The 226,037-nt window shown below is 44.6% G+C and overlaps 5 protein-coding genes across 12 annotated transcripts; 2 read left to right on the top strand and 3 right to left on the bottom strand.

Moving 5' to 3' along the window:
• Positions 1-23,390: 23,390 nt before the first annotated feature.
• On the bottom strand, positions 23,391-40,540 carry LOC120926547 (PEST proteolytic signal containing nuclear protein). 2 transcript variants are annotated; one of them, XM_040336615.1, is made up of 5 exons: positions 40,433-40,540; positions 34,586-34,806; positions 31,156-31,227; positions 29,263-29,318; positions 23,391-23,860 (listed from the first exon to the last, which is right to left on the bottom strand). In XM_040336615.1, exons 1-5 carry the CDS (start codon positions 40,521-40,523, stop codon positions 23,740-23,742), a joined length of 561 nt encoding a protein of 186 aa, XP_040192549.1. In that variant the 5' UTR covers positions 40,524-40,540; the 3' UTR covers positions 23,391-23,739. The 2 variants fall into 2 exon arrangements, with proteins under 2 accessions (XP_040192549.1, XP_040192548.1); XM_040336614.1 differs by having other exon boundaries at positions 40,421-40,518.
• A 20,760-nt stretch (positions 40,541-61,300) lies between these two features.
• Positions 61,301-66,429, bottom strand: TRMT10C (tRNA methyltransferase 10C, mitochondrial RNase P subunit). The gene is made up of 2 exons (XM_040336612.1): positions 66,324-66,429; positions 61,301-62,649 (listed from the first exon to the last, which is right to left on the bottom strand). Exon 2 carries the CDS (start codon positions 62,627-62,629, stop codon positions 61,376-61,378), a length of 1,254 nt encoding a protein of 417 aa, XP_040192546.1. The 5' UTR covers positions 62,630-62,649; positions 66,324-66,429; the 3' UTR covers positions 61,301-61,375.
• TXNL4B (thioredoxin like 4B) lies at positions 66,348-76,954 on the top strand. Its single transcript, XM_040336613.1, has 4 exons — positions 66,348-66,470; positions 71,809-71,974; positions 72,734-72,885; positions 76,545-76,954. Exons 2-4 carry the CDS (start codon positions 71,843-71,845, stop codon positions 76,708-76,710), a joined length of 450 nt encoding a protein of 149 aa, XP_040192547.1. The 5' UTR covers positions 66,348-66,470; positions 71,809-71,842; the 3' UTR covers positions 76,711-76,954.
• A 3,059-nt stretch (positions 76,955-80,013) lies between these two features.
• LOC120926544 (putative protein FAM172B) lies at positions 80,014-89,217 on the bottom strand. Of its 2 annotated transcripts, none has more exons than XM_040336610.1 (2): positions 89,194-89,217; positions 80,014-81,427 (listed from the first exon to the last, which is right to left on the bottom strand). In XM_040336610.1, exon 2 carries the CDS (start codon positions 81,422-81,424, stop codon positions 80,357-80,359), a length of 1,068 nt encoding a protein of 355 aa, XP_040192544.1. In that variant the 5' UTR covers positions 81,425-81,427; positions 89,194-89,217; the 3' UTR covers positions 80,014-80,356. The 2 variants fall into 2 exon arrangements, with proteins under 2 accessions (XP_040192544.1, XP_040192543.1); XM_040336609.1 differs by lacking the exon at positions 89,194-89,217 and adding an exon at positions 88,938-89,187 and having other exon boundaries at positions 80,015-81,427.
• A 39-nt stretch (positions 89,218-89,256) lies between these two features.
• On the top strand, positions 89,257-222,768 carry SENP7 (SUMO specific peptidase 7). 6 transcript variants are annotated; one of them, XM_040336605.1, is made up of 23 exons: positions 89,257-89,466; positions 93,770-93,858; positions 103,050-103,157; positions 106,723-106,790; positions 112,685-112,855; positions 114,606-114,688; positions 129,609-129,736; positions 133,963-134,311; positions 137,213-137,337; positions 139,835-139,960; positions 153,918-153,951; positions 160,944-161,123; positions 163,384-163,598; positions 167,964-168,088; positions 182,876-182,992; positions 194,042-194,164; positions 196,727-196,819; positions 198,859-199,049; positions 199,499-199,539; positions 205,436-205,473; positions 205,788-205,856; positions 219,774-219,924; positions 222,040-222,768. In XM_040336605.1, the coding sequence occupies exons 2-23, from the start codon at positions 93,799-93,801 to the stop codon at positions 222,169-222,171; spliced, it is 2,727 nt and encodes a 908-aa protein (XP_040192539.1). In that variant the 5' UTR covers positions 89,257-89,466; positions 93,770-93,798; the 3' UTR covers positions 222,172-222,768. The 6 variants fall into 6 exon arrangements, with proteins under 6 accessions (XP_040192539.1, XP_040192538.1, XP_040192537.1 ...); XM_040336604.1 differs by lacking the exon at positions 89,257-89,466 and adding an exon at positions 89,478-89,573 and having other exon boundaries at positions 103,050-103,142; XM_040336603.1 differs by lacking the exon at positions 89,257-89,466 and adding an exon at positions 89,478-89,573.
• The last annotated feature ends 3,269 nt before the right edge of the window (positions 222,769-226,037 follow it).

The following is a 226,037-nucleotide window of genomic DNA, read 5'->3' as shown; positions in this document are numbered from 1 at the left end:
ACCTTTGCACGTTGAGATAAGATCCATTTATCTATATTTGCAATATATATATATTGGCATTTTTATATTATTTGAGTATTGGTCACAGTATTTAGCGCTGCTTCACTTTATACATAGTGCTCATCCCATCTTCCCTCTCTGACAACATATAAAGTATTCTGTTTTAACTTTAATTTCTCTGTTTTTGACTTTACTAGTTGTAGTGCCTGACCCCAAATTCATCCCACAACTTAAAGGGGTTGTAAAGGTAATTTATTTATTTTTTTTTCCCCTAAATAGCTTCCTTTACCTTAGTGCAGTCCTCCTTCACTTACCTCATCCTTCCATTTTGCTTTTAAATGTCCTTATTTCTTCTGAGAAATCCTCACTTCCTGTTCTTCTGTCTGTAACTACACACAGTAATGCAAGACTTTCTCCCTGCTGTGGAGAAAGCCTTTTGAGGGGGGAGGGGGCGAGCAGGAGTGTCAGGACGCCCACTAAGACACAGCTCCTTTTCTCTCTGCAAAGTAGAGAGTGTCCTGACCCTCCTGCTCGCCCCCACCCCCCTCAAGAGGCTTTCTCCACACCAGGGAGAAAGCATCGCATTACTGTGTGGAGTTACAGACAGAAGAACAGGAAGTGAGGATTTCTCAGAAGAAATAAGGACATTTAAAAGCAAAATGGAAGGATGAGGTAAGTGAAGGAGGACTGCACTAAGGTAAAGGATTTAGGGAACTTTTTTATTTTTTTACCTTTACAACCCCTTTAACATCAAAAATGTCCTTCTCTTGAGTGTTAATTATCACACTTGATCCATCCTGCTAACATAGCTGTTTAATCTGCATGATTCTTAGTCCCTGTGGGCTTTGGTGGTAACCCAGTTATCCGTTGTGGATCCCTGTTGCCTGGATCAACTGCAGATATTGTTACTAGTAGAACTACTTCAAATTCCAAAATATAGTTAATATCTTTCGCTTCGTATTTATTACCACAAGGCCCAGTCATTGCGACCAGAAAAATGCATATATCAAGAAAGGAAGGAAAAGACCCTCCAAGAAGGTCACCACTGCAGGACACTACAGTTAATTTTAATAAATGCATTTATAGAAAAAAAAACGCACGATGATATTTAGGCACAATTAACAAACTAATTATTTACCGTTTTAGAATATTTAAAAAGACAACGTTGTCATTAACCATTTGCCGACCGTGGCATGTACATTTACGTCGAAAGAATGGCACGCCTGCGCAAAGTAATGTATATTTGCGTTACTTTGAATTTTGCGATGTGGGGGCGTCTGCCCCTGCCGCGGGACCCATGGACTCTGTCCGCTGGTCTCCCGCGATCCTGTCATGGAGGGGCCAGTGTAAACAAGGCATCTGCCTAGTGACAGGACACAGAGGGCCTGCTCCCTCTCATCGGGAGCAGTGATCAGTGTCTTGTCACAGCAAGCCCCGCCTCCACAAAGTTAGAATCACTCCATAGGACACACTTAACCCCTTCCCTGCCAGTCCCATTTATACAGTAATGAGTTCATTTTTATAGCACTGACGTATAAATGTGAATGGTCCCAAAATAGCATCAAAAGTATCCGATGTGTCCGCCATAATGCCGCAGTCATGATAAAAAACAATGATCGCCACCATTACAAGTAAAAAAAAAAAATACCATAAAACGATACCCTATTTTGTAGACGCTATAACTTTTGCGCAGACCAATCAACCGCTCATTGAGATTTTTTTTTTTTTTTTTAACCAAAAATATGTAGAATAATATGTATCGGTCTAAACTGAGAAAAAATTGCTTTTTTTAAAAAAATTGGGGATATTTATTATAGCAAAAAGTATAAAATACTGAATTTTTTTATTTATTTTTTTTTTTTTCAAAAATTGCACTATATTTTTGTTTATAGTGCAAAAAATAAAAACTGCAGAGGTGATCAAATACCACCAAAAGAAAGCTCTATTTGTGGGGAAAAAAGGTTGTGCATTTTGTTCGAGAGTCACGTCGCACGATTGTCAGCGCAATTGTCATCAACAATCAACAGAAATAAGATTCCTTAATATGTACAACTGACACAAGCCAAGAATTGCAGGAGAGTCCTACTACCTACCTGACAGGTATAGGTGACCATGTTAGTGTCCCTTGTGTTGGCACCATCCCTATCATACCGGCAGCAGTGTGGACGCTTTATGGGGGTGCCATACTGATTTGTCTTGCGGCCCAGTCCACCTCTTAAGACTGGCACTACACTATAAGTGAAGCGCAAGCTGGTGGGGACTCTTTTCATATGCTCCCCCCCCCCCCCCCCCGCTGCAAAGTGCTGCCCTGTGCCTTGTTGGCCTAGGCCAGGGGTGCCCAACCAGTGGCCCGCGGAGCCATCTGATGTGGCCTGCGACCTCCTGCTCTGGGAGGGAATAGAATAGAATACTGTTATTGAAGATCAGTTTATTACTAAAACCAGTGTATATATGGGCACATCTGTTCTGCAGTGGTTACTGGGCTACTTTCAAACTAATCCGCAGATGCAGAGCAGTGCACCTGCGCGTTACCTGCACCGAGCCTAATGCCGCGTACACACGACTGTTTTTCGCGATGAAAAAAACAAACAAAAAACTATCGTGTTTGGGCTCCAGAGCATTTTTTGCGACGTTAAAAATGGGCATTAAAATTTTAGAACATACTCTAAATTTTCGAGTCGTTTTTCACGTTGTAAAAAAAGGTCATGTGTAGGCTTTAACGACGTGAAAATAACGCGCATGCTCAGAAGCAAGTTATGAGACGTTCTGGTAAAACTAGTGTGCGTAATGGAGATAGCACATTCATCACGCTGTAACAGACCGAAAAGCGCAAATCGTCTCTCACCAAACTTTTACTAATACGAAATCAGCAAAAGCTGCACCAAGGGTGGCGCCATCCGAATGGAACTTCCCCTTTATAGTGCCGTCGTATGTGTTGTACGTCACCGCGCTTTTCTAGAGCATTTTCACGTTCGTGTGTAGGCAAGGCAGGCTTAACAATAATCGGGTTGAAAAAAACATTGTTTTTTCTAGACCATTAAAAATGGTCGTGTGTACTCGGCAATAGACTTTTGTTATTACCTGCTAGTTTGGTGAGATTTCTGAAAGTGCACCAACCTGCAGAATATAATAGAAGTCTATTGCAAAATGCAGAAAAGCCAAAGGTACACTGTGTCCACAGTGCAGGTAAACCTCATCGCATCAGTGTGAAAGCAGTCATGGGCCCCTTTTACATGGTCAGTCTGACCCAATTGGATCCTCCATTCACCTCTAAGGAGTGGCAGATGTAAACTGACTTGTGTCCTACCTCCAATCGGATCAGGCTGTATCCTTGTCTGCTCTGCATATGCAGAGCAGACACAAACCTGCCATCCGCCCGCTCTGCTGATTGTGGCCCCTGACCAGTTAACAAGTCGCTTAAGTGGCCCTCTTGCTTCAAAAGGTTGGGCACCCCTGGCCTAGGCCAAGATACAGCATTGCCTCCATCCCTCTGTCTGACTCCTGTATATCCTAAGGAGATTTCCATCCATTGTTTGGATGTAGTTAGGGCTCTTAGTGTTTCCCTCCCAGCTGCATCTTCATTCATACAAGCAGACTCTTTTTCCCATTCGCAAGGGTCCCCATAAAGCATAAACTCCTTCCCATTGGCTTTTGAACCTCAACAAAAAAACAAAATTTAGGCTTAAAGCTGGACTCTTGGAAAAGCGGGAACCTCCTCCATTTAGAAAATGCCTTGTGTCCAATTCACTGAATGCAAGACTTTCTCTGATTGTTCATTCATGCTCCCCTCCTCACATCACACAAAGCTATGCATTTAGTAAAAAGAACACAAGGCTTTTTCTGAATGGAGGAGGTACAGTATACAACAAGTTACCTGCTATAATCAGTCTACTGCAGCCGGAACTACAAATATCAATGTCAGATGTTGAGCACTTACAGTAATGTGGGGGCTGAATGAATGTAACATTTTTACCAAATAGAGAAGCAGGACAGGTATCAGTAGAGGTCAGTATTTTTAAACAGCAAAAGGACGAACGTTGTTGTTCTTCCCCAGAGTTCAACTTTGATAGGAAATGTTGGAACCTTATCCTTAAAGCGGTTGTAAACCTGCATATACATTTTTTTTTTTACACCTGCAAGGCAAAAGCCATAATGAGCTAGTATGCACCGCATATTGGCTCATTATGAAATACTTACCTCGGAACGAGGTGTAGGGAACTTACCTGGTCCACGCCGAGCCCAGCATGTCTTCTGGGTATCGCCGCTCCAGCGCTGTGATTGGCTGGAGCGGCGATGACGTCACTCCCGCGCATGCGCGTGGGAGTTTTTATTTCGGCATGCCGGCCCTTCAGCCGAGGATCCCCCCTGCGCATGCGCCGCTGCAATCAGCGGCGCATTGCGAGGGGAATATTTCCTAAACCGTACAAGTTTAGGAGATATTCTTTATACCTACAGGTAAGCCTTATTATAGGCTTACCTGTAGGCAAAAGTCAAAAATGTGGGTTTACAACCTCTTTAAAGTGCAGTTTCTTGAAGGCAATAAATGGACACAGGTCCCACCCCTCTATGTTTATAATCTACTGCTTTTTTTTTTTTATCAAATCATTATGGGAGTGTGAGGGATTATATCTGGTTGACCAACACCTTTTTTTTTATGCAGTTATTCAATGCCTCATAGCCCAGTAATCTCAGATTATACTGATCCTGTGTCCCTTGATGAAGGATTTTATGGTGAGTACAGAAATCCTGTTTTATTGCTACCTGTGTATCTGTTGGAGAGATTCTGCTCACTTCCTTTCCTACTGACACCACAGGAAGTGACAGGAACCTCCCCAATGGGGACCCAGAGAGGAATACAAACTTTTTAAGGGATGTAACCTGTTCACACTCCACTAAAAATGGATGCTTTGTTATGGATGATATTCTGCTGCCAAAAAATTATCCTTCAATAGTCTATATTTTAAAAATAAATTACAGAAAGAAAACATAAACAGTTCAATCTAAAATTTATAGGGAGTGTACACAAATAACGATAAAAAAAAAGATATGTACAAAAATGAACATCGGCTCTAAAAAAAGATGTTTCGCCACCACTAAGAGAATGGAAGTGTTTGATATTGGAAGATGAGCGAAATAAAACCAGGAATTAATGCACACAACAAAGGGCTCCTCTTATGAAGTTTAACCACTTGGTGACCGCCGCACGCCTATTTACGTCGACAGAATGGCACGGGCAGGCAGATTGGCGTACAGGTACGTCCATTTGAATCTGTGGGCGTGCGTGCGTACGTACGGCCGCGGGGCCTGGGAACTCGATGTTCCCGGGAGTCCCGCGATTGCGGTCGGCAAGAGCAGAACGGGGGAATGCCTTTGTAAATAAGGCACTCCCCTATTCTACCTAGTGACACTGTCACTGATGTCTGTTCCCCGTGATTGGGAATGGTCATCAGTGACGTGTCACCTGTAGTCACGCCCCCTAACAGTAAGAATCACTTTCTAGGGAACACTTAACCCCTGCAGCGCCGCCTAGTGGTTAACCCCATCACTGCCAGTGTCATTTACACAGTAATCAATACATTTTTTATAGCACTGATCGCTGTAAAAATGGCAATGGTGTCAAAAGTGTCCGATGTGTCCGCCGCAATGTCGCAGTCACAATAAAAATTGTTCATCGCCACCATAACTAGTAAAAAAAAAATATTAATAAAAATGCCATAAAACAGTCCCCTAATGCAAACCAATCAATAAATGTTTATTGTGATTTTATTTATTTTTTTTACCAAAAAATGTAGAATACGTATCGGCCTAAACTGTGGGAAAAAAATGAAAACCTGTGACTTTGTGTAACTAAAAGGCAGGCTTGATCCACCCACTTGCTTGTATACGAATTTGGGTAAATTTTTAGGCTTTTGCCTAGGCACACCTAAAGACACACCAGGGTGCACCCTGGTTGAAGAAAAGCTGCCTAAAAAGTAAACGGTAGACCCCCAAATGCTTGTCCTGAAAATGTAATTGTTACTGCAAATTATGATGGACAGTATTCAACTGTTAAGCTTATACAGTGGAACCTCGGATTACAAGCATAATTCGTTCCAGGAGAATGCTTGTAATTCAAAGTACTCGCGTATCAAAGCGAGTTTCCCCATAGAAGTCAACGGAAACAAAAATAATTTGTTCCACATTGACTTCAATGGCATGCAATACCACATGTGGCCAGAGGTGGGGGGGTGCCGGAGAGCCTTGGAAACACCCGGAAAGGCCCGAGGACAGCTTGGCTGTACTCGGAAAACCTGTGAAAGGCTCTGGAACTGAGTATTTCCGAGGTTTCATGAGCATTTACGCTCGGCTCTGCTCGGCTCCGGTGCCCCCCACCTCAGGCCAAACACAGTACTGCACACCGCTTTGACTTGAATCCTGCTCATTTTGCGAGACAACACTCACAAACCGAGTCATGATTTTTTTAAAATACAGTGCTCGTTAACCGCGTTACTCGCAATCCGAGGTCACACTGTAGTTTAGATCCAATTGTATTCCTTTATAATCTTGGTGTGTTGCCTATTATTACCATCTACATCTCCCACATTTGTTGCCAGTCATCCTGCTCCTAAAGTAGTTATAAAGCTTACAATAACAAACATGCCTATAACTACATCTGTGCAATGGTTTTGCACAGAGCAACCCCGATCCTCTTCTTTTGGGGTCCCTGCCAGCCCTCCAGGCCCGTCCTCTTCATCGGGTGCCCCGGGAAGACCTGTGCATGCTCGCTCCTGAGCCCCGCTGCTGCGTCCATTGACACAGACGACAGGACTTGACCCCGCTCCCATGTCAACGGATTTGATTGACAGCAGTGGGAGCCAATCACTCCCGCTGCTATCAGTCTGTCCAATGAGGAGAGAGACAGCGGTGGGAGCCACTGCACTCATGCACATTACTGGATTGGATGGGCTCAGAAAAGGAAAGGGGGGATCTGGGGGGGCTGCAGCACGGAAGGTTTTTCACCTTAATGCATTAAGGTGAAAAACCTTAAAGTGGTTGTAAAGCCTAAACATTTTTTACCTTAATGCATTCCTTGTATTAGGGTAAAAAAATGTAGGTTTCAGTATCCCTCCTCCCCTCCTTTTACTTACCTAAACCCTCATTCGATCCAGTGCCGCGCATACCTGCTGCTCTTCTGTACCCTCAATTCCGGGTCTCGCTGGCTTTGCTGTGTCCTTGGCTTCCAGTGCTGTAAATCAATACCCATGACGAGGGAGCGGGGGGCGGGGCCGTGTCCCGCTGTCTGTGTCAATGGATGCAGCAGTGAGGTGCAGGCATGCACGAGTGCCCCCATGGGAAGTGGCTTCCTATGGGGGCACTGGACAGAGAGGGGCCAGGAGCACCGACAGGGACCCAAAAAGAGGAGGTTCACAGCAGCGCTTTGTGCAATTCCGTTGCACTGAGCAGGTAAGATGTATGTTATTAAAGCGGAGTTCCAGGCTTTTTTGGTTTATTTAAAGTCAGCAGCTACAAAAAGTTTTGCTGCTGACTTTTAATAAACAGACACTTACCTGTTCCACAGTCCAGCGATGCGGTCGCCGGAGCGTTGCTCCTCTCCCCCCTCCTCTTTGCCAGCGCCATCATAGACACTATGGGTACCCAGCCGTGACAGCTTTCGGCTTCACGGCCAGGTACGCACTGAGCAAGCGCAAGTCGCGCTGCGCTCTCTCAATGGACAGGCAATCTTCTGGCACCTCTCATGTGTCCCAGAAGATTGCCGAGAGGGAGGGGCCGCCTAGGGGGAGAGGAGGAGTCTCCGTAGGCAGAAGGAGGAAGTGGGACAGGAAGTTCCACTAAAACGAAGCACCCACCCCCCCCCCCCAAAAAAAATGACATACTAAATGTGGCATGTAAGGGAGCGAGGGGTGCTTAAAGCGGAAGTTGCACACATTTTAGAGTGTTGCTTTCTCTGAGAATCACTTTGTGAATTTTCACTGTGTCATTTAAAAGTCACAAAGTGCAGAAGTTTTTTACACAATCGACAGACAGTGAGGTTTCAGATCGAGCACACACAAGTGCCTCATAGAAGGCAAGGGGAGGAGCCAGGAGCACCAACGGGGGATCATTACGCAGAGCAGATAAGTATAACATGTTTATTAATTTAATGAAAAAAATGAGCCGGTTTACACAGGGGCAACACGACTCTGGCCGCGACTTTGCGAGTCGACCTGAGCGCGCACCACAGTGCGGCTTGGGGTAACTTACAAGGCAACTTCAAGTCGCCTCCAGGACAGGAGGCTTTCCAGTGGCCAATAAAACAACAATCAGCTCTGGGGAAGGGAGGGGTTTGCCTGAGAAAAAAATGTCTCTTCCTGTATTGTTGCTTCAGTTAAGACAGGGGATCCGACTTGGAGGCAACTTCCATTGAAATCAATGGGTACAAGTTGCCTACAAGTCGGATTTAAGTAGTACAGGAACCTTTTCTGAAGTCAGAGCGACTGCAGTAGTGTACATTAAGATGGCTCCCATTCACTTACATTGACTTTCTCAACCGCGCGACTTGGGGCGAATTCAAGTCGGATCCCAAGTCACCCCTGTGTGAACCGGCTCTTACAGTCACTTTAAGAAGCAAGAGATTTTAAAATTTAGAATTTTACAATTATATTGGAGACTAGAGAAAGGCTTAATACTAAAGTACAGATTGTGAGGGAAGGAAAACACTTCTTGTGAATAGAGCAGATCCTCTAGCCCTGGATAACAGGAAAGAATTCCCGTGATATTTTGTGAGGAGAATGTGTAGGAATATAAAATGTATTAAAAATTAATATAAAATTCCATGGGAACTTGATATTTTTTCCTAGCTAAGGGGGATGTTTCAGGATTTAATTGTATATCCTGTTCTTGGGGTGAAGCTAGAAGACCCCTGATGTCTCCATTGTCACTACTGTCACATAAGGGGCTTGTCAGTACATACGGTACATATATACATTGATAGGACACATGTTTAGACATAAACACCTATTACACATCCCAGAAGTGGAAGAAGTAGCCATAGAGCCCCTTCCAGCCTTGAAAATGTGGCCTGTGCACCCAAGTGGTAATGACCCCCAGTCATGATAGAATTAAATAAAAGAGGAAGCAATTCAAATGTTTATTGTGTGTTTATGAAATTGTAATTATGGACCTATACACATTTTTTCCTTTTCCAACTATATATACTCTGATTAAACCAAGAGTTCTTTTGGTAAAATCAATTGGCCATAAGTGAAGATCTAGTGATCCTCCTCCCCATTCGCTGACACACTTTTGACCAAGAGATTCCAAGCCTGCCCACCACAGCAAGGTAGACTCTACTAGGGCAGGACCTACACTAAACTACACTAAGCTACCCTACTGGATGCTAGTCATCATTTTTCTAATGTTGGATGTATGTTTGTAGTACGGCCTCATCCTATAATCTGTGTGTGCGATCTACTCTCTCCTAAATTGGTTTGTCCGTCTGTGTGCATCTCTCTAATGGGCCGTACACACGACCGAACATGTCTGCTGAAACTGGTCCGCGGACCAGTTTCAGCAGACATGTTCGGTCGTGTGTAGGCCCGAGCGGACAGGATTCCAGCATACATTTGCCCGCCGGGCCTTTTTCCAGCGGGCAAATATTTCTGGACTTGCTTTAAAACAGCCCGCTGAAATCCTGCCCGCTCGGACATGTTCGGTCGTCTGTACAGACCTACCGTACATGTCCGAGCGCCCGCCATCCCTCGCATGCGTCGAATGACTTCGATGCATGCGTGGAAGCATTGAACTGGCAGGGCCGCCCACGTCGCCGCATCATCGTCGCGGCGACGTCGCGGACACGCCCCGCGTATTGTTAATGCGCGGATTTCTGTATGATGGTGAGTACAGCCACCATACAGAAATCCCCGAGCAGACATGTACGGTGAAAACGGTCCAGCGGACCGGTTTCATCGTACATGTATGCTCATCTGTATGCGGTCTTAAGCATGGAGCGGTCAGTTTATGTACATCTGGACGTCCTTTGTTAGTGTCGGTCAGTGCATGCCAGTCATTGTATGTTAACCAGTGTGTGTCAGTAAATAAATGTTGTTTTCACCTGGGCATGTAGCCGAACGCATCTGCAATTCAGAGTTCATCTTGCGTTCAATCAAAAAATCTTTCATTAAAATAAATAAATATAGAAATAACATCCATAGTCAGTTATATACTACAAGACCCTCATCTCAAGATGAGGTTTGAATGCACAACTCGGTTACATGCATTTTATTGCAGAAAGGACACTGCATGTCCCATTGGATCGACCATGGCAACCAGTCAACTAACATTTACAAAGTTCAGCAATGGCAGCCTATGTATTTTTCTCATTACAGGTTTCCTATCATAAAGGAAAAGTGGGAACATACCAGTAAAGCTGGAGAAAGCCTCAATATCCTTGCTGTGTAAATGTAAATACACACACACACACACACACACACACACACACACTGCATTCAGTGTAGCCTATATCTACAGTGCATTCCGTGGTGTACACTTGCTAATACAGTGCATGCGGTGTACACGGTATTTAATACAGTGTTTACGGTTTCTATTACACTTCTGGTGATATACACAGTATACAATACAGTGCAGCCATTGTATACTTTCTAATACACATCAGGCGGTGTACACAGTATGTAATACAGTGTAGTGTGGTGTTGCAAAACAAAAAATACATCATGTCTGGAAGGCCACCAAAGAAAGGCAGACGCTCACAGGCCACTAAAAGAGGGCAAGCAGCCTCTGTGTCTACATTCAACAGTGGTGGTCGTGGACATGGTGTATCCTCTGCAGGTGCCATTTCCTGCGCCCAACAAGAGTAACTGTGAGGGCCTATAGTGTTCTGGTACCACCAACACCTAATTTTCTGCAGAGTATATAGGGCAGGTCGTATAGCATATATACTGCTGTTCAGAGTATATAGTGCAAGGGGTACCCCTCCCGCCATTAAAAAAAAAAATTGGGTGTGGGGTTCCCTTTAATATCCATACCAGACCTGATGGGGGTTTTTTTTTGGGGGGGGGGGACTACGCCATATTTTTTTGGTATATTTATCTATATTTCCGGGATCCAACAATACATTACAGCTGCGAGCAGTTTTAAATTACATTTTTTCCTTTAGAAATGTAATTTTGCTGTGGCACTGTTATAAACATGAGAAAGATGCATTACTTTACAGGCATACTAAGGACACTCCTTTCCTTTAAAGGATACTTCATTTTTATTGGTTCACTTTAAGCATTATTAAAATCACTGCTCCCGAAACAAAACGTCAGTTTTTAAAACTTTTTTTGCATTGATACATGTCCCCTGGGGCAGGACCCTTGTCCCCATACACCTTTTATGGCAATAACTTGCATTAAAATGAGCACTTTTGATTTTTCACGTTCGTGTCCCATAGACTTTTAACGGTGTTGGCGTATTCAAACAAATTATTTGCCTGTTCGCATGTTCTGCTGCAAACTAAACTTGGAGGGTGTTCGGCTCATCCCTAGTCACCAAACTTTTGGTAGTTTGTTCCAGTTGGCAAACACCTTAGGTGGGAACAGAGATACTAAATTACAAGTTTATAATATTAATTTTTATATATTATGTTTTTGTTGCCATAATGCCTGTTTATTAGAGTACTGCATAGAGCAACCCTGTCCTCAGGGCCCACTAACTGGCCAGGTTTTATGTATTACCTTGGGTAGATGCAGACTAGAATACTGCAATCACTGAGCAGCAAATCACCTGTGATGTATTTCAGTTATCTTGCAAACCTGGCCTGTTAGTGTGCCCTGAGGACAGGGTTGATGACCACTGGCATAAAGCAATGATTGCGATTCCTTGGCACACCAGATGTTTTGGAACTACATTTCCCATGATGCTCATGCACTCTACAATGTAGTTGAGCATCATGGGAAATGTAGTTCCAAAACTTCTGGGCTGCCAAGGTTTTCCATCACTGGCATAGAGGGTTTAATAAATAGAATCCAGCAGGATAGGGAGGAAAACTAAATGACCGTTTCAATGTTTAGATTCACACTGGGCTTAAAAAAATGCCAGTTCTTTTGCAAGAAAAAATTTGATCATATACTGCTCTTTTGCACAGGTGTTTAGGACCTGTTCAAGACCTGCCCTGAAATTTTCCAGTGAGGACACTAGTTCTGAGGGCCTTGTGGGAGGGGGGGGAATTCCCTTAATCTGCAGAGATTTCCTCTCGCTTCCTGTTTGGCTATGGGGCAGGAAATGAAGGTAAATGGACCATCCCTTACTCTATCCAAAATGGAAAAAAATTGGATTTTTGTACTCACCGTAAAACGGAAAATTGAATACTTACCTTTCCGTAATTTTCCTTTCCTGGTGCCTACCCATGGCAGCATACCAATGGTCATGGCTCCGCCCCCGACCGACCCACAGGACCTATTAACTCTCTAATAAAAGGAGTAATTCCCCCCCAGTTAGGCATTCTTAGTAACTAGACCTCAGACCCAAAGAGCAAGTCAACAAGGGAGGGTGTATGCTGCCATGGGTAGGCACCAGGAAAGGAAAATTACGGAAAGGTAAGTATTCAATTTTCCGTTTTCCTGGTGCCTCCATGGCAGCATACCAATGGTCCAATAACTCGCTTTACAGGGAGGGTACTGCTCAAAAAATATATTTTAATGAATTACAGAACAGATTGCTGTAGCACTTTTCTCCCAAAATCGCGGGAGGTGAGAGCTGCTGGATCTAGGCTATAGTGAGCCATAAATGTGCTGAAGGATGACCAGCTTGCCGCCTTGCAGATCGTTTCCGGAGAGACCCGAGCCAAGGCTGCCCAAGATGATGCGATTCCTCTCGTCGAGTGGGCGTTCACCGCTTTGGGAATAGGGAGACCACTAGCCCGATAGGTGTTTTGAATAAGTTTCACAATCCAGTTAGCTACTGTTGTCTTGGAGGCCGCTTCTCCTTTCCTTGCCCCTCTGGGGATGATAAAGAGTCGTTGGCCCTTCCGGAATCCCTGTGTGAGTTTTAGGTAATGTTTTAAGGACCTGGCCACATCTAGCTCGTGTAAGTTCGAGGAGTTTTGATCTTCTCCAAATGCTGGAAGGACCCATTCCTGATTAAGATGAAAGGCCGAGGGGACCTTGGGAATGAATTGGTGAATAGGCTGCAAAACCACCCTGTCTGGGAAGAATGTGACATAGGGTTCCTGAGCACCGAGAGCTTGGATCTCTGATATTCTGCGACCCGACGTGACAGCAATTAGAAAGGCCGTCTTCCAAGTGATGTCCTCCAGCGAGCATTCCTCTGTAGGGGCGAAGGGTGGACGTGCCAACGCCTCTAAGACTACAGTAAGATCCCACTTGGGATATAGCGTTTTCCTAGGGGGGCGTAATCTTAGGACCGCCTTAAGGAAATGATCGACTAGAGGGTCATGGGCCCATCTGGTATCCGTTAAGGCTGAGATGGCAGATACCTGGACTTTTAGTGTGCTGTGGCCAAGACCCAGGTCCAGACCTGATTGAAGAAACAGCAGTACATTATGGATCCCGGGAACTAGAGGGTTGAATTGGTTGGAATCCGCCAGAGCTATAAACCTCTTCCATATCCTGTAATAAGTGGCGTTTGTGGAAGACTTCCTTGCCTGTAGGAGAGTTTGAATCACCTCCTGAGAACACCCTAAGCTGCCCAGCCTCCTCCGTTCAATCTCCAGGCCCTCAAACTCAGGATTTCTGGGCGTGGGTGAAGAAAAGTTCCTTGTGACAGTAGTCCGCTCTTGTGAGGTAGAGGAAGCGGATTGCCCAGTGCCAGACTGACCAAGAGTGGGAACCAGGGTCTCTTCGGCCAGTATGGAATTATCGCTAAGATGGTGACATCCTCCTTTGTCAGCCGTTGGAGAAAGCGTAGTATTAAGGGTGTTGGGGGAAAGGCGTACCCCAACCGGAAAGACCATGGCTGTATCAGGGCGTCCACCCCTGCCGAGGTCGGACAGGGGCCCCTCGAGAAGAATCGTGGGGTTTTCGCGTTGAGGGGTGAGGCAAAAAGATCTATTTGGGGAGTCCCCCACTGCCGGCATACTGTATTGAAGACTTCTTGGTCTAGCGACCACTCGTTGTTGCTCACAAACGACCTCGATAGGTGGTCGGCTAGTTGGTTTTCGGGACCCGGAATATAGGATGCCCTCAGGTTGCATAGGTTCTTCTCTGCCCAGGAAATTATTGGGGTCACCTCGCTGAATAGTGATCTGCTGTGTGTCCCACCCTGGTTCTGGACGTAGGCCACTGCTGCTCTGTTGTCCATTTGGAGGAGGATTGATTTCCCCCTGAGTAGAGGAGCTAAATGTAGGAGCGCCATCCAAGCGGCCCTGAGCTCCAGGACGTTGGAGATCACGCCCTCCGCACTGAACGGCCACTTCCCTTGAACTAATTTGCCTTGGGAGTGAGCCCCCCAACCGAGCTGACTGGCATCTGAGGTAAGAACAGTCCAGGCAATCGGCCCTAGGGACCGAGGTACTAATAGATTGGATGGCCTTGTCCACCACCAGAGGCCGGACTTCATAGAAGAGGTAATAATTATCCTCTGCCTGAGATGTACTTTCCCCCATTGTGCCAGGAAACCCAATTGGAAGTCCCGTAGGTGCCATCTGGCCCACTTTATCATTGGGATGCACGACGCGAGGGAGCCTGTGAGGCTCAAGCAATCTGATGCTGACATGCTGTGGGATTCTAACGCCCTCTTCACCTTCTGGATTAATGCTGGTATTTTCTCTGGAGGAAGAGAGACTGCTCTCTCCGGGGTGCTGAATAAGGCTCCCAAGTACACCATTCTTTGTGTTGGCGCTAGCTGGCTTTTTGTGAAGTTGATCAACCAACCGAACCTGGTTAAGGTGTTTAACACTGTTTGAGTGTGTTCTTCCAGGGTACTCTTGTGTTGCGACAGAACCAGTATATCGTCTAGATAGTGCAATACTCTTATCCCCCTTTCTCGGAGGGGGCCCAGGATGGCTCCCAAGACTTTTGAAAAGGTTCTGGGTGCTGACGAGATTCCAAAGGGGAGGCACTGGAATTGTAGATGTAGATTGCCCACTTTGAAACGTAAGAAATGTTGGAACTGGCTGTGGATGGGGATGTGGAAGTACGCATCCTGAAGATCTATGGAGGCCATCCAGTCCCCCGGCTGGACTAATAGAATCACTGTGTTTAGGGACTCCATCTTGAAGTGTTCTAAACGAATGTACCTGTTCAGTCTCTTTAGATCCAACACAGGTCTCCACCCTCCCGTCTTTTTGGGCACTAGAAAGACTGGAGAGTAAAATCCCGAGTCTATCTCTGACTCCGGAACTGGCAGAACTGCCTTTTGCTGCAGGAGCATCTGAACGTACTGAAATAATATTTCCCTTTTCTCCTTGGAGGCCGGGATTTTGGTGTTTTGAAAAGAAAATGGTGGAGGACGTGTCTTGAATCTCCAAAAATGACCTTGGAGAATAGTGGACACTACCCACTGGTCTGTGCAGCCCTCCACCCAGATCTGCGCATAGGATCTTAGCCTTGCTCCCACTACGCTGGTCTGGGCGGTAGGGGAGTCAAAAAGACTTCTGGTTATCCCCAACTGAGGTAGCGGGTTTTGGCTTTCCCAGCTTGAGGAAGGAAGCTTGTGAGCCCTTCCAGCCCCTTCTGTATTCTCTACCTGGGCGGTAAAATCTTGAGTCCCTTCCCCTCTGTTGAGCCGCTGGCCTAGGAGCAAACCTCTTTCTTCTGCTTCTGTCTTGAGGGATCAGACCACTCTTTCCCCCCGTGACTCTGGTGATTGCGGAGTCCATCTTCTCTCCGAACAGCGCCTTCCCGTCGTACGGGATGCGGCACCATGATTGTTTAGATGATGCGTCTGCCGCCCATGGTTTCAGCCACAGGGCCCTTCTGGCGGTAATAGAATACAGCATGGCTCTAGATGAACACCTCAGGACGTCTATGGCCGCCTCTGCCATAAAATCTGAGGCCAGTTTCAGCTCATCCAAGGCCTTTATAATTTCTTCGGAATCTATGCCAGCCCTGAGGGCTGTCTCAATGTTATCCGCCCATACTTTGGTCGCTCTAGAAATAGAAGATAAGGCTACTGCCGGTTTGCAAGCCCCTCCGGTCGCCTGGTAAATCTTTTTGAGGTCCGTGTCGATCCTTCGATCCAAGGTATCCTTGAAAGAGACTGCGTCTTCTAATGGCAAGGTCGTATTTTTTGCTAGCCTCATAACTGAAGCGTCTACAGAAGGGATAGAGTCAAAAAGTTTTGCATCCGATTCGGCTAATGGGTATAATTTCTGAAGACGGTTAAAGGCGACCGGCCTCTTGTCTACCTTTTGCCATTCTCCTACGATAACCCCCTTAATCTCTTCCATTAGGGGAAAGTTGGAAACTTTTTTAGTTAAATGCGGGAAGTACTTTTTTGTTTTGGAAGGAGGTTCCGGGTCTTCCTCCCATTGAATAGCGTCCTTGACCGCTACCACAAAGGGCTCAACCAGGCCAAAGTCAAAGGTTGAAGGCTCTTCTTCATTCAGGATTGACTCATCCTCTGAGATGCTTCCCTCAGGGCGAGAGACGGATGTCCCTGCGACCTCCTGATCAGCGGGAGGGGAGGCGGGAGTGCTCTGTACTGTGGCCAATTCCCTGATAGACTCCTTGATTAGATCTTTAATGGAACTAGAGGAACCTTGTCTTTCTGCTGTGGCCTCCAGAAAGCACTGGCCACAGGCTAACTTCCCAGGAAGGGCCTTTCTGCCACACACCCAACAATCGTCCCTCTTAGGTCTGGAGGACGCGTGGTGGGAGGAACTCTGGTGACTACTGGAATTGTGGGCTGAGTGTCCCGAGCTTCTATGGCTCCTTGAGCCTCTGTCTTGGGAAGATCTGCGAGAAGAGTCTCGTTGCGGGCTGGGAAGACAAAAAAAAATATAGGATGCTAATTTGACTCCCACCTGTTGTAGTGCTCTTTTAAAAAAAGCTTACCTGCTGTTGCAGCCCTTACCTAGTGGAATGTTGAGGATCTTTTTGTAGCGGCATGACTATGTCCAGGGCAGCTAGGGGTAGATTTATTTCAGAAATTACTATCTCTTTTTTTTTTTTTTTTAAACTAAAAATGAAGCTATACATTTTATACACAAGATCAGCTGGATAACATATACATATACATATATATACACATATATATATATATATACATATATATATATATACACGCACCTACATACACATATATATACACAAGCACAGCAATCCATTAAAAGAAAGGATGGTTCTCACTTTTTCCTTTTCTTTTTTTTTTTTAAAAGTAATATTCCTCTGATAAGAAAATTAGCCTTACCCTGACAGGGGTCCATGATCAGAGCAGGAGAGGTGGAGAGATGCTTCCCTCAAGACAGCCTGCCCTCAAATGAGGCAACAGGCTGCCTTAAGTAGATGAGAGCACCAAGATGGCCGCCCGCGACGTACCGCGCATGCGCCGCCGCGCCGCTGAGGCCCCGCCCACCAAGATGACGATGCTGAGCTCCGTGACGCGCGCGAAGCGCCGACAGCATGTGGAGCCGCAAGCAGGGGAAACAGCTGATCGCTCCCCCTCTCCCTGCCGTACCGAGCGACGAGCGGAGGCTGGGGAGGCGGGGGTCAGGTAAAGTACCTCAGATGAGGCTGTGCTCCTGTATGTGGCTTGTACTGGGGAAATGTATGTTTAGGACAGTCAGCCTGTGCACCTAACGAGGAGAGGAGAAGCTCCTGGAGGTTACAAGTGTGTGTATTGCCAAAAAAAGATCCACAGAAAAAAGGGCTCCTATACTTATCTGGTGCCTTTAGCAACCCAAGCGATAGGACTCCATCCTGCAGGAGAGCATGAACCTGCAATGGTACACCATAAGACGGTGAGGTAGGGCTGACGAGTGATCCTGCGGGGATGAGGACAGAAAAAAGAATGCCTAACTGGGGGGGAATTACTCCTTTTATTAGAGAGTTAATAGGTCCTGTGGGTCGGTCGGGGGCGGAGCCATGACCATTGGTATGCTGCCATGGAGGCACCAGGAAAATCCATTTCTCTGAGTTCATGGACGGACACAGCAGCATTGACCTTAGGGTTATATATCATTCCTTTCAGGAGAGACTAGGCAGAAAAAACAGCACTTCTAGTGTTAAAACACTTCTTTCAGTACAGCACCTCCCAGGGGGCGGGTCCCCCGGGTACATCCCACTCTCTGCATCACGCAGCCCCAGTTCGTAAACAAGCAGTACAAACAAAAGAGGGGTGGGTGCTGTGTCCATTCATGAACTCAGAGAAATGGATTTTACGGTGAGTAAAAAAATCCTATTTTCTCTTCCGTTCATGGACGGACACAGCAGCATTGACCTTAGGGACGTCCCCAAGCAGTGTCAAAAAATTTCGAGGGGTGGGAAAAAACACAGCAAACCAAGCTTCACCCCAAACAAACCAGAGTTCCTCAACGGCACTCACATCCACCTTGTAAAATTTTGAAAAGGTGTGGATTGACGACCAGGTGGCTGCCTTACACAACTGTAAAACAGACGCTTGATGACGGAAAGCCCAAGAGGCACCAATCGCCCTGGTCGAATGCGCCATAACCCGAAAGGGAGGCGCCCGCCCCTTTAGGGCATAAGCCTGGAGCACGACCTGTCTGATCCACCTAGAAATGGTGGCCGACGAGACCGCCAGACCTTTCTTAGGACACGAACAGTGAGTCCGACTTCCGAAACGGAGCCGTAGCAGACAAATACACCCGTAGGGCCCGAACCACGTCCAAGGAATGCAAAGTGGCCTCCTTCGGGTTTTTCGGCCGAGGACATAAGGATGGCAAAACAATGTCCTCATTAATGTAAAAAGCCGAAACAACCTTTGGAAGGAATGACAGCTGCGGCCGCAGCACCGCCTTATCCTTATGGATGACCAAGTAGGGAGCCTTGCAAGACAAGGCCGCCAGTTCAGATACCCGTCTGACCGAGGTAATTGCCACCTTCTGGGACAGAGTCAACAAAGGAATCTTCCGAATGTCCTCAAACGGAGCCTCTTGGGTCCTTAAAAGCGGGAGCCCCTTCCACAGGCAACGTGGTGGCCTTGTTCAGTCTGGACACCGGAGGGTCCACTGAAGGAGGAGAAACCCACTTTTTTAAAAAGTCCTCCTCAAAGGGGTAACGGACCGCAAAGTATTTTGGAACAGCAAAAACTTTCTGCGGCTGATCCCATTCCTTGTACAACAGTTGGTCCAGATATGGAACACAAGGAAACACTTTTGCGGTGCGGGGTGGCTTACGGAACCCAAAAGGGACCGGCATGTCCGATGCCTCCTCCTCAAGTTTCTGAGTATCCCGCACCGCAGTGATAAGAGCTCCAACAAACGCCTTATCATGCGCTGAACCTGAAGCAGAGTCATCCTCACTGTCCGTGTGGGCTAAGCCTGCATCATCTGACATGACGGAACAGGGCCAGATGCAGTAGCAGGGCCTGATTCCGTGTCAGAGACATCCCCAGACGAAGGCGCAGGGAGGGGGTGCTTTTTACCTCCCTTCTGGCCACTCACTGCTTCAATCCTGGCAACAAACGCCTCAAGGACTACCGTCATAGCATCCACAGAGGCCGCAGGAGCACTAAGGGTTAACTCTGGCATGGTTGGGATAGAAGCCTCCGGTTCGGACGCCATGCTGACCCACCGTATATGCCGCCCTAGTACTGCAAGGCTGGACCCACAGGCCACCCTCCCGGTCGCAAACAGACCCCCCAGGGGACTCACCACCCGACCAGGCTGTAGTGCTGCCGAGAACGCTGTCCGTGCTGTGCCGTCCCTCAGGAAGTGTGCTGCGAGCCTTTGGCGCCGCTATTCTAGTCACTAGAGGCCAAAAACGTTTCCAAGATGGCTGCGGACAAGCAGAAAAACAGCATGCGGGCTACAAGAAAATGGCCGCCGATACAATAGAACCATGTCACCGGTAAAATGGCGGCCATACACTTATTTTAAACATACAGTAACATACAACAGAACACAGTAAAGGCAGCCCCAGCACACATGGCACCATAAAGGGCAATACAAATAGCACCCCATAGCAGCACAGCCCCCCGGTAGTAACGGAGCCCCCCAGCTCACAGCCGCCACCCAGAAAACAGGGAAGGAGGGAGAGGAAGGGAGAGAGGAAAGCAGGGCGGACCCTCGATCGACCTCCCCAGGAATGCACCAGCCGAACCACCATGCCAAAGCAAGGGGATACTACTTACCCATCCTGCAACCACTGGCTGGAGGCATTCCAGACAGACCCAACGTCCGCAGCAGATACGGCATGGCTGTCGGCCCGGCACACTGTGACACAGCCATAGAGACCGGTCATATGTGTGCACTGTAGCATATAGCTCACTGGCCACCCCTGGAGCAACGGGGCATGTCGTGGACGACCCAGCGCGTAGCTAAAGGCTGGCACCAGCTCGATGTCCGAACGTCGGGGGACTACAAGGATCGCAGATCCAGCCTGTCACCCAGTCGGCAGTTGATTGTAGATCCCAGGATCCAAAAATGCAGGAGAAAAATAAATAAAACCTCCAGAGCACATGGGCCCAGAGGAGCCATGTCTTCTCCTTACGCTAGGCAGAAAAAAACTGGGGCTGCATGATGCAGAGAGTGGGATGTACCCGGGGGACCCGCCCCCTGGGAGGTGCTGTACTGAAAGAAGTGTTTTAACACTTGAAGTGCTGTTTTTTCTGCCTAGTCTCTCCTGAAAGGAAGGATATATAACCCTAAGGTCAATGCTGCTGTGTCCATCCATGAACGGAAGAGAAAAAGTTTTGTCTATAGTTCTACATTAAGCACGAACTTCTGCTAAATTTATGGAGGACTAAGAGGATATAACCATGCCAGTGGTGCAGCAGAAAACATATAGCACAGTGATGAAGGTATGTGATCCATGCAGTGAGCAAAGGAAGGATTGGGGACAGGAACAAATAAATCCATCTGTTTATTTTTCTCACCAGCAATTAACAGAAATAAGATTCCTTAATATGTACAACTGACACAAGCAAAGAATTGCAGGAGAGTCCTACAACCTACCTGACAGGTATAGATGACCATGTCAGTGTCTCTTGTGTATGTGCCATCCCTATCATACCGGCAGCAGTTTGGCTGCTTTATAGGGTCATGAGACCGATTTGTCTTGCGGCCCAGTCCACCTCATAAGACTGGTGCTACACTAAAAGTGTAGCACAAGCCGGCAGGGACTCTGTTCATGCTGCCCCCCTGCAAAGTGCTGCTCTAGGCCTGGGCCTTGTTGGCCTAGGCCAAGATATAGCGTTGGGACTGGTACTGGGGCAGTCACCCCATTCTCTGTGTATGTTGAGCCTCTTCTTAACAAGAACACTGTTGGCTGTGCAGCCAACAGTGTCAAAGCAACAGATAACTTATCCCCAGCTCCATCAAGCTGCCAGTCAGATCCCCTGGCTGACCGCTGAAAGTAAACAAAAGGGTGGGGATGCTGGCGAGTTACAGCACCAGATGGAGAAGAACCTTTGCAGGAAGTCACAGGAAAGGGGCTCTAGGGGTGGGTGCTTAGCAGCACGTTACATCCTTAACATGTTGCTAAGGGTGGAGTTAGCTTTTAGGTACTGCCAGTTTGCTTATCTGTGGACTGGCAGTAATATTTTTAAATACTTGATGCAGCCTCGGGGACAGATTCTAAAAGTATCAGTTAAAGAACTACCTGAATCTTTTCAACAGTTTCACAAACCTTTCTGACTTGCTCCAAAATTCAGGTAGTTCTACTGTCATTTTTAGAATCTGTCAAACTATCAAACTCCAAAAAACAAACTAGGTGCCGTTATAAAAGGGTCAGACCACTAAAATGTTATAGAATTTTCCCCTTGGTGCTTTGAGATCCAAGATGGGGTAGATGCCCTTCTGGGCTTGGCATCTTTAATAAATGCACATTTGCAAAAAAAAATATGCATGAAATTATTTAATTCTTGAAAAACAGTGCGACTGCGATCAGTGTATTGCGGGGACAATGCCAGGCTCCTGTAGACTCTTCCTCCAGGTCTAGGTTCATACTGAGGTATTGACTTTCAGTAAGAGAGCTGGAGATGTCTATGAGCATGGTGCTTAGTTCACCACACTGGTGTCCTGCTGAACTTCCATCTGCCACGAATGTTTGCACCTGGATGCATCTAACTGCGCCCAGGCTCTGATATCTGTCCCTTACCACAGGTATCCCCGCTTGGTGTGTGGATACATGGAGACAGTAATAGCTGCTTTCAGCTTCTCATTACTTTGTACACGCTGAGTTGTTGCCACTGTTCACATATACCTGTCATCCCAGCCTCAATCCACCGATTCTTGCAGCTGGAATCTGGTGTATGCAGGTAACTTCCCGTGTGAAGGAGGCCTAAGTGTTCTAGCCAGAGAAGACCTGCTTTCTCAAGCAGAGGTCATCCATCCAAACTTTATCTGTTTGGCATTTCAAAGACGAATGTCTTTTATAGGAGAGCCAAAGAACAGAAAACCATGTACTTAAGTCTATTCTTATACTTTACATGTTTGCCATGGTAGGACAAATCATTGTCTACTAATCTAGTCTTGACATTGGGCTTTCTTCACATGAGTCTGGACAGAGGCTTGAAGATGGCTACTTCATGTCAGTGGGTCAAATTTCAGACCTTTTCCCATTGGGAAACATTATTTGCTATGATCTTCAGCTCCATCTAGTGGCAATAATGCAGTATCTTCCTGATTCATTATACCCTAAAGTATAAGTTCACTTAAAGTGGAGTTCCATTAATTTCCGTGTTTACTAAAAGTCAGCAGCTAAAGAGAGTGTAGCTGCTGGCTTTTAATAAACAGGCACCCGCCTGTCCCACGGTCCGGCCACCCAAAGCCTCGCTTCTCTCTGCAGGCATTGCAAGTGTGGGCACCTGGCTGTGACAGCTTGCGGCTTCACTTCTGGGTGTGCACTGTGCGTTCTGAAGGGCTGGGCAATCTTCTGGGACCTGTCCCAGAAAATTGCAAGGAGAGGAGTGTGGAACTTCTGCTCAGTGCCATAAGCGAAAGAGGTACCACTTAACCCCCCCCATGTAATACAGTAGAAGGAATATATAAATATACTCATGAGATTCCCATAGACAGGCTCCTCTACTGGCTGTATGTATGGTCTAAAGAGGTGTTAGCTTACCACAGGGTTGGTTCCTTAATGGATTTGTTTTAGGGGGGGATTACACGCCTAATTATGTTCACTCATTGACCTGCAATATTTATTTGAGCAGAATTAAGTTCAGCCTGCTGGATTGGCCCTCCACAACAGTCCCAGTTTCTCATGTGGCCCCTTGGGTAAATGCATAGCCCATCCCTGAACTAGACACAAATAAAGAAAGCAGAATTTCGTATTCATACCATGATTTAATATGTTTAATTTTGAAACATTTTCATATTGATAACAATTCCCGATGATGTACAAAACAGGAAGAGTATGTCCCGCTAAGGGCAAGATACAAAACATATATACACACTTCTCAGGACAAAAACAACAAGCGTATTTATTCCCATTGACAAATGAAAAAACTATAGACAAAACATCTGAAAACTGGATATAAAATTAAATATCCATGGATATGTTTACTAATATACTCCAGTATTTAAAAAAAAAAAAAAAAAAAAAAAAAAAAAAGGGAAGATTCTGAACGCGAAAACACAATATTCTAAGGCTTTTACACAAATATACAAACATTTCACTCATCTTTAACATGATCTAATCGCGATTTTATATTTCGTTCCCAAAGTTTCTGGGTATCTGTAAATCCATGCTTTCCTTTGTTGAATGAATTTGGCCCTGCTGATGTCGGTGTTTCCCTAAAAAGAGTTTGTCAAATGAACACATGTTAAAGCAGGCTAGGCACTGGAGGACATTTCACAAATTATACTACAACTTCTTTTCCTATCTTAATGACATTCAATAAAAAGTCGTTCTCACGTGGAAAATCATTTTTTTTTTTTAAATAAGTTAGGAAGGCATTCAGAAATTGCTTGTATTCTATTGCTTATAGTCATATTCAGGTGTTTAAATACAGGAAAAATTCTTGACTGGTTAGATTTGATGTTTCATCTCCAAATACGGAAAGGTTTCTTCACAGTAAGAGCTGTGAAAATGTGGAACAGACTCCCTCCAGAGGTGGTTCTGGCCAGCTCAGTAGATTGCTTTAAGAAAGGCCTGGATTTTTTCCTAAATGTACAGAAAATAACTGAGTACTAAGATTTGTAGGTAAAGTTGATCCAGGGTAAATCCGATTGCCTCTCGGGGGATCAGGAGGGAATATTTTCCCCTGCTGTAGCAAATTGGTTCATGCTCTGCTGGGGTTTTTTGCCTTCCTCTGGATCAACTGTGGGTATGGAGTTGGGTGTATGGGATTGTACTGTGTTTTTTTATTTTGTTTGTTTATTTTTTGTGGTTGAACTGGATGGACTTGTGTCTTTTTTCAACCTGACTAACTATGTAACTATGTACTATGTTTGCTATGTCGATGAGGAAGCCAGTCTTAATAGTGTCCATCTTCTGTAAGCATGATATACAGTATTTCGTTTTTGCAAGTGACAAAAAATTGTGCCTGTCTTGTTGATGTAAAGAACCACACACACACACAATGAAAGTCAAGGAGTCCATTTTTACAGTGGAATGTTCCCTGACTGTCTATGCCAACACCTTCTAATATTGCAGTGTCACAACACTTCCAATATAGAAATCTGATCAGATGACGTTTAGGCCTGATTCACACCTAGGCATTTTTAGTGCTTTTTGCATTTTGAAGATTTGCACAAGAGAACGTGTTCCATAGGAACCCATGTTAAATGGACTGTAGTGTAAATCTGCAAAATGCACTAAAACTGCATTGGTGTGAATCCAGCCTTAGGCCCCTTTCACACTACCGCGACTTCAAAGATGCGGGATTTTTGCCACGATTTTTGGGAATGCCTGTGTTAACTTGTGTCAACAAGTCGGACCAAAGTAGTACAGGGAGTACTTTGAAGTAAAGATATGAATGATACTCATTGGGGAACGATTAGTGATGTGACTTTTCAAGTCGCACAAGTGTGAAAGGGGCCTTAAGCTGTTTTTGACCAAATTATTGCATTTGATTAATTACTTTCTGCCTTCCCACAGTATCATTAAGCCATCCAACCTGTTGTGGGTCAGGGGCGGTATGTGCGTGCTCCTTGCTAATCCACGCCGTCCCTGGCTACAGTGGGATTTTGTCAACAGGTCCCGGCCAATCAATTTATGGCTGAGACTTGCTGATCATGTGTAGCCAATAACAGCAGAGTACTGTGTTTAAATACACAGGGTTCTGTACACAAGGAAAAAAAAAAAAAAAACAGGGAGGAAAAAAAACAGCAAGATCTTTTCGTAAAAGCAAAACACATTACACTTGTTAGGCACAGTTAACCCCTTGATGTTAATCTCTTCCTAGCTGTAGTAATCTTAGCATTAGTATGCAAGGATGCATACTAATTAGTGACTTCGGCTGAAGTCACATCCTGTCTTTTAAGAGTGGCAGGTAAATATGTCCTGCTGTCTTTTAATTAAGAGACAACCAATCAAATTGGTCAGCTATTCAAAAGAAACAATATATAATGTTGGGAATTTCTGGCTATCAGTTAGAGAAGAAACCCCCATGTATTCTCTGCATGAACATGTGAAGGCACAGATCTAGAAGGGATCAGAACATGTATTCTCTAAGATGAGACTTTGACACTACATTACTTTGTTGGATTCTTGTATCATCTGTGGACTTTGTATGTTATTGGAAGATCCATTAAATGCGTTCTCTGGAGAACCTGGTGTGAGTTGTTGCGGAACAACCTAATTTACTCTCTGACTTCAGTACATTGGATCTTATGGTTCTGTGTTGGACACTATACAAGATTACTACACTAGCTAGTGTCGTTAATACAGTGTACGGTATTATATCTGATCACTATTATGATCAGTCCTGGCATAGCACCAGAGCTGCATAAATTCCATTCCACACAGTTGTGCTCGCCCAGAGGCGATTCAGTTCGCATGTGTTGCGCTATATAAGTTTCTCAGTTACTCGTAAGTTTATATACCCTGGCAGAATTTATGATTTCTTGGCCATTTTTCAGAGAATATGAATGATAAAACATTTCTTTCACTGATGGTTAGTGTTTGACTGAAGCCATTTTATTATCAATCAACTGTGTTTACTCTTTTTAAATCATAATCACAACAGAAAATACCCACATGACCCTGATCAAAAGTTTACATACCCTGGTGATTTTGGCCTGATAATATGGACACAAGTTGACACAAAGGGGTTTGAAGGGCTATCAAAGGTAACCATCCTCACCTGTGATCTGTTTGCTTGTAATTAGTGTGTGTGTGTGTGTGTGTGTGTGTGTGTGTGTGTGTGTGTGTGTATATATATATAAAAGGTCAATGAGTTTCTGGACTCCTGACAGACCCTTGCATATTCTATCCAGTGCTGCACTGACATTTCTGGATTCTGAGTCATGGGGAATACAAAAGAATTGTCAAAGGATCTGACGGAAAAGGTAGTTGAACTGTATAAAACAGGAAAAATATATAAAAAAATATCCAAGGATTTGAGAATGCCAATCAGCAGTGTTCAAACTAACTCAGAAGAAATGAAAAATGAGGAGTCCTGTTAAAACCAAACCACGGTGAAGTAGACCAACTAAAATTTCAGCCACAACTGCCAGGAAAATTGTTCGGGATGCAAAGAAAAACTCACAAATAACTTCAGGTGAAATACAGGACTCCCTGAAAACGTGGCGTGGCTGTTTCAAGATGCACAATAAGGAAGCATTGGAGAAAAGATGAGATGCATGGTCGAGTTGCCAGAAGAAAGCCATTACTACACAAATGCCACAAAGTATCCCGTATACAATACGCCAAACAGCACAGAGACAAGCCTCAAACCTTCTGGCACAAAGTCATTTGGAGTGATGAGACCAAAATGTAGCTTTTTGGCCACAACCATAAATGCTACATTTGGAGAGGCGTCAACAAGGCATATGATGAAAGGTACACCATTCCTACTGTGAAACACGGAGGTGGATCGCTGATGTTTTGGGGATGTGTGAGCCACAAAGGCACAAGAAATTTGGTCAAAATTGATGGCAAGATGAATGCAGCATGTTATCAAAAAATACTGGAGGAACATTTGCATTCATCAGCCAGGAAGCTGCACATGGGACGTACTTGGACATTCCAACATGACAATGATCCAAAACACAAGGCCAAGTCAAACTGTCATTGGCCACAGCAGAATAAAATTAAGGTTCTGGAGCGGCCATCTCAGTCTCCTGACTTCAATATCATTGAGCCACTCTGGGGAGATTGCAAACGTACAGCTCATGCAAGACAGCCCAAGAATTTACAGGAACTGGAGGATTTTTGCCAAGAACAATGAGCAGCTTTACCATCTGAGAAGATAAAGAGCCTTACCCACAAAAGACTTCAAGCTGTCATTGATGTTAAAGGGGGTAATACACGGTATTAAGAACTGGGGTATATAAACTTTTGCTCAGGGTCATTTGGGTAGTTTCTGTTGTGATTATGATTTAAAAAGAGTAAACACAGTTGATTGATAATAAATGGCTTCAGCCAAACGCTAACCATGAGTGAAAGAAAAGTAAAATTTATGACGAATTGCATTTTTTTAATTGGATATGAAAAAAGAAAAATAGTTCGCTGGACAAATTGGGCCAGATCCTCAAAAGAGATACGGCGGAGTAACTGCTGTTACTCCGTCGTATCCCTGGTCCTAACTATGGAACTGATCCACAGACTCAGTTTCCCATAGTTAGGACGAAGATCCGACATGTGTAATTGAATTACACTGTCGGATCTTAAGGATGCAATTCTAGGCCGGCCGCTAGGTGGCGAGGCCATTGAGGCCGGCGTAGAATATGCAAATGACCAGTTACGGCGATCCACGAACGTCGTTTACGTCGAGTTCCGCCGCGTAAAACTAGGGCTAAGCCCTAGTTGTCCTAAGCCATGTTAAGTATGGCCGTCGTTCCCGCGTCGAATTTTAAATTCTACGTCGTTTGCGTAAGACGTCCGTGAATGGCGCTGGACGCCATTTACGTTAACGTCTAAGCAAATGACGTCGGAGCGACGTCAGTTAGCGCAATGCACGTCGGGTAATTTACCCGACGGAGCATGCGCAGTACGTCCGGCGCGGGAGCGCGCCTAATTTAAATGGGACTCGCCCATTTGAATAGGAACGCCTTGCGCCGGACGGATTTAAGTTACAGCGCCGCAAATTTCCAGGTAAGTGCTTTGTGGATCGGCACCTAACTTGGGAGATTTGCGGCAGTGTAACTTAACTCTGAAAAGTTAAGTTGCGCTCGGCGACTGTGGATCTGGCCCATTGAATGACCGCATAGTCCGTGCTGGCAAAAAAAATATGGAAAATAGTTAATTTTTTTCAAAATGTTGGCTTTTCGGTTATACAATACAAAATAAAAAAAACCCTATGGTGATCAAATAGCATTACAAGAAAGCTGTATTTGTGTGAAAAAAAAATTGTGAACAGTGTTGCATGACCTCGCAGTTGTTAAAGACGAGCTCCAGGCTCCCCCTTCCCCCAAATCAAAAGTCAGCAGCTACAAATACTGTAGCTACTGACTTTTAATATAAGGACACTTACCTGTCCAGGGATGTCCTCACCGAGCCGATTCTTTAATGGGCTTTGGGTGCAGGGGCCGGCATCTCCAGTAAGGGAAACAGGAAGTTAAGCCTTGCAGCTTCATAGCTGATTTTCTACTGCCCATGCACGAGTCGTACCATGCCTTGTGAATGGTTCCATGGTCTTCTGGGAACAGTGATTTGTCCCAGAAGACTGCAAAGGAAGGAGGGGGACCGAACTTCCGTCTCACATTACGACGATGCAAGACGGAAGTGGGAGTGTGGAACCTGTCAAAACCAGGTATCAGCTCCCTCCTTCCCACCAAATGTGGCAGTGGAGGGAGGGGTGAGTCAGGAGAGGTGCAAACAAGCGGAACTACCTCTTTTGGAGCTCCGCTTTAATGTAGAACAATACTAAATAGAAAAAAAAAATGTTCTGGTCATTATGGTGGTAAAACATTCCGGGGGTCAAGTAGTTAAAAAAAAAAAAAAGTCCATCAGGCTAGTTTAGAAGACACTGCTAAGCTAACAACTGTCAGTACAAAATGGTACTGTAAATGTCATCAGCGGTTAATGTTACCTTCCAATATTTTTCATCCGCATCTTTGCCTCTGGTGGCATCTCTTCAGGCTCACTCTGAAATTCAAAAAAAAAAAAAAAAAATTTAAAACAGCACCAGCCCAGGCAAACCTTTCCAAAATGTACAAGCCAGAAACAAAACTTTACAGCGAACAATATTTTAAACAGACAAATCCAAGAGTCATATAAATGTTTTTAGAAAACTTGTGTGCTGTAATCACATCAACATCATTTAGTATCTCATGAGGAACATAACATGTCAATGAAGGGCCCCAGTAGATTATTAAATCCAGACAATGCTCCCCTCTATCGCCTACACATCATCAGCACCATTGCAACGCTTCTCTCATCAAGACCAAACAAGGAAAATTGTTTATATTCAAACCAGCCCCCTAAGCCCTTTCAATTTGTATGCAATCAGGCAGGCCCTTGTACTACACAGTTGAAGTTAAATCTAAAGGATATTAAATAAAAAATAAAAAAAATTGTATGGCCAGCCTTAGGGTGCTTTCACACCGAGGCGTCGGCGGTAAAGCACCACTATTTTTAGCGGCGCTTTACTGTAGTTTTTGCTGAGGTTTTTGGGCACTTTTAATCCCTGCTACCAGGCGCCTTTAACCCCCACTAGTGGCCGAAAAAGGGTTAAAACCACCCGCAAAGTATGGATGCAGCGGCACTTTGCTGCCGGTGCTGCCCATTCATTTCAGAGGGCAGGGGCGCTTTAGGAGCAGTGGAGGAGCGGTGTATACACTGCTCCTTCACCGCTCCAAAGATGCTGCTTTTCTTTTTTTACACCCTTCCAGCGCATCGCCTGAGTGTGAAAGCACTCAGGCTTTCACACAGACTGCAGGGGAGCCGCTTTCCAGGCGCTATTTTTTGCCCAAAAGCACCTGAAAAACACCTCAGTGTGAAAGGGGTCTTAGACATGCACTAATGCTGCCAGCATTTAAGACCCCTTTCACACTGGATGCGTTTTTCAGATGCTTTAGCGCTAAAAATAGCACCTGTAAAGCACCTGAAAAAAGCCTCAGATGCAATCCCAGTGTGAAAGCCCGAGAGCTTTCACACTGGGGTGCTGTGTTGGCAGGGTGTCAAAAAAAGTACTGCCAGCAGCTTCTTTGCAGTGCCGAACCGCTGGCACTTTTAACCCTTTTCCGCCCGCTAGCTTCCGATAAATGCGCCCCGCTATTGGCAGAAAAGCGTCGGAAAAAACAACGGTAAAGCACCGCTAAAAATTAGCAACGTTTAACCACAGACGCCCGGGTGCTTTCAGTGTGAAAGAACTCTTAAGGAGTGCTGGATTATGATTTCTGTAGCAACACCCATGTAAAGGCAGCGTAAAGCAAATCCTGAAGAAAGCACTATTAAATAAATGAGAAAAAAAAAAAAAAAAAAACCTTTAGTATTGAAATGAGAAAAGCAACTATGATCCAAGCCAGGACAGAGGAGCCAAGAACCCTTTGCCTGTAGTGTGGAATATTGCCCACATGGGAGAAGCAAGCACACCTTCTTAGTTCCAAGACTCCTAGGAGCATGACTTATACTTGCTAGGTAGGCCTTCTTGTCCCAAGATTAATGATAGAATCAAATGGGTATTATATACATGGGTTCGATTTATTGAAGGAGCCCACTTAGAAAAGAGAAAGTGGTTTCTGAAAAGTACGTTTGCGAAGAAGGTAAACCTGTGTTAATTCCAAATACAATCATGTGCAAGGGAATATAAACATTTTTCTATCAGGTGAAAGGTTGTGAACTGGAAGTAAAAAGCACTTCATCTTATTTACTACGTAAACTTTCACTTTGCTAAGTGAACAGCAACTATTCCTTTAATAATTAATCACCCCCATACTGTTCATTAAATATTAAAAGTAAAATGTCAGATGGATTTACTTACATCATCTTCATTAAATACTGCTGCTACAGAGATCTTTTTTGGAACAGCGGCAGGAGTTACTTCCTTGGGCTTCTAAAAACGAAAGAAAATTATATTTTCATATTATTATACAGGTTTATATTAAAAAGAAAACTGCAAAAAGGAATCAGCGGTAATGACTGCTATAAAAAGACTGTACTGCATCGAATAGCATTTATACTCAGAATATTTACTTTATATGGGGGCTAAACCGATTTAAAATAATTTTCTGTCAAATACAAATCAATATAAAAAAATTTAAAAAAAATGTATTTTTTTATCAAGCAGACTTTTCCAAAAACTTATGTAAATGGCCCTCCCTAAAAAAAAAAAAATGGGTAAATGCCATTTGTACATGGCAGGCCATTACGGCAATGCCACGCCCACTTGCTGTTTCATCTTCCCATCCCTATGTCACTTCAGGAATCAGCAGCAAAGGTAGGAGACGAGGATTGCCAAAGGGGTAAATAGAATACCTCTTCTATTGCAGTGAACAGTCATTGGATTTTATGGACAACTGACAGGGTCACTTTAAAGGAGAAGTTCACCTCTTTAAAAAATAAATGCACATCTTTTAGCAGGTAAAAAGAATTGTGCATTCATAATTTTTTTATTGGGAGCCTAGAAAGCATTGCACTAGGGCTGCAACTAACGATTATTTTCATAATCGATTAGTTGGCCGATTAGTGTTTCGATTAATCGGATAATAGCCTTAAAAAATAAAAATAAAAATAGAATTTTTTAAAAAAATTGGGACAATTTGTTGTTGGGCAGATTACAAAACACAAAATTGCCACAAAAACACATTGCAGCTTCTCCATTGAAGTATATCGAACCAAAAAAAAAAAAAACGTTTTGCGTTAAAAAGTCCTTGCCCTTTCCAAATACGCAGCAGCTGAAAAAAAAAATCATGGATGTGAACGTGTCCCATAGGAAAACATGTAAGTGAACTGTAGTGTTTTTCTGCAGAAAGCACCAAAAGACAGAGGTGTGACCCCAGGCCTGAGATGTTTAGTAACATAATGGGGGTTAAAAAAACTAAAATTAATACAAAAAGAGAAAATAATCGCTACTGTAAGGGGTTAATTTTTTACTGTGGGACAGTGAAAGTAATATTTACAGTAGAGATTTGCTTTTTTGTACTATAAAAGGACTATTTTTTTTATTTTTTTAACCCCATTATGTTACTGGCCAATTAATCGATTATGAAAATTGTAAACGATTAATTTCATAATCGATTAGTTGTTTCGGCCCTACATTGCACCTATCATCAGCAGATCGTGGGAACAATGCAGGGCTCTTTCATAGGTACATAGTCAGGTTGAAAAAAGACACAAGTCCATCCAGTTCAACCACAAAAAAAAATAAACAAACAAAATAAAAAACACAGTACAATCCCATACACCCAACTCCATACCCACAGTTGATTCAGAGGAAGGCAAAAAACCCCAGCAGAGCATGATCCAATTTGCTACAGCAGGGGGAAAAATTCCTTCCTGATCCCCCGAGAGGCAATCGGATTTACCCTGGATCAACTTTCAGACTCTGGGTGTAAGCTGTCTGGCTGTGTAAGGCCAAGCAGTTACAAACAAACAGACAGGAAGCATTAATGAACTACCACAGAGCACTCAACAGCACCATGGTAGTTCATTGAGAAATACAAGCCGACAGCTGCAAAGGCTGCCGGACCTTGTAGTGTTTTACCCACAGAGCACTGTGAATGAATGATGTGGGCAGGGCCCCGCAAAGCCACGTTCTTTGCAGATTGTGACAGAGCGTGGGGGTGGGGGGCTCCCTGTCAGTACATATCCTTTAAAGCTCAATAAAAGGTTCTCCCTTGCACTGGGGCGAAAATTTCAAGGGTTAACTGCTCATTTATGTCTAGGGGACTTGGTAAAGAACTTTTACATGACTGTTACTCAGTCACTTGCTGTTGAGTGCTAAACACCCCCCCCCCCCCATGCTTTGGCAATCTAAGGTCCTCTGATGTCATCACAGATGCAGAGGCCATAGTCTTGCATTGAACATGACCACATAGGGACAATCCATTAATTAATGTGTACCTGCACTCATGGAATATACTGTATCATCACTCAAATGAAAGACAGCTGAAGGCAAAACTTATTTTAGCAAGTCAAGATTTTCATAACAGATCTTCCTATATTTAGGGGATCCCATGCAGTGTTAATTTTGTTGACGAAAATATTTTCGCCAACGAAATTCACACTGATACTGGAGATTTTTAGTTGCCTAAAATAAGACTAAAACTGCATTTTAGTCAAAAGACTATGACATAAAAAATAACACTGCTCCCATGGAATTCTAGAACATGTGTTATTCGATTACCTACACATTGCTGTGAGGCACATGTAGCACACAACTGGTGTTGCAGCTTTGTGCTGGGAGCGAGCTTACTCAATGCCACTTGCGCTGTGATCGTGCTGTCACCGACAGCTCCCAGTCATGGTTAGTAGGGATCTCGATCGTGTGATCACAGTGACAGCCAATCACAGTAACACAAGAGGCCCCTGGTGTTTAGATTTTGTTAATGGGCTGGCTCCTGTTGGTAATAGGGAGTTATTTATTTATTGACACTTCAACAGTTAATAAAAGAAAAATATATATAAAAAAAGAAAAAAAAATCAGAACAGTTGAAGGGAAAGAAGGAGTTAATAAAAGCTGACTGACCTAAACTATGGATTAAAAATGGTTAAATAGTGGCAAATTGTATTTATTTTTACTTTGCCAGCTTGCTTTGACATAATTTCTAGATGAAAGCTTATCCCTTTGATCTGCAGATGACTGAAGCAGTAGATACAAAGGTAACAATGTTACTTTGAATCTCTTGGATAAACATTGTATCAGACGGCCTTGTTGAAGACACTGTTTGTACACTGCAACCCCTGGTCATTGGGTGTGTATAGCGTGCCCAGTTTCCCAAACTAGTTATTTGGTCTGTATTGTGATTGGTTCTCTGGCAAAAATGCAAAAATCCTGTCAGGGTTGATCAACAAGGCAAGGTTAAAATCAAACAAGAGCTCTCCAAGTCACTTGCATTGTAGATCTCTGCTTTGTGATTTGTATTCAGTTTAATGGTTTGGAATGGTCATATTGTATGATTATGGCTACATTATGACACATATGGTAACTGAAGGTTTACAATTACAAAGTAAGGGCTGAGAGACTTCAGACAATGCTCCATGAATAGGTTTCTTTTGTAGTGGGGTTATTGCATTGCAAGACTTTTTTTTTTAATACATTTTCTGCATTGCAATTAACATTTAAAACTAGCATTGATGTACTTAAATAGAACAATAGTTAATAATGATAGACATATTTCCAACAGCAGTCTGTTTATGACATAACATAACACTATTGATTGTGATGGAGCAATGTTTCATATCCTACTTACAGGAACACCAAGCTTAATCGATATGTATGGCGACTTTTTTCCAATCTGACCTCCTACGGCAAATCCAACCTTGGAGACTTTAGGTGGGCAGGGTTGCGTGCTGGACTCCTCAGAAGATGTATCTGCGGACCTTTTTTCTGCACTTCGGCTCGAGCTTTCCCCTCCATTGCTGGAAGAAACAGTCTTAGTTTTCACTTCATTTTCTGCCTCTTCTTCTGGTCCTGGTGAAGTTGAAACAACTTACCAAGATGAGCATTTGGTTACTGGGCTGAATGATGGGAACAGCAACCACAAAAGATACCAAAATGCACCTTAGTATTTGTGTAGGCAAGAAACCCACACCAACATATTTACAGGGTAAAAAGAAAAAACTTTATCAAGACAGTAGTGTATATAGAAATGAAATTCTAACTGCAATCTAATAATACTGCATCTATAAAAGTAGAATTATATACCCACAGGCTGGCTCATTCACTCCATGCTTTTCTAGATAGGTGTAGTTGTGAATACATTCATTCAAACAGAAAAGACTGTATTTAACCTGCAATTCATGCATCTCAATACAGAACCAGATCTAGGAAGGGGGTGGGGTGGGCTGTGCCCCCCTCCAAATTTTTGTTGTGCCCCCCAGGTCTCAGAGTGCAATAATCTATTAGCTGGTTTGATGAGGACAATTAATTTAAGAGGGCACTCTGATGGAAACAGTTAAAGTGGAGGTTCACCCTATAAAAAAATTCTAACACTACATCCAGCACCGTGCTGCATATAAAATGACACTGACCTTTATTTATTTTTTGGCGTAGATATCGTTTAGCCGTGGAACTCACCGCGGCTTCCGGGTAGGGAATCCCGTCGGAGTGGGCGTTCCTATTGACATGCCAATCAATTGGCATGCTAAACGACGGCGCACACAGCTCGTCACGACTTCCCGAAGGAAGCTCGGGTTGGCTCGGCTCTATTCGGTGCCTGCGCATCGGCGCCGAATAGAGCCGAGCCGACCTGAGCTTCTTTCGGGAAGTCGTGACGCGCTGTGTGCTCTGTCGTTTAGCATGCCAATTGATTGGCATGTCAATAGGAACGCCCACTCCCGCGGGATTCCCTACCCGGAAGCCGTGGTGAATTCCACGGCTAAACGATATCTACGCCAAAAAAATAAATAAAGGTCAGTGTCATTTTATATGCAGCACTGTGCTGGATGTAGTGTTAGAAATTTTTTATAGGGTGAACCTCCACTTTAATGTAAGGTAAACTCTTAAGGGAAGAGTTCATGCAAGGGAGCAATCTGATGGGGATAGTTGATTTAGGGGGCACTCTGATGGGGACAGTTGATTTAGGGGGCACGTGATGCAAGGGGGCACTCTGATGGGGACAGTTGATTTAGGGGGGCACTCTGATGGGGACAGTTGATTTAGGGGGCACATGATGCAAGGGGGCACTCTGATGGAGACCATGGTGTAAAAGGAGACTCTGATGATGACCCTGCAGTAGGATCGGTTCGATTCCGATCATGTGTAGCCCCATCTGAGTGTTTTCATTGGATATTCCGAGGAATTCCGTTGGAGTTTAGATATAAAACATGTTCTATTTTACAGAAGTTCCTGAGGGAACAAAGAAAGTGTTCTAACGAGGGTTACATCTTTTCATGATAATGCCAAAATGCATGGTTAAAACACATTAAAGGAGTTGTAAAGACAGGTTTTTTTTTTTTTATCTTAATGCATTCTATGCATTAAGAAAAAAACACACCTTCTGTGTGTAGCAGCCCCCCAGCAACCCCTTATTACCTACCTTAGCTCCTTTTTCCAGAAATGTCCAGGATCCCCCAGCCATTGCTGGACACTCCTTCTGATTGGTTGAAAGAGCAGTGGTGCCATTGGCTCCCGTGGCTGTTAGTCAGCCAATCAGGGTAGTGAGGGGGAGGGGCTCCATGTCTGAATGGATACACAGAGCTCTGACTTGACTTGGGTAAGCCGTCATCTACCTCACAGAGTTCTGTGAATGAATGACTTAAGTCCCATTGGCCACTGTGGCAGAGGGCTTGTAGTGTCCGCATGGACCTGGACTTGGCATCGCACCTACAATCCAGTGATGACGGGTGCAATGCTTTGTAGGCTGTGGTGTAAAAAAAAAAAAAAAGATAAATACACATTTTTTTATCTGCAAAAAGATGTGCATTTATTATTTTTTTGTATAAATGGTGAACTTCTCCTATAACCACCTCCAAACCAGGTCTTACAGGCACTTTTTGTTTATATGTATCAATCAGTATTTTGTTGCTAGAACATTAGTTCGAACCCCCAAACATTATATATTTTTTAAAGTAAAGGCCCAAGAGAATAAAATGATGGGGGTTCCAATTCTTTATGTCACATGTTTTTTGCACAGTGGATTTTCAAATGTCATTTTTGGGCGAAAAAAATTATATTTTTTTAATTCTAATGCAATAAAACACAATACATACTCAATTTTGTTGTAAAATATAAAAGATTATGGTACAATGTTACAAATATGATACGCTTTAAAATTGCACATGCCCGTACAATGGCGACAAACGTCATACATTTTACTATCCATAGGAGATGTTTAGATCTTTTCAGGTTACCACTTTAGATCTATAGGGGAGGCCTAGTGCTAGAATTACTGCCCATGATCAGATGTTCGCAGCTAAACTTCATGTGTGGTACGATTGCTGTTAGTGTGCAATCGGTACTGATGCGTGTGTTCTCTGAGTGCGAGCATTTTCATTGTTTTACCATCACAGGGAATGTAAACAGCCTTGTCACAGCAATAGGTATGAGACAGGTACTCTTTAGGGAGAGATGTGGGGTCGGAAGAGCCTGAGAAAGCCGTGGAAAGCAGCGGGGCGGGAAGGGTCTAGTAAGCCACCCCCATTGCTATTACAAGAGAGCCGACTGCCAGCTCTAAAAAAAATAAAAAGTACCAGGGTGATGCCTGCATCTGCAGATATCATTCTGGCATAACCACCCAAAGTCCGGAAGTGGTTAATCAGCTGATACACTTGCAGTACACTGAGGAAAGTGGTAGGGTCTGCATCCCGTTAAAATTGGCAAGATCCCAACGCCGCGCAAAAAAAGTTTCCCCATGCAGTGGAGATGGGCCCGCACTGCTGGCTTTTGTCTAGGGGAATGGAAAAAAAAAACACACTCACCCGATCTTCTGCTCCACCAGCAAACGGTGCTCCCCTACGATCCAGCGGTGGACTGTTACCGACACCCTCACGTCCAGAGCAGGTTTATGGGCATGATGACGTCAGGAACAGGACACCACACAAGAGCATTGACAGCGGGGGGGCAGGAGCCTCAGGCATCGGTCTTGGTGAGAGGATTAAGCGTATCTTCTTTCTCCAATCCCCTAGACAAAAATGAGCAGCTGACCTGTGTAGTGCGGGGTACAGCCCCACTGCATTGGAAATTGTTTTTCTGTGCCCGGAGTTCAGCTTTAAAGTGTTACTAAACTCAAAACAGTAAAATCAGTCTGTATATGCAGTAAAGCATGCCTATTATGCTCACTGTGGAACCTAATGGGTTAATCCTCTGCATTGTGTAATAAGGTTGTTTGATCCTGTCTTCTCTGATCCTCCCCTTTTTCCACAGTCCCTAAACCCTCTCCTCATAGAATAGAGTCTTTAGCGTCACTCTGCACATGCTCAGTTTGGTGTGTATTGCTAGAGAGTTTAATTATTTATTTATTTATTTTGGAGGGTGCATGCGATTGTGATCAGCACAAGGCCAATCAGCACTGTCCAGACAGAGGGTCAGGTGTCACGCAGCCTAAAGGGGTTGTAATGGTTCATGTTTTTTCACCCTAATGCATCCTATGCATTAGGGTGAAAAAACTTCTGGTAGTGACTGGCCCCCTAGCCCCCCCCCCCCCCCCGTTTTACTTACCTGGGCCCGTATTTCCCTCTATGGAGACACGCTCTACCTCTCTGCACGGGGTCCCTACTGATTGGATAGATAGCAGCGGAAGCCAATGGCTGCGCTGCTGCTGCTGTCAATCAAATCCAATGACGTGGACACAGGGGGGCGGGGGCCGAGTCCAGCATTCGTGTCTATGGACACAAATTCTGGACTCGGGAGCAGGCCTGCATGGTAACCCCCAGGGAGTTATCTGATGTAAGGAGGAGCCGCCGAGGGACTGGGGCCACTGTGCAAAACAAGCCACACAGTGGGCGGTAAGTATGACATGTTTGTTATTTATGAAACAAACAAAAAGAAAAAGGTTTACAATCGCTTCAAAGGGGTTGTAAAGGTTCCTGTTTTTTCACCTTACTGCATCCTACTTACCTGAGCCCTGGAAAGTCTTGTGTTGTGAACGCGCTTGATCTTTGCCCAGGCTTCTCGGCTCTTCATTGGATAGATTGATAGCAGTGCAGCCATTTGCTTGCGCTGCCGTCAATCAAATCCAATGACGCAGGCTCCGGGTGGGCGGGACCGAGTTATACATTTGGCGGCTATGTACGCAGAGTGTATCACACGGGAGCTCGCACGCAAGGTAACCCCCTCGGCAGAGAGCTTCCCAGAGAGGGTTAGCTATTGCGGGTGGCGGAGACAGCCGCTGTGGGACCCCAGAACCGGAGGATTGGGGCCACTCTGTGCAAAACTAACTGCCCAGTGGAGGCAAGTAGGACATGTTTGTTATTTTTATTTTAAGTAAAAAGTTTACAACCACTTTAAGCTTGGTACACACAATGAGATTATCAGACGAATTATTGTCCATTTTTTTTTTGCATGCTAATCTCAGTTTACTAAAGTCACGAAAATTTGCGTACGATAGAATAAAAATTCGGAATGTCATGTGTTGTAATGCATTTTCGAACGTCAGTGGTACTGATTAAATGAAAAATCGTACGATCTTACGAAAAATATTTCCGTGCATGTCCGATCAAATAATAAACGGGATGAACTGTCCTGATTGGCTCCTTGAAATCTCTGTACCACTGATCTGATTATCGTACCATTCGAAAGCAGTATTTTTCGTCCGATTTTTCGATCGTGTGTACTGGGCATGAGTCAGGGTAGAATGAAAACTCCTCCTACAAGCTTTAACCAGACACTCATAGAAGTCACAAGACTCATCTACTGCTGATGAGAAAAAGGTAATTTATTGGTTTATATTTACTAAAATGATTGCATTTCCATGTTCTGTGTACTGTTGGAGACCAGATATAGTGAATGCAGGTTCCTGGGTTTAGGAACACTTTAAACCTTTGGTAATATCTAACCAAAACTGAAAATGTTGTTCCCAAAATCTGAACTATTATATATATATATATATATATATAAAACAATAAATTGTAATATAGCTTGTGTAGCAATTGTATAGGCTATATTTTTTTCCCCTTTAACTGAACAAGCTAAAAGCGGATTGGTTGCCATGCACAGCTGCTCCAGTCTTAGTAAATCCCCCCCAGAGTCCCTGGGCTCCTCCATTCCAATGAGGGAGGCAATGCTAGGATTAGAAATGGTGACATGTGGCATACACTGTGATTGCATGCAGGGCAGCAGAGGCCCAGGACACCCAATCACATCTCATTGTATCCGTGCGATAGGGAAAGGAACACATCTGCTCATCCCCTGGCCTTACCAATACAAAGATCTCCATAGACCAAGAGGCAGCAGCAGCTATACGTGCCATTCCACGTATAATGAGCCGCATTTGCATTGGACAAAACACTGCAGCTGCAACCATTGGTATTCCTATACAACACAAGGCAATGTCTAGTCACACCCCACGCAGCACTACACACATCGAGCGCCGTCTGTGTGCACATTACTAACGAGCCCAACAGGCTCTGTATATCAAATCACACACGATTCATATCACCTCCATGGTTCCCCTTCTTATCCGCCATCTTCTGGGCAGCCATGACGTCACTGCTCCTAAACGACCAGCCCCCCGCCCTCCCAAGTATCATAGAAAAACGTCCTCCTAGTACAGACGTTCCACCGCCTGTACTCACAAAATATGCAGCTCTATTGTCAGGTCGGAGAGCTTCCGGTTTTGATAAAATATAGCTAGCTTAGTATTTGTATAGGGATTTAGGAAGTGTGAAACGATAGCTATGCACAGTTCTGTATATAGTGGTTATGTGCATGTAGTAGAAGAGCTAGGACTAAGAATATATTAAAGTATTTATATATATATATATATATATATATATATATATATATATATATGTTTATATATACATTTATGTATTTTTGGGGTTATGTTGTATAAACACACTCTCTCTCTCTCTCTCTCTATATATATATATATATATATATACATACATACATACATACATACAGTAAAACCTTTGATTGCGAGCATAATTCATTCCGGAAGCATGCTTGTAATCCAAAACACTTGTATATCAAAGCAATTTCTCTTTTGTCCATGGACGGACACAGCTTCCTTATACTCTTGACTGTAGGCACCTCTTCTGATAGGGTTATGTTCCATCTATCAGGAGAGGTGCCTACAGTAGGGTGACCAGACATCCCCAGTTTCAGGGGACAGTCCCCTGATTGAGGACACTGTCCCCGGACCAAGTCTGTCCCTAGTTTTGTCCCCAGTTCGGATTTAATAGGGGACAGGGGCAATTTCAAAGGCAGTCAGTGCAGAATTAAAATAAACAAATTAGAATTACACACCCCTGCTCCGCCATGCCTACTAGCATAGTAGGGGGGGTTGTATTTATCCCATTGTCTGTGTCCCCTTCTGATGATCATGTGCTGGTCGGAGCGGAAGGGAATATTTCTTCAGTTTCGGGCACATGCCCATTCAGCTCCGCTCGCATGATCTTCTGCCTTGGCTCAAATCCTGGCCAGCCACCTGCCTATCTCCTTGCCTTCCCTGGCGGAGTGATATTCCTCTGCTCCCCATTCAGTAGTAGCCGGGGGCCCGAAGAGTAAGACTTGAGAGGCTGTGAGGCAGGCGGCAATGGCCAGAGAGTCGCTGATTGCCGCCATTACTAGTTAAGAAAAAATATGTCCCCGGATTTCATTTTAAAAATCTGGTCACCTTAGCCTACAGTCAAGAGTATAAGGAAGCTGTGTCCGTCCATGGACTTCAGAAAAAAAGATTTTACGGTGAGTACAAAAATCCTATTTTTTCCCATAAGAAATAATGGAAACTCAGATGATTCGTTCCACAACCATCTATTCATAAATCCTTCAGTTTATAGTCTATAGAAAAAGATTATAGCAATGTGAAAGGTTGTGTAAAAAAAACAGTGTGTGTAGTGTGCATTTTAGCAAATAATAAAGGTAATAATAAAAAAATACACTTACATGCTCCGTGCAGCAGTTTTGAACAGAGCAGCCCTGATCCTTTACTTATTCTCTAGTCCCCCACTGGTGCACCTGGCTCCTGCTCCTGCTTACTGGATGTGATTAACACCCAATGGCTCCCGCTGCTGTCTTAGCCAGCGAGGAGGGAGAAACCCAGCAGAGCTGAGGCTCCTGTGCACAGCGCTGGTAAGTATTGGGGGGGGGGGGGGGGTTGGTGCTGCACAGAGACGTTTTTTTACCTTCATACATAGAATGCAAGGTAAAAAAAAAACTTGAGCCTTTAGAAGCACTTTAACCACACTGACCTATAGCAGATTTACTGTTACAGGGTGCCTGTTCTGTGCAGAATCACTTATATATGTGATTCTGCACTTCCGGGTAAGGTGCACATGCCACTTCTGCTGTGATTGGTCACAGCAGAAGCCGGCCAGCGGGGGCCAGCCAATGGATGTCCGCCGGCACCGCTGATCTCTGAAGAAACACACTGGATGAAGCTCTGCTCTATCCTGTCAGCAGGGATGTGCTGGATTTTGTTTCTTTGTAAAGCAGGGAATAAAATTCAGCACATCTCTTAGTAAAAGCAGCACACTGCAAAATACATATTGGCCTAAATTTATTAAGAAATTCTTTTTTTTCTATTTTTTTTTTATTGGATATGTTTAATAGCAGAAAGTGAAAATATTGTTGTTTTTTTTTTCAAAATACCACCAAAAGAAAGCTCTATTTGTGGTAAAAAAAATAAAATCACATTAATTTCATTTATGTACAGCAATTGTCAGTTAAAATAATGCAGTGCTGTATAGGAAGAAATGGCCTGGTAATGAAGGGGAGTAAATCATCCCGAGGTCAAGTGGTTAATACATAAAGTTATTTTTTTCGTTTAATTATTCTTGTATATCTAGATGCAGTGCTAACTATAAATAATCAGCTATATGGACAGAAAAAAAAAGACTTAATATACTGTTTTGCAGATTTTTTTGTAATATATATAAATAGGACTGTAGCATATATGTTTAAGGTAAAAAAAACTTCTGCCTTTTAGAATCACTTTAACCACTTTAGTACCAGACCATTTGGCTGCCAAATGACCAGGCCACTTTTTGCGATTCGGCACTGCGTCGCTTTAACTGACAATTGCGCGGTCGTGCGATGTGGCTCCCAAACAAAATTGATGTTCTTTTTTTCCCACAAATAGAGCTTTATTTTGGTGGTATTTGATCACCTCTGCATTTTTTTTTTGCGTTATAAATAAAAATAGAGAGACAATTTTGAAAAAAAAGCTATATTTTTTTACTTTTTGCTATAATAAATATCCCCAAACAATCTATAAAAAAAATATTTTTTTTTCCGTTAAGGCCGATATGTATTCTTCTACATATTTTTGGTAAAAAAAAATATCACAATAAGCGTTTATTGATTGGTTTGCACAAAAGTTATAGCATCTACAAAATAGGGGATAGTTTTATGGCATTTTTATTAATATTTTTTTTTTACTAGTAATGGCGGCGATCAGCGATTTTTATCGTGACTGCGACATTATGGTGGACACATTGGCCACTTTTGGCGTTATTTTGGGTCCAGTCACATTTATACAGCAATCAGTGCTATAAAAATGCATTGATTACTGTGTAAATGTGACTGGCACCTAAGGGGTTTACCAGTAGAGGGTGCTGAAGGGGTTAAGTATGTCCTAGGGAGCGATTCTAACTGTCTGGGGGATGGGCTACCAGTGACACAACACTGATCACTGCTCCCGATGAGAGGGAGCAGACGATTAGTGTCCTGTCACTAGGCAGAAAGGGGAGCTGCTGTGTTTACACTGGCATCTCCCCGTTCTTCAGCTCTGTGACACGATTGCGGTCACCCGGCGGACATCCATCGAGTCACGGCAGGTAACATATATATACGTTACTTTGCCCAGCCGTGAGCCGGTCCTTAAGTGGTTAAATCACTTCCTTCTCCTGCCCAGGACTACATGTCCAATGAAACAATGCTCCTCACACATTCACATTCCCAAGTTCTCAAGCACTTACTGACATGTATGGATGGTGTACAGAGCTGTATGTGTGCTGCACTGTGTATACTGACATGTATACAACAGTGCTCACGGACGGGCTCTTGTGGACAGAGCAGAAGCAGCAGTTCAGGGTTAAACACAGTATAGTCAGGAGAACAAACCAAGGTCAGGGCAACTAGCAGACAAGGATGGTCAGGAAGACACGCCAAGGTCGGGGTCATTAGCAGACAGGAATGGTCAGAAGGACATGCCAAGGTCAGTACACAGAAGTCATGGGTAGGCTACCCATGATTAAGTCACGTGGCGTGTGACGTAATGCGTATGGGGAGGAGCCGAGGGACACAATCGACGGTGACGGACATCGCATGAGAAGATCGCTACACTGAGCGAGGCTGGATGCTTGTTTTTGTCCAGGGATTTGTGAGTATGATTGTATTGCTGTAGTACCATCCCTCTATTTGGCACGACATATTGCGCTATGAGCTTTTGTTTTTGTCTTTTCTTTATGAGCCGTTGTCTCTGGATGAGGAAGTGTCATACATAGGCGGTGGGGTGAAGCATTGTGGAAGGAAGATCGTACCATAGGAGACCATCATTACTGACATGGTTCAGATGTATGGACTATGAATTGCATATAGTTGTTTTTTTATCACTTATTGGCACGTGGTTTATGCACTTTTTGTCACAGCTTATTCACTCAGCTTTTTTTAGCACTCATATATTCAGGTTGTATGGTTACAGCCATTGTAATATTTATATATCTTTTCACTGTACAGCATTAAGGGTTGATTTTAGCGCATTATTACATTATATCACATTCTTATTAGTACAGCACACTATTTATGTATGCAGCTTTTATTATTTGGTTATCTTTGTTGTTTTTTCCTTTGAATTTACCACATTAACGCTGTAGTATTACCCTTTCACAAACTCCATTGGTGACCTTTGTTGTCCAATACTGGACCTTTTCCGGTTGTCAGGAAATGGGGTAATTTCCTCCAAAATATGCTGATTATGTACTGATCCTAATCCACCATGATACTCATCTCCCTGATGAAGATTCGTATCGAAAATTGAAATGCGTTGGGGCTTATATGCATGTGATACATTTGCCTATATGTCTCAGTTTACTGCTCCCTGCTAGCCAGGTTATTGATGTGCTAATGTCCCCTCACTATTTCTAAAGGTTAATTGATCTATTGTGTTGTGTGAAGGAGAGCTGGGTTTAAGTGGCTTGTGTTAATTATTCTGATTGCTTCATTGTGGTAATTATCTCTCTATATGCGGGGTCGAGCGGTCTGGTTGATGTATTCAGTACAGCTAGTGCTCAGCGTCATTGATGTCATTGTCTAAAGAAAATGTGTTTCAGCATCGGCCCCGTCGTGTCTACCTAGTCATCTGTATGGAAGCCCCAGTGTGAGGGGGGCGGAGATTTGTCATTGTAACAGTTTTGGAAATGACATATAAGCTGTGTGTTATAACATTAAAGTCTGTGTTGTTCAAGCAGTAAGCTTGTCTCATGTGTGGCTTTCTGGGCGATTCCAGGGATATCCCTCCTCGTGGAATATTGGGGTGATTTTCGTTATGGGAAGAAGGGAACGTTGACGGGGATATCATACCGATACCGTCACAATTGGTTGGTAGCAGTGGGATTTTTCCCTTCTATTCCCCTTCACACCCGGATTCCAAGCAGACACTGGAAGAACTACTGGAAGTTCGTGGAAGGATTGCTAGCAACAAAACCAAGCGGGTCATCATAGCAGAATCAATGGAGCTAGACCAGGAGGACGGGATTGCAGCAACGCCAGCAGTACAAGAGATGGAGACACCAGTGATTCAGGAGGAGGAATCGCCAGCCAACAAGCTAATGAGAGAGAAGCTAGCGTGGTTCGGCCCGAACCCAACGCCAGATGTGGTACTGAAAGTGATGGACATGTTAGTAAACGCAGAGCTACAGAAGGCTAAAGAAATAAGAGACGCAGAGCTACAGGAGGATAAACAAATAAGGGACGCAGAACTACAGAAGGATAAACAAATAAGGGACGCAGAGCTACAGTTAAAACTGGCAGCAGTCCAACAAGCAGCCGCACCTTCTACGAACAGTGAGTACAGCACAGCAGACGCAAGGAAGATTCCGTTTAGCGCTTTTAAAGCTTTTGATGAAAAGGACTGTGAGATTGATAACTTCCTGGCGGATTTTGAGCGACAATGTAACCTGCACCGAATAGCTAGAGGAGACTGGGTTGCAATATTGTCAGGCAAACTGTCAGGCAAAGCTTCTGATGCTTTCCGGACCGTGCCAGATCAGGATATCCATAGCTACGCCCGGGTTAAAGAAGTGCTCCTGGCTCGTTATGCAGTAACCCCAGAGTCCCACCGACAGAAGTTCAGGGACTCACGCAAAACCACGAAAGACTCTTATGCGGAATGGGCATGCCAATTGTCCCGGTCGGCCTCTAACTGGGCTAACAGCAGCCAGGCCACCACCGCAGAGGACATTTTGCAACTAATGCTCCTGGAGCAATTTTACAATCACATCCAGACGGACGTCAAGGATTGGGTGAGAGATCGCAGGCCCATGACTCTACCAGAGGCCGCGAAGTTGGCGGATGAATATGCAGATACTCGCAAGACGAACCAGGTCACACCACAGGAACAACCTCCACCACAAACGGTGCCCTCACACCCACCAACCGCTAGATACCAACCTCCTAACAGACCGGTGACATCTAGCCCTCGCTATCATCGCCAGGAGGGCAACGAACAACGCTGCTTCCGGTGCAAACAGCTGGGTCACTTCAAGCAGAATTGCCCCATGAATGACAACACCAGGTCAAATTGGTCTCAACCTGCGTACCGCCCACCAGCAGCAGCCCATTGTGTAGACTCGGCTTGGGATCCAAAGGAGCTGGGTCAGGAAGAACCATTGGGCACCCCTTACGAAGCCCTCATGGTACAATCTGTTATTACGGACAACAGGGAACACCATTGTCAGCTGGTCATGGGCGACAGCCCTGAGCCGGAGGGGCCCTGGAGGGAGCTGGGCAGAAAGAGGCACCGCCGGCCACCCTTCAAGAAGAAGAGGTCCTGGAAGCCGTATAACAAGCTGACCTGGAAGGAGAAGAAGCGACTGGAGGAGAGGGAGTCGCAGCGGGCGTCCCAGATGCGTGCCGAGATGTTCGCCAAGGGCCCACCGGTGGCCCCTTACACCACCACCCAGTTCCTGATGATGAAGGACCACGTGGAGAGCCTGCAGGACATGAGCAAGCAGGAGCTGATCCGTGAGTACATAGAGCTGGAGGAGTGCATAAGCCGCATGGAGGAGGAGAACAAGCACCTGAGGTCACAGCAGCATGAACTGGAGATGGAGCTGGAGAAGCTCCAAGAGGAGAACCGGCGGCTGCGGAGGGAGCAGGGGGTGGCTGACCTTATGGGGCTCTGATTCCCCTCCCCCCCCCCCCCCGGACTCTGAGCACCAGTGCTACAGCATTTCAACAAATATAACTTTTTCTTTTTATGAATCTCCTGGGATTGTCACTTCAGAGCCATAACCTGCCCCCTCCCATAGCGGGACACCTAGACGGCGGCGCACAGACCCATTCGCTGTCTTCACACTGACTTCTGGTGACTTTGCAGATCGCACAAAGACTTGGGGACTGACCGGCGTGTGATCTGACGACCCGGTGACATACCTGAGTCTGAAGCAGTTGCCAAGGGAGGTCAGTCATGCCAAACGGAGTTAACCTCTGACTAATAGCTCTGAACCCGTCAACCCTACTGGACCAGGGAAGGTCCAACCGGGTTTGCCGGAGCAGGGAGCAAAAGGGGGGCCATTGTGATACATTTGCCTATATGTCTCAGTTTACTGCTCCCTGCTAGCCAGGTTATTGATGTGCTAATGTCCCCTCACTATTTCTAAAGGTTAATTGATCTATTGTGTTGTGTGAAGGAGAGCTGGGTTTAAGTGGCTTGTGTTAATTATTCTGATTGCTTCATTGTGGTAATTATCTCTCTATATGCGGGGTCGAGCGGTCTGGTTGATGTATTCAGTACAGCTAGTGCTCAGCGTCATTGATGTCATTGTCTAAAGAAAATGTGTTTCAGCATCGGCCCCGTCGTGTCTACCTAGTCATCTGTATGGAAGCCCCAGTGTGAGGGGGGCGGAGATTTGTCATTGTAACAGTTTTGGAAATGACATATAAGCTGTGTGTTATAACATTAAAGTCTGTGTTGTTCAAGCAGTAAGCTTGTCTCATGTGTGGCTTTCTGGGCGATTCCAGGGATATCCCTCCTCGTGGAATATTGGGGTGATTTTCGTTATGGGAAGAAGGGAACGTTGACGGGGATATCATACCGATACCGTCACAATGCATTATTATGCTTATGTATCATATTATGGTTTTGTCTATTTGACTACAGAACACATTTTGTATATGTTTTTAACTGGAAAGTGTTCCTTATGCTTTTTAAACCTAGCATAATAAACATTTTGGTTTTTAGTAATGTTTGATTGTCTCTTGGTGCGCTAAAAATCCCTTAGTTAGTTTGGGACATCAACGTGTTTCGCAATGAAGTAGTGTAGCTTTGTCTGAACCACTTTAAAGCAGCAGCATTTTGAAATATAAAGCTGGTAGTGTTTGCACAGAACAGCCCTGAACCTCCTTTTCTGGGGTCCCCTGCCTTCGCTCCTGGCTCCTCATGCTTTCAGCGTGCCCTCATAGCAAGTCGATTGCTATGAGGGCACCTGTACGGCCTTTATCCTTATCTGCACTGTGTTCTTGGCCCTGCCCCCCCCGGCCCCCGCCCCTCATAGGCTGTAATTGACAGCATCTGGGTCCCGGAAGATTGGGATCAGGCAAGTACACAGGGGAGGCTGGGGGCATCTGGTCACAGAAGGGGTTTAGCCTAATGCATAGAATACACCAAGGTAAAAAACCTTCTGCATTTGGAATCACTTCCTTATCCTGCCCAGGACTACATGTATGATGAGACATTGTTCCTCACACTGCACTGTGTATTCTGACGTGTGAACAGTGTACTGAGCTCTATGTGTGCTACACTGTGTATACTGACGTGTATACACAGTGCAGCACACATACAGCTCAGTACACTGTTCATATTGAAATGTAAACAAATGATTAATTCTGTATGAAGGCCAACTGATTGGCTGACCAACTAATCAATAATGAAATTTTTGGACAACCATTGTTATTGTTGATTATAATCTATTATGTCACGATTAGTTGTTTCAGCCCTAGAAGCAATATAGGGAGCATCTTTTTGATGCAGTGGTGTACTATTATTTAACCATTTAAGGACGGCGCACTGTATATATACATCATTTTTTTAAAGATGGATATCTCGGTAACGGCAGCAGACGCTGCCACAACCGAGATATTTATCTTTCCTGTGAGCGGTCCTTTAAACGATAACGGTGGTCTCCGTGGCGGATTCGCCGTGAGATCAAAGTTATCAGCGGCGGGAGAGGGGTCCCCCCTCCCGCCGCGCCCTCCGCCGCTTACCGAAGCCGTCGGCAGTGGCGGAGGCGATCAGGTCCTGTCTCCTGCTCGGCTGGCATACGAGTGAGGGCAAGATGGCCCCCAACCCGTCTCCATAGCATAGCAGGGCGGAAGCGACGTCAAAACGTCACTTCCGCCCATGCTTCTTAAAGGCATATTTTCTTGTTTTTCTTATTTTTTTTGCATTTTAGTTTATGTGAGGTCTTTTTGACCCCAGATGTCATATTTAAGAGGACCTTTCATGCTTTTTTCTATTACAAGGGATGTTTACATTCCTTGTAATAGGAATAAAAGTGACCCATTTTTTTTTTGTGTGTAAAAATAAATAAAAATAAATAAGAAAACCCCCCAATTTTTTTTTTTAAAGCGCCCCTTATCGACGATCTCGCGCGCAGAAGCGAACGCAAACATGAGTAGCGCCCGCATATGAAAACGGTGTTCAAACCACACAAGTGAGGTATCACCGCGTTCGTTAGAGCGAGAGCAATAATTCTAAACCTCCTCTGTAACTCAAAAGATGCAACCTATAGATTTTTTTTAAACGTCGCCTATGGAGATTTTTAAGGGTAAAAGTTTGATGCCATTCCACGAGCGGGCGCAATTTTGAAGCGTGACATGTTGGGTATCATTTTATTCGGCGTAACATAATCTTTCACAATGTAAAAAAAAAAATTGAGCTAACTTTACTGTTGTCTTATTTTTTTAATTCAAAAATTGAATTTTTTCCAAAAAAAGTGCGCTTGTAAGACCGCTGCGCAAATATGGTGTGACAAAAAGTATTGCAATGACCGCCATTTTATTCTCTAGGGTGTTAGAAAAAATATATATATAATGTTTGGGGGTTGACAATTGCACGGTCATACGACACTGTACCCAAATTATATTTTTATAATTTTTTCCACAAATAGAGCTTTCTTTTGGTGGTATTTTATCATCTCTGCGATTTTTATTTTTTGCGCTATAAACAAAAAAAGACAGAAATTTAAGAAAAACACAATATTTTTTACTTTTTGTTAAAACAATATCCTAATTTTTTTTTAATATATTTTTTTCCTCGGTTTAGGCCGATACGTATTCTTCTACATATTTTTGTTTAAAAAAATCGCAATAAGCGTATATTGATTGGTTTGCGCAAAAGTTATAGCGCCTACAAAATAGGGGATAGATTATTTTTTTAGTAGTAATGGCGACGATCTGTGATTTTGTCAGGCCTGGATATTGCGGCGAACATATCGGACACTTTTGACACCATTCACATTTATACAGCGATCAGTGCTATAAAAATGCACTAATTACTGTATAAATGTGACTGGCAGGGAAGGGGTTAACACTAGGGGGTGAGGGTGTGTTCTAACTGTGTGTGGAGGGGGGTGACCGATGCTGTGTCCCTATGTACAAGGGACACAGCATCGGTCTCCTCTCTCCCTGACAGGATGTGGAGCTCTGTGTTTACACACAGAGCTCCACGTCCCTGCTGTCACTGCCGATCGCGGGCACCTGGCGGACATCGCGGCCGCCAGGCACGCGCATCGGCATCTCAGCGATGCGCCGGGCACAGTGTTTCCCCACTGCGCGCCCTCAGCGTCGCGCGCGGCAAATGCACATAAAAGGACGTCCAGGGACATCCACCCGGCAGTTGAGAGTCGCGCTGTGGACGTCTTTTGTCTACAGCGCGGGTCTCAAGTGGTTAAATAGTTTTCTAGCAAAAGAAAATGTTTTAATCTTGTAAATACCAAGTCTGAAAAACAGGCAAGGTCCTTAAACTAACATGTGATCCAGCCAGTGACAATTCCTTTTTTTTATGACTAGTATTGCTCTCTGAAGAAGAGCAATCCACGTTCAGATTGTTCTGCAGAGAGCATTTGACAGGCAGTAAGAGAGGCATGGTTTCACATTGATGCCACTTGCTTTAAAGCGGAGCTCCACCCTAAAGTGCAACTCCCGCTGATCGGAACCCCCCCCCCCCTCCGGTGTCACATTTGACACCTTTCAGGGGGGAGAGGGGGTGCAGATACCTGTCTAAAGACAGGTATTTGCACCCACTTCCAGCCACAGTCTTGGGTAAACTGCGGGCATGACATCACCTCCCGTCCCCCCCCCGTTGTGTTCTGGGAACACTCGGATCCCAGAACACAGCGGGAGCCAATCGGCAGGCGTAGCGCGACTCGCGCATGCGCTGTAGGGAACCGGGCAGTGAAGCCGGAGCGCTTCACTTACTGGTTTCCTCACCGAGGATGGCGGGGGGGGGGGGCAGCAGAGTGACGAGCGATCGCTTGTCCTCTGCTGCACACGGCGCTGGACTCCAGGACAGGTAAGTGTCCTAATTTTAAAAGGCAGCAGCTGCAGTATTTGTAGCTGCTGGCTTTTAATATTTTTTTTTCAGCGGACATCCGCTTTAACCCAGACATGTCCAAAGTCCGGCCTGCTGGCCATTTGCGGCCCGCATTCCGGCCTAATCCGCCAGTGCCTCTCACTGACTGAAAAGAACCACGTTCCGGTTTGATGTGGCCCCCACTTGGAATTTACATATATATATCCATTTGTGGCCCCCCAAAAAAATGTTTTTTTTGCCGTGAATATATCTATCTTCTTTAGCTGAACAAATCCCAGAGCGCCACGCTCATTGTTAGAATGAGCTGGGGCGTGTGGCTGGGTGTGTTTAGAAGTCGATGTGCCAGAGCCGCTATCAAGCTGACAGCACGCAGAGCCAATCACAGGCACTGTGACTGTTCGCGATCTCTGCATCTGCGGACTGCAGATGCAGAGATCTGGGAAATGTCACAGTGCCTGTGATTGGCGGTGGTGCTGCCAGCTTCCTTGCGGGCACATCGACTTGTGAACACGACCCAGCCACACGCCCCGGCTCATCCTAATAATGAGCGTGGCGCTCTGGGATTTGTCAGGCTAAAGAAGATAGATATATTCACAGCAAAAAAAAAAAAACATAACCCGCTCGAGCTTGGGGGGCCACAGATGGATATACTTGGGGGGAAACAGATGGATATATATATGTAAATTCCAAGTGGGGGCCACATCAAACCGGAACGCGGTTCCTTTCAGTCAGTGAGAGGCACTGGTGGATTAGGCTGGCTGAAGGAAAGATTATCATTCAACCACTTCCCGACGGCCGTACGAATATGTGCGGCCGCAGGGTGGTTCTAAATCTCTAACAGGACGCATATATGCGTCCTCCGCTCTTCCAGGCCACTAGAGGGCGCGCGAGCGCCGCCGGCGGCGCGCGCGTGCCCGCCGCATTCCTGAGATACCGATGCGCGTGCCTGGCGGCCGCGATGTCCACCAGGCACTCGCGATCGGCGGCTACAGGGACAAGACGTGGAGCTCTGTGTGTAAACACAGAGCTCCACGTCCTGTCAGGGAGAGAGGAGACCGATCTGTGTCTCTTGTACAGAGGGACACAGCATCGGTCACCTCCCCCAGTCACCCCCCTCCACACACAGAACACACCCAGGGAATACATTTAACCCCTTCCATGCCCCCCTAGTGTTAACCCCTTCACTGCCAGTCACATTTATACAGTAATCGGTGCATTTTTATAGCACTGATCGCAGTATAAATGTGAATGGCGCCAAAAATGTGTCAAAAGTGTCCGATGTGTCCGCCATAATGTCGCAGTCCCAATAAAAATCGCAGATCGCCGCCATTACTAGTAAAAATTTTTTTTAATAAAAATGAATAATAATTCTGTCCCCTATTTTGTAAGCGCTATAACTTTTGCGCAAACCAGTCGCTTATTGCGATTTTTTTTTTTTTACCAAAAATATGTAGAAGAATTCGTATCGGCCTAAACTGAGAAAAAAAAAAAAAATGGGATATTTATAATAGTAACAAGTAAAAAATATTGACTTTTTTTCAAAATTGTCACTCTTTTTTTGTTTATGGCGCAAAAAATAAAAACCGCAGAGGTGATCAAATACCACCAAAAGAAAGCTCTATTTGTGGGGAAAAAAGGACGCCAATTTTGTTTGGGAGCCACGTCGCACGACCGCGCAATTGTCAGTTAAAGCGACGCAGTGCCAGAAGCTGAAATTTCACCTGGTGAGGAAGGGGTATACGTGCCCAGTAAGGAAGTGGTTAAAAAAAATAACAGAAAACACCCGAGCTCATCCTTACAGTGAGAGGCGCTCGTGGATTTGGCTGGCTAAAGAAAAGATTAATATAAAAAAAAACAACAAAAAAAAAACGCTTAAGCTCATCCTTACCCCGAGAGGTGCTTGGTCAGAAGGTAAAGAAGAGATATAATATATATATATATATTTTTTTAAACATGACACGTCTGAGCTCATCGTTACCCTGAGCAGAGAAGAGAAGATATATATATATTATATATCATCATATATTGTCATCAAATGTATATAATGTCGTTTGCAAAAAACTTTTCATTAAATATTTAATTTGCATTTCATTTTAATGTTTCAAAAACTGTCAGGCAAAATGGTCGGCCCTCACGCATGTTCACTTTATGAAATCTGTCCCTCTTTGAAAAAAGTTTGGACACCCCTGCTTTAACCCATTGAACCCCATACCAGCACACATCTAGTTAAATGGATCACATTGAGCAGGTGGTACTGCTGAACATAACAGTGGAGATGACTTTTGGGCACCGTGATGCAAAGCATCACAGCACATGTACACCCCCTCTGCTGCCTTTGCAGCTAAAAGGGGGAGTGATTGGGGTTTTACCAACACCACCCCCCCCCCCCCCCCCCCCCTCCAACCACTAGGGTAAACAAGGCCTTAGGATGTCTGCATTTTATATGTAATAAAACAGTGTTTAACTCCAGTTCTCAAGGAGTCCCAACAGGTCATGTTTTCAGGTTTTCCATTATTTTGCACAGATGATTTGATACATTTCACTGCCTTTGTAATTACCACAGCTGTTTCATCTGAGGGAAATCCTGAAAACAAAACCTGTTGGGGTGCCTTGAGGACTGGAGTTGAGAAACACAAATAGTAAAGCAGAAACCTTTGGACAGCAGAATTATCAGTCTTGGGAGAGGGCAGTGTTAAAGTAGTAGATTTAGATAGATTTGACTTAGACCCCTTTCACACTGAGGAGTTTTTCAGGCGGTACAGCGCTAAAAATAGCGCTGCTATACCGCCTGAAAAACTCCTTCACTGCCTACTCAATGTGAAAGCCCGAGGGCTTTCACACTGAGGCGATGCGCTGGCGGGAGAGAAAAAAATCTCCTGTCAGCGGCATCTTTAGAGCGGCAAATTGAAAACAATGGGAAACCGCGGCAATACGCCTCTATAGAGGTGCATTGCGGGCGGTATTAACCCCTTACCGGCCACTAGCGGGGGTTAATACCGCACCGATAGCGGCTGATTCTCGCGGCTATTTTTAGCGGCGATATACCGCCACCGCGGCTCCCGCTGTAATGTGAAAGGGGCCTAACAAATTGAAGCTGAGCTCCAGCTAACACATTATACGCAGTTACAGCAAACATTTTTTCTCCTTTTACATAAATAAATGAAAGCTGAGCAGTGATCGTTACATGTTTGTTTTTTCTTTTTTTTGGGAAAAATTTATGTCTTTTGATGTCAGCATATCATGCATTTTCTGTGTCTTGCAGTATACTACCATGCTACTTAATAGTCTTTGCATTCCATTTCCCTCTGTACGTCAAACCATGTTGAAGTTGATTTATGCAAAATTGAATACCACATGTATATCCATTCCACTATCTATTTCGCTGTGTTTTGTAATTACCAGAGCTCATAAATTCATGAATCTTTTCTATATCTCTATGTGCGCTAAGTGCCATTTTTTTCTAAAAATAAAACCAACATCTTTTTATTTTAATTTGATTTATTGATTTTTTTTTTGCTGCTAAAAAGTCCCACGGGAAAATATCTCTTCTTTGTTTAAGTAGTCTTTGCATTATGTAAGATATTGTAGCTTTTCTGTGGTGCATTTCTCTGCAGGATGCTTTATTCTTCTATAAAAATAAAGAAATTGAAAAAAGAAAGCTGAGCAGTGTGTAAACACCTGTCATTGTTAAATGTTTTGTCTCAGAACGGGGAGAGGTGAGTGTAAACAAACCTTCCTCGTTCTTCCTAGTGTGGCTGTCAGTGACCGTCTGTTCCCTGTGTTAGGGAACGATGATCAGTGACGTCACACGCACAGCCACGCCCCCCACAGTAAGAACACTCCCTTAGTACACACTTAACCCCTACAGCCCCTCCTGGTTAACCCCTTCACTGCCAGTGTCTTTTTCACAGTAATCAGTGCATTTTTATAGCACTTTTTGCTGTGAAAATGACAATGGTCTTAAAAATGTGTCAAAAGTGTCCGATATGTCCGTCATAATGTCGTAGTCATGAAAAAAAAAAAAAAACGCTGATCGCCGCCATTACTAGAAAAAAAAAAAAATATTAATAAAAATGCCATAAAACTATCCCCTATTTTGTAAACACTATAAATTTTGCGCAAACCAATCAATAAATGCTTATTGCGTTTTTTTTTTTTACCAAAAATATGTAGAAGAATACGTATCGGCCTAAACTGAGGAAAAAAAAAAGTTTTTTTATATATATATATTTTTGGGGATATTTATTTTAGCCAAAAGTAAAAAATATTGCAATTTTTTTTTAAATTGTCACTCTATTTTTGTTTATAGCGCAAAAAATAAAAACCGCAGAGGTGATCAAATACCACCAAAAGAAAGCTCTATTTGTGGGAAAAAAAAGGCCAATTTTGTTTGGGAGCCACGTCGCACTACCACGCAATTGTCAGTTAAAGCGACGCAGTGCCGAATTGCAAAAAGGAGCCAGGTCCTTTACCTGCATATTGGTCTGGGTCTTAAGTGGTTAAGTTACTGGTCAAGCATTATATACAGTGTTCAGCATAAATGAGTTTTGAAAAGTAAGATTTTAATCAATATCTCAATGAACACCAGAACAATTTCCAAAATGTTAACAAAACTGGAGTTATATAGCACATTTGTTTAGCTCATTACATGAAAGTAAGGTTAATAATACAACTAAAATCTTCAGTTTTACTCAAATCAGTTGATGCAAAAACAAATACATCCCACAACATAAACTACTTCATCTAGAATTTTTTATGACCTCCATGATTTGCAAGGACAGCACTAAGCCTTCTAGGCATGGAGTGAACAAGGTGGCGACATATTGCAACATACAGGGAGTGCAGAATTATTAGGCAAATGAGTATTTTGACCACATCATCCTCTTTATGCATGTTGTCTTACTCCAAGCTGTATAGGCTCGAAAGCCTACTACCAATTAAGCATATTAGGTGATGTGCATCTCTGTAATGAGAAGGGGTGTGGTCTAATGACATCAACACCCTATATCAGGTGTGCATAATTATTAGTCAACTTCCTTTCCTTTGGCAAAATGGGTCAAAAGAAGGACTTGACAGGCTCAGAAAAGTCAAAAATAGTGAGATATCTTGCAGAGGGATGCAGCACTCTTAAAATTGCAAAGCTTCTGAAGCGTGATCATCGAACAATCAAGCGTTTCATTCAAAATAGTCAACAGGGTCGCAAGAAGCGTGTGGAAAAACCAAGGCGCAAAATAACTGCCCATGAACTGAGAAAAGTCAAGCGTGCAGCTGCAAAGATGCCACTTGCCACCAGTTTGGCCATATTTCAGAGCTGCAACATCACTGGAGTGCCCAAAAGCACAAGGTGTGCAATACTCAGAGACATGGCCAAGGTAAGAAAGGCTGAAAGACGACCACCACTGAACAAGACACACAAGCTGAAACGTCAAGACTGGGCCAAGAAATATCTCAAGACTGATTTTTCTAAGGTTTTATGGACTGATGAAATGAGAGTGAGTCTTGATGGGCCAGATGGATGGGCCCGTGGCTGGATTGGTAAAGGGCAGAGAGCTCCAGTCCGACTCAGACGCCAGCAAGGTGGAGGTGGAGTACTGGTTTGGGCTGGTATCATCAAAGATGAGCTTGTGGGGCCTTTTCGAGTTGAGGATGGAGTCAAGCTCAACTCCCAGTCCTACTGCCAGTTTCTGGAAGACACCTTCTTCAAGCAGTGGTACAGGAAGAAGTCTGCATCCTTCAAGAAAAACATGATTTTCATGCAGGACAATGCTCCATCACACGCGTCCAAGTACTCCACAGCGTGGCTGGCAAGAAAGGGTATAAAAGAAGAAAAACTAATGACATGGCCTCCTTGTTCACCTGATCTGAACCCCATTGAGAACCTGTGGTCCATCATCAAATGTGAGATTTACAAGGAGGGAAAACAGTACACCTCTCTGAACAGTGTCTGGGAGGCTGTGGTTGCTGCTGCACGCAATGTTGATGGTGAACAGTTCAAAACACTGACAGAATCCATGGATGGCAGGCTTTTGAGTGTCCTTGCAAAGAAAGGTGGCTATATTGGTCACTGATTTGTTTGTTTTGTTTTTGAATGTCAGAAATGTATATTTGTGAATGTTGAGATGTTATATTGGTTTCACTGGTAAAAATAAATAATTGAAATGGGTATATATATTTTTTTTGTTAAGTTGCCTAATAATTATGCACAGTAATAGTCACCTGCACACACAGATATCCCCCTAAAATAGCTAAAACTAAAAACAAACTAAAAACTACTTCCAAAAATATTCAGCTTTGATATTAATGAGTTTTTTGGGTTTATTGAGAACATGGTTGTTGTTCAATAATAAAATTAATCCTCAAAAATACAACTTGCCTAATAATTCTGCACTCCCTGTATATATTTTTCCATTCTTCAAGAATAACCTCTTTTAGAGCCTGGATGTTGGATGGAAAGTGACGCTCCACTAGTCTCTTCAGAACTCCCCATAGGTGTGTGATTGGGTTCAGATCAGGAGACATACTTGCCCACTGAATCACTTTTACCCTTCAGAACTACAATAGTGGCCTTAGATGTGTGTTTTGCATGATGCACGATGACTAAGGGCACAGAGTGATGGTAGCATATTCACTTTTAATATAGAGCAGTACATCTGTGAACTCCTGATACCATCAATGAAATGCAACTCCCTGACATCAGCAGCAGTCTTGCTGCCCCACAGAAGAACACTGCCACCACCATGTTTCACTATAGGCACAATGCATATTTTTTGTACTTCTCACCTTTGCAGCCATCAGTTCCAAAAACATTTATCTTCGTCTCAGCACTCCATGATTAAATAGACCCAGTAGTCATCTTCTTTTTCAGCATGGGCCCTGGCAAATTCTAGGTGAGCTTTTTTTGTGCATGGGCTCTAGGACAGGCTTCCTTCGTAGACGACACCCATGCATGCTATTCCTTTGCAGCGTATGCCGTATTGTGTCACGGGAAAAAATCACCCCAGTTTGGCTTTCTACTTTTTTAGCAGTGAACTTGCATGGCGATTTTCTTCAACCCTGCTCATCGGAAGACACTCCTGTCGAGATGTTAACTTCCGTGGATGGCCTGGACATCTGAGATGGTTGCAGTTCCATCTTTGTATCACTTTTCCTACAGTATTTTTTTTTTTAAGTGTATTTTGTGCGTGTACTCGAGAGAGCAGGAGTTGGGAGTGATTCTAACTGGTCTCACTACAACATGACAGATCACTGCTCCCGATTACAGGGAGCAGACGATCAGTGTCCTGTCACTAGGCAGAACAGGGAGATGTCTTGATTACAACGGCATCCCCCCGTTGCCCCAGAGGCAATCTGCCACCTTTCTCCATGCCCCGGGTGGCAATGGCGGGTGTGTGAGGGGGTCCTCCCACACAGCCCGCCCTACCTGGCAGATTGCCCCAGAGGCAATCTGCCACCTTTCTCCATGCCCCGGGTGGCAATGGCGGGTGTGTGAGGGGGTCCTCCCACACAGCCCGCCCTACCTGCTCCGCTTTGAAGCCTAACGGGGCAGAGGGCAGATCTAGCCCACTCAACCAGCCCCGTTAGTCCTTCGCCTCTCTTTTTTTAGAGACCGCGTGCATGTTAACCCAATTTCGAGTGCGTGTAAGTGTGGTGGTTTTTGTGGGAGGGGGGTGGGCGTACTAAGCGCAGGCTTACCTCGCATAGCACACCCACCGGGAGCCGGGCTGAGACCACCAAACTCAATTCACATGTAGATGAGACCGGGATCCGAACCTCTAGCTGCAGAGGTGAATGGCTTGTCAGCGCAGTGCCAATCGCGTTGAGCCACCGCAGCTCCCCACTTTTCCTACAGTATTCTGACTGATAAGTAAAGCTTTGCTGATCTTGTAGCCTTCACCTTTCTTGTGTAAAGAAATGATTTTCTCTTTCTCAGGCCTTGTGACATGTCTCTTCTATGTGGTGCCATTGCTGACAGCATAAAATGGGAAGAGGTATTCTTAGTTAACCACTTGCCAGACAGCTGCACACCAATATACGTTGGCAGAATGGCAGTGGTGGGCAAATGGTGTACCTGTACGTCCCCTTTAATTTGCCATCTAGTGGGCGCACGCCCGCCGCGTACAGTGTGATTCTATGTCCGCCGGTGTACCCCGCGATCGTGTCACAGAGCGGCAGAACGGGGGATGCCATTGTAATCAAGACATCTCCCTGTTCTGCCTAGTGACAGGACACTGATCGTCTGCTCCCTGTAATCAGGAGCAGTGATCTGTCATGTTGTAGTGAGACCAGTTAGAATCACTCCCTAGGACACACTTAACCCCTTGATCGCCCCCTAATGTTTAACCCCTTCCCTGCCAGTGTCATTTACACAGTAATCTGTGCATTTTTATATTACTGATCGCTGTATAAATGACAATGGTCCCAAAATGGTGTCAAAAGTGTCTGCCGCAATCACGATAAAAAAAAAAAAATCGCAGCTCGCCGCCATTACTAATAAAAATAATAAAAATGCCATAAATCTATTCCCTATTTTGTAGACGCTATAACTTTTGCGCAAACCAATCAATATACGCTTATTTCATTTTTTTTTTAACCAAAAATATGTAGAATACATATTGGCCTAAATTGAGGGGGGAAAAAAACGTTTTCTACATATTTTTGGGGGATATTTATTATAGTAAAAAATATTGCTTTTTTTAAAAATGTACGCTCTTTTTTTGTTTATAGCGCAAACAATTAAAACTGCAGAGGTGATCAAATTCCACCAAAAGAAAGCTCTATTTATGGGAAAAAAAGGACGTAAATTTTGTTTGGGTGCAACGTCGCACGACCACGCAATTGTCAGTTAACCGAACAAAGTGCCGTATCGCAAAAAAGGCTCTGGTCAGGAAGGGGGTAAATCCTTCTGGGCTGAAGTGGTTAAGTAACGCCCTTTTATATTCAACTGTCTGCTGGACACCTGTTTAATGAATAATTTGATGTAGTTGAATTCTTGTTAATTAGGATTTTGCTCCTAAGACTTTCATTGGCGTGTATTAATTTTTTGCAACAGGGTCTTGAATGAATTTGTTAAGAAAAATACTTGTTTGGGTGTGCAAATTAACAAATCTCAGTTGCAATCAATGGCCCGCATTTGTGGGAGTATTTTGTAGTATAGTGTCCCATAGAAAATGTTGATTCTGAAAGCAAAAGGAAAAGTTTTCTGAGAAATCTGTTGGGGTGTACTGATTTATGCTGAGCACTGTACACGTATTTAAAGATGTGGTAACTAGTTGATATGGGAGAGCCATTTTTACCCTTTATGACTGTGCACTTGCTTGCAAAATCATACTAATTATAAATCCTCAATATGCTTTCTCCCTGAGGTCCAGCGATACCTGTAATGTGTGATACATTTTTATCAAGCAATTCATCAGATGCTTTCATAATATACTAGTCTGTCATTCTGCCATAGAGCTTTATAATTTCTTATTTATTTATTTTTTTACATAAAAGGATGAAGCTTCACAAATAATGTCACGATAGCTCAAAACATCACAGCATACATTAGGATGTATCATACAATTATTTGCAATATATACACAAAATAATACAGTAGTAATAGAAAAGCAAGTTAAAAAAAAAAAATTAACGAGCTTGTTTGTATACTTCATCCCACCATTTTGACTTTTGGTGGACAGAATTGTTGCTGGAGGTCTTTTGTGGACCTCTTGCTCCCCTTCCCTCAGGCGATTTATCTTTTTGTGACATTTGCATAAAACCAGTGTGTTTTCTTGTTGGGACAAATGAGAGCGCGTCCTTCCAATCTCCATTGTCCTTTACAGTCATCAGTATTTCAATCATTTGATTAAGGGTAAGATTTTTCCCACCAATGTCCCATTTCAGGTAGTTGTCCAGTGGCAGTCTTGCAGTGGCTAATTTTAGCCGCTTTGCATTTCCTAGAGATATTCCTGTCTTTTGACTTTTATCAACAAATGCGCCCACAATGTAAATCTTATCATGGTCAAATTCTTTTAACACATTAGGAGAATCAGCTGTTAAGTACACAAGTTGATCTCTAGGAAAGATGTCAGAATGAGATTTTTCTGTGGCAGTTATTAGGAGATTATTCCATGCCTCACCATAACGCTTTACCAGTTCATTATGGTATGCGCCACCAGGTTGCAAATTGCAGAAATGGATGTGAAACGGATCAACAGATCTCCTGTTAAGCCCTTCGCTCATCATAAGCTGACTAACTGTGTTCTCAATTTCTTTTTTTGACATATATCGATCATATGCCATATCAAATACTAATGGTTGCCCATGTATCATTGCCTGAGCAGTTCGCCACCCATTAAAAGAGTCCTCACTTACAGTAAAAAATTTTAAGAGGTATGTGCTTATTTTTTCATGGCTAAATTCCATTTCACTCCTCGACTTCTGCTTTTCTAATTTCTTTCTTTCCTTGCTTTTCTTTCTGAACTCTTTAAACGTAAGTTCCTTCAAGTATTTCTTTCTTGAAGACTTGGTAGGTAGGTTTAGAAGTTCTTGCAACTCCTCTGTGCTAATATTTTCTGGAACAGCTTTTCCTGCTAATCTCCACATATCAACAACCTTCTGCATACTTTCTATAGTGGATTCCTCTTGTGCTTCAGATTCTTCTTCTTGATCAGTAGTGCTCTGGGTTCCACTTCGAAGAATATTTTTCCAGGAGTCTAGGTTTACTGTTTCTGTGGAATTAGGCTTGTCTTGACTCCTCTGACAATGGGTCAGTGTCAGCATTCTACATTGTGCGAGCTGGTCACATACTTTAATTGTTAAAGCTTTATTTACACACCTTATCGATAATGGGAATGCAGAAAGCCTAACAGTTCTCAATACTGCACTCATGAATGCCATCCTGGAAGATGAACATGAAACTGTAAAAACAAGAAAACATATTCATTTTTTTTCTGACAGTAAAAGTTCTTCTATTTTGAAGACAAAACATACACACAATCCAATGACAGTACAAAAGACAAGGTAATTGCATAATTTCACAGGTATACCTCAAAAATCCATACAGCAATAATGAAATAACAACCCGGCGATACATAGATTGGAAACAAAACTGTTAAGAGGCATTCGCTAATCAGGGGAGAACACTAATCTGGTTCCATGCGAGCGACTACCCAGCATCACCATCCCCCTCCACCCCCAATTGGGGGCGAGGAGGTAGAGCAGGAGGGGAGCAACATATTCATTTTTAAATCAGTATACATATTGTGGAGCCTTGTTCATATGGGCTTCAGCTTGTATAGCGGTATGTACAGCCAGCTTTGTATAGCTTTTGGCAAGCTTCAGGCAGTTTTAATTAAGCTTTTGTTCAGTTCCAGTTTTGGAATGTTGAAAACAGAACTTTAAGAACTCTCACCATAACATAAAAGCTTATTAAAGAGGAAGTAAACCCTGATATGTCTCCCTGCAAAGGTAAAGCATAATGGGCTACTATGCATCGCATAGTAGCCCATTATGTGACACTTACCTGCAGTAGAAGCCCGCAATGTTGCCATCTTCCTCAATGGCAGCGAGCGTCCATCTTCACCCCTCTTCTTCCGGAGGGCCGTGAACTCCGGCTCTGTGACTGGCCGGAGTCGCGTGACGGCACTCCCGCGCATGTGCGCGAGAGCCGCCTTTAACGGCATGACCCCGGCTTGAAACGGCACGGCGTGCCCTTTCAAGACGGCGCATGCGCAGAAGAAGGCGTCGCTCGGGGGAAATTGCAAATATCTCCGAGACCGTGTAGGTCTCGGAGATGTTGCAAGCACCTACAGGTAAGCCTTAATCTAGGCTTTCATGTAGGTGCAACTTCCGCCAGAGGGTTTACAACCACTGTAAACCCACCACATTGCGGCTGGTCTCATTCAAATATGTGCAGGGGTTTGAAAATAAAATTACATTTTTTTGTCAATGCTGACTGTAGCTCCACCTCAAGTTAAAACACCCAATTTCTGGGCATTCCTATGAGAAACTTACTGTACAGCACTGAGCTCCAGCCCCCTCTTCACACTGCAGCCCTCTCCCTTCTCTGTGTATAACCACACACACACACAGAAGAGCCACACGACCCCCACCCTCTCTGAAAGTTGACAGACATCTTTTTAATTGTGCAGCCCTGTGCCTTCTCTGATCTCCTCTGTAAGATCATTTGAGGTTGCAAGGACTGAGCCTGTCCACCTACTGTTTTGGGCAGAAAGAGAAGAGTACAGTAGTTGCTGGCAGCTTATGTTGCTACTACAATCGAAGGATGAGGTAAGTGAAGGAGGACTGCACTAAGGTAAAGGAAGCTATTTAGGGAATGTTTTTTTTTTTTTTACCTTTACAACCCCTTTTTAATGTCATGTGACAGTTTTCAGCACAATACAGACTAATGATATCTTCTGGCACAGATTAAGCAGCACCGATTGGATTAAGTGGCACTGATAGGTAGCACTTATGGACAGGCACTGAAATGCAGCACTGATTGGCAATCCTGGCATAATAAATGACATGAATTGATGAGGAAAGTAAAGGTTTTGCAATGCTATATGGCATAAAGCATTGCAAAATCCTTCCTTTCCTCTTATCTTTCATGTCATTTATCATATAGTATATGCCACAACGCCCATCTTGGTACACCTTGCACTCTGCCAGAGTAACCAACAGCAGATATCTTGTTACACCCAGCCCAATTATATGGGCTGGGTGTAACAAGATGTCTGCTGCTGGCTTATGCCGCGTACACACGGTCGTTTTTTGTGATGAAAAAAAACGACGTTTTAAAAACCGTGTGTGGGCAAAAGGTCATTTTATGTCTTCAAAAAAATGACCAAAAAAAATTTCGAACCTGCTTGATTTTTTTATGTCGTTTTTCTAAATGTTGTTTTTTGTGTCATAAAAAATGATCGTGTGTGGGCAAAACGACGTTTAAAACCCGCGCATGCTCAGAAGCAAGTTATGAGACGGGAGCTTCAATGGAACAGAGTGCCGTCGAAAGTGTCTTACGTAACCGCACTTTGCAAGAGCATTTTCAGAAAACGATGGTGTGTAGGCAACATCGTTTTTTAAAATGATGTTTGAAAAACGTTGTTTTGTTTCGTGAAATAAAACAATGTTTTTTTCCATTGTATAAAGTGATGGTGTGTACGCGGCATTACTGCGGCCGAGTGCAAGGTGTACCAAGATGGATGACGGATGTTCAACCTCTGACGGAGACACGGAACTTCCGTTAACCAAATGCGATGGCCCCGGTCACCAATTCTGATGGAACATTTGGCTGCGCCCTGCACCCCTGCCAGCTTACCTAGTTCCACTGCTGCCAGACTGTTGAGGACTCACCCTCCACCTGCTGACTTCTGGTTGCAAACAAAGCCACCTCATTCTCAGGTATCGGATTAGGCATTGGGAGCATGAGTACTCGCGCCAATACTAGTATCGGGGCAACCCTAGTCTGTAGCCAGTGATTTAAAGTGGTTGCAAACCCTTACAACACACTTTTTTCTACAGGTAAGCCTATAATAAGGCTTACCTGTAGCTACCCTGGTTATCTCCTAAACGGTTTAAGAAACATCCCCTGTATTTGCATGTGCCAACGTTACGTTACGTGTGAAGTCATCGCGGCTCCAGCTAATCACAGCGGCGGAGTAACTCCGGGATGACATGTCGCTGGCCTGTGCTGTGTCGGGCACCGCAGCGAGGGCTTCGATCCCAGGTGAGTATTACATAATGATCCAGTATGCTATGCATACTAGCTCATTATGCCTTTGTCTTGCAGGTGTTATTCTTTTCAAAAGTAAGGTTTACAACCACTTTAAAGCGGATGTTCCACCCCAAAAATATATTAAAAGCCAGCAGCTACAAATACTGCAGCTGCTGACTTTTAATATAAGGACACTTACCTGTCCTGGAGTCCAGCGCCGTCCGCAGCAGAGCACGAGCGATCGCTCGTCTCTCTGCTGCTCCCCCCGCCATCCACGCTGAGGGAACCATGAAGTGAAGCGCTGCGGCTTCACTGCCCGGTTCCCTACGGCGCATGCGCGAGTCGCACCCGCTGATTGGCTCCCGCTGTGTGCTGGGAGCCGAGTGTTCCCAGCACACAACAGGGGGGGCGACGGGATGTGACGCAATGCCCGTGAATGCCGGGCCGGAAGTGGGTGCAAATACCTGTCAAATACGGTGTCAAATGTGACACTGGAGGGGGGGAGGGTTCCGATCAGTGGGACTTCACTTTAGGGTGGAGAACCGCTTTAAGCTATTTATTAAAATAAACCTGTAAACTGTAGGAGTGCTGGGGGAATTGTTTACAGCCTGTAAGGTGTGGACTGGGTGACATAGTAGATCGGAATTTAATTCCCCTTGTGTCATACAGAACACACCAAGCAGGAACCACCAGTGTCCAACCTATAAGGGAAGAGAGTATCATATCTCTAGTGTTTTCTCATTCTCCATCTCCTCTCAGGATAGGCAGCAGTGATACCCGTCCTTTATTTATCAGTGAATGTAGCGCTGTCACTAAGCAGCCTTTACACCTAGAGAACCAGTTATGTCCTTCACTGAGAGGAGAGCCCATACTCACCATACACTTCTCACAGCACATGGAGGGCGGAAGCCAAGCCTTCACTTCCGCTTCCGGGGTACACAGTGCTGTGTTATCTGCCTGAAGGAGGACTACATATGCTGGATGCGGGAGGCACTTAGTGTAATGTGGTCTCTCCCCACTCAGGTAATACGTTTATACACAGAATATTGGGGATATGTAATCTCCGCTCCTGTAATAGGTTCACGCCTCTAGTAGCAGCATAGTTATTGCAGTGTGTAACATAGGATATGTCTTCCCCAACCTGTATGCTGATATTTCCTTGCAGCAGGTGTTCAGCATATATAATCTGCACTGACCAGTATATAGCTGGTATACCCAGCACGTCCTAAAAATCAGTTTTTTTTTTATCTTGTAAATACATGTTTAGGTAAGTGTGACACAATCCCACAAAAGGTAGAATCATACAGGTAATAAAGCACAGCCTGCGATTTTCCAGCAGCAAGAATCTGTGGCATGCCACATCTGGAATGAGAGGTGTGTGTGAATAGCTATACAATGTAATGACAGGCTGAGACTGCACACCAGAATATGTCCAGCCACGCTGCAGGCAATCGCTGGCTGTCAAATAGCTGCAATCAGCCTGTCACTGCAGCGGCTGAGCAGCTGTCCATACACACACATACACCTGTCATTTCAGATGCAGCAATCTGCAGACGCCTATCACTGGAAATGGCAGGGTGTAGTAATCACCGGTGGGAATGTAGTGTAAAGGATGACTTCAATTATTTAACCACTTAAGCCCCGGACCAATATGCAGCTAAATGCCCAGAGGTGTTTTTACAATTTGGCACTGCGCTGCTTTAACTGGTAATTGCGCGGTCATGCAATGTTGTACCAAAACGAAATTTGCGTCCTTTTTTCCCCCACAAATGGAGCTTTCTTTTGGTGGTATTTGATCACCTCTGCGGTTTTTATTTTTTGCGCTATAAACAAAAATAGTGACAATTTTGAAAAAAATGCAATATTGTTTACTTTTTGCTATAATAAATATTCCCTAAAAATATATAAAAAAAAACATTTTTTTCCCTCAGTTTAGGCCGAAACTTATTCTTCTACATATTTTTGGTAAAAAAAAAATCGCAATAAGCGTTTATCGGTTGGTTTGCGCAAAATGTATAGCGTTTACAAAATAGGGGATAGTTTTATTGCATTTTTATTAATTATTTTTGTTTTACTATTAATGGCGGCGATCAGCGATTTTTTTCGTGACTGCGACATTATGGCGGACACTTCGGACAATTTTGACACATTTTTGGGACCATTGTCATTTTCACAGCAAACAATGCATTTAAATTGCATTGTTTATTGTGAAAATTACAGTTGCAGTTTGGGAGTTAACCACAGGGGGCACTGAAGGAGTTAGGGTTCACCTAGTGTGTGTTTACAACTGTAGGGGGGTGAGGCTGTAGGAATGACGTCATTGATTGTGTCTCCCTATGAAAGGGATCACACGATCAATGCAGCCGCCACAGTGAAGCACGGGGAAGCCGTGTTTACATACGGCTCTCCCCGTTCTTCAGCTCCGGGGAGCGATCGTGAGGAGGTGGCTAGAAGCGAATAGCCGCCCCCTCATCCCGGATCGCTCCCACATGATTAACGACCGCCGTATGTACCGGGGGGCGTCCCGATCGGACCCCCGACCCACATCTAGGCAGCGACGTGGAGGCACGTCGTTCTGCCTGTCCGTGCCATTCTGCTGACGTATATGTACATGCGGCGGTCGTTATGTAGTTAAAAACTCCATTATCCATAGGTTCTCTGACCCCTGTGCAAGCAGCATAGACTTGTTTCCCCTCTACCTGGCCCTCCACCAAAGCCATGCAATGTGATGTGTTCTATTGAGGTACGCTATAAGCATTTTGCTATTGCAGACCTTCATGTTTGTGTTTTGATTATATGGGGTTGATTTACTAAATATAATGTGCACTGAGCTTAGTAAGTCTGGGTTCACACTGCTGCGGTATTTAAATTGTGCGAGTTCAGTAGAAATCGCACAATTTCATACCCGCATGTCAGTCTGACTTTGGAGGGGCGATTTCAGAGACATCCTGCACAGTAAGGATGAGCTCCGGCGTGTTCGCATAGAACACGTGCAGAGCCCGCCAGGAAGTCGGCACCCGCGCTGCGCTACTCACAGTCAGGCAGACATTTCCCGGTCTCTGAAGCCGAGCATCGGACAATGTCTGCCTGGCTGTGATTAGCGCAGCGCGGGTGCCGACTTCCTGGCGGGCTCTGCACGTGTTCTATGCTAACACGCCGGAGCTCATCCTTACTGCACAGTACATAAACTACTTTGGGGAATCTGTACAATGCTGTCCAACAGCATGGCTTTTGCTGTAGTATGCGACTAAAGCCTTGCACCCACGATCTGATTATCCAATGGGAATTGTGTGATGGCAGGCTGTTGTCAGAAAATCCGAGCGTTTGTATGCTCCATCGGACAATTTCCATGGACAAATGTGGGATAGCATGCTTTAAAATTGTCCAGACAATTGTTGTCGGATTATCCGATCGTGTGTATACAAGTCTGTCGGACAAACACGCATGCTCACCATAACACAACAGTAGCAGAAGTAGCCCAATGGGTGGCGCTAAAGAGCTGAAAAAAAACACATAGTTTAGTGTTTGTTGGACGACAATTCTTTGCGTTTGTATGCAATACAAGTTCCTGGCCAATGCCCTATGGACAAAAGTTCTACGCTTTGTCCGCAAAAAAATCAGATTGTGTGTATGAGGCTTAAGGAAATGTCTGGAAAGACCTACTAGAACAGCTGAACATTATTTGGGGTTATTCAGAAGCAATTGGAATGACGGCAGATGTGTACTGACTCTCCTATTTAACATGAGTTTGAATTGTGATTGCTTAATTCTGAACACAGCAACATTCCCACTTATAGTATAGGAAGGTGTACACACTTATGCAACCATATTATTTTTTTTTTTTATTTTTACTTCCGTGCACCTAAAAGATTTCAGTTTGTTGTTCAACGGCGTTGTATCGTTTATAGGTCACATTAAGGGCCAGTTCACACCAGATGCAGTTATGTGCGTTTTTTTCTGAACTAAAAATGCATGCACAGTGTTTTCCATGTATTCCAATGGCTCTAGTTCCCACCATGCAGTCAGTTTCTGCACCGGAAACTGACTGGAACTGACTGCACTGGTGTGAACTAGAGCCATTGGAAAACACAGTGCATGCATTTTTAGAGGCAGTCCACACCACACAAATGCACTCCTACGTTCCTGATGAGTTTCTGCTTACAGTCCACACCACGTGCAGTTCCAGTGCGCTTTCTGATACAATGTGCTAGGTTCTAGTACAGTTCTGTGCAGAAAAAATGCAGCATGCTCTACATTTTTAGTGCAGACCAAAAAAGTGCATGGAACTGCATCCGGTGTGAACTAGCATTCAAGGTGGAAAAAGCTCTGAAATTAATTATATTTATCTCGTGTTTTTTTTTTTACATCACAGAAACCTGACATTTTAACATTGTATGTTAAAACACCAATCCATATGCTCAAGTTCAGAAAATTCATTTTCTTTGCACCCTGTGAGCCCCATTTCCCACTTTGCTTAAAGTTGGTGACTCCCCCACCACCTCCCCTAGATATTCCATACTGACACATGGGTACTTTTTAGGTTTCTGAGGCACCTGTTGTACATTTTGGGCATTGGGGGAAATCCACAGTGCTGGCTTATACCACTAGCTAGTAATTACAACCGTTTTTTTTTTTTTTTTTTGGGATGTACTTATCTTTTCTGAGTGGAACTTTAGTTAAAAAAAAAAAAAAGTCCTGCTAGACCACTTCAGGCTGACCCCTTTTGCAGGTATAGCTAAACTAAATGTCTATACCAGGGATTAAGGATGAGCTCCGGCGTGTTCGCATTGAACACGTGCGGAGCCCGCCAGGAAGTGGGCACCCGCGCTGCGCTAATCACAGCCAGGGAGACATTTCCCGATCTCTGCAGCCGAGCATCGGGAAATGTCTGCCTGGCTGTGATTAGCGCAGCGCGGGTGCCGACTTCCTGGCGGGCTCCGCACTTGTTCAATGCGAACACGCCGGAGCTCATCCTTACCAGGGATCTTCAAACTACTGCCCTTCAGCTGTTTGCGGAACTACAAGTCCCATGAGGCATTGTAAAACTCTGACATTCAGACATGATGGTAATTGTAGTTCCTGAACAACTGGAGGGCCGTAGTTTGAGGACCCCTGATCTATACTGTTTAAAATCCAGTAGTATAATGTCTCACCCTGCTCTGCACATGCTCAGCTGTGCTTCTTTTTTTTGGCACTGTGACGAAAATGAGAGCCATTAGAGGCTGATCAGCTTATAGCCTAAAGATTTACTGCTGCTCGAGGGCTCTGGGCTTCAGCAAAATGGCAGCCTCCAGCAAGAAGAAACAGGAGCAATGCTGGAGGCAATTTACAGCACACACTAATGTTGATAGCACAATTATTAATGCGGAATGTATGTTCCTTGCAAAAGAACATTGGTTTTGGGTAAAGTTCTGCTTTATAAGCATAGAAGAAACTTTCATAGGCTGTAATGAGGAGATCATACAGTATGCATTAATAGTGGATATGTGTGTCAGAAGAAAGTTTCCTTCCCTGAGGATCTGAATATGTTTTCTAATGATCAGATTTCCTTGTCTAGTTCCACCTTTTTTTTTTTTTTAAAGTGTATTTTGTGCGTGTACTCGAGAGAGGAGCCGGACTGCAGGAGTTGGGAGTAGGCAGGCCTCCCCCAGAGGCAATCTGCCATCTTTCTCCATGCCCCGGGTGGCAATGGCGGGTGTGTGAGGGGGTCCTCCCACACAGCCCGCCCTACCTGCTCCGCTTTGAAGCCCAACGGGGCAGAGGGACTCCCTATAAGGGAGTGAGAGGATCTAGCCCGCTCAACCAGCCCCATTAGTCCTTCGCCTCTCTTTTAGAGACCGCGTGGTCAAAGTGCGTGTGTTAACCCAATTTAGAGTGCGTGTGTAGGTGTGGTGGTTTTTGTGGGAGGGGGGTGGGTGTACTAAGCACAGGCTTACCTTGCATAGCACACCCACCGGGAGCCGGGCTGAGACCACCAAACTCAATTCACATGAAGCCGAGACCGGGATCCGAACCTCTAGCTGCAGAGGTGAATGGCTTGTCAGCGCAGTGCCAATCGCGTTGAGCCACCACAGCTCCCTTAGTTCCACCTTTTATTCTTTATTTTTGCTTAATCCGCTTTACTAGCTGGCCCATATTTGTGCAGCAACTGTGTCTCTGCAGAGAAACCGAGGAGCTGAAGCTATGCTTTCATTTTCCAGTTTCATGGTCTTAGTTTTATTTCTTTAACATGTCTAACCACAAGAGAAATGGAAAGCTTTATCTTTCATGGGGGAATTTGAGTTGAAGCCGTCGGAATCATGCTGGTATGTAATACCCAGGAAATGAGTGTTATTTAACATGTATTCCCTTTTGTTTCTAGACATTGGTTTTTGGATATCAATAACGGAGGTACCATGAGTTTTCTCCTACCAAAACTGACCACGAAAAAAGATGTGGATCAGGCAATTAAAACCACAGCAGAGGTGGTCTTGGTTCTCCGATTTGGAAGAGATGAAGATTTTGTCTGCTTACAACTTGATGACATAGTAGGTTTCTGTGGCTTTTAATAGAATATTAGTGACCGCTACATTTTATATTGCTTCTGTACTTTAGTTTTGAATGATTGCTGTGTAATATGAATGATTTCTGTTCTATAGGATGTGAAGTGGCATTAAAAGACACGTTAACCTTTTGTAACATGTTACACCTGTATTCAGGGTGTAACATGTTATTGTTGCAGCAGCCCCCCCCTCCATTGGGCGATCTTCTGCCCGCTGTAAAACAAAGAACATGGCTGTGCAGGGCTCTGCCCACCCAGCTGCATCATTCATTCGCAGAACCTTTGCAGCTGTCGGCTTGTAGTTCTCAGTGAGCTACCAGAGCGCTATAGGTGGTTCATCGATGCTTCCTGTCATTCGGTAACTGCCTGCCTGTATGAGGCACGGGCAGACATCTACACTGACAGTCTTCAGTAGCCTTGAATTGCACCCGTGATCTGCTGGTGCATGCTTTACAGGCTCCTAATAAAAAAAAAAAAAAAATAATAATAAATGAACATTATTTTACCTGCAAAAATATGTGCATTCATTATTATTATTTTTTTTTTTACAATAGTGAACTTATCTGTTAAACCCAAAATTGAATATATTGCAGCTTGCCACTCATCAGATGTGGTGGCTGCATTGGTTTTCTTATTTTTAGGCTTTTATTTCTCTGTTTAGCATTCGATTAGAGATGACATGGGAAGTTGAAAATTATGTACGTATATGTGTGCAATAAACTCTCCTATGTTTCTGTCTTATTAGCTTTCAAAGACGTCACATGATCTAAGTAAAATGGCAACTATTTACCTTGTTGATGTGGATAAAGTGCCTGTCTATCGCCACTACTTTGATATCAGTTACATCCCGTCTACTGTCTTTTTCTTTAATGGACAACACATGAAAGTGGACTATGGGTAAGATTTGTTTTGCTGTTTATTAATCAAGACTTAGGGCCAGATTCACAAAAGGGATACGCAGGCGTATCTGCTGATACGCCGTCATATCCCTGTTTCTATCTATGCGGCTGATTCATAGAATCAGTTACGCATAGATATCCCTAAGATCCGACAGGTGCAATTGTTTTACACTGTCGGATCTTAGGATGCAATACCGCGGCCGCCGCTGGGGGGAGTTCTCGTCGTAAACCAGCGTCGGGTATGCAAATTAGCACTTACGGCGATCCACAAAACTTTTTCCCGTCAGAAAGTCGCCGCAAGTGTTAGTTTGCCGTCGCAAAGATAGGGCTGCTTTTACAAAGTGTAAAATTAGTACACCATGTAAAAGTATACCCGTCTTTCCCGCGTCGCTTTCAAATTTTTTTTTAAAACATTTTTTTCCCCGGCGCAACTCTTTTTTTCCCCGTCGCGATTCACAAAACCTTGGCGCATCGTAACTTCTCGCAAAGCACGTCGGGAAATTTGCGTCGGGAGCATGCGCAGTACGTCCCGCGCGGGAGCGCGCCTAATTTAAATGGGACTCGCCCCATTTGAATTGGCCCGCCTTGCGCCGGACGGATTTAGGATACACCGCCGCAAATTTCCAGGTAAGTGCTTTGTGGATCGGGCACTAACTTGGAAAATTTGCGGCGGTGTAACTTAAATCGATTGTTACGTTGCGCCCGGGCTACGTGAATCTGGCCCTTAGTGCTTACTCATTGATTGTTCTAAAGTGCTGTCTGGCCATAAGGTGAAACCAGACAGGTGGTTTTAGACATGTAAAGTGTTTTCTAAAGGGAAGACTCTCTTTTTTTGCAAGGTTTGGAATGACCGCTAAGTGTTCTGGGCAGCACAGTGGTTTGCACTTCTGCCTTGCAGCACTGTTGACCAGACGCTGTCTGTATAGAGTTTGCATGCTCTACCTGGGCTTGCTTGGTTTTCCTCACGTATTAGGTGCACCAGTTTCCTTCCATATTCAAAAGACATGCTGGTAGGTCAATTGACTTTTGTCTAAATTGGCGTATGTGTAGTTATATGTACAGCTCAAAAAAAATTGAATATCATCAAAAAGTTAATTTATTTCAGCAATTGAATTAAAAAAGTAAAACTTGTATATTCGATAGATTCATTACACAAAGAGTGATATATTTAAAAACAAAAAAAGATTCATGGAGATTTACTGGTATTTACTAAAGGCAAATCCATTTTGCACTACAAGTGCACTTGGAAGTGCAGTCACTGTAGATCTGAGGGGGAGACATGCAAGGAAAATAATAATAATAATAAAAAAAAAAAACTGCATTTTTGCTTGCACATGATTGGATAATAAATCAACAGAGTTTCCCCTCATTTCGATCTTCCCCATCAGATCTACAGCGACTGCACTTCCAAGTGCACTTGCAGTGCAAAGTGGATTTGTCTTTAGTATATCAACCCCCCCATGGTGTCACATTCTAATCAGCTAATTAACTGAAAGGTTTTCCGAGCCTTTAAATCAGGGGTGCCCAACCTTTTAAGGATCAAGGGCCACTTTAGCGACTTGATAACCGGATGTGGGCCACAATGAGCGGAGTGGCCAGATGACAGGTCCATGTCCACTCTGCATATGCAGAGCAGACAGGGACACAGCCCGCTCTACTCTGAGCCCTCCGATTTGATCTGCCCAAACAGAAGGGGACGGGTCCCCCTTTGTTTTTTTTAAGTGGATCGGCACAGAATCCAAGTTGCATGAGGTCCAGTGTGAAGTTTCCACAGTCAGTGATGATTTGGGGAGCCATGTCATGGGCTGGTGTTGGCCCTAAAATATACACTGCCCAGTTTTATTTAAAAGAAAGAGGAAAAAGTTCAACAAAATAAAAAGTTGCCCTAGCAGGGGTTTCCACCATCTGTTCAAACCTGAAAAAACATAATAATCAGCCTCCTGGCTCACTCTTGCAGCTCTGCTGCTCAGGCTTCAACCTTAGAACTGTTAAAGCGGAGGACCACCGAAAAAAATATATTAAAATCCAGCAGCTACAAATACTGCAGCTGCTGACTTTTAATACATGGACACTTACCTGTCCAGGACACCCGCGATGTCGGCAGCCAAAGCCATCCTCGGTAAGGGAATCAGGAAATGAAGCCGTATGGCTTCACTTCTTGGTTCCCTACTGCGCATGTGTGAGTCGCGCTGCGCATCCTCACTGGTCTCTGCTGTCTCCTAGGACTTGTGTGTCTCCCAAAAGACAGCAGGGAAGGACAGAGTAGGCGCCGGAAGTGGCGTAGATCACCGTGATCACATCGGTGATCTATGCAAGGAAGTGGGAGCAAATACCTGTATTAGACAGGTATCTGCTCCCTCCTCCCCCTGAAAGGTGCCAAATGTGACTACAGAGGGGGGAGGAGGATTTCAAAAAGTGGAAGTTCCATTTTTGGGTGGAACTCCACTGTAATTGGTCCCTCAGACCGATTCACAGTACCTACTGTACTCGCATGCAATCCATGCACCTCGGTCATGCATCCTTTGCATATACTTGTAGCATCCTGCTGCATGAGACATCCTCCCTAACCTGAGAAGGGGGTCCTCCTGTCTTCTGGATAGGGCCCTAACTCAAGGCCAGGTCCTTTATTATAAGGGATGTGTGCACACACACTGCTGGTTTCCAAACACAGAATCAAAGACTTCTTCCCTCCCAAAACTCTAGACCCTGTATCCAGGAATTACAGAACCTCAAGTTTGTGAAATCAACTGTTCAGCTCCAGCGCCCCCCCCCCCCCCCCCATCTCAGGCCAAAAGCGGTACTGCACACCGCTTTGGCCTGAATCCTGCTTGTGTTGCGAGACAACACTTGCAAACTGAGTTAGGATTTTTAGAAATACAGTGCTTGTATTGCTAAACGCTCGTTAACCGCGTTACTCGCAATTCGAGGTTCCACTGTATATTATAAATGACATGAATGAGGAAAGGAAGGATTTTGCAATGCTATATAGCGTTCCAGGCAAAATGTAGAATCCAGTAGCAACAGAATTTGATGTAAATTTTTGGGGACTTCAGTCTTTGATGGAGGCTTACAAAATTTTGAGACTTAAACTGATGGCGGAAAAATGATCCATTGAGCCTGCCCTATATCATTTTTTTTTTAAGGATAGACCTATATTTATCCAAAGCATGTTTAAATTGAATTACTGTTGAGTGACACACTACCTTTGCTGGACGACTGTTCCAAGTATTCATCACACTTTTAGCCCTGGTTCACACTGGGCTGCAGGAGTGAAGCCATGGGAGTTCAGCTGAACTCGCACGATTTCACTCCCGCTGGCAGTCCCGATTTCGGCCGCGATTTAAGAGACATCTGTGCAGGTTTCTGCACAGATGTCAATGTAAATCGCGGCCCGAAATCGCAAAAAGTAGTACAGGAACTACTTTTTTAAATCGGTGCAGCGCCGCAGATGTGGTGTCGCACCGATTAGGACGGTGTCATTGCCGGCAAATGCAGCCGATTTGAGATGCGATTTCACATGTGAAATCGCATCTCAAATCGAAGCAAATCGTACCCAGTGTGAACCTAGGCTTAGTCAAATTTCTAATGTTACTTTCCTCAGCCTTGTTTTAGGTCATGTCCCTGTGTTTTTGATTTCCACTTTTATTTTATTTGCAGATCCCCAGACCATACAAAGTTTGTGGGAAGTTTCAAGACAAAGCAAGACTTTATTGACCTTATTGAAGTGATCTACAGGGGAGCAATGCGTGGAAAGCTGATTGTACGGAGTCCTATTGACCACAAGAACATTCCAAAATATGATCTTCTCTATCAAGGAGTTTGAAGTGGTTTCCACTCTTAGAAAATTGTTTTCCTTTGTTACAAATACTTTCAAAAAGAAAAGATCCCTGCTACAAACATCTAACAGAAATGGTTTTCCAATACAGTATTAAAAAAAAATGTTTTGCCCAAAGTACATATATCAGTTAAACAGATTGCTAATCTAAAGTGTTTTTTTTTGTCTGTAAATACATTTGCAATTGTTATATTTATGAAAATAAAGTATTTATTTTCTAAATTTACCCCAATAATTATTTGTTATTTAAACTGAACAACTGTTTATAACTTAGACTGTAAAGTGTATTTTTATGTTTTCTAACACAATGCCTTGTGCTGAGGGATAGCGATTTACCTTTTCAGCTATTAGCTGCTGCTAGCCATCAGATGAGAACTCCTGGCCCCTAATAACAATCCGTAACCAATCAGCGAGGTTCCTGATCAGGCGATCACTAAATCAACCATGACAGTGATTTACATCCAAGCTTTAAGCTCTGTTTGCAAAACAAACTTTACAGTTTGAAGGAGCCACACCTACATGTAGAGGGTTGTGTACCGTTTTATACTATAATGGTAGGACACAACAGTATTAATAAAAATAAGTTATTATACAGGATTTATATAGATAGCACCAACAGTTTACACAGTGCTTTAGAATATAAAAAGGAGACAATACAGTTAGAATACAAGAGGATTAAGAGGGCCCTGCTCAGAAGAGCTTACAAAGTTATCTTTGTTTTACACCTTTTTTGTCCACCTATAATAAAAAAGGATGTTATCAAAACAGCTCAATGCAGCGGGCTGAACGAAAAACAACAACAACCCTGAAGCGCTCATGAGGATCCGCTGTACTAACACTGGATGTCCTCTCCTGCCCCCCACCAGAACACACCAGTCAGCGCGCGCAGCCATTACCCAAATGGCCGGCTTCTGTACACACAGGCCGATTGATGAACGGTTTCTATTGAACCGGCCGATGTCACCCGATATTTGGCCCATGTGTACTAGACTTTACACAAAACATTTACAAAGCTTTGCTGAAACCTTTAAAGCAGGGGTCTTCAAACTACGGCCCTCCAGGTGTTCAGGAACTACAATTCCCATCATGCCTAGTCATGTCTGAATGTCAGAGCTTTACAATGCCTCATGGGAAGTGTAGTTCCGCAACAGCTGGAGGGCCGTAGTTTGAGGATCCCTGCTTTAAAGTAACCTTCAGTGCCAGTTTAGGGATTAGACTGTAATGCAAATGCAGATTATCACTTTAAACCAGCTGCCAGCAAACTTTCAAAAGCTTATGTAATGCTTTTCAGAAACTAGCATTACCGTACCGTAGCTATTCGACCACCAGCGGGGTGCTTTTTAACCCCGCTAGCACCTGAATAACGGGTTAAATGCGCTGCTGCCGAAACGCTTTGCAGGTGCTTCGGCAGTGGTGTTCATTAATTTCAACGGGCAGGAGTGGTGAAGGAGCAGTGTATTCCGCTCCTCCACCACCCCAATGATGCTGCTTGCAGGACTTTTTTTTTCTTTAAACTACTGCAGATGAGGCATTTTACAGGCGATATTTTTAGCCCAAAAGAGCCTGAAAAATGCAGTGTGAAAGGGGTCTTAGAGTTAGCATTCCCATAGCCCTTTTGCTCTGGAAAAATACCAACCCAACCCCAAGGGTAAAAACCCTCTAAGCAAGATGGTCTTTGGGTCCTAAAATTATTTACAGTATCTAAGCACCCTCCTGTAGCAAGAACATAGAAACATCAGGGTTACTCTAGGAGAGCTGGACAGGGTCATAGAAGGTCCATAACCCATCAGCAGGACCGGTATGTGCAATGAGGAGCAGGATAAGCACTGCCATAGCCCTCCAGCAGGCCACTCGTGTGAATGTATCTGACCAAACAAACAATCGAAAACAGACTTCATGAGGGTAGCCTGAAAGCCTGACATCCTCTAGGGCAGTGTTTCCCAACTCCAGTCCTCAAGGCACACCAACAGGTCATGTTTTCAGGCTTTCCATTATTTTGCACAGGTGATTTGATCAGTTTCACTGCCTTAGTAATTACCACAGCCGTTTCATCTGAGGGAAATCCTGAAAACATGACCTGTTGGTGTGCCTTGAGGACTGGAGTTGGGAAACACTGCCCTAGGGCAATGGTCATCAACCCTGACCTCAGGGCCCACTAACAGGCCAGGTTTACAAGATAATGAAATACATGACAGGTGATATCATTTGCTGCTCAGTGATTGCAGCATTCTAGTCTGCATCTCCCCAAGGTAATACATAAAACCTGGCCTGTTGATGGGCCCTGAGGAAAGGGTTGATGACCACTGCTCTATGGAGTCCTGTGCTCACTGCCTGGCACCGTGGCGCTCAATTGGCATTTGCCATTGAACACCAGCATTGGCAGATCCGCCACTAACACCCTGTGCTTTTCACAGATGAGAACAGGTTCACCCTGAGCACATGTGACAGTCATGAAAGGGTGTGGAGAAAGTAATGCTGCCTTTAACGTTTAGTATGACCAGTTTGGTGGTGGGTCAGAGACATATCCATGGAGGGACACACAGACCTCTACAAGCTAGAAAACGGCAACCTGACTGGTATTAGGATGAAATCCTTGGACCCATTGTCAGACCCTACTCTGGTGCAGTGGGTCCTGGGTTCCTCCTGGTGGACGACAATGCCCGGCCTCATGTGGTGAGAGCATGCAACCAGTTCCTGGTGGATGAAGTAAGTGATACCATCGAATGGCCCCCCCACGCTCGCCTAACCTGAATCCAATAGATCACCTCTGGGACATTATGTTTAGGCCCATCCGATGCCTCCAGGTTGCACCTTCTTCTATTCAGGAGCTCAGTGATGCCCTGATCCATATCTGGGAGGAAATAACCCAGGATACCACCTGTCAACTCATTAGTAGCATGCCCCAACATTGTCAGGCATGCATACAAGCACGTGGGGGCCAAACAAACTACCAAGTACTATTTTGAGCTGCTGCAATGAAATGTAAGCAAACTGGACTAACCTGCTGCATACATTTTGTCACTTTGATTTTTGGGGTGTCTTTGAATTCAGCCCTCTGCAGGTTGGTCATTTTCGTTCCTAACACATTACCCAGTCCATATCAGTGATGTCCAGCATGATATTTCTCACCATTGAGATCTGATGTTTTCAAAGTGCATTTTTTTTTTTTTTGGAGCAGTGTGTGTAAAAAAAATAATATAAATAAAAAATATATATATATATATATATATATATATATATATATATATATATATTGTATATACACACACACACACACACACACACACTAAGATAAAAAAAGATTGACAAAATGTACAGAGGAATTAATTTTCTTACTGTTTTATAACATACATTTTTGTATTTTTTTAAATTGCATAACATATTACAGACTACCATGCTAAGAAAGCATAAAAAACAAAAAAGGACTTGCCTATAGTTTACATTTAGTAGTGTCCATGTGCCTTCACAATACATAAGTGTTACATGGTGGGCACAAAAGTCTTAAAGATCTATGAAAATGATTATCTGTAGTTCTGTCCGATAGATCTACGTTACGCAACACCACAACATATAAGCCCTACAAGATGGTATTCTTAGTTCATCTGCTGTGACTAGATACAGCATCTTAGTTCGATTATTTACTCCTGGCAGAACTTCTAGTTATCATTGTATGTGCAGGTGTAATTGAACTTCTGCGAATCTTTGAGGATCTGTTGAGAAATCGAAAAATAGACTGGAAAGCAACAGAGGGCGCCAGGTCACAGTTTTCAGTACCTGCAGACACTTTTGGGCAGTCTATTTTCCTTAAGGACCCCGTAGGTCTGTCTAAAGGTTTTGCGCTCAATACCCAGCTCCTACAATGTGAGCGTAACCAAGCCTGGATTTCTGGGTCAGTCCTTGCCTGATGCGGAGCATGGTGTTTGGAGTCTATAAATGCTACAGCACTCACTTTGCTCATTACCTCCTTACTTTTCTTACAAAGTAAATCCATAAATACTAAGCCCCCATAGCCATGTGCGATGAATGATATGTTTCTTGCAGCACTTTTTGAAATGAAGTGGTCCCAAACATAGCTGGTGTGCTCTTCTGGTGAGCTGCAACATCTTTTAGGAACAATCAATTTTTGTTGAGGTGCAGTGAACCTAACTTTTTCCCTGGTATCTATAGGACAAGACTCCTCTTCTGTTTTGACCAGGGTATGTGGTTCCTCCTTCATCTCCACAAAATTGTCATTTGGATTTAATACAATCACAGACCCATTGTCCCTTAAGGCAGTCTTAATATATGGGACCTGGGTCCCTTTATGTAGGGAGTGATGGAATATTGTTTTTTGTCCCCACTGACCAGCTCTAACCACCCCACTGTCTTGAAGCAGAACAAACAGGTTTGTCTGCATACTTGGCAATCCTTTACTCATGAAGAAGAAAGACCTTGGCTCATCTTCAGCAGCATCAATTGGGATGGTAATTCTTTGAAGATTGCAGTCTTTTTGAAGTAGCTCATAAACATACAGTGTAATCATAGCCCCGATAATTTTATACCTTTTGTGGTTCCGATCATATTCATTTTTGTAATAGTTATAAAGAAAAGGTTTATTGGTAACCATGTGTCTCAACTCTCCTTGCTCATTGAAATAATACTGCAGGTCCTCAAAATGCTGTGGGATTTCTACGCTTTCTTTGAATTTCATCAGTCCTTCCATTTCCTTTAAATAGAAAGAACAATAGTTCAGATAATATTGTGGACATGCCAAGATGTGTATAAATCTACGTAAGCCCAAAAAGTTAATGTCTGATGGTCCATAAGGCTAAAGCAGCACTATGCAGTGTTTAGACTTAAAAGAAACACCCGATTGTGATAAAAACGTCCCATTAAGAGTCCAAATTATAATGAACTCCTAAACGTGTTCATTGGGGGCTTGACAGATGAATGTTGGGGCACCTTGTGATTCCGCTCCCCTCAAATTCAACACTCACCAGATCAATATAAAAGAAAGGCTTTATGGGTTTAAATACCCGTTGGCATGTGGAGAGGCCACTTCCAGACATCTAAATGGTTAATCGCTCTCTGGTGGTCAGGTCATTGAAGACATAGGTTCTGCTTGCTGGCTCTGCCTGCTCCTCGCACTGCCAGGATCTCTTTGCTGCCCACTTCCCTGCTCCGCCTCGCCCACTCACAGACTGACACAGAGACCGGCCCTCTGTGTCAGTCTGAGTGGGTGGGGCAGAGCAGGGAAGTGAGCAGCAAGGAGATTCTGGAATGTCCTGGCAGAGCCAGCAATCCTTTCTTTTATATTGATCTGGTGAGTGTTGCATTCGAGGGGGAGCGGAATCACGTGATGCGGTAAAGGTGCCCCAACATTCATTTGTCAAGCCCCCCAATGAACACTTTGGACTTACCCTTAAAAGAAACACCCGATTGTGATAAAACATCCTATTAAATCTAAACACTCCATAGTGCTGCTTTAGGATCATCAGACATGAACTTATGCGTATAAGTTTTATGATTATAGCAGCAGCTGGTCATATTTCTTCATTTTAATTGTATTAGTTTTGCCTAAGCACCGGATAAGTGATATTAGATTACTTTAAGTTAGATAAAACTATGTATGTTATAATCTGTTTGTGCACTTTTGTTTACAAAAACCAATAAAAATGATTGGAAAAGAAAAACTGGTGGACAAAGTTGTATCGAGGTCTGAAGTCATATCACTCCTTTCTGATGCTATGGGTAGTGCTTTTCGTCTTTTTCTCCTTGCACAAACTATAAAAGCCCAAATTAGAAACCTGTACTAAAGAAATTACTTCTAATTTTACTAAGCGGATTCAATGCTTTTATTAAATTCAGAATCACTGACCTTAAAGCGGAGTTCCACCCAAAAATGGAACTTCCGCTTTTCCATGTCTGCACAGATGTCAATGTAAATCGCAGCCCAAAAATCGCAAAAAGTAGTACAGAAACCTTTTGAAATCAGTACAGCGTTGCACCGATTAGGATGGTGCCATTGCCGCCGATTTTACATGGAATTTGACATCAAATCTTACCAATGGCAACTAGGGCGAAAAGATGTTTTAGGAATATGTGTTTTCAACTGAGTGAAAAAGTGAAGCCTCTGGATCAGGCAAACCAGACTTTTTAAGCAAAGATGTCGGAAAGGGCAGCCTCTGTTCTTCTCTGGGGTCTTATGCCCGAAGCAATGAGTTGGCAGCCATTGCCTGTCACCATGATATACTTTAACATAACTATTTTAGTCCAGGGGTTGACAAATTTGCTTGGAATCTAGGAGCCAGCTAAAAAAGTTAGGAGCCAGACAACGCGCCACGTCCCGACGAGCTTGCGCGCAGAAGTGAACACATACGTGAGCAGCGCCCGCATATGTAAACGGTGTTCAAACCACACATGTGAGGTATCGCCGCGATTGGTAGAATGAGAGCAATAATTCTAGCCCTAGACCTCCTCTGTAACTCAAAACATGCAACCTGTAGAATTTTTTAAACGTCGCCTATGGAGATTTTAAAGGGTAAAAGTTTGTGGCCATTCCACGAGCGGACGTAATTTTGAAGCGTGACATGTTGGGTATGAATTTACTCGGCGTAACATTATCTTTTATCCCCATTTTTTTAATATTATGACTTTACTGTAGTCTTATTTTTTAATTAAAAAAAGTGTATTTTTTCCCCAAAAAAGTGCGCTTGTAAGACCGCTGCGCAAATACGGCGTGACAGAAAGTATTGCAACGATCACCATTTTATTCTCTAGGGTGTTTATATATATATATATATATATATATATATATATATTTTATCCTGTTTGGGGGTTCTAATTAGAGGGAAGAACATGGCAGTGAAAAATGACATTAGAATTGCTGTTTAACTTGTAATGCTTAACTTGTAATACCAACGGCCACCACCAAGTGGCGCCAGCTCACACATCTGGTGGTAACTTGTAATACCAACGGCTCACCACCAGATGGCGCCAGCTCACACATCTGGTGGTAATAACTTGTAATACCAATGGCTCACAAAATTTTTTTTTTTGCCCACCTTCCAAGCCAAGTCGCCAGGACACCATTTCAGCTCCTAAGCTTGAGTTTAGAAGCTTTTTTTTTTTCCTTGCCAAAGCTCCCAAACTCAACTCTATAAAATCCTCTGTATCAATGTACACTAGGCTTTTACCAGAGTTTAGGAGCTCCTGCTTTTAGGTGAGCTTTACCCTTCCTCTCCTGAACATGGAAGAATTGCTTTCAGGATAGAAATGTTTTTACAGGCGGCCATGGGAACCCACAAAACAATGCATCAATTCTTCCACGCTTTGTGTTTTCCCACAGCCGTGGTAAATGTAGGCCAGTGTACATAAAGCCTTATTCTGGGCCCTCAAACTCAAAAAAGGACTGAGGCCAAGCAATCAGCATTACAGCCAAGGAACTAGCATTTTTAGGTTATGTCAACTCTACTAGTCTTCATATTTCTTTTAGAGGTTTCCTTTAAAGAATAATAGTACTTTGTATAGTTATCCATTTTATTACGTTTAATAAAATGGAAGCGTTAAAACAGTATTAAACCCAAATTGAAAAAATGTTGCAGTATACTGATCCTTAAAGGAGTTGTAAAGTCTCAGGGTTTTTCCCCTTAATGTATTCTATGCATTAAGGTGAAAAACCTTCTGTGCTGCAGCTGCCCCCCATTGGCTCCTTCTTCTGTCAATCAAATCCAGTGACATGGGAGCTGGGGGGGGGGGCTGGACCGAGTCCTGCTGTCTGCGTCAATGGACGCAGCAGCAGGACTTGGGAGCGTGCCGGCATGAATGCCCCCTTGGAAAGTGCCTCTCTGTGGGGGCACTCGACAAGGAGGGGGAGCCAGGAGCACCGCCGGGGGACCCCAGAAAAGGGTGATCAGGTTGCTCTGTGTAAAACCCTTGCACAAAGGAGGTATGTACACAAACCTTTATAATCACTTTTACCACTTGCTGAGCAGCCACCGCCGTTATACGTCGGCACATTCCCGCAAATCACCATAGGTGTACGTTGACTCCTCTAAGGAGCCATAGCAGGCACGTGCGCCCAATGTATGGCGGGGGACCTGATGCGCATGGCTGGCAGGCCACAATCGCGGGAACGAGAGTCAGTATGAGGATTTATCAATGTAAACAGATAGAGACAGATCTGCTGTTCCTGGTGATCCACGCTCCTACTCTTTGCTGTGTGTAGACACACAGCATAACTCCATTCCACCCCCCTTCCCCAAGAGAATTTGATTGACAGCAGCCAATGGCTCCTGCAGCTGCCGGAGTCCATGTGAAAAGAGACAGAGTGTAAAGAAGACTACGCCCAGCCACAGTGCTGGATCCCTGGCAGGCTCAGGTAAGTGCAGGGACTGCATTAGGCCCCTTTTACACAGACCACTCCATAGAGGTGGAGTGTCCTAACATGTCTGCCTGAAAAATTGACATGTGGACCTGATCAGACATTCCATTCACCACCATGGAGTGGCGGATGTCAACAGTGACATGTTCGCTGACATCTGCCATTATCCGATCCTCTCTGTCAAAACCAGATGGATGGAGGTTCTATTTTTCATCCGTCTGGTGGATCGGATCAGATAGGAATGGATGAAAATAGACAAATCGGTCTGTTTTCATCGGATCTCCCCCATAGACTCTGTCCATCTCCGTTTATTAACCACTTGAGACCCGCGCTATTGACAAAAGACGTCAACAGCGCGGCTCTCAGGTGCCAACTGGGCGTCTTTGGACGTCATTTGAAGTGCATTATCCGTGCGCGCCTCTGGGGGGCGCGCAGCGGGTAAACACTGTCCCGGCACATCGCTGGGAAGCCGATGTGTGTACCTGGCGGCCGCGATGTCCGCCGGGTACACGCGATCGTCGGTTACACAGCAGGGACGTGGAGCTCTGTGTGTAAACACAGAGCTCCACGTGCTGTCAGAGGAGAGGAGACCGATCTGTGTCCCTTTACATAGGGACACAGCATCGGTCACCTCCCCCAGTCACCCCCCTCCCCCCACACAGTTAGAACACACCTAGGATACACATTTAACCCCTTCCTCACCCCCTAGTGTTAACCCCTTCATTGCCAGTCACATGTATACAGTAATTAGTGCATTTTTATAGCACTGATCGCTGTATAAATGTGAATGGTCCCAAATTTGTGTCAAAAGTGTCCGATACGTCCGCCGCGATATCCCAGTCCCAATAAAAATCGCAGATCGCCGCCATTACTAGTAAAAAAACTAGTCCCCTATTTTGTAGGCGCTATAACTTTTGCGCAAATTTGCGATTTTTTTTTTTTTTTTTTACAAAAATACGTTGAAAAATACTGTTTTTTTTTTTTAAATTGGGATATTTATTATAGCAACAAGTAAAAAATATATATATATTTTTTAAATTGTCGCTCTTTTTTTGTTTATAGCGCAAAAAATAAAAACCGCAGAGGTGATCAAATACCACCAAAATAAAGCTCCATTTGTGGGGAAAAAAGGACGTCAATTTTGTTTGGGAGCCACGTCGCACGACCGCGCAAATGTCAGTTAAAGCGACGCAGTGCCGGAAGCTGAAATTTCGCCTGGGCACGAAGGGGGTTTATGTGCCCAGTAAGCAAGTGGTTAAGCAGAGATGGACCTGTCATCCGCCTGCTCAGCAGAGAGATCCCCCGCTGAGCAAGCGGATCCTGCAGAATGGAGACTCTCGTGTGAAAGGGGACTTAGGGTAAAAAGAAAAAAAAAATCACCCAGCCTTTAGGACCACTTTAAATGTGGTGGTTTAATTTTTTCCCTTTATTTTCCATTTGGCGATTCAGCAAGTAACACACTTCCTGTCTTAGGGTGTCTCCACTCTGGATGGAGGAGCAATGGAGACACATTGGACAGCAGCATTATCAGTCTGTCTGGGGAGATGATAACATTAGATGGACTAACAGATTTAGATGGTCTGTTAAAATAAATTAAAAAAAATTAGGCAGGCTGCATTTTTCTGCACTGCAAATACATGCATGCATAAAAGCTTGAAGATGGAAGTGACCTCAAAGGAAATGCAAGCAAATGCGGGTTAAAAATAAATAAAAGCATGTCACAGCGCATGTAAAAACGCACAGTAAACATGATGTTTCTGGTGTGAAAGGATCCTTACTCTATTCTGGCTGCAACCTCTCACCAAAACCTGTGTTTAGAGACATGTGAGCGGCCCTGGACAGAGACGCTCATCTGTTTTTATGTGATGAGCCACAGACGGGGGAGATTTACTCAGAATCTGGTGCAGGTGTGCATAGCAACCAATCAGCTTTTCACTTCAGCTTCTACAATTAGGGCCCTTTCACACCGATACATTTTTCCTGTGGTTTTACCTTGCAAGAAAAAAACGTTTCCCTTCAAATCCTAAAGGGACTTTTCACACCAGTGCGTTACAGTGCATTTTGAAAAGTGCTTCATCTTTGGAGCAGTTTTAAATGGCGCACCAAATACGCGGCTTCATATCTTGGTAAGAGACACACCACGATTTGTGTGTTTTGGGTCACATGTTAATTTTTACAGGTGCAGGCAATCCAAAAACGCACCAGAAACACAGAAAAACCAGCACACTGCTACAGAGGAGTGTGAAAGGGTCCCTAGAGCTATTTCACAGTGAGGGCTAAATCACACCACAAAAACGTTCTCCACATCCGTTCCAAATGCGATTCTGCATGCACGTTTTTGATGCATGTAGGTGCATTTTTTATGCGTTACACCATGTTCCGGTACAGTTCTGTGCAGGAAAAATGCAGTGTGTTCTACTTTTTTTCTCTGGAACTGGAACGCACTGGAACTAAAAGCACTGGTGTGAACTATGCAATTGGAAACTATGTAACCTACTTTCTATACGTTTTGGATGCAGAAATAAAAAAAAACTGAAACACATGTGGTGTTAACTAGCCCACATTTTTACCTTGCAAGAAAAAGGGGATTACCCTTTAAATCCTATGGGACTTTTCACACCACTGCATGCTGCATCTTTGGTGCCGTTTTGAAAACGGCATCAAAAACATTGCTTCCCATTGAAATTACGATAAAAACGTACCATGATTTGCGTTTGAGTCACATGTCCATTTTTTTACAGGTGCAGGTCAGAAGTGGCCGATTTCTTTTTTTAGGGGGGGGGGGGCACGCATCAACCACCCCCCCTCCACGTCAACTTACCCCATCCAGGTGGGTGGCAGCGGCATCAGCTCCAGTGTCCTTTCCTCCATAGCTGCAGCCGTGCGACACCTCCCAGGCATCCAATAGAATCGCCTGTCCTTTCAGCCAATCGGGTGACGGGTCTCACAACTAATGATGAGCTCCGGCGTGTTCGCATTGAACACGTGCGGAGCCCGCCAGGAAGTCGGCACCCGCGCTGCGCTAATCACAGCCAGGCAGACATTTCCCGATGCTCGGCTGCAGAGATGGGGAAATGTCTGCCTGGCTGTGATTAGCGCAGCGCGAGTGCCGACTTCCTGGTGGGCTCCGCACGTGTTCAATGCAAAACACACCGGAGCTCATCCTTACTCACAACCCCCTTCCTGATTGGCCAGGAGGAGGATCAGTGTTACAAATGCAAATTAATATTTGCTATGGTAACACACCCAGGTGGGCTCCATTCTCGTTCTCTGTGCCCCGAGCCCATCCTATTTTGAAGCCTATTAAAGCCTCTGCCTTTAATCAATGCTTCAAAGAAACACCCACCCCCTCATTGGAATCCATGCATCCGGCGTCCTGAAAGGAGCCAGATGCATGGATGGGGGGGTGGCACCCATGTGCCCTTAATGAACAGAAAGCCCCTGGTGCAGGTAACCCAAAACGCACCAAACACAGCAAAAACAAGGTAAAAAGAGTAGCGTGAAAGGGTCCCAGGCTTTGACCAAAGAAAAAAAAGAAGAATCCTGGAAGCTATACACATCTGTACCAGTTTGAGACTTGGGTCACAGCAGGGGTCCGGTACGTCCTGGTTCAAGGTTTCAGGTCCAATTTCAGTTTGGTTTTGGGCCAAACTCAGACCTGAAACAGACCAAAAGACGCACAGCGTTTTTGTGAAAAACGTACCGGGCCCAATGCGGAGATATGTGAACCGGCTCCATTGAGAGCTGGTCAAAATCTCCTGCTATCACGAATTGGATGTGGAGATCTCACATCCAATTTGCAATGGAGTGAACCCATCGCCCCAACGATCATTGCCATGTGCAGCCTTCCTACCTGCAGCTGACCTCAAACAATGACTGCAGAATTCTGGGTGCTGTACCACCTGGGCTGTCCATGTGAATGAGCCTGAAACACAAAGCCATAGAGCTCAAGCATTCACCACATTTATACTGCACTCCTGTCATGAGAAAATGTCTGCCATTGCTGACCCCTTGTGTACATGTCCCAGGTCAGTGAAGCCAAGCATTTCCAGAAGGAGAAGCTCAGCCATGTCTGTGCAGTGTTCCTCATACATACACACACCACTCACTTCTCTGGGGAGCTGCGCATGAATCACGTGACAGAGGGCCAGATCACGTGATCGTGTTATGTATAGTGGCAGACGTCACGTCCGAGTGCTGGGGACGCAGATCTGTGTGCTGTAAGAAGGAGGAGCGGGGAGATTTGTGAAGGGGGGCTCATAAAGTTTGCTCTATGCTAATTGTCAGACGTCCATAACAATCTGGGACAGAGCAATGCATATGCGGAAGTGGCTGGTGTAGAGAGTGGAAGACAGTGACGTCATTTGGGCGACATTTACAAGGTGGGAGCTTTCATCTCATCTGTGCTTCCGTGTTTGTGTGTTGGCTGATCGGCCATTGGGGGACATCGAAGGCTGTACTCTAGAAATGAATGCACGTCTAGATGTAGGTGGGTGCTGGTATTTACACCTAGTGTTCTACAGCTCTCCCTATGACAGGCTTCCTCCTGAGGGTTCCTTCAGTACATATTTGTTGAGCTATGTAGATCTGCATAGAGCAGTGCAGGAAAACAATTGCTCCCTATGTGCCCTCTTCACAGGACAACATTGTGATCAGGTGGTTTGTAGTGCATTGCGTAAAAAGATGTATTTTTACACAGCGCAACTCATCGCAGCACATCATAACATGCATAGACTATGAATGGAGTGTCACCTTGCTAGATTTTAATAAAGTTTAGGTCTCATGCACCCTAGGCTTAAAGTGTTACTAAACCCACAACAGTAACACCAGTCTGTATATGCAGCATAGCATGCTTATTATAAGCACTGTGGAACCTAAGGGGTTAATCCTCTGCATTGTGTAAGGCCTCTTTCACATGGGACGGATCCGCGATGATCCGCCCTGTGAACCTCCGCCTGCTCAGCGGGGATCGCTCCGTTGATCCCCGCTGAGCCGGCGGATGGCAGGGCGGTCCTCGCATACTGTGCAGGGACCGCCCTGTCAGATCTCCTCTCTCCCCTATGGGGGGGGGGGGGGAGAATCGGATGAACACGGTCCGTCTGTCTGTGTTCACCCGATCTGCAGACGGATGGAAAAATAGGATTTTCCTTCGTCTGCAGAATCGGAGGATTGCGGACCTGGATGGGATTGGGTGTCAGCGGATGTTCATTCGCTGACACCCGCAATCTCATAGGGATCAATGTCCCTTTTTCATCCGTACACGGATGGATGAAAAAGCTGACATACGGTCCGCCTGTGTGAAAGAGCCCTAAAAAGGCCTGTCTTCTCTGATTCCCCCGCCCCTTCTTCCACTGTCCCCAATCCATCTCTTGATAGAACAGAGCCTTGGGGGTACTCTGCAGATGCTCAGTTTGCTGTGTATTGCTAGAGAGTTTTTTTTCGTGGTAGGGTGCATGTGACAGGGCCAAGCGGCACTATCCAGACAGAGGGCCGGGGGTCATACAGCCTCATAAGACAGTCGGGGGAGAATAAAAGCTCATCATACAAGCTTTAGAGTGATTGTAAAGTCTCTCTTTTTTTTCTATAAAAATAACATGTTATACTTGCCTGCTCTGTTGCAGTGGATTTGCACAGAGCAGCCCACATCCTCCTTCTCTGGTCCCTCTTCTGGAATCCTGGCCTCTCCCTCCTGTTCAGTGCCCCCACAGCAAACAGCTTGCTTAATAAAAAAAAAAAAATACAGCGGTGGTAATCCACTCGGTCCCGGCTCCCTGCTCCAACGTTGTCTGTATCCAGCGACGGGTGATCTCCTCTCCTGTCCAGCGATGAGAAGATCTTCCGGGATCCAAAGCGCAGCATCGCTGGCCTCCTCTCTCCGCTGGACGCAGCCTGGCGAATGACGCAGCTGAAGCTGTGACATTTCTTTTATTGGTGAGACGGGGCCACCCGTCATGTGACCCCGCCCCCTCTGACGCAAGGGGAAGCTTCCCCAGTAACGTAGCAGAGGGTGCTTCAGAGGGGGACGGGGTCACGTGACAGGTGGCCCCGCCTCACCAATAAAAGAAATGTCACAGCTTCAGCCGCGTCATTCGCCGGGCTGTGTCCGGCGGAGAGAGGTGGCCGGCAATGCTGCGCTCTGGATCCCGGAAGATCTTCTCATCGCTGGACAGGAGAGGAGATCACCCGTCGCTGGATACAGACAACGTTGGAGGAGAGAGTCGGGACCGAGTGGATTACTATCGCTGGATTAAAGGACTTTTTTCTACGGTGTGTGTGTTTTACAACTATTTACATTTCCTTTGTGAAATGGTAGGGTACAATGTACCCCATTACCAATTAACATGGGGGGGGGCAGGATCTGGGGGTCCCCTTTGTTAAAGGGGTCTTTCAGATTCTGATAAGCCCCCCGCCCGCAGACCCCCACAACCACAGGGCAAGGGTTGTGGGGATGAGGCCCTTGTCCCCATCAACATGGGGACATCCTCCCCATGTTGAGGGCATGTGGCCTGGTACGGTTCAGGAGAGGGAGGGGCCGCACTCTGTTCCCCCCTCTTTTCTGCGGCCGGCCAGGTTAACGTGCTTGGATCAGGTGTCTGGTGTGGATTTTTGGGGAAACTCCACGCCATTTAAAAAAAAAAAATTGGGGTGGAGTTCCCCTTAAAATCCACACCAGACCTGAAGGGTCTGAAATGGATATTTGGGGGGAACCCCCACATCATTTTTTTTTTTTTTTTAATTGACGGCGGGGTTCCTCTTAATATCCATACCAGACCTGAAGGGCCTGGTAATTGAATTTGGGGGGACCCCCCACACTTTTTTTTTTTATGAATGAATTCTCTCTGAATTGCCGGGAGCCGACAATTCATTATAGCCGCAAGTCCGGTTTTAATTACACTTTGTGCAGGGACAGTTCTAAGTACGGGAAACATGCGCTATTTCACATGCTTACGTTGCACCCCCCCTAGGTACGAAATTTAAAGGAATATTTCACGTTTATTGTTTCACTTTTAGCATTATTAAATTCACTGCTCCTGAAAAAACTTCCGTTTTTAAAACTTTTCTTTTGCATTTATTACATGTCCCCTGGGACAGGACCCAGGTCCCCAAACACTTTTTAGGACAATAACTTGCATATTAGCCTTTAAAATGTGCACTTTAGATTTCAAACGTTCGAGTCCCATAGACTTTAACAGGGGTCTAAAGTTCTGGTGCGAACCGAACAGGGGGTGTTCGGCTCATCCCTAGTGTGGAGAAAGCCTCTTGAGGGGGGAGAGGGCGAGCAGGAGTGTCAGGACTCCCACTAACACACAGCTCCTTTCTCTATCTGCAAAGTAAACAGTGTCCTGACCCTCCTGCTCTCCCCCTCCCCCCTCAAGAGGCTTTCTCCACACCAGGGAGAAAGCCTTGCATTACTGTGTGGAGTTACAGACAGAAGAACAGGAAGTGAGGATTTCTCAGAAGAAAGAAGGACATTTGAAAGCAAAATCGAAGGATGAGGTAAGTGAAGGAGGACTACACTAAGGTAAATGAAGCTATTTAGGGAATTTTTTTTTTACCTTTACAACCCCTTTTAGTAGATGCATTAATAATTGGCAGACTCCGAGACCTCTATAGGAAGACCGCTATACAGGTGAAGGCCTCCAGCCGGACACCACTTCTGTATAGGTAGAACCGCTGTTTCCTATGGCAACAATCTTGTAGCCGTTACTAACGGTAGTTGTATTGAAATATTTGCAATACGAACAGTTCTCAGCTTACCCCACAGTAACTCACTGTGGGTTTTCACTCCACGAACTCCCAGTCTTTCACTAGACCTTCGATCCAGTAGCCACTGGATTAACCTGAGCTCTTCCACTTTTAGTACTCAGTATCTTCCTCAAGCATAGCCCCTGCTTCCCTGCTGGGTCCCTGGCTTGGCACTCACAGATAGTCTTCAAGCGTCACCCTTGCTTGGCACCCACTGATGCTCTGCAAATCATCACCTTAGCTGTCCCACTGGGTCCCTGGCTTGGCACTCACTGAAGTTTTCCCAGTTCTTCATCGTCCCTGGCTGGTGAGAAGACTCCTCTTGTACTGGCTTCAGCTTGCTCACAGTGGTCTCCAGTAACAAGGTGGATGACACCTTAGTGGCGACAGCCTCCCCTTCTAACTCTGACCATAGCCGGTTCCCCATCTGGCTGAACCACTACTTCTGGTTGGACTACAAGGCAGCAGTCCCACCCTACACTGCTCTCCCGCTTCTGGAAAGGCACTTAGGCAGCCTAGCAGCCAAATGTCCCCGGGATAGGCCTCAGGCTTCTGGCCTAGCAGCCTGGGGCAGCAACACACGTCCACCCAGACAGCTGTCCAGGTGGCACAGAACCCCTGATAACCTGACTCCACCCAAATAAATAGGCTCTCTCAGCAGGCCAAGGGACCAAAGGGAACTGTCTTATCTAATGTCACTAGCATAGTGCCACCCAGTGACCAGAAGAGAAAGGGTGCAACAAGTCCAGATTTAGGAGGGGTCAATTGATCTCCTAACAATTGGCCAAGGAAACCATCGCCTGGCAACTAAATTTGATAGCAACCCTTCCTATACATCAGGGTGCTACATCTACAACCACCTTATAATGTGCCTGCACAAAGTTGCTGAATTCCTGGAGTTCATTAAATCAAAGTGATTATCTTTTTTATGTTCTGCAGAATCATTTTTGAGAGGCAAAGGTGTTATAATGGATCAGCAGAATAAAGAAACCTCATCAGGAACCCAGTCAAGTAGGAAGACATCTGGGGTATGTAACTACAGATAAGGATTTACATCTTTGACATGCAAGATTTTACACTGATGATCTCTGCTAAAGCAAAATAAAATTATATTTAATTGGCCTTTAAAGAGCTTTAGACAATGCTTGATATTCTTGCTAGAATTTTCTTTAAATGGGTATTTTTAAAGTGCAATTGAACATCTGTACAGTTTAATACACTGCTGAAAAAAATTCCACTGCTACATATACATACTGTGTGCGTATTTATTATATATATATATATATATATATATATATATATATATATACACACACACACACACACACACACACACACACACACACACACACACACACACACACACACACACACACACACACACACACACACGCAGATCGTTAGTACATTATAATTGGAAGTCCTATATACTGATTTATTGACTTCCTGAGTGGGAGCGAATTTCATAAACAGGAAATTACATTTCTGGAGGAACTCCTAAAATCACAGTATACAAAACTACACCCTTCAGGAAAGCCATGTTTGTTATTCCACTTTTAGAAAGTCAAACCTGCAGATTTGATTACACATTTTTTTTTTTTTTAATTAACCCCAAATTGCAAGAAGATTTTTCTAGAACAGATATGTGATATTAATAATTTCAAACAAAGGTGGAGCTACATTTTAACCTCTTAAAAAGACTTGGTTCACAAAAGATGCAGTCCACTGAATTTTTTAATCTGCATAAAAGATGCATGTATTGTGTTGTATTATATTCCAATGGCCTTGGTTCACACCATTGCAGTGCATGCTAGTGTAGTCAGCAAAAGTCTATTAGATATGCTGCATTTTTTTCTGTATGGAACAAAATTAATTAACACGGGAAAACATATATGTCCCGAAATCAGATGAAGCAAAAAAATGCACCAGAACGCATCAAAAAACGTGCATTCAGAAGTGCATCGGTAATGCAGAAAGTGTAATGTGAACCGGCCTGTAAAATAAATGCTTATATAGAACTGTTGCTTTTATATGACTTTCTAACATAAGGTGGCCTACTGTACGAGACCAGCTTACTGCATTTTTTTCTACATGGTCTACTAGTAAACATTACCACAATGGAAACACCTATCCATAAATGTACTTCTGTAAGTCCCCACCCCATCAACTAACAGCTGCTACTTGGACTATAAGCTTTCAACTGTCACTCAGTATGATGACCAGCTTTGAAGTAATTGCATTGTTTTGAAAAATGATTTCATGACTTTTGAAGGAATATGTTAGTATAGAACTCTTATTTTGTGTATCTTCCTGGAGCTGCTCCTTAAATTTTTTATTTTTTTTATAATTGACAATTTTTATTAGATTTTAACATCATACAGTGGTTTAAAACGTAAACAAAACAGAATAAAGAACTAAGGGCTCTTTCACACGGGCGGCCCGTTCAGATCCGCCTGCCATTTTTTTAGGCGGACCTGAACGGGCGCTCCGTGTTCCTCTATGGAGCCGCGGATGTCAGCGGTGACATGCCCGCTGACATCCGACCCGCTCCGATCCGCCAAAGTGTGACGGAGGAAAAAGCTACTTTTCCATCCGTCTATCGGATCGGGTGAACACGGACAGATGGTCCGGGTTCATCTGATCCCCCCAAAAGGGAGAGCGGAGAAAAGATAGGGCGGTCCCTGCACAGTGTGAAAGGGGCCTAAAAGGGACTTGGTAGTCGCCAGCAGCTCTGGAATGGGCATGAAGGTCTACATATTACAATTTTTTTTTTGTAAAAGTTTTTATTGAGAATGCATAACAATTACATCAGAAGTAACAAGCATAAGTGGAAAAATGCGGACGTGATATGTATAATATATCAGTACAGGACTAATACATTCAAGTGATGACCGTAGTCAATATGAACCAAATTGAAAGCATACTTGGATCATAGGGTATAATTCTAAGTATAAACGAGGGGGGAATGTAAGGGAAAGGAGACTGCCACAGCTCTTGTGCATTACTCGGTACAGCGTCCAGTTCAGTTACCTACCAGACCTGATATGTTTGTACTCGTCAGTCAATACAAAATGTATCCAGCAAGCCCAAGTTCTAGTAAACTTGGATGGGGTGTCCTTCGCCTGATCAGTTCCTCCATCTCCATAATCTTCTGGATACAATCGAACCAATCAGTGACGGTCGGGCGGTCAGCAGATCGCCATCTGATCGGTATACACATTCTGGCCGCATTAACCATGTGCATGGCTAGAGAGCGACAGTAACCTTTTGGTGTCCTCAAGGAATGATGGAGCAGGAATTGGGCTGGTGTAAAGTCCAAAGTGAAAGTAGTTATGTGGGAGATGGGTTTGTGAATTTCTTTCCAATATGGCTGGAGGTTGGGACAGGACCCCCAAATATGGAGGAAGGAACCTCTCTCTTTTGCATCTCCAACAAGTTTTGGAGAGTGAAGGGTTGATGCGATGTAGTTTAAGAGGGGTTTTGTACCATCTAGAAAGAATTTTAAACGCGTTCTCCTGTATCTGAACATTAACTGACCCCTAGTGAGTCAGCATGTATACGTTTTCCCATTCTAAATCCGTGAGGTCAATCATGAAGTTCCGTTCCCACTGTTGGTTAGCCCAGTTGATTTTGGATGAGTGAGTAGAAAATAGGGTGTATGTTGCAGAAATCAAGTGTCTTTGGGGTTCCCTGCTCGCGCACCAATCTTCAAATTTGGTAGTGCATCTTGACCAGTCTGGCCGTGGGTTTGGTTTATTAAAGAAGTGTCGTATTTGAACGTAAGTCCAGAAGGGAAATGTGTCTGTTCATTTTGGTGGCTAGGTCAGCTTGCGATAGCAGTCGTTCTTCCACAAAAAAATTTCCAGCCCGTACGGTTGGGTGGGGCCAACCTTCTGCTAGAAAGGCGGAGTGCATACCCGGTGTGAAATCCGGGTTCAGTCTGAGGGTTGTCATTGGGCCATTTAGGGAAGAGATCTTATGTTTGTTGCAAGCATCCCGAAAGGCAAGCAAGGTGGAGTGGATCAGGGGGTGGCGTTTACAGTCAGCAGGAGTACTGTGTGGTGCAATCCATGGAATGTGGGCCAATGGAAGGGGAGAAAACAGGTGTTCAAGTCTGACCAAATCCTTGTGATCGTAGTGTACGTTCCAGTTGATTATTCTGGTTAGGCAACAAGCTTGGTGATTTTTGGAAATGTCAGGTAGGCCTATGCCCCCTTTGAGCTTGGGGGCTGTGAGTCTTTCATAGCTCAGTCTTGGATGGAGTTTATTCCAGACAAAGTCCGTGCATGCTTTCTTATAAGTGGAAAAGAAGGCCGGGGGGATTCTAATGGGGCTTGTCTGTAAGATATACAGGATCCTAGGTAATTTGTTCATGTTAATGATAGCGGCCCTGCCAAACCAAGAAAACAATCCAGAGGACCATTTTCTTAAGTCACTCAGTATATTTTGTAGCAGCGGGATATAGTTTAGGGTGTATAAATCTGTTAAGGAAGTTGGAAGTTGTATACCTAGATAAGTAATTGCGCGATTCTCCAGGAGAATGGGAAGTTGGATTGGCATAGCTTGCAGGTGTCAGTGGGTAAGGAGACATTCAGGGCGTTGGATTTTGAGAAATTTTATTTGAAAATTAGTCAAAGTTCTAAAGTCCTTAAAGTCTTTGAGTAAATTAGGTATTGTCGTGAGCGGTTTGGTCAGAAACAGGAGGATGTCATCCGCAAAGGCGGCAAGTTTATAATTACGTTTTTTTATGTCTACGCCTTTGACATCTGGATTGGATCTGAGGCGTCTCAAAGGTTTGAGCGTGAGGATAAAGATTAATGGGGAGAGGGGACAGCCCTGGCGAGTTCCATTCGATATGGAGGCATCCGACAGGCACCCATTCACACGGACTCTCGCTGTAGCGTTGGAATAAAGCGTAGATATAAAATTCAACATGGTAATCCTGTCCTAATGACGGAAATTGAACGATCTATACGGGAATATTTTGATTTTAATGATACGGATGATGTATCCCCCGAAACTCTGTGGGCTGCCCATAAGGTTTCTATTAGGGGCAAAATAATACAAATTGCAGCCAAACTCAAAAAACAAAAGCAACTGGAAATGGAGGAATTGGAAAAGACATATTTGGATTTATGTAAAAAAACATAAATCGGACCCTTTTGGCTTCCCCACTCACGCACTTGATGCTGCTAGATCCGCTTTAAACTTAGCACTTACAGCAAAATCGGGGGAGGACATGAAATGGACTGGGGCTAAAGTTTTATAAATTAAAAGATAAAATAGGTCCAATGTTGGCGCATAAATTATCACCTAGATTTAAATCGAGGACACTCCCTAAAATAAAGCTGGAGGATGGATCATTCACTCTAAATCCTAGGCGGATAATGGAGGTCTTCCATAACTTCTATTCCGATCTTTATGCTGTCAATGGTATTTCTACTTCGGAAGGGATGGATGAATTTCTTGATAATTTAACTCTTCCCAAATTGACTGAAATACATAAGGAAATAATGGAGACTCCCATATCAGCTGAGGAAGTTATGTCAGTGATCAAAAACAAAATTCGATAAAGCCCCGGGTCCTGATGGATTTTCGAGTTCATATTACAAAACTTATTCTAGTATTTTAACACCTTACCTGGTGATATTTTTCAACCACATGACTGAGGGCATTCCTATAGAAAAGATTAAAATTTCAATACCTGTAAGAGTTCAGGTGATGTAGACCCAAAGATGGAGTCCGTAGGGCTGTCCCAACCCTGGTGATTGGTGACACGGGTCAAATGGCTTATCCTGTCAGCCGTGATCAACAGACAGACAGCTGCAGTCAGATTAAATTGTGTGGGTGTCGGGTCCGGGTCTCAACTGGAGTGCTACGTATTACAAAATTAACACACAAACCACAGACATACATCAACAAGGAACAGCACTGCCTATCAGACAGAGGTAGCGCTGAAGTAATTACAGCGAAGGCTTCTCTCACAAAACAGACCATCAATAGGCTTAAATTTCTTTTTAGTGTAGTTGAAATTGAATTGTATTGTGAATCTGGGATGGAGGGACTTGACTGGCATGCACAGAGTTCTGACCTCAACCCGATAGAACACCTTTAGGATGAATTAGAGTGGAGACTGCGAGCCAGGCCTTCTCGTCCAACATCAGTGCCTGACCTCACAAAAGTGCGTCTAGAAGAATGGTCAAACTTTCCCATAGACACACTCCTAAACCTTGTGGACAGCCTTCCCAGAACAGTTGAAGCTGCAACGGGTGGACCAACTCAATATTGTACCCTACGGACCTAGACCGGGATACCATTAAAGTTCATGTGCATGTAAAGGCAGGCTTCCCAATACTTTTGACAATATAGACCCGGATTCACATACATCGGCACATATTTTTGCGGGCGTAGCGTATCTAATATGCGCTACGCCGACGCAGCGCACAGCTGCAAGCACTGGATTCACAAAGCACTCGCTCCCACTCTCTCCTAAAGATACGCTGGGTTTCCTCGGCGTAAGCCAGCGTAGGTGGAAGTGGGCGTGAGCCATGCTAATGAGGCGTGACCCCATGCAAATGATGGATTGAGCGTCATAAAGATACGAATAACGTACAGCGCATGCGCCGTCCCGTGGACGCATCCCAGTGCACATGCGCAGAATCACGTCGGAACTACTCCCTAAGATACGACGGATCACTGCCTACGACGTGAACGTAACCCATGCCCAGCCCTATTTACGTACTACGTAAACGACAAAAGATACGACGGCTTGTGTTCCCTGGTCCATACCTTTTGCATGGGTTGCGCCTCCTATATGGGGAATAACTTTACGCCGGACGTACGACTCACGCAAACTGCGTATATTATGCCCAGGGCGCAACTACGTTCGTGAATCGGCGTATCTCCCTCATTTGCATATGTGCATAGAAAATCTATGGGAGCGGCAAATGCGCCCAGCGTAAATATGCGCCCACGATACGACGGCGTAGGAAAGTTACGTCGGTCGGATGAAGCCTATTTTCAGGCGGATCTCAGTTTATGGGCACGGCGCATAGATACGACGGCGCATACTTACACTTGCGCGGCGTATTTGGAGATACGTCGGCGTAAGTGCTTTGTGATTCCGGCCATAGTGTATATTGGGTGCAACAGCTAATGTATTTTGGGGGCTAAACATCTCCTATATCAGGGGTAAAAAAAAAAAAAAATGTAATCAACTGGTTCCGGTCTCAAACTGTAAGTTAAAGTGAAACTTTGCCCAAAAGGGGAAGTCCTGTATTTCTGCCTCCTCCTCTTCTCCTCTATCACATTCCACAGCTCAAAAAATTGTATATATTGCAGTTCAGCAGTCATTCAGTGTGGTAGCTGCATTTGTTTTCCTTTCTTGGTCTTTTCAGCATTGTCATTCTGGGGGGAGGGGAGTGTTTAGTTTTTTCTTTTAAGGAAGCAGCCCACAGATTGTATATCTGGTAAAGTATTCACAGCTCTTCACTTTTTCCACATTTTAATGTTACAGCATTATTTCAAAATGGATTAAACTCATTATTTTCCTCAAAATTCTACAAACACTACCCCATAAAAAAAAATATTGATTTTTAACTTAGAGGAAGTAAACCCTGGTGGGTGTTACTTCCTCTCTTTCCCTGCAAAGGTAAAGCATAATGGGCTACTATGCATCATGTTACAATTACCTGCATTAGAAGCCTGCAATGTCACAGCTGACAGCGAGCATCCATCTTCACCCCTTTCAAGACGGCGCATGCGTTGTTGAAGTCGTCGCTCTGGGAAATTGCAAATATCTGAGACCGTGTAGGTCTCGGAGATATTGCAAGCACCTACAGGTAAGCCTTAATCTAGGCTTACCTGTAGGTGTAAAGTAAAAAAAAGTGCAGCGCAAATAAAAAGAAAAAAACAATTAAATAATAAACTTATTAAATATACAGAAAAAAATCAATGTGAAGAGAAGTCCATATAAGTAGATGAGAAGAAAAATTTCAATCGTTTTTCAATCGTGAAGTGCAGGTAAGTAATCATGACCAAAGTGATATCCTCCACTGTGCAAAAGATGGCCTCTCACCTTTTTTTTTTTTTTTAAAACTTTGTTTATTAGTTTTCTGCAATTACAATCATCAAAAAGGCACAATAATTGTTAACACCGGCATAAAATGACGTAGAATTCAACATGCCCCTATCAATCAACCATTCTCCCCTCCCTGAGAAGAAGTACCCCGGTCCCTCAACGGAGGAACAATAACAACAGTTGTTCCAGGGTATCCCACGTGGACCACACTTGGCCTCCTATCGTAGATACACAACGAATAGTGGAAATACCTGTAAGATACAGAACAAATCACTCTACACATTCACACACACCCACGCACACCCAAGCATCCATCCAGACCTTCTACCAGCCCCCCCACGCCCAGACTGTTCACACCCCAACCACCCCCCAGCCACCCAGCGATCACCAGAACCCCCCTGCCCATAGCCCTTTATGGCTGAGAGAGTGCGGTATTCTTCCAGAAGGAGTCCGCAATATCCAGCCAGGGCTGCCAGATCTTGTTAAACTTTTTTGGACAGGCCCTGCCTTTTATATATGCACTTAAATATGGGTAAGACCTTATTCACCATACGATACAACATTTGAATATCCGGGGCAGATGCACTCTTCCAATGTAACAAGATCAGTTTCCTAGCATAGAACAAAACTATTGGTATCAGAGTTCGAGCATGAGTTGTAGGTATAGAGTCATTGAGCACACCCAAGAATCCAACCTCTGGATGGCCTCTCCCCTTACTTATTCGACCTTAAAAGGTCACTAGGCATATATATCAACCACTGAATCCTAATATGACACGTCCATGTGATAATTGGCAACTCCGTGTGTATCGCAAGAATCTCTAATTCAGCAGTGAGCTCTACCATATAAAAAAACAAGAAAAAGGAGATCTAGTGCTCTCTGTAGCGACAGTTTAATAAGATGGCACAATTAAAAAAATGTACAACTCACATTCTGGGACACTCTAAGACCGACTGTCAGCTGTTTAGGCGTTCAGCATAACAAAGTGTGAGACTGATCCAGCAGCAGCGATCGCGGGTGACGTTCTGCGTGGCTCCTCCCCCCCGCACGCATTACGTCCTATGGGCGGGACTTCTTCAGCGTGCTTCGGCTGCCTACATCGCTGGCACCCTGGACAGGTAAGTGTCCTTATTAAAAGTCAGCAGCTACAGTGTTTGTAGCTGCTGACTTTAACTTTTTTTTTTTTTTTTATATATGCCGGACCTCCGCTTTAAGTCAGTCAAGAGTTCCACCGTCAGACTGCATCATGTGTAAACAAAAAGAACCATATGATGAGCGCTGTAAAAAGGAGATCAAGTCTGTATTGTACAAGGATTACTCAGCAGTCAGAATGCTATGACTGTCCGTTTATTTGATACCATAAAATCATTAAAAAGAACAAAGACAATCCTTTGTGCTGGAGGTGGTAACATGAACCACATATACACTCAGCTTGTATAGCAAATGGGATGGTACCTTGGGACGGGGTGAAACACACCAGATGACAAGCGGCAGTGAGCTGCAGTAGATGGAACCTCATGGGACCTCTATCCTGTGTCCAAGATGGGAACGAGGGGATGGTGCAGGTGGATGGATGCAAGAAAGCAAGCCCAATTGCGCTGGTGGGTGTCACGTCAGACCGCCATAGGAACAGCCAGTCGATGGTAAGCCTGTGCTTCCCTGGCGTGACGTCAAGCGGCCGGGAAGTGGGAACCAGAACGAGGCTTGGAGCAGATGATGTTGATAGGCTCAAACCAAAGCCTGTGTCAGGGCTGGGCCTGGGCGGGCGGCTCAATATGCAGGGCAAGTGGAGGTAGACACAACGAAGGAGTGTGAAGGCCGTTCAGGCAGTAGTCATGACAACGCGTGTCGGGGCGTGGCCCTTCATCATTGGTATACAGATCATTGTGTTTTTGGCGCTAGACCTTTTTTTGTCTTTCTACCTTCAGACTGCATGCCTAGTCTGCACCAGTGACTCCCTCACCCATGTACATTTAAGAATTAAGGGCACTTGAAGCTCCCATATTTCAGTTCCAACAGATTGCCTTTAGTAACTGTACATTAATGCATATTTAAATATAACTTTCTACTGGGTTTTTCTTATGTGTTTAGCTCATTTTAAGTTTTACCTTTTTTATTTTGTTTTATTTATATTAAAGTTTAAGATTCCAAAGAAAAAGCCTGAAGATTGGTGTGAGGACATTCAAGCATCCTCTCCATTATCGAAACTGCAAGATGATGACTTCAGAAATGTAACTATGCGAAGGGTAATGTATGGTGCAAATATCACGTAGAATGTTTTACTGACAATACCTGAACTCTTGTTACATACAGCTTGATGATATTGTGTACTTACTGCTCTGTAAAATTAGCTTGCTTACAGTTTTACTTTGATAGTACAGTGCCTTGAAAAAAGTATTTATACCCCTTAACATTTTACACATTTTTTTCTTGTTCCAAACAAAAACGTAAATGTATTTTATTGGGATTTTATGTGATAGACCAATACAAAGTGGCATATAATTGTGAAGTGGATTTGTATTTAGTCAATACTTTGTAGAACCAGCTTTCGCTGCAATTACAGCTGCATGTCTGTTTGGGGATGTCTCTAACAGTTTTGCACAACTAGAGAGTGAAATTTCTGCCAATTTTTCTTTGCAAAATATCTCAAGCTCTGTCAGATTGGATGGAGAGCGTCTGTGAACAGCAATTTTCAAGTCTTGTCACAGATTCTCAATTGAATTTAGGTCTGGACTTTGACTGGCCCATTCTAACACATGAATATGCTTTGATCGAAACCATTCCATTGTAGCTCTGGCTGGATGTTTAGGGTCGTTGTCCTGCTGGAAGGTGAACCTCCGCCCCATTTTTAAGTCTTTTCCATCAACTCTGACCAGCTTCCCTGTCCCTGCTGAAGAAAAGCATCCCCACAACATGATGCTGCCACCACCATGTTTCACGGTGGGGATGGTTTGTTCAGGATGAAATGCAGTGTTAGTTTTCCGCCACACATAACGTTTTGCTTTTAGGCCAAAAAGTAAAATTTTGGTCTCATCTGACAGGAGCACCTTTTTCCACATGTTTGGCTTCTTGCAAATTGAACTTCTTATAGTTGTCTTTTAACAATGGTTTCTTCTTGCCACTCTTCCATAAAGGTCAGATTTGTGGAGTGCACGACTAATAGTTGTCCTGTGGACAGATTCTCCCACCTGAGCTGTGGATCTCTGCATCTCCTCCATAGTTACAATGGGCCTCTTGGCTGCTTCTCTGATTAGGGCTCTCCTTGCTCGGCCTGTCAGTTTAGGTGGAGGGCCATGTCTTAGTAGGTTTGCAGTTGTGCCATACTCTTTCCATTTTCAGATGATGGAGTGAACAGTGCTCTGCGAGATGTTCAAAGCTTGGGATATATATATTTTTTTATATATAACTGTAGCGCTACCCCCGCAGGAGCCGCTGGTTAGATTTGGGACGGCATTTTATGTTACCTCTGTGATGTGTCTAGGGATGATGATGATGATGATCAATGACAGAATGTCCAAACAGCAGGGTGTTGTTTTCTGTGCTTTTATTACTTGCCCAACAGGGCAGTTAACTTGGGGTAGATAGAGATAGGTTGGTGAAAGGAGAATTTGTAGATTCAGGCCTATGGATAACGGAAGCAGTCCTGCCTCCAATGGGACTTTAACTCACGTCGCCACTCCAACCGGAGTGGGTGAAGTGTACCTGGACAGGCCTCTCACACCGACCTGGCAGCCAGAGTATCACTTGGAACTTTTGAGGAGGAACAAGTCTCTGCCACTGATTTGGCTCTAATGGAATTAGAAATGGGAGTGGAACCTCTGCCACAGGCCCTGTACTCAGGAACGTGAATAATAGAGCGAATCCTCTCAGCGAATACAATTTGCCTGAATATTCCTCAGGTAGACTTCTTGGTTTTGGGGTCACCGACTGACAAGTTGCAGCATACAACTTCTCAGTGTCCGGCCACCCAGATCCCCGATGGATTGTCTAAGCCCTGTTGGATCACCTGCCTCCGGGCTCACCTCAGACCGACGCCCCACCGAACAGCACAACTCGCTTGGGATCTTATTCATAGAATGTGGGGACCAAGCAAGTCACTGGGGCCCCTTTGCAGCTTCAGTTGCTCAGGGCCATGAGGGCCCAGAACTGGGAACTCCGCGTAGCACGTGCGCCCCGGCCCGGTAGGCCATCTCGCCGGGGCCTATGATGTGCGCACACCCTAAAGGTGGGTGCCGCACCTGGAACCAGGAATGAGCGAAGGACCCACAAAATGGCATCTGCCCAAGAAATACCCTCCCCCAGCATGCCCTACGAGGGAAACACTCCTCTGATTGGCTGCTGGAGAAAGGCGCCTCTGCCTGAACTCCTCTGGCGCCACCTGTTACCCAGAGATGGAAAGGTATCTCTGGAACGCAGAAAGAAACCACAGGACAGCCCAGACTGGCAGAAACCCAATTTACACAAATCAACATGGATGAGAGCAAAGTAACTCTTATCCCCCTCTAAATTTAACATAGCACCTGTACTGAAAGTACACAGGCGCTACACAACCTAACCCTGCTTTAAACTTCTCAACAACTTTTATGCCTGACCTGTCTGGTGTGTTTCTTGGCCTTCATGATGCTTCTTTCTTTCTTTCTTCTCCTTTTTTTTCTTCTTTTTTTCTTCTTCTTTTTTCTTTCGTCTTCCTTTTTTCTTCTTCTTTTTTTTTTTTTTAACTAAGGTTCTCCAACAAACCTCTGAGGGCTTCACAGAACAGCTATATTTATACTGAGATTAAATAACACACAGGTGGACTCTATTTACTAATTGGGGGACTTCTTAAGGCAAGTGGTTCCACTAGATTTTAGTTAGGGGGTATCAGAGTAAAGGGGGCTAGATTCAAATGCATGTCACACTTTTCAGATATTTGTAATCATTTTTTAAACCCATTTATCATTTTCTTTCCACTTCACAATTATGTGCCACTTTGTGTTGGTCTATCACTCAAAATCCCAATAAATTTACGGAACATATGAAACATTTCAAGGGGTATGAATACTTTTTTAAAGGCACTGACTGTAAATTTCAGTGAATTGCAAAAAGTCAAAACAAGCCTGGAAGTGGCAGTTAAGTCCATACAGTATGACAATAAAGATGTCATTTGCACCTGTGATAACCTAGTCAGAACGTCTAAATATGTCAAATTGAAAAGGAAGAAATCCCCCCTATATACATACAGTATCTCCAAATACATTGTATATGAGAATATAAGCTGAGCTTCTTTTCTCTGTCATGTTTGATAACGCGGTTAGCTAGTTCTCTTTTAATATCTCCGAAAATTAATACTGCGGTATGCGCATGGTCAGAGCAAAATCTCCGAAAAACTATAAATGCCTCAATATTAAAGTGATACTAAAAGGATAACAACATTTTTTTTTAAATAAATAACATCTCATACTTGCCTGCTCTGTGCAATGGTTTTGCACAGAGCAGCTCCGACCCTCCTCTTCTTGGGTCCCCCCGCCGGCTCTCCTGGCATCCCCCCTCGCAGAGAGAGCCAATAGCAAGCCGCTTGCTATTAAGGCTCTCATGCTCGCTCTTGAGCTCCTCTCTGTGTGTCCATAAAGCACACACAGTGGGGCTCAGCCCTGCTCCCTCCTTGCTGATACCATTGTCCACCCAGTGATGCATATGTGTAGGCATTTAAAGCCCACCATGTTGACACCACATGTGTTATGTGGGCTGCAACAGGGTAAAAGAAGATTAGGCGGGTTTCAGTGGGTGTTGATACAATAGCAGTTTGTTACTTATGTATGTTTGTTTTTACAGGTACGTCATTCGTCATATGAAGAATATAACTCCCATGCATATAATAGGAATACTTTGAGGTTTGACAGGTATAAATCATTTTTTTTTTTTTTAGTACCTATTGTCTTTGTTACCTTTTGTAACAATCTTTCATAACATTTAGTTTATTTTTTGGAATTCTTGCATTGTATTTTCTTACCAATATCCCCAAAAAATGTAATATCCTTGACAGAAATACCATGACGTGGGGTCCACATTCGTTATAATGTACTTGTAGTCGGTTGTATCTTGTAACCTGAGTGTGGAATTGCCAACTCCGGGTACCTGCACATGATACTTTATTTTCTGAAAATAACAGGACCCCAAAACCTAGGGCGCTGTTATGCACATTGCTACCAGATCACTCTCACCTCCGCTAAGTGCGGTAAGCAACCTTACAAGTCATTGGAACAGGATGAAGGTGGCAGGACACAGCGTGACCATGTAAGGTCCTTTAGTGAAGCACTCGGGCATCAGAAGGTACATATTGTGTAATGTTACGACCAGGTTGTAAACTGCAGCTGTAATACAGGTTCTTCGCCACCCAGAGTGAGAACAGGTTTCTGCTATGTTTGGGAGACCTGACATAACTTCCTACCCAGGTGACACATCAGGAAGAAAGGAAAATCTTCACAGACAGCCGTTGTTAAAAGAAAAAAAAACTTACAAATGTCTCCAAACCTTTCACCACGCTGTCAAAAAAATGGATTTGATGTTTTCTATGTCCAAATTGGGGATATTTTTTTTTTGATTGTGAAAGCAATCGGTTTTCCTGGACCAGAACATTTTCCTGCTGCGCTAGTCTGGAAGTTCAGACAGTTTACTCTAGTTTGAGTTTTACATGATCCAGCTGTCAGAGAGCTTTGAGAGGAAAGTATTACAATGATCACAGCACTGGCAAGACTGTTGTAAAATGGCAATATGTAGAGCATGCTGTGCATGCCACGGGATATTTAAAGTGGAACTATAGACAAAACTTTTTTGTTTCATTTTGGATAGAGTAAGGGAAGGTTATAAGTCCTTTAAGGTTAATTTGTGCTTTTTTAATTCGAGAGATTTCCATTCACTTTCTGTTCCATAGCGAAAACAGGAAGTAAGAGGAAATCCCTGCAAATTAAAGCGGAGTTCCACCCTAAAGGGGAACTTCAGCTCATCGGATTCCTTCGGGGGGAGGGGGGGACAGGATATCTGTCAAAGACAGGTATCCTTTCCCACTTCCGGGAGTCCGGCCGCGACGTCACCGCGGGGCTCCCTCCTCCTCCCCTGGAGGAGCGGGGCCTCGCGCATGCGCAGTAGGGTTCCCAGCGTAAAGCCGAATGGCTTCACTGCCGGGTTCCCTTACCCGCAATGGCGACGGCAGCACCCGACCGCTGATGGGAAACATCAGCTGTGGTGCCAACATCGAGGGACACCAGGACAGGTAAGTCTCCATTTATTAAAAGCCAGCAGCTGCAGTATGTGTAGCTGCTGGCTTTTAATTTATTTTTATTTTTTTGCCCGGGGTTGCCTGGAACACCCCTTTTTAAGGGAATCTCTAGGGGACCCCCAAGTCACCAAAACTAGTGTTCGTATTGGAAGATTTCCCCTCTATTACTTTTCTGGTATTTTTTTTTTACGTTCACTTTCAGTGATGATTGTAAACAGACCAAACAGAGGGTGAATCTCCTTACCGGGGGCACAGAAAGCAATAAAAACTGACAGGTGTTCTAATCCCTCTCCACTCTATCCAAAACTTAAAAAAAAAAAAGTTTTGCCTTTTAGTTATACTTTTAGGAGCTGTGGGAGGAGATATAATAGCATGTACAAGATTAGCATTAAGAATGGAAGTTTCTTCCCTTCCCAGGCTTCACACACTGCTTGGTGCCAAGTACCAGGCCTAAGCACTGTCCTAGGGGGATAGAAAGTGGGCATACATAGCCCTAAGTAGGTTTTGTGTTTGTAACATTTGACATGGAACTTTTTGGGGTTTGGAGTAAGGAAGGAGCACAGGAAAGGTGAGACTTGTTGTAGAGGTTGCTATCAAGTGAACCTTTTTCTTTGCCTAGCACAGGCTCACTTTAAAGACTAAGGCCCGGATTATCGTACCTCGGCGCATAGTTATGCCGGCGTAGCGTATCAAATATACGCTACGCCAACGTCGCGCAGAGCGGCTAGCACAGTATTCACGGGCGCCGTCCCGTGGACGCATCCCAGTGCGCATGCTCAGAATCACGTCGGAAATACTCCCTAAAATACGTAGAATCACTGCCTACGACGTGAACGTAACCTACGCCCAGCCCTATTCACGTACTACTACGTAAACAACGTAAAATAAGACGGCTGTTCCCTGGTCCATACCTTAACATGACTTACACCTGCTTTATGAGGCTTAACTTTACGCCGGACGTACGACTTGCATAAACCGCGTATATTAATGCGCCGGGCGCAAGTACGTTCGTGAATCGGCGTATCTCACTCATTTGCATATTCAATTTGTAAATCAATGGGAGCGCCCCTTGTGGCCAGCGTAAATATGCGCCCAGGATACGACGACGTAGGAAACTTATGTCGGTCGTAGGAAGCCTATTTTCAGGCGTATCTAGTTCTGTGGGCACGGCGCACAGATAGGAAGGTGCACATTGACACTTACGCAGCGTATCTCGAGATACGTCGGCGTAAGTGCTACGAGAATCCGGGCCAGAGTTTACATTCTAAGTAATCAAAAGGGTCCAAGACAAATTCTATCACAACTGGTGCCAATGGCCGTAGCAACCAATAAGCCCTTTATTTTTTTTTCCACAGCTTGGTAAATGAAAATGTAAAGCTTCTTGGCTGCGCTCAGCTCAGACAAAGTTTGTCTTAGACACTTTTTTTGATTAATTTTCCTCTGCAGGGTCCAAGTAGAATATAAAATACACGGTGCAATTTAGTAAAATGTAGCTGGCTAATGACCATTTAGGTCACTCCTGAAGCCTGGCTGAAAAACTTCAACATTGTTTGCAGTGTTGCATCCTGGATTATTGGCAGGATGCAAAAACGTTTGGCCGCTCACTCCTGTGTTCAAATGTGGTGCATGCGCAGTGCACTTTCTTCTCAGCAATGCAGAGCTCAGCTGTTGCTGCTATAGTGGGGAGTCCTAAATGGCCTACAGGTATGCCAGCTACATTAAGCAGTCTTTTACAAACTTTGTGGGTCTACTTGGACCCTTGTCTGTGTAGCCTATTTTACAAAAAAAAAAAGTGAACGTTGCCTTATAAAGCACAGTCCACCCTTCTAACTTTTGTTTTATGTTACATCTGTATTGGAGTCTAAAATTTTCCATGCCACCCACCCACCCTTAAACACCTTCCCTAATCCTTACCTGAATTGGGGGAATCTTCTCCCTGAACACACCGGTTTTCTTTTGAATATAGCATGGCTCATGGCAACAAAAACACCATCCATTTATTCACGAGGACTGCAAGTGCAAAGACTACAAGTCCCATCTGCCACTGCCACAGAGGAACTCCTAAATCTCAATGGAGCACAAGTGCAGTGACGTCATTTGTAATCCACGGTTTACTTACTCCAGCCCCATGACCAAAACGCCATACATACCAGTCTGTGTGTGTATTGCACCTGCAATGTACTGATTGTGGTTGCAGTGCCCTGCAGGCTCCGGTGCAAAATGCAACAAATTAATTTTTTTTTCTGTATTTGACTAATGTGGATGCATTGACTACATTTTTGCAAAAAGTGGAATACGCCTTTTTTTCCTTGTATTCTAAGCATCTATTTCATTTAACCTCTTGCATACTGCCCACCTGCACAGGCAAAGCCACATACCCATACGTCGCTGCCTGTTTCTTGGTTTAGGGTGTGTGAGCATGTCAGCAAGTCCCAGATTCACAGCTAGAACCTGCTGATCAGCTGTGTACAATCAACACAGGGCTTTGTACAGAGGCAACGATCTATCTGTTTCTCATCCCTGTTTTGCTAAGAGATCTATTAGTAAAAGCAGCACACTTTACACATAGTTAGGCACACGTTTAACCCCTTGGTCGCCCTAGATGTTAATCCCTTCCCAGCCAGTGTCATTAGCACAGTGACAGTGTACTGTATATTATAATCGCTGATCACTCTATTAATGTCACTGGTGATGTCAGTGCAGTTACTCAGTTCCCCCACAATGTCAGTTAGTGTCAGATTGTCTGCTACACTATTGCAGTCCCATTATAAATCACTGATCACTGCTATTAGTGGTAGAAAAAAAAAATCTGTATATATACCATAGTTTGTAGGCGCTATAACTTTTCATGCAGATCAATCAATATACACTTATTGGAATTTTTTTTCTTACAAAAGACATATAGCGGAATACATTTTTGGCCAAAATTTTATAAGGAAATTCAATTTTGTTTTTCAAACTTTTGGCATCGTGTCCACGTTGGAGAAGCACTCTCCTTGTTGGACACCTGTGCGGGCTCGCTCCCGAGTCCCGCATCTGTGTCCATTCACACAGAATGCAGGATTTGGCGCTGTGTCATTGGATTTAATTGACAGCAGCGGGAGCCAATCCGGACCCGAGACACCAGCTAGAGATCGTGTGCTCGTTCCCGGACGGAGGATGACGGCGTTCAGGTAAGTAAAATGGGGGGGGGGGGGGGGGGTTCAGCACTACAGAAGGTTTTTCACCTAAATGCATTCAGGTGAAAAACCATGGGGGGTTTGCAACCCCTTTAAAGAGCAAAAAAAAATGGCCTTCTGCAGGTGGTTAAGACATGTCATTATTATGACGTTGTTTGAAAATGAGATGAAACAATTGTTGCTCATAGTAATTTAACAGGTTTTATGGTTTAAATAAATGAAGGATTCAATTTGCTATAAGCAACAGTTTTGGTATGTCCCTGTTCTCATACATCTGGCCAAATAGTTTAAGTATTTTTTTAAAGGTAAACTGACAGTGTATGTTTTGTGCTTTAAAACTGCTTTTAAAAGCTGCTGACCCGTATAAGGCCTTATGCACATGGCTGTCTGCAGACATAAGATAACCTAGCATAAAAAAAATTAAAAAAACACAGCGTTTTCCCGTACTTGGGGAACTACATGTGGGGTGTACAGCCATTCAAAGAACTAAATAGATGTACACCCCCTGTACTTTTTGTAAATGCTGATGTTTCTGTGCATGCGTGTAGGACATCTATTCAAAGCATGGCTCCCCGGGTGCAGAAAACGCAGTGTTTTCCTGTACATGGGGAGCTTTATTCGAAAAATGACTTGCTGCCCTCCAGCCACTGGAAAATGCTGTGTTTTTAAAATGGGTATTTTATGCCTGCAATGTCTGAGCATCTAGAAGGCACGCACATGCATGCAGAACCTTTCAGTGTTTCTGCTTTGTCTCAGCCCAGGTTCACACTGGGTACGATTTCCTTCGATTTGAGATGCGATTTCACATGTGAAATCGCATCTCAAAATCGGCAGCATTTGCCGCCAATTGTCGGCAATGACACTGTCCTAATCGGTGCGACGCCGCATCTGCGGCGCTGCACCGATTTCAAAAAGTAGTTCCTGTACTACTTTTTGCGATTTCGGGCCACGATTTACATAGACATCTGTGCAGAAACCTGCACAGATGTCTCTTAAATCGCGGCCGAAATCGGGACTGCCAGCGGGAGTGAAATTGTGCGAGTTCAGCTGAACTCGCACGGCTTCACTCCCGCGCGAGTTCAGCTGAACTCGCACGGCTTCACTCCCGCAGCCCAGTGTGAACCTGGGCTCAATGTCAGGCCTTTCTGATCGGACAGAGCATCAACACTAGGTCCCTGCACCTTTATGACTTTACTTTTTTTATTTTTTTATGTTTTTCTCCTTTTTCTTTTAAAGCAACAACTGGGTGTTGTTCTTTTTCTAGTATAGACTTCAATATATCTACACAATGAAAAATAAATAAATCTGTCTATATATCTGTTATATTCACTAAAAACAGGCAACCAAAAATTATCCTGATGGATATCCTAAGAAGTGGTGAAGGGAAACAGGCTGCACATAAAAATATTTCTGATTCAGTTTCTTGTAATGATGGAAATTTTCAGATTAATCCTGTTTCATCAGCTTCCTATATACAACCCCCAGCAACAACAAATGTGTGCTTGTCCAGGTATAGTATAATAGAACTAGGGAGAAACCTTGTATGAATGGTATTATGTAACGGCATGTAAAAGTGTGTTTATTCATATAAAGTTGTTTTGGCTAATGGTGGCTGTTAAAGTTCTCTGTTATGTACAGATGTTTAAAAGAATAGTGCACCTTTTACAAAAAAAAAATTAAAAATGCCTTTGCAGATGAGATAGACTACAGCGTTGACCAAAGTTGAATAATGTAGGCCATTTGCATACCTCATGAAGCCTGACTAAAAAACACCCAGAGATTGCATCATCCCATCCTGCCTTGTTGCTAGAACATTCTTAAAACACGCCCAGCTGTGCTGTTCGCCTTTACCATCACAGGAGCGAGCTCTTTCTCTGATTCAAACCCCTTTACATGTGCTTACTCTCCACTAATGGAGCTCTGAGCTCGGCATTTTAGAGCTTTTTCCTGTAATGGTCTTAGCAACACCCTAGCAACAAGGCAGGACTGAGCGATGCAGTCTCTGGGAGTTTTTCAGTCAGGCATCATACTGTACATAAATGGCATACAGCCATAATTCAATTTTGATCAAAGCTGCTGGGTTTGTTTTTATCTACAGATGGCTCTTAGATTTTTTTGGTAAAGGTGAAAGATACCTTTTAAGCAGGGGTTTATCATGTTGGTTCCTACTTTCTTTAGATTCTGTTCTTGGCAAATGTGATAAACTCTACCTACTGTTTTACTAGAAACTATCACCCAACAAGTAGGTTTTCCATTTGGCTTTTACCCCTTCTCTTCAAGCACTGCGTTTCTAAGTATAAGGCTTCTCAAGCCTTCTAGTGTATGTTTTGGTAGAAGCAGACCATATTCGTTACTTTTAATGTTTTACATAGGAACTAGTTATTAGGAGGCTGCCCACATACACAACAATGGTTCTGACAAGCTATATACACAGAATGAGAGTGTGCGCACGTGTGTGTGTGAGCATGCACTCCAGGGCTCAAGTCCTGCGGGAACGCGTGGGAACGGAGTTCCTGCACTTTTTTCACAGCAGGAACTCAGATCCCTTTGCAGGACTAGAGCAGCCGAGCCGCCCAAGCCAATCCTTTACTAAGTGGCGATGCCCAGCTCGAGTCACTGTCAGGGGCAGGCGAACCTTAGTAATACTTTATGTTACTATTCATCAGGTAGTGTGCGGCTATTCCGTCACTTCCTCGATGCCGCAATGTCTTCTGGGAGCTTTTGTCATTGTTCCCAGGAGACATTGCGGAGGTCTGCCGCAAGTTATCCCGGGATTTAGAAAGAACTTGCTTTATATACAGGAAGTGGCCAGTAACATAAATTACTAAGGTACAGTGAATCGGAAAAAAAAAAACCTTGCAGTTTAGTAATTATGCATATGAGCGTATCATTTTTTTTTTATTTTTTTTTTGTGGGGGAGTGGATCTTGGGTGGGAGTTCCCACACTTTTTTTCCCCAGGACTTGACCCCTGATGCACTCCTATGTAGATTAGTGGTGTTGTCCATATTGAATAAGTACAAATCCTTAAAATATTTATAATGTTGTGTAAGGTCTATGCATTTGTGGGGGACGGTATAGCTTTAGGTAGTGCAAAGATGCTAACCGACTAAAGGCGAGGATTGATTCGCATTAAACAAAAATTCAAAAGGTTATCGCAGCTCAAACTAGGGAGTGGTCTTCTAACATTTTTATTTTAACCACCTTGAATTTTAATTTATATAAAAATCGCTAACTACTAATTGTTCACTTTGATTTTTAGGGCACCACGCATTAGTTTCGAGCAGTACAGAGAAAGAGAAATTGGTACCAAAAATGGAGCACGTAGTCCAGCGAATTGTAAAGGTTGGTCTTTTAACCACTCTCCCCCCCCCCCCCCCCCCCTGAAATCTATATGATCAGCATTACTCTACATAATGCCTTACACTAAAAGAACATTAATCTATGTCTTTTCTTTTGACAGTGAACCAAATAAAATTTTATAGGTAGGCATAGGGGGTCTATTTAACAATATCTTCATCCAAGTTTTACACAACTTTCACTCAAGATTCCTACATTTTTCAGTAAGATTTGGAAAATTTGGAAAATGTTAAAATCTCAGGTGAAAGCCTTTTTTCTTTTTTTTCTTTTTAGAGTGGAAACATTGATAAATACAATTATAATTAGGTTATATGACACATAATACCAGCACTATTACGTTTGTCCTCGGCATCTAGTCTTTGAAGTGGAAGTTGTCAAGATCTAACTAAGGCTGAACCTGTTCCAAGAGTATTCTTTTTAGCCTGTGAAAGAAAAGATGCCTATACTTATAAAATTCTGTCGCTCCGGTCCAGTCACATGATCTCTCCAGTGGTGGTTTAGTGTACAGGTGAGATCACCGACAATGGTTGCAAATGCAGGGGACCTGATCATGTGAGCGGCTTCAGAATAGGTATAAGCATCTTTTATTAGACATGGTAGATAGAGTAGTCCTAGAATAGGGGTGGGAGTAGGTTTAGGCTTAATTAGATTTTGACTAAACTTCCACTTTAACCACTTCCCGCCCGGCCTATGGCCGATTTACGTCCGGGAAGTGGTTATGAAATCCTGACAGGACGTTCTAGAACGTCCTGCAGGATTTCATGCCGCGCGCGCCCGTGAGGGCGCGCATCGCGGCGATCGGTGATGCGGGGTGTCAGTCTGACACCCTGCATCTCCGATCTCGGTAAAGAGCCTCCGGCAGAGACTCTTTACCACGTGATCAGCCGTGTCCAACCACGGCTGATCACGATGTAAACAGGAAGAGCCGTCGATGGCTCTTCCTCACTCGCGTCTGACAGACGCGAGTAGAGGATAGCCGATCGGCGGCTCTCCTGACAGGGGGGGTTAGCGCTGATTGTTTATCAGCGCAGCCCCCCCTCGGATCGCCACACTGGACCACCAGGGATGCCCACCCTGGAGCACCAGGGTGGGCAAAAAAAAAAAAATGACAGAAAAAAAAAACAAAAAAAGCATAAAGAAAAAAAAAAAGATGCCAGTCAGTGCCCACAAATGGGCACTGACTGGCAACCTGGCAAAAATCAGTGCTGCCACCCCAGTGTCCATCAGCGCCACCCCAGTGTCCATCAGCGCCACCCCAGTGTCCATCAGCGCCACCCCAGTGTCCATCAGCGCCACCCCAGTGTCCATCAGCGCCACCCCAGTGTCCATCAGTGCCACCCCACAGTGCCCATCCATGCCCAGTGCCCACCTATCAGTGCCCATCTGTGCCACCCATAAGTATCCATCAGTGCCGCCCATGAGTGCCTATCTGTGCTGCCTATGAGTGCCCAGTGCCGCCCAGGAGTGCCCATCAGTGCCGCCTATGTGTGCCCATCAGTGCCGCCTATGTGTGCCCATCAGTGCCGCCTATGTGTGCCCATCAGTGCCGCCTATGTGTGCCCATCAGTGCCGCCTATGTGTGCCCATCAGTGTCGCATACCAGCGCCGCCAATCAGTGCCACCTCATCTGTGCCCGTCAGTACTACCTCATCGATGTCCATCAGTGCCATCTCATCGGTGCCCATTAGTGCCGCCATATCAGTGCCCGTAATTGAAAGAGAAAACGTATTTACAAAAAAATTAACAGAAAAAAATAAAAACGTAATTTTTTTTCCAAATTTTCAGCATTTTTTTAGTTGTTGCGCAAAAAAAAAAAAAATCGCAGAGGTGATCGAATACCACCAAAAGAAAGCTCTATTTGTGGGGAAAAAAGGACGCCAATTTTGTTTGGGTACAGTGTAGCATGACCGCGCAATTGCCATTCAAAGTGCGACAGTGCTGAAAGCTGAAAATTGGCTTGGGCGGGAAGCTGCGTAAGTACCTGGTATGGAAGTGGTTAATAACAAACTGAAGCAGATCTGTTGGTCACTTTTTTTAGTAGATTAGGCAAAGTCCTGTCTGATGCCACGTACACACGGTCGCATTTTCCGATTAGAAAAAGTCTGACCGTGTGTATGCCCCATCGGACTTTTTCCATTGGAATTTCCGACAGACTTTAGATAGAGAGCAGGTTCTCTATTTTTCCGAATGAGTTTTGCCCGGTCAAAAGCCCGACCGTGTGTAGAACTAGACTTATTTCAGAATTAAGCCACCATTCGCTCACGACTGCGGCCCCCCCACGCTGATGAGGACAGGGCCTCTTCCCGACAACCCTGGCCGTTGGTTGTCGGGGTCTGCGGGCGGGGAGCTTATTGAAATCCGGGAGCCCCCTTTAATAAGGGGGCCCCCAGATCCCGGCCCCCCCACCCTAGGTGAATGAGTATGGGGTACATCATATCCCTACCCATTCACCTGGTGGAAATAAAAAATAAAAAAAAACACACTACACAGGGTTTTTAAAGTAATTTATTAGTCATCTCCGGGGGGGCGTTCTGCCGGGGCCCCCGCTTTCTTCTTTTAAGCTCTTTTACGAGCGGGGACCCCGGGCTTTTTCGGCATCTTCTCTGTTTCCTTCTGCCGGGGGGGGTCCCGGTCTTCACCGCCATCTGGTTCTCTTCCACCGGGGGCCCCCGCTCTCTTCTTTTATTTTTTTTCGATGTTGACACGTCGCTTCCTCCCGCTGTAATGACGCGTGTGCGGCTCGCACCATTTATATAGGCCTCTTATGACGTCACAGTCCCATCATGCTCCAGGTGGTGACGACATAAGGGGGCGGATATCACCCGGTGACCCCGCCCCCTTAAATCATCACCACCCGGAGCATGATGGGACTGTGAAGTCATAAGAGGCCTATATAAATCGGTGCGAGCCGCGCACATGTCATTACAGTGGGAGGAAGCAACGTCGAAAAAGGCAGAAGGCGACAGAAGCCCGGGCCCCCCCCCCCGCTCATAAAAGAGCTAAAGAAGAGAGCGCGGCCCCCGGCGGAGAACCAGACGGGGGTGAAGCCCGGCAAAATACGTTGCAGAAGCCCGGGCCCCCCCTCGTAAAAGAGCTAAAGAAGAGAGGGGGGCCCCGCGGAAAAGAACCAGATGGCAGTGAAAACCGGGACACCCCCCCCCCCCAGCAGAAGACGCTGAAAAAGCCTGGGGCCCCCGCTCGTAAAAGAGCTTAATAGAAGAAAGCGGGGGCAGAACGCCCCCCGGAGCTAACTAATAAAATTACTTTAAAAACCCTTTGTAGTGTGTTTTTATTTTTATTTTTTTTACATTTTTTTTTCCGCCAGGTGAATGGGTAGGGGTAGATGTACCCCATACTCATTCACCTAGGGTGGGGGCCGGGATCTGGGGGCCCCTTATTAAAGGGGGCTCCCGGATTCCGATAAGCTCCCCACCTGCAGACCCCGACAACCAACGGCCAGGGTTGTCGGGAAGAGGCCCTGTCCTCATCGACATGGAAACAGGGTGCTTTGGGGTGGGGGGGCCGAAGGGCGCCCCCCCTGCCCCAAAGCACCTACCTCCCCATGTTGAGGGCATGCGGCCTGGCACGGTTGAGGGGGGGCGCTCGCTCGTCCCCATCCCCTTTCCTGACAGGCTGCTGTTCGGATACAGGTCTGGTATGGATTTTGGGGGGACCCCCGCACCGTTCTTTTGGCGTAAGGGGGGTTCCCCTTAAAATCCATAGCAGACCCAAGCGCCTGGTATTCTCCTGGAGGGGGAACCCATGCCGTTTTTTTATTTGAAATTTGTCATGGAGTTCCCCCTCAAGATTCATACCAGACACAGTGCTTGGTATTGGCAGGGATCCAAGTCGGATCCCTGTTCAATATCGTGCCGCGGCTAAACGCAACCGCAGCTAAAAGCAATGTACAAATGCAGCTGATCGCTGTGCCTGGAGTCTTGAATTCCAGCAAAACATAAACATGCTTTTATCTGCGGCAAAACAGCCGTCCGTGTGAAAGGGGCCTTTAAACTAAAATCCCTGCATCTACAGATATCCACAAGCCAAAACAAACCTATCTAACTATCTGGAGAATAAATCGGTATACATACCTTTCCTGCAGCCGATCCAATGCCACGCTGAGCTGTCAGCCACGGCTTTGCTGTGGAGGCGGGTGCAGAGGACAAGTCCCACAACGGAAGCCCCATAGTAGGTCTATGAGTGACGTCACTCCCCATTTTTTTTTTGACAGCTTTGTCCACTGCAAAGTTTCCCCTGCTGGTGACCGGGTCGAATCGGCTTCAGAAAAGCGATTTCTTCTTTACGGGGCTAGATAGGTCGGTCTTAGAATGTGGGTGTCTGTAAATGCAGATATTTTAGTTTTGGGGTGGATGTTACACTTTAAGGTTTCTTGGCTATCGCTTAGCATCTCGAAGTTTCATCTCCCATCATCAATTTTTTTTTTTTTTTACCAAAAATATGTAGCAGAATACATATTGAACTGATGAATACATTTGTGTATGTATATGTGTGTATATAATATGTTTTCTAGCAGAAAGTAAAAATATTTTTTTCTTGAAAACTATCGCTTATTTTTTGTTTATAGCACAAAAAAATAAAAACCGAAGAGGTGATCAAATATCGCCAAAAGAAAGCTCTATTTTGTGAGAAAAAAATACATCAATTTTGTTTGGGTAAAATATTGTACATGGTGGTATGTTTTGGGTCATTGTCATGCTGCAAGACCCATCCATGACCCATCTTCAGTGTTCTGGCTGAGGGAAGAAGGTTCTCATTCAAGATTTTCCAATACATGGCCCTGTTCATTGGCCCCTCAATGCAGCAAAGTTGGCCGTTTAGCAGAGAAACAGCCCCAAAGCATAATGTTTCCACCTCTGTGACTGTAGGGATAGTGCATTTGGGGTCATAGTAAACATTTTTCTTCCTCCAAACTCAACGAGTCCCCCTCCTCAAGAAGGCACATATACAGTCATGCCACTAAACCGCTAAATGATTCAGAGAAGGATTTGGAGAAAGTGCTGTGGTCAGATAAGACCAAATTCAAGCTCTTTGGCATTAACTTGACTCTCCGTGTTTGGAGGAAGGGTTAATAATAAATATATTTCCCAAATAAAAAAAAGTTAATCTTAAATACCATATTCATCAAAAGCATCCAAAGCAAGACTTACCTCCAACAAATCACTCCATTAGCAACCAGAGTCCATATCAAACAGATTCAAAATGAGGACTTGATAATCAAACAAATTAGTGTATATATACACATGGGTGTATCTGAGAGCCATCCACATCCCAGGGCACAGCCCTAATTAGGGTTAATTGGTGTCCAGGGGTGGACTCTCTCATTGATTATCCCAAGGCATGAGCATAAACGTCAATGCTTGGGCATTTCATCTCATCCCGGAAAGGTGCAACTTCAGGGTAAGATGGCGATCATAGGGGCCAGCGCACCAAACTGGAGGTGACGTGGTCATGCGTCACTCCCCAAGACCGTAAGTGACGTGGCTGCTCACTGGTTAAGTGCGTATCTTGGAAGGCACAAGAAGGTAGACATTAGCGAAAAAGCATTAAGTAGAGCGTCCACAAGATGGCGCCATACCACAGTGCAGATAATGAGTTTATCAATCATAACGTCAATTCTTGGGCAATCAGAATATACAAATAACTTATCAACCTATATTGCACAACTCCAAAGTCATAAAATCTCTAAAGTATCATGGAATCATATCCCAGCTGGAGGAGAGAGGGGGACATGGGGCATGTATCTGGAGAGTGTAAACAACAGTAAGATCTTAAAACAAAAAACTCATCCTCATGCTGAAAAAGCTTGTCTAATTTTTGAGCATGTAAGGCTATATTGATAGTAAAGAGGTTGTAAACCTCAGAGAAAAAAAAAAAAAAAAAACCCCTGCAAGACAAAGGCATAATGAGCTAGTATGCATCGCATACTAGCTCATTCTGAAATTCTTACCTTGGAACAAAGCTGTTGCAGCCGTCTCCGCACACCGCCGTCTACATCTTTCCCAAAGCTTTTTCCGGGTTTGCGGGCTTTCGGCGCTGTGATTGGCCGCAGCCACGATGACATCGCTCCCGTGCGGGGGGAGCCGCCATTCACAGCACGGCTTGGGAAGGAACGGCAACCTTCAGAGCACATGTGGCAGTGATGTCACTGGCTGCATGCATTGTAAATATATCCTAAACTGTACAGGTTTAGAAGATATTTTCACTACCTTTTAGGTTTGGTAAGCCTTATTATAGGCTTACCTATGAGTTAAAGTTTGCAGAAGAAGTTTACTTCCTCCTTTTAAGTAAGGTATTAAGAGGACTTTCCCCACTTACTGAAGCCAAAATATCATAGTATTTAACATGTAACATATATTATAGGAGAAACAAGTATGTATATGTATTTGGCACTAGTAGTGCATTGTATAAGAGCCCTTTCACACTGGTGCGTTTTTGCCGCGTTTTCGCGGTAAAAATAGCTCTATTTAAACGCTCATAAAACGCTCCCCATGCATCTCAATGGACCCTTTCACACGGAGGCGTTGCGCTGGAGGAGCGTTGAGAAAAGTCCTGCAAGCAGCATCTTTGGAGAAGCTTTTGAGCGCTGAAAAAAACGCTCCAAAAACGCCCCCTCCGTTGAAATGAATTGAAACACGGTAAAATCGCGGTGTTTTACCGCTATTTTAACGCTCCGCTATAGGCGTTTCCAGTGTGAAAGGGATTAGTCCACATTTAAAAAGGTCACAAAGCTTATTGAGTTGTTTAGACCTGGATATGCTGTGGTCCTTGATCTATAGATCCACTTGGCTTCAGCTTGTAAAATGAATCGATTAAATCCCTACCTCTCCGTGGGAGGTGTAGTCTTGCCAATGCTGTAAATTTTAAGGAATCTATTTTGTATTTAAGTTTATCTGTGAAGTGTCTAGCCACGAAGCTTTAATCCAAAAGTCCCGTGGTAATCACTTGCATGGTCACTTATTTGTTTCCAAAATTGTCTTCGTTTTTCCCACATAGTGGGAGCCAGTCACATGTCCATAGGTATACAATATCTATGGTGTTACAATTAATCAAATGTTTTGGTTGAAAAACCTCTGCGTTGGGTAATACAAAATCTTTTCTTTTGTTTATAAATCGACAACAGTCGCAGCAACCACATTTAAACGTCCCTTTTGGGCGTGATCCACATGGATCACATCTACTTTTAGGGGAAAAATGGCTTAAGGTCAGGATGTCTTAGGCCCCATACACACGATAGAATCCATCCGCTGAAAAATCCCAGCGAATGGGTTTCAGCGGATAGATCCTATGGTGTAAACACTCCAGCGGATCTGTTTCCGCGGATATTTATCCCCTGGGATGGATTTCCAGCGGATAAATATTTGATGACATGCTATCAAATCTATCCGCTGGAATCCATCCCAACGGATGGATCTGCTGGTCTGTACAGACTCACCGGATCCATCCGTCCGAAGGGATCCCCCGCATGCGTCGTAATGATTCGGCGCATGCGTGGAATTCCTTATATGACAGCGTCACGCACGTCGCCGCGTCATAATCGCGGCGACGGCGCGACACGTCATCGCCAGAGGATTTCGATTCGATGGTGAGTACACTCCATCGCATGGAAATCCGTGCAAAACCTCGAGAGGATTTATCCGCGGAAACGGTCCGCTGGACCGTATCCGCGGATAAATCCTCTCGTGTGTATGGGGCCTACGAGATTTATTCTTCCTAAAAGGTAAAATGTGGTTTTATATTTCCCCACAATGGGGCCCTCTGACAAAATATGCCAGTGTTTGATTAAGATCTGTCTGCCAGGTTACTATATTTGCTAATTGAGCGGATTTTGTGTGTTGTTCTATCCTCATCCCCTTAAAACCGGAGTAGCTCACATGGACTATCTTTAGCTCTTTTGTACGTTTTTGTTTTCTACTGTATCATCTCTCCAAAAACCAATTCTGTAATATTTTGGCTTGTCTTTCCAAATCACCATTATTGGATGTAGAGAAGATCTGTAAAGAGTGGACCAAAATTCCTTCTGGGATGGGTGCAAACCTGGTAACCAATTACAAGAAAGGTCTTACCTCTGTGCTTGCCAACAAGGGGTTTTCCACCAAGTACTAAGTCATGTTTTGCTTGGGGATCAAATGCCTATTTTACTCACTGAAATGCAGCTCAATTTATAACATTTTGTAGCATGTTTTTTTCTGAATTTGGTTGGTATTCTGTCTCTATTATTTTAAAATGCACCTACCGTATTTATCGCGGTATAACGCACTCCCGCGTTTACCGCGCACCCCTGAAGTTGCCTCGAATCCTGTGGAAAAAAAAGAGATTTTTAATACAGCTTACCTGTAAAATCTTTTTCTTGGAGTACATCACGGGACACAGAGCGGCATTCATTACTATATGGGTTATATGGAGTACCTTCAGGTGTAGACACTGGCAATCTCAAACAGGAAATGCCCCTCCCTATATAACCCCCTCCCATAGGAGGAGTACCTCAGTTTTGTAGCAAGCAGTATGCCTCCCAAAATGGTCCTCAAAAAAAGAGGGGTGGGAGCTCTGTGTCCCGTGATGTACTCCAAGAAAAAGATTTTACAGGTAAGCTGTATTAAAAATCTCTTTTTCTTTATCGTACATCACGGGACACAGAGCGGCATTCATTACTATATGGGATGTCCCAAAGCAATGCTTACAATGAGGGGAGGGAGAACATCTCCAAGACAAAAGGATTTAATTTAGAGATATACTCAAATCATAATAAATCCAACTTAGTTGAGAAAAATAAAAATTTTTAAATTTAACTCGAACAAGAGGAGCCCCCGGAATCCGAGGGTCTCAAACTGCAGCTTGCAGCACTGCCTGCCCGAAGGCAGTATCAGTATTCCTTCTTACGTCCAACTTGTAGAATTTTGTAAACGTGTGGACAGAAGACCAGGTTGCCGCCTTGCAAACTTGAGCCATAGAGATCTGGTGGTGTGCTGCCCAGGAGGCGCCCATGGCTCTAGTAGAATGAGCCTTTAATGATACTGGAGGAGGCAACCCTTTCAAGCCGTAGGCCTGAGTGATTAATTGCTTAATCCACCTAGAAATGGTGGACTTTGCAGCTGCCTGCCCCTTCTTGGGCCCATCCGGTAGAATGAACAGCACATCTGTCTTCCGGATCTTCTTTGTAGCTTTAAGATAGGCCTTCATGGCCCTGACAATATCCAAGGTATGCAGCAACCCTTCCTTTCTGGAAGTAGGTTTAGGGAAGAAGGATGGTAATACCAAATCCTGGTTCAAATGAAAACTGGATATGACCTTCGGAAGGAAGGATGAGGGCGGAGAACGACCCTGTCCTTATGAAAAACAAGATATGGTTCCTTACAGGATAAGGCTGCCAGCTCCGAAACTCTTCTTGCGGAAACTATGGCAACCAAAAATACTAACTTCCTTGTCAGTAGAACCAAAGGAATATCAGCCAACGGCTCAAACGGTTGTTTCTGTAAACTTTGACAGAACAAGATTTAAATCCCACGGACAAAGCGGGGATTTAACTGGAGGTCTAATACGTAAGACCCCTTGAAGGAAGGTCTTAACCAGCGAGTGGGTGGCCAGCGGCCGCTGAAACCACACTGACAGAGCAGAAATCTGTCCTTTGATTGTGCTTAATGCCAATCCTTTATCCACTCCTAGCTGGAGAAAACTTAATACTCTATCGATGGTAAATTTGCGAGAAAGCCATCGCTTGGACTCACACCAGCCTACATAGGCCTTCCAGACCCTGTAATAAATCACCCTAGAGACCGGTTTCCTGGCTCTGATTAGGGTAGAGATTACTTTCTGAGACAGACCTCTACCCCTGAGAATCAGGGATTCAGCTTCCAGGCCGTCAAATTTAGATGCCGTAAGGCAGGGTGGAGGATCGGACCTTGCGATAGCAGGTCTGGCCGTAGAGGAAGAGTCCAAGGGTCTCCCACTACCATCCTTAAGATTAGTGAGTACCATGCCCTTCTGGGCCATGCTGGAGCTACCAGGATGACTGGTATGTGCTCCACCCGGATCCTGCGCAGCAGGCGGGGTAGTAACTGGAGCGGGGGAAACGCATAAAGAAGTTTGAACTGATGCCAAGGGCAAACCAACGCATCGGTTCCGCAGGCCATCGGATCCCTTGAGCGGGACATGAACCTGTCTAGTTTCTTGTTGAGTCTCGATGCCATGATATCCACGTCCGGCACTCCCCATCTTTGGCAGAGTGCTTGAAAGACTAGTGGATGCAGAGACCATTCCCCCGGCCATAGAGTCTGGCGGCTTAAGAAGTCCGCCTGAAAGTTGTCCACTCCTGGAATGAATATTGCCGATATGCAGGGCACATGAGCCTCTGCCCATAGAAGAATCAAGCTCACCTCTCTCTGAGCGGTTTGACTCCTGGTTCCCCCTTGGTGATTTATGTGTGCCACGGCCGTGGCATTGTCTGATTGAATTCTCACCGGGAACCCCTGCAATTTTGACGTCCAAGCCCTGAGGGCTAGTCGAGCAGCTCTGAGCTCCAAGATGTTGATGGGCAACTGCTTCTCTGGCTTTGCCCAAGTACCTTGGCGAGTGCAACCATCCAAAATTGCTCCCCAGCCCGTCAGGCTGGCGTCTGTGGTCACTATCTTCCAAGCCACTGGGCTGAAAGACCTCCCCTTCAGTAGATTCTGAGGGTCTAACCACCAACACAGACTTTGTCGGACTCTTGATGAGAGCGGCAACGGGATATCCAAGGCCTGTGGCCTTCTGCTCCATGCTGACAGGATGGCTGCCTGTAGGATGCGAGTGTGGCTCTGGGCGTATGGTACCGCCTCGAATGTGGCCACCATCTTGCCTAGTAACCTCATACATAGGCGAATAGTCGGTTCTTTCTTGCTTAGAACCAGTAGGATTAATTCCTTGATGGCTTTTACCTTCCTCAGAGGTAGGAACACTCCTTGTTGTTCTGTGTCTAATCTCATGCCGAGATATTCCAACTGCTTTGTGGGCTGGAAAGCTGACTTTTCTCGATTTAGGACCCAGCCGAACCTCTCGAGGTATTGGACCGTGAGGGCCACTGCTCGCTCCAAGCCGGGAGACGAGTGATCTATGACTAGGAGGTCGTCCAGGTATGCTAGGATCGTGACCCCTTGGATCCTTAGTTTGGCTAGGATTGGAGCTAGGACCTTCGTGAACACCCGGGGGGCCGTAGCCAACCCGAAGGGAAGCGCCACGAATTGGAAGTGACGCGAAGCCACCATGAAGCGTAGATATCTTTGATGTGGCTGATAAATTGGAACATGAAGGTAGGCATCCTTTATGTCTATGGACGCCATGAAGTCGTCCTTCTGGAGTGTGGCAGCTGCTGACCGCACGGATTCCATCCGAAATGAGCGGATCTTTAGATATGCATTTACCATCTTTAGGTCCAAAATTGGCCTGACATCTCCATTGGATTTTGGGATGATGAATAGGTTGGAGTAGAAACCCAGCCCCTGTTCCAGGACTGGTACCTCTACTATTACTTCCTGGGAAAGTAGATGATCTAATGCCGATCTTAATGCGGCTCCCTTTTCCGGATCGTTTGGAATCCTCGACTTCTGGAAATGAGGAGGAGGAAACCTTAGGAAATCTAATTTGTAGCCTGTGGCCACGGAAGACCGTACCCACTCGTCGGGAATGCTGGCTTCCCAAATCTCTGAAAAGAGTCGCAGCCTTCCCCCCACCTTCGTGGGTGGGGGCGCCCCTTCATAAGGTTGGCTTGGGGGCTGGTTTTGCTGGTTTGCGAAACCACTGCCTTTTGCCTCTAACAGCCTGTCCTTGTGATCTGCTGTTGAAGCCGAAGTTTGCTTTTGCAGGAGGCCGTCGATACTGCTTGGCATTAGAGGGCCCCTGCCCAGGGGAATACTGTCGTTTAAACGCAGGTCCCTGCCTTCTTCTTAGTTGGCAAGAGAGTACTCTTGCCGTTTGAAATGGTCTGAATGTATTTATCTAGGTCTTCTCCGAAGAGTCGTCCTCCATGGAAGGGGAACCCTACCAGGAGCTTCTTGCATGGGGGCTCAGCCTCCCAGCTTTTTAACCATAAGAGTCTTCTCATATGGATAAGGGATAACGATAAACGTGACGCTTGCTGGATAGAATCCTTGATTGCGTCTACCGTAAAACATATGGCCTTAGGGACATCCGAAAATTTTTCTGCCTGCTGGGCCGGAATAAGTTTAAGCATCTGCTTAAATTGATCCGATAATGCTTGAGCGACCCCAATCGCAGCCACAGCTGGCTGTACTACTGCCCCTGCAGTAGTGAAGGAGTTCTTAAGTAGTGCTTCCAAGCGCTTATCAACTGGATCCTTGAACACCTGTATGTTTTCTACAGGGCATGTTAACGATCTGTTAACACATGAGATGGCTGCGTCCACTGCAGGAGTAGCCCATCTTTTGGAAAATTTTTCTTCCATAGGATATAGGACAGAGAACCTTTTAGGTGGTAAGAAGATCTTATCTGGCTTGTTCCAATCTTGGAACAAAATTCCCTCTAATAGAGGATGGATCGGAAACACAGCATTGCTTTGAGGCGCCCTCAGTGAGCCCAAAGCTGAAACCGTCGATACCTGGAGATCTGGTACTGGCAAGTTGAATGTCCTATGGACCAAGTCCGACAATCCTTGAATCCACCAGCTCTCCCTCAGGGAGACTGCCCCAGACTCCTCTGTATCCGGGTCTTCGATCCCTGAACCTACTTGGTCCGTGTCCAAGAGGTCGTCCAATTCCCCTGAGGAAAGGACCTCCTCTTCTGAGGGTCCGCGCTCGGGCGACGGAGATCTATTCCGCTTACTGCCCCGCATAGCTGCGGATATCATTTTTTTTTTTTTTTTTTTTTTTCCATGCTTTTCTCATCTCTTTTAAAGAGGTGAGTAATACCTCCTCCGTGACCATCTTAGGGTTGGACTGACCCGCGTCAGCTCCAGCCCCAGATCCCGATGGCCCCAAGGCTCCCTGTAGGGAAAACAGCGGCATACCATGGTACAATACCGAGGTACACCTGCTACCTCTTGGTATTTGGAACTATAAAAGTTAATTGTCCAAACACCTGTTTGGGGGATAAAAAAATGCTTCCTCTCCCCTAGATGACTTTTTTTTTTTTTTTTTTTCGTTTTTGTTTCAAATCCAGGAAAGAAAAAACATTCTGTCCCCCTGAGTAGTATTGCAAAGAAAAACTATGAGATGGAAAAGAAACAGCCTATTTCTAGGCTTGACAAAACAGTCCTCTGAAGACTGCAATATCCTTTCTGGCCACTGTGTGTCCTCGGCGCCCCGTGCTGCCGCTCTGGTCTTTCTCCTCAGTTCCAAAGTATTGATGGAACAAACAAGGAAGGGCCGCCCCTTCCTTTAAGCCACTGACCCGCCCTTCCCCCCCAGCAACCTCAAACAGGAAATGCCCCTCCCGACAGGGGGAGGGGGGGGGGATTTTGGGAGGAAGGGACCTCTCTGTTCCAGCAAACTGCGGCCTGCAGCCTGGAACCATGAGGAGGCCAGCGTTTTGCCTGCTTGCAGGCTCTGAGGAGGAAGACTGAATGGAGCATCGCCTGGAGGCCTGCAGGTAAGCAAAGCTCTCTGACACACACATATATTTTTATATAACACAGGCCCCACTCAATGCTTTTCCAACACTACAAGGGAGGTCACATCTTATGGGGAATAATACATAGAGAGCCATCCTATCTTTATGATATGTGACTAGTTTGCCAGATGCAGTGCATAACTTTAGGCATGTCCCCTGTGACCCCCCAGAAAAAAACCTGCTAAGAACCAAGTTCCGCAAGTTTTCCCCTCACTTACCTGCTCCATGCCGCAGGACTTTGCCAAGCAAGAGGCCCAATCTTCCCCCATCTCCGTGGGGATGTCTAGACCTTCAGGCCCTGGGTTCCTATGAAGGATCCACTGTCCTGGGCCCATATAGCACCCTGGCAACAGAAAACTTTAGGTACCCAAAGGTTTCTAAGTTCTGGGCCCAGGGTCCAGCTCTCTAAAAAGAAAAGCATTATGGGCTATACCCCAAGGGTTTGGGGTCCGGTTACTGACCACTTTAGCGCTGAGGCTTTTTTGGACAGAACCGGTAGCTCACCTAATCCCAAGGATGCGGAGGCAGGCTAAACCATGACTAACACCTAAGACACTGGCGTAAAAACTGAGGTACTCCTCCTATGGGAGGGGGTTATATAGGGAGGGGCATTTCCTGTTTGAGATTGCCAGTGTCTACACCTGAAGGTACTCCATATAACCCATATAGTAATGAATGCCGCTCTGTGTCCCGTGATGTACGATAAAGAAAGTATTTTTTGTACTTACAGTTTTGGTGTCTTGCGCGGCGTCCATCGGCGGCCTCGTCGGGTCCAGCATCCGTCTGCGGCTTCGGGTGTCCTCTTCGTCGGGTCCGGTGTCCTTCTGCGGCTTCGGGTGTCCTCTTCGTCGGGTCCGGCGTCCTCGCGTCCTCCCCGCTCGTTTCCCGCGCCGAGTTTGAATACTGCGCCGACATATACAGAGCGCAGTACACTCGTGTATTGTCGGGCAGGCTCGGCAACTCTCGCGCTGACGTCCTGTACGTCCAGGACGTGAGCGTGGAAGGAGCCGAGACTACCCGACTATACCCAAGTGTACTGCGCTCGGTATATGTCGGCGCAGTATTCAGACTCGGCGCGGGAAAGTGGGTATCGGCGTATACCGTGCACCCATGATTTTGCCCTGATTTTCAGGGCAAAAAAAGTGTGCGGTATACGCCGATAAATACGGTATAAAAAATAGACCCTTCGTTTCTTTTGTACATTGGCAAACTTACAAAATCTGCAGGATATGAAAAAGTTATTGTCCCCTCTTTAAGAGACCGATTTAACTTTATTTTTACTTTACAGAGCAAACGCAAGAGTACCCATCTAGTAAAGTCTGTCGCGATGTCAGCAATACATCAATTTCTTTTGGACCAAGAAAATATAATAGTCTTGACCAGGAAAGCCAAGGTGTATCAAAAGTGCATGAACAGGTATTTGTAAACCCCCCAATATATGTGAATAAAGCTTGGATCTTTCTTTGGATTTATCCTTGGTCAAACCCCCCATATACACATGTTGTCCTAAAAGAAATCTTTGAGAAAACTGTGTCGGCTACCATAACCCGAACCAACCCTTCATTTTAAAATGCTAATTGCTCAAATATTTTATTGGCTCAAAGGTTTTAGTGCTCTCTGTATTGCTGATTATGCCGATCAGAAGTTGTGGACTTCTCTGAAATTACTGGATACATTCTAGTTTTTGTTCCATGGAGATGCAGAAAGTATTGGAAAGTTCACTCGGTTTACTTTAATGTAATTTACAGCAGCAATATTCTGGACTCTGGAGAGATCCTGGCATGTGAAGTGGGAAGAGCTGCTTGATTAATCCGTTTTTTCCCCTCTCTCCTTCTCATCATTCTCCCCCTTCTTCTACATTTACAAATAAGAAAGCAGCAGGGGTATACCAGTATCGTAGCTTTACATCCCAATGCTGTATTTACTTTAACAGAGCAGTAAAGATTTAAAGATATAGTTTCTATGGGGCAGATCCACAAAATTTAATTTTAAATTTCCCGCGTCGTATCTTTGTTTTGTATCTACAAAACAAGATACAACTGCATCTCGGATCGATCCGACAGGCGTACGTCTTAGTACGCCGTCGGATCTTAGGTGCAATTTTTCCGCCGGCCGATAGGTGGCGTTTCCGTCGAATTCCGTGTTGAGTATGCAAATTAGCTAGTTACGGCGATCCACGAATGTACGTCCGGCCGGCGCATTTTTTTTACGTCGTTTGCGTTCGGCTTTTTCCGGCGTATAGTTAAAGCTGCTATTATGAGGTGTACTCAATGTTAAGTATGGCAGTCGTTCCCGCGTCAAATTTTGCATTTTTAACGTCGTTTGCGTAAGTCGTTCGCGAATAGAGATTTGCGTAGAATGACGTCACCGTCGTAAGCATTGGCTTGTTCCGGTTTAATTTCGAGCATGCGCACTGGGATACCCCCACGGACGGCGCATGCGCCGTTCAAGAAAAAAACGTTGTTTACGTCGGGTCACGACGTATTTACATAAAACACGTCCCCATCACATCCATTTGAATTCCGCGCCCTTACGCCGCCAAAGATACACTACGCCGCCGTAACTTATGGCGCAAATTCTTTGAGGATTCGAAAAAAAAATAAGTTACGGCGGCGTAGTGTATGCGCCACGCTACGTGGATCTGCCCCTATGTTTTTAATTCGTTTTTTTTGCAATCCATTTGGGTGGTTTTTCTTTTTTTTTTTATGTAAGGACATGAAGTGATGGGATATCACTCCAGTTAGGAAAGGGTTTTTGTCTAGATCTTTTCGTGTCCATTAAGGGACACAGGAAGCCTTAAACCAAAGGGTTATTCTGCTGCCTGCAGGAGTATTGGACACTCCCCCAACTATCAGCATGCCTCAGTTTTCCCTAGGAGGATGGACATCTTTTATTCAGCTCTGCTATTTTAAAAGGCTAATCTGTTAATTTTTAGCATTTTTTCTTCTTAATTTTTTCCTTCTCTACACTGCTTCTGAAGGTTCATGAGGGAGACTGTCCTGCTGTAACGGGTTCCCCCACTTACTTTCTGCCAACAGCTCAGAGGCTGTTTGCAGCCTGCCTACTGATGATGCTGGTATCTGCAGCCTGGAGTAATGCTCTCCTCTGCTGCTAGAGTCCTCTGTCAGTCTCCTTGGTCATTGCTCCAGTCCCTGCAGCAGAACAGTATCAGGGGGTTTTACGCTAACCTGTTTACTATTCTAAAACCTAAATCTTGAAATTCAAGATACTAAGGGTGAGATTTACTAAAACGGGTGCACACACAATTTTGTGCAGCTGTGCATAGTAATCAGTCGGCTTCCAGGTTTTATTCTGAAAGCTTAACTGAAGCTAAAGTTAAAAGCTGATTGGTTACTATGTACAGTTGCACCAGATTCTATGTGCACCATTTTTAGTTAATCTACCCCTAAATGTTTATATTTGGACCCATAAGTTCTGTCATGTTCTACTTTTACCAGGGAAACTTTTGGGCTTATATGCAAACCAAAAATGCTTACTTAATTGTGCTCATTTCTCGAGTGCTCTTATGGCATCCACATTGTAGGATACTGAAGTGATTTCCTGTTGAGAAAACAGTTGGCAAAAACTCTGTTTGACAAATTCTGACTGTCCAGATGTTACAGATGTTTGTGTGGATCCTGAACCTTCAAACTCTTTCGAAGCCATCCAATTCTCCACTTCAGTATGAAAGTCTTGGAGTTAATGGTAGTCCACCTTGAGGCGGTCCCCTCTGCCCAATTTGATTCTAGACATCTGCAACACAATATTCTGTCATCATGAGACAAATCAGGCCGGTCTCTGTACAGACTCATTTGGCTGATGCCAAACACTAAGCAATCTCTTTCTTGGTGTCTCAGGAATCCTACTGTAAAGTGAGAGAAGTCCTTTCTTCCCATGTCTTGGATGGTTCTCATGACAGGTGCCAGACTGTTGGGCTAGGGCAGTGTTTCTCAATTCCAGTCCTCAGGCCCCCCCAACAGGTCAGGTTTTCAGGATTTCCCTCAGATGAAAAGGCTGTGGTGATTACTAAGGCAGTGAAACTGATCAAATCACCTGTGCAAAATAATGGAAATCCTGAAAACCTGACCTGTTGGTCCTGAGGACTGGAATTGAGAAACATTGGGCTAGGGGTACATTTTGGATATCGTGTCCGAGCAGGGGACTTGGTCATCAGAGAAATCCCCTCTCCCATAAACATCTTGGAGCTTGAGGTGATTTGGCTGTCTCTTCTGCATTAGACCAACCTGTTGTTTGGCCATGCGATCCAGATTTAGTCAGCCAACATCAAGGCATTGGCGGTGAAAGGAACCAGATATCTTGTTGTGGCAAGAGAGGTAGCGTGGATCCTGCATTGAGCAAAACTGCTAATGGTAGGCACATTTCCTCAGCTGGTAGCATCTGGATAATAGAGAGTGGTCTCTACACCCATGGCATTCCAGGACCTGCATCCCAGGTGGGGGTTGCTGAAAGTATACCTTCTGACCTCCCAGGGTCATCGGAATTGGCACCCAGGTGCAGGGTAGAAGCAATAGATGTTCTGATGGCCCTGGGGGATCAATAAACCCTTATTGATGCCTTCCCTCCTCTGAACTTTTTTCCTCCTCTGGTCAGCAGGATTGAGTTGCAGGGCACTCCAGTGATCCTTATTTATCCAGATTGGAAATCCTGTTTCTCCTTGCCTGAAATTTCTTTCTTGCCTGGCTTGGAAGATCAAGATAAAGGGCATTCCGGTGATTCTCATTTCCCCAGATTGGCCCAGGCATGTGTGGATACGCTGACCTGGTAAGTCAGATGGCAAAGGCACTGCTCATCAAATGGAAATTTTCTTCCATGGTCTGGATATGGGTTTGCGCTGTGCGTGTCAATCCCTCAGCCACTGCTTCTTTCAGAAAGAAAGGGCCGCTTTTTGTCTTTCCAGATGGGTATTGCCTCAGTTTTTGTCCCACAATCTCAAGGTGGCTCAGTCAGACCATCGTTCAAGCTTGTGGTCTCAGTGATCAGATTCTCCTTTACAGTTAAGAATCACTCCACTAGATCAGTGAGCACCTCTTAGACTTATAGACATTAAGTAACTGTTTCTCAGATTTGTAGAGCAGCCACCTGGCCTTCTGTTCACACTTTCTGCGATTTTTCTACCAGATGAACAGTTTCATGCACAAAGTCCAGGTAGTCCCCAGTTTTCTGTTATTTACAATTGTTTGCAGTGTTGCCCACTGAACTGCTTTTGAATGTCCCAAAAGTTAGACTTACTATGTACTCACATTTTTGTGGAGTCTACTGAGGAACACAGGTGACAGGTGCCATCCCTTTGCTACAAAACTGAGGCATGCTGGTAGTAGGAGGGATTGATTGGCCTACCATTATTTGGTTTTGTCGTCCCACATTGTAAAGTTCGGGAGCTGGCAACTCATCAGCAGACATTGACACATGAGTGGAGTTGGGGAACCTGCATGCAGTAGTGATCATCAGTAAGTAGCTATTTGCATATTAATTTTGGCATAACCTAGTCTGGTACTGGAGGGACAACTACTGATATTGTCAGTTTTGGATTTTTCTGCCCATAAGTTTGCTCTTTATCTTCTATTGGTGCAAATTAATGGGACATGTTGTTGAAATGGTGTGCTTTTCTATTTGAATTACAGAAGAGTGCTTTGAAGGGTAATGAGATTTCACAAGCCAGACGTGAAAGAACCTATTGCTTAAAACGTGCCGAACACCAGAGCAAGAAAATGTCACTTTCTCCTTCTTCAACTGATCCATCCAGCTCTTCCACTGAGTCGTTTACAGACCGCACTTTATCCTGCACTTTGGAATCACCAGGTAGAAAAGACATTACTAGACAGAAAATTAAAGAGACCGCTGAAGAAAATAAAAATTCTTCTGATGATGGATGTTCTTCAGATACCCAGAGATTCCGTTCACAGTCTGTTGCTTACAGCAGAACAAGAAGTAAAGTATTTGCTACCAGTGACAGTGTGGAAGCACCTCCAAGTAAGTTATTTTTACAATGTTTACAATGTTTTGCTAAAAATTTGGATTTCCCCTAAAGGCCCTTTCACACGGGTTGACTTGTAATGCTTTCCTATGGGATTGCAGACGTTAGCGGATGATGCATCCGCTAACGTCCGCAAACATCCGCCTCCGCAAAAATCCGCTTTTTCAGACGGAAGAAAACACTATTTTTCTTCCGTCTGGCGGAACGGTTCGGATGAATACGGACACACTGTCCGTATTTATCCGATTCCCCATAGGGGAGAGCGGAGGAAAGACAGGGCGGCCTCTGCACAGTGTGCGAGGTCCGCCCTGTCCGCCAACAGCTCAGCGGGGATTTACGGATGATCCCCGCTGAGCCGACGGACACACACAGGGCGGATCAATACGGATCCGCTCCGTGTGAAAAGGCCCTTACTTTTTGTCTCTGACAGTGATCACCAGGACAGATAGAGATGGTGAATCGCATTAGCAGGGACACAACCCCTACCTCACTCCATCCAAACTTAAAAAAAAAAAAAAAAGTTGTTTTTATATATACTTTAGCTCATTTACTTGTAATGCGTTATTATTTACCCACTGGTAAAACAGAATTACAAAGTTAGCACCAGTAATAAATAGCTGATTGCATAGCTGTCAGTACAGTCTCTTCCTGGCTATGAAAATGTTAATGTGATTCTGACTTGCAGTATTATCTGTGTTGGTTGTGAGCTGCAGTGGTATCCATGTTAATTGCTGCCAGTTACTTCACAGCAGCTGAGAGCAAGTACACGGAAAAGGGATAGGATCACTTTCTGAATGGTTAATTGTGTATGTTTTCTAAAAAGAGGCTCGACAATGTGTCAGACTTTATTTCCAGAGATAGATAGAATATATTTTTTTAATTGTATGCATTCCTAAGACTAAGACCAAGGGTTTTACATTTGTATTACTGCAGTCCTTTTCTGGAACTTTTTGTTTACAAGTTTAAAATCAGTGTTTTTTGCGAAAAAATTACTTGGCACTAGAGGTCGACCGATATATCGGCCGATATTTGGCCGTTTTGAAAAAATCGTCATCGGCCGATTTTTGTGTAAACCAGGTTGATTTGCGCCTTTACCCGGCCCGCCGGCAGTACTGACCAGGGCCCCGCTCCCGCTACAGCATGTGAAATTAATTCTTTACCCGCACGCTGCCGGTCACTATATATCGAAGGGAAGGGGAAGTTTCACTGGCATCGGCGGGCTGTAGCAGAGGAACAATAATACCTCATTAGCATTTCAAAAGCCGACTAGTAACTCCCCCCAGCAGGTGATCGTGGCCATCACTAGCTAGCTCTTCCTTCCCTGCTAAGGAGGAGCCGGCTGGCTGCTTCTATTTTTCTTGTTATGCGATTGGCTGATCAGCGTCTATCTACATGCACCTAGCCCTATCGGGTGCATGCAGATAGATACCAGCATGGATGGAGGGTAAGTCACAAAGTGCTACTGTGCCCCCCTGCAGACTTTATTGAATCTCTTTTTAAAGGGAAACCTGGCTGAGGCTGACAAGCTGTCATTGAGAAAATGGATGAAGATGGCTCTGTGTGGATATGATTGTTACATTGTGGAGATCCTCTTCACAATGTAACTCTCATCCTCACACAGAGTCATCTTCATCCCCACCCAGCACCATCCACCCCTCTCCACAACGAATGTAAACATCTCTTGTAATAGAAATAAGCATGACCGGTTCTCTTTAGTGAGAGATCTGGGGTCAAAAAGATGAAGGGTTTTACATGTGTTTCCTCTCCCACTGCCTCTAAAAGTGATGCCGTGGTGAAATCCGCTGCCGGACCACTTTTATCACATGCAAAATCGCCCACAGTACAAAAAAATACCAGGGTTTCACCAGCTACCTGCCATAACAGTATTTAATGTCAAAATAATGACGTAAACACACTGTGAGTGGTCGTCAACTGGTTAACGAGCAGGGCCCTCTAATTTCTACTGTTTTAAAATAGTTATTATTGTAATTTGTACTATCTGCACTTGTGTTGTAAATCCCTGCGTAAACTGTTGGCACTATATAAATCCTGTATAAAAATTATATTATTGTTTTTTTGTTTTCGAGTTTTCCTTTAACCGATATGATACTGCACTACTTTAACTGACAATTGTGCGGTCATGCAAAGCTGTACCCAAATGGAATTTATTTCATTTTTTTCCCACATAAAGTATTCTTTTGGTGGTATTTGATCACCACTGGGTATTTTTCTTTTTTTTTTTACTTTTTATGCTATAAAAATGCAAAAAGGCCGACAATTTAAAAAAAAAAAAAAAAAAATTATATATATATATATATATATATATATATATATATATATATATATATATATATATATATATATATATATATATAATTTTACTTTCTGCTCTCAAACTTGTCCCATAATTAAAAAAATTAATTTCTTCAAAAATTTTGGTTAATATGTATTGTGCTACATATTTTTGGTAAACAAAATCCCAATAAGCGTGTATTGATTGGTTTGCGCAAAAGTTAGTTTCTACAAACTATGGTATATATGCTGGAATTTTTATTGTTTTGATACTAGTAATGGCGGCGATCAATGACTTCTAGCAGAACTTTGATGTTGTGGTGGACAGTCTGACACTGACACTTTGTGGAAACCATTGACAATAAAGTGATCAGTACTAAAAAATATGCACTGTCACTGTACTAATGACACTGGCTAAAAGGTTAAACATGAAAGGATTAACTGTGTACCTAACCAAGAGAGCGGCTGCCCTTCCGCAGTATATGTATGGTGGGTGATGCAGTTAATAGAGATTTACACTGACCATGCCTCAAGTTGATATCCACAGTGATTTCCCATTCTAACAACAGCATTTGATCATTCACCTTGTTTTTTTTTTTTTTAAGTTGTACTGTCTAGTGATGAAGACGAGTCTGCTCAGAAAGAATCAAAACCAGGCTGTTCACATACTGTGAGGAAAACATCAGAGCAGAGAAAGAACCCATGTCCTACTAAAGATGTAGAGCCAATGGTATGTGATTTAATATCAATCCTTCTATAGGCAGAGCATACCTTATGATACTGTGTCCCCTAGTTTTGGATAAGTTAAAGTGGAGCTCCACCCAAAAGGGGAAATTCTGCTTTAAGGCCTCCTCCCCAGCTCCTGTTTGTGAAATGGAGGTTTTGGGGAGGAGGGGGGAGCGGGTAACGATTTTGACAGGTACCCACTCCCATCTCCATTCCGGTCACCTTAGGATATCGGAAACAGAAGTTCTCCTTCCCGGAGTCTTTTTGGACATGTGACAGGTCCCAGAAGACTTCAGGACCAGCCACAGAGTGCAGCGGTGCGCGCATGCGCAGTGGGCTCCCGGCAGTGCAGCCACAAACTGTTACAGCCAGGTTCCCATAGTGAAGATGCTGGTACCTCCGGGGAAGAACACGGGGAGAAAACGGCAGGGGTGAGTGCACCGCTGGACTGTGGGACAGCTGATTGTGCATTTATTAATAGTCGGCCGCTACACTATTTTGTAGCTGCTGACTTTTAATAAACACAAAAATGTCTGGAACTCTGCTTTAAAGTGTGTTGACTACAGACCCAAACCAGCTTATCTACAGATTGATGAAATGATGGAATGATCTTATGAACAAAGGGACGCAAAGGGAAAGCTAATGGATACATGCATTACAAACTTTGATACCTAAGGGGCTTAATAAACAGCTAAGCTTCAATTGCCTTTTATTATTCTTTAGAACTTCTCGCTGACTACCTGTTGGTGCTTTTGACACCTTGATTAATTGAGAAATTATGGGCAGAACAGTGGTATATATGCTCCCCGACTGGATGGATATCCAGCTGATGGCCTTCTTTATACTTATGCTTTGTGGCTCTGATCTCTTTGGCAAACTTTTTGACATATATGTGCTAATTGCTATGTTTTGCCATTTAGGTGCTATATTTGACTGATTTTTCTGTGTGGTGTTCTGGGTATCCAGACCCTTTTTCTTTAATGTAAGCCTCATTAGGTTTCCATACCCACTCCTTCTGTCCTCAGAATCAATGGTTGTGGAGTATTGATTTTATATTGCATACACCTTATCTTTGTGCATTGTCTGTGTTTTCTATGGATCTATTAGAATTTTGTTGCATTTAGATGCTATACGAGACTGAATCTTCTGTGTGCTGTTTTTCATGTCCAGATCCTTTTTTCTTTAATGGAAGCCTCACCATGTTTCCATACTCGCTACTCCTGTTTGAGATGGCATGTTTTTTTCTAGTGGTGTTAGCCTTGGGGTTCTCACCATCATTCCTCCTCTGCAACTATTCATATTTATGAGTCCTCAGGTTTCTTCTATCTGGTTGTGGAGTATTCATTTAAATTACGTACATGCTTTGTATTTTCCACTTTTTCTACATTTTTCTATTTTGATGTAGGAGCTATATTTGGATAAATTGATTTAAGCTTGGATTGTTTACATTTTGCCTTTTTGATGGACTATTGTTATTTGCTCCTTTTTTGTGATCTCTCCTGACCTCTACTATGTGTCTTTTAACCCTTGCACCGTGTGAGGTCATCACTAGGAGGTGGTGTTGGTGGGTAGGACTTTGGGTTTATAAGTCTGTTCACTTCCATGTTGTGTCTTGAGAAAGATGGACGGTGAAAATAAACACTCTGCTGTTATTGATCTACCTCCTCTGCACGACCCGTGAGTGTCCCTCATGGGGATTTATATGGACTTCTTTGTGGGTGAGCACCTGGGCATTTACTTCAAACATAGAGTGCAGTGGTTACCCTTGGAACTGTTGAAAATTGAAAATGTGTTGAGGTGATAGTCATTGCTTTAAAATGACCGTGGTAATAATGTTTGTGGCAGGAGTGTGTATGTAGCATTAAATATCATCTGCAATCTGTTTATGGATTGTTGGATTTCTTAATATCTTTGATTTTTATTCTTTCCTTATTTATTTTCATAAATTGCAGATAAGTGGCACTAGGGTAAACGGAGCCTAAAGACGATTTTCATAAATTTTACATATTTATAGCAACTGTGACTGTACAATACCATGTCACGGTGCAAATGGCAATTTGAGTGTAGTTTGGCAGAGGAGACTAGATCCCAGGATGATATATGTGTTACCTATGGTTCTCACCCATACATGATGTGGGGTTCCAGGCCATGTGTCTTTCTAGAGCGAAAACAAACTTGTTTTCTCAGTGCTTGGTAAATTCTGGTTTGGGCTCTGGAGCTTAGAGGCTTCATAGAGGGTTTAAATCATAAATCGGGGATAGCAGAGGTAGATGCAAGCCAAGGGAAGCAGATCTGGTCATAATCTATCAATAATAATAATAATTATTAATAATAATATTTGGTAAACAATGTTATAAGTAAGATTATACAAGGAAAAAAACAAGATCGGTGTGTTTTTTCACTTTCCTTGAGTTGGGGGGACTCTTCCAGATTAACAGAAGACATACAGCTAGGTTCCATGTATCCATCTCTGCTCTGATCAGTAATTTTTTATCTTGCAGGAGCACTCTGGAATTGTGGAGGATGCCAATAGTGCACCAGAACAGTCAGATAGCCCTGTTCTGCAGTTAAAATTACTCAACATCTACTATGGCAAAACGAGAGGAAGGGCAACTGAATCGGCTAAGGTAATGTAATGGTTGTATTTTTGTCATTAACAGTATATGCTTAATTTTCAAAGGAACTCCTATTGTGTTTTTGATATGTTTAATACACTTTCCTGCTGCCCGTGTCTCCAAACGTCCCTCCAATGCTGCCAATCTGCAGGGAAACCAACTGTTTTGGAGTGTTGATCTCCTGGCTCTTCCATCTTCCACTACAAGACAGAGTGAAGACAACAAGGCCAGCAGAAGGGAACCAGTGAGAGCTTGTGGGTATTTAGGAAATCAACACGATTAGAAATGTTGGTTTCCCTGCAAGCTTTAGTAGATTTCCCATAATTGACAACCTATTACGTCGATGTGCAACACACAAAAAGGTGGATTAAGTTGACATTTAACATATGATGGTAGCTTATGATCATGAATCATCAATTGTACCTCTGTTTTAACCATGCAATCTCATCAATTGAAATATGATCATATTTATGAACAAAGTATCTGTGTTTCTGATCGATATTTTACAACCCCGGCTGATCGACTCAATCTGATTAAATCCAATCTAAACCAAGTCTTAGGCAGACCAGAGACAGTGCAACTTTTTTTCCCCTGGTAAGAAATTTGCACAATCCCCTCATCAACGCAGGCAGTGCTGGTAGGGGAATTCCTTCTGCCGAGCAATTGTCTGCTCCCAGCAGGAGGGGGGGGGGCTGCCCCCGCCGAGAGAAGACGGTGATTATTGCTAGTGGCTATAACACCCACTAGCAATATACACGAGTGAATCAGGCAGGCTGGTTGAACTTAAGCTGATCGATCAGCCTGCCCAAACACGGATCAGATCTCAGCCAGTTCCTGCTGAACTGAAGCCTGCCAGCTTCAATAATCACTTTGCTCCTTTCTGTGCAAGATACAATGATTGCTGAAGCTGCAGGTTTGATTGTAAGTTCCTGTGATCAGTGCAATTGGCTGTCATAGTGATCACATGATTAGGAACCATGCTGTTTCTTGATAGGTAGCGTACATCAGTTGCTGTTCATGACAACGCAGGCTCAAATGAAGGAACATGCAGAGATGCCAAGGAAAATTATTTTCTTTCTTGTACATCACGGGACACAGAGCCTTAATAATAACTAAATTGGTTATGTTCCACCTTCAGGTGATTGGACACTTGCACACCCAAGACTGGAAGTTCCCCTCTATATAATCCCTCCCATACAGGGAGTACCTCAGGTTTTTCACTAGTGTCTAAGGTATTGGTCACAGTTAAAGATGTGCTAAGAAGAAGCTCCACTGATGGATCCCTGCAGGATCAAGGAGCCATGTAACCGGATCCATCCAAAGTGCCATAAAAGGCCAAAATGGATGGTACCCGGGCCTTGTGGAAGAACAAGGTTTTGCCTGTAATGTCTCTCTTTGAGGACTGGAACCTGGGATCCAGCACTTTGGTCACATACCTAAATGCCCAAAGGTTTTTCTGGCAGGGTGCCATACAGGTCCAGGTCAGAGGCCACCTTTAATGGGAACCCAAGTCCCTGAAGGTCTGGCATGACACGGCCCGCCATGATGGGGGAAGATTGGGTCTGTCTGGTCTTCAGCAGTATCCTGCGGCAGGATAAGGTAAGTGAAGATAATCCTAAGAAACATCATTAGGTGCTCCAAAAAGCAGAGGTCCACACTAAAATGGAACCTCTGCTTTTCGGAACCCTCCCCCCCCTCCGGTGTCACATTTGGCACCTTTCAGGGGGGAGGGGGGTGCAGATACCTGTCTAAGACAGGTATTTTCATCCACTTCCGGACATAGACTCCCGCTGGGGTCATGCCCCTTCCCCACCGCCCTTCTGTCTTCTGGGAAATGCACAGGTCCCAGAAGACAGCGGGGACCAGTTAGGACTAGCGCATGCGCAGTAGGGAACCGGGAAGTGAAGCCGCAACGCTTCACTTCCTGATTCCCTCACTGAGGATGGCGACGGCAGCATTCGAGGAACGGGTCTGCCTCGGCTGCCAACATCGTGGGCACCCTGGACAAGTAAGTGTCTATTAAAGGTCAGCAGCTGCAGTATGTATACCTGCGGACTTCCTTTAAGGATTTATTCTTTTGAGTAGTTGCATGCCTTGCCTGTCTTCCGCCACTAGAGGGCGACAAAGTACAATACCTGGTGTTTTCTTACCATGCTTTCCTCTGTAAGATGCCCAGTGCAGCAGTTCCATGGATCAGCTCACTCCCTTCGCTTTAGGCTCTGCCTACGAGTTAGGCCCCATACACACTCTTAGATTTTCTGCAGATTTTTGTCTTCAGATTTACCAAAACCATGTAGTGCAAGGGCCTGCCTGATTGCATGCAAATTGAAACTCTTAGGCTGGGTTCACACTATACTAACAGTAGTACGACTTTCATCCTACTTGCTCTGCGACATCGGTCCTACATCCATCCGACTTTCATGAACAGGATACTACTTTGATCCAACTTTGTGATAGTCTGACTTGTTCTTTGACCAATCAAAACAATCCCAGAGTGAGATAAAGTCCTTTTACTGCTGCTGTAATCACAATGTCGGATGTCAAAAGTCGGATGGTAAGGACAAGGATCCTACTTTGATCCGGCTACAATGATATTCAGTGGGCTGAAGTAGGATCAAAGTCGGACCAAAGTAGCACAGGGAACAGACCAGTTAAGACGGCTCCCATAGGCAAACATTGACCTTGTATTATATGGTAAATCTGAAGACAAAAATCTGCAGAAAATCCAATAGTGTGTATGGGGCTATAGGAAGGGGGGGGGTCCCTTTGCCGCCTGCAGGGCTCCCGGTGGCCCCCCCCCCCCCCCGTTGAGACACCCCCCCCCCTTGCCGTCTAATATCGCACGCAAGAGACGCTTATATGCCTACAGGCGGTCGGGGTGAGGGGGCATGGCTACCGCTCGACGTGCACGTGGATTCCGGCGTGCACACAGTGCAGGCACAGGCTAATTGATAAAGGCCTCAGAAGCTAGTAGCTCTCTGATAACAGAGAGACACAGCAGCATATTGGGGGCATGTAAGCTTTATGTGTTGGATCCAGGCATACCTTTGTAAGACACCTACTCGGCATCAGGCTGTGCAGTGATATCCGCATTTAGTTGCTGGACTACAAGTCTCAGCAGTGGATGCAACTATTTTTAGTACTTTGCTTTTGTGCTTAAGACTATGCCTTCCTGAAAAGGGGGTTCAGGGGCAGGTAAAAGTGGCGCAAAGACGTCGCCATCGGGGTCTCAGGATCTTGGTCATGTCTCCGCAGTACCATCCTTCCCTGAAAGACCTGAGGCAATCGTTCAAGATGAGCCATTAGCCCTGTTTGGCATCAGAGCTTCCTCCAACATTGCAGCCCCTGCATACCTCACAGAGGATGTTTTTGCATCGGCATTAGTGGGTTTGGAAGAAAGGTTAGCTGCTTTAATTACAGCATCTTCATAGAGCAATAGAAAGCCGGCTAGGTCCCCTTCCCCCGCTCTGGACCCTCAATCGGAGGATCAGCAATCTGATGATGAAGAATAACCATCAGGGGACAGGGAACAGGAATCGGAGGAGACAGAAGAACTTTTTTCAGCCTCACAGACTCTGAAGTTGCAGGTGCAATCTTTTACAGGGGCCATTCGTGCCACGTATAAATTGCCCTCAGCTGAGATGGCTGAAACCCCTACCTTTTCTTTGGGGTCTTTAAAGCGGAGTTCCGGCCACAATTTCACTTTTTATATATAAATACCCCTGTAATACACAAGCTTAGTGTATTCTAGTAAAGTTAGTCTGTAAACTAAGGTCCGTTTTGTTAGGTTGTTACAGCATTTAGACACTTTATAAAATAGAAATTGACTGGGGTCATCTTAAGTGTGGGCATCATGAAGCCAGACTGTATGACTTCCTGGATTTCAGCCTTGCAGATCTCGCACATGCTCAGTGCTGCACAAGCAGTGTAATAGGTTTCAGATCAGGTTTCAGCACCTGTACTGTCCAAGTCACATGATTCTTCGAGACTGGGGAGTGCACAGACTCCTGGAAAGTTACACCCACTACATTCCCAGGAGTCTGTGCGGTGTAGGTTAGGAAGCTTAAGCACCTAGGTGCAGGAAGTGGGAAGATTAACTATTCTGCCTAGCAACAACACTTTGAAGGCATCTAAAAAAAATTTTTTTTCTTAAAGGACTAATGACATTTTTTTAAAACTACTGATGTAATGTTATATTTATGGGTGGAACTCCACTTTAAGGTCCCCGCAGGCTTTATATACCTTCCCAGTCCACCCATTGCTGGAAAAGCTTTTTTTCCTCCTCCAAAGACGTTTTCCTTACTTTATCCCATGGAGGAGAAATTCACCAAGAGGTGGAGCGTACCAGCAGTAGACGCTACTATCTCCTGCGTGAATAAGACTCTAACCTGTCAAGTAGACAATGTTCAGGTGTTTCGAGATCCAGCAGAGAAAACACTGTAATCCCTACTTAAGACTTATTTTGCAATGGCTGGCGCTGTAGCTGAGCCTGCAGTAGCATAGATTTGGCATGTGTCAGTCCATAAAGGATCAAATGAAGCAGGTTATCAAAATTTGTTCCTGCTCAGCAGGCCAAGGTTTTGGCAGGCCTTCTCAAGGCCTTATGTTTTGCAGTGGATGCTATTAACCACTTAAGACCCGGACCTTTATGCAGGTAAAGGACCTGGCCAGTTTTTGCGATTCGGCACTGCGTCATTTTAACTGACAATTGCGCGGTCGTGCGATGTGGCTCCCAAACAAAATTGGCGTCCTTTTTTTCCCACAAATGGAGCTTTCTTTTGGTGGTATTTGATCACCTCTGCGGTTTTTATTTTTTGCGCTATAAACAAAAATAGAGTGACAATTTTGAAAAAAATGCAATATTTTTAACTTTTTGCTATTATAAATTTCCCCCAAAAAGATATAAAACTTTTTTTCCCCCTCAGTTTAGGCCGATACGTATTCTTCTACCTATTTTTGGTAAAAAAAATCACAATTAGCGTTTATCGATTGGTTTGCGCAAAATGTATAGCGTTTACAAAATAGGAGATAGTTTTATTGCATTTTTATTAATTATTATTTTTTTTTACTACTAATGGCGGCGATCAGCGATTTTTTTTCCGTGACTGCAACATTATGGCGGACACATCGGACAATTTTGACACATTTTTGGGACCATTGCCATTTTCACAGCAAAAAATGCTATAAAAATGCATTGTTTACTGTGAAAATGACAATTGCACTAGGGGGGGGGGGGGCGCTGTAGGGGTTATGTGTGACCTCATATGTTTTTCTAACTGTAGGGGGGCGGGACGTGTGACATCATTGATCGTGTTTCCCTATATTAGGGAACACAAGATCAATGAAGCTGCCACTGTGAAGAACGGGAAAGCTGTGTTTACACACAGCTCTCCCCGTTCTTCAGCTCCGGGGACCGATCGGGGGACTCCGGCGGTGATCGGGTCCCGCAGCTTCAGCCCGGGTCGCAGGAGCGCGCCTGCGACCCACGGCTGGGCACTTAAAGAGGATGTACAGGTACGTGCTTGTGCCCAGCCGTGCCATTCTGCCAACGTATATCTGCAGAAGGCGGTCCTTAAGTGGTTAAAGATTCTATTCAGCAAGCATCTCGCCTTGCTCTCCTGCTAGTTCATATGTGCAGGATTTTGTGGCTAAAGCATTGGTCAGCTGAAGAACCATGCAAGAAGCTTTTAGCTGGTTTTCCTCTTCAATGAGAACGCTTATTTAGGGATGACTTGGACAAGTACATTCAAAAGATTTCAAGTGGTAAAACTACCCTTTTAACAATTAAAATAATGAGTAAAAGTCCTTCTTTTAAGCATTCTCTTTCCCCAGTCCCTGGGGCAACAGCCTCCTCAGCCAAGTCCAAGGGCTGAAACCCTGGGGGCTGAAGTCTACAAAACAGAGCCCCAAGGCCTCCTTATGAAGGGGCGCCTCCGCTCGATCGAGTGGGGGGGGGAAGGCTTCTGCGATTCTCAAGGGCTTGGCAGGAAGAGATTCAGAACAGATGGGTCATCTCCACAGTATCTCTGGGTTACAAGATGGAATTTCGCGAACTTCCGCCATCTCGTTTTCGAAGATCGAGTGTTCCCAAGGATCCAGTGAAAAGAAGGCCCTCCTTATTTCTAGCATTAGACCACTTGTTATCCCAAGGGGTAATCATAGAGATTCCCTCAGAGGAGCAGGGCGCAGGGTTTTATTCAAACCTCGTTACGGTTCCAAAACCAAATGGAGATGTCAGACCCATTCTAGATCTAAAGGATCTAGATCCATTCCTAAACATCCGCTCCTTTTGGATGGAGTCTCGGCCTTATTGTTTTTTTTCCCCAAAGGCTGCTTGCCTCGTATTCTTTGGTCCAGGCTTTTATTCAAGGGGTAATGCGTTTGAATCCACCAGTTAAATCTCCCTTGTGCCTGTGGGATTTGAATTTAGTCTTATCTGTATTGCAATGGCAGCCCTTTGAACCAATAAGTCGCATTCCCTTGGTCCTTTTGACAAGGAAATCGTTTTTTCTGGTTGTTATATCCTCTGCTAGAAGAGTATCAGAGTTGGCAGCTTTTTCTTGTAAAGAGCCATATTTGATTATTCACAGAGAGTAGTGTTGCGTCCTCACCCAACCTTTTTGCCTAAGTGATGTCGGGGTTCCATCTGAACCAGGATGTTACCCTACCTTCCTTTTTTTCCAGAACCGCATTCTGCGGAAGAATTTTTTTTGCACGCTCTTGATGTAGTAAGAACAGTCGAGGTCTATCTGAAAGCGACAGCTGAGATACAAAAACCTGATGTTTTGTGTGTGCTGCCAGAATTTCCCAGCAAGGGTCAGGCAGCGTCAAAATCTACTATCTAAGTGGATTCAACAAGTTATTGTTCAGGCTTATGGTTTGAAGAGGAAGTTTCCTCCCTTTCATGTTAGCGTGCACTCTACCTTAGCAGTAAGTGCTTCATGGGTGGTGCATCACCAGGCCTCCATGGCTCAGCTCTGCAAGGCTGCAACTTGGTCTTCGGTCCATACATTCTCTAGATTCTATCAGGTGGATGTAAAGAGGCATGAGGATGTCACCTTTGGGCATAGTGTGCTGCAGGCAGCAGTATAGATCCTAATGGCGGTCTGTCTTGATCTGTGTTTCCCTCCCCTCAAGTTGGCATTGCTCTGAGACATCTTATTTAGTTATTAAAGGGGTTGTAAAGGTTCATTTTTTATTTTCTAAATTGGTTCCTTTCAGCTAGTTCATTATTGGTTCACTTACCTTTTCCTTCGATTTCCTTTCTTTTTTTTTCAAAACAACTTTTATTGAGCATAGAAAATAAATGAACAGACGGGTGATAAGTGCAACATGCACTGCAAGTACAAATCAAACCATTTGACATACTTGGGGACATGCAAAAGGAGAATGGGGTGAATAATGAGGGAAATTGTTTACTTGGTATGGGCATCTAAAGCAACAGAGGGATAGAAAGGGAGGGGGAGGGAAGCTTCCATGAGAGGAGCAGGTGTTCACTGAGCAGAACCACATCTAGTCCGCCGCATTACACGTGGAAGAGTCCTCCAGCCACCTGTCCCAAATCTTATTATACTTCTTTGGGCAGCCCCTGCAGGCATACATTGCTTTTTTGTAGGGCAGTGTATTGTTGACGGCTCTGAGCCATTCCCGAAAAGTGGCGGGAGCCCCCATCATCCACAACCTGGCGACTTGTATCCTGGCAAGTAATAACGTTTCTTGCAGAAATATATTTAGATACTTTTCGCTTTCAGGGAGCGAGAGGAGCCCCAACACACATTGACAGGGGCAGAGGGACACAGGGAAACCCATGCGGTCATGAAGGAACCGGACCACCTGGGTCCAGTACCCTTGGATGGGAGGGCAGGTCCAGAGCAGGTGAAAGGAGGCGTTGGGGTGGCCACAGCTGGGGCAGTACAATCTATGGAGGATAAACATGTGGGTAAGGCGGTCAGAGAGCTTGGGGGAGACAGTTTTACAGTTAGTGAGGGCTTCCTCCCAATCCCCGTCAGGCTCCCAACTGGTTTTCAACTGGTAGGCAGTGGTGGTTGCCACGGGCTGCAGAGGGTACGTGTAGAGTTGGGAGATGAGTCTCTTGTGGTCTGTTCCCGACACAATGTCAACTAGCAGGGAGACCTTGAGGGCTGGGATGGGGTTACCGAGCTGCGTGTTGAGTGCATACCAGAGTTGAAGGAAGCGGAAGAACATGTGGTTGGGTAGTGCGAAGTCGTTCTTGAGTGTTTGGAATGGCCTGACCGATCCGCGAGCCACAACCTGCAACAGGTATATAACGCCCTTGTTGATCCACAACCCGTGGTTATAGAGGCAAGTTCGGGTAGGAGGGGGTTGTCCCAGATGGGTGTGTAGGAGTGGGGGGAGGGTGCCCTGCCGAAGCGCATAGCAAGCTGCCATATTTTGCAGTGGTGGAATTGCATGTGCCCTCCATCATTGGCCCGGGGCGGGCCACGGGGTCCGCGGAACAAGAGCTGGAAGGGGTGACACAGAGGGTCCGGGGCATGCGAGCAGACCAGGGCGGAGTACCGGTCCCTGTCAGAGTGGTTGTAATGGAAAAGGTGCGAGAGCTGGGCCGCCAAGTAGTAGAGGAGCAGGTCAGGGAGCACAGCGCCGCTCAAGTCGGCCGGGCATTTCAGGACCTGCCAGGATAGTTTGTGCCGGGAGGAACCCCAGACAAAAGTGTTGAGGATGGCCTCCATGGCTTTAAATGTACGTGGAGGGAGAGGAGAGGCCTGCCAAAAAACGTAGAGCAACTTGGGGAAGAGGATCATTTTGACCAGATTAATCCGGCCCATTACCCAGAGGGGGAGACGGGACCATATCTGCATTTTTTTATTTTAATAGGGCAAATAGGGGTTCAACATTGAGGGCGGTGTAGTCAGAGAGGGACCTGGATACAGTGACACCAAGGTATTTATTGGTGCTGGCTCTAACCAGGGGGAGCGCGGCCTGATCGGCAGTGGGGGTGCGGCCTGATCGGCAGTGGGGGCACCCGCATCTAGAGGGAGGATTTGGGACTTAGTCCAGTTTATCCGAAGCCCCGAGTAAGTCCCAAAGGCTGTGATAACCTGGAGAGCCGTCTGGAGTGAAGGCCACGCGTCAACAAGGTAGAGAAGCATGTCGTCGGCGTAGAGGCTGATAACCTCAGTCATCCGACCACAGCGTAGGCCCCTGATGATGGGCCCCCTGATGGGCCCTGAGAGCGATGGCTAGGGGCTCCACTGCCAGGGCATAGAGCAGGGGTGAGACGGGGCACCTCTGGCGCGTACGGGAGAGAGGGAAGGAGGTGGAGACCCTGCCATTAACCTCGATGCGCACCAAGGGGGACTGATAGAGAAGTTGGAGCCACTTGATGAATTTCGGGCCAAAGCCGAACCTGCGAAGGCATTCCCACAAGTAGCTCCATTCAACAGAGTCGAACGCCTTGGCGGCGTCTAAACTGACTACCACCCTGGAGCCCACATCCGTATGCTGGGCCTGGAGGTTCATGTGGAGCCGCCTAGGGTTAAAAGCCGTATTCTTGCCTGGCAAAAACCCGGACTGGTCAGGGTGTATGAGGCTAAGGATAACTTTGTTGAGGCGTAGGGCTAGGATCTTGGGCAGGATTTTGATGTCGAGCTGGAGGAGAGAATTGGTCCTATATGATTCAGGGAACAGGGGGTCCTTACCCGGCTTGGGGATGAGCACAATTAGGGCTTCGCCCATGGACGCCGGGAGGGAGCTTGTGTCGAATATGTGCGTGTATAATTGGCAGAGCCGTGGGATAAGGGTCTCGCCGAATTGCTTATAAAACTCGAGGGGAGACCGTCGGAGTGGGGAGCAGTGCCAGAGCCTCAGCGACGCATTCCTCGGCGATAGGCGACTCCAACAGGGCCACCTGGGGGGGTGCAAGTGTGGGGAAGTTGACGTCCCGTAGAAATGCCGAGAGCTCATCTTGGGTGTGTTGGGTGTGTTGGGCAGTTGAAGGAGTACAGCTCGAAGTAGAAGGACCTGAACTCCGCGGCCACCTGGTCAGGATCCGTTATCCTGGCTCCAGAGGCCAGCTGGAGGGATACCACCACGGGGGCTTATGATCCAGGTGGGCCAGGTAGGCGAGGAGCTTGCCAGCACGCTCGCCGAATTCAAATATGTGCTGTTTGCTAAAGAATATGCCCTGCTTGGCTTTTTCAAAGTGCAGCTGGTCAGTGAGTCTGGTCTGCATACGGACTCGGGCGGCATTGGCTGCAGCGGGGTCACTTTGGAAGGCTTGCTCAAGGGTGTCAAGACTCTCCTCTGCCTGGCAGAGCAGTGCCTTGGAGGTGGCCTTGTGTGTGTTAATTTGCGTGGTCATAATCAAACAAGCATGCATCTTGAAGGTCTCCCATACAGAGCCAAACGAGGCGGAGCCAACGTTTGTGCGGAAAAAGTGATCCCACTCGAGCCGGACCGAGTCCAGGTCGGATAGAGTGGTGAGCCAGAATGGATTCAGTTTCCGAATCCGGACAGCAAGGGGGGGGGGGGCGGGAGCCGCAGTGTGATCCAGTAAGGGGAGTGGTCAGATAGCACTCTGGTGCCAAAACCCACGTCAAGGAGGAGAGGGGGAGTGAGGAGGATGAGGTCAATGCGGGACATTGCGGAGCGGGAGGGGGTGAAGCACGAGAAGTGTGTTTGTGTCGGGTGCACGTGTCGCCACGTGTCTGTAAGGGCAAATTCTACGAGGAACTTGCCGATTCTAGTAATGTCGAGGGGGGGGGGGGAAGAGGCTCAGTCTGTCAAGGCTTGGGGCAATTACAATGTTAAAATCGCCAGCCCAGGGGGTGCCGAGCCATGAATGCCACCCCCTTCCGCAGCATGGTGAACTGGAAGGGGGGAGGAATGTAGAAGGAGAACCTCAAGGCCCCCAATGGTTGCATGCAAAAACAATGACCTGCCCTGGGGGGTCCAACTGCAGGGTGTGGAGGCAGAACTGCACCGTCTTAGCGACAACAATCGCAATTCCACGGGAATTAGAGGTGTATGGGGCCTGGTACAGCCAACCCATCCAGGGCTTTTTAAGCCACATTTGCTTCTGGCCTGTTAAATGAGTCTCAGCCAGAATGGAAATGTCAGCCCGGAGGGACTTAAGGTGTGAGAGGATTGCTATATGCTTTGCCCTCTCTCCAAGACCCCGGACATTGCAGGTCACAATCTTAAGGGAGGCCATGACAGAGGAGGGGGTCAAGGTGCGCAGTCGGACACCCAGGGGGCAGCACACAGTACAAAGGCAGTAATTGTATCACAACACATAGCATAGCAAAACATAGAGACTGGGGGGCTAATCCCATAGGCAGTAACACATCGCAGCATGTCAAAATGGAGTCATAAAAAAAAAAAAAAAAACATATGTAAACAAAAGTCAAGTTCAAACAGTCTGCATAGACACTGGACCAGCGATCCAGATTCAACACACTGCCATCCACCGAGCTCAGGCGGGCAGAGGCTGGCCAGGGAAACATTGGCTGAGGAATGGTATTCCTGGATGGCACTGGTGCCGTGTTCTTAAGGTGACCAGTTGGGTCAGGGGGGCGACCAAACTGAAAAGCGCACAACTGTGCAGGGGGGGGGGGGGGGTATCCAGTCTCGTGGGATGTGGGTGCAGGTGAGCCGCCCGAGACACACAAGGTAATCATAAACGTGGGTTGGGGGAGACACCGTCTTACATCTCGGTCCAGGAGGGGAACGGGGCACTCGCCGGGACACAGGGGGGAAGGGGATGAGGACAGGAGAGAAAAAAATGACGCGGGCTAACTCACAGTTCTGTAGGAGGCTTCAGGTAAACAGGTTGCCCAAACGGGGGGAGGCCCCAGCTGCGGCGAGGCGATGGAGGCAATGGACGGGGCGGCGAGGGTCTAGGCGGGGGCCTGCTTGGCGGCGGCACGATGTTCCAGCCAGGAAAGGACGGCCTGCGGGTCTTCAAAGAACTGAGCCTTGCCCTCGCTCACCACGCGGAGCCGCGCCAGGAAGAGATGGCGTGCGCGGAGCTGCCGTTTGGCCTCCGTGAAGCGTGCCCTCTTCTTCTGGACCTCGGCCGAGAAGTCCGGGAACACCGCCACGTTGACGTTGCCGATGGAGATGTTGCCTCTTTCCCAGGTAAGCCTGAGGATTGCGTCGCGGTCACGATAGTTGAGGAACTTGGCGATGAATGTGCGTGGCGGGGCTCCAGCAGGGGGAAGTTTTGCAGCGACGCGTTCCACCACGAATGTCGAGGAGAAGGCCTCTCTACCGAACGACTTGACCAGCAGGTTTTCAAGGTAGGTAGGGGGATCCGCACCCTCCGTCCTCTCGGGGATGCCCACGAAGCGTAGGTTACATCATCGTAGGCGGTTCTCCATGTCGTCTTGCTTGGACAGGACTGCATTCAGTTGGTATTGCAGCTGTTCTGTGGTGACTTGGAGGGGATGCAGGCCCTCCTCCACGTGGCCGACCCGGCGCTCCGTCTCAGTCACCCGCTCACGGAGCTTGTGGATATCTTGCCGGATTAGAGAGATATATCGATCTTTACCTCTTCAATTCTGGTTGTTAGGATGGATTGGCATAGAGCAATCGCCTCTAGCACTCTGGCTGTGTCTCCAGAGGCCCGGGCTCCATCCACACGAGGTGGGTCGGCGCCATCTTCCTCCTCAGGATCTTGCTCGTTGTGGCGAAATTGAGCAAGTTTGGCGATAGCCCCGGACCTTTTAGTTGGGGACATGGTAGCCTGCGGGTGGGTAGAGTGCCCGGAGTCTTCAGGTAGTCTTTAGCAGGGAGTAGGTCCCCTAGGATCAGTTGAAAAGGATGAGTCTCGAGCGGAGCTCTCACTCTGCACGTCCTGCTACATGCAGCTCCAGACCAAGCCCCCTTTGATTTCCTTTCTAAATGTTTTTTGTTTTCTTTGTCTGAATTTCTCAATTCTTGTTCCTCCTCAGTAAGCTGTTCTGGCTGACTAACCACCGCTCGGATGATGGTGGCAAGTTTACTGAGGAGAAACAGGAAGTGAGAAATTCAGACAAAGAAAAAAAAAACATTTAGAAGGGAAATCGAAGGAAAAGGTAAGTGAACCAACAATGCAATAGCTTAAAAGGAACCTATTTAGAAAATAAAAAACAAACCTTTACAACCCCTTTATTTTTTTTCATAATAAGCATCCTTTACCTGCAGACATTCCTCTTTTCACTTCCTCATTGTTCGTTTTTGCTCAGAATTTGCTCTATTTCTTCTCTGTTCTGTTCACTTCCTGCTTGTCTGATTGTTACTCACCACCGTGAAGGGAGGCTTTACTGCGGTGGTCAGTAACATGCTCACCCCCTCCTGGGAACTACATCTGTGTGGCAGGACGCTCTCTACATGTTAGAGACTTCAAGGAGGTGTGAATTACTGGGCGTGCCGCAATGCATACTGGGAAATGTAGTTCTTAAATGAACGAACGATGCAAACCAAGAAGTGAATGAGAGAACAGAAACTAGAATGCCAGAGGTGATATAGATGAAGGAATTTAATAGGTAGTTACTAGTTTTTTAACAGAATCATTACACTATTCTGTCTGTCTACCTTGCAGACATTAATTTTAGGCAAAATTTTTTTTTTCCTTTACAACTCATTTAAAGCTCTGTATCCTGTGATGTACGAGAAAGGAAAATATGATTTTTATAACAGCTTACTTGTAAAATCCTTTTCTTCAAGTAAATCACGGGACACAGAGGTCCCTCCCCTCTTGTTGGGATACTTATTGCTTTGCTACAAAACTGTGTCCAATTACCTGAAGGTGGGACATAACCCATTTAGTTATTATTAAGGCTCCTTGTCCTGTGATGTACTCCAAGAAAAGGATTTTACAGGTAAGCTGTTATAAAAATCAAATTTATTTTTTATGAACTGACCCTTTAAGATTTTGTATACTATGCTGTTCATTTTTTTCTCTTCAAAACAGTGCTCTAAGTTTCTTTTCTTTAAAATTTTACAGTTGACTGCAACATCTATTGAAATTCCTTTTAAAGGCAAGTACCAAGTTTATCTTTACTTAAAAAAAAGCTAAAAGCTGTTTGCAGGCAAAATAGAATTTGCTGTGTCCATGCATGAAAACACAATTTCCAGTTAGCAAGAAGGTGTACACTGGTGATGTCAGATCACATGCAGCTTTATTCAGGCTGGACAAAGCACAGTGCAGCCCACCTAGGACTTTGACAGTGTTAATGCGGGGCAGCGGTGTGCTTCGTTCATGTTTTAAAACTGGACGTGATCTCACATCAACTGTGTGCGACTTCCTGCTGAGTTTGTAGAGCATAGTTGGGCTAGTTTGGGCATCACCTAGAGTTCCAGAGGCAAGGTGTTCCAATACAGGCTTTGAGCAGTGAAATCTTTCTATATGTCTACAATTTCCAGTTATCTAATAATTCCGTTGCGATTGTCTCTTCTCTTTATTAAAAAATGTCTACTTTTGTAAGATAATGCTGCAGTAGTGAAGCGTGGACAACACTTTTGACTCGGCTTGTTTACTTACATCACAATCTAAAAAAATAAGGGGTTTATTCTTTTAGTATAGAGCAGTGGTCATCAACCCTGTCCTCAGGGCCCACTAACAGGCCAGATTTTATGTATTACCTTGGGGAGATGCAGGATAGAATACTGCAATCACTGAGCAGCAAATGATATCACCTGTATTTAAGTTATCTTGCACACCTGGCCTGTTAGTTGGCCAGGGTTGATGACCACTGGTATAGAGGGCAGAGCCAAGCATATCTGTGCCTTTTGCCCCTTGGAACCATTTGTTTCAACCTTTATTCAGCTGTTTTAGGCTTATAGGCCATCGTTACTGTAATGTTTAAAAAAAACATGGCTTTTGTGGAGTAGAGCATGAGGACCAGCAAGATACTGCCCCTTGTCGCAGCACCCAGTGTGGTGGTGAGAGCCATAAACTCATGTTAAAGCCTGTTCAAGTTCTGGTAATTACTCCCTTCTTTCATCCTGTTTGCTTCCTAATCCCTATGCAATGTTGGAAGAACAAAGCATGCTACAGGAAAATCTTCATAAATAACATTTTCTGAGACTTGTCGGATCTGTATCAATCAACTTTAAAGGGAGCATGTTAGAAATGCAAAATGGAAGCTGCAACTCATTTTTAAAAGTGTCACCAGGTTTATTTTCGCTTCAGTAATGTGTCAATGTCCTGTAACAAGAACTTGTACAGTAAATGTACCTTCTTCTGATATACACATACCGTATTTATCGGGCTATAAGGCGCCCCGGCGTATATCGCGCACCCCCGAACTTGAAGGAAGATTCCTGCAAAAAAAAAAAAAAAAATACTTAGTTTGGATGCCCCTCGTCGGTGTCTTGCCCGTCGTCTATCGCGTCCTGCCCGTCGTCCATTGGCGGCCTCATCCGGTCCGGCGTCCTTCTGCGGCCATCCCCGCTTCCCGCGCTGTGTTCGAACCACTGCGCTGACATATACCGAGCGAAGTACACTCGGGTATAGTCGGGCGGGCTCGGCTCCTCTCGCGTAAAGGACGCACAGGACGTGACCGTGAGAGGAGCCGAGCCTGCCGGACTATACCCGAGTGTACTGCGCTCGGTATATGTCGGCGCAGTGGTTTGAACAAAGCCCGGTTATCGTCGTATATCGCGCACCCACGATTTTGCCCTGATTTTCAGGGCAAAAAAGTGCGCGGTATACGCAGATAAATACGGTAATTGTTCCAGATCTGTGACTGATCAGTTATTGGCAAAGAATAATCATGACAGTGCTGGAGCATATGCTTTCAAATGCTATGGTGTTTTTTTAATTACGTGGCTTTAAGCTTAAAAAAAATATAATTATTACTGCTGATGTTTAGTAAGTATTTAAGCAGTAAGGGGAGAATTCTAATTGAAGGATAATAAGAGTGGATTTAAAAACCCACATGAAGCGGCTCCATCCTTGGCTTCACTGAAATCCCCATACGATTTGTCAGAAAGGTCAGCAAAATGCAGCTCCATTCTTTCTTTCTCTTTTTTTGTTTTCTTTCTTTCCATAATGCCCTTTAGAATATGCAATTATGTTTGCTACTTTCTCTCTCACAATATATACATAACTACTTGTAAGGGCCCTTTCACATGGGCTTTCCGATCAGGTCCGTCAGGTCAGCTTTTTTTAGGCAGACCTGATTGGACCCTCCAGTCTTCCCTATGGAGTGGCGGATGTCAGCAGACACAAGTCTGCTGACATCCGCCACCATCCGATCCTTCCCACAAATTCCAGACGGTCCTATTTTCCATCTGTTTGATAGAATCGGGTGAAAACAGACAGGCGGTCCGTTTCCACCCGATTTCCCCATAGAGGAAAGCGGGCCTCTGTCCGTGTCCACTCTGCACAGCGGAGCGGACAGGACCTGTTATCTGCCTGCTCAGCGGGGGTTTAGCTAAGCGATCCCCCACTGAGGAGGTGCTCGCGTGAAAGGGGCCTTAAGCTATAGTAGCAATTAGAGAATCAAGAAAAAGGAGATGTGACTATAACGGTACTTGGATAAATTAGTACCATAACAATGGAAGACTCGAGTACAAATAAAGTAAAAAATACAAAAGGATTTATTTTAATTATACAAATTTGAAAGACAGTAAATCAGTAACACAGTATCGGTCATTTACAATAAAGTGGTTTACAGATGATGGTTGCATTAAAGATTTGAAGATCTAATGGTGGGTTGAGTAATCATACGCTATCCTGACATGTTTCGCCTTTGGGCTTCATCAGGGGATTATGTCTCAACCATACACAATAAGGCAACACTAAAGGCCCCAATGCTCCTATGCAGAGGAAGAAAGCCACAGGGGCTTGAGTGGGGGGGGGGGGAGAAACCTCCCAGGCAGCGGGGGCCCGACCAAGGCCCGAGCAACTATGCTCTAAAGACTTCACGATTCAAGATAAAGCAGGGGGGGAGGGGGGCGCCTGTAGATAAGAGTATTGAATATATCCAAAGAGAAAAACTTTATGAAGGATCTATTCAGAAAGCCACGTGTGTCCAAAAGTTTGCTCTTTACAGAGAGAAGTATCTTGTGTCAAGTCGCCCCCAAGCTCTGGCTATAGTATCAATATTGCTGAAAGGTACAAGCGAATGGGCCTTAACATCAGTTTTGCAAAACACTGAAACCTTGGAAATAGAAAAAAAATGAAAAAAATAAACACACATATGCAATGCTTACCTACTATATTCAGGCCTCGTTCATATTGCACAATTTGGATTTGCGCGCAGAATCGATGCAATTCTGCCTATGATTCCAAATTGCGGCAAACCCCTTAATGCGGGTTTGCGTGCCATTATCATTAATTGCAACCCAAGCACAGTGCGATTCTGCCATGATGGTCACGCAACACAGTCGCAGCAAAACGTGCTTTTAATTAAGCTTGTCGCCCCAAAAGTAGCAGGAGCTTCTCTTGGGCCACAGATACGCTTAGAGCAAGCCATTGAAGTGAATGGGCTGTCCTATGTGCAACATGCAGAATCATGTGAAAATCACGAGTGAGAACGCTCGTGCCCACTACACAAAATGTGAACAGGGCTTAGCGCAGCATACACTTTTTGACAATATGTCTGGGATTAGCAAAGCAAATTGAAATAAGAACTTTAGGCAAATTATAAAAAATACATAGTTAAAACACACTTGGATTGTAAATTTTCAGTGACTTTTGTGATCCAGACAACCCTGCCAGATAGCACAGCCAAATCCTGAATGTTCATGCAGGACCAACCTCAGCACACGGATGCTTTTTCCTCCTGTAATGTATAATTATTATTACATTGTGCAAATCAGTAAGAATTCTGATTTGTCTCAGTTTGATGACCCCAATTTCCCAGTTTCCAGTGTTGTGGCATAGAAGATTGTGGGAGGTCTCAATTTTAAGATATTTCTTCCAGTATTAAAGTGATTGTAAAGTTTATTTATATATTTTATTTTATAATAAACGTGTCATACTTGCCTGCTCTGTGTAGTGGTTTTGCACAGAGACCCTAAACCTCCTCTTCTGGCGTTCCCCAACAGTCATCTTGGCTCCCCCTCTCCAAGTGCCCCCATCGTAAACTGCTTGCGATGGGGGCACTCGTGCAGGCTCCATCTAGAGTCGCGCTGTGTGTGTCTATAGAGACACACACACACAGCCCGGCCCCCCGCTCAATCCTTATAGGATTTGACTGACAGCAGCAGGAGCCAATGGCTCCCACTACAGCCAAGTTTTCTGTGAGAAGGGAAAAATGTGCTGCAGATAGACACAGTGCTGGATCGAGATCGGGCTCAGCTAAGTGTTTAAGGGGGGCTGCTGGGAGCAACATTTGAAAGTTATTTTTAATTTTTTTTTACCTTAATGCAGAGAGTACATTAAAGTAAAAAAAAAACGTTTTGCTTTTATAATCCCTTTAACCGTTTGGGTGAAGTTCTGCTCTTCCTCTCTCCCCCCACCCCACCCTCTTCTGCCAGACTTGGATTATATATTTTTTTTGGGGGGGGGGGGGGGGGCGGGTACCTAGTTTTGACAGTTCCTGGTTGGATCACCTAGGCATGAGGTTCCAGAAGGCTGTGGGACCATTCACACAGCGCTGCATGGCTCCTGTATGTGCCGTAAGCAGGCAGCTGTGAAGCCGCAAAAAATCACAGTCGGCTGCCCACAGTTAAGATTTCGGCACCAGGAACCTGAACACCTGTGAAGAATCGGTCCAGGTAAGTGTCCGTTTATTGAAAGTCAGCAGATACAGTTTTTGTAGCTGCTGATTTTTAATTTTGCCACATCTGCCTGAAGCTCCTCTTTAACCACTTGCTTTCAAGGCACTTAAACCTCCTCCAGCTTTCAACGTTGTCACACTTTGAATGACAATTGCGCGGTCATGCAACACTGTACCCAAGTTTAATTTTTTTAATTTTCTTTACACAATTTGAGATTTCTTTTGGTGGTACTTAAAGGGTCACTAAAGGAATATTTTTTTTTAGCTAAATAGCTTCCTTTACCTTACTGCAGTCCTGGTTTCATGTCCTTATTGTTCGTTTTTGCTTTGATGTTGCTGTAATTCCTCTCTGTTCTGGACACTTCCTGGTTGTCTGTTTCCTGATCACCACAGTACTGGGAGATTTCTCACTGTTGTGACTAATCAAGGAGGTGCGATTACTGTGTGTCAGCACCAATCCAGTTTCGGTTTACAAAGCATCACTGCCCTCTATTGGCTCTTTGTCTCTGTACATCAGAGAACCAGGAAACCACAGCAAAAACGAAACTAAACTGCAGGTACATTATATGATTGTTTTTTTATCTATTTTTAATCATTTTTAAAAGGAATAAGTTAACTATTATGTCTCTATGCCCTGTAAACAATCATTTCAGCCAATTTTTTTTTCCTTTAGTGACCCTTTAATCATTGTTGGGTTTATTATTTTTTGTTTAAAAAAAAAAAAAAAAAAAGTTTTTCTTAATGTGCGCTGATGAGGCGGCACTGATGAGGCGGCACTGGTTGGCATTGATAAGAGGTGACACTGGTAGGCGGCACGGATATACACCTGTAGGTGCTACTAATGAATACTGGCATGTGGCACTGGAGGGCACTGCATAGCAGCAGTGCCTCTCCCTGTTTGGGACCGAGATCCTTCTGGTGATCGGCTTTTTTTTTCCCCTTTCACTGTCAGCGTGAGAAAAAAAAAAAAGAAGGAAAAAGCAGATTACCGATGTTCTGTTTACATCACTTGATCAGCCGTCATTGGCTGACAGCTGATCACATGGTAAGGGGCCTGGATTGGCCGAGTCTCATTGACTCTGTGATCACAGAGCGTTCCTCATGCACGGGAGGCAGCTCATGCATGGGAGGATGTCTATTGACGCCCTCCCTGCTGTAGCGGTCATTCGACTGTAGCGTGGGCAGGAGGTGGTTAATGAATAAGGTAATCGTTACAAAAAATTAATACACATTTTTGGGCAGGTAAAATATATGCATTTTGTTAGGAGCCCGTAAAGCATTGCACCCACGATCAGCAGATCATGGGTGTAATGCCACGGTCCTGCAGACTGTTTGTGTAGTTGTCTGCCCATACATCCGATGCAGGCAGGCAGTTAGGCGCCATTCACACCAATGCGTTTTTTCATACTTTTTGCAGAAATGCAGGACATTTTTTTTGAACATTGGTTCCTATGGAACATGTTCACATCAATGCATTTTTGTGCCTCTGAGTTTTTGAAAAGTGACAGGGACTTTTTAAAAGGCAAAATTGTGCTTTTTTGCCTCAATAGATTTCAATGGGGAAGCTGCAGAAAAGTATGTAGTGCATTTTACGGCGATTTGCATTTTTAAATCTGTACAACAAATCTCAAGCATAAAAAAAAAAAAAAAAACGCAGAAGGCACTGCAGAAACGCTCAAAAGAAACATGCATAGATGTGATTCAAGCCTAACACTCAGACAGGAAGACTCAAAACACAAGAGCCCTCAACAGCACCTTGGTGTAGTCCACTGAGAACTACAAGCCAACAGCCACAACGACTGTGTTGGTACTTGTAGATTTCACGACCACAGAACACCACAAATGAATGACATGGCCAGGTGGGCGGGGCCATGATTTTTTTTTTTTTTCGATTGTGGGGAAGAGAAGATGGTGGATCAGGGTGTCAAAATGGGGGATCAGGGTGGTGCGGAGGCTGGTGCATCTGTAATATGTTACATGTTACACCCTGAATATGGTGATCTTATCCTTTAAGTAAATGTGCCATGATTTATAATGAATACATAACAATGTGTTCAGCTTTATTGGTACATTATCTTGCCTTTTATAGCATCTAATTAAATTTACAACAGTCATATTTGTGTTTATTTTTCTTGAAGTAAATGCTGGTGTAATAAATCTCAGGGCAAAACACAAGATTCTTTGATAAGCAATGTGTACCACAGTTTACATTTGCTGTTTGTAATAGGGTGAGCTGTTTGCTAGAAGTAAGCAATGTGTATGTATAGACTTTTTTTTATTAAATACTATTTTTGCTGCAGTGCCCCTGCACCCAATTGCATGTCTGTCATTGGAGACAAGAAAGCTGCAGAAGTATGGACTCTGGTTAACCAAAGGAAGTGATTTTGGCAGAAGTAGTGCTATTATTATTCTGTGGATGACTCCCAACTATGTGCCCATCATAGAGAGACAAATGGAACTGTATGCTAAAAACCAAGCCTGTGAGTACTTTGATTCAGCTTTTCTATTTTTCCACTTCTAGTTCAAACCTACTTATAGGACTGTTATTTCAACATTCAACTTTATGTATAGCCAAAACTTTTTTTTATTTAGTTTAAGGAAAACGTTAGGTTTTTATTGTTGTCTATGTCCCAGCTAGGTAGATTCACCTCTTTATTTGTCCTGATCAAATTGGGGTTTATTTACTAAAGCTGGAAAATGCGAAATCAGGTTCACTTCTGCATAGAAACCAATCGGTTTCAAGGTTTTATTGCCAAAGCTTAAAGTGATACTAAAAGTCTCATTTTTTTTTCCATTAAAAATAAAACGCATGTAAGGCCCGGTACACACGAGCAAACATGTACGATGAAACCGGTCCGTCGGACCGTTTTCACCGTACATGCCTGCCAGAGGGCTTCTGTACGATGGTTGTACTAACCATCGTACAGAAGTCCGCGCGTAAACAATACGCGGGGCGTGTCCGCGTCGTCGCCGCAACGATGACGTGGAGACGTGGGCGGGCCTGCCATTTAAAGGCTTCCACGCATGCGTCGAAGTCATTCGACGCATGCGAGGGATGGCGGGCGCTCGGACATGTACGGTAGGTCTGTACTGACGACCGTACATGTCCGAGCGGGCAGGATTCCAACGGACGGTTTTAAAACACGTCCAGGAATATTTGCCCGCTGGGAAAAGGCCCGGCGGGCAAATGTTTGCTGGAATTCGGCCCGCTCGCGCCTACACACGACCGAACATGTATGCTGAAACTGGCCCGCGGACCAGTTTCAGCATACATGTTTGGTCGTGTGTACGGGGCCTTATACTTACCTGCTCTGTGTAGTGGTTTTGCACAGAGCACCTCAGATCCTAATCTTCTCTGTCCCTCTTTGGTGCTTTTGGCCCCTCCCTTCTTTTAAAGTGCCTCCGCAACAAGCTGCTTGCTATGGGGGCACCCGAGCAGCAGCTCAGCACCGCCCCCTTTTATTGACAGCATCGGGAGCTAATGTCTCGGCCAATGAGGAGGGAAGTTCTGGGCAGCTGAGACACTCCTGCAACATTGCTGGATCTAGATGGGGCTCAGGTAAGTATTAGGGGGGCTGCTGCACATAGAAAGCTTTTTATCTTAATGCATAGAATGCATTAAGAAAAAAAAAACTTCTGCCTTTACAACCCCTTTTAGTTGTACAAGCGTAGGTTAGAAGCTACCACGCACAGGTGCACCAGTTTTAGTAGATCTCCCCCATTGTCTCCAAGATAAAAAGTGAGAGGAAATCCAAAACTGTACGGCTGTCACTAGAACAAAAAGTGAGGGGAAATCTTCCAAATTTGGAAGCCTATTTCAGTGACAACTGTCTAAGAGGGGATTTCCCCTCAAATTGTAAAGATATATTTTTCCTCGCTGTCCAAGAGGTAGTGGTAGAGGAGCTCTGGACATGGATTGTCATAGGTTATCATGTGTACAAAGTAATTATTAGAGCCTGATTGGTCTTTGTTCGTCAGCTCACCACAAAGACAGGGTTCCTCCAGGAGAGGACATTTGCTAGAAATGGCGCTGGTAAAGTGCCTGAAAACTGCCTCCCATCAATTGCAATGGGTGCTTTCACATCCGCGCGGTGCGCTTGTGGGACATTTCGGAAAAGTCCTACAAACAGCATTTTTGGGGCTGTTTGGGAGCGCTCCCAAAACGCCTCCTGCCCATTATAGTGAATGGGCAGCGCTTCTTACGCGCCGCAACACTGGAGTTTAACCCCCCCCTTTTTTTTAAAACAGCGCAAATGCCGGTAAAACAAGCGCTGCTTTGGCGCTGACGCAGCCGCGGCCCTAGTGTGAAAGGGATCTAAGTGTAGACTTCTGAGAAAATCATTGAGCCAATCACACAAGAAGGAAATTATGTTTTTGGGGAGTGGTCAGTACACATTCTGTATACAGAACAGAACACCTCCATGTAGCCATATTGCATTTTCAGAAAATTACAGCGGCTGCAAATTGAAAAGAAAAGGTCATTTTTAATAACATACAATTACAATATGGACTTGTGTCACAATTGTATATGCTATATTATTTTTTCTTTATTTGCCATTCCCTTTTTAAAGGAGATCTATTACAGATAGATAAGGTGAAAGTCTTCTGTAATTTTGATAATTTCCAAGAACTAACGTATAATGTTATAATGCTAATGTACAGTCAACTAAAATAATTAACATTTTGGGTTTATTTTTCTCCAATTAAACCTTATCTACTATATTTTCCTTTTCCTGGTAGCTAAATCGAATGAATTTATTTTTCTGGAGTTGGTGGAACCTTTTACAAGCAAAGAACAGTCTTTAATGAGCGAAGTTATGGTGGAAGCCAGCAAACATGGTTCATCCTCTCTCGCTGAAGCGTTTAGCTGGGAAGAAATGTACTCCATGCTTGAGTCCTTACCTGAATGTTCCTTCAAGTCAAATTGTTATTCTGTTGGATCTCAACCACCTGAGGTAGGCTTCTAATATATTCTTGATTGAACCCTGATGTATGGAAGGTTATATATAAATATATATATATATTAGGCATTTGAGCAAGTATCGGTACTGGCCCAAATGCTGCCAATACTGAAAACGATACTTTGAAGTGCGATTTGCGTCCATTCAACATGAGTAGGCTCAAATCGCACTGCAAAGAATCAAATGCGATTTAAATAGGAATGCAGTGCGATTCCTGTCTGAATCGCATGCAATTTTCCCCCACTGCTTGCGCATGGAAAGGGATAAAAGTACCATCTAGTGGGCAGTTTAAGAGTTTTAACATTTGTTTAAACTGGCGCCAACTGCCTCTCTTCATGCTGCCTCTACCAACACAGTGGAGAAATCTTTCTGGTCAGTATGATTTCCCCCATCCACCCTCCCCCTCAAGCCATCCTGCAACCCCCCCCCCCCACTTCTATTCTTTCATCCACCTTCCCGTTTTCAGCCGGTCGAGATGCCTCTACCATTCCCCGCCAGCTGTCGCCAAAGACTATCTCCTCATCCGACTATCTCCTCATCCGTCTCTCACAAGCAGTTAAAACACCACTGCTTCCCCTGTATCCTTCTTTCCCCCCAGCGCCCCTCCCCTTCTGCCCTGTACTTTTGTACATCCATACAGCAGGCAGGTTTGTCAGACCCCCTTTTTTCCTTTAGATAGCATCCACCACATTCCTCCTGCTGTCCACTGCGGTGGGGGAAAATTGCATGCAACTCAGACAGGAATCGCACTACATTCCTGTTCAAATCGCATGCAATTCTTTGCAGTGCGATTTGCGCCAATTTAATTTTGTATTGATTCAAATTGACTGCAAAGTATCGGTACTCGCCGAGAAAATAAATAAATAAAATAAAGGTATTGGTGCAACCCTAGTTATATATAGTCATGACAACAAATGGTTGCACTAAGTGTTTAAATATTTCCACTGTGACTTAACAGTGATGGCTGCACTCACCATATATACATATAAATAGCGCAATGCAATTTTTGATTTATATTGGCAATCTACATGTGCAAAATATAGAGCAAAAGATGATTTTTTTTTGGGGGGGGGGGGAAATCTTTTGCTTTCAAGGGCAGAGGAGAGAATTGTGGCCTGTCATGCTGTATTGTTATCGCAAGGGATGTTTACATTTCTTTTTTTTTATAAAATAGTGCAGTGGTGAAGGCCAATGTACGTCACACCCACATATGTCAACTGTGTTCGCACCATACCTGTGAGGTATCGCCACAAAGATCAGAGCGAAAACCATAATTCTAGCACTAGACCTCCTCTAACTCTAAACTGGTAACCTGTGGTAATTTTTAATATGTCGCTAATGGAGATTTTTAAGCACCGTAGTTTGGTGCCATTCTAAAGCATGACATGTTAGGTATCTATTTACTTGGCTTAACATCATCTTTTATATTTTATAAAAAAAAAATTGGGCTATTTTGTGTGTGTGTGTGTGTGTGTGTGTGTTGTTTTTTTTTTTTTTTATTCATTAACCACTTAAGACCCGGACCTTTTAGGCAGCTAAAGGACCTGGCCAGTTTTTGCAATTCGGCACTGCGTCGCTTTAACTGACAATTGCGCGGTTGTGCGACGTGGCTCCCAAACAAAATTGGTGTCCTTTTTATAGAGCTTTTTTTTGGTGGTATTTGATCACCTCTGCGGTTTTTATTTTTTGTGCTATAAACAAAAGTAGAGCGACAATTTTGAAAAAAATGCAATATTTTTTACTTTTTTTCTATAATAAATATCCCCCAAAAATATATAAAACATTCTTTTTTTTTTTCCTCCAGTTTAGGTCGATACGTATTCTTCTACCTATTTTTGGTAAAAAAAAAAAATCGCAATAAGCGTTTATCGATTGGTTTGCGCAAAATGTATAGCGTTTACAAAAAAGGGGATAGTTTTATTGCATTTTTATTAATTAATGGCAGCGATCAGCGATTTTTTTCGTGACTGCGACATTATGGCGGATACTTCGGACAATTTGGACACATTTTTGGGACCATTGTCACTTTCACAGCAAAAAATGCATTTAAAATGCATTGTTTACTGTGAAAATTAAAGTTGCAGTTTGGGAGTTAACCACTAGGGGGCACTGAAGGGGTTATGTGTGACCTCATTTGTGTTTCTAACTGTAGGGGGGTGTGGTTGTAGGTGTGACTTCATCGATTGTGGTTCCCTATAAAAGGGAACACACGATCGATGACAGCGCCACAGTGAAGAACGGGGAAGCTGTGTTTACACACAGCTCTCCCCGTTCTTCAGCTCCGGGGACCGATCGCGCGACTCCAGCGGTGATCGGGGTCCGCGAGTCCCGCGGCCACGGAGCTTCGGAACCGGGTCGCGGACACGCGCCCGCAACCCCGCGGCTGGGCTTAAAGAGCCACGTACATGTACGTGGATGTGCCCAGCCGTGCCATTCTGCCAACGTATATCGGCGTGAATGGGTCCTTAAGTGGTTAAGTGTATTTTTTTTTTCAAAAACAAATTGCGTTTGAAAAACCACTGCACAAAAACCATGTGACATAAATTGAAACAACCGACATTTGATTCTCTAGAACCTCTGTTAAAAAAATTACAGTTGCAAAAAAGTATGTGAACCCTATTGGAATGATATGGATTTCTGCACAAATTAGTCATGAATTGTGATCTGATCTTTATCTAAGTCACAACAATAGACAATCAATAGTTTGCTTAAACTAATAACACACAAAGAATTAAATGTTACCATGTTTTTATTGTTCAATCGATGAGATGAGATTGTAGGTGTTGGTTACAGCTGCCCTATAAAAAAAACACACACCAGTTCTGAGTTTGCTTTTTACAAGAAGCATTGCCTGATGTGAATGATGCCTCGCACAAAAGAGCTCTCAGAAGACCTATGACTAAGAATTGTTGACTTGCATAAAGCTGGAAAGGGTTATAAAAGTATCTCCAAAAGCCTTGCTGTTCATCAGTCCACGGTAAGACATATTGTCTATAAATGGAGAAAGTTCAGCACTGCTGCTACTCTTCCTAGGAGTGGCCGTCCTGTAAAGATGACTGCAAGAGCACAGCACAGACTGCTCGATGAGGTGAAGAAGAATCCTAGAGTGTCAGCTAAAGACTTACAAAAATCTCTGGCATATGCTAACATCCCTGTTGGCAAATCTACAATACGTAAAACACTAAACAAGAATGGATTTCATGGGAGGATGCCACTGCTGTCCAAAAAAAAAACATTGCTGCACGTTAACAGTTTGCACAAGAGCACCTGGATTACAGCAGTACTGGCAAAATATTCTGTGGACAGATGAAACCAAAGTTGAGTTGTTTGGAAGAAACTCATAACGCTATGTGTGGAGAAAAAGAGGCACAGCACACCAACATCAAAACCTCATCCCAACTGTGAAGTATGGTGGTGGGGCATCATGGGTTGGGGCTGCTTTGCTGCGTCAGGGCCTGGACGGATTGCTATCATCGAAAGAAAAAATGAATTCCCAAGTTTATCGAGACATTTTGCAGGAGAACTTGAGGCCATCTGTCCACCAGCTGAAGCTCAACAGAAGATGGGTGTTGCAACAGGACAACAACCCAAATCATCAACAGAATGGCTTAAACAGAAGAAAATACGCCTTCTGGAGTGGCCCAGTCAGAGTCCTGACCTCACCCCGATTGAGATGCTGTGGTATGACCTCAAGAAAGCAATTCACACCAGACATTCCAAGAATATTGCCGAACTGAAACAGTTCAGTTCAAGAATTACTCCTGACCGTTGTGCACGTCTGATCTGCAACTACAGGAAACGTTTGGTTGAAGTTATTGCTGCCTAAGGAGGTTCAACCAGTTATTAATTCCAAGGGATCACATACCTTTTCCACCTGCACTGTGAATGTTTACATGATGTGTTCAATAAAAACATGCTAACATTTAATTCTTTGTGTGTTATTAGTTTAAGCAGACTGTGCTTGTCTATTGTTGTGACTTAGATGAAGATCAGATCACATTTTATGACCAATTTGTGCAGAAATCCATATAATTCCAAAAGGGTTCACATACTTTTTATTGCAAGTAATTTTTCCAGCAAAAAATACAGATTTTTTTCCAAGTTGATCTAAAATCACCATCTGACATTTTTGAGAAAACGGTTTTGGGGGTCTTTCATCCTGTTGGGAATCTGGTTATTCTGTAACAAGGTATGACTATTAAATGTTAGCTTCTACTGCTGCCCTATACAGGGTAGCTTGCAGTCAGTCCATACATTAAGGGAGGGCATTACTGCGGTTAATAAAAAAAAAAAAAGATCTGCTCATCAAAAAAAAACTTTAGTGAAACAAGTTTTTTTTCTCCCGGTTTTTCTTTTTAGGCCAAGAAAGTAAAATCCACTTATAGACTTATGCAAAAATGGAGTGATGGTCAGTTTTCTCTTTCTATGGTACCTGAGAATCATGATGTATTGGGTGAAGCACATAGAAGTGGAATTCCTATCAGGTGTGTATTTTCACCATTTGAAATTTTGTTGCGCTTCAGAATGTTCCTGTGTATTGATACAAATGACAGGTCAAAAAGTCATACTGTCCCCTTTTTATTTTTTCATAACAAATATTGATTTGGACACCAGTTTGCTGTTTAATATGCAAATAGGGGAACTTTTTTTGATGAGGAAGAAAAAAAAGTGCTTGTACATTATAGAGTTTAAAAGGCATAGATGTTTACCATCAATACTTGCATTAAACATTAAATATATAATCAGGGACAGAGCAGCACATTTTTTTTTTTTTTTGGATATGCTTTACGTGTTTATTTTTTGAAAACACAAAAAAGGAAAAAAAAGAAAAACAAAGAGCAAAAAAAAAAAGTTTGTCAGATGTTTCGTCAGAAGTCTCCTTTGTCTACTCTCAGGTGCGCAACAGAGGAATTCCCAAACTCGTGCTATAACCATAAAATTTATAATTGTAATAACCTAATAACCTAGGGGTGCGATAGGCTCTGTGTAAGATAAATAGTTGGGAGAGTTAATGTGCAGCTGACACTGACACAGCAGGGGGCACCTCTAGGGCCATATCACACTGACCCCCATCTATGGCTCCAATATCGGTAACCCAACAAGCTATACTTTTTAACAATGTGCGATCCTGAATAGAGGACAGCAAAACAGAGTAGGCCCTTGATATCAGACCCTTGCGAGTGGTAGCATACAGGATTTCCCACAGTAGCGAGGAGCTAGACATTACTAATGACTGCGGTTGTGTCTGCATCTGAATTGCGTGTCGGAGTTGATAATATTGATAGAATGGTTTATTTTGCAGAGAAAACGCTGCACACAGATGATCAAACGCCTTCAGAGTATTACCATTATACAGCTGGCAAAAGAACCAGATTCCATGCTGTCTCCATGAGTATAATCCCTGCAATTTACACAATTCAGGATCATTAGGATTATTCCACAATAGAGTAAATTCCATAGAACCTGTGATGGACAATGCCTCCCTGACTGTCTGCCAAACTCTCCTAAGCAAATCTGCCATTGGAGAGGAAGGGGGGATACCTGGGAGATCCATTTCTACCTTAGAGTCGGGTGTCAAAATGGGGTTGGATAGAGAGATCAGTTGATCTATAGGGTCTGAATTTTCCCTAATTCCCCATCCAGCCAGCTGTTGGAGTTGAGGCACCAGGAAATACATTTTGGAATGTGGGACTGCTAATCCACCCCTGTCCTTACCATATTGCAATTCGGGCCTGCTTCCTCTTTCATATAAGATCCCTAAATTGGTAGTCAATGCGCTTGAACCATTGATTAGATATCCACACAGGGGTGTTATGAAAGATGTATAGGAGCCGTTGGGCCCAGACCATCTTTATCGGATTCACTTGTCGCACTACCGACAGGCAATATACACCAACCCTGGCACTTAATTCTTTATTTATACTATAGTGGGGTTAAATTAAGCTTTAGATATTCAGATGGATTCGGTGAAACCCCCACTCCTAAATACTTAAATGACGAAGCCACATCTATCTGGGAGGCATTGGCAGTTGATCCATAGAATTCACCAAATTTTTGGATAGTTTTCATAAAATTTAGAAAAATTATGAGGAAAGGGAGCCATTGATACAAAGCCTGGCACGAGGCGCTGAGTAGAGAACTCGCACCCAGCTAATAAAGTTGTCCCCGAGGCCAAAGCGGACCAGGATTTCCCAGAGGTAGGGTCACTCCACACTGTCAAATGCTTTTGCAGCATCCAATGAAAAAAAAAAAATGAAAGAACAGCCCCACCCCCCAAGGTTGTCTTTCGGAATCTGCAAATTGAGGAACAAACACCTTATATTATTATTTGCAGTCGAGGGTTTAGAAATGAAACCAATCACCCCCGAGAGTCTGTTGGCTAAAACCTGAGCCAGGAGTTTGACGTCCTTATTCAATAGTAAAATAGGAGTCTGCCCTTGCCCGGCTTGGGGAGCACCACTATTATGGCCTCATTCAGAGAATCAGGTAAGCGACCCACCTGAGCCACCTCATGGAGAGCCCGCAATAATGGTGGGAGAAGAACAGACCAATACCTGGCATACACTTCTTCCGAAAGGCCATCAGATCCTGGGGACTTGTGGTTAGGTTCACTTGCCATGGCCTCGGTCAACTCCTCTATGGTAATCAGAGAATTCAAAAGCTCTCTATCCTTAGTAGAAATCTGGGGAAAAGTGCAGGACTGCACAAAAACATCTAAATTAAGAGGTGTAGCTTGAGCTCTGGTGGCATATAAGTCGGTATAGAAATTCTAAAATACATCCAAATAATCAGAGTTAACTGTACAAGTCTCTCCACTCAGGGATGGAATTGCAGCTATGGAGGAAACCTCCTGCAGTGCTCTAGCTACAAGTGGCCAGTATTCTCTCCCTCAAAATAATTTTGCTGAAGAAATTTTTTTTTCTCTGCCACTAATAAGACTACATTATTATAAATAGGCTGGGCCTCAGCCCAGTTAGAGCGATTACGTTGTGATGAGTCAGTCACTAAAGCCTTCTCCCTCCACTGTAGTTCAACAAGGACAGTATCCTCCAACTCGGTTTGCATTTAATATTAGGGATTTCTCGAATAAGTACCCATCAAAAATGCCTTGAGAGAGTCCCATACAATTGCAGCACTAGCAGAATTCTTGTCAAGCTGAATAAAGCTGACAATGCTTTGGGGATAATATCAGAATCTGTAAATAACGTCAACCAGAATGAATTGACTCGCCAAAGAGGACGAGTGTGGAATCCACATTAGCTAGACCTACCCAGAAGTGAGAGTGGTCAGAGAGGAGCTGAGGCTCATACGCAGAATCCACAAGATGGGGGACCAAGGCAGCATTTCCCATTCCCAGGTCTATTCTGGACAATCCACCATGGGAAGCAGAATGGCTTGAATAACACCTAACGTCAGCATGTCGCTCCCACCACACATCTCGCAGACCCAGTTCAGAAAGCAGGGAGGCAAAAGTCATGTCAGTGATGGGCGAGTCCCACGGAACAGTAGAAAATGTATCCAGCTGAGGGTCAAGTACATTATTAAATTTGCCCATGGCCAAAAACAGGAGTATTAGGGTGTAATGCTACAAATTAAGACAATTTCTTAAGGGGGTCTGAGGAGTAATTTGAAGGGGGGGGGGGACAGATAGACGTAGCAATACTTAAGGAGCCCTGAATTTAATATTGGAGAAAACATTTACCATCTCTGTCCATCCACTGCTCCAAAAAAAATAAAAAGAAGAGGTAGTTTTAGACACCAGCACACTCGCTACCCTCGAAAAAGAGTATGTGGAGTGAAACTGTGTAGAGAATTTGCGTAAACGCAGCACGTGGACAGAGTCTGGCTGTAAATGCACCTCCTGAAGAAATATCAAATGCTGCTTTACTCTAGAAAAATATTGCTTAATGTTCTCACTCATACCCTGCACATTCCAAGAAAGGATTTATAAGCCTCTACCAGGGTCATCCGACATCTCGCCATAGTGGAAAAAAATGGAGGGATAACAGAGCACACCCCCACCAGCACAAAAAAAATATTACTTACATGATCAATACTTATAGTGAGGAAGTCCACTGTGTCCAAGTGGAAAAAAGTAGAGCAAGAGCACAGCGAGATCAGCAACAGATGCATTATAGTTTTGATAGCAGCTAGTAGCTTTCTGAGGGTAGGTTCAGGGTCAGTGCTGGCCTGCAGTTCACTCGCTGCTGATTTGGAAGCATGGGACTGTGTACTTACATTTGAGGAGACAGGAGGCTCAGCCAGCAGCAGGGGGATGGAATCCATGTCCTCCTTTTTCCTTTGCTGAGCGGGGTGGGAGGGCGAAATCTTGACCGGGAGTTTCAGGCGGATGACGGAGGCCTTTTCCTCTTTTAGACATCTTGAGACAATATAGGTGGCTAAAGACTGTGGAGGCACAGTGGCTACCCACGGTGTGTGTCCTAGGTCAGTGCGAGGCAGGATGGCGGTGCTGTCAGTAGGATTGGCCATGCCCCATCTTGGTTTCTTAAGTTGTCCAGACACATACATTTTTTTCTGTTCAACATGCAGGCTAAACAGAAAATAACGTAACAGATAAAGGCTTCATGTACACGGGACATTTTTACAACCTCTCCTGAACAATTTAACTTGACAGATATTGATTATAGTGAACATACTCAAGCGCTAATATAAATACTTTAAATAAGGTAATAATAAAAGATAAATAAAATGATTTCAGCTGCAACCATTAAAAATAGTGTTCTGACACTACCAAGCAATAGTGCGCTACAATCAACCTCCTATTATGGCACAGGATAAAATAATATACTTCAAAGTAAATAAATAAAACTTTATCGTACACCACGGGACACAGAGCCATTAATCATTACCTAATGGGTTATATGGTCACTAGAGGTGATTGGACACTGGCACAACCAATCAGAGACAGTTCCCCTCCCCCTCCATATAGCCCCCTCCCATCAGGGGAGTACCTCAGTTTTTCGCGAGTGTCTAAGGGGTAGGACACATGCAGAAAGTACTAAGGGAAGCTCAACTAAGCCTCTTTGGGACCAAAAGGAGCTAGACCTTCGGGTCCATCGAAGATGCAAAATTATACGCCAAAATTGGATGAGATCCAGGCCTCGCGTATAAGACGTTGCCTGTAATGTCTCTCTTTTGGAGGACTGGGCTCTGAGGTCCAGCCCTTTCGCTATAGCAGCTAAAAGGCCTGGTCAGAGTCTTTTACAAGGCCCAGGGAAGAGGTCCTTTAAATAGGAACCCATACCCCTGAAGGTTGGCACACAAACCCGCCGAGATGGGTGAAGATTGGTACTGTCTGAAAATTCAGCAGTTAAACCTGCGCCGGGGATAAGGTAAGAGAAAAAGGAGCCTAAGATTTACTTAAGGACCTTTTTCAAAGATATTTAGAGGGTGTCTTCTTATTTTTGGCCACTAGATGGAGCCGAGTTCACTCGCCTCACTCCAGGAAGTGTCAGACCATAGGCATGCTTTCTGCTGCAGAGCTCTGCCGACTTGGCGCCGCTCCTCTTCTCCCATTAGCCCAGTGTTTCTCAATTCCAGTCCTCGGGCCCCCCCAACAGGTCAGGTTTTCAGGATTTCCATTATTTTGCACAGGTGATTTGATCAGTTTCACTGCCTTAGTAATCACCACAGCCTTTTCATCTGAGGGAAATCCTGAAAACCTGACCTGTTGGGGGGGCCTGAGGACTGGAATTGAGAAACACTGCATTAGCCTGACAAAAGACAAGGTACAGGCAGGGAGAAGGTATCCATGCTCTCAGACAGCCGTCCCCATGGATTAGGTCGCGCGCACGGGGGCGCGATTAATCGGGAGAGACGGAAGTAGCAGGAGCGCGCAGGCCGAGGTTTTAAAAATGCCGCCCAGAGAGGGCCAAAAAGCAGCCAGAGAGCCAGCAGTCCTCCCAGTGGGACACAGCAGCAGCCTTTTGCCTTGGGGACACGTAAGATCTATGAGGTTGGTGCACTACCAAGGAGAGACACTTACTCTTTGCGTGAAACTGTGTGTTTAAAGTTGCATACTTATGTAGATTGCTAAACTGAGCACAGGAGTATATGCTTTTTGGTACCTCGGCTTGTTGCTTAGTAAAATGTCTCCCCTTAGAAAGAGTTCAGGGACTAAAAGTAAGAAGGCAACACTTCCAGGGACAGGGGGTTCTACCCGGGCCTGCTCGGTACCTGCCTCCCCAGTAAGCCTTGATACGCCTATACAGGAGGAACCATTGCCACTATCGGTAGTTTCTCCTGTGGCCCCTGGACCTGCATATGTCACTGAGGACACTTTTTACTGCAGCCATGGAGAAATTAGAAGAAAAGATTGCAAATTTAATCGCTAAGTCTTCTCAGGATGACAGAAAGCGAAGCAGATCTCCTTCATTTATTGTAGACTCTCTATCAGAAAGATCTGAGGAGGAGAGGAAGGAGGAAGAAGCTATACCTGCAGAGGACAGGGATGAGGAGTCGGATGGCTCAGGGGTATCAGAGGACCCTTTTCTTCCTCCCAGATACTAAGATCGCAGGTGCAGTGTTGTATGGAAGCAGTGCACACTGCATTCAAAATTCCCTCCTCAGAGTTATCTAAATCTCCTGTCTCCTCTCTGGGCTCATTAAAAGCTCTGCAGAGTGCTTGCTCTTTCCTAGTTCATCCACTGTTAAAGAAGCTAATTTATGCAGATTGGTTATATCCAGACAAACGTTTCTCTCCTCCAAAGAAGTTTGAAATTCTTTATCCTATGGAAGAAGAATTCACCAAGAAGTGGAGTTTACCTGCGGTAGATGCAGCTATATCCTGTGTAAACAAAAACCTGACTTGTCCAGTAGATGACGTACAGGTGTTTAAGGACCCTTCAGAAAAGAGGTTGGAATCCTTACTAAGATCTTCCTTCTTATTGGCAAGATCAGTTGCACAACCCGCTGTAGCGGCGGTGGGAATGTGTCAAGTCCTCAAGGACCAGATAAAAGATGGGCTTATCTCCAGAGCAGGCCAAGTTGTGGGAAAATTTGCCTAAGGCCTTATGTTTTATAATAGATGCTATGAGAGATTCGATACAGCAAGCGTCTCGTCTTACTCTCCAGTTGGTGCTTATGCGCAGGGTCCTTTGGCTAAAGCATTGGTCGGCAGAAGTACCATGCAAAAAGCTTCTAGCAGGCTTCCCTTTTTCATGGCGAACGCGTTTTTGGGGAAGATTTGGAGAAATGCATCCAAAAGATATCTAGCGGAAAGTCCACGCCGTTGCCAGAAAAGAACAACAACAAGCGGCCTTGCTTTAAAAGTTCTCTCTCCCCGGCCCCTGGTAAATCTACCCCTAACCAGTGGCGACGGCATTTTCAACCAGCCGCAAAAACTAAAGGCCAGCCCCAGAGAAACAGGAAACGGTGGGGTTTTAAGGCTAACCAGCAAAACCTCAAAGCCTCGGCATGAGGAGGCGCTCCCGCTCGGCCGAGTGGGGGGGACGGCTGCTTCAGTTTTCTGCAGCATGGCAGACAGAGATCAAGGACAAATGGGTGGTATCCACAGTATCCCTAGGGTACAAGCTGGAATTTCGGGAGATCCCATCTTCTCAGTTCTGAAGTTCAAGGTTCTCCAGGTATCCTCTACAAAGAGCATCCTTCTTCAAGGGATTGGATCACTTGCTGTCCCAATGGGTGATCACGGAAGTTCCTTTTTAAGGGAACAAGGTTCAGGGTTTTATTCAAACCTCTTGGTGATCCCAAAACCAAACGGAGACGCCCGACCCATTCTAGATCTAAGATCTCTAAATCAGTTTCTGAATATCCGCCATTTCCGAATGGAAACTATTCGATCAGTGGCCGCCATCCTACAAGGCGGAGAATTCTTGGCGTCGATAGACATCAGGGACGCCTATCTACATGTGCCTATTCATCCCACTCACCAAAGATTCTTAAGGTTTGCGGTAGAACATCGTCACTTCCAGTTTGTGGCTCTCCCCTTTGGGGTGGCCACCGCGCCCAGGGTCTTTACGAAGGTACTAGCCCCTCTGTTGGCAAATCTCAGAGCACAGGGCATAATGATAATACAATAACAAAAAAAGCAGCGCTCAATGGGTAAAGTCATAGATCTTTATAGTCTGTAAAATAATAACATTGGTATTAACACACACAATCATAATGAGAAAAACTCATATGTGTATGTATAATATATATATATATATATATATATATATATATATATATATATATATATATATATATATATATATATATATATATATATATATATATATATATATATATATATATATATATATATATATAAATAAATAAATATATAGTTAATATGATAATTAGTCCAATAAGAATGCCAATGAATAGAGTCCTGTGATGGAATAGTTAAAATCAATTCCAGTGTCGCTCAGAAATACTGCTGTTGGTATGGTTCAAATAGTCACCTCAAGACGGGTGGAAAACCGCTGATAAGGTGGCTCAAACAGTACCTGTAATGGTCAGATGGCCCGCAGCAACAGATGGAAACCGGCGTGTGGTGGAGATCCTGGAATGGCAGGACCGTACCAGCAAGAAGGCGAACCTCCACAAGAGATCAGCAACGCCGCCGCAATGTGACAGGGCAGGCGAGCCTCAGCCAGAAGCCGGTGACGTAGCTGCGCTGCCACAAAGGATAGTTACGTGCAGCGTCGCCAGGGGAGTAGCAATGACAGGCCCGACACACTTTGATGATGTGACCGCGATTCTACCAATCGGGAATGTAAACTCAGGCATCAATAGTGTCCGTCACAGGGCGGAAGGAAGCCGACAACCATGCATAGGACTCGAATCAAATAGCAGTCAAATGGAATTAAATGGAGCCGTGACTCATCGCTACTCCCATGGTGACTCTGCACGTGACTATCCTTTGTGAGTTTTTCTGATTATGATTGTGTGTGTTAAATACCAATGTTATTCTTTTAAAGACTATAACGTTTTATGACTTTACCCATTAAGGGCTGTTTTTTTTGTTATTGTGTTCCTGTGCCCATCCTCCAGTGGTTGGTGGCTGCACTGGGTATCAAGCATCTTATTTCACAGATTGGACTGTATCACGCTTGACATTGTTGTAGCGCTGAAAAGGGACTTTGTTTTCATAATGATAATAGCCTATCTGGACGATCTACTTGTGATAGATCAATCAGTGGTAGGATTAAATCACGCGGTATCCACCACGATAAAGTACCTGCAAACATTAGGATGGATTGTAAATTTTCAAAAGTCCTCGCTACAAGCCCAAAGAAGGGTAGAGTATCTGGGCATGATCATAGATACAGCTTAAAGCTGGGTGTTTCTACCAGAGGCAAAGATCAAATCTCTAAGAGACCTGATCCACAAGGTCAAGGCAAAGGAGAGATCATCCATTCGTCTTTGCATGAGGCTATTGGGGAAGATGGTAGCCTACTTCGAGGCTGTCCCTTACGCTCAATATCATTCGAGACCACTTCAAGGCAATATTTTAGATACCTAGAACAGGAAGATACAAGCGCTGAATTTACCCATGCGCCTGTCTTCACAAGTGCGCCAAAGCTTCAGTTGGTGGTTACAGACCAAGAACTTACAGAAGGGACGATCTTTTCTCCCAATCACCTGGAAGGTGATATAGACAGATGCCAGCCTAATGGGCTGGGGAGATGTGTTGGAAGAAGCTTCAGCCCAGGGAACTTGGGCCAAAGCCGACAGAGGTCTGCCCATCAACATACTCGAGTTACGGGCAGTCTACTTGGCCCTCAAAACCTGGTCAAGCAGGTTAAACGGTCACCCAGTTCGGATTTAATCCGACAATCACCAGGGACGCACCCGCAGTCAGGGCGCCCAGAGGGAGGTGAATCGCATTCTAAGATGGGCAGAAGAGCATGTTACTTGTCTTTCCGTAATTTTCATTCCAGGGATAGAGAACTGGCAAGCAGACTATTTATTTAAGTCGCCAGCAGCTTTTACCAGGAGAGTGGTCTCTCCACCCCGAGATCTTTTAGGCCATCTGCCAGAGATGGGGGACCTCGGATGTAGACCTGTTAGCTTCCAGGTTCAACAGAAAGTTTGTGTCCAGGACAAAGGATCCTCTGGCCTACGGATCAGATGCGCTAGTAGTGCCGTGGAATCGGTTCTCACTGATATATGCCTTTCCACCAATCTCCCTACTACAGAGGCTGATTTGCAGGATCAAGAGGGAAGGAGTTTCTGTAATCTTAGTGGCTCCAGATTGGCCCAGAAGACCTTGGTACACCGAGATCATAAAGATGACAAAAGGGAACACCGTGGAAGCTCCGCTTCGTCACGATCTGTTGCCACAAAGTCCAGTGTTCCACCCTTCCTTACAAGAGCTAAATTTGATGGTTTGGCTGCTGAGACCCACATTCTGAAGAAGAGAGGGATCTCAGGTCCGGTGCTTTCTACACTTATTAATGCCAGAAAGCCAGCTCCCAGATTTATTTACTATAGAGTCTGGAAGACATATGTTTCATGGTGTGAAACTAACAAATTGAATCCTCAAAGATATGACATAAGTAGATTCTTGCCTTTTGCCAGCTAGGAGTGGATATTAAGTTAGCCCTTAGTACCATTGAGGGTCAAATATCAGCTCTCATTCCCTAGTGCAGGCCTTTGTTCAGGGGGCGTTGCGGACCAATCCAATCCCCCTTATGCCCATGGGATCTGAATTTAGTACTGTCAGTGTTGCAGAAGCAACCTTTTGAACTGATTCGCCAAATTCCGCTGATCCTTTTAAGCAGGAAACTGGCATTCTTGATGGCTATCTCTTCGGCTAGAAGAGTATCTGAATTAGCAGCACTTTCTTTTAAAAAGCCTTATTTAATTTGTCATAAGGACAAAGTAGTATTACGACCCCATCCTGCCTTTTTACCTAAGGTGGTGTCGGCTTTTCATTTAAATCAGGACATTATCTTGCCGCCTTTTTTTCTGGATTCGCAGACGGCGGAGGAAAGATTATTACACTCTCTAGATCTAGTGAGAGCTGTAAAGGTGTATCTGCAGGCAACCGCTCAGATAAGCAAGATAGATATTTTGTTTATTTTGCCAGACGGTCCTAAGAAGGGACAAGCGGCATCGAAATCCACAATTCGACAAACGATTATTCAAGCCTATGGTTTAAGGCACAGAATTTCTCCTTTTTCTGTTAGGGCGCACTCTACCAGGGCGGTAAGTGCTTCATGGGCAGTGCACCACCAGGCTTCGGTGACTCAGATCTGTAAGGCTGCTACTTGGTTGTCGGTCCACACATTTTCCACATTTTTTCAAATAGATGTAAAAGGACAAGAGGATTCCGCCTTTGGGCGAAGTGTGCTGCAGGCTGCAGTATAGAGCTTCCTGTCCAGGGCGGTCTGCTTGATCTGTGTCTCCCCCCCTTCATATAGGGCATTGCTTTCGGATGTCCCATTAGGTAATGATTAATGGCTCTGTGTCCTGTGGTGTACGATAAGCTGTTATAAAAATCCTATTTTCTTTAACTGTAAAATCCTTTTCTTGGAGTACACCACGGGACACAGAGGTCCCCCCCTTCCTAAAGGGAACCTTTTTGCTTTGCTACAAAACTGAGGTACTCCCCTGATGGGAGGGGCTATATGGAGGGGAACTGTCTCTGATTGGTTGTGCCAGTGTCCAATCACCTCTGGTGACCATACAACCCATTAGGTAATGATTGTGGCTTTGTGTCCCGTGGTATACTCCAAGAAAAGGATTTTTACAGGTAAGCTGTTATAAAAATCATATTTTTAAACAATGGTGACAGGAAAAGTTCCCCTGTGTGCACAATGATCACCACCACCTAGATTGATTAGCCTGTTCAATTCCTAAGGCAATAGTTGTATATTGTTTTCTCATATAAAGCACTCCTGCCTGGAATCAGTCCATAGATTTGTGTTTAGGTGATTTCTCTTACATTTTCTATGGGATTCCTCATGTGTTGGTTAAGAAAGTCACGTGACATGGAGCCAGTGACAACATCTGTCTTGCTTGAAGCACACTAGATGTGGAGTGAGGAGGAACTCTCTATATGCGCCTGATCGTTTTTAATGCGTGCTGGTTGATTGTTCAAATGTGAGTGGAACCATTTGTACCTCAGACCCAATGTTATTTTAAACACTGCGCAATGATATGTTCCTCTTGCTTTGAGAACCAACACACACAAGGAATCCCAGAGAAAAATTTAAGAGAAATCACCTGAAAACAAATCTATGGACGGATTATAGGCAGGAGTGCTTTGAGAAAACACTATACATTATTGCCTTAGGAATTGAATAGGCTAAATAGGCTAATCAATCTAGGTGGTGGTGGTGGTGGTGATCATTGTGCACACAGGGGAACTTTTCCTGTCACTATTGTTAAGTTATTTATTTACTTGACAGATTGTAACCGACGTTTAAAATTTAAATTTTGCCGCATTTGCAATGCGTTTATAAAAAAAAAAATATGGAATTGAAAACGTGGCTAATTTACAAGCTGATACAGGCATTTGGCATTTCAAATGCCTCTGAACATCCGTCCTAAATGCATTTTTTTTTTTTTGCGTTACAAAAAAATCTTCTAAACTCAACTGCCTAGAACAGGGGTGTCCAAACTTTTTTCAAAGAGGGCCACATTTGATGAAGTGAACATGCTTGAGGGCCGACTATTTGGCCCGACATTCTTTAAAACCATTAAAATTTTATCCAAGTGTGTTCGTGCGTGCACTAATACACGGCCCAACAAGAATTCTCTTGCCTTTGTGGCTGTGTGTGGTGAAGAGATGAGCTTGGCCGTTTTATTTGGATTCACTGGGCCAGATTCTTGTAGTTTTCCCGTGGCGGTAGCGTAAGCCATTTACACTACGCCGCCCCAACTTACAGGAGAAAGTGCTGTATTCCCCAAGCACTTGCTCCGTAGTTTGGGGCGGCGTAGTGTAATTGGCCCGGCGTATCCCCGCGTAATTCCAAGGGGGCGGCTTGTATTTAAATTAAGCACGCCCCCGTTTAGATCGAACTGCGCAAGCGCCGGGCTAAAAATAGCCCAGTGCGCATGCTCCAGTTCTCGGCGGAAAACGTCAATGACGCCGACGTGTGCGTCATTGATGTAAAGTCGTATTCAAGAACGACTTAGTAAAACGGCGTACCCGACGGGAAAAGACGACGCGGACCCGACGCCATACTTAACATGGCATACGTGGGACTGGCGTAAGGTTACCCCTCATATAGCAGGGGTAACCTTACGCTTACGCAAACAACGTTAGCGACGGTTACACGACACGATTTCATTCGGGAATCGGCGTATCATGCTCATTTGCATAAACAAATGAGACCTGAACGCAAACGCCACCTAGCGGCCGGCGGCGAATTACATTAAGGGTCCGACAGTGTAAGTGACTTACACTAGTCGAATCCTAGCCTAAATCCGGCGTATCTTGTTTTGTGAATACAAAATAATGATACGCCGGCGGGAAATTTGATTTACGCCGGTGTATCAGTAGATACACCGGCGTAACTTGTTTGAGAATATGGCCCACTGTATATACCTCTTTTGTGGCCCCAACAAATCCCGAGCGCTGCTCAGGACTAAGGGTGAGCTTGGGCGTGTTATTTGGATATACCGTATTTATCAGCATATAACACGCACAGGCTTACCATTGCCATGAATGCAGCCTTACCATTGCCATCAGTGCAGCCTGATCGATGCCCATCTGCAGCCTCGGAGGAGACAGGAAGGGGGAGGCACAAGTGCCCGTCAGATTACAAACAGGAGAATTTCTTGTTTACTCGTGGCCTCCTTAATACAAACTCCCGCCTCCTATGATAAACAGAACAGTAATCCAATGGCATCCCAGGAAATGGGACTTCCTATTACAGACGCCGCTGAGTAAATGGGAGATTCTCTTTATGTAATCCGACGGCGCACGTCTTGTCCCCTCCGAGGCAGCTCCGATAAATACGGTATATATCTTTTGTGGCCCCCAGGGCACAGGACACATGTGAGGCTGCAATGGCTATATATATATCCAAATCCCCAGGGGGGCCATATTAAATCACCAGGGGGGCCGCAATTGGCCCCCGGGCCGGACTTTGGACATGCCTGGCCTAGAAACTACTATAAACGACCCTATACTCATAAGATAACAGAGGAGAGTTCAGCGGCAGCTGAAAATAAAAACAAAAACAAAAATAACACACACTGTTTACCATCAGCAGTGTATATGAGGCCTTACAGATTCCCACATCCACACTACATAGCGTGGATGGATGAATTTCCCACTACGACTGTTGTGTTTTGACAGCCAACCCTGCCAGCTCTCAAAATGTGGGAGGATCTCTGCAGCTCCTCCAGAGTTACCATGGACCTCTTGACTGCTTCGCTGATTAAATCTCTCCTTGCATGGCCTGTCAGTTTAGGTGGGTGGCCATGTCTTGGTAGGTTTGCAGTTGTGTCATACTCTTTTACATTTCAAATGATGGATTGAACAGTGCTCCTGTGAGATGTTCAAAGCTTGGGGTATTTTTTTTATTTTTTTATAACCTAACCTTTCTTTAAACTTCTCCACAAATTTATCCATGACCTGTCTGGTGTGTTCCTTGGCCTTTATGATGCCATTTATTTACTAAGGTTCTCTAACAAACCTCTGAGGGCTTCACAGAACTGTATTTATACTGAGATTAAATTATACACAGGTGGACTCTTTACTAATTAGTTGACTTCTGAAGGCAATTGGTTCCACTCGGATTTAGTTAGGGGTATCAGAGTAAAGGGGGCTAGATACAAATGCACGCCACACTTTGATATTTATTTGTAAAAATAAATAAATAAATAGAAAACCATTTATCATTTTCCTTCCACTTCACAATTATGTGCCACTTTGTGTTGGTCTATCACATAAAATACATTTTATGTTTTTGGTTGCAACGTGACAAAATGTGGAAAATTTCAAGGGGTATGAATACTTTTTTCAAGGCACTGGACCAGAGAGCCTGTGACATGTAAATGGAGATCTGTGGTCTTGGTATCCGTTTCATGGGCCCCCTCAAGTAGAAAATGTGCTTTTGCAGGTAGCACTGGCAGATCAACTTCTGGTCGATGGAAAAATACATACCGTACTTGTTGGGGGTGAATGAAGATGCTGCTGATGAACTCTTCACGTTAAGGTTCAATAAGGTTAATGTTGTTTGAAAAAGCAGAACATGAAAACTAAATGCAATTCAGGGAACTTGAAACTAAATAGGTGAATTAAAATCTTTTGTGACATTTGACTAAAGAGCTTTATTTTTCAGGTTACTGGTTTATCCTCCTCCCCCAACAAAAGGAGGCCTTGCTGTAAGTAATGAAGATTTGGAGTGTTTGGAACATGGAGAGTTTCTCAATGATGTCATCATTGATTTTTATCTGAAGTGAGTATCTTTTTGTCTTTTCTGTAACGGTTATAGTTGGTGTTGGCTTAAAAGGTACTGTTTTCAGGCCTTTTTTATTCTCCATGGTATCTGCTTTCAAAAATATATTTAATGTTTTGGGGGTTCAAAGTAATTTTCTAGTAAAGAAAATGCGGATTGGTTGTTGCACTTAATCTTAATCTTGTACAGCCATTTTTAAAAAGGCAATTCTTTTAGAAAAATAAATAAATACACTTAATGAATTTTAGTGCACACAATACACTATGATACCCATTGTTTTGGTAAAAAATATAAAAGCTGATGTTACTCTAAGTAGTTTCCCAACATGTCACATTTTAAAATTGTGTTCGCCTGTGGAACAGCATAAAACTACGGTCCCTACATTTTCTTTTCCATAGGCGACACTTTAAAAAGGTGTTTACAGTTTACCAGTTTAGAGTTACACAGAAGGTCTGGCACTAAAATTATTGCTCTCGATTTGATGTTCATAGTGATACCTCACATGTGTGGGTGCGATCACGTTTGCGTATGCATTTGCTTGTGATCAAGGGGGGGGGGGGCAAGGCACTTACATTTTTTTTTTTTTTTTAAAGATATTATTACACAGGATTTATATAGCGACAACAGTTTACACAGTGCTTTACAATGTAAAGGGGGACAGTATGAGTTTGATACAAAAGGAATAGAAGGTCCCTGCTACTGGAGCCCACATCAATTGGCCCCACTGTGCCCACATCAATTGTAGCCACTGTGCCCACATCAATTGTCCCCACATCAATTGTAGCCACTGTTCCCACATCAATTGTCGCCACTGTGACCTGTAAAATGCTGCCAGTCAGATCAGATTGCCCCCCCGCCCGGCACTTACCTTTCTGGGGTTCACCACCCTCCTTCCACGGTCCCTCGATGTCTTCTGCCGCCCTCGGTGACGCTTCAGCCAATCAGGTTACGGACAACCAGAATCGGTGAACCTGATTGGCTGAGACGGCCATCAGTCTTATCCAAGGGACGTAGCCCCCCTACGTTCCCTGGACAAGACATCCGGGAGCCGAAGGGCTGTACTCGGAAAGCCTATCAGAGCCGCTGGCTCTGATAGGCACTTCCACATAGCCAACCAGCTGCCGTTATTCAGATAGCCGGCGCCCTATGTCCGGTTATATGAATAGACCAGCAGCAGCTGGCCACAATAACATACACTCATGCAGAATGACATTTCTTTATCGTACATCACGGGACACAGAGCGGCATATTCATTACTATATGGGTTATATGGAGTACCTTCAGGTGTTGACACTGGCAATCTTCAAACAGGAAATGCCCCTCCCTATATAACCCCCTCCCATAGGAGGAGTACCTCAGTTTTTACGCCAGTGTCTTAGGTGTTAGTCATGGTTTAGCTTGCCTCCGCATCCTTGGGATTAGGTGAGCTAACCGGTTCTGTCCAAAAAAGCCTCAGCGCTAAAGTGGTCAGTAACCGGACCCCAAACCCTTGGGGTATAGCCCATAATGCTTTTCTTTTTAGAGAGCTGGACCCTGGGCCCAGAACTTAGAAACCTTTGGGTGCCTAATGTTTCTGTTGCCAGAGTGCTATATGGGCCCAGGACAGTGGATCCTTCATAGGAACCCAGGGCCTGAAGGTCTAGACATCCCCACCGAGATGGGGGAAGATTGGGCCTCTTGCTTGGCAAAGTCCTGCGGCATGGAGCAGGTAAGTGAGGGGAAAACTTGCGGAACTTGGTTCTTGGCAGGTTTTTTCTGGGGGGTCACAGGGGACATGCCTAAAGTTATGCACTGCATCTGGCAAACTAGTCACATATCATAAAGATAGGATGGCTCTATATGTATATTCCCCATAAGATGTGACCTCCCTTGTAGTGTTGGAAAAGCATTGAGTGGGGCCTGTGTGATATAAAGATATATGTGTGTGTCAGAGAGCTATGCTTACCTGCAAGCCTCCAGGCAATGCTCCATTCAGTCTTCCTCCTCAGTGCCTGCCATGCAGGCAAAACGCTGACCTCCTCGTGTGTTCCAGGCTGCAGGCTGCAGTTTGCTGGAGCAGAGAGGCTCCCTTCCCCCCAACCCCCCCCCCCTGTCGGGAGGGGCATTTCCTGTTTGAGATTGCTGGGGGGGGAAGGGCGGGTCAGTGGCTTAAGGAAGGGGCGGCCCTTCCTTGTTTGTTCCATTCAATACTTTGGAACTAGGGAGGAAAGACCAGAACGGCAAGCACGGGGCGCCGAGGACACACAGTGGCCAGAAAGAATATTGCAGTCTTCAGAAAGACTGTTTTTCAAGCCTAGGAATAGGCTGTTTCTTTTCCATCTCATAGTTTTTCTTGCAATACTACTCAGGGGGACAGAATGTTTTTTCTTTCCTAGATTTGAAAAAAAAGATTTTTTTTTTTTGGAAAAAAAAAAAAAAAGAAGAAAAAAAAAAAAAAAAAAAGTGTCATCTAGGGGAGAGGAAGCATTTTTTTGTCCCCCAAACAGGTGTTTGGGCATTTAACTATTTATAAGTCCCAGGTACCAATAAGTAGCGGGTGTACCTCGGTATTGTACCATGGCATCAAAGAACAAGGGTACAAGAGGTGGGGATTCCCCCAGAGAGTCTGAGGCCTCGGACAAAGCTATGCCGCTGCTTTCCCCACAGGGAGCCTTGGGGCCATCGGGATCTGGGGCTGGAGCTGACGCGAGTCAGTCCAACCCTAAGATGGTCACGGAGAAGGTATTACTCACCTCTTTAAAAGAGATGCAGAAAAGCATGGGAAAAATGATAGCCGCAGCTATGCGGGGCAGTAAGCGGAATAGATCTCCGTCGCCCGAGCGCGGACCCTCAGAGGAGGAGGTCCTTTCCTCAGGGGAATTGGACGACCTCTTGGACAAGGACCAAGTAGGTTCAGGGATCGAGGATCCGGATACAGAGGAGTCTGGGGCAGTCTCCCTGAGGGAGAGCTGGTGGATTCAAGGATTGTCGGACTTGGTCCATAAGGCATTCAACTTGCCAGTACCAGATCTCCAGGTATCGACGGTTTCAGCTTTGGGCTCACTGAGGGCGCCTCAAAGCAATGCTGTGTTTCCGATCCATCCTCTATTAGAGGGAGTTTTTTTGTTCCAAGATTGGAACAAGCCAGATAAGATCTTCTTACCACCTAAAAGATTCTCTGTCCTATATCCTATGGAAGATAAATTTTCCAAAAGATGGGCTACTCCTGCAGTGGACGCAGCCATCTCATGTGTTAACAAATCGTTAACATGCCCTGTAGAAAGCATACAGGTGTTCAAGGATCCAGTTGATAAGCGCTTGGAAGCACTACTTAAGAACTCCTTCACTACTGCTGGGGCAGTAGTACAGCCAGCTGTGGCTGCGATTGGGGTTGCTCAAGCATTATCGGATCAATTTAAGCAGATGCTTAAACTTATTCCTGCCCAGCAGGCAGAAGAATTTTCGGATGTCCCTAAAGCCATTTGTTTTACGGTAGACGCAATCAAGGATTCTATCCAGCAAGCGTCACGTTTATCGTTATCCCTTATCCATATGAGAAGACTCTTATGGTTAAAAAGCTGGGAGGCTGAGCCCCCATGCAAGAAGCTCCTGGTAGGGTTCCCCTTCCATGGAGGACGACTCTTCGGAGAAGACCTAGATAAATACATTCAGACCATTTCAAACGGCAAGAGTACTCTCTTGCCAACTAAGAAGAAGGTTCAGGGGCCTGCGTTTAAACGACAGTATTCCCCTGGGCAGGGGCCCTCTAATACTAAGCAGTATCAACGGCCTCCTGCAAAAGCAAGCTTCGGCTTCAACAGCAGATCACAAGGACAGGCTGTTAGAGGCAAAAGGCAGTGGTTTCGCAAACCAGCAAAACCAGCCCCCAAGCCAACCTTATGAAGGGGCGCCCCCACCCACGAAGGTGGGGGGAAGGCTGCGACTCTTTTCAGAGATTTGGGAAGCCAGCATTCCCGACGAGTGGGTACGGTCTTCCGTGGCCACAGGCTACAAACTAGATTTCCTAAGGTTTCCTCCTCCTCATTTCCAGGAGTCGAGGATTCCAAACGATCCGGAGAAGGGAGCCGCATTAAGTTCGGCATTAGATCATCTACTTTCCCAGGAGGTAATAGTAGAGGTACCAGTCCTGGAACAGGGGCTAGGTTTCTACTCCAACCTATTCATCATCCCGAAGTCCAATGGAGATGTCAGGCCAATTTTGGACCTAAAGATGGTAAATACATACCTAAAGATCCGCTCATTTCGGATGGAATCCGTGCGGTCAGCAGCTACCACACTCCAAAAGGACGACTTCATGGCGTCCATAGACATAAAGGATGCCTACCTTCATCTTCCAATTTATCAGCCACATCAAAGATATCTACGCTTCATGGTGGCTTCGCGTCACTTCCAATTCGTGGCGCTTCCCTTCGGGTTGGCTACGGCCCCCCGGGTGTTCACGAAGGTCCTAGCTCCAATCCTAGCCAAACTAAGGATCCAAGGGGTCACGATCCTAGCATACCTGGACGACCTCCTAGTCATAGATCACTCGTCTCCTGGCTTGGAGCGAGCAGTGGCCCTCACGGTCCAATACCTCGAGAGGTTCGGCTGGGTCCTAAATCGAGAAAAGTCAGCTTTCCTGCCCACAAGGCAGTTGGAATATCTCGGCATGAGATTAGACACAGAACAACAAAGAGTGTTTCTACCTCTGAGGAAGGTCAAAGCCATCAAGGAATTAATCCTACTGGTTCTAAGCAAGAAGGAACCGACTATTCGCCTATGTATGAGGTTACTAGGCAAGATGGTGGCCACATTCGAGGCGGTACCATACGCCCAGAGCCACACTCGCATCCTGCAGGCAGCCATCCTGTCAGCATGGAGCAGAAGGCCACAGGCCTTGGATATCCCGTTGCCGCTCTCATCAAGAGTCCGACAAAGTCTGTGTTGGTGGTTAGACCCTCAGAATCTACTGAAGGGGAGGTCTTTCAGCCCAGTGGCTTGGAAGATAGTGACCACAGACGCCAGCCTGACGGGCTGGGGAGCAATTTTGGATGGTTGCACTCGCCAAAGTACTTGGGCAACGCCAGAGAAGCAGTTGCCCATCAACATCTTGGAGCTCAGAGCTGCTCGACTAGCCCTCAGGGCTTGGACGTCAAAATTGCAGGGGTTCCCGGTGAGAATTCAATCAGACAATGCCACGGCCGTGGCATACATAAATCACCAAGGGGGAACCAGGAGTCAAGCCGCTCAGAGAGAGGTGAGCTTGATTCTCCTATGGGCAGAGGCTCATGTGCCCTGCATATCGGCAATATTCATTCCAGGAGTGGACAACTTTCAGGCGGACTTCTTAAGCCGCCAGACTCTATTGCCGGGGGAATGGTCTCTGCATCCACAAACCTTTCAAGCACTCTGCCAAAGATGGGGAGTGCCGGACGTGGATATCATGGCATCGAGACTCAACAAGAAGCTAGACGGGTTCATGTCCCGCTCAAGGGATCCGATGGCCTGCGGAACCGATGCGTTGGTTTACCCTTGGCATCAGTTCAAACTTCTTTATGCGTTTCCCCCGCTCCAGTTACTACCCCGCCTGCTGCGCAGGATCCGGGTGGAGCACATACCAGTCATCCTGGTAGCTCCAGCATGGCCCAGAAGGGCATGGTACTCACTAATCTTAAGGATGGTAGTGGGAGACCCTTGGACTCTTCCTCTACGGCCAGACCTGCTATCGCAAGGTCCGATCCTCCACCCTGCCTTACGGCATCTAAATTTGACGGCCTGGAAGCTGAATCCCTGATTCTCAGGGGTAGAGGTCTGTCTCAGAAAGTAATCTCTACCCTAATCAGAGCCAGGAAACCGGTCTCTAGGGTGATTTATTACAGGGTCTGGAAGGCCTATGTAGGCTGGTGTGAGTTCAAGCGATGGCTTTCTCGCAAATTCACCATTGATAGAGTTTTAAGTTTTCTCCAGCTAGGAGTGGATAAAGGATTGGCATTAAGCACAATCAAAGGACAGATTTCTGCTCTGTCAGTGTGGTTTCAGCGGCCGCTGGCCACCCACTCGCTGGTTAAGACCTTCCTTCAAGGGGTCTTACGTATTAAACCTCCAGTTAAATCCCCGCTTTGCCCGTGGGATTTAAACCTTGTTCTGTCAAGTTTACAGAAACAACCGTTTGAGCCGTTGGCTGAAATTCCTTTGGTTTTACTGACAAGGAAGTTAGTATTTTTGGTCGCCATAGTTTCCGCAAGAAGAGTATCGGAACTGGCGGCCTTATCCTGTAAGGAACCATATCTTATTTTTCACAAGGACAGGGTCGTTCTACGCCCTCATCCTTCCTTCCTACCGAAGGTTATATCCAGTTTTCATTTGAACCAGGATTTGGTATTACCATCCTTCTTCCCTAAACCTACTTCCAGAAAGGAAGGGTTGCTGCATACCTTGGATATCGTCAGGGCCATGAAGGCCTATCTTAAAGCTACAAAGAAGATCCGGAAAACAGATGTGCTGTTCATTCTACCGGATGGGCCCAAGAAGGGGCAGGCAGCTGCAAAGTCCACCATTTCTAGGTGGATTAAGCAATTAATCACTCAGGCCTACGGCTTGAAAGGGTTGCCTCCTCCAGTATCATTAAAGGCTCATTCTACTAGGGCCATGGGCGCCTCCTGGGCAGCACACCACCAGATCTCTATGGCTCAAGTTTGCAAGGCGGCAACCTGGTCTTCTGTCCACACGTTTACAAAATTCTACCAGTTGGACGTAAGAAGGAATACTGATACTGCCTTCGGGCAGGCAGTGCTGCAGGCTGCAGTTTGAGACCCTCGGATTCCGGGGGCTCCTCTTTTTTGAGTTAAATTTAAAATTTAAGATTATTTTTCTCAACTAAGTTGGATTTATTATGATTTGAGTATTTCTCTAAATTAAATCCTTTTGTCTTGGAGATGTTCTCCCTCCCCTCATTGTGAGCATTGCTTTGGGACATCCCATATAGTAATGAATATGCCGCTCTGTGTCCCGTGATGTACGATAAAGAAAAAGGGATTTTTAATACAGCTTACCTGTAAAATCGAAAATGGGGAGGGTAGTGCTGCGCTAATCAGTGGTGAATGGATAAGTGAATAAACAGGTGGGGGAGGGGAATGAAAGTAGGTGTAATTGAAATGAGGAGCAATATAGCCCAAATGGCATCAGCATAAAAATAAATATAAATGATCAGTGAACAATAACAGTAATGGTGCAAATCATATAACTACACAGGTTCCTCTTAATGTGATGAAATACACTATAAGTAATGGTGCAAAAAATTTTTTCAGGTAACTGTGCTAAGTGACACTCCTATATTGGTGATAAACAGTCCATCAACAGAGTTTGAAAAATATTAGCAAAAAATATAAGTAAAATTTCAAAAGTCCAAGAAAGCAAAAGTGCAAGTGTAGGTCCGCAATATGGAGTGAGAGGAAAATGGGTATCCAGTGATCCTTTTAGGGTAAGTAAGGATGTCCCCTTACCTTACTGCTGTAAGGTAACAGCATATAGATCCAACCACATTAGATGGTTCACTCGATGGGCTCTGATCCAACAACGGCAGGTCCTCCTTGGGGTTCTCGTCCCAGATTGGTCAGTTTCTCGCCCCAAAGAAATAAAGCATCGATGGTGTGATACCGTTTTAAAAATTTTAATTCTCAAAGAAAATAGACAGGGGTACTCACATAATCCAAAATACAATTGAGCATGTAAAAAAGAGGGGCAATCTGTCGCCAACGTCACCTCCGATACCTCTCAGTGGACTCATGCGCATTCGTCACTATCATGTGACTTCCTGAGGAAGTCACATGATAGTGACGAATGCGCATGAGTCCACTGAGAGGTATCGGAGGTGACGTTGGCGACAGATTGCCCCTCTTTTTTACATGCTCAATTGTATTTTGGATTATGTGAGTACCCCTGTCTATTTTCTTTGAGAATTAAAATTTTTAAAACGGTATCACACCATCGATGCTTTATTTCTTTGGGGCGAGAAACTGACCAATCTGGGACGAGAACCCCAAGGAGGACCTGCCGTTGTTGGATCAGAGCCCATCGAGTGAACCATCTAATGTGGTTGGATCTATATGCTGTTACCTTACAGCAGTAAGGTAAGGGGACATCCTTACTTACCCTAAAAGGATCACTGGATACCCATTTTCCTCTCACTCCATATTGCGGACCTACACTTGCACTTTTGCTTTCTTGGACTTTTGAAATTTTACTTATATTTTTTGCTAATATTTTTCAAACTCTGTTGATGGACTGTTTATCACCAATATAGGAGTGTCACTTAGCACAGTTACCTGAAAAAATTTTTTGCACCATTACTTATAGTGTATTTCATCACATTAAGAGGAACCTGTGTAGTTATATGATTTGCACCATTACTGTTATTGTTCACTGATCATTTATATTTATTTTTATGCTGATGCCATTTGGGCTATATTGCTCCTCATTTCAATTACACCTACTTTCATTCCCCTCCCCCACCTGTTTATTCACTTATCCATTCACCACTGATTAGCGCAGCACTACCCTCCCCATTTTCAATTGCTTATGGTTTGATACACCTTCCAGTGCCGCAGCTGTACCTCCACTTCTCATCACTTTCATTTCCCCTCCCCCTTTCTTCCCCTCTCTGTTTCCCCTCCTTTTGATAAGCGCGGTAATATCCATTTTTCCACTATTTACCTGTAAAATCCTTTTCTTGGAGTACATCACGGGACACAGAGCTCCCACCCCTCTTTTTTGGGGACCATTTTGGGAGGCATACTGCTTGCTACAAAACTGAGGTACTCCTCCTATGGGAGGGGGTTATATAGGGAGGGGCATTTCCTGTTTGAAGATTGCCAGTGTCAACACCTGAAGGTACTCCATATAACCCATATAGTAATGAATATGCTGCTCTGTGTCCCGTGATGTACTCCAAGAAAAGGATTTTACAGGTAAGCTGTATTAAAAATCCCTTTTTTAAAAGCCTTAAAGGGCCCGTTTTTTATTTTTTAAATTTTTTTTAATGACTACAGGAGGGGAAGGGGGGGTGGGCGGCCGCCTATGGACGGGCCACCACTGGTCAACTGGCAGTGGACTGCACTGCTGTGATCCATAGGAGAGGTATAGCTAAAAAAGTTTGGTATACTTCTCCTTTTAAAGTCCATATGATGTTGATCCAGGAATTTATCCAATTGCCAGTATGGGGTTAGGAAAACACACACGTTAAAGTGGTTCTAAAAGCTTTTTACTTTTTATGCATGAAGATAAAAAAAACCTGTGTATAGCACCCTCTCCCAATCCTTCCCTGAGCTCCCTCTGGTCCAGTGATATTCACGATGGCCTTGGATATATGGGGACTCTTCCCTCCTCATGGGCTGAGACAGAAGCCCATTGGCGCAGTGGTGCCCCCAGGGTAAGTGGGTTTCTCTGGGGGCACTGCTTGAGGCAGAGGAGTCAGGAGCGCCGACGAGGCACCTGAAAAGAAGAGGATCGGAGCTGCAAGTATGACTTTTTTTTTTTTTAAATAACAAAGCTTTAATATCACTTTAAACTCGATTGTACAATAGTTTGATTCCACTTAACACTATCTATTAAAAAGTTAATCAAATTTTGAGATGCATACTAGAAGAGCCAATCAAACATTTAGACCTCTTTAACATGGGCCTAGCTGCTGACTGCCAGTCTGTGGTGGACCACTTTGTCAGCAGTGGCTTGTCTGCAAGTTTTCCACAAGCCTGTTTGGTGAAAAGGGATTTCAGTATGACGCGAGAAGTACATTCTGCAAGCTGCATTCTGCATTCTGCAAGCTAGTTGCCTGGCTTCTAAGCAACCGCTTTGGCTGCCAGATTCAAAAGTCTAATCTTCAAGAATAAAGCTGAGGCATTCATGACCTTTTCCAAAAGTTTGGTATATGCTTGTTCCAAGACAAAGCTATCAATTTCTGGAGGTCAGCAATGGCAAAGCCTCACCTCGCTTGTGAATTAACTAAATGGATAATGGTGTTTACTTCTGAGTCTGTGTGATTATTGCCGACATGGCAGCTGTTCCTTGTAAAGCTAATGCTTGCTGGATAATGTACAGGAAAAAACCCTTTATTAAAAGCTATACTAATGCATATATTATCTAGTTAATTATAAATTATATTAAAAGTAAAGCATAAAAAGTTTAAAAGGGTATAGTAGACACCGAAAGTGTTGATTCTTGTACCTTTCAGAGAAAAGTACTTGAATCTGCCTGTGCCCGCACTGAGTTTAATGCATTGCGCCCATCACACTGACAGATGCATGGCTGTTCTAGGGACAAGCAGAGCCCGATGGGGAATTAGTTCCTTATTAAGTCTGATTTACATTTGGCTGACAACATACAAAAGTGGGCAGATCCATAGCTGCTATTCAGGCTTTCTAATCTTCCCAGTGCTGTATGCTGTCCATAATAAGTAAAGTGGACTCAAAGAGGAACACATCTCCCAGTTCCCAATCAGGCTCCAACCCACCTAGTTATGTTATTTCCCAAATGTGGCCAGGGCCATATTTGGGTATTGACATTGCCACTATTCTCAGCCCCTTTGTTTACATTTAGCTTTTGAACAGGGGATTTCCCCGGGGGGCGGGTGATGGAGCACTATGCGAAAAATTGTCACATTTATGATAGCTTCCCAGCACAGACGTGTGTACCGAGGTACCACTTTACACCAGATCAGAGCTGGTCTTAATTACTCCCAGTTTCCCAACGTTGGAACTGGCGGCAGTTCTTTAACAATCTGTTTCTGGCAGTAGTAAGAACTTTTTGAATTTGCCACATGTTTCGGTAATATTCGTGTTAATAGTGTTTATAGCTTTATTGAATTTCCCTAATTAACATTTTTTGCAGATGATCTATTTTCAGCCGTTTTTATTCCTTGTAGATTTCATTTGTGTCGATTTGCTATATTTGTCTTTGCTACATTGATAATAAGCAAAACAAGCAATTAAAAAAGGAGTGACAATCTAATGCCACGTGCTATTAATGTGTGGGGATTGCCGACTCCAATTGCAATTTTTATTTTGCCTCCCCCAGATACCTCATGTTGGAGATATTCCCAAAACCTTTTGCTGACAGATGTCATGTATTTAGTAGCTTTTTCTTTAAGTGCTTAACAAGAAAAGAAAACGGTTCAAGCGATAACAATCCAGACAAATCGTAAGTACAGTGCCTATTTCTTTTTTTGTCATTGCTTTACATTTACGCTTGATAGTATTGCAACGTTTGTGATCATATGCAGCAAGTTACAGGTCAGTTTTTAACAGCCTGAGGCTGGATTCACACTTATGCAATGCCAGAATTTGCATTTGATTCGCACAGCATTGCAGTGCACGTCATGTCTATGCGGTACAAAGCAAACTTAGCCATATGGTTTGTATGTCTGAAATCGCATTAAAATAGTGCAGGACCCAACAAAGGGAGACCCAACAAATAATTTAAGGGATCGAGGGGAAGGGACACGCCCACCACCTCCTGTATCAATAGCCTCACATCATGCCAAAAGGGTTGGATCATAGAACATTGCCAGAAAATATGAAATGAGGAACCTGTGTCAGTCCCACAATGCCAGCAGCGCAATGAGACTGAGGAATCATATTTATGAATTACGTCTCCGGTGTTTTATACCAGAACATGAGGATATTAACGGACGTCTCACTTTGGGTTACACATTAGGAGGACTTAAAGGTAGAGGACCAAATTCTATCCCAAACCTGAACCGTAATAGGTCTGCCTATTAAATAGGACCATCTCTTCATGTAATGGTGTGTGGTCTCAGTAAGAGGGGTCGACTCATGGAGGATAAGGTGAATGAAGGATATTAAATTAAGTTGGTGAGGGCCCTGTGCACATAAGTAATCGAAGGCGGTCGGTTTATCAAGAGTCAGGGCTGCACCACTATCTTAAACCTTTATCATTGTGAGCTGGCCTGCCTCTTCCAGGTTTAGGAAGCCAGCCCATGATGATGCACGCCAGCTTCTCCTACTGGCCATTGCTTGTTTTACTCCTGCAGCTTTCTGAGATTAGTGATGTAGATATCCCTGGAGGCTGTGAGAGTTGGATCCATCATTCTCAGCTAGGCCAGATGGAAATATTAAGAAGTACACAGCAACAACAAAGTGGTGGGGTGCGGGGGGGGGGGGGGGGGTAAACTTGCTAGGAGCAAGTGAGGGTCTGCTTTAATGCTGATGTTCACCAAATCACAGCAGATCATATACAGCTTTATACTGTATGTCTCAAGCAGTGCTCATGTCTGATGCTACATGTAGGTATCCGTTTGTGTGTGGCCACCCTAACGGAAGCATTTAAATAAATTGAATATAAAATAGCCTAAGATGGGATTTTGAGGGCACAACATTTACAATAATAATAATAATAAAAAAAAAAACACTTTAAGTTTATTAATCCATAATGGATAAAATACAAAACATTTACAAAATACTGCAAAAAAAAAATCTAACTAAAATAGTAGAATATCACCTCATGGGCAATAACGTATATCATAATTTAAACCGATTCTTCTTTGTTCAACATGTTTTTGACATAATCCACTTCATCAGGAGCCATCGGTATTGTCTATTGTATGCACTAATAAAAATCTACAATAATCACAATAACATAATATACTTTCCCAAACCTAAAAATTGTCATGAAAAAAAAAAGGGAGGGGGGGGATGCATCCAGAGCTGCATATATTACTGGAAAACTGGAGCATGCGCAGTACGCCACCAAAATGATCCAAAAGAACAAAAGCGGCGCCTTCCTAACAGGCAAATTATATCTCACAAATGAGTGCCCAGCAAACCATAGGCAAGCATACACGGGAATAAAATCTATAAATGTACAAACTCCAACCACAATAGCAGCATATTGCGTTACATATATAAATCTCTTAAAGTGACCATGTTTTTATTGTATATTATCGTGCCTTCAAAGCCTTTTATCTTCAATACATTGACACGTTTAGGGATGTGGCACCATTTTTGCAGTAATTTTAGACAAAGCATTTAAAGCGGCATTAAACTCCCGCTTCACTTTTTTTTTAAATGGTCCCCAGGAGGTTTATGTTGTAATGTGCTAGTATGCAAGCGCATTTGACAGATTTACCTGTTACGTGATGCCCTTCAGCACTGTACCAGCAGTGCTCCAGTTGGCAAGATGCGTTGCCATCTTCTCCTGGTCTCCTTTCCAGGTTCTGTCTGTTCAACCACTTGAATGGCTGAGCTGTGATGACATCACTCCAGTATGTGCACACAAGTGTCACATTATGACACAGAGTGGGGCTGTAAATATATGCTGAGCTGCGCATTTACAGCTCAGTGTACAATACAGCTGACAAGCAGAGGGAAGAATGTATGATAGAAGAGACCAATGGTGTTTCTTCCGTCATAAAAAATGCTACCTGTCAGCATTTTTTTTTTTTCATGCGACTTTAAAGCTGGCCATACATTATACATTATACAAATTTCTTGTTAAATTTCCTTTATATTTACCTTCAACTATGTAGTGCAAGGGCCTCCCTGATGACACACAATTGAAATTGTTTTAGGTTTAACCTCATATTATATGATTTTGGTACAAGAAAATTGTATAATGACTGGCCAGCCTAATTCTGCTTTAAATATTTGTTGCTGAAGAATATCAAGTTGCAGTACATCGATAAGTGAAAGTTTTATGTGTTGTGAGGTGAATGTAGATTTGAGAAATATACATGTTTTTCAGAACGGCAGAGAGAAGGCATCAAAGTGTGAAAAACTGGACTCGTCATGTTGATATCTTTACAAAGGATTTTATCTTTGTACCAATTAATGAAAAGTAAGTAAGTATTTTAGATGCGAAAAAGCATTTGATTGTGCTTTTCTCATTACCAGCACAGTACATTGCACAGTTATTACATTGTTATACTAAGGAGCATTAAGTGTCACAAAGTGAGATCCATGAACAATAATTGCAATAAAAAGGATTCACTTGCTTTGCCAAGTGTTTAACCACACGTGTCATTCTTAAAGGCATCTCCGCAATGAAATAATAGAGGTCATCAAGGAGTTTTTCTTTCTTCTTTTTTAACTGTGTTGATTTGAATTTATTCACTGAATAATGGGAAGATGAACATGTTTAAAGCTGCCACTAACATGAGATGGTCCCTTGATTCAGCCATGTTGGAGACACTCATCTTCTTTCTTTTGGCAAGCTTTGATAATTGGCCATGCATTTCCCTTGCTCTGTGCAGTAGTTCATATTTAGGCAAACTGTTCATTGTTGGTGTGATCTGAAGATGCAACATTGACCTCAGCTCACTGCTTAGTTTTTAGACGTTTGTCAGACTTTTATTGAACATAGTAATAATAATCCTGGGAATCTACAGTCACAGATTGTACCTCTATTGTGAGAAAGTCTGTTCTTGGCATGAGGTAAGGGCCCTTTCACATGGGCGGATCAGTAATGATCCGCCTCCGTGTGTCCGCTTTGCTCAGCGGGGATCCTCCGTAAAATCCCCACTGAGCCGTCGGCTGACAGGGCGGTTCCCGCACACTGTGCCCTGTCTTTCCTCTGCTCTCCCCAATGGGGGATCAGATTAACACGGACCGTATGTCCATGTTCATCCGATCCGCCAGACGGAAGAAAAATAGGATTTTCTTCCGTCCGAAAAAGTGAAGCTTTGCGGAGGCGGGTGATTACGGGTGTCAACGGATGGTCATCTGCTGACACCCGCAATCACATAGGGACCAATGTATGTCCCGTTTTCATCCGCAACGGATGAATGAAAATGCGGACATACGGTCCGCACGTCTGAAAGGGGCCTTAGGAGAACATTGGCATTGCTGGACAGGTATTCTGAGCTTGTAACTGCTAGAATTGTATATTGGGACTAGCAAAAATAGAAGCAGAGGCCCACTTGTGTTGCTCTGTGATTTACTTAGTTTAAAGGTTAACAGAGCCTTTATAAAATGTTTGCCTTGCTGCTAAATCGTACGCACCTTCCCTTGCCATGTATTTTGCAATCTTGTCCAAGGGTTTTCTTTACACAAATACATTACTGCTCTTCCATTGTCTGCACCAAGCCAGCCGACCACGCCATAGTTGATTGGTGAAGTTTTTCAAGGTTTATGCAGTCAGTCTTGCACTTGCCAATGCTTATTGCATATTGGGCTCCAAGATGCTTTTGTCAACTTTTACACAGAACCTTGTGTGCAAGTGCCTTGCAGCTAACCAGTCCACAGTGTATTGCTGTGTACAGCTTCACCAACAGAAAAGCAGACATGGATCCACTAAAAGGAGTCTAAGTGGTTATTACTTCTTCGTGGCAGCACTAGGGTCATTGGTTTAAATCCCAACCATGGCACCACCCGTACAAAGTTTGCATGTTCTCCCTGTGTGGATTTCCTCTGGTTTCCTGCCATACTCCAAAGACATGCTGGTAGGTCAATTAGCTCTTGTCTAAATTGGCCCTGGTATGTATATGTATCAATGGGAGTTAGGGACCTTTAAATTGTAAGCTCCTTGAGGGCAGCGAGTGATGTGAATGTATAATAATTATGTAAAGCAAATTGACGGTGCTACAAAAAGTACCTATAATATATAACTGGCAGGCAAGTCATTTCCACAGATGGTGGTTTTTACTTAGCAGAGATAGAGATCAATACTGCTGTATATTATCACCAATTGTCTGCTCCATCATATTGAATTGCAAAATTTAGATATTTTATGGGCAGTTTAGTTATCCTTTAGTGTTTTTTTTTTTTTTTTAATCTATTTTCTGAATATGGATTTAGTCTTCCTCCTGTTCAACATACACCTTTTAATTTTGTACATTGATACTATTTCTATAAAAACACATTTTCTTTTTCTTATAGTTCCCATTGGTACCTTGCAGTGATCTGTTTCCCCTGGCTGGAAAAAGCTGTGTATGAGGACAAGAAAGAACAGGATGTGGTTCCTTATTCAAAAACAAAAGACCGTTCCAGCAGTGGTTCCGTTATTGTATTCAATGACCGCTTGTCAAAGACAGAGGAAGCTGTAGAAGACAGCAACAGTGGATCTGAAGGTGCGCATGTTTTCCTCTCCATTAGGTCCCTTTCACTTTAGCTAACCAATTGTGTCCACCTGTCCTTTTTTCAGGCAGACCTGATCGGATCACCCTTTGTTCTCTATGGAGCAGCGGATGTCAGTGGACTTGTGTGGCATCCCATCCGGTTCACGAAATATAGACAGGTGGGGATCTGTTCCCCATCCATCTGGCGGATCGTATGACAGTCAGATGGAAACGGACAGGCAGTCAGTTTTCCATCAGACCGCTCCATAGAGAACAGAGGGCTATGTCAGTGTCCGCTGTGCGGAGAGGCTACTGACCTGTCATCCACGGGATCAGCAGAGAGACCCCAAACCGATTTTAGGAAGATAAAGTCTTGTTACATTTACAGTATTTAATATAAGTTAAAGGATGCACAAATTTGACATTTCTTTTAAATCTTTGTTTTTAACATTTTGTTTTAGGTTCTTGTAGTTCTGGACGCAGCTCTAATATAAATTATTCAGTAAGTGGGTTTGGTTTGTTCATTTGTATAAAATATGTATACATGCAGTCGTTGTAAATTATGTGTATACTAGATAAATGTGATAGTTATATAAATATTTCCTTTAATTCCTGTAAAACATTCAATGCGCATATAATCTAATTTATTGTGTGCAGCTATTGACTGCTGTGATGTGAACTAAACCTTGGCATAGATGGATAGAAATTCAGCAGGGACCAGACAAATGTTGATCTGTGTATGGCCCTCCCTGTTTGACAGAAGTCAATTGTTAATCCTGACGGGAGGATTCTTCCATCCACCTTGCTTGTGTGGATGGAGGAATCTGTTGGTTGAATGATTAAAAAAAACAAAAAACGAATTGTCTTAAATGTTTGCTAAGAGATGTAAATGCACCCCACAGTTGTAGAGCATGGCCTATTTAGAAACACTTTACAATGATATACATTTTCTTTCAACAGTTAGTATGTGATCAGATTTCCTTAGTTTCCAGTTGCCATTTGTCCTAGCACATCACCACTGTTAGGCCCCTTTCACACAAGGTGGATCCGCTCAGCAGGGGATCGCTCCATTGATCCCTGCTGAGCAGGCGGATGAGAGGTCTGTCTCTGCTCACTGTGCAGGCACGGACCTGTCGGAACCCGCTGTTCACTATGGGAAGATCAAATCTGATCTGCTGGACGGATGGCAAACTTGGCTCCAGCCATCTGTTTTCAGTGGATCTTGTTGGATTGGATGGCATGCGGGTGTCAGCAGACACATGTGTCCACTGACATCCACCTGCCCATACAAGTCAATCGGTGGCCCGCTCAGATCCTCCTGAAAAAACGAACAGGTGGGATGATCGTGTGAAAGGGAACTTAGAGGGATGCACAGTACATTTTGCGATTTCAGGAGGCTATGGACAGACTATTTTTCTATGTACATTTTATAGTCATTTTTTAACTTTCTGATATGTATGCATTTTCACTGCATAGAGCTAGTTAAATCTTTATTGCCAGTGATATTTTAAATCACATTTCATACTGTGCTGTAGCTTGTAATTAAATAAATATACTAAATAACAGTTTTGACTATTGATCCAGTGAGTATCAGATTGCCCAATTAGCCATTTTCCATGTTATTGCAAAAATCAACCTTGTTTAATAACCTTCCCCCCCCCTTTCTTCAGCCCATCCAGCATTACAAGTAACTTAGCTGGCCCAATCAAAAGTGACAGTTTTCATCCTGGAGTTCCACTTTAAAGCGGAGGTTCACCCTAAAAAACAACTTTCTACCATGCCATCCAGCATACTAGCGTGAGCTACAGTATGCCTTTATTTTTATTTTTTGCACCCTACTCAGTTTAATCCATTAGTTTCGTTTCAGACTCCCCGCGGGGAGTAGGCGTTCCTATGAAGAGAGGAACATGATTGACGGCCGGCTATGGCGCGTCACGCTTCCCGAAAATAGCCGGAGTAGGACTCGGCTCTTCGCGGCGCTATATGTGCGCAGGCGCCAGACTAGGAGCTGACTGCGCAGGCGCCGTGAAGAGCCAAGTCCTATTTCGTCTATTTTTGGGAAGCGCGACGCGCCATAGCCGGCCGCCAATCATGTTCCCCTCTTCATAGGAACGCCTAATGGATTAAACTGTGAGTACGGCGCAAAAAAATAAAGGCATACTGTAGCTCACGCTAGTATGCTGGATGGCATGGTAGACAAAAAATATTTTTTTTTTAGGGTGAACCCCCGCTTTAAGGCTGGATTTGCACCTTTTGCGTTTCTGTAACACAGGGGGTTACTTCTGCACCAAGCCTATTTCTGACACTTGTTTTACAAGTTAAAATATTTTTTTTGCTAGAAAATTCCAAACTGGGATTAGCGCCACAGAACCTGCTGAATAATTATTTCAGCTACTCCATCCTAGTGCATGGCTAGTAGGAAATGAACAGAAATAGCGCAAATCTATATAAAATCCACAATTGCATGAACCATTCTTAAAAACAATGATGGACTCCCAATTTTTTCTTTTTCTTTCTTTCTTTTTTACACACACACACACACACACCTTATCAATTTACTACATACATACTGATAAAGTGCAAGTGCTAACAAACAAATAATATATCTCTATCTATTCCCTGAACCCTTCAATATATCTCTATCTATATAGACAAAGTGCAAGTGTGATTATACTAGGTGTGTCAATCTACGTATGTGTCACCACAGTATACAATATGAAGATTTCTTTACAATCTAATACAGTAAACCTTGGTTTGTGAGCATAATTCATTCCAGAAACATGCTTGTAATCCAAAGCACTTGTATATCAAAGAATTTATTTTACAGTGTAGAGAAGAGAGGCACCTCTAAGTGTAGCAATAAGTTGCTAAATGTAACCATATTGCTACAATTAGAGGCTTCTCTCTTCTTTTTTATACTCGATTGTGACATGACGCTACTCTTGTATCAAGACATCGCTTGTATATCAAGGCAAAAATTATTAAAACATTTTGCTTGTCTTTTCAAAACGCTCTCAAACCAAGGTTTGCTGTAACTGCAACCAACTGCTAATCAGTGCTAACAAAAAAAGTGCATAAGTGAACATATTTTCAAAACTAAAAACCCAGGAAAAATTCCCAAATTACAAAAAATCCAAGGAAAAAACCCTGAAAAATGTAACTATCAAAATGCGTGTGTGCCACCAAACAAAATCCACATTTCAAATATTCAACAGAAAAGAACTTGGTGTCAGTGTCCGAACACCGCTCTACCAATTTTGTTGTGCAAAGTCCTCACGGAGTGGCACCCCAACACACATACAGTAGATTCCAGTGTGATTGTGCTACAATGCACCACGACACATCATGCAATGTGACTAAGGCTTTGACAATAAGTACCCATGACAATATAATCCCCGGTATATACATTATAAAGAGAAAATATTAGTCAAAATAAAAATATTCAATGTGCCAAGCTTCTAATGAACAACATTTGGGATCTAATTTCCTAATAAATTATAATCTCACTGATTGGATACTTTAACACAATAAACACTAGATAAAAGCAAAGTAATGCCAAAAATAAATGTCAGGGCTAATACAATAATTTCTTGCTACTAGTATCAACCCAATCTGTTGAGTCAATTAAATTCAAATCTACTAATAAAAAAAATATAAATAAAGTGCCGTTCAATTAGATTGTGCAATATAATAAATATACAATAGTGCAATACAGTCAGACTGTGTGAAGGCTGAAGATCTGATTCGCCAAGTAAATCTATACAGGAGACATAAGTCGTCAGCAGCGGAAGGTGGAAAGGATATCTGTTATACAGTGGAACCTCGGATTACGAGCATAATCCATTCCAGGAGAATGCTCGCAAATGAAAGAGCGTTTCCCCGTTGACGTCCATGGAAACAATAATAATTTGTTCCACATAGACTTCAATGACATGCAATACCGCATGCAGCAAGAGGTGGGGGGCGCCGGGGAGCCTCGGAAACGTCTGAAAAGGCCCGAGGACACCTCGGCTGACCTAAAAACCTCAGAAACCGATTCCCAAGTCTTTCCGAGCACTTTCGAATGGCTCCGGCGCGCCCCCCCACCTCAGGCCAAACACCGTACTGCACACCACTTTGGCCTGAATCCTGCTAGTTTTGAGAGACACTCACAAACCGAGTTAGGATTTTTTTCAAATACAGTGCTCGTATTGCGAAACGCTCTTTAACAGCGTTACTTGCAATCCGAGGTTCCACTGTTTTAGCCCTCACAGACTAAAAAGCGTTTGATAGAGCTTCAGCGTGAGGTCATATGCTCAGGTGAGCACACATCTAAAACGGGGCTTGCACAAGGGTGTGTGTTAACATATGTATGAAGGAAAAAAAGAAGGCACCTTTTGGATGTTTCAGATTACAGCACTTAATTGAAGCTCTCTGTTTGGACTGCACACTTTACATATTGGAGATTTTACTATATGGACTAATTTGTTGTATATCACCATTTTATATTCATTATATTGCACAGCACCATATAATTTTTTTTTACTTACTATTTTTATTAGTAGATTTTAATTAATTGACTCAAGATTGTGTTGATACTAGTAGCAAGGAATTATTGTATTAGCACTGACAGTTTGGCATTACTTTACGTATCTAGTGTTTTGTGTTGAAACAAAAAAATGTGTGTATGTGTGTATATATATATATATATATATATATATATATATATATATATATATATATTTTTTTTTTTTTTTTTGTGTCGTTTACTATTCTTAGGGAATTAGACCCCAAAATGTTGTTAATTAGAAGCACAGCACATTAAATATTTTTTTTTTTTTACACAAAAGTATGGGAATGTGTCAAGTGCTGCCCGCTTATAAACTACATAAATACCAGTGGTTTGCAAGAGTTCAAATAATATATTGAGAAAATATTACTCCCCACTTTACTGGAGGCTTAGGCCTCGTACACACGGACGGACTGTCTGATGAAAACGGTCCGCCGGACCGTTTTCATCGGACATGTCCGCTGCCGGATTTTGGTCTGATGCTTGTACACACCATCAAACCAAAATCCCCGCGGACAGGATACGCGGTGACGTGGCCGCGGCGACGTGCGCGGCCCTGGAAGGTAAATACTTCCATGCATGCGTCGAATCACTTCGACGCATGCGAGGGATGGCGGTCGATCAGACATGTCCGGTGAGTCTGTACAGACGACCGGACATGTCCGGCGGACAGGTTTCTTAACGTGCTAAGAAATTTTTGTCCGCTGGAAAACGGTCGGATAGGCCGTACACACGACCGAACTTGTCTGCTGAAACTGGTCCGCGGACAAATATCAGCGGACAGATCCGGTCGTGTGTACGGGGCCTTAGATGTTCAGTGTCCCCTACATGCAGTCCACCAGTTAAGAATAAACGTTTAAACCAGGTATGTCGCTTAATATCCTGAGATGCATGCCATTTCCATTGGGAATCTTTGTCTCAATTGAACCCACTGGTTGGTCCAACTAGTTCACAAGCTTCATTGGGCATGACTTCTGCATGTCAGGCAGAAAAGGGGCCAAGTGAGATGAACAAGTGATGGATTATTTGAGCCTTATTGTAATAGACTAGAATAAAACCTAATATGTAGTCTAAATAAAGTTGATTACAATTGGTTATAAAATAGAAATTAGGGTTGTCCAGATACCAGTATCGGTATCGGGACCGATACCGAGTATTTGCGGGAGTACTCGTACTCGTGCAAATACCCCCGATACCTAAATAGAATACTTCCCCCCCGCCGCTGCCGCCGCCGCATCGCACCGCACCGCCGCATGGGTTAAACGCCGTGCGGGAACATCACAGCTATTCAAATGAATGCTGTGATCTTCTCCATGCGGCGGCGGCAAAGGTATGGGGGACATGGCTGCACTCGGGACATGGCTGGACTCGGGACATGGCTGGACTCGGGACATGGCTGGACTCGGGACATGGCTGCATATGTGAGGGACATGGCTAGAGGGACATGGCTGCATATGTGAGGGACGTGGCTAGAGGGACATGGCTGCATATGTGAGGGACATGGCTGCATATGTGAGGGACATGGCTGCATATGTGAGGGACATGGCTGCATATGTGAGGGACATGGCTGGGGGGGACATGGCTGCATATGTGGGGGACATGGCTGCATTTGGGGACACATTTAAAAAAAGTATCGGTATTCGGTATCGGCGACTACTTGAAAAAAAGTATCGGTACTTGTACTCAGTCCTAAAAAAGTGGTATCGGGACAACCCTAATAGAAATATCTTGTAACTTTCTGAAATGCAGTTACTTTACTAACTGATGCTATGACCAGGGTTTAACGCCTAAATAAATGGTCAGAGCATTCTTTTAGTGTGACTTTACCTTTTTTTGTTTGTTTTTGTAGAAACCAAAAGAAAGTCACATTGGCAAAGTGTGTAAAAGGTAAAAATCGATTTTTGCTTTTTCATTGTACATAGCTCATGACTTCTTTTCATTGGCTTAACCAATTGTTTTATGATAATTTAAATTGGCATCACCTATGCTAACTTGATCTTATATGTATTAGATATTAAATCTTATCTCTGATCGTCACACCTGTATAAGGCCACCTTTTAAATTTTGAATAGTTCATTAGTATATTCGTAACAGTTTTAAGTGTTTTCAGGATGTGTCTCATGAAAGAATGTTGTATACACTAATCTTGTGCTTGTATAGCATATGTTTAGATGTTTTTTTTTTCCCCCCACGACATGCAGGCCATGCATTCTGATCTTTGATTCTTTGACAACGGGATCAGTGAGGACTACTGTACAAGTCTTGAGAGAGTAAGTGGCTTTTCTTACTACCATCTAACGATTATGAGCCAATATGAGATTTGTGTGACACAGAGTTAGAGATTTTTTTACTTCAATTTGTGTTGAAACACAAGGTACTCTTCCACTGAAGTTGCAGAGATCTGAACACCCTAAAGATATAAAAAGCAGATGGAGCAATTTAACCATTTGTTTTTGGCTGAAACTTTGTTATTTTTATTTTAGGAAATAACATTTCTTTATCGTACATCACGGGACACAGAGCTGCATAGCCATTACATGTGGGTTATAGAGTCTACCTTCAGGTGATGGACACTGGTGTAATCAATTAAACAGGAAGTTCCCTCCCTATATAACCCCTCCCCTACTGGGAGTACCTCAGTTTTTTCATCAGTGTCTAAGGTGTTGGTCACGAGTTAACATGTGCTCTTAGGAGCTCCACTGGAGGGATCCATGCTGGATGTAAAAAGCCTCCATAAATCCGGATCCGTCCAAGGTGCTTCATAGCCAAAGTGGACGGTACCCGGGCCTCGGTACGAAGAACGAGGTTTAGCCTATAATGCCTCTCTGCGGAGGGCTGGATCCTGGGTTCCAGAACTTTGTGCCTTCTAAGGACCAAATGTTTTTTCTGCTGCCAGGGTGCTATATAGGTCCAGGGGTGTGGTGTTCCTGCCATGGACCCCGGTCCCTGAAGGTCTAGGACTATACCCACGGTGAAGGGGGAAGATTGGGCCTCTTGCTTGGCAATACCCTGCAGCGTGGAAAGGTAAGAGAAGGACCTACGGGACTTGGTTCGACAGTAGGTCTTCTGTAGGGGACTATGGGTCTCGCCTATATTATGTTTTTATGCATGGGCAATGTAAACCACGATGTCTTCTGAGACGGGATGGCTCAGGGCACCCATATACCTCCCCTAGCCGGCATGTAGCCTGGGCCACTATGTCTGTTCAGACAGGATGGCTGTAGTACCCATATATCTCCCCTTGAAGGGGCTGGTACATAAAAAAAAAAAAATGCCCTTAATCCTATGCAAAGCATTGTCTTCCATGAGTAGCTGCAAGTCTTATCTGTTTTTCCACTACTATGGGCAGTAAAAGACATGCCTGATGTTTTCGCTTACCATGCTTTCCAAAGACGGAAGCTTAAGTGTTAGCTGGTCTATTGTGCGTCCCACTTCCTCAGCTTCAGGCTCTACCATGTCGCACGTGCTCACCGGCTCAGTGCAGTCGCAGAGAGGGCTCTTCAAAAAGGCCCAGACGTCAGAGCTCTGTAAAGCTAGGGGGACACAAACGCAAGCACCTTGTGTGAGTTGGATACAGATTCATCTAAGACGCCTACTCCGCATCTAGCTGTGCAGATTAGCAGGCATTGTTGCTGCCAGACTAAGTTCAGCTGTTGATGCACCTGGGTTAAGCTCCTCTGCTTTTAGCTTAGGACTTTGGTCTCCCCATTGAATAAGGTCAGGGGTAGGAATATAAAAAGGAATCGCCACCTGAACCTGGTGGCCCCTTATTCTCCCCTGTAGAGACAGCTCACAGATTGAGCCATCAGACCTGTCAGGCAATCAATGCAGCCTCCCCCAACATTGCAGCCACTCTGCATGTGTTTTGTTTTTTGCATCACATTTGTTGTTCTACAAGAGGTTAACTGCTATGTTCGCAGCATCCTCACAAGAAGCAAAAAAAAAAAAAAAAGCAGGGTGTGTCCCTTTTCCTGCTTTAATCCTTAAACAAAGGGATTAGAAGAGCTGGGGATGAAGGTTCACTGTCAGAGGACAGGAGACAGGAGCTGCAGCCTAACGAGGAGAAGCTATCAAAAGCCCTACAGGTTCTGATTGCACCTGCAGTCTTTTCAGAGATTCATGATGCATATAACTTCTTTTTGCCTACTTGGCCAAAGCCTCTATCTTCTCCTTAGAGTGTAAAGAGAGGTTTTCCTATAGGTGGCTAGTAAGACCTCCATATGGTCCTCAGCCTGGTGTCGGCTTCAGGCTAACCAAATGCACATCTGAGGGATGCACAGTTGCTGGTACACATTGCTAACGTCTCTTAATTGAGGAAACGCACATCTACAGAGGATAACTTCCTCTTTACCAGTCCGCATGTTGCATAAGATACATGAGTTTGGAATGCATGTGGGATAAAAACAAGTAACAGAGCATGTTTTATTGTGGATCGCATAAGGATACATGTTTCTGTCTGTATGGTGTTGCATGTTTGTTAGAGTTGCATAGAAATGCTTGAGTGCATAAAGATGCTAGTTACCTGATCACTCAAGTCCTGGATTACCCAAGGATATTTGGTCACACAGAGAGACTTGTTTCCACAGAAAGGCCTAAAATCGCATAAAGACGTTTGTATGTATAAAAATGCTGGATCACACAAGGTTACCTGATCACCCAAATCCTTGATTACCCAAGTATGTTTGGTCACACAGAAGTGGTTTGTTTCCACAGAAATGCCTAAAATCGCATAAAGTTGCTTGGATGCAAAAAAGATGCTGCATCACACATGGTTACCTGATCATCCGCGTCCTGGATTACCCAAGGATATTTGGTCACACAGAGAGGCTTGTTTCCACAGAAGTGCCTAAAATCGCATAAAGATGCTTGTATGCATAAAAATGCTGGAATCACACATGATTACTTGATCACCCAAGTCCTTGATTCCCCAAGGATATTTGGTCACACAAAGAGGCTTGTTTCCACAGAAATGCCTAGAATCGCATAAAGAGGCTTGAAGGCATAAAAATGCTGAATCACACATGATTACCCGATCACCCAAGTCCTTGATTACTCGAGGATATTTTGGTCGCACAGAGAGGCTTGTTTCTACAAGAATGCCTAAAGATCGCTTAAAGATGCTTGAATGCAAAAAGAAGCTGGATCACACATGGTTGTCGGATCAACAGCGTCCTGGATTACCCAAGGATACTTGATCACATAGAGAGGCTTGTTTCACAGAAATGCCTAAAGTCGCATTAAGACACTTGAGTGCATAAGGATGCTGGATCGCACAGGGGTGCTTGGTCACACAAGAGTCTTTAGTCACACAAGGGTTCTTGTCCGCACAGTAATGCTTAAAATGCATAAGATGTTGATCGCATGGAAGATGCTGAATCGCATAAGGATGCATGATTACTTTAAAGTTGCACATGGCGGCCTAATTAAGCAATACAGGATTCCTTGTGTTTGCATAGAAATACGTGTCTGCATGGGTTCATGTTGCACATTGTTGCATAACACGTTTATAGCGCATGCTTGCTTGCAAGATGCTTGTTCCAGAGCACACATGCTATATGCATGTTTTGCTTAAAACATATTTATATGAATTCATGCTTCCAGGAACACACGCTGCCATGTACACACACTTCCATTGAGGCATATGGCTTTAACACTTGCCACATACACACATGGGGAGCCAGTTGCATATGTGTTTATTTACTTGGGTCTGCAGAGGTTGTCTGCGTTTCGCAGGGGAACAGCACTATCTCCAGTTGGTGGTCTTGCCCTTTTGGGTTAGCCTCCGTGCCTGGGTTGTCAGGGTGCTAGGGCCCGCCTCTAGCAGGTCTGTAGGCCCAGGGTATAGCAGTAATGGCATACCGAAGCAAACTCCTGCTGATGGGTCAGTCAGTAGCATGGCTGGACCTAAGGGTGTCCAGCATGGTCAAGTATCTGGAACTCTAAAGATACATTCTTTCATTTGACAAGAAGCTGGGTATGTTTGGCACAGTCCAAAAAGGAGAGTTTTTTTGCCTCCGACAAGACCATCGCTATAAGAAAACTGGTCTATGTGGTCACGGCAAGGAACAGTTCCTTACTTTTGGCCTTTTGATTAAGGCACTAGGGAAGATGCTGGCTTCATTCAAGACAGTTCCCTATACTAACTTTTATTCAGGGCTGTTATAAACAGTATTTTGTCGGCCTAGAAAGAGTGGATCTTGACCTAGCATTATCCAAAGAACCCGGTCCCAGAGATATGCTGGAATTCCTCTTGGTGATTCTTAACTAAAAGGGTTTGCCAGGTCAGGAAGAGACCATGGCCCAGGGGAAGTAGTCAAGCTCCAAGGGAGCCTTATCTGTCAGCTAGAGCTACCGATGGAGCATCTGGCTTAGGGGCCTGAACGTTCAGGTGGCAGGTTGGTTCTGTCAGAGTACAATCAGACTATGCCATACTAGTGATTTACTTAATTTACCAAGGAGGAGCTTGTGCCTTGCCTATTGATATTCGTCATTTAATGAAATGCAGAATTGGCAGGCGATTCGCTGGAGCCGTCAACAAGTGTCTCCGGGAGAATGACCTCTACACCCCGACTGTTTTCCTGACCAAATGTCACAGAAATAGTACCCTGTACATAAGATGTATTGGCGTCCAGGCTCAACAAGAGATTGAACAGCTTGGGGTCAAGGATAAAGGATCCACCCGCATGCGGGGCAGATGTGTTTGTAATCTGGGGGGGGACCAGTTGTCACTGGTTGTGTCTCTCCCCCCAGTGCTGCGACTTTTGTGGCTTCTATGCAACATTAGAGGAGAACGGAAGCTGGCCTGATTAATCCGGCATAACCCTGACGACCTCTCGGTGCAGGAACAGTAAGGGTGGTAGTAGAGGACTCACAGTCCCTTACATCTTGTCCAGGCCTACTTTGCAGGGGGTATTACATCCTACCTTGCAACAGGTGAATTAATGGTCTGGCTATTATAGCCCACATTCTCGAGGATCGGGGCTTTCAGAATCAGCGGCAATTCCCTTGATTCATACAAGAGAGCTGGCCTCCAGGACCAGATATCCTACGGTCTGGAAGGCCCATGTTCCTGGTGTGAAACCAGATGGTGGCATCCGTGGAAGTTTGTCAAAGGTAAAATTCCTGCCTTCCTACATTTGGAAAGGAGACAGAGCTAGCCTTAAGTTACATCAAGGATCCGATCTCGGCCTTGCTTCCAAAGGTCGCTTGCTTCACACTCTTTGGTCCGGGCTGTTATACAAGGGGTAACGTGCATAAGTCCACCAGTTGGGTCGCCCTTGTGCTCGGAGGATTGGCTCTAGTTTTGTCGGCTTACAGGGTCAGCTCCTTGGGCCGATGCACCATATTTCTCTTCATCCTTTAACAAGGAATTGGTGTTCTTGGTTGTGGTAGCCTCCAAGAGAGTTTCAGTATTGGCAACTTTCTTGGTATAGAGCCATACTCAATTATTCTTACAAGTAGAGTGATTTTCATCCTCACCCAACCTTATTTACTAGAAGGATCTAGTATTCATTTGAATCTAGATATTCTTACCTTCCCTTTTTTCAAAACCTTGTTTCACGGAAGGAAAGGTTATTGCTTTTCTCTCAATTGAGATGAGAGCAGTTAAATACCTGAAGGTTTCAGATATAGAAAGCTGACGTTTTTATTGGGCTGCCAGAAGACCCTAGATGGGCAGGCAGTGTTCAGGTCAGCTATTAAAATGGTTACACTCTCTCTCGTTGGAGTAAGAAGGGTCTAGGCCTATCTGAAGCGGCTGCTCGGATACGGAAAACTGATGTTGTTGCGCTACCAGGAGGCCCCAGGAAAGGGCAGGCAGCGTCTAAAATCAACTGTTTTTAAGGTTGATTCATCAGGTTATTATTCAGGCTTGTGGTTAGAGTAGGATTCCCCCTGTTTTTTTTTTGTGGGGGTGCTCCCTACCAGGATGGTAAGCGCTTTATGCGCAATGCATTTCCAAGCCTTTATGACGCAGATTTTCAAGGCCGCAACTTGGTCATCTGTGCTTACGTTCACTAACTCCTATCAGGTGAACATAAGACGGCAAGAGGATGCAGCTTTTTGGCGCAGTATGCTTCAGGCAGCATTATAGGTCCTCACGTCTGATGGCGGTCTGCGTTGTTGGTGTCTCCCTCCCCTCAGTAAGCATTGCTTTGGGACATCCCACATGTAATGGCTATGCAGCTCTGTGTCCCGTGATGTACGATAAAGAAAATAGGATTTTTATAACAGCTTACCTGTAAAATCCTTTTCTTGGAGTACATCACGGGACACAGAGCTCCCACCCCTCTTGTTTGGGGATATTGGGACACTTATTGCTTTGCTACAAAAACTGAGGTACTCCCAGTAGGGGAGGGGTTATATAGGGAGGGAACTTCCTGTTTAATTGATTACACCAGTGTCCATCACCTGAAGGTAGACTCTATAACCTACATGTAATGGCTATGCAGCTCTGTGTCCAGTGATGTACTCCAAGAAAAGGATTTTACAGGTAAGCTGTTATAAAAATCCTATTTTTCTGCTCACAATCTGCAAGGGCACAAAAAAACAAATGAGAAAAATTAATAATAATAATCTTCTCTACGTGCCCTGTTCACAACACTGGTATCACATGCACATTTTTTTTTCTGCTCAGGAATCTGCAACAGTGGTGTGAACAGGGCACGTAACTGACACGAATGAATGTTAACGTACATTAAAACTGATGTGTAAACCTATGTCTCTGCAAATGAAATCTGCACGGTTTTCCCATCAGTTTACATGTATGGTGTGAACAAGCTAATAAAAATATAGCCTATACAAAATTTCTACACAAGCCATAATTGTCATTGAATGTTACTTAAAAAAAAACACACACACACACACACACACACACACACACCCCCTTTCCAATCTGCAGTGCTGTAATTTTCTGAAAAATTCAATGTTTTCTGAAAAAAGGTGATGCAGATCAGGAGATGCATGTGGGTACCATTAATCCTAATTAATGGTACCCACATGCATCTCCTAATCTGCACCACTTTTTTTTTTCTGTGGGTGCAGGAATTGAAAAGGAAAGGTGTTTTCTCTTATCGTCCATGGACGGACACAGCTCCTTAAATCTTGACAAGTGGGTTATGTTCCCTGTTTACAGGAGAGGACTAGGCAGAAACATGTTAAATAGTTAAATACATGTTACATTAACAGAGTTGAACAGCCCCGCCCAGGGGGCGGTCCCTCCAGACATAACCCTCCTCACTGCAGCTTGCAGCCTCAGTTTCGTTCTGCCTAGCAAAGGAGAAGGACGTATGGCTCCCTTTGGGCCCAGCGCCCTGAGGAGAAATTTTATTTTATTCTATCTTATTTTATTTTATTTTCACTTTTTCTTGAAGAATCTTCTTTCAACTGTTGGCTGAGAGACAGGCTGGATATTATAGATCCTTGTAGTCTACTCAGTCCGACCAGCAAGCGTGGGCACACCTATGCAAAGAGGCTTGGTCTGCCACGCCATACCCCATGACTCCTGGGGGGGCCAGTGAGCTTTGCTCCGAGGTCCACATATGACTGAGCTGTGGTGTTGTCTCACTCACAGTGGACCGGGCCGACAGCTACCTCCATTGCGGTTGTAGTTCTGTCAGGAATGCGTCAGCGAGTCCTCGCTTGGACGGGTAAGTACAGTCCCTCCTGCTTCGGTGGGTTGGTACGGCTGGGCATTCCTGGGGTTCGGGGGTCCCTTCCCCTTACTTCCCTGCTCCTTTCCCTTGCTGCATTGCTAACATTGCCGCTGTCAGGGGGGAGGGGGCCTTCCTGAGGGGACTGTGTTATCTGGCCTGTGCTTTTTCTTTTTTGTATTGGGCTTTCCTGTGAGGTAAAAAGCCCTGTGATGAGCACAGATGTTTATGATTATACTTCAGCAGACGCTGACTGATTGGTGACACCTGTAACGGTTTTGCTTTTTATGCTGTATCTGTGTCTTATGCTTAAATAAAACAGCCCTAGGAGGCTTTTCCTGTTTAAACACAGGTCCCTGCAGAGTTACCTCACGGTTCTTTTCCTCTCACAGGCAGCGCTGGGCAGTCTCCTCCTGAGGGAGTCCCCTGGTTACCCCTGGTCAGCGCAGCAAGTGGGTGAGAGGCCCTGAATAGGGCTCTAGGAGCTTTTGTCTATTTGTATGGACAGGTGTGCATATTATAATACACACTATGTAAATATTGGAGTCAGTATCTGGGTCCTTCCCCACATGCTGGTGGTGGCAGCAGGTGTTAGCACCTGGGATTCCCACAGAGTTTTTATTGTTAGTCCTGGACACAGTTTGTGCCAGGGTGGGGGTGGACTGCGGGCGGGCGGTAAAAGAGTGCCCCCTTCCCCGTTATCCCCTGGGGAATGCTCTGTTATGGAGCCATGGACTAGGTACCTAGTTAAAAAAAAAAAAAAAAAAAAAAAGGCAGAATAAGGCATTTATGGGTGCGCTTTTTACTGCTGCAAGGGACTCTCCTAAGCTGCATAGTGCAGCTGGGTTTCCGCCGAGGGCTCGGTCTTTTTTGGATCACACAAATCAGACCGCTGTGTAGGTTTTTCCTTCTGTGCCCTTCTTTGATAATTTCTGAGATGCGGAGTGAGAAAAGCCACTGAGGGCTTTTGTAGTCCCTCACCGCCGGGCGGGAGCTCCTACTTGTATGGATCTGACTGATAGAAGATCCGAAGTACTGACCCGTTCCATGTTTACCATGCTGGGGTCTGGCTTGCGGCCTATTGTGGCCACTACACTGGGGTCTCAGTGGTCGCTGGCGCTATTTTTTGGGAGGTGTTTCAATTACATTGAAAACTCCCATTGGCGCCCATTTTATCGTAGCCACGCTATGGCGCAGCTTACATTGTGCTGGCCATTTTCCTGTGGCCGCGTTCTGAACGCTCGGCGGCCATCTTGGAGTAGTCCTGACCCCTAGTGCTGTATACAACTCACAGAGTGAGCATTTTGCACCAGACAGTGGAGGAGCACCGACTCCCTCCTGAGGTTATTAGCCTAGCGGACCAGCTGGTCCAGGGCCTCATATAGGTCTGTGATGCTTCATTGAATGCTGCGCCCTTGTTATCCAGGGCGTCTGTTTCAGAATGGTTTTATGCACACGGTGGTGTAGTGCTTAACTCCATTACTTGGCAGCAAAAGAGTCATTGGTTCGAATCTGCACACTGACGCCAATCTGCACACTGACGCCAATCTGCCTGGAGCTTGCATTGTCGCTCCCTGTGTCTGCGTGGGTTTCCTCCGGGTACTCCGGTTTCCTCCAAAGACATGTGTGCATACACCTACATAATATACATACACACTATGTGTGTGTATTATTTAGGGGCAACCCTCCCAGGCCGTCAAAGGCCCAGCTGGGGGACTAATCTGTCCCTGGGTGCATAAGCCGATCACGCCGGCACCCAAATCCTGACAATGTATGTAGCCTTCCCTCCCTGTCTCTAGGTGGGAGGGGCGGCTTGCAGGTTCACAATTCAGTGAAACCTCCCTGCTCTCCGACTAGTGGGTCTGCGAGGTGGTCTCTTCGGAGTACTAGATAGGGTTTCCTCCTATCCACAGAACAAAGTTCTGTCCTTGTGTCTTCCCCTCCCGGCCCCTCGGTCTGCCTTGGGCAGTGTGGGATTTGCTAAGCTGCAAGGTAATTTTACCTTTCCTGCAGGACGAGAGTTTTGGGGGTTTTCTATGGGCCTCAGGCCCTAAATACCTTTGTGAACGTCGGGTAGTTCCGCATGGAATCCATTTGTTCGGTGGTATCCGGGGGATGTCATGACGTCCTCGGACATCAGGGACGCATACATGCATGTCCCGTTTTGCACATGTCACAGTATTTTTTTCTGTGCTTCGTGATGAGAGAAGGGTCTCTGTCAGCCTGTGGCCCTCCCTTTTGATCTGGCGTCAGCACCATGGGTTTTCAGCTAGGAGCTCGCACTTATTTGAATTTTGTTGGGACAGCGAGGCTTTGCCTCATTGGCTACTTTGACGACTTTCTTCTGAGAGCAGCTTCTGTCTCCGACCTAGTGGATGGGTTATTCCCATTCAGACCCTCCGAAGATTCGGGTGGATGTTAAATGTTTAGGCCAGAAAGTGTAGCTCAGTGGCAGCAAGCCTGCCCTCCATGTGTGCGACCCAGGGTTCAAATTATGGGCATGCTAGGTTCCAACTCAGCGTTGGAGTATCTAGTGTTGATCCAGACTCCTCAGTGGCAAAGGTCCTTCTTCCCCTGGAGAAATTGCAGACTCTTCAGTCTGCAGAGAAGGTATTGGCATCACGCAATCGGTCTTCTCTCCGGGCGCCTGCTGGTTTGGGGTCTGTGGGTAGCCTCCTTCAAGGTGGTACTGTATGCCCAGTTCCACACCCTGGTTTTCCAGTGGAACTACTGTCCAGGTGGTAAAAATCTCTTGTCTCTGAAATCATTAGATTCCTGTGCGCCACCTAGTCAGAGTCTCTCTGAGTTGGTGACAGAGATTCCCGACTCTTCGGTCCGGGAAGTTGTTTCTTCCTTCCAGTGGTCGGTGTTTACGACGGATGCCAGCTCACGGGTTGTGAACCTGGAGGTTCACAAAACTGGGGGGTCCAGTCGGCCCTGAGTCGCTGGACTTGCGTGGACCTATGACCACACCTCCTTGAATGTGTCTGGTCTCGGTAGCTACCCAGGGTCGGGCCTGGCTAGTGCCTGGTGGGAGACCGCCTGGGAATACCAGGTGCTGTCTACTGTTCATTGTCCTACTATTTTAGGCGATCAGGCTATGCTTCTCCTTGTGGTCGACCGATCTGGTTTCAGCCGGACAACGCCACGGCCGTGGCTTCAGTCTACCATCAGGTATGCCGGCAGGCGGACTACTGGAGTCGCCAGATGCTGGACCAGGGCGACTGGTCTTTGTGCTTGGGGTGTTTCGGCTCCCTTACAGGAGGTGAGCCTCACATGGCATGGATCTCCTGGCAGCTTGTCTCCGCCGCAAGGGTGTCAGTTAGTGGCCAGGTCTAGTGATCTTGTACAGACGCGTCAGTCGCGCTGGTGGCCCTGTGTTGTCTGTATCGGTGATTTTTTTGCCATTCCTCCATGGTAGTTGCTTCCTCGGCCGCTCCACAGAGTGGATGCTGAGGAGATCCCGATGATTCTAAAAGCTCCAGATTAATCTCGGCGTCCTTGGTACGCTGATATCGGGCGCCTGGTACAGGAGGTTCCTGTCTCAAGGTCCCATACTTCCTCCTGTTGTACAGTCACTGACTTGCTTAACATGGTTATTGGAAGCCAGACTTTAGGTGACCAGGGTCTGTCTGACTCTGTCATCTCAACAGGGCACCGTAGTCTTCTTCCGGAGGATCTACCGTCGCACCTCTCTTGGTGCGAAGGGATGGAGTGACATCCACGGGTGTACTCTCGGTGTCCAGGGTCCTGCTGTTTTTTAAAGCTTGGATTGGATCTAAAAATTGCTTAAAGCACCGTTTGGGGGCAGATTTCAGCCTTGGCTGTGTTCTTTTAGTGGCCTTTTTGCGGCCCGTTCCCTGGTGGGTCCCCTTTTTTTGTGTGCAAGGGGTTTGTCATATACTTTCCCCTCTTGGCCCATCTCTTCCCCCATGCGTTTTGACTCTGGTGCTCTCGGTTCTTCAGGAACCTTCCTTTTGGAAACATCAGAGAGATTTTCTCTTGACACTATCTCAGAAGGTGGCCCCTTTAGTGGCCTTTACCTCTGTTAGAGGGGTTTCTGAGTTGGCGGTTTTCTCTTTAATTCGCCATGCTTGATCCCCCATAAGGATTAGGTGATGGTGCGCCCGCGACCTTCCCTTCTTCCGAAGGAGGTTTTGGCCTTTCATACTTTAGGCGTGGTCCGTGCTTTGCGGGTATACCAGTCTACTACGGCTCCATTTCGGAGCTTCTGACTCTCTTTTGTGTCGGTGTCTGGTCCACAAAAGGGCCTGGCGGTCTCGTCGACCACCATTTCTCGGTGGATCGGGCAGGCCGTCATACAGGCCTATGCTCCTAAGGGCGGGCCCCCCTTTCCGGTCACGGCACTTTCGACCAGGGCAATTGGTGCTTCCTGGGGTTTTTTTTTTTTTTTTTTTTTTTTTTTCCGACATCATGCGTCGGTCTCACAGGTGTGCGAGGCGGCGATTTGCTCGTCCGTTCACGCTTTTTCCAGAATTTACATGGTTGCTGTGAGTGCATCTTATGTTTTTTTCAGCCGCTAGTTTTTGCCGGCGGCTGTTTAAAGTTGCACCTCCTCCGTTGAGGAGTTCTGCTTGTTTTGGGGTGAAGTTAAAATTGTTTTTACTGATAAATTTCCCACCCCTCGTTTTTTGACACTGCTTGGGGACGTCCCACTTGTCAAGATTTAAGGAGCTGTGTCCGTCCATGGACGATAAGAGAAAATAGGATTTTTTGTACTCACCGTAAAATCCTTTTCTCTGAAGTCCATGGACGGACACAGCTCCCACCCCTCCTTTTTAGGTTTGTACTGCTTGTTACGAACTGAGGCTGCAAGCTGCAGTGAGGAGGGTTATGTCTGGAGGGACCGCCCCCTGGGCGGGGCTGTTCAACTCTGTTAATGTAACATGTATTTAACTATTTAACATGTTTCTGCCTAGTCCTCTCCTGTAAACAGGGAACATAACCCACTTGTCAAGATTTAAGGAGCTGTGTCCGTCCATGGACTTCAGAGAAAAGGATTTTACGGTGAGTACAAAAAATCCTATTTTTTTTTTTTTTTAAACATTCAATTACAATGGCATCGCCACACACTGGAAACCACAGGGCAATTTCCCACACTGCACTATGTGGTTTCACTGTGGCCACATTTTTTGAAAAGGTTCAGGAACCTTTCCCCTGAATTTCGAGTGGGTACATCAGCCCCAGCTAATGAATGGGCCACTGTGCCCGAGCAAAAGTGGTTGTAGGGGAACTGCATGGATGTGAACCAGGGCTCTGATACAAGTCTGATTTTAGGCATCCTCTGCAACAAAGGTTAATCATGTCTAAAGGGATTCAGACCCTGCATTTCCATACTAGAACACTGCAAGTGCATTAGCTTAATAATGGAAGAGTAACTCCCATTCAGATTTACTCTGCAGAAAATAAACTGCTTTTCTTCAGAAGCAAAATAGACAGGACTAGACAAAGTTTGATAAAATCCCTGCTATGTACAGTGATCACCCAGACAGGATTGTTGTTGTTTTTTCCCCTCCCTCAAGAGTGGAGGATTTCTTTAATCGCTTGATGACTGCCTCACACAGATTTACGTCAGCAGAATGGCATGGGCAGGCAAAGCAACGTGTATATGTATATATATATACACACACACATACATATATACACACACACACACACACACACGTTGCTTTGAACCTGCCCCCTAGCGAGCGCCCGCCGCCGCGACCGTGCTAGCGGACTCTGTCTGCCGGTGTCCTGCAATCGGGTTACAGAAAAACGGCAGAACGGGAAATGGGGGGTGCCTTTGTAAACAAGACATCTCCCTGCTCTGCCTGGTGACACAGCATTGAATCACTCCCTAGGACACACTTAACCCATTCCCCGCCCCTACTGGTTAGCCCCCTTTACTGTATAAATGTGACTGGCAGTGATCAGTGCATTTTATAGCGCTGATCGCTGTATAAATGGTCCCAAAATAGTGTCAAAAGTGTCTGATTTGTCTGCCATAACGTCGCAGTCACGATAAAAAAAGCCTTAAAACTACCCCCTATTTTGTAGACGCTATAACTTGTGGAAACCAATCAATATACGCTTATTGCCATTTTTTTTTTCTAATTAACAAAAATATGTAGACTACGTATCGGTCTAAACTGAGAAAAAAAAGAATTTGCTTTAAAAAAAAAATTGGGGCTATTATATCAAAAAAGTACAAAATATTGCTTTTTTCAAATTGTCGCTCTATTTTTGTTTATAGCGCAAAAATAAAAACCGCAGAGGTGATCAAATGCCACCAAAAGAAAGCTCCATTTGTGGGGAAAAACACATCAATTTTGTTTGGGAGCCACGTCGGTTAAAGCGATGCAGTGCCAAAATCACCAAAAGTGCCCGGTCATTTGGCAGCCAAATGGTCTGGGGCTGAAGTGGTTAATCAATAATAAGTAAATACTAGGCTATGCTTGTATGACACTATTACTGTCCTGTATATACACACCTGTTTGTTGCCTTCATCATTTTTTTTTTTTTCCTTTTTGATAGCTATTTGAAGGTGGAGTGTCGAGTAAAAAAAAAATTGCAACGGGAATTCAGCAGGTCCTCTATGAGAGAACTTATTCCTAAAGTACCAAAGCAGAACAACAGCACAGACTGTGGCTTGTACCTCTTGCAATATGTAGAAAGCTTCTCTCAGGTGGGTTTGAAAGTAGGAAAAGATTGAGCTTTGAGGATATACAAAGCTGTTGGCACTTCACTAGACATAAAGTAGTGCATAAAACATGTTATACAATATAGTGCAGCGCTAAAAATAACACATATTACACACCAAAAGTGATACCAAAGTGTGGCTCAAAAGGTATGAACCCTAAGGAAAATGAGTAATATACAGTATCTCACAAGAGTGAGTACACCCCTCACATTTTTTGTAAATATTTTATTCTATATCTTTATATGTGACAACACTGAAAGATAGGTTATCGGCGCATACATAGTGAAGAAATGGCCCTCCGAGCCATTTCTTCCCCAGTGTGTGCAGTTAGTGGCGGCTCCCACAAGCATGCGTGGTAGTGATGTCACGTGGCTCTTGTCAGAGAGTCGGAGTCCGCAGCCCTGGATGGAAGTGGGACGAATCTGGATGCTTCCACCAGCGGGGACATTGTGGACTTTGTTTGCAGGCAAGTGCCACATAATGGGCTAGTATGCGATGCATACTGGCCTATAATGCTTTTACTTTGCAAGGGAATTAAAACCCATCTGGGTTTACTTCTCTTTAAGGCAATGCACAGGAGAATTTGAGTATTCGTAGGCCCTGGGTTATAGGCTAGTACCTCCAGGTGATAGGACACTGGAAAATTGAGGACCTGCCCTTTGGATGCCTCCCCTATAACTCTGCCCTACTCCATGATTTTTTTTTTTTGAGGTGATGAGCTTTTTCTCCCTTACAGAGAAATCACTCTGAAATTAAAGGATAAGTTCACCTTCAAAAAATAAGTAACTGCAATTTTTTTGGGAAAGTGAAGAGCGTTGCACCTGCAACCAGCAGGTCTTGTGTGCAAGGTCAGGCACCTGCAGACACTGTCTACAGCTTTCAGCTCATACCTGTATATGGGCCGTTTTTAAAATGTCAGTGAACTACGAGAGAGCTTATCAGCATACTCATGGTTGGTTAACCTCTTCTGGACCAGCAGGTTGGCTCCCCTGGGCAAATGACAAGCGCCCCGCGATCGCTGTAAACACACAGATCCCGGTTATCTAACAGAAGAACGATCATGCGTTCATGTCAAGTATGAACACCGATCTCTCCTCCCCAAGTCATTCCCCCCCCCCCAGAACACACACTCTGAGGGGACATTTAACCCCTTGATCACCCCGTAGTGTTAACCCCTTCCCTTCCAGTGACATTTATACAGCGGACAGTGCTATAAAAATGCACTAATCGCTGTATAAATGTCAATGGTCCCAAGAATGTGTCAAATGTTGTATTCCCGAAAAAAAATATTGCAGATCGCCGCCATTGCTAGCAAAATAAAAATGCCATAAATTCCCTATTTTGTAGACGCTATAACTTTTGCGTAAACCAATCAATATACGCTCATTTAATTTTTTTTTACCAAATAGAAGACTATTTAGCGGCCTAAACCGAGGAACACATTTTTGTTTAAAATTTGGAGATATAGCAAAAACTTTTTTTTTTTAAATTGTCGCTCTTATTTTGTTTAAGTAAAAACCGAAGAGATGATCAAATACCACCAAAGAAAGCTCTGTTTGTGGGGGAAAAAAATTAAAATAGTTTGGGCACAATGTCGCACGACCGCGCAATTGTCAGTTACAGCGACGCAGTGCCATATCGCAATAAATGGCTTGGTCAGGAAGGGGGTAAACCCTTCCGGGGCTGAAGTGGTTAACTAGTTTTCTGCCTTCTATTACAGCAATGAAGACAGTGCATCCAAATTGGTGCAAACTCATTAACATCTTGGGAGCCCTACCTTTACCCCACACCATGGTGATTGCTTGTAATGTTTCTTTAGGCATTGTATCCTGCACAGGCATTCGACTTGGCATTTAGTGCAACAGGTCTAGTGAGCCAAGAATACTCATTATCCCTTCTTCATTATGCATGCAAGAGGAGAGACTGGATGGAAGAGTTAAAAAGATTTAGAAATATTTTGATACATAGGCAAGATCACATGAATTTAGCAGAGTTTTTATTTAATGCTATTTATTTTATGCTCCTTATTAGATTTCTAATGGTCATGGTTGTAAATATGCTGCATTTCTAACTGTCATCTTCATCAAAATTGTCTTGTAGAAACCAATTGAGAACTTTGAGACTCCGTTGCATTTGGAGAACTGGTTTCCCTCCTACGCAGTGAGAAATAAGCGAGAAAAGATCAGAGACTTAATTCTTCGGCTACATGTAGAACAAACAAAGAAGAGTTAATAAAGATTCCGTACAGCCTTGTTCTATAACTATTTACATGAATGACTGTTTCTTCTAAAAGAAGACTATAGGAAGTCTCATTCAGATGGGTGTTGATGCTGTATCCTGGGAATGGGTCATTTGATTGTGTGTCTAACTGCTGGCAGATGTTGAGCACAGGCTGCCCATTCAATTTTACCAAGACACAGTGGCTGCATGGATTTGTCCTAATGTGACAGGAGTGCAGATGTGGGAGAGTGTCCTTGAATGTACACGTCTGCATTCAGGGCCATTCTCCTGCACCTGTAGCATTAGGACAGGCGGCTGTGCCCATACGGCTGCTGCATCCTAACAGACTTGAATGGGCTGCCTGCATGCAGCACCTGCTGGCTAGAGATGCATAAACAAAGGGGCTGTTCAGTGTGCAGAAATTGGCACCCGTGTGAGCAAGGTTAACTATGTTCTGAAACATGTTGCCATTATTTATATTCTAGATATTTAAATTAAAATGTAATGTAAATATTGATATTTTGTTTGTAAGTAAGCTGAATACATTTTTTTTTTACATGTTCTAATACTACGTCAATAGTAAATTTATAAAGGGTTTCCCAACGGATACTTGGAGTGTTTTTTCCATACCAGTATAGGACAATAAAATGAGCTCAAAAGCACATAGGCCGCTTTCACACTGCGGCGTGGGCGGTAAAGTGACGCCATTTTTAGCGGCGATTTGCTGTAGTTTCTTCGGAGGTATTCGACTGCTAGCTGCCGAAAAAGGGTTAAATACACCTGCAGAGCGCCGCTGCAGCGGGAGTTCGGCCACGCTGCCCATTCATTTCTATGGGCAGGAGCGGTGTATACACCGCTCCAAAGATGCTGCTTGCAGGAGTTGTGTTTAACGTCCTGCCAGCACATTGCCTCAGTGTGAAAGCACTCTGGCTTTTACACTGAGACTGCAGGGCAGCCATTTTTTTCAGGCGCTGAGCTGAAAAAAAAAAGCCCTAGTGTAAAAGGGTTCAGTGAGATTATATATAATTCTCACACACACACACACACACTAAAGGCCAATATGTGTAATCACATTGCATAAATCATAAAATGAACCAGCGGGTATGGTGCAGCGCTCCCATTAAAATCATTCCTTACATTAAGGTAAAAATGTTTTAGATTTTTCTGTCCTCCCTCTTCCCTCCTGTAAAAGAGAGACGAGATCAGTGCTGTGCACCGCTGCATCTCTTCTCCCCTCTTCAGACAGGAACAGCAGCAGGAGCTTTATAGACACACAGCCAGGAGCAAGCAGACAGTGTTCCCATAGCAAAATGGCTTTCTATGGGGACACACGAAGAAGAGAAGCCAAGTTCTCTGGCAGGGGACTTAAGAGCAGGTGAGTAATAACGGTTTGTTATTTTAGTGAAGTAAAAAAAAAAAAGTGTAACGCATTAGCAATGTTTACCAAACTTATGACCTAACCGAACATAATTAATACTGTCATGCGTTTTGAAACAGAACAAGTGAATCAGTAAAATCTTTCAATATCTAAATTGAGAAAGTCCCATTCATCAAAAAAAAAAAAAAAAAAAAAGTAGTTTTTTTTATATGAAAATACCGATGGTGCTCTTAAGCACCACTATGCCTGCTACAATTGTCATATCACAAAATAGTGAAGTGCCAGGATAAAATTAAAATGTGCAATGCAAATATATCAAACGGTTATGTGGGATCTCCTGATAACATTATGTTTGATGAAACTAGATACTTGCAGATGACAACTGCACCCAACTTGTCAGCAGTCCTCCTTACTGAGAGGCCTTAACCACTTCATTACTGGGCACTTAAACCCCCTTCGTGCCCAGACCAGCTTTCAGCGCTGACGCATTTTGAATGACAATTGCGGTCATACAACACGGTACCCAAATTATATTTTTATCATTTTTTTCCCACAAATAGAGCTTTCTTTTGGTGGTATTTGATCACCTCTGCGATTTTTATTTTTTTGCGCTATAAACATAAAAAAACAGAACATTTTGAAAAAAACCACTATTTTTTACTTTTTGTTATAATAATATCCCATTTTTTTTTTTTTTAAATAAAAGTTTCCCTCGGTTTAGGCCGATACGCATTCTTCTACATATTTTTGTTAAAAAAAAAAATAAAAAAAAATCGCAATAAGCGTATATTAATTGGTTTTCACAAAAGTTATAGGGGGTTATCCACAAAGCCGCGGCGCAACGTAACTTTTCGGATTTAAGTTACTCCGCCGCAAAATTCCCAAGTTAGGTGCCGATCCACAAAGCACTTACCTGGAATTTTGCGGCGCTGTAACTTAAATCCGTCCGGCGCAAGGCGTTCCTATTCAAATGGGCGAGTCCCATTTAAATTAGGCGCGCTCCCGCGCCGGACGTACTGCGCATGCTCCGTCGGGTAAATTACCCGACGTGCATTGCGCTAACTGACGTCGCTCCGACGTCATTTGCTTAGACGTTAACGTAAATGGCGTCCAGCGCCATTCACGGACGTCTTACGCAAACGACGTAGAATTTAAAATTCGACGCGGGAACGACGGCCATACTTAACATGGCTTAAGACAACTAGGGCTTAGCCCTAGTTTTACGCGGCGGAACTCAACGTAAACGACGTAGATTTAGAGCGACGGGCCCGTCGGAGCGTTCGTGGATCGCCGTAACTGGTCATTTGCATATTCTACGCCGGCCGCAATGGCCTCGCCACCTAGCGGCCGGCCTAGAATTGCATCCTTAAGATCCGACCGTGTAATTCAATTACACATGTCGGATCTTCGTCCTAACTATGGGAAACTGAGTCTGTGGATCAGTTCCATAGTTAGGAACAGGGATACGACGGAGTAACAGCAGTTACTCCGCCGTATCTCTTTTGAGGATCTGGCTCATAGCGCCTACAAAATAGGGGATAGATTTATGATTTTTCTTTTTTTTTTTTTTCTTTTTTTTTACTAGTAATGGCGGCGATTTGCGATTTTTTATTTTTTTTGTCAGGCCTGCGATATTGCGACGGACATGTCAGACACTTTTGACACAATTTTGGGACCATTCACATTTATACAGCGATCAGTGCTATAAAAATGCACGAATTACTGTATAAATGTGACTGGCAGTGAAGGGTTTAACACTAGGGGGTGAGGAAGGGGTTAAATGTATTCCCTCATTGTGTTCTTACTGTGTGGGGGGAGGGGACTGACTGGGGGAGGTGACCGATGCTGTGTCCCTATGTAAAGGGACACAGATCGGTCTCCTCTCTCCCTGACAGCACGTGGAGCTCTGTGTTTACACACAGAGCTCCACGTCCTGCTGTGTCACCGACGATCGCGGGTGTCTGGCGGACATCGCGGCCGCCAGGCACTCTCATCGGCTCCCGAGCGATGCGCCGGGCATGTTGTTTCCCCGCTGCGCGCCCCCAGCGGCGCGCACGGGGAATCACAACAACAGGACGTCTAAAGATGTCCACTCAGCACTTGAGAGCCGCGCTGTGGACGTCTTTTGTCTATAGCGCGGCCCTCTAGTGGTTAAATGTACATGCTCAAACCAAGTCTACATTCCCCAGGTGGTGGGGTGCAGACATTTTGTCCTATTTAGAAGCAACTGAACGCCACCTCTATACACAGCCACACTGCGCCTATTTTATGAGCGGCCAGAAACTCATCAGAAATGCAGTCCCTGGAAGCGCACAGACTGTGTCCAGGGTTGGTCAGAGGCTCTGTTCCTATGTTAAATGCTTAGATAAATGGTTACATGCGAAGAGCAGTGGCACCAACAATTGATATGTGCAGAATACAAATCTGACAACAGCTACTGCTATTGTGTGCGTGCAGTGTTTAGGGCTGGCAGCAATTTTAGGGTAATACACATTCAAGG

This window comes from Rana temporaria, chromosome 2, assembly GCF_905171775.1.
Source record: "Rana temporaria chromosome 2, aRanTem1.1, whole genome shotgun sequence".
NCBI lineage: Eukaryota > Metazoa > Chordata > Amphibia > Anura > Ranidae > Rana > Rana temporaria.
This window is presented reverse-complemented; position numbering and strand designations above follow the sequence as displayed.

Bases quoted from the DNA above. Each gene is read 5' to 3' on its own strand.
- LOC120926547 (XM_040336615.1), bottom strand. From the start codon at position 40,523: ATGATACTTGGGAGGGCGGGGGGCTGGTCGTTTAGGAGCAGTGACGTC. The intron at 34,807-40,432 runs GTGATATGAATC...CAACTTCACCAG, and splicing joins TAAGAAGGGGAACCATGGAG to GACCAGAAGAAGAGGCAGAA. The intron at 23,861-29,262 runs GTAACATTAACC...AACTCTTTTTAG, and splicing joins CGGATGAAAAATATTGGAAG to GGAAACACCGACATCAGCAG.
- TXNL4B (XM_040336613.1), top strand. From the start codon at position 71,843: ATGAGTTTTCTCCTACCAAAACTGACCACGAAAAAAGATGTGGATCAG. The intron at 71,975-72,733 runs GTAGGTTTCTGT...CTGTCTTATTAG, and splicing joins GCTTACAACTTGATGACATA to CTTTCAAAGACGTCACATGA. The intron at 72,886-76,544 runs GTAAGATTTGTT...TTTTATTTGCAG, and splicing joins CACATGAAAGTGGACTATGG to ATCCCCAGACCATACAAAGT.
- SENP7 (XM_040336603.1), top strand. From the start codon at position 89,552: ATGAATGCACGTCTAGATGTAG. The intron at 196,820-198,858 runs GTAAGTAAGTAT...TTTTTCTTATAG, and splicing joins TTTGTACCAATTAATGAAAA to TTCCCATTGGTACCTTGCAG. The intron at 219,925-222,039 runs GTGGGTTTGAAA...ATTGTCTTGTAG, and splicing joins ATGTAGAAAGCTTCTCTCAG to AAACCAATTGAGAACTTTGA.
- LOC120926544 (XM_040336610.1), bottom strand. From the start codon at position 81,424: ATGGAAGGACTGATGAAATTCAAAGAAAGCGTAGAAATCCCACAGCAT.
- TRMT10C (XM_040336612.1), bottom strand. From the start codon at position 62,629: ATGGCATTCATGAGTGCAGTATTGAGAACTGTTAGGCTTTCTGCATTC.